Genomic DNA, 288,358 nt, shown 5'->3' on the forward strand with positions numbered 1-288,358 from the left:
GGGATTCTCCGATATCGGCGCGATGTCCGCCGACTGGCGCCAAAAACGTCACAAATCAGTCCGGCATTGCGCCGCCCCAAAGGTGAGGAAGTCTCCGCATCTTGAGGGGCCGAGCCCTCACCTTGAGGGGCTAGGCTCGCGCCGGACTGAATTCCGCCCTGCCAGCTGGCGGGAAAGGCCTTTGGTGCCCCGCCAGCTGGCGCGGAAATTACTTTGCCGGGTGGCGCAAGCACGGGAGCGTCAGCGGCCGCTCATGGCATCCCCGCGCATGCGCAGTGGAGGGGGTCTCTTCCGCCTCCGCCATGGTGGAGACCATGGCGAAGGCGGAAGGAAAAGAGTGGCCCCATGGCACAGGCCCGCCCGCGGATCGGTGGGCCCCGATCGCGGGCCAGGCCACCGTGGGGGCACCCCCCGGGGCCAGATCGCCCCGCGCCCCCCCCAGGACCCTGGAGCCTGCCCGCGCCGCCTTGTACCCCCGGTAAGAGAGGTGGTTTGATTCTCGCCGGCGGGACAGGCATTCCAGCAGTGGGACTTCGGCCCATCGCGCCCCCCCCAGGACCCCGGAGCGCGCCCGCACCGTCGTGTCCCGCCGTCCCAAAGGTGGTTCAATCCACGGCGGCCGGCGTGGGTTGACAGCGGCGGGACTTCGGCCCATCGCGAACCGGAGAATCGCCGGGGGATTCGCGCCGACCGGTGCGGTGCGATTCCCGCCCCCGCTGAATCCCCGGTGGCGGAGAATTCTCCGGTGGGGGGTCGGAGAATCACGCCCAGGTTCTTCCATTTCTTTATTTGTTCACAGGATGCGTGCATTGTTGGCCAGGTCAACATCTATTGCCCATTCCTAATTGCCATTTAAACAGTGATAATGAGCCGTCATCTTGAACTTCTGCAGTCCATGCGGTGTAGGTTCACCACAGTGCTGTTCGGAAAAGAGTTCCAGGATTTTGAGCCAGTGACAGTGAAGGAACAACGATATATTTCTAAGTCAGGATGGTGCGTGGCTTGGAGAGGAACTTGCAGGTGGTGGTGTTCTCATGCATCTGTTGTCCTTGTCCACCTACCTCGTAGAGGTCGTGGGTTTGGAAGGTGCTGTTGATGGAACCTTGTTGAGTTGTAGATGGTTTGCACTGAGTGCTGAATTTGGTGCTTTTTGAGTGCGATAGTGAGAGTTTGGTGACCGAGGGAGTGCTGAATTTGGTGCTTTTTGAGTACGATAGTGAGAGTTTGGTGACCGAGGGAGTGCTGTATTTTGTGCTTTTTGAGTGCGATAGTGAGAGTTTGGTGACCGAGGGAGTTAGGTGAGGAGGGAGTAAGGTGCTCCTTTCATTTTGTTTCTGACATTTCCGCAAAGAGTGCGAAGAGAGCCAGGAGTTTACAGGAAGTGTAGCTGACTGAGTCGGAGGGCGGAGATCTAGTTAGTCCACACAGCAGCTATATTCTGTAAGGTAAGAGGGGCTGGAGGCTAGGCCAGTTACATGCTCCTCCTGTAGGATGTGGGTGGTGAGGGATACCACCGGTGTCCCCACTGACTATACCTGCGGGAAGTGCACCCAACTTCAGCTCCTCAAAGACCGTGTTAGGGAACTGGAGCTGAAGCTGGATGAACTTCGGATCATCCGGGAGGCAGAGGGGGTGATTGAGAAGAGTTACAGGGAGGTAACCACACCCAAGGTACAGGACAAGAATAGCTGGGTTACAGTCAGGGGGAAAAAAACAAACAGGCAGACAGTGCAGGGATCCCTCGTGGCCGTTCCCCTTCAAAACAAGTATACCGTTTTGGATGCTGTTGGGGGGGATGACCTACCGGGGGAAGGCCCTAGCGGTCAGGTCTCTGGCACGGAGTCTGGCTCTGGGGCTCAGAAGGGAAGGGGGGAGAATAGAAAAGCAATAGTTGTAGGAGTTTCAATGGTTAGGGGAATAGATAGGAGATTCTGTGGTCGCGAGCGAGACTCCCGGAAGGTATGTTGCCTCCCGGGTGCCAGGGCCAGGGATGTCTCGGATCGTGTCTTCAGGATCCTTAAGGGGGAGGGTGAGCAGCTAGAAGTCGTGGTGCACATTGGTACCAACGACATAGGTAGGAAAAGGGGTGTGGAGGTAATAAACAAGTTTAGGGAGTTAGGCTGGAAGTTGAAAGCTAGGACAGACAGAGTTGTCATCTCTGGTTTGTTGCCGGTGCCACGTGATAGCGAGGCTAGGAATAGGGAGAGAGTGCAGTTGAACACGTGGCTGCAGGAATGGTGTAGGAGGGAGGGCTTCAGGTATTTGGATAATTGGAGCGCATTCTGGGGAAGGTGGGACCTGTACAAGCAGGACGGGTTGCATCTGAACCAGAGGGGCACCAATATCCTGGGACGGAGGTTTGCTAGTACTCTTCGGGAGGGTTTAAACTAATTTGGCAGGGGAATGGGAACCGGATTTGTAGTCCAGCAACTAAGGTAGCCGATATTCAGGACGCCAAAGCGTGTAATGAGGCAGTGGGGAAGGGAACACTGACAAAGGAGAGTATGTGCAGGCACGGAGATGGGTTGAAGTGTGTATACTTCAAAGCAAGAAGCATCAGGAATAAGGTGGGTGAATTTAAGGCATGGATCGGTACTTGGGACTACGATGTGGTGGCCATCACGGAAACTTGGATAGAAGAGGGGCAGAAATGGTTGTTGGAGGTCCCTGTTTAGATCAAATAGTTTGGATGGGGTGGTGTTTGTGCAGTGTGTCCAGGAAGCTTTTCTAACACAGTATGTAGATTGTCACGACCAGAGGAGGGGCAATATTGGATTTAGTACTTGGTAATGAACCAGGGCAAGTGATAGATTTGTTAGTGGGGGAGCATTTTGGAGATAGTGACCACAATTCTGTGACTTTCACTTTAGTAATGGAGAGGGATAGGTACGTGCAACAGGGCAAGGTTTACAATTGGGGGAAGGGTAAATACGATGTTGTCAGACAAGAATTGAAGTGCATAAGTTGGGAACATAGGCTGGCAGGGAAGGACACAAATGAAATGTGGAACTTGTTCAAGGAACAGGTGCTACGTGTCCTTGATATGTATGTCCCTGTCAGGCAGGGAAGAGATGGTCGAGTGAGGGAACCATGGTTGACAAGAGAGGTTGAATGTCTTGTTAAGAGGAAAAAGGTGACTTATGTAAGGCTGAGGAAACAAGGTTCAGACAGGGCATTGGAGGGATACAAGATAGCCAGGAGGGAACTGAAGAAAGGGATTAGGAGAGCTAAGAGAGGGCATGAACAATCTTTGGCGGGTAGGATCAAGGAAAACCCCAAGGCCTTTTATACATATGTGAGAAATATGAGAATGACTAGAGCGAGGGTAGGTCCAATCAAGGACAGTAGCGGGAGATTGTGTATTGAGTCTGAAGAGATAGGAGAGGTCTTGAATGAGTACTTTTCTTCTGTATTTACAAATGAGAGGGGCGATATTGTTGGAGAGGACAGTGTGAAACAGATTGGTAAGCTCGAGGAAATACTTGTTAGGAAGGAAGATGTGTTGGGCATTTTGAAAAACTTGAGGATAGACAAGTCCCCCGGGCCTGACGGGATATATCCAAGGATTCTATAGGAAGCAAGAGATGAAATTGCAGAGCCGTTGGCAATTATCTTTTCATCCTCACTGTCAACAGGGGTGGTACCAGGGGATTGGAGAGTGGCGAATGTCGTGCCCCTGTTCAAAAAAGGAACTAGGGATAACCCTGGGAATTACAGGCCAGTTAGTCTTACTTCGGTGGTAGGCAAAGTAATGGAAAGGGTACTGAAGGATAGGATTTCTGAGCATCTGGAAAGACACTGCTTGATTAGGGATAGTCAGCACGGATTTGTGAGGGGTAGGTCTTGCCTAACAAATCTTATTGAATTCTTTGAGGAGGTGACCAAGCATGTGGATGAAGGTAAAGCAGTGGATGTAGTGTACATGGATTTTAGTAAGGCATTTGATAAAGTTCCCCATGGTAGGCTTATGCAGAAAGTAAGGAGGCATGGGATAGTGGGAAATTTGGCCAGTTGGATAACAAACTGGCTAACCGATAGAAGTCAGAGAGTGGTGGTGGATGGCAAATATTCAGCCTGGATCCCAGTTACCAGTGGCGTACCGCAGGGATCAGTTCTGGGTCCTCTGCTGTTTGTGATTTTCATTAATGACTTGGATGAGGGAGTTGAAGGGTGGGTCAGTAAATTTGCAGACGATACGAAGATTGGTGGAGTTGTGGATAGTAAGGAGGGCTGTTGTCGGCTGCAAAGAGACATAGATAGGATGCAGAACTGGGCTGAGAAGTGGCAGATGGAGTTTAACCCTGAAAAGTGTGAGGTTGTCCATTTTGGAAGGACAAATATGAATGCGGAATACAGGGTTAACGGTAGAGTTCTTGGCAATGTGGAGGAGCAGAGAGATCTTGGGGTCTATGTTCATACATCTTTGAAAGTTGCCACTCAAGTGGATAGAGCTGTGAAGAAGGCCTATGGTGTGCTCGCGTTCATTAACAGAGGGATTGAATTTAAGAGCCGTGAGGTGATGATGCAGCTGTACAAAACTTTGGTAAGGCCACATTTGGAGTACTGTGTACAGTTCTGGTCGCCTCATTTTAGGAAGGATGTGGAAGCTCTGGAAAAGGTGCAAAGAAGATTTACCAGGATATTGTCTGGAATGGAGAGTAGGTCTTACGAGGAAAGGTTGAGGGTGCTAGGCCTTTTCTCATTAGAGCGGAGAAGGATGAGGGGCGACTTGATAGAGGTTTATAAGATGATCAGGGGAATAGATAGAGTAGACAGTCAGAGACTTTTTCCCCGGGAGGAACACACCAGGGGACATAAATTTAAGGTGAAAGGTGGAAGATATAGGAGGGATATCAGAGGTAGGTTCTTTACCCAGAGAGTAGTGGGGGCATGGAATGCACTGCCTGTGGAAGTAGTTGAGTCGGAAACATTAGGGACCTTCAAGCAGCTATTGGATAGGTACATGGATTACGGTAAAATGATATAGTGTAGATTTATTTGTTCTTAAGGCAGCACGGTAGCATTGTGGATAGCACAATTGCTTCACAGCTCCATGGTCCCAGGTTCGATTCCGGCTTGGGTCATTGTCTGTGCGGAGTCTGCACGTCCTCCCCGTGTCTGCGTGGGTTTCCTCCGGGTGCTCCGGTTTCCTCCCACAGTCCAAAGGTGTGCGGGTTAGGTGAATTGGCCAATGATAAATTGCCCTTAATGTCCAAATTGCCCTTGGTGTTGGGTAGAGGTGTTGAGTTTGGGTAGGGTGCTCTTTCCAAGAGCTGGTGCAGACTCAAAGGGCCGAATGGCCTCCTTCTGCACTGTAAATTCAATGATAATCTATGATTAATCTAGGACAAAGGTTCGGCACAACATCGTGGGCCGAAGGGCCTGTTCTGTGCTGTATTTTCTATGTTCTATGTTCTATGGTACACACTGCTGATACTGTGCATTATTGGTGGAGGGAGTGAATGTTTAAGTTGGTGGCTGAGGAGGCAATCAAGGGGACTGCTTTGTTCTGGATGGTTTTGAGCTTCTTGAGTGTTGTTACAGTTTTACTCACCCAGATAAGTATAGATTATTCCATCATACTCCTGACTTGTGCCTTGTAGATTGTGGATAGGAGGTGAGTTATTCTCCACAGGATTCCCAGCCTCTGGCCAGCTCTTGTAGCCACAATATTCATACGGCTATATGGCTGGGCCAGTTCAGTTTCCAGTCAGCCCCCCAGGAATGTTGATAATGGAGGATTCAGTACGGGTAATGTCAAGGGACAATGGTTAGATTGTCTCTTGTTGGAGATGGTCATTGTCTGGCACTTGTGTGGTACGAATGTTACTTGCCACTTGTCAGCCAGCCTGAATCCAGGTCTTGCAGCTTCAGTATCTTCTGAGTCATTAGTCTAGACTCCTGATTATCAATCAATAGCACAACAACTGCAATATGAAATGAAAATGAAATGAAAATTGCTTTTTGTCACAAGTAGGCTTCAAATGAAGTTACTGTGAAAAGCCCCTAGTCGCCACATTCCGGCGCCTGTACGGGAATCGAACCATGTTGCTGGCCTGCACGGTGGGTCTGCTTTCAAAGCCAGCGATTTAGCCCTGTGCTAAACAGCGCAATATGACACTCACATTTTATACAGGACCAATTCCTTTTCTGCCAAGGCTGTGGACTGTGGAATATTAACAGATCTACAGAATGACACAGCATCGAAGCAGTCCATCTGCCGCCAATCCCTTCCAACCCAGATGCAAAAATGATTTCATATTTTGAAATGTTACAGCCGCAAACCACATTTTAAATGTGTTTATTAAATCATAACACCATAATAAAATGGAGCCTAATCACCAAAATAACACAATTCCTATAAATCTCCCAGTAGGTAATTTGCAGTTTAATATGAATAAATAATCATTTGAGCTGCTGTTGGATCTTTTAAATTAATAAATCAGGATCTTATTCCCTCACAAAGGGCTCACTGCCATTGTTTAACAATCTATATCAGAGGCAATAAAAATAGTGTGATTGAGGAATTTCCAGTTGTTATTGATTGTAAACTAGACAGAGTTATGATAATTTAGCAAGGAAGGTAGCAGAGTGATGGAAAAAAGGTACTGAGGATTAATTCTTGATGTAAATATCTGTATATATTACTTTAAACCTGCAATAAAGATGCAAGATTACAATGGCAGCAAATTCAGGTTTGTTATTCCTGATTATAATATTTTTGGAATAGTACAGTTGGGGTGTTGGAGCTGATAAAGGATTCAATTATCATGGTGAAAGTTAAGAATCTCCCAGCAGTGCTTTGAGACAAAATCTATCTGAATAGAATCATGGAATCCCTACAGAAGGAGGTGATTTGGCTCATTGAATCTGCAGCGGCCCTCTGAAACAGCACCGTACCTAGGCCTGCTCCCCCGCACTAACCCATAACCCCACCTGACCTACACATCCCTGGACACGAGGGGGCAATTTAGCTTGACCAATCCACCCAACCTGCATATCATTGGACTGTGGGAGGAAACCGGAGCACCTGGAGGAAACTCCACAGTCACCCAAGGCCGCAATTGAACCTGGGTTCCTGGTGCTGTGAGCAGCAGTGCTAACCAGTGTTCCATTGTGCCACCCTGTTAAGAGTTAAGACATAGGAAGGGAAATGGTGTAGTTCTCAAGCTGTATCACAGGGTCAGCAAACATCAGGCACAAGGTAGAGGGAGAGATTTGGCAAATTCAGAGGGATGTGGGAGGACAACAGGAGCATGATAGTGGGTGACTTTAACTATCCCAAGGTAGTTTAAGCAAAGTGTGAGGTTAAACTGGGAGTCAGGGAGGGAATGGAAAAGGATTTGAAGGTTGAGGCATTGCTGGACGAGGAGACAACAGATCAGTGAACGCAAGGCTGACGGATGGATAGGACTTGGTGCAGTTAGGATATTAATAGCATTATTTCACACTTAATGGGATTATATTGCAACTGTCATGTGTCTTCCTATTTCGCAGCACTGTTTATAACCTCCCAAAGTCTGCTACTATCCTACTCACTATTCACTGCATGGCCAATTTCGGTATCATCTGCAAACATCAAGATTTTATTCCCTATATTTAATTGTAACAAAAAAAATAATCCTAATGACAACCCCACTGCAGACCTTTCTGCGGTAGGAAAAACAACCAGTCAGCATTACTATTGTTTTGCCAATTACATACACATATTACACCATCCTTTGATATGTTTTTAAAAAAAATAAGTCTGTTGCGCAATACCTTATCAAATATAAGGCTCTGTTCTCCCCCGGCGCTGAATCACTTCTGGTTTGTGCTGGCACTAGGGGCGATTCCGTTCTGAGCGGGTGGCTCGATGGCGGATGGCAACCCTCCCCCCCCCTCCACAGTGTAAATTCTGCCTCTCCCCTCTCTGACAAGTAGTTGTATACTCTCAGCCCCCCACCACAGGAATATCTGGGTCACACCTCGCACGTATGAGGTTGACCCGATGCCCCCCAATCAGACACCTCCACATCAGAGAGCCCCCAGTTAGAGACTTCCCCATCAGAGACTGCTCCATATCCAAGACTCCCATCAGAGAGCCCACATGAATTACCCCCATCAGAAACCCCCCATCAAAGACCACACCATGTCAGAACCTCAGATCCGAACAATGGCCATTGTTCCTCTGACTGATTGGGAGCCCGAAGCTAAGTATAGGCTTTAGCAGTAGTTATAGTTTAGCCTGTAGTATTTTGTGCATGAGTAGATATTGCTGTGTGTGTAAATAAATAGTATTGACTTTGAACTAACTAACTGGTGTACCGGCTTTGATCAGTATTCGGGTTTGAACCTTATGGTGGTAGCGAAAGATACCTGGCGATTCTAAAGCAAATGTAATTAGAATTAAGGAAGGCAACCATATTGACCGCCATATTTAGAACCAAATAAAGTGAGCAACAGCTCTAAACCTTGCCCCTCACACCTTAAACTTATGCCTCCTCATAATTGACCCCTCTACCCTGGGGAAAAGCCTCTGACTATCCACTCTGTCTATGCCCCTTATTATTTTGTAGACCTCTATCAGGTCACCCCTCAACCTCCTTCATTCCAGTAAGAACAAACCAAGTTTATTCAACCTCTCCTCACAGCTAATGCCCTCCATACCAGGCAACATTCTGGTGAATCTCTTCTGCACCCTCTCTAAAGCCTCCACATCCTTCTGATAGTGTGGCGACCAGAATTGAACACTATACTCCAAGTGTGGCCTAACTAAGGTTATATAGAGCTGCAACATGACTTGCCAATTTCTAGAGTCAATGACCGGGCCAATGAAGGCAAGCATGCCGTATGCTTTCTTGACTACCTTCTCCACCTGTGTTGCCCCTTTCAGTGACCTGTGGACCTGTACACCAAGATCTCTCTGACTGTCAATACTCTTGAGGGTTCTACCATTCACTGTATATTCCCTACCTGTATTAGACCTTCCAAAATACATAACCTCACATTTGTCCGGATTAAACTCCACCTGCCATCTCTCCGCCCAAGTCTCCAAACAATCTAAATCCTGCTGTATCCTCTGACAGTCCTCATCGCTATCCGCAATTCCACCAACCATTGCGTCGTCCACAAACTTACTAATCAGACCAGTTACATTTTCCTCCAAATCGTTTATATATACTACGAACAGCAAAGGTCCCAGCACTGAACCCTGCGGAACACCACGAGTCACAGCCCTCCAATTAGAAAAGCACCCTTCCATTGCTACTCTCTGCCTTCTATGACCTAACCAGTTCTGTATCCATCTTGCCAGCTTACCTCTGATCCCGTGTGACTTCACCTTTTGTACCAGTCTGCCTTGAGGGACCTAGTCAAAGGCCTTACTGAAGTCCACATAAACAACATCCACTACCCTACATGCTTCAATCATCTTTGTGACCTCCTCGAAAAACTCTATCAAGTTAGTGAGACACGGCCTCCTCTTCACAAAACAGTGCTGCCTGTCGCTAATACGACCCCTTGCTTCCAAATGGGAGTAGATCCTGTCTCGAACAATTCTCTCCAGTAATTTCCCTACCACTGACGTAAGGCTCACTGGCCTGTGGTTCCCTGGATTATCCTTGCTACACCTTTTAAACAAAGGAACAACATTGGCTATTCTCCAGTCCTCTGGGACATCACCTGAAGACAGTGAGGATCCAACGATTCCTGTCAAAGCCTCAGCAATTTCCTCTCTAGCCTCCTTCAGTATTCTGGGGTAGATCCCATCAGGCCCTGGAGACTTATCCACCTTAATATTATTCAAGACGCCCAACACCTTGTCTTTTTGGATCTCAATGTGACCCAGGCTATCTACACACCCTTCTCCAGACTCAACATCCACCAATTCCTTCTCTTTGGCGAATACTGATGCAAAGTATTAATTTAGTACCCTACCCATTTCCTCTGGCTCCACACATAAATTCCCTCCCCTGTCCTTCAGTGGGCCAACCCTTTCCCTGGCTACCCTCTTGCTTTTTATGCACGTGTAAAAAGCCTTTGGATTTTCCTTAACCCTATTTGCCAATGACTTTTCGTGACCCCTTTTAGCCCTCCTGACTTCTTGCTTACGTTCCTTCCTACTTTCCTTATATTCCACACGGGCTTCGGCTGTTCCCAGACTTCTAGCCTTGACAAATGCCTCCATTTTCTTTTTGATATTGAGGCCTACAATATCTCTCGTTATCCAAGGATCGCAAAATTTGTCATATTTAGCCTTCTTCCTCACAGGAACATGCTGGTCTTGAATTCCATTCAACTGACATTTGAAAGCCTCCCACATGTTAGATGTTGATTTACCCTCAAGCATCCGCCCCTAATCTATGTTCTTCAGTTCCTACCTAATATTGTTATAATTAGCCTTCCCCCAATTTAGCACATTTACCACTCTTATCCTTGTCCAGCAGCACTTTAAAACTTACTGAATTGTGGTCACTGTTCCCGAAATGTTCCCCTGAAACTTCTACCAACTGGCCGGGCTCATTCCCCAACACCAGGTCCAGTACAGCCCCTTCCCTAGTTGGACTATCTACATATTGTTTTAAGAAACCCTCCTGGATGCTCCTTCCAAACTCTACCCCGTCCAAGCCCCTGGCACTAAGTGAGTCTCAGTCAATATTGGGGAAGTTAAAGTCTCCCATCACAACAACCATGTTGCTTTTACTACTTTCCAACATCTGTCTACCTATCTGCTCCTCTATCTCCCGCTGGTTGTTGGGAGGCCTGTAGTAACCCCCAACATTGTGACTGCACCCTTCTTATTCCTGATTCCTACCCATATAGCCTCACTGCCCTCTGAGGTGTCCTCCACAGTACAGCTGTGATATTCTCCCTAACCAGTAGCGCAACTCCTCCACCCCTTTTACATCCCCCTCTATCCCGCCTGAAACATCTAAATCCTGGAATGTTTAGCTGCCAATCCTGTCCTTCCCTCAACCAGGTCTCTGTAATGGCAACAACTTCATAGGTCCAAGTACTAATCCAAGCTCTCAATTCATCTACCTTACCTGTTATACTCCTTGCATTAAAACATATGCACTTCAGGCCACTAGTCCTGCCGTTTTCAGCAACATCTCCCTGTCTGCTCTTCCTCAGAGCCATACTGGCCCTATTCCCTAGTTCTCCCTCAATGTTTTCACCTTCTGACCTATTGCTCCAGTACCCAACCCCCTGCCATACTAGTTTAAACCCTCCCGTGTGACACTCGCAAACCTCGCAGCCAGGATATTTATACCTCTCCAGTTTAGATGCAACCCGTCCTTCTTATACATGTCACACCTGCCCTGGAAGAGCTCCCAGTGGTCCAGATAACTGAAACCCTCCCTCCTACACCAGCTGTTTAGCCACGTGTTTAGCTGCTCTATCTTCCTATTTCTAGCCTCACTGGCACGTGGCACAGGGAGATTACAATCCTTGAGGTCCTGTCTTTTAACTTTCTGCCTAGCTCCCTAAACTCCTGCTGCAGGACCCCATCCCCCTTCCTGCCTATGTCATTAGGACCAATATGTACCACGACCTCTGCCTGTCTGAACATAGAACATCGAACATTACAGCGCAGCATGGGCCCTTCGGCCCTCGATGTTGCGCCGACCGGTGAAACCAATCTAAAGCCCATCTACACTATTCCCTTATCATCCATATGTTTATCCAATGACCATTTAAATGCCCTTAATGTTGGCGAGTCCACAACTGTTGCAGGCAGGGCATTCCACGCCCTTACTACTCTCTGAGTAAAGAACCTACCTCTGACATCTGTCCTATATCTATCTCCCCTCAATTTAAAGCTATGTTTCCTCGTGCTAGCCATCACCATCCGAGGAAAAAGGCTCTCACTGTCCACTCTATCCAATCCTCTGATCATCTTGTATGCCTCAATTAAGTCACCTCTTAACCTTCTCTCTAACGAAAAGCCTTAAGCCCCTCAGCCTTTCCTCATTAGATCTTCCCTCCATACCAGGCAACATTCTGGTAAATCTCCTCTGCACCCTTTCCAATGCTTCCACATCCTTCCTATAATACAGCGACCAGAACTGCATGTAATACTCCAAGTGCGGCCGCACCAGTGTTTTGTACAGCTGCAACATGACCTCATGGCTCCGAAACTCAATCCCTATACCAATAAAAGCTAACACACCGTACGCCTTCTTAACAACCCTATCAACCTGGGTGGCAACTTTCAGGGATCTATGTACATGGACACTGAGATCTCTCTGCTCATCCACACTACCAAGAATCCAGTACTCTGTATTCCTGTTACTCCTTCCAAAATGAATCACCTCATACTTTTCTGCATTAAACTCCATTTGCCACCTCCCAGCCCAGCTCTGCAGCTTATCTATGTCCCTCTGTAACCTACAACATCCTTCCGCACTGTCCACAACTCCAATGACATCTGCAAATTTACTCACCCATCCTTCTACGCCCTCCTCCAGGTCAATTATAAAAATGACAAACAGCAGCGGCCCAAAAACAGTTCCTTGTGGTACACCACTAGTAACTGAACTCCAGGCTGAACATTTCCCATCAACCACCACCCTCTGTCTTCTTACAGCTAGCCAATTTCTGATCCAAACTGCTAAATCACCCTGAATTCCATGCCTCCGTATTTTCTGCCTACCATGGGGAACTTTATCAAATACTTTACTGAAATCCATATACACCACATCAACTGCTTTACCCTCGTCCATCTGTTTGGTCACCCTTTCAAAGAACTCAATAAGATTTGTGAGGCACGACCTACCCTTCGCAAAACCGTGTTGACTATCCCTAATCAAATTATTCCTTTCAAAATGATTATAAATCCTATCTCTTATAAACCTTTCCAAGACTTTGCCCACAACAGAAGTAAGGCTCACTGGTCTACTCCCCTTCTTGAACAAGGGGACAACATTTGCTATCCTCCAGTCTTCTGGCACTATTCCTGTAGACAATGACGACATAAAGATCAAAGCCAAAGGCTCAGCAATCTCCTCCCTAGCTTCCCAGAGAATCCTATGGTAAATTCCATCTGGCCCAGGGGACTTACCTATTTTCACATTTTCCAGAATTGCTAACACCTTATGAACCTCAAGCCCTTCTAGTCTAGTAGCCTGTATCTCTGTGTTCTCCTCAACAACATTGTCTTTTTCCTGTGTGAACACTGACGAAAAATATTCATTTAGCACCTCTCCTATCTCCTCGGACTCCAAGCACAACTTCTGACTACTGTCCTTGACTGGCCCTACTCTTACCCTTGTCATTCTTGTATTCCTGACATATCTATAGAAAGCTTTAGGGTTTTCCTTGATCCTACCTGCCAAAGACATCTCCTGTCCCCTCCTGGCTCTTCTTAGCTCACTCTTTAGGTCCTTCCTAGCTAACTTGTAACTCTCGAGCGCCCTAACTGAACCTTCACGTCTTATCTTTACATAAGCCTCCTTCTTCCTCTTGACAAGTGATTCAACTACTTTAGTAAACCATGGTTCCTTACCTGACCATTTCCTCACTGCCTGACAGGTACATACTTATCAAGGACACACAGTAGCTGTTCCTTGAACAAGCTCCACACTTCAATTGTGCCCATCCCCTGCAGTTTCCTTCCCCATCCTATGCATCTTAAGTCTTGCCTCATCGCATCATAATTGCCTTTCCCCCAGCTGTAACTTTTGCCCTGTGGTATATACCTATCCCTTTCCATCGCTAAAGTAAACGTAACCGAATTGTGGTCACTATCACCAAAGTGCTCACCTATCCTGTCCATAAGACCATAAGACATAGGAGCGGAAGTAAGGCCATTCGGCCCATCGAGTCCACTCCACCATTCAATCATGGCTGATTTCAACTCCATTTACCCGCTCTCTCTCCATAGCCCTTAATTCCTCGAGAAATCAAGAATTTATCAACTTCTGTCTTAAAGACACTCAACGTCCCGGCCTCCACCGCCCTCTGTGGCAATGCATTCCACAGACCCACCACCCTCTAGCTGAAGAAATTTCTCCTCACCTCTGTTCTAAAGTGACTCCCTTTTATTCTAAGGCTGTGCCCCCGGGTCCTAGTCTCCCCTGCTAATGGAAACAACTTCCCTACATCCACCCTATCTAAGCCATTCATTATCTTGTAAGTTTCTATTAGATCTCCCCTCAACCTCCTAAACTCCAATGAATATAATCCCAGGATCCTCAGACGTTCATCGTATGAAAAGCCTACCATTCCTGGGATCATCCGTGTGAATCTCCGCTGGACCCGCTCCAGTGCCAGTATGTCCTTCCTGAGGTGTGGGGCCCAAAATTGCTCACAGTATTCTTAATGGGGCCTAACTAATGCTTTATAAAGCTTCAGAAGTACATCCCTGCTTTTATATGCCAAGCCTCTTGAGATAAATTACAACATTGCATTTGCTTTCTTAATTACGGACTCAACCTGCAAGTTTACCTTTAGAGAATCCTGGACTAGGACGCCCAAGTCCCTTTGCACTTCAGCATTATGAATTTTGTCACCGTTTCGAAAATAGTCCATGCCTCTATTCTTTTTTCCAAAGTGCAAGACCTTGCACTTGCCCATGTTGAATTTCATCAGCCATTTCTTGGACCACTCTCCTAAACTGTCTAAATCTTTCTGCAGCCTCCCCACCTCCTCCATACTACCTGCCCCTCCACCTATCTTTGTATCATCGGCAAACTTAGCCAGAATGCCCCCAGTCCGGTCATCTAGATCGTTAATATATAAAGAGAACAGCTGTGGCCCCAACACTGAACCCTGCGGGACACCACTCGTCACCGGTTGCCATTCTGAAAAAGAAGCTTTTATCCCAACTCTCTGCCTTCTGGCTGACAACCAATCGTCAATCCATGTTAGTACCTTGCCTCGAATACCATGGGCCCTTATTTTACTCAGCAGTCTCCCGTGAGGCACCTTATCAAAGGCCTTTTGGAAGTCAAGATAGATAAGAGGCGAGGCCACGTTGGATTTGGTTTTGGGTAATGAACCAGGCCAGGTGTTGGATTTGGAGGTAGGAGAGCACTTTGGGGACAGTGACCACAATTCGGTGACGTTTACGTTAATGATGGAAAGGGATAAGTATACACCGCAGGGCAAGAGCTGGGGGAAGGGCAATTATGATGCCATTAGACGTGACTTGGGGGGATAAGGTGGAGAAGTAGGCTGCAAGTGTTGGGCACACTGGATAAGTGGGGCTTGTTCAAGGATCAGCTACTGCGTGTTCTTGATAAGTATGTACCGGTCAGACAGGGAGGAAGGCGTCGAGCGAGGGAACCGTGGTTTACCAAGGAAGTGGAATCTCTTGTTAAGAGGAAGAAGGAGGCCTATGTGAAGATGAGGTGTGAAGTTTCGGTTGGGGCGATGGAGAGTTACAAGGTAGCGAGGAAGGATCTAAAGAGAGAGCTAAGACGAGCAAGGAGGGGACATGAGAAGTATTTGGCAGGAAGGATTAAGGAAAACCCAAAAGCTTTCTATAGGTATGTCAGGAATAAGCGAATGACTAGGGAAAGAGTAGGACCAGTCAAGGACAGGGATGGGAAATTGTGTGTGGAGTCTGAAGAGATAGGCGAGATACTAAATGAATATTTTTCATCAGTATTCACTCAGGAAAAAGATAATGTTGTGGAGGAGAATGCTGAGCCCAGGCTAATAGAATAGATGGCATTGAGGTACGTAGGGAAGAGGTGTTGGCAATTCTGGACAGGCTGAAAATAGATAAGTCCCCGGGACCTGATGGGATTTATCCTAGGATTCTCTGGGAGGCCAGGGAAGAGATTGCTGGACCTTTGGCTTTGATTTTTATGTCATCATTGGCTACAGGAATAGTGCCAGAGGACTGGAGGATAGCAAATGTGGTCCCTTTGTTCAAAAAGGTGAGCAGAGACAACCCCGGCAACTATAGACCGGTGAGCCTCACGTCTGTAGTGGGTAAAGTCTTGGAGGGGATTATAAGAGACAAGATTTATAATTATCTAGATAGGAATAATATGATCAGGGATAGTCAGCATAGCTTTGTGAAGGGTAGGTCATGCCTCACAAACCTTATTGAGTTCTTTGAGATGGTGACTGAACAGGTAGACGAGGGTAGAGCAGTTGATGTGGTGTATATGGATTTCAGCAAAGCGTTTGATAAGGTTCCCCACGGTAGGCTATTGCAAAAAATACGGAGGCTGGGGATTGAGGGTGATTTAGAGATGTGGATCAGAAATTGGCTAGCTGAAAGAAGACAGAGGGTGGTGGTTGATGGGAAATGTTCAGAATGGAGTACAGTCACAAGTGGAGTACCACAAGGATCTGTTCTGGGGCCGTTGCTGTTTGTCATTTTTATCAATGACCTAGAGGAAGGCGCAGAAGGGTGGGTGAGTAAATTTGCAGACGATACTAAAGTCGATGGTGTTGTCGATAGTGTGGAAGGATGTAGCAGGTTACAGAGGGATATAGATAAGCTGCAGAGCTGGGCTGAGAGGTGGCAAATGGAGTTTAATGTAGAGAAGTGTGAGGTGATTCACTTTGGAAGGAATAACAGGAATGCGGAATATTTGGCTAATGGTAAAGTTCTTGAAAGTGTGGATGAGCAGAGGGATCTAGGTGTCCATGTACATAGATCCCTGAAAGTTGCCACCCAGGTTGATAGGGTTGTGAAGAAGGCCTATGGAGTGTTGGCCTTTATTGGTAGAGGGATTGAGTTCCGGAATCGGGAGGTCATGTTGCAGCTGTACAGAACTCTGGTACGGCCGCATTTCGAGTATTGCGTACAGTTCTGGTCACCGCATTATAGGAAGGACGTGGAGGCTTTGGAGCGGGTGCAGAGGAGATTTACCAGGATGTTGCCTGGTATGGAGGGAAAATCTTATGAGGAAAGGCTGATGGACTTGAGGTTGTTTTCGTTGGAGAGAAGAAGGTTAAGAGGAGACTTAATAGAGGCATACAAAATGATCAGGGGGTTGGATAGGGTGGACAGTGAGAGCCTTCTCCCGCGGATGGATATGGCTGGCACGAGGGGACATATCTTTAAACTGAGGGGTAATAGATATAGGACAGAGGTAGGTTCTTTACGCAAAGAGTAGTGAGGCCGTGGAATGCCCTACCTGCTACAGTAGTGAACTCGCCAACATTGAGGGCATTTAAAAGTTTATTGGATAAACATATGGATGATAATGGCATAGTGTAGGTTAGATGGCTTTTGTTTCGGTGCAACATCGTGGGCCGAAGGGCCTGTACTGCGCTGTATTGTTCTATGTTCTATGTTCTATAACATCCATTGGCTCTCCTTGGTCTAACCTATTTGTTATCTCTTCAAAGAACTCTAACAGGTTTGTCAGGCACGACCTCCCCTTACTAAATCCATGCTGACTTGTCCTAATCCGACCCTGCACTTCCAAGAATTTAGAAATCTCATCCTTAACAATGGATTCTAGAATCTTGCCAACAACCGAGGTTAGGCTAATTGGCCTATAATTTTCCATCTTTTTCCTTGTTCCCTTCTTGAACAGGGGGGTTACAACAGCGATTTTCCAATCCTCTGGGACTCTCCCTGACTCCAGTGACTTTTGAAAGATCATAACTAACGCCTCCACTATTTCTTCTATTCCTTTAGAATTCTAGTATGTAGCCCATCTGGGCCCGGAGATTTATCAATTTTTAGACCTCTTAGTTTCTCTAGCACTTTCTCCTTTGTGATGGCTACCATATTCAACTCTGCCCCCTGACCCTCCTGAATTGTTGGGATATTACTCATGTCTTCTACTGTGAAGACTGACGCAAAGTACTTATTTAGTTCCTCAGCTATTTCCTTGTCTCCCATCACTAAATTACCAGCGTCATTTTGGAGTGGCCCAATGTCAACTTTTGCCTCCCGTTTGTTTTTAATGTATTTAAAGAAACTTTTACTATCATTCCTAATGTTACTGGCTAGCCGACCTTCATAATTGATCCTCTATTTCCTTATTTCTCTCTTTGTTATCCTCTGTTTGTTTTTGTAGCCTTCCCAATCTTCTGACTTCCCACTACTCTTTGCTACATTGTAGGCTTTCTCTTTTGCTTTGATGCATTCCCTAACTTCCTTTGTCAGCCATGGCTGCCTCATCCCCCCTCTGATAACCTTTCTTTTCTTTGGTATGAACCTCTGTACTATGCCCTCAATTACTCCCAGAAACTCCTGCCATTACTGTTCTACTGTCTTTCCACTAGGCTCTGCTCCCAGTCGATTTTCGTCAGTTCCTCCCTCATGCCCCTGTAGTTACCTTTATTTAACTGTAACACCTTTACATCTGATTCTACCTTCTTTCTTTCAAATTGGAGATTGAATTCTACCATATTATGATCACTGCCTCCTAAGTGCTCCCTTACTTTAAGATCTTTAATCAAGTCTGGCTTATTACATAACACTAAGAGTCCAGAATGGCCTGTCCCCTCGTGGGCTCCATCACAAGCTGTTCCAAAAAGCCCTCCTGTAAACATTCAATGAATTCCCTTTCCTTGGGTCCACTGGCAGCATTATTTACCCAGTCCACCTGCATGTTGAAGTCCCCCATGATCACTGTGACCTTGCCTTTCTGACATGCACTTTCTATTTTGTGGTGCATTTTGTGCCCCTGGTCCTGACCACTGTTAGGAGGCCTGTACATAACTCCCATTATGGTTTGTTTGCCTTTGTGGTTCCTCAACTCTACCCACACAGACTCCACATCATCTGACCCTATGTCATTTAGTGCTATTGATTTAATTTCATTCCTAATTAACAAGGCAACCCTGCCCCCTCTGCCCAGCTCTCTGTCTTTTTGATAGGTTGTGAATCCCTGGCTGTTTAAATGCCAGTCCTGAACCCCCTGCAACCATGTCTCTGTGATGCCTACCACATCATACCTGCCAGTCACAATCTGGGCCACAAGCTCATCTACCTTGTTCCGTACACTGTGGGATGGGGACAATCGTAACCACTCTTGAGTTTTGTCTGTTCGTGTTTTTTTGTATTCCTAAGCAGCTACGCTCCCCGCTGATTACTTCACCTCTTGGTTCCCTGACTTTCCCTTCCCCCCCATCTTTACTTTAAAGTCCTATTGACCACCCTATTTACTCTTTTCGCCAGAACACTGGTCCCAGCTCGGTTCAGGTGGAGACCATCCCAACGGTATAGGTCCCCCCTGTCTCAAAACTGATGCCAGTGTCCCATGAAAAGGAACCCTTCATTCCCACACCACTCTTTCAGCCACGTGTTAACTTCCCTTATTCTTGCATCCCTATGCCAATTTGCACATGGCTCGGGCAGTAATCCGGAGATTATGACCCTTGAGGACCTGTTTTTTAATTTGAATCCTAGCTCTTTATAATCTCTAAACAGGTCCTCTTTCCTAGACTTGCCTATGTTGTTGGTACCGACATGGACCACAACAACTGGATCCTCCCCCTCCCTCTCCAGTATCCTTTCAAGCAGGTCAGAGAAGTCCCGCACCCTAGCACCGGGCAGGCAACATACCATGCTGGACTCTTTATCCTGCTCACAAAGGATACTATCTATCCCCCTGATAATAGAATCCCCTACAACTACAACTTGCCTATTTACTCCCTCCCCTTGAATAGCCTGCTGAACCATGGTGCCTTGGTCAGCTGACTCATCCTTCCTGCAGCCCTGTTCGCCATCCACACAGGGAGCAAGTGCCTCATACCTGTTGGACAGGGTCAAGGGCTGAGGCTCCTGAGTTCCTGACCGCTGGTTCCCTTTACCTGCCTGACTTGCAGTCACACCCTGCTGTCCCTGGCCACTGGCAGGACTTAAACTACTTACCCTGACAGTTGTGACTGCCTCCTGAAACACAGTGTCCAGGTAAGTGTCCCCTTCCCGGATGTGCCTCAGTGTTTGAAGCTCAGACTCCAGCTCATCAACTCTGAGCCGGAGCTCTTCGAGCAGCCAACACTTACTGCAGATGTGGTCGCTGCAGCTCGCAATGGGATCTGCCAGCTCCCACATCAAGCAGCTCAAGCACATCACCTGACCAGCCATCATTAATTAATTAATTAGTTTAATTTAAGTTTACGAGTTTAGCTGTGTTTTTTTTAAGATTTGGGGCAGATTTGCTATCAACCAATCAGATCACAGCTTCCCTCTGACATCACTTTTGGGGAAAAAAACTGGAAAACAGGAAGTTACGGTTAGGTTTTTATACTCACAGAGACTGCTCCCCCTCCTCTGAACGGCTCCCAAAATTAGGCCCGAAGAAAGAGAGAGAAGAAAACAGTCGGGCAAAAGCACTTTCTCCCACTCTTCACCGAATTACCTCACTGCACCAAATTACCAAATTCTCACTCTGTCTGTGTCTCACTCACTCAGACTGTGTCTCCTTGACCAGCGCAATGCTTACTAAGTGTGCTTTCTGTCTGTCTTTTATACAGACTTGAGGATGACTCACACTAATACTTCAAGGAGAAGAAAACAATGTGTACCTTTGTGCCCCTTAACAGGCCTCAGGTGACTGCCAGATAACTGCCTCTCAGCAATTAGGGTGGGGGCAGCTTCAGCCAATCAGACACTAATCTACACTGCACTTTTAACTGAAAAACAGCACAATTAGATTAACCACTTACCTTTCCTGGTTACCTCACTGCACCAAATTACCAAATTCTCACTCTGTCAGTGTCTCACTCACTCAGCCTGTGTCTCCTTGACCAGCGCAATGTCCTGGTTCACCCAGTACCAAATCCAATATTGTCTCGCCTCTTGTTGGCCTATCTACATACTGTGTCAGGAAACCGTCCTGCACACATTGGACAAAAACAGACCCATCTAAAGTACTCGAACTATAGCGTTTGCCCTCCCCCTTCAGGATGCCGTCTACCCGTTCAGAGATATCCTGGACCCTGGCACCAGGGAGGCAACATACCATCCTGGACTCTCTTTCACATCCACAGAAGCACCTATCTGTGCCCCTGTCTATAGAGTCCCCTATGACTATTGCTCTTCTGCGCTTTGACCCTCCCTGCTGAACACCAGCCATGGTGCCACTGCTCTGGCTGCTGCTGTTTTCCCCTGATAGGCTATTCCCCCCGACAGTATCCAAAGGGGTATCCCTGTTCGAGGGGAGGACAACCACAGGAGATTCCTGCACTGACTGCCTGCCGCTTCTGGTGGTCACCCATCTCTCTGCCTGCACCTCGGGTGTGACCGCATTTATATAACTGCTATCTATGACGCTTTCCGCCACCTGCATGCTCCTAAGTGCATCCAACTGCTGCTCCAACCGAACCATGCGGTCTGTGTGGAGCCCCAGTTGGGTGCACTTTCTGCAGATGAAGCCATCCGGGACGCTGGAAGCCTCCCGAACCTGCGAGCAGTCAGAGCACTGCACCCCTTGAATTGACATTGCGTTAATTAATTCGTAAATTAATTTGTAAATTAAATTAATTGTGCAGGCTAGGTGGATTGACCATGCTAAATTGCCCCTTACTGACCAAAGATGTGCCTTTTCAGTGGATTGGTCATGCCAAATTGCCCCATGGTGGCCAAAGGTTAGGTTAGGTTGGAAACGGCTTCGGAAATCGGAAGCACAAAGGGATTTAGGAGTACTAGTTCAGGATTCTCTTAAGGTTAACTGCAGGTTCAGTTGGCAGTTAGGAAGGCAAGTGCAATGCTGGCATTCATGTCGAGAGGGATAGAATACAATAGGGATGTACTGTTTTGGCTGTATAAAGCTCTGGTCAGACGTCATTTGGAATATTGTGAGCACTTTTGGGCCCCAGTACCTAAGGAAGGATGTTCTGGCCTTGGAGATGGTTAAGAGAAGGTTCACAAGAATGATCCCTGGAATGAAGAACTTGTCATATGAGGAGTGGCTGGGGGATCTGTGTCTGTATTATTTGGAGTTTAGAAGGAGGAGAGGGGGTCTTACTGAACTTACAGAATACTGAAAGGCCTAGGTAGAATAGATGTGGAGCAGATGCTCCCACTCGTAGGAGAAACTATCACCGAGGACACAGCCTCAGACTGAAGGGACGATCCTTTAAAACAGAGATGAGGAGGAATTTCTTCAACTAGAGGCCCGTGAGTCTGTGGAACTCATTGACGCAGAAGGCTGTGGACGCCATGTCACTGAGATAGATAAGTTCTTGATTAATTAAGGCATCAGAGGTTATGGGGAGAAGGCAGGAGAATGGGAATGAGAAACATATCAGCCACGATTGCATGACAGAGCAGACTTGATGGGCCGAAATGCCCAATTGTGCTCCTATATCTTATGGTCATGTGTACATACAGATTGCAGGGCTAGCTTGGGGGAGTGGGCCTAGGTAGTGTGCTCTTTTGGAGGGTTGGTGCAGACTCGATGGGCCGAATGACCTCCTTCTGCATTGTATGCATTCTGTAACTTCCAGGCAGGGGTGACTGTTGTGGGGGGTTTCTGATAAGAGGAGCTGGTGTGGGGTTATGATGGGGTCTCTGGTGGGGGGTGTCTGATATGAGGTCACTGGTGCGGGTGTCTGATTGGGGGCAGGGGTTGGGGTGGGCTGGATTTGCATTTTGGGGGGGGGTGAGAGGGCTCTGCAATGGACCTTAGGCATCTACATTGAATACCTACCCGGTTTAGCTCAATTGGCTGAAGAGCAAGGCCAGCAGTGTGTGTTCAATTCTTGTACCAGCTTAGGTTATTTATGAATGTGCTGCCTTCTCAACCTCGTCCCTTGCCTGAGGTGTGGTGATCCTCAGGTTAAGTCACCACCACTCAGCTCTCCCCCTCAAATAGGAACTCAACCTATTGTCAGCTGGGACCCTGATGACTTTACTTACCGACTTGGCCACCGTGAGATCCACCGTGTCAGGGCCATGCTTGTAAATACTTGCACCAATCCATGCCCAGCGGCCTGGGCATCATGGAGGCATGGAGAATCTGATGTCCAGCCCGTTAATAGGATTCAATTGGGTCATTTGAACCGCTAGAGCGGGGCGCAAATCACAATGTTGCCACCCGTGGGGGACCGGAACCAGGGCTGAATCCGTTTTTTTGCCCGACAAGAGATTCTCCGTCGCAGTGGGAACTCAGCTACCGGTGGTGGCGAATTCCCCCATAGTGTGAAAGTCCATTTATACAACATCAGTTGCATTATCTTCATCAACCCTTGCCTATTATTACATCTAAAACTCGACCAGGTTAGTCAGACACAATTTGCCTTTAAGAAATTTGTCCAGACCGTCCCTTTAATATCTCATACTTCTTGAAGTGAGGATTATTTTTGGCTTGACAATGGTCTCGAGTTGTTTTCCCACCATTGACATTAGACTGATAGGCCTCTGGTCGCTGCACTTTCCGACGCTCTTTTCTTGATCTCCTGAAGATTCAAATCTTCCACTTTACAGACTTTGATTCCATTGGCATCATGGCTCATTTCGCTCTTTCCAAAACCAGCACATTCTTTCCCAGACTCCCAACTGCACATATCTGAAACTCAATCGATTGTCAAGTGCATATTCGCAGGAGAAATTCCTCCAGCTTTTCCATTCCTTCACACACACACATGTGCTGCAGTTAGTCAGCTCATGGACTTTGTACTTGTTACATGTTTCTGTTTCTTGAGCCTATATTGGTTTTATTGAGACCCTTCAAGATGAATTCAAAAATTACATTAAAATATTAAATTAATATAAATCAGGGATTCTATGATTCCATGAATCTACTTGGAATCTACTTTGGAAATGCCATTACCTCCAAGACCAAGAGTTGGAGACTGGGAATAGGTTGGGATTGGCATGGATACAATGGACTGAATGACCTTTCTCCGTGCTGTAAATTCCTATGATTAAAATTAGAGTGAGGAGAGGAACAGGATTGAATGGGGGGATGGAGATAGTGCTTGCCAATCTAAAGTAGTTAAATAGCTTATTTCAATTTTCAATGTACGTTTAATGTGTATTTTAATAGTTCGGAGTTACTATCTAATAAGATATAAGACTCAATCATTGTTTGAATAGATTGGTATTTGCAATATTATTGTTAGCATTCAGTAATAAATCTATCCGCAATGTTTACATAGATTTATTACTGTAATATTACTGCTTGTTTAGATTTAATGTCTCGTATTAAATCGATCCCTGGGGTTTGCATAGATTTATGACAGCAATATTCTTGCCTGTTTAGACTTAATATCCAGCAGTAAATCTCTTCCTGTTTGAGATTTATTTCTGTAATATTAGTGTTTTATAGCAGTGCCACCTTATTTTAATAAAATTGACTGACACAAATTACCCAGGATGGCACTCAATCTGCAAGCGCAGGGTTAAATTTCCTTTTCGCTTCTGTACAAACACAAGCCACTTATTTCTTACAAGTAAAAGCATTCCTCTTTCAGTTTTGTAAACATTTGGACTTTCAGGACAGCTTATACTTTAAATCAAATAAAATTCTCTTATGTTTTTCCATAATACATTCATAGGAAGAAGTTAAACAAGGTGGGATAGGGAGGGTGCGATGGAAATTAGTCCTCACATCCTATGAGTGGTGGAGGAATCTCTACTCAGAAAGGAAGAGAGAAATAACTTGGATGTTTATAGCATCTTTCACAACTTAAGTCCCAAAGTAGTTTATGGCCAGGGGAGTATTTTCAACGCAGGCTCACACAAACGGCTATATCATCAATGACCAGACAATGACCAGGCAGCATGGTTTTGTGAAGGGGAGGTTGTGTCTCACTAACTTGATAGAGTTTTTCGAGGAGGTCACAAAGATGATTGATGCAGGTAGGGCAGTGGATGTTGTCTATATGGACTTCAGTAAGGCCTTTGACAAGGTCTCTCATGGTAGACTAGTACAAAAGGTAAAGTCACACGGGATCAGGGGTGAGCTGGCAAGGTGGATACAGAACTGGCTAGGTCATAGAAGGCAGAGAGTAGCAATGGAAGGATGCTTTTCTAATTGGAGAGCTGTGACCAGTGGTGTTCCACAGGGATCAGTGCTGGGACCTTTGCTGTTTGTAGTATATATAAATGATTTGGAGGAAAATGTAACTGGTCTGATTAGTAAATTTGCAGACGACACAAAGGTTGGTGGAATTGCGGATAGCGATGAGGACTGTCAGAGGATACAGCAGGATTTAGATTGTTTGGAGACTTGGGCGGAGAGATGGCAGATGGAGTTTAATCCGGACAAATGTGAGGTAATGCATTTTGGAAGGTCTAATGCAGGTAGGGAATATACAGTGAATGGTAGAACCCTCAAGAGTATTGAAAGTCAGAGAGATCTAGGAGTACAGGTCCACAGGTCACTGAAAGGGGCAACACAGGTGGAGAAGGTAGTCAAGAAGGCATACGGCATGCTTGCCTTCATTGGCCGGGGCATTGAGTATAAGAATTGGCAAGTCATGTTGCAACTGTATAGAACCTTAGTTAGGCTACACTTGGAGTATAGTGTTCAATTCTGGTCGCCACACTACCAGAAGGATGTGGAGGCTTTAGAGAGGGTGCAGAAGAGCGTTACCAGAATGTTGCCTGGTATGGAGGGCATTAGCTATGAGGAGCGGTTGAATAAACTCGGTTTGTTCTCACTGGAACGAAGGAGGTTGAGGGGCGACCTGATAGAGGTCTACAAAACTCTGAGGGGCATAGACAGAGTGGATAGTCAACGGCTTTTCCCCGGGGTAGAGGGGTCAATTACTAGGCGGCATAGGTTTAAGGTGAGAGGGGCAAGGTTTAGAGTAGATGTACGAGGCAAGTTTTTTACACAGAGGGTAGTGGGTGCCTGGAACTCGCTACCGGAGGAGGTGGTGGAAGCAGGGACGATAGTGACATTTAAGGGGCATCTTGACAAATACATGAATAGGATGGGAATAGAGGGATACGGACCCAGGAAGTGTAGAAGATTGTAATTTAGTCAGGCAGCATGGTCGGCACGGGCTTGGAGGGCCGAAGGGCCTGTTCCTGTGCTGTACATTTCTTTGTTCTTTGTTCTTTGTAATTGGTGTCAGCAATGTGAGTAAATAGATGCATGTTGACCAGTGGGGTGGCAGCGTAGCACAGTGGTTAGTACTGTTGCGTCACAGCGCCAGGGACCTGGGTTCGATTCCCAGCTGTGCGGAGTCTGCACATTCTCCCTGTGTCTGCGTGGGTTTCCTCCCACAGGTCCCGAAAGACGTGCTGTTAGGTAATTTGGACATTCTGAATTCTCCCTCAGTGTACCCGAACAGGTGCCGGAATGTGGCAACTGAGGGCTGGTTTAGCACAGTGGGCTAAAAAGCTGGCTTGTAATGCAGAACAATGCCAGCAGCGCGGGTTCAATTCCCATACCGGCCTCCCCGAACAGGCGCCAGAATGTGGCGACTAGGGGCTTTTCACAGTAACTTCATTGAAGCCTACTTGTGACAGTAAGCGATTATTATTATCATTATTATTATTATTATTTTCACAGTAACTTAATTGCAGTGTTAATGTAAGCCTACTTCTGACAATAATAAAGATTATTATTATTATTAGCCTATCAGGGAGGACTCACCTGCTATTCAATTAGATTAAACAAGGACAATGTGCTTTTTACAAATCTGTGTTGGCTTTCCTGAATTAACTCATCTCTCCAAGTGTCTGTTGATTTTTTCTCTCTGTTTAGTGTTTCTAACCCACCAGTGATGTTAAACTGACAAGCCTGAATTGATTAGGAATGTCCATACACACTTGCTTGAATATTTGTCAATCATTTGTCAAACTCCAATTCTTGAGCACCTCTCTTATATCCAGTGAAAATTAGAAGATTGTGTTATCTCAATTCCCACTTCCTTGAATAACCTGGAGTACAAGCAATTTGGACCAGGCGACATGTCCACTCTAAGCAGAGAAAGCTTTTCCATTACATCATTCAGTTTTCACCCCATCGAATATCCCTCCTGTCTCCAATTCCACTGACATTTTGTCAGTATCCTCTTCATTAATAAACAACAATAAAAAGTACTCATGAAGTATTCTAGCCACACCTCATGCCTCTAAAAATACTTCACCCTCTTTGTCCCTCATCCTGTCACTTACTACCGTAAGAAATTACTATGTGAGGTGCTCTTTCGGTGGAGGGGGGGAATCAGTGCAGACTAGATGGTCTCCTTCTGTACTGTAGAGATTCTATGGAACTAGACCTACCCTCTGTCACGGATCGTGTGTCTGCTGATGTGCAACGTCATACCCACGTTTAAAGATGTCCCATACCAAGCACCTATAAAGAGGAAATCAACATCCACCCCACACAGACAAGCCCTGCAATAATCAACAAGAAGTGACGGCAACAGGACTGTGATATCTGGAAGTCCCTAGCTTCTGACCGGCATGCAGGTGGTGGAGTTTGATTCAGTCGTCTCGCTCTTGGAATAGGAAACGGAGAGCGTATCGGAGGTTTCTTCATGACTGAGCATCCCTCTTCACTATCCACTCTGCTCACCCAGCATGGGGAAAGGGCTCAAAAAGGTGCCCTAAAAGTAAACTGTTCCATCCCCGATCTGACTGGAAAACCACATCCAGCAGCTCATCTACCTGCGTGTCAGAAAATCAAAGTTAAACTCAATTTCAGAACCTGGAACGTACGAACCCTCATGGACAATGAGGAAAACAGTTGACTGGAATAGAGAACTGTCCTTGTTACCCTTGAATTCAGGCACTTTTTTTTAGAGTACCCAATCATTTTTTCCAATTAGGGGGCAATTTAGCGTGGCCAATCCACCTAACCTGCACATCTTTGGGTTGTGGGGGCGAAACCCACGCAAACATGGAGAGAATGTGTAAATTCCACACGGAGAGTGAAACCTGGTACCATGGCAGCAGTGCTAACCACTGCACCACCGTGCTGCCCCAGGCATTTCAACACAGATGTCGCTGCCCTGCGAGTGTCCCGATGAGCAGGCGAAAGTCAGCTGAGGAAAGATGGCAGTTGTTGCGCCTTCATCTGGAGATGGAAACCTGAGGAACAGCCCAAAATGCATGGAATTGGATTTGCCATCAAGAATAATCTCGTTAATTGACTCGTGGAGTTCCCTGTCAACATCTACGAGTGCCTCTGGCAATGGTCATGAATGCCTATGCCCCAACCCGTGATATCAAAGATGAGCCCAAAGAAAGCTTCTACTCCACGCTGGACACCATACTCTGCAACATCAAATCCAGGGTTGGAAAGACTCACAAATCTGGAAAAGAACTATTGGAAAAGAATAAGTTAGAAATTGCCATTCCAATGTGGTTCTCCTGCTCACCAATTGTGCAGAATACCATTTTGTCATCCCTAACACACGGTTCTGCCAAAAAAGACATGTTCAAGACTTTCTGGTGACATACACGACAAAGCGCTGCACATGATCAAATTTGTCATTGTGTTACCCCCACCTTGGGCTAGTGCAGGGTCAATCCCAGCCTCACAGGTCCTGGAGGCACAACACAAGTGAATTAACCAATAATTCTTATAAACTTTCCTGAAGTCTTTGCCACTTGGCTGCCCAATAATTACAGTCACCAGGTTTGTAAGTTGAAACACAATTACTGTTTACTTATACCAAGAACTATCATGAAATATTCAGTAAATATAACTGGATAAGAAGAAGCTAATACCTACGACTCCCTTAACTGCCCACCCTCTCCCCAGAAACACAAGACAGACAAACTCAGAGGGGTGGAAATGGGTACAAATAATAATAATGAAGGTCAAAGGAAAAGAGTTTTTACTTCAAATGGTGTTCTTCAGCACCCTTTCCTCACAGCACGCTGGTTGATCAAAACTGGTTTACAGCTGGTAATGGTCTTCCTCGCAGAGTCATTCATTCAGGGTCCCCGCAGGTTGGAAATTGCAATATTTACCAGCAGCAGGCTTTCTGGAGAGACACTTTATTTTCTTTATCAGACTGGGCCTTCAGCTCGATGTTCACATTCAGGCTTCTATCTTTCTGGAGAGACACTTTATTTCACATCAAACATTGCTTTCAGCTTGTGGTTTGACTTCAGGTCTCTGCAGTTTCAAAATAATTACACCCAGGCTTGCTGGAAAGAGAGTCAGCCCTCACAGTGGCCCTCTGAACTGGATTAGTTATATCTTTTTGGAGAGAATGACTTAGATCCCCCCATCCAGGCTGTAGAATCAAAAGCACAACCAGACTGGATCCTCGTGACTCTGAAACATTCCAGTGGGATCAATCACTACCTGCAACCTGGCAGAGCACAGCCTTTTGGCCAATTCATTGGCCATCAGTCAAATAAATCAAACCGAGTCATCATGGACACTGGCCATTCTGCAAAAACCAGTCTAAAACAACACAGCCCCCTGAAATTTTCTGTTTGAAATAAAGGCACAGGCCGCTGCTTCCTTCTGCTTGAATTAAAGATGCAGGCTGCCTTAAAGTCCATAAATCATCCATGGATCAAAAATATAACAGCAAAAATAAAAGGGGAAATAAAAGGATTAAAAAAAAAGAAAAAAAAAGAAAAAAAACACTTACCTTCACAGGAGCAGGCCGTTGGATTTCGGCGGGAGCGGTGCGCAAGGCATTTCTGGGAGCATTGCGCAGGTCAAGGAGACACAGCCGGAGTGAGAGAGATACAGACAGTGAGAATTTGGTAGTTTGGTGCAGTGAGGTAACCAGGAAAGGTAAGTGGTTAATTTAATAGTGCTGTTTTTCAGTTAAAAGTGCAGGGTAGCGTCTGATTGGCTGAAGCTGCCCCCACCACAAACTTAAATTAAACTAATTAATTAGTGATGGCTGGTCAGGTGATGTGCTTGAGCTGCTTGATGTGGGAGCTGGCAGATCCCATTGCGAGCTGCAGCGACCACATCTGCAGTAAGCGTTGGCTGCTCGATGAGCTCCGGCTCAGAGTTGATGAGCTGGAGTCTGAGCTTCAAACACTGAGGCACATCCGGGAGGGGGAGACTTACCTGGACACTGTGTTTCAGGAGGCAGTCACACCTGTCAGAGTAAGTAGTTTAAATCCTGCCAGTGGCCAGGGACAGAGGGTGTGACTGCATGTCAGGCAGGTAAAGGGAACCAGCAGTCAGGAACTCAGGAGCCTCAGCCCTTGACTCTGTCCAACAGGTATGAGGCACTTGCTCCCTGTGTGGATGGCGAACAGGGTTGCAGGAAGGATGAGTCAGGGAGTAAATAGGCAAGTTGTAGTTGTAGGGGATTCTATTATCAGGGGGATAGATAGTATCCTTTGTGAGCAGGATAAAGAGATCCGCATGGTATGTTGCCTGCCCGGTGCTAGGGTGCGGGACATCTCTGACCGGCTTGAAAGGATACTGGAGAGGGAGGGGGAGGATCCAGTTGTTGTGGTCCATGTCGGTACCAACAACATAGGCAAGTCTAGGAAAGAGGACCTGTTTAGAGATTATAAAGAGCTAGGATTCAAATTAAAAAACAGGCCCTCAAGGGTCATAATCTCCGGATTACTGCCCGAGCCACATGCAAATTGGCATAGGGATGCAAGAATAAGGGAAGTTAACACATGGCTAAAAGAGTGGTGTGGGAATGAAGGGTTCCTTTTCATGGGACACTGGCATCAGTTTTGGGACAGGGGGGACCTATACCGTTGGGATAGTCTCCAACTGAACCGAGCTGGGACCAGTGTTCTGGCGAAAAGAGTAAATAGGGTGGTCAATAGGACTTTAAAGTAAAGATTGGGGGGGGGAAGGGAAAGTCAGGGAACCAAGAGGTGAAGTAATCAGCGGGGAGCATAGCTGCTGAGGAATACAAAAAAACACGAACAGACAAAACTCAAGAGTGGTTACGATTGTCTCCATCCCACAGTGTACGGAACAAGGTAGATGAGCTTGTGGCCCAGATTGTGACTGGCAGGTATGATGTGGTAGGCATCACAGAGACATGGTTGCAGGGGGTTCAGGACTGGCATTTAAACATCCAGGGATTCACAACCTATCAAAAAGACAGAGAGCTGGGCAGAGGGGGCGGGGTTGCCTTGTTAATTAGGAATTAAATTAAATCAATAGCACTAAATGACATAGGGTCAGATGATGTGGAGTCTGTGTGGGTAGAGTTGAGGAACCACAAAGGCAAAAAAACCATAATGGGAGTTATGTACAGGCCTCCTAACAGTGGTCAGGACCAGGGGCACAAAATGCACCACGAAATAGAAAGTGCATGTCAGAAAGGCAAGGTCACAGTGATCATGGGGGACTTCAATATGCAGGTGGACTGGGTAAATAATGCTGCCAGTGGACCCAAGGAAAGGGAATTCATTGAATGTTTACAGGAGGGCTTTTTGGAACAGCTTGTGATGGAGCCCACGAGGGAACAGGCCATTCTGGACTTAGTGTTATGTAATGAGCCAGACTTGATTAAAGATCTTAAAGTAAGGGAGCATTTAGGAGGCAGTGATCACAATATGGTAGAATTCAATCTCCAATTTGAAAGAAAGAAGGTAGAATCAGATGTAAAGGTGTTACAGTTAAATAAAGGTAACTACAGGGGCATGAGGGAGGAACTGACGAAAATCGACTGGGAGCAGAGCCTAGTGGGAAAGACAGTAGAACAGCAATGGCAGGAGTTTCTGGGAGTAATTGAGGACACAGTACAGAGGTTCATCCCAAAGAAAAGAAAGGTTATCAGAGGGGGGATTAGGCAGCCATGGCTGACAAAGGAAGTTAGGGAATGCATCAAAGCAAAAGAGAAAGCCTATAATGTGGCAAAGAGTAGTGGGAAGTCAGAAGATTGGGTAGGCTACAAAAACAAACAGAGGATAACAAAGAGAGAGATAAGGAAAGAGAGGATCAAATTTGAAGGTAGGCTAGCCAGTAACATTAGGAATGATAGTAAAAGTTTCTTTAAATACATTAAAAACAAACGGGAGGCAAAAGTTGACATTGGGCCACTCCAAAATGACGCTGGTAATTTAGTGATGGGAGACAAGGAAATAGCTGAGGAACTGAATAAGTACTTTGCGTCAGTCTTCACAGTAGAAGACATGAGTATTATCCCAACAATTCCGGAGAGTCAGGGGGCAGAGTTGAATATGGTAGCCATCACAAAGGAGAAAGTGCTAGAGAAACTAAGAGGTCTAAAAATTGATAAATCTCCGGGCCCAGATGGACTACATCCTAGAGTTCTAAAGCAGATAGCTGAAGAAATAGTGGAGGCGTTAGTTATGATCTTTCAAAAGTCACTGGAGTCAGGGAAAGTCCCAGAGGACTGCAAAATCGCTGTTGTAACCCCCCTGTTCAAGAAGGGAACAAGGAAAAAGATGGAAAATTATAGGCCAATTAGCCTAACCTCGGTTGTTGGCAAGATTCTAGAATCCATTGTTAAGGATGAGATTTCTAAATTCTTGGAAGTGCAGGGGCGGATTAGGACAAGTCAGCATGGATTTAGTAAGGGGAGGTCGTGCCTGACAAACCTGTTAGAGTTCTTTGAAGAGATAACAAATAGGTTAGACCAAGGAGAGCCAATGGATGTTATCTATCTTGACTTCCAAAAGGCCTTTGATAAGGTGCCTCACGGGAGACTGCTGAGTAAAATAAGGGCCCATGGTATTCGAGGCAAGGTACTAACATGGCTTGACGATTGGCTGTCAGCCAGAAGGCAGAGAGTTGGGATAAAAGGTTCTTTGTCGGAATGGCAACCGGTGACGAGTGGTGTCCCGCAGGGTTCAGTGTTGGGGCCACAGCTGTTCTCTTTGTATATTAACGATCTAGATGACGGGACTGAGGGCATTCTGGCTAAGTTTGCCGATGATACAAAGATAGGTGGAGGGGCAGGTAGCATGGAGGAGGTGGGGAGGCTGCAGAAAGTTTTAGACAGTTTAGGAGAGTGGTCCAAGAAATGGCTGATGAAATTCAACGTGGGCAAGTGCGAGGTCTTGCACTTTGGAAAAAAGAATAGAGGCGTGGACTATTTTCTAAACGGTGACAAAATTCATAATGCTGAAGTGCAAAGGGACTTGGGAGTCCTAGTCCAGGATTCTCTAAAGGTAAACTTGCAGGTTGAGTCCGTAATTAAGAAAGCAAATGCAATGTTGTCATTCATCTCAAGAGGCTTGGAATATAAAAGCAGGGATGTACTTCTGAAGCTTTATAAAGCATTAGTTAGGCCCCATTTAGAATACTGTGAGCAATTTTGGGCCCCACACCTCAGGAAGGACATACTGGCACTGGAGCGGGTCCAGCGGAGATTCACATGGATGATCCCAGGAATGGTAGGCCTAACATACGATGAACGTCTGAGAATCCTGGGATTACATTCATTGGAGTTGAGGAGGTTGAGTGGAGATCTAATAGAAACTTACAAGATAATGAATGGCTTAGATAGGGTGGATGTAGGGAAGTTGTTTCCATTAGCAGGGGAGACTAGGACCCGGGGACATAGCCTTAGAATAAAAGGGAGTCACTTTAGAACAGAGATGAGGAGAAATGTCTTCAGCCAGAGAGTGGTGGGTCTGTGGAATTCATTGCCACAGAGGGCGGTGGAGGCCGGGACGTTGAGTGTCTTTAAGACAGAAGTTGATAAATTCTTGATTTCTCGAGGAATTAAGGGCTATGGAGAGAGAGCGGGTAAATGGAGTTGAAATCAGCCATGATTGAATGGTGGAGTGGACTCGATGGGCCGAATGGCCTTACTTCCGCTCCTATGTCTTATGGTCTTCTGGATAAGCAGGGAATAAACAAGAACAAGAAGGAAGGAGCCTTCAAATTCTCTAATCCCAAGACAAAAGTTATGTCCAGTGCAGATAATTGTTGAACAGACCACCTGCTCATTTTCTGTCCACCCAACTCCACCAGGAGAAGCTGAAGATGAAGAAAAAATCTCAATGTTGAATGACCACAACTTCCAAGGCCTCATTGTCAAGAAGAGGAAAGCTCTCTGCACCTGGCAAAATGGCATAACCAGCAAGGCGAAGAGGTGAGCTCATACATTAACTAAGGTGGTGGTACAAAGAAGAATTCGGGAAATCAACAATCAATGTTGGACTGAGGAAGCTAAGGAATTGCACCTCCTCGCTGGCAAGGACAAAACCTGGGGTTTCTTCAGTGCCACCAAGGCAATATATGGGCCTAGTACCCCAGGTCACAACCCATTGCAGAGTAGGGACAGAGTCCACTTGAGGAGGCAGAGAAAACATCAGACTTAGATGGAGAGAACTCTTCAAAGACGTCCTAATCTGTGATACAATCATAGCTGGGGACGTGTTTGAGGAACTCCCCCAACTCCCCGTCAAATAATATCTTGGACTCCCACTAAGTGTGGATGAAGTTGAAGCCGCTGTTAAGTGAAAATGGAAAAGCCACAGGAGTGGACAGGATACTATCGGAGATTTTCAAATTTGAAGAGATCAGCCGTCATCTCCATCAGCTGTTCCAAACATTTGGGACAGAGAAGAAATTCCTGCCGACCTCAGTGATGCTGTCATCGCCACCATCTTCAAGAAAGGAGACAAAGTGGACTGCGGGATCCACCGACGAACCTCCCTGCTGTCCATCGCTGGGAAGATCATCTTTCAAGTCCTCGTTATCCGTCTTCTCCCAGACTCTGAAGGAATCCTTCCAGAAAGCTAGTGTGGTTTCCAACTAAATCATGGAACATCAGTCATGATTTTCACTGCTTGGCAACTTCAAGAGAAATGCCAGGAATACCTATGGTGTGAAGTCCAAGGGCCGATCCCACCTCCCAGAAATAACTGCCAAGAGTTCAGTCGAAGATGTGGCTCTAGGATAAGGGTCATCAGCCAGGCACGCATCCATAGAACACATTATCAGTAACACCGAATTTCTAAGGTGGACAATCGTACCCATTAGCGAGCGATCGCCAAAGTCCAATCCTCACCATTTTTTAAACCATGTTTCAATTCTTGCCATTACGTAATAGTCACACACAGCTGTTTCTGCCTGTAGCTTAGCAACCCTATTCATCACACTTTGTTAATTTACATATATGCATTTTGGAACTAACCGAGGAACTGGCTATTTCAGATCTGGTAATATCCAATAAAACATGATTAATTAATCACCCCATAGTAAAGGATCATCTACATAAGTGTGATCATAACATGATAGGATTTCACATTCACTTTGAGGCTGAAAACTTTTTTCTGAAACTAGTGAATTAAATAAATGCAATTACAAGTTTATGATGATTGTGGCACGTTAGCACAGTGGTTCGAACGGTTGCTTCACAGCAACAGGGACCCGGGTTTGATTCCCGGCTTGGGTCACTGGCTGCACGTTCTCCCTGTGTCAAAGTGGGTTTCCTCCGGGTGCTATGGTTTCCTCCCACAAGTCCCGAAAGATGTACTTGTTCGGTAAATTCTCCCTCAGTGTATCCGAATAGGCGCTGGAGTGTGGCGACTAGGGGATTTTCACAGTGTTAATTTAAGCCTACTTATGACACTAATAAAGATTATTATTATTATAGCGTTGGCTAAAGTGGAATGTGAAAATAGATTAAAAGGTAAGACAGTGGAGAAGCATTGCAGATATTTAAGGAGATATTTTATAACTCTCAACAAAGATATCCATTGAGAAGGAGTGACTATGAGAAGGATGCACCATCCAAGGCTAACTAAGGAAGTTAAGTATGGCACTCTGACGAGTGTGAGTTTCTTTATATATATCTGTTGCATTAATGTCACTAATAATTTAGGTTAAGATATCCAGACTCTGCGGTTGCAATTAAGATGTCATAAAAGTGAGATCATCATTCATTCCAACCATGTATATATTTCCCTATGTCAGGCCTAATGGAATTTTGTCACAATATCTGGGGAAGTGGATACTTTGAGACATTGTGTTTAGACTAAGGTAAGCAGGTCAGGGGACCTGAGTGGGATAAAGATGATGGAATTGATGGGACAAGCCAGATCTGTAGCAGGCAGTTTAGTTTTAGGCACCCAAAGACAGCAAGACTTGCAGCTGTTGTCTGAAATGTTTCTCTCTACCCCACATACTCTTTTCTAAGAAATCTCTATCCAGAGGAGAGCAAGTATCCCTGCAGTTGCTAACTTTATTTATAAGTGGCCTTTGATCTGTGATGGACTTTGCTTAATTGGAAAAAGAGAAGATATCAGTTTGAAGTTTTTCCTTTTATTGTTAAGAATTGTTTAAGAGTAACTTGTAAGCTACTTATGTGATGTTAATGTAGTTTAATCCTGTGTTAATAATAAAGTTTGTCTTAATATACATATCCCTATTTGAGCATGGAATCACTCCTGGAGAGAAGTATCCTTTCCTCACAGGTTTACAAATTTTGAAAAAATGTTTGGAGTTCTTGTCCAGTATCCCAACAAATGTTCAGATCTTAACAGTATCAATTTGTTTAGAAAATATGCACATTGCAAAGATTAATGTTCGGTCAAAAGGTTTGGAAAAAAATTCAAAACCAGCAAAGGATGACTAAAAATATAATAAACCGGCAGAAACTGGGAAATGAGAACATGAAATATAAAAACAACCAGTAAAAGCTTCTGCAAGTATATAGTCCCATTGGTGCCTTAGTAGTTGGGATGTGGAATTAATAATGGGAAACAAGGAACTAGCAGAGACTTGGAACAAATATTTTGTTTCTGTCTTCACAGCAGAAAGCCCAAGAAACATTCCAAGAAATAGTAGGAAATCAAGAGGGAATAGGGAGGGAAGAACTTAGAATAATCACAATAATGGGAGAAAAATTCCTGGCAAACCATATCATAATCATAACACAATCAGGCACAGTTAACATGGTTTTGTGAAAGGGAAATTTTATTTGACAAATTTATTAGAATTATTTGGCAATATCACAAGCAGGGTAGATGAATGGGAACCAGTGTTTGTAGTGTGTTTGGATTTCTAAAAGACATTTGATACAGTGCCACGTAAAAGTGTGTGAGTGCGTTGAAGACCCCTATCCTGCCAACACCATTCGGCATCCCGGTGGAGGAGCTGACAAAGAGCTTAAATGACCTTACTGTAACAAGGAATGAACTTGCCTGAAGAAATATAATTTGTTATACCAAGGCAGCACTGTAAAGCTTGCATGTCCATGGAATGGCCATGTGTTGAATGGCCATTGTCTTGTCTGGATCTGACTTTGCACCATCAGCTGAAAGTGACTCACTTAGGTTGACCCTGAATCTGCATTTAGTAGGGTTGAGCTTTAGCTGTGTGGTCCTGATTCTGTTGAGGTCGAGCCAAAGACATGCACCACGTTATGCTGGAAATATAATGCTGGAAATACTCAACAGGTCTGTCACCAACAATGATTTGCAGCATTGGCCTGCAAAGAGTTGCTCCATTCACCACTGGAAGACCTCACTGACAGTGGAGAGTCCATCAGGCATTAAGAGGAAATGGAATCTGTCTACTGGAGGCATAAATGTAGTGAGTTTCAATGATTCTTCATTGAGCGGGTTTTGCCAGAACCTGCATTTCACATCCAGCTGAAAACCTTGGTGTTGATCATGTCTGCCATTTTCTGTTCCACTGTCTTCATATGGTGATGAGGTCTGAGCAGTGCCTTGTTTAAGTGAAATGGGTCAATGCAAATCTTGGCCTTGCCATCTTTCTTGACTGCATCATGTCACCACCGGTCTACAATGAGAAAATATGAGGTTGTCCATTTTGACAGGAAATTTAGAAAAGCAGCGTGTCTTCGGATATATTTAAGTAATAGTAGATGTCATATAAAAGTCGACCACTGATTTTCCAAGGAACCATGGCTCTGACTGAGTTCCCTGCTCCACTTTGCCTGAAGCAGAGCATAACAGAGACCAGGATTTGAGGCAGGAATTTCTGATTTTTCTGCATCGATGCTGGATCCCAGAGTGTCATCTGCCCACGGAGATAATGGGGAACTTCAGTAAACGTTCAAATTCTCATGGAAATGGCAGATGTAAGATTAGAACAAGCTGAAGGGTGTGTGTGCGCCAAACCCAGGAGATATGAGACACCAGCTGGCTGTGTGAGCTGTGAGCATCACTTGCAGAAATTAACCCCCTTGTAAACCTGTGTAAAAGATGACCAGTTAATATTTTACCTGAAGAATGGGTCTCAATAATGTGACTTTTACATGAGTATATATGGGGTTTAAATGGATGGAGACTGCAGAATGCTGTGGCGCAGAGGGATCTGGGCATCCTTGTACATGAATCACAGAAGGTTAGCATGCATATACAGCAAGACTTCCGCTGCCGGCAGGGATGCGCCGTGCCATAAAACGGGGCTGGCGGGACGGAGAATCCCGCCCTGTTCTCACTGGAAAGACGGAGGCTGAGGGGAGACCTGATAGAGGTCTACAAAATGATGAGAGGCTTTGACAGGATGGACAATCACAGGCTTTTTCCAAAGCTGGAACAACGGGGCACAGGTTCAAGGTGAAGGGGGAAAGTTAAAGGGAGATGTGCGGGGTAAGTTTTACACACAGAGAGTGGTGGGTGTCTGGAACGCGCTGACAGAGAATGTGGTGGAAGCGGGCACATTAGCAACATTTAAGAGGCATCTGGATGGATACATGAATAGGGAGGAAATAGAGGGATACACACCGAGTAAGGGCAGAAGGTTTTTATATAGTTAGGGCATCATGGTCGGCACAGGCATGGAGGGCCGAAGGGCCTGTTCCTGTGCTGTACTTTTCTTTGTATGTTTTTAAGAAACAGCTAGATATAGCACTTGGGGGGTCATGGGGAATCATAGAATTACATAGAACTTACAGTGCAGAAGGAGGTCATTCAGCCCATCGAGTCTGAACCGGCCCTTGGAAAGAGCATACTACCCAAGCCCACGCAGACACGGGGATGACATGCAGACTCCACACAGACAGTGACCCAAGCCGGGAATCGAACCTGGGACCCTGGAGCTGTGAAACAACGGTGCTAACCATTATGCTACCGTGCTGCCCCATATCAAAGGAAATGGAGGAAAGCGGGGTTAGGTTATTGAGTTGGACAATCGGCCATGATCGTATTGAATGGCGGAGCAGGCTTGACGGGCCAAATGGCCTCCTCCTGCTCCTATTTTCTGTTTCTATGATCTGAGGGCCCTGTTTAAGATATTTACGGCTTGTAATTGATCAAAGAGTTATGTAAGGAGGTTTACTGCAAGGTAGACGACAGCGTAAATCAGGAGGGATTGCAGACACACCTGGTAGTGTGGCTGACAGATAATAGAGGCTGAAACAGAAGCTTCAGTAGTTCTAATTACCAAGGCATTAAACCATTGGCCAGCATGGGAGAAATCTAATAAGCAGCGAGTGTCTGCAGAAATACAATTTAAAGAACATCAGATGGTATAAATATTGCAATCCATCAGAGAATGGCTCTTCCTGACCCCATTCATTAAGAGTTTTGCACATTCCATTCCCATGTTTGACATTTCCCCAACATTATATCCATGTCAATTAGACCCATCGCTCAATGAGCTGATTGGAGATTGCAAGGAAGTTTGTTTGCTTGCTTTCTGTTAGCCATTGGGTTAATCTACTCACTGGCTCTTTTAATCAGGGTGGAGGAAGATTGATAATCTCATAATTACAAATGTTTTAATTTGGCTTTTTTTTTAAAGATGGGACGTGCTCCCTGAGGACACTGTGCAACAGTTGGAATATTAACTTTGTCAAATAATCAACATTGATTACAATGTAATTGGAGAGCAGCTGCTGAAGTTCAGTGAATACAGATGATTCTCATTGTCCTTAGTAACCTGACCCTGGGGGGAGGATTATTTCCAGCATTTTCTATTTTTGCTCTTTTGTTCCACCTATTCATACAATGCAACAGTGAGTTCCTTTCTTTGGTGCTGTTTATGGGATCTTGCTGTTAACTGCCACATTTTCTGCATTATGACAGTAAACAGGACTACAAACAAGACAGCCAGAGGCTGTGAAAGGTGCTATATAAATGCAGGTCTTTTTTGTGAATTTAGACACGATTAAGTAATGTTTATCGAAAAGTGGTTGTGCCGCGTGTCAGGCCTGGAGAGACGTAATCGTCTGAGGGGCAGTAGAAGAGGCAGACACGTCCCATCTTACCAAGCATACCAGCCTCCCAGAGTGCAGTGGTCACATCACAGAGGACGATCTCACGATCTCTCACTTTCTTTCTTTTTCTCTCTCTCCATTCACTCTCTCTCTTATGTACTCTCTTCTCTCACATACAGAACTTTCTCTCTTGCAGTCACAGGGTAGAATTGTCAGTTTCCTCCAGCTAGCAGGATCTTCAAGTCCCACTGAAGTTAATGGACTTTTGGACAGCTCGCCGCGTTTTCTGGCCCCACATCCATCGTCATGAAATTCTGGCCTCTGTTGGCATCACAGTAGCACAATGGTTAGCACAGTTGCTTCACAGCTCCAGGGTCCCAGGTTCGATTCCCGGCTGTGTCACTGTCTGTGCGGAGTTTGCACGTTCTACCCGTGTCTGCGTGGGTTTCCTCCGAGTGCTCTGGTTTCCTTCCACAGTCCAAAGATGTGCGTGTCAGGTGGATTGGCCATGATAAATTGCCCTTAATGTCCAACACATATTAAGTGGGGGTTACTGGGTTACGGGGATAGAGTAGATACGTGGGCTTCAGTGGGGTGCTCTTTGTAGGGGCTGGTGCAAACTCAATGGGCCGAGTGGCCTCCTTCTGTACTGTAAATTCTACGACAGAAAATCCTATGATTCTCTCGCTCTCTCTCTCTCTCATACATACACACAGACTGCTCTTTTTCCGTGTCACACATACACTCTCACTGCCTTTCTGTCTCTTTTTCTCACTCTCTCTCTCATCCTCTCTGCATGTCTGTCTCTTTTTCTCCTCTCTCACTCTCTCTGTCTCCTCTTCCCTCTCTATGAATTAGTAAAAGGCATGGCTCAAAAATATTGGTGCAGTGACATCACAGAATTTAATCATAATTTAAGTATAAATTAGTATTAAAAATTAAAAGTAAGCCAAATTGATAGAATACATAAACATTAATCAATCATATTTAATACATTGTAATTATATGATACATTATACAATATACAATCAATGTAAAATGAATTAGTCAAATTCATGTGGGGGGTGGAGGGAGAGGGAGGTGGGGGTGGAGGGAGAGGGGGGGTGGGGGGTGGAGGGAGAGGGGCGGTGGGGGGGTTGAGGGAGAGGGGGTGGAGGGAGAGGGGAGGTGGGGGTGGAGGGAGAGGGGGGTGGTGGAGGGAGAGGGGGTGGGGTGGAGGGAGAGGGGGGGTGGAGGGAGAGGGGGGGTTGGAGGGAGAGGGGGGTGGAGGGAGAGGGGGGTGGAGAGGGGGTGGAGGGAGAGGGGGTTGGGGGAGAGGGAGAGGGAGTGGGGGGAGGGTGGAGGGAGAGGGGGTAGGGTGGAGGGAGAGGGGGTGGAGGAAGAGGGGGTGGAGGGAGAGGGGGGGTGGAGGGAGAGGGGGGGTGGAGGGAGAGGGGGGGTGGAGGGGGGGTGGAGGGAGAGTGGGGTGTAGGGAGAGGAGGGGTGGAGGGAGAGGGGGGGTGGAGGGAGAGGGGCGGTGGAGGGAGAGGGGGGTGGAGGGAGAGGGGGGGTGGAGGGAGAGGGGGGTGGAGAGGGGGTGGAGGGAGAGGGGGTTGGGGGAGAGGGAGAGGGAGTGGGGGGAGGGTGGAGGGAGAGGGGGTAGGGTGGAGGGAGAGGGGGTGGAGGAAGAGGGGGTGGAGGGAGAGGGGGGGTGGAGGGAGAGGGGGGGTGGAGGGAGAGGGGGGGTGGAGGGGGGGGTGGAGGGGGGGTGGAGGGAGAGTGGGGTGTAGGGAGAGGAGGGGTGGAGGGAGAGGGGGGGTGGAGGGAGAGGGGCGGTGGAGGGAGAGGGGGGTGGAGGGAGAGGGGGGGTGGAGGGAGAGGGGCGGTGGAGGGAGAGGGGGGTGGAGGGAGAGGGGGGTGGAGGGAGAGGGGGGTGGAGGGAGGGGGGGGTGGAGGGAGGGGGTGGAGGGGGAGGGGGTGGAGGGAGAGGGGGGGTGGTGGGAGAGGGGGGGTGGAGGGAGCGGGGGGTAGAGGTAGAGGGAGAGGGGGTTGGAGGGAGAGGGGGTTGGAGGGAGAGGGGGGTGGAGGGAGAGGGGGGGTGGAGGGAGAGGGGGGTGGAGGGAGAGGGGGGTGGAGGGAGAGGGGGGTGGAGGGAGAGGGGGGGTGGAGGGAGAGGGGGGGTGGAGGGAGAGGGGGGTGTAGGGAGAGGGGGTGGGGGGGGAGGGAAGGAGGGGGGAGTGGGGAGGGAGAGGGAGTGGAGGGAGGGAGTGGGGTGAGTGTGGGGGGGGTGAGGAGGGGGAGCAGAGGGAGGGGGGTGAGGAGGGGGAGCACGGGGAGGAAGAGGGTGGAGGGGGGTGAGGAGGGAGGGAGGAGGGGGAGGGCGGAATGCAGACGGGTGTGAGGAAGAATGCGGGGGGAGTAATGCAGACGGGTTTGAGGAAGAATGGGGGGGGGAGGAATGCAGACGGGTTTGAGGAAGAATGGGAAAGTAATAGTGATAGGTGTTTCAATAGTTAGGAGCACAGTACGAAGTCTTACAACACCAGGTTAAAGTCCAACAGGTTTGTTTCGATGTCACTAGCTTTCGGAGCGCTGCTCCTTCCTCAGGTGAATGAAGAGGTCTGTTCCAGAAACACATATATAGACAAATTCAAAGATGCCAAACAATGCTTGGAATGCGAGCATTAGCAGGTGATTAAATCTTTACAGATCCAGAGATGGGGTAACCCCAGGTTAAAGAGGTGTGAATTGTACCAAGCCAGGACAGTTGGTAGGATTTTGCAGGCCAGATGGTGGGGGATGAATGTAATGCGACATGAATCCCAGGTCCCGGTTGAGGCTGCACTCGTGTGCGGAACTCTGCTCGGCGATTCTGCGTTGTCGCGGGTCCTGAAGGCTGCCTTGGAGAACGCTTACCCGGAGATTAGAGGCTGAATGCCCTTGACTGCTGAAGTGTTCCCCGACTGGAAGGGAACATTCCTGCCTGGTGATTGTTGCGCGATGTCCGTTCATTCGTTGTCGCAGCGTCTGCATGGTCTCGCCAATGTACCACGCTTCGGGACATCCTTTCCTGCAGCGTATGAGGTAGACAACGTTGGCCGATTCGCACGAGTATGTACCGCGTACCTGGTGGGTGGTGTTCTCACGTGTAATAGTGGTATCCATGTCGATGATCTGGCACGTCTTGCAGAGATTGCCATGTCAGGGTTGTGTGGTGTCGTGGTCACTGTTCTGAAGACTGGGTAGTTTGCTGCAAACAATGGTTCGTTTGAGGTTGCGCGGTTGTTTGAAGGCAAGTAGTGGGGGTGTGGGGATGACCTTGGCAAGATGTTCATCGTCATCAATGACGTGTTGAAGGCTGTGAAGAAGATGACGTAGTTTCTCCGCTCCGGGGAAGTACTGGACGACGAAGGGTATTCTGTCGGTTGTGTCCCATGTTTGTCTTCTGAGGAGGTCGGTCCGGTTTTTCGCTGTGGCGCGTTGGAACTATCGATCGATGAGTCGAGTGCCATATCCCGTTTGTACGAGGGCATCTTTCAACGTCTGTAGATGTCTGTTACGCTCCTCCTCGTCTGAGCAGATCCTGTGTATACGGAGCGCTTGTCCATAGGGGATGGCTTCTTTAATGTGTTTAGGGTGGAAGCTGGAGAAGTGGAGCATCATGAGGTTATCCGTGGGTTTGCGGTAAAGCGAAGTGCTGAGGTGACCGTCCTTGATGGAGACGAGTGTGTCCAAGAATGCAACTGATTTTGGAGAGTAGTCCATGGTGAGTCTGATGGTTGGATGGAACTTATTAATGTCATCGTGCAGTCGTTTCAGTGATTCTTCGCCGTGGGTCCAAAGGAAAAAAAATGTAATCGATGTATCTGGTGTATAACATCGGTTGAAGGTCCTGTGCGGTGAGTAGGTCCTGTTCAAACTTGTGCATGAAGATGTTGGCGTATTGGGGTGCGAATTTCGTCCCCATGGCTGTTCCGTGCATCTGGATGAAGAACTTGTTGTCGAAGGTGAAGACGTTGTGATCCAGAATGAAGCGGATGAGTTGCAGAATTGCGTCTGGAGATTGGCAGTTGTCGGTGTTGAGTGCTGAGGCTGTTGCAGCAATGCCGTCGTCATGGGGGATGCTGGTGTAGAGTGCCGAGACGTCCATTGTGACGAGGAATGTTCCTGGTTCAACTGGTCCATGGGTGCTGAGTTTCTGTAGGAAGTCCGTTGTGTCGCGACAGAAGCTGGTGTACCTTGTACGATGGGTTTCAAGATGCCCTCGATGTAGCCAGAGAGGTTCTCACACAGGGTCCCATTGCCTGAAACGATAGGGCGGCCTGGTGTGTTGGCCTTATGTATTTTCGGGAGGCAGTAGAGATCTCCAATGCGGGAAGTACGTGGGATGAGAGCACGTAGGGTGCTCTGAAGATCTGGATCCAAGGTCTTGCTCAGTCTGTTAAGTTGGCGGATGTGTTCCTTGGTCGGATCGGCGGGTAACTGTCTGTAGTGTTCTTGGTGTAAGGTTTTCGGGCAATCCAGCCCTTTTTGGACTGCCCAAGAATAAAACCCAGAGACTGTAAACTGGACACTTTTCAGCCAAAGGAACGTAACCAAATTTCCCAGCAGGCTTGGTCCGCTGAGCTGAGTAGGGATATAGGTATTTACAAACCCCCCCCCCAGGAGCTACAAGGAAGAAGGAGCCAGACAACTAGATAAGATTAAACACAGAGACAAAGGGGCATGGTAATGCTGGAAGGGGCCTGCCTGCAAGCAGGACAATGGGATGGTCATAGCCCCATGCAGATGTAAATGACTTTGCCTCCACCAGAGCAGAATCCAATCAACACCCCATCAACATAGCAGCGATCTCCAGAGCAGATGGAAGACTTTGAAAATCTTCACAAGGGAGCTCAACCTCGTTATCTAAAAAAGCAGACTGGAGGCGGACCTAGGGGAGGTACTCCTATCTTGACAGGTCTGACCGGCTCAAAGGGGGCAGGACCAGCGGGAACTTTAAACCTTATGGATTCAATGCAAAAGGGGCTGGCCGAACACAGGAAAAAGCCAGGTAAAACGGATATAAAAGGGGCTGTGTTTCGATTGAGGGTCTCTTGGCTTGACCTCTCCACCTTTGACTTGACCTCCTGCAGCCTGTGACCGTAAGTACCCTGCAGCAGCTTGCGAAACTCCCTTGACTTTGATAGTGGTTGAGGCTTTGGGGAAGGGGACTTGATTTGTGTTTTGTGTCATTGCTAAACTTGTGTAACAATAAGGTTTTACGTTGTGTCCGTTATAGTACTTCTTGAATAGACTTAGTTTGTGTTAGAGTTTAAGATTTTATTATAATTTCTTCTGTTTGATGATTTTGACCTGGGTTTTGCAATAAACCTCGATTTGCTGATAATTGGAGTCGTTTCAATTCTTCAATCTCTCACCAGCAATCTCTGACCAAGTCATTGTTAAGATATTCCTCACCTTAATTCCGGGGTCGAGAATCTAGGGTCATCTTGAACGATTCGAACCCGTTCATTCAGGACAGGCTGCTGGTTAGGTAATAAACAGCAGTGTCCTATTCTCTCTCTTGGGAAAGCTACTCCAGCGAAGTAGGAACCGGGTGGGTGTTGCACCACCGGCAAGAGAGAGAATCACCTGGGCATTGGTGGGGGTCTGGATATCTGTGTGATATAAGCCTCAGGCTTCCGGTTAGGGATAAACTGCAGGCTTGATTCAGTGCTCTCTCCCGTGGAGGTGTCCCAGTGAGGCATCCCCTGGCCTCTGAAGTTTCAGTGCCAGCTGGAGGGAGACACACACAGATACTCAAACCCCAGATATCGGCCCAGTAGTGGAGTAGCAGAGATGGAACCCTCTACACTTGGTTGTTCAGTTGTCGGTATACTTCTTTGCAGTAGTCTGTTCTGTTCAGTACGACAGTGGCCCCCCCTTTGTCTGCTGGTTTGATGACGATGCTGTGGTTGGTCTTGAGAGCGCGGATGGCATTGCGTTGTGCTTGGGTGACGTACGGGGCTGTCTTGTGAATGCGACTGATGAATCTGGCATTGACGCGACTCCTGACGGCTTGAGCATACATGTCGGTCTAAGGCAGCGGCCTTCCGGAGGGGTCCAATTCGACTCTTTCCTCTTCGGTTGCCGCACCGCAGATCTCTCGGTCTGCTGTTCCGGTTCATTGGTAGTCTGCTTGGGTTCGCTGTTGGCCTCTTGGGGTCTGTGGAAGAATTCCCGGAGCCTCATTCGCCTGATGGATTCCTCCGTGTCTGCCGCGAGACTGATTCCTCCGTGTCTGCCGCGAGACTTCTGGAACAGACCTCTTCATTCACCTGAGGAAGGAGCAGCGCTCCGAAAGCTAGTGACATCGAAACAAACCTGTTGGACTTTAACCTGGTGTTGTAAGACTTCGTACTGTGCTCACCCCAGTCCAACGCCGGCATCTCCACATAATAGTTAGGAGATGAGACAAGCATTTCTGCAGCCATTGACATAATTCCAGGATGGTTTATTTTCTCTGCATCAATGTTGTCTTCGACAGATTGCAGCCCACTCCTGGATACAAGGGGTTCAGCTAAAGATAGGAATGATAGAAAGGAGGAAGAGTGGCAATCTGAATTAAGGAGGATAATACAGTCCTGGAGAGAGGGAATATCCTGGAAGGGTAACGGACAAAATCTAGTTGGTTAGAATTCAGAAACAATGGAGAAAAGGTGTTTAGGAGAGTAAGATGTTGATTCATTGAAATATTCAAGATTATGAAGGGGCTTGACAATGTAATACTGAAAGGTTGTTTTCTCTTGTTGGGGAATTTAAAACACAGGGGCCCCTGCCTGAGGATAAGGGGGCAATCATTTCAGGCTGCGATGAGGAGAAATTACTTCACTCAAAGAGTTGCGAATCTTTGGAATTCTCTACCCCTAAAGGGTTGTGGATGCTCCATTGTTGAATAAAGTTAAGGCTGAGATTGACAGATTTGGGGTCTCTCAGGGAATCAAGGGATACAGAAAGTGTCTGTATGGTCTTGTCCTGCTTCTATTTCTTAAATTCTTTTGTGCCATTACACTACTGGATACACTTTGTTGGTTATTAACTATTAGGAAAGATATGGAGCAGGAATTTCTAGAGCAGACACAGGGAGAGGAAGGTCACGGAGCGATTGGTAACGGCATTGCCAATCGCGGGAGAAGCGGCCAATGGCCGCGACTGGCTTTTCAGAATGCCACCCGCAACTGTCTTTTAAATGTGAAAAATGGGGTCTTCCTGGCAGAAGCGGCGGCAGAGAGCAGGACACAAGCCCGGCACATACCTTGACGTCATGGGCCCTGAAGGTCTGTGCTTTGGGTGCGAAATTAAGGAGGAGACATTCCTCCATTTTATAGCTGCAAACAAGCAAGCAACAGGACGGTGCAAAGGACTGAAGATGGATCATTTTGTAATACGAAGAGAGGGCCAGGATCTCACAACTGAATCTTGTGGAGAGAGCTGCTTAGGTGAGTCCACAGCAGGTCAAAACAATGCTGGTGTGGGTTGCATCCAGAGCTGCAGGGCCTCTGGTAAACAAACAATAAAGAAGAAACTGAAATCAGGAATAAAGCAGTATGCAAATGATTTATTGAGGTATGGTATTGTTAATTTTGCCAATGGAAATTAGGATGCAAAGCACATGTGTGTTATATGCAGGGAAGTACTAATAAATGAAAGTTTAAAACCCTCAAAACTTCAAAGGCATTTGGTGTCTAAGCATGGCGAGTTTGAGGACAAACCTCTTGATTTTTTTCAAAGGAATTAATGAGAACATAAATCGGCAGCTGTGTCCTTAGCTGAAATGTAACACTGAATGACAAAGCAAGCCCACTTGTCCGCATTAAAGGTAAGCAATATTGGTATGTCGCAAAGGTTGGCTGTGGTGAATTACGAAGATCAGCCAGCAAAGGTTGGCTGGCATGGGTCATGAAGGTCGGCCAGCAAGTATCCCTTAGGACAGCCAGCATGGGTCCCGAAGGTTGGCCGGTTGGTGAAATTGAGTCCCAGGAAGAAAAGTTTGAAAGAACACTGAAATAGAGGAGCAACCTTCAAGACAAATTACAGAGAAATGTAAAGAATATAGAACAGTGATAATGAAGGACTCTAATTATCCTGCTACAGACTAGGATATTAATTGTGTAAAGGACAGAGAGGGAGAAGAGCTTCTGAAGTGTTTTCAGGAGAGCATTGGGAAATGGTAATCTCGAAACAATTAACAGCCGCTTGGAAAAACGTGGATTAATTAACAAAATCTAACATGGATTCAGCTATTTGATGAGGTAACAGAAAGGGTTGATGAGGGTAATAAAGTTGATATGGTATACATAGACTTCCATAAGGTGTTTGATAAAGTGCCACATAACAGGCTTATCAGCATGGATGTGAAGTTGACTGACTGATAGGAAAAAGAGAGTCCTGGTGAATGGTTGTTTCCAGTCTGAACAAAGGCATTCAATGATGTTCACTAGGAATCAGGTTAATGATCCCTTGATCTATATTAATGTTTTAAATTTGCAGATGATACTAAACCTGCAAATATAATGAAATAGCAAAACATTAAAACTTTATGAGTACATAGGCAGGCTGGTGGAATGGGTGGAGATGTTGCAGATGCAATTTACTACAGCAAAGTGCATATTGACACTTTTTGTTGGAAGAACAAAGAGAGACAATATAAATTTAAAAAATACAGTTCTACAGGGCTGCAGAAAGAGAGGGACACTGGGGTGAATAAGTACAAATCATTGAAAGTGGCTGGACAGAAACAGGTGAAAAATGGATAAGGGATCCTGAATTTGATAAATAAAGGAATCAACTATAAAATGAAAGAAGTTATGTTGAAGCTTCAACCTCCATTGTGTATTGTGTCCGATTCTGGGAATTGTAGGAAGTATGAGAAGGAATTAGAGAGGGTACAGTAAAAATGTATGGGAATGATTCTGGGGATGAGGGACTTCAATTATGTGGATCAATTGAAGAAACTGGGACTGTTATTCTTGAGCCTTGTGTCACTGGTTCTGTCCTATGGATGTGTAGAATCCAGACCTTGATAAGGTTATGTCTGTCCTAAGAACCAGGCATTAATCCCTTTGGCCTGCTCTGCTATTCAATTATAGCATGGCTAATCTATCCACCAATCCAAATCCTTCAATAACCTAAACCAACAAATATCTATCAATTCAGGTTTAGAAAGCTCCAATATAAGGGCTAGGACCAGCAGATGCTTGTTGGTTGGGACTTTATAGACATTGGGTCAGGAGGAGGAGGAAATGGAGATGGAGAGAAATGATGCTGAAGAGAAAAGCACCCCAAGTTGCACAAGTAACCGGCCAGCTTGGGGTGTGAAGGACTGATGATGATGCCATGAATGTCCGGGATCACCTGATCCAAGGACATTTTAACTAAGTCCTTCAAGCTGAGGGACATGGCATAGAAGAGAATCTGAGATACCGTGCTGACATATGCATGGAAGACGCAGGAACACCTAATCACTAACCACTGATGATGGAGGCACATCTGTCCAAAGGTTTACCTCACTGTGAATGATCTCGGGCGGGATTCTCAGTCCCCGGGACACCCAGAATGCCTTCCCCAATGGGATGGAGAATCGGACGTCGCGCAATATCGGGATCGACGCCAGGCGCCGACCCGAATGCCATGCTCCAACCCCTCGCTGGCAGCGTGAACGAGTTCCACACTGCATGCCAGCTGCCATGCTTCGCGAGCTGTCAATCACAGATAACTACTCGAAAATTATGAATGGCCTGTGGACAGTGATTCTGTGGGAACCAGATGCAGGCACAGCTGCTGCCCTTCGAGGAATGGACACCTGGAGCGGCATGGTAAATATTAGGGCTATAATGCTTCTCAGTCGCCCATCTGGACTGCTCTCTACCTTCCAGACAGGGCTCCCTTTTCCGGAGGGGGGGAAAAGGTGTGTGTGTGAGAGGATGGTCTATGTGGTGGGGGGGGGAAGCCTCTGCATATGGGGATACCTTTAGTCAGGTGGTCCCTATGGGGGCCACCAATTACAGGGGTTGTTGTGGTGGGTCCCCCTATTACAGGGGTCTCTGTGGGGGTGGGGCAGCTGGGTCATCCCCATACTTGGGGTGGGGATGTGCCATGCGGTGGGGGCGGGGATGGGGTCAAGGTTGATTTGCTTGCAGTGGGGGGGGGGGCGGTCAGGGCGGTTTGCGGTTATGGGGGGGGGCGGAGTCGGATCAGTTTGCAGTGCGGGGCGGGTGCAGGGGTGCAGGCCACGGGACCTCGTTTTCGGACTGCCTGCTGAAGATGGCGGCCCAACCTCGAGATTCCCCCGGGAATCCCTCGTATTCCACGCCATGCAAAGGAAATATTTGGATAGGGAGGGAGTCATGCAAAACATGTGGAGATACAATGGATGGTGGGTGGTTCGAGGGGGAGGGGGCACTGTGAGATGGAAAACTCCAATCCATTTTCCTTAATTTCCGTCGCTACTTCATCGAACAGCAAACAACCATGCCCATTATTGTTATGAAACTGTACAGCACACACTTGAGGGCCTCCTCCTGTGCTGTTGGAACCATTTTATGATCCATCTTCTTCCCATTTCTTCCTGGGAGATTGGCTGAACATACTTTTCGTATACACCCGTATAAATATATATGTATATAAACCTCAGACTTCAGGGGTCAGTTAGCTCAGATGGTTGCATAGCTGATTTGTGATGCCAACAGTGTGGGTTCAATTCCTGTACAAGCCCAGGTTGTTCATGAAGGCCCTGTCCTCTCAACCTTGCCCCATCCGTGGTGTGGTGACCCTCAGGATAAATCACCACCAGTCAGTTCCCTGTCAAAGGGGATAGCAGCCTCTGGGAATATGGTGTCTTTTATAACACTGTAGGGATTGTTTTTGCAGCTAGGAGGAAAAACAGTTCAAATTTTTCAAATCCCAGTAATTTTCCAGTTTTACTGGTTTTTCCTTTGGAGTCATAGAGGTCAACAGCACAGAAAAACCCATTTGGCCCATCTCGTCTGCGCCAGTCAAAAACAACCTAATCTAATCCCGTTTTCCAGCACTTGGCCCATCGTCTTTTATGCCTTGGCATCGCAAGTGCACATCTAAATACTTCTTAAATGTCATGAGGGTCTCTGCCTCCACCATCCTTTCAGTGCTGGATCTGCTCCCACTCACTTGATCCATGTCAGGTTTCACAGGGACTCGGGTGTAATCTATGCAAACATAACCTGGGCGTTAAAAATAGTCCCTGGCCTTGAAGTCCTCAAGCCCACTTACAGGCGGGCTTTGGGGGTATAGGGTCACATGCCTCTTTTTGTCACAGGTGCGATGCTGAGCCTGTCTCAAGCTGCTCATGTCACCTCCTTGGTCCTGAGTAGCATACATCTTCATGGACCAAACTGATGAGAAAAAGAAATAACAAATACACTATCAAAATAAATGAGCTACTCTAAACCAAATCTCCACCTGCAGGACATTGTGGAAGTGATCCATTGTGACCGGATCATTTTAATCAGAGGCACAAAGACATTTACGGCAGAGGTATGTTTCATCTGAAAATTTATTGTACAAGAAATTTTGGCACAGAAAAATTGGAAAGATATTCATGTACCGAACAGCTTGAAGTCAGTGTTGAGTATTGGTGCTGGGAGGGGAAACAGGTTTGGTTTCTGTGTGAGACTCGGCAGTGTGGTAAACAGTATAAATATCAACAATAGAATTCGGCTGGGTGGCTAAGGAGCAGGTCTCTGGTGATGCTAGGATTTAGCTTTTAGTCCATGGATATGGATGGTGAAGTGTTCTCTGCTTTGATGATAGTTCACCCACAAGTATGCATACACACATCTGTGCAAATGTACGTACACACACATACCAATGCACTAACGTGGATTCATATACACACATGTAAACACTCGCATGTACAAATGTACATGTGCATAGAATCATAGGATTCCTACAGTGTAGAAGGAGGCCCATCAGGCCTGCACCGACCCACTGAAAGAGCACCCTACCTAGCCCCACTCTCCCACCCTATCCGTAAGCCTATAACCCCACCTAACCTGCAGATCTTTGCATACTAAGGGGCAATTTAACATGGCCAATCCACCTAAACTGCACATCTTTGGACTGTGGGAGGAAACCGGAGCACCCAGAGGAAACCCATGTAGACACGGGGAGAACGTGCAAACTCCACACACGCATCTGGCGCTGTGAGGCAGCAGTGCTACCCACTGAGCCACCCTGCCATATAAGCATATGCTTACAGATGAATGCATACACACATGCACGTGCACACAGCTGCATGCATATGTACCCATGTGCACGTGCATCCAAATGCACACACAAAGACACAGATACGTGCAGTGCCCTCTCCCCAAAATCCGATTTCATGATGAATTTCTCAGTCACCTGGTGTACCTCTAGTGAGAGATTTACTTTGCATCTAACCCATATGCTCACTGGAAATTCTGTTTCCTGTTTTATAACTACAGCAATATTCCTAATTAGTTTTGTATGTGGTTGGGAGGAATAAGAAGACATGATGCTCGATTTGAGATAAAGTTGTCAATTCTAAACATTGTGTTCTTGATTTATGATTCCAGACTCTCTCAAAAAGAAGCGACATTGTAATCTCTCCTAGTCACCCTTTAGTGCCTCTTAGTACCCTCGCATCTATTTATTTCTGAACAAAGGTTTTCTTTGTGAAAAGGTGCCAAAAAGACATTTTCAAATTAAAACTAAATATTATTAGATGGTACAGTGCATTTTCACATGTAGCTTTAACGCATGTAAATGTTCCAAACTGTGATTAACAAAGGGGTTAATTCCAGGCACCAAGTACTGATAGAAGAACTGGAAGAGAGCTTTGAAGATATGACAAAGGGATGGTTTTCAGGAGGTTGATTAAGTGGATAGAGAGATAGTAAGGTGCAGTAGTATAGGTAAAAAGGTTTAAACATAGAACCCAGCAGATTACATCCTGTGACTACAGCATTGAATACCATGACAGGAACCAGGACATGTCGAACTGTTCAAGTCTTCAGCTGTATTCATTGCATATTTCACAATCTCAAAAGTAGATCCAGCTAGGGCATCACGGTGGGGCAGTAGGTAGCACTGCTGCCTCACGGTGCCATGAACCCGGGTTCGATCCTGGCCCCGGGTCACTGGCCGTGTGGAGTTTGCATATTCTCCCAGTGTCTGCATGGGTCTCATGCCCACAACCCAAAGATGTGGAGGGTAGGTGAATTGGCCACGCTAAATTGCCCCTTAATTGGAAAAAAAACCAATTAGTACTCTAAATTTGGGGCAGGACGTTAGCACATTGGCTAGCATGGTGGCTTCACAGCACCTGGGTCCCAGGTTCGATTCTCCGCTGGGTCACTGTCTGTGCGGGGTCTGCGAGTTCTCCCGTTGTCTGCGTGGGTTTCCTCCGGGTGCTCTGGCTTCCTCCCACAGTCCAAAGATGTGCAGTTTAGGTGGATTGGCCATGCTAAATTGCCCTTAGTGCTCAAAAGATTAGGAGGGGTTATTAGGTTACGGGGTATGGTAGAAGTGAGGGCTTAAAGTGGGTCAGTGCAGACTCGATGGGCCGAATGGCCTCCTTCTGCACTGTATTGTCGATGCCTTGTTCTAAATTTAAAATATTTTAAATTAGAGCCAGCTCATTGAGAAAGCAGATCAGAAAAAGTTTCTCCACAAGAAGCAGATATCTCGAACTCTGACCCCCAAACTGTGAATACTGGGGGTCAATTGGGGCATTCAAGATTGAGATTGATAGATTTTTATTGGGTATTGGAATCAAAGAAAATGGTTCTAAAGAAGGTCCATGGAGTTGAGGTCCAGATCAGCCACGATGCGACATAAGCAGGACCAGGTCCTAAGGGTTGGATGGTCTCTTCCTGTTGCTCAAATTAGTGCAACCATTTCTGCTACTGGTAGTTCATGCAGGTTGCATTTCATTAAACTAGCAGATGCAGGGTTAAAGGACACACTTTCACTTTAAATGGAAAGAGATCTATTCCATCTCTTGCTATCCACATCTTCATATTCAATTTCCTTACTCCAGAACCTTACTCCAGGGCACACATAGCAGCTACTTTGACAATTTCTGTCTACATTGAGAATGGAAATCTTCTGTGTGAACATGCCCCAATGTAATTACACCTACCTGCAGTGGAGACACTGACTGGGAGGGTATTTTTGTCCCTGATGTCCTTTAGAGAAGGAAATCTGCCATCCTTATCTGGTCTGGCCCACTGTGACTCCATATCCACAGCAATGTGTTTGATTCTTAAATGCCCTCTGAAATGGCCTAGCAAGACACTCATTTGTAGTCAACCTCTATGAAAGCACAAAAAAGGAATAGAACCGGACGGACCACAAGGCATCGACCCAGGCACTGTAAATGACAACAGCAAACCCAGCCCTGTCGACCCTGCAAAGTCCTCCAGGCTAACATCTGGTGTGGTGATGTGCATCACTGTAAATACATGTAAGCTAGACAGACACTAGAGGGAGCACCAGAAACATCACACACACACACTCAATCAATAGATAAGTTAGATAGGAGGCGACCAATGGACATTCACGATACACAAGGAGGTGACACGACCACAGGGGGGCATTACACCAATCCATACATAAAGGACACCACACACATGATCAGCCCCTTTGGCCAGTGGAGACAGTCAGTGAGGAGAGGCACAGGTTTGATTCAATATTACACTCACCACGTGGAAGACAGCAGATGGTTCGTCAGTTAGGTAGCTATAATAGGATTAGCAGTAGTGTCGAACTCAAGTTATAAAAGTGTACATAGTGTAAATAAATGAGTTGAAGTTATTTACACGTCTCGACCTTCCTTGACCAATGCAACACAAGGAAGCCGCTTATGTTACAAAGGAAACATAACAAAACAAAATGACAACAGCAAACCCAGCCCTGTCGACCCTGCAAAGTCCTCCATACTAACATCTGGGAGCTTGTGCCAAAGTTGGGAGAGCTGTCTCATAGACTAGTGAAGAAACAGCCTGACATACACATACTCACAGAATCAAACCTTTCAGACAACGTCCCAGACACCACTCTCACCATTCCTGGGTATGTCCTGTCCCATCAGCAGGACAGACCCAGAAGAGATGGCGACTCAGTGGTATGCAGTCGGGAGGGAGTTGGCACCATCTAGAACAAAGCAGCCCGCTTGATTGCTCCCCCTTCCACAAACATTCAAACCCTCCTCCACCGCGAACAGTGGCAGCCATGTGTACCATCTTCAAGATGCACTGCAGTAACACACCACGGTTCCTTAGATAGTACCTTCCAAACCCACTGCTTTGTCCTGGATGGTGTCTTGCGTGTTGTTGGAGCTGCACTCATCCAGGCAAGTGGAGAGTATTCCATCACACTCCTGACTTGTGCCTTGTAGATACGAGACAGGCTTTAAGAAGTCAAGAGGTGAGTTACTTGCTGTAGGGTTCCTAATCTCTGAACTTCTCTTCTAGCCATAGTATATGGCTGGTCCAGTTCAGTTTCTAATTTATTGTACTTATTTGAGGTGCTCACAAGGAACCTGGATATAGCGCAACCTGCAGGTTTGGTGTGCTTGGATTTTCAAAAGACATTTGACAATGAAACTTACAAGATACTGCGAGGCCTGGATAGAGTGGATGTGGAGAGGATGTTTCCACTTGTGGGGAAAACTAGAACCAGAGGACATCATCTCAGACTAAAGGGATGATCCTTTAAAACAGATGAGGAGGAATTTCTTCAGCCAGAGGGTGATGAATCTGTGGAACTCTTTGCCGCAGAAGGCTGTGGAGGCCAAATCACTGAGTGTCTTTAAGGCAGAGATAGATAGGTTCTTGATTAATAAGGGGACCAGGGATTATGGGGAGAAGGCAGGAGAAAGGGGATGGGAAAATATCAGCCATGATTGAATAGCGGAGCAGACTCGATGGGCCGGGTGGCCTAATTCTGCTCCCATGTCTTATGGTCTTTTAAGGTGCCACATGAAAGGTACACAAGATCAGAGCTCAACATATTTCGGGGTGGGGGGTTGGGTGGTAACATGTCAGCATGGATAAAGGATTGGTTAACTGATAAACAGAGAATTGGGTTAAATGTGTGATTTTGTGGATGGCTGTAACTAATGGAGTGTCACAGGGCAATCTGTGTTAATGACTTTGGTTTCACCCCCACCAGCTGGAAGCGATTTGGTCGCTGGTCCAGGAAGGGGAAAGCCGCCTCTTCCTGGCTGGAGAGGCCGAGGCCCGAGTGAGGCCTCGCGGGAGCACAGACTGCCCACTCACTCCGCCGGGCCAAGTGGCCTGACCCCAACCCTGGACATTCGATAGGCGGCTGTGACTGGGTAGTGAGGGGGTAGGTCTGTGGGGTGGGTCTGAGTGTTGGGGTCTGGGCAGTGTGGGAATGGGGTTGGGATGGGTCTGTCTGGGGGTTGGGGTCCCTGCAGTGTGGGAATGGGGTCCCTGCGGTTTGGGAATGGGGTTGGGGTCCTTGCGGTGTGAGAATGGGGTACCTGCGGTGTGGGAATGGGGTTGGGGTCCTTGCGGAGTGGGAATGGGGTTGGGGTCCTTGCGGTGTGGGAATGGGGTTGAGGTCCCTGCAGTGTGAGAATGGGGTACCTGTGGTGTGGGAATGGGGTTGGGGTCCTTGCGGTGTGGGAATGGGGTTGGGATGGACAGAATGGATCGCCAGATGCTCTTTCCTAGGGTAGGAGAGTCACGTACTAGGGGACATAGGTTTAATGTGCATGGGGAAAAGTTTAGAACAGATGTGCAAGGTAGGTTTTTTACACAGAGGGTGGTAAATATATGGAACGCGCTGCCTGGGGAGGTGGTGGGAGCAGATACGATAGCGGCATCTAAGGGGCATCTAGACAAATATATGAATAGGGTGGGAATGGAAGGTTACGGACTCCGTAAGTGCAAAGTGCATACAGTTTTAGTTTAGGCAGGTACAATGGTCGGTGCAGGCTTGGAGGGCCGAAGGGCCTGTTCCTGAGCTGTATTGTTCTTTGTTCTTTGACTTGGATCAGGGACCAAATGTACCGTTGTTAATTTTGCTAATGACACAAAGATAAGTTGTGAGGATGGAAGGAGTTTGCAAAGGGATAGAAATAGCTTAAGTGAGTGGGCAAAGATTTGGCAGAATGATTATAATGTAGGAAAATGTGAACCTGCCACTTTTCTCTCAGAAAGTTGTTAGTCTGTTGAATTCTCTTTCCCAGGGAGCACTGGAGTCAGATTCATTGAATATTTTAAGGCTGATTGATTCTTCATTGACAATTGGGGGTGGTGGGGGGGGGGGGGGGGGGGCGGAATACAGTATAGGCAGGAGGTAGAGTTAAGGTTGCAATTTGATCAACCATGATCTTATCAAATGGCTGAGAAGGCACACGAGGTCAAGCGGCCGATTCCTGTCCCTGCTTTAACTCGTACGTTTCCAGTTAATGGTAACATTCTGGATGTTGATAGTGGGGCATTCCGCAATGGCAATGCCATTGAATGTGAAGGGAAAGTGGTTAGATTCTTTTTATTGGAGATGGTTATTGCCTGGCACTTGTGTGACCCGAATGCTACTTGTCACTCATCAGCTCAAGCCTGAATATTGTCCAGCTCTTGGACACGGTCTGGTTCAGCATCTGAACACAGTAAATATCCCCCTTCCTGACCATATGGTAGAGGGAAGGTCATGGATAAAACAGCTGAAGATGGTTGAGCCAAGGACACTACCCTGAGGAAATCCTGCAGCAATGTCCTGGGGCTGAGATGGTTGACCTCCACCAATCACAACCATATTCCTTTGTTCTAGGTATGACTCCAACTAATGGAGAGTTTTCCCCCAATTCCCAATGCCTTCAATTTTGTTAGAGCTCCTTATCACACTTGGCCAAATGCTGCCTTGATGTGAGGAGCAGTCATACTCACCTCACCATTTATCATTACATTGCAACAAGTTTACAAAGAAATTCTTATTATAAATTTGGACATGGGAAATATAAAAGGAGTGAAGCATAACTGAATGATTAGACTGAATTCCATTTCTGGCCCTCATACAATGAACTCACAACATTCAAGGCTACGGGCCAAGTGCTGGCAAATGGGTGCTGACTCGATGGGCCAAATGGCCTCTTCGGCACTGTATTATTCTGTGATTCTGTGAACTCCAACCCAACATTACTTCACCTGAAGATTAATTTGGTCTTGATTTCCTGTGTAAACAGCCAGTATCTGTAAATATTTAGTGAACCGTCAGTTCCAAATCGGTTGTCACATTTCAAGAGGTATTTGTGAAAAGAAACTCAATCATTCGCTGCTGCTTTCTGGGAACATCCACATTGATAGAGATTAAAGACTGGGTGGGATTTTCCAGCCCTGACACAAGTGTGCATCATCATGGCAGGGCTGAAAAATTTGGAGAGCCTTTGAACTTTTAACCACTCTCCAAATGTTCCCATCTCACAGGGTGTCAGATTTACCTGTGCGCCCCTGGTTGTATCACTTCACCTGCTTCCCATTTTAAAAAACAAAGTTGTAAACCTTGCCGAATCTCGTCACATCAACGATGTGGGGAGTGAGGGCGGGGGTAATATGGGAAGAAGTTACGGTAAGGTTGATGGGATATTAATGTATTATAATATGACCTTCCTGGATGAGAACCTCATTATGTCACTGATGGGGAGGATGGGCAATGGGCAATGAGAAAACAGGATCTCACTGGCAAGTTCTTGTTTTCCATCTTTCGTGGGATTTTGTGCCCATGTCGCCATTTGTGCTTGCAGCGAACATGGATGCAAAATCCCACCCTCCTTCCCATAGCCAGTTTTTCTTAGAACAGGTCACCAGCAGCTGTAGCTCGAGGGGTAGCACACCACATCAAGCATGACTAACCAGGAGGCTCTCCCACTCTTACCATCAGCCCTAGGCTTGTTGGAAGGATTTCCAGATTGATAATCAACCTGTTTGGCCATGTTACGAACACACCTTCCGTCAAGTTCTGGAGTGGGACCTGAACCTGGGCATTCTGGCTCATAGGTAGGCGCACTATCCATTGCGCCACATGACCTCCAAATGATTCAAGAAGCATTGTTGCATCTGGTTATGGGGAATGAGGTCAAGTTGATCAACTGTGAGCTGCGGATATTCAGGGAACAGTGTTTATAGTATAGTAAGGATTAGATTAGACATGGAAAAGGACAAGAAGTATTTTGGAGTAGATACTTAACAGAGTGAGGAGCAATTTCAGAATATTGAGAGCGGACTTGTCCCAAGTAAGCTGGAATTAAAGGTTCGTGGGCAAGTGTGTAACAGAGCAATGGGTTTCTGTTAAGAGGGGATAGTTTGCATATAGTGAATACACAATCCAATGAGGGGGAACCAACACCAGAGCCCCTGGATGATGAAAGGGATTGAGAATAAGATCGAGGAGAAAAGAAAGTGCACATGGCAGGTTACCCTTGATAAGACAAGTGAAAATGCACCTGAATAAAGCATGTTCAGAGGGCAAGTGGAAAAGTGAATAACAAAGGTAAAGAAACTGGCAGCGAACTTAAAGATTCCAAACATTTGCAAGTTAGATGGATTGGCCATGATCAATGCACAAGGTTACGGGGTTAGGGCAGGGGAGTAAGCCTTGGTAGAACACCCTTTTGGAGGGTTGGTGCAGGCTCAATGGGTCGAATGGTCTCAAAGAACAAAGGACAAAGAAAAGTACAGCACAGGAACAGGCCCTTCGGCCCTCCAAGCCCGTGCCAACCATGCTGCCCGTCTAAATTACAATCTTCTACACTTCCTGGGTCCGTGTCCCTCTATTCCCATCCTATTCATGTATTTGTCAAGATGCCCCTTAAATGTCACTATCGTCCCTGCTTCCACCACCTCCTCCGGCAGCGGGTTCCAGGCAACCACTACCCTTGGTGTAAAAAAAACTTGCCTTGTACATCTCCTCTAGACCTTGCCCCTCGCACCTTAAACCTATGCCCCCGAGTAATTGACCCCTCTACCCTGGGAAAAAGCCTCTAACTATCCACTCTGTCTATACCCCACATAATTTTGTAGACCTCTATCAGGTCGCCCCTCAACCTCCGTCGTTCCAGTGAGAACAAACCGAGTTTATTCAACCGCTCCTCATAGCTAATGCCCTCCATACCAGGCAACATCCTGATAAATCTTTTCCGCACTCTCTCTAAAGCCTCCACATCCTTCTGGTAGGGTGGCGACCAGAATTGAACACTGTACTCCAAGTGGGGCCTAAGTAAGGTTCTATACAGCTGCAACATGACTTGCCAATTCTTATACTCAATGCCCCGGCAAATGAAGGCAAGCATGCCATATGCCTTCTTGACTACCTTCTCCACCTGTGTTGCCCCTTTCAGTGACCTGTGGACCTGTACACCTAGATCTCTCTGACTCTTGAGGGTTCTACCATTCACTATATATTCTCTACCTGCATTTGACCTTCCAAAATGCATTACCTCACATTTGTCCTGATTAAACTCCATCTGCCATCTCTCCGCCCAAGTCTCCAAATGATCTCAATCCTGCTGTATCCTCTGACAGTCCTCATTGCTATCCGCAATTCCACCAACATTTGTGTCGTCTGCAAACTTACTAATCAGACCAGTTACATTTTCCTCCAAATCATTTATATATACTATGAACAGCAAAGGTCCCAGCACTGATCCCTGCAGAACACCACTAGTCACAGCCCTCCAATTAGAAAAGCACCCTTCCATTGCTACTCTCTGCCTTTTATGACCTAGCCAGTTCTGTATCCACCTTGTCAGCTCACCCCTGATCCCGTGTGACTTCACCTTTTGTACTAGTCTACCATGAGGGACCTTGTCAAAGGCCTTACTGAAGTCCATACAGACAACATCCACTGCCCTCCCTGCAGCAATCATCTTTGTGACCTCCTCGAAAAACTCATTGAAATTAGTGAGACCCGACCTCCCCTTCACAAAACTGTGCTGCCTCTCCCTGATAGATCCATTTGCTTCCAAATGGGAGTAGATCCTGTCTCGAACAATTCTCTCCAGTAATTTCCCTACCACTGACATAAGGCTCAGTGGCCTGTAGTTCCCTTGATTATCCTTCTGGATTTACTCTTCTTAAACAAAGGAACAAAATTGGCTATTCTCCAGTCCTCTGGGACATCACCTGAAGACAGTGAGTATCCAAAGATAGCCTCCTTCAGTATTCTGGGGTAGATCCCATCAGGCTTGGGGACCTATCTACCTTAATATTTTTCAAGACGCCCAACACCTCGTCTTTTTGGATCTCAATGTGGCCCAGGTTATCTACACACCCTTCTCCAGACTCAACATCCACCAATTCCTTCTCTTTGGTGAATATTGATGCAAAATATTCATTTAGTACCTCGCCCATTTCCTCTGGCTCCACACATAGATTCCCTTGCCTATCCTTCAGTGGACCAACCCTTTCCCTGCCTACTCTCTTGCTTTTTATGTACGTGTAAAAAGCTTTGGGATTTTCCTTAACCTATTTGCCAATGACTTTTCGTGACTCCTTTTAGCCCACCTGACTCCTTGTTTAAGTTCCTTCCTACTTTCCTTATATTTCACACAGGCTTCGTCTGTTCCCAGCCTTCTAGCCTTGAGAAATGCCTCCTTTTTCTTTTTGACGAGGCCTACCAAGGTTCTCGTTATCCAAGGTTCACAAAATTTGCCGTATTTATCCTTCTTCCGCACAGGAACATGCCTGGCCTGAATTCCTTTCAACTGACATTTGAAAGCCGCCCACACGTCAGATGTTGATTTACCCTAAAACATCCGCCCCAATCTAGGTTCTTCAGTTCCCGCTTAATTTTGTTATAATTAGCCTTCCCCCAATTTAGCACATTCATCCTAGGACCACTATTATCCTTGTCCAGCAGCACGTTAAAACTTACTGAATTGTGGTCACTGTTCCCGAAATGCTCCCCTACTGAAACTTCTACCATCAGGCCGGGCTCATTCCCCAATACCAGGTCCAGTACATCCCCTTCCCTAGTTGGACTGTCTACATATTGTTTTAAGAAGCCCTCCTGGATGCTCCTTACAAGCTCTGCCCCGTCCAAGCCCCTAGCACTAAGTGAGTCCCAGTCAATATTGGGGAAGTTGAAGTCTCCCATCACAACAACCCTGTTGCTTTTACTCCTTTCCAAAATCTGTCTATCTATCTGCTCCTCTATCTCCCGCTGGCTGTTGGGAGGCCTGTAGTAAAACCGCAACATTGTGACTGCATCCTTCTTATTCCTGATCTCTACCCATATAGCCTCGCTGCCCTCTGAGGTGTCCTCCCATAGTACAGCTGTGATATTATCCCTAACCAGTAGTGCAACACCGCCACCCCTTTTACATCCTCCTCTATCCCGCCTGAAACATCTAAATCCTGGAATGTTTAACTGCCAATCCTGTCCTTCCCTCAACCAGGTCTCTATAATGGCAACAATATCATAGTTGCAAGTACTAATCCAAGCTCTAAGTTCATTTGCCTTATCTGTAATACTTCTTGCATTAAAACATATGCACTTCAGGCCACCAGACCCACTGTTTTCAGCAACATCTCCCTGTCTGTTCTTCCCCAGAGCCATACTGGGCCAATTCCCTAGTTCTCCCTCAATGTTTTCACCTTCTGACCTATTGCTCCGGTACCCACCCCGCGCCATACTAGTTTAAACCCTCCCGTGTGACACTAGCAAACCTCGCGGCCAGGCTATTTATGTCTCTCCAATTTAGATGCAACCCGTCCTTCTTAAACAGGTCACACCTGCCCCGGAGGAGCTCCCAGTGGTCCAGATAACGTAAACCCTCTCTCCTACACCAGCTTTTTAGCCACGTGTTTAGTTACTCTATCTTCCTATTGCTAGCCTCATTGGCACGTGGTACAGGGAGTAATCCCGAGATTACAACCCTAGAGGTCCTGTCTTTTAATTTTCTGCCAACTCCCTGAACTCCTGCTGCAGGACCTCATGCCCTTTTCTGCCTATGTTATTAGTACCAACATGGACAATGACCTCTGCCTGTTTGCCCTCCCCCTTCAGGATGCCCGCTACCCGTTCTGAGACATCCTGGACCCTGGCACCAGGGAGGCAACATGCCATCCTGGAGTCTCTTTCACGTCCACAAAAGCGCCTATCTGTGCCCCTGACTATAGAGTCCTCTATGACTATTGCTCTTCTGCGCTTTGACCTTCCCTGCTGAACATTAAAGTCAGCTGTGGTGCCACTGCTCTGGCTGCTGCTGTTTTCTCCTGATAGGCTATTCCCCCCAACAGTATCCAAAGGGGTATACCTGTTCGAGAGGGGGACAACCACAGGGGATTCCTGCACTGACTGCCTGCCTCTTCTGGTGGTCATCCATCCCTCAGCGTGCACCTTGGGTGTGACCACGTCTCTGTAACTCCTATCTATGACGCTTTCCACCACCTGCATGCTCCTAAGTGCATCCAATTGCTGCTCCAACCGAACCACTCTGCTCCAACCACTCCTCTGTGAGGAGCTGCCATTGGTTACATTTGCTGCAGATATAGTCGACTGGAACGCTGGAAGCGTCACAGATGTGCCACATCTCACAGTTGGAGCACTGTACTCCGCTGAGTGAGCCTCTTTCTCCACTGTAGGATTCGATGGATTTTATGGAATCTAAAGTCGTCTATCGGCATATGAATAGTAACGGAACACCGATTGGTGGTGTGGGCCAATTTGAGACCATAAAGGGGGTCCGAGCCTGAAGCTGAGGGCATGGTTGAGTTATCTGCCTTTACCAAGGAAGAAGATGCTGAAAAAGTCATTGTGAAGGAGGAGGTAATTTAGACACTGGATGGGTTAAAACATGATAAAGAGGTAATAGAAAGTTGCTAAATCATCAGGACCTAGAGGAAATGTTGAGGGAAGTAAAGGTGGAAATTGTGGAGATCTAATTTTCCAATCCCCCTAAGAAACTCCAGAGGACCGGAGAGTTGCAAATTTTACACCTTGACCAAAAAAGTTGCAAGGACAAACCCAGCAACTACAGACCAGACAGTTTGACCTCAGTGTTGGAGAAGCTTTCAGAAACAATAACCCAGGATTAAATTAACAGTCACTTGGACACGGGTGGATTAATTAAGGAGAGCTAGCTGAGACTTGTTCAGGGCAAATCATGTTGAACTAAAATAAAACAGAAAATGCTAGAAAAACTCAGTCGGTCAGGAAACATTTCGGGAAAGAGAAACAGAGTTGGCATTTTGAGAGTTAACTCTTCTTTGGAACCTTCAGAACGGAATTGGCTGAGTGAGAGGAAACAAACAGGAGTGTGGATTTTTGGATTCAGGGAAGTATACAATCGGGCTCCCTAGGGATCACTGCTTTTTAATTCTGCCATGGAAAGTGGGTGGAGTAATGGTTTTGTCCATTTGTTAATCTGTTTGTCTGTAAACAAAGGGCCATAGCCTCCAAATTCCAGGACATGGTGCTTGGAGTGGGACGGCATCCCAAGAATACAATGGCGAACAACCTGCCCTCAGAAGTACCCGGTAAGGTTAGCATGGTAATTACCCGGAAGTGCATACTTACTCTGGGCAATTTCCTGCACTGGGAACCATCCAAAAATGGGATTGAAATCAAAATCTTCTGAAGATTCCAACTGGGTTACATCAGCATTTAATCGGGTAAAGTAAGAAGAATTTAAACAACTTCTAGCTTCCAGGAGACTATTGCACAAACCCACACTGACCGCCCCAGGGGACCCCCTTCACACTTACTAACCCTCAGAAGACTCTCCACAGTCCCATGGCCAACCAGCCCACTCACGGTTGCCCTTCGCACCTCCGATCCACCAGGAAACTCCTCACAGTCCACCCGACTAACCCCCAACCCTCATGGGACTCCTCCACTCAATGGGCACCCAAGGGGTCTCCTCACACTCGCTGCCACTCTGACTATCCCACCACCCTGAGACAACCACTATATATCCATAAATGGAACTCCCTAATACAGAGGATTTCTCCCAACCCCCACGAGGACATTGCCCCCTCTCCCATGTCAGCGCAACTCACCGACAACTACCCCACTAAGCCCAACGAAATCCAACCTGACCAGCCCGAGGCCCAACCTGACTCTCAGTGACATCCATCCTCTTCCGGCCCCCACCTCACCCTATCCCCCAAGACCCAACTGGATCCAACACTCCCCCATCCCACCTCACCCCACCTGAGAGCTGATCCACTACCCACATGTGCAACTTGACCCGATGAACCCAACCCCCAAGAAACTGGATTCGACATACCTCTCTGACAGCCAATCTGTCCCCCCTTCCCCACTCCACCACTGAGGCCCAAGTTGACCCATCCACTCTGGAATTTGACCCGACCCCCCCCCATCCCATCAAGGCCTGCATTCCCCTCCCCAACCCAGGAGCAATCCAACCTCTCCAACCCTAAAATCACTCCCCCTTCCCCCCTCCTCCACCAAATCTAGGCACTTACCTTCCCTAGCTTGTATAGGACTGTTAAACTTACCAGGTTTACAGCAGCAGGCATGGCCCCCTCGCAACCAACTGAGCTGCACTCAACGCTAGGTTCCGATGTGCTGCACTTCGTAGAACTTGCCCGACTTGAGTTGGAAGGTCGAGCAAGATGAGATTTTTAAAAAGTCAGGTAAAACACTAGGAGTGACGTGGCAATCCAACTCTGATTGTCACTCCGAGGACGTTCAGACTCAATATACCTCAATAACTAATGGATGGATTGCAACAAAACCTGGTACACAGCTAGGGTATGGCCTAAGGAACAACTGTTTAGTTTTGGTGAACATGCAGATCCAGATCCAGATCCAAATATTTTTTTAAAGGACATATTAACATCAATTAACATTTGGAGATTGGGCAAATTAACCTTTTTTAACAATGTTGTTGATTGTTTTAGAATGTCATTGATTGTCCCAGCTGCTTTAGTGGAATTTGTCACAGCTATCAAAATTTGAACAGTGGTTTCAGGGCAGGTTGTTGGATCTGGATTCATCTGACACCTTCTCAATAAAATGGAAGCTATTCATAAAAGGATTTTATTTTTAGACCAACCAGGGAGGGAAAAGCCTGAAGAAACAGCTGTGTAACTGTAATAACATTGAGCTAATGCATATTAGCAGAGGTCTGCACCATATTGAGTGCCCACTTCAGCTGTCTTGAATGCGTTAATGACCTGGGATTGGATGTACAGGGCAGAATTTCAGAAGTTGTAGGTGTGGCAAAACACGGAAGCACTGTATTGTGAAGTGTGAGGAGGATAGAGTTAGATTTCAAGAGACCTGGTGACATGGTTGGATGAATGATAAATGAAATTTAACGTTAGAAATGTGAAGTGATACATTTTGGTAGGAAGATGAAGAACAAAATATTAAAAAGGGATATAATTCTAAAGGGTGGGGTGCAGCAACAGAAGGATAATTCTTTGAAGGTGGAAAGGTGAGTTGAGAGAGTGGCTAAAAAACCTTATGGGATGCTAGTCTTTGCAAATAGAGGCAGAGAGTACAAAAGTGAGGAAGTTATATAACTTTGCAAAACACTGGTTCAGCCTCAACCCAAAGCAATTGTGTCCATTTTTAGTACACTCTAAGAAAGGTGTGGAGACTTTAGAGAGGATGCAGAGACGATTAACAAGAATGGCTCGAGGGATGAGGAGAATCAGTTAGATGATGAATTGGAGAGGCTTGGGTTATTCCCCTGAGAGATGAAAGGATTTGGAGGACATTTGATAGAGGTATTGAGGTGTCTGAACAGAATTGATTGGGAGAACAGAGGACCGTGATTGGAGATGATTGTCAAGTGAACCAAAGGTAAAATGAGGAAGAGCTGTTTTAACCAGTGGGCGATTAGATGCTGTGTAAGAGTGTGGGGAAGGCAGATTAGTTCATGTCTTTCAAAAGGGAATTGGATAAGTCCCTGAAGAGAAAACAATTGCAGCACTAGGTGAAAGGGCGGGGAGTAGGACTAGCTAAAGATTTCTCTTGCTGAGAGTCAGAAGAGGCTTGATGGTCTGAAAGACCTCTCTCTGTGCTGTAATCATTCCATGATTCTACGAACAGGGATGTACTGATACAGATGACAGACTGTAATAATAGTTATGGGGTACACACAGTAGGTCAGAACCCACATCTTGCCCAATATATTTGACTTCCCTTTTAACTACAGCTCAGTAAGACTGAATGGATTCAGCATAATGGGCCAATGGGGCACATCACTGGATTCAATACCTTGCTTGATTGGAGTCTGTGTATGTGTGTTTGCGTATCGCTGAGCTTGTGTGCCTATAAATTGTGGGTGTCTGTACTTATGTGTCTCTATACCTGTGTGCACAATATTATTTTAATAATAGCTGTAATGGTGCTGATTTAAACCTCATGAATATCCCGATGGCGGATGATTTTATATGTGAGCCAGTAAAAAATATTAAACATAAGAAATGTGAGGGGAAAGACAGCACGGGATATCCTGTCAATCTGTTTCGCTCTGTCCAAAAATCTCTGCCGGATGGACTCTGTGTCTCTAGGTGGGCTGTGTGGAGTGTTAAACGGGCTCGGTCCCTCCAGCTCGGCGCTGTCCTTCACTTGAACACAATGCCCCAGGCCATAGCCATGGAAATAGAAGCGACTGTCCCTGTGGTGCTCCTCTTCTTGCTGTTTGCAAACAGAGGAAGAATATTCCATTAGGAGAGTGACTCCTGTTCGCTCATCGTCATTCTGTACCAAGCATGGATCATATCCTCTCTCACTGGAGTGTACTAGACTTAACCTCACTCTTCAGGATGGTCACTCTGTCCTGGCCTTTCTCTCACTCAGTTGGGCATTCACTATCAGTCATATCTACTCTCTCTCAAGTGGACACTCAGGCTCAGCTTTGTCCTCGATCAAAGGTGGACATTCAATCCTGGCCTTTCACTGGGGCGAATGCTTCGTACGGAACTTATCCTCTCTCTCAGTGTACTAGAGTTAACCTCGCTCTCCATGCTGGACACTCATTTTTGGTCCTGTCCTCCCTCTTTCTCTTGAATGGTCACTCAGTTTGGACCTTACGATCTCTCTTGAGGATGGTCACTACACACTGACCTTGTCATCTCTCTGTAGGATGGTCACTTCACCATGATCTTGTCCGCTCTCTCTAGGATGATCCCTCTGTTTTCACCTTGTCCTGTATCTCTAGGATGGTCACTCTCATCCTCATCCTCTCTCTCTAGGATTGTCATTCCGCCCTGGCCTTGGCATCCCTCCCCACGCTGTTCACTCAACCCTCGGTTTGTCCCGTTTCACTATGATGGTTACTTCACCCTGGCCTTTTCCTCTCTCTCCAGGATGATCCCTCGTTTTGGGCTTGTCCTCTCTCTCTGGATGGTCACTATACTCTGACCTTGTCGTCTCTCTCTAGGATGGTCACTACACCCTGACCTTGTCGTCTCTCTCTAGGATGGTCACTAAACCCTGACCTTGTCCTCTCTCTCTAGGATGGTCACTCCACCCTGACCTTGTCCTCTCTCTCTAGGATGGTCACTCCACCCTGACCTTGTCCTCTCTCTCTAGGATGGTCACTACACTCTGACCTTGTCCTCTCTCTCTAGGGTGGTCACTACACCCTGACCTTGTCGTCCCTCTCTAGGATGGTCACTACACCCTGATCTTTGTCATGATATGCAGACATGCACATAATGAGATACAAACAGGCAGCTCATGAATACAGAGAACAGGACAGAACCAATCAGCAGGCAGAACACTTGGGGGTGGTGTCCCACTATTAAAGGCATGAGGCACTCACACTCTGCCTCTTTCCACTGGTGACATCTACAGTGTGAGTCAGGGTGTACATATCATATAACTCCTACAGCACGTGGCTAAGAGCTAGTCTGGTTCAGTCAGACAGATTAATCACACTAGGTTAGCAGAGAGTCGAACTCACAGAGGATTGAGCTATCTGTGTGACAGGTTCAATAAATCATATTGAACTAACTTCAAGGTGTGGAGTGTCTCTCAGGTAAAGCTGCATCCAGTTGCAGCCCGTGTTATCTTACTGTGCTTAACACGACAACCTTGTCCTCTCTCTCTTGGATGGCCACTACACCCTGAAATTGTCGTCTCTCTCTAAGATGGCCACTAAACCCTGAGCTTGTCGTCTCCCTCTGGGATGCCCACTGCACCCTGACCTTGTCGTCTCTCTCTAGGATGGCCACTACACCCTGAACTTGTCGTCTCTGTCTAGGATGGTCACTACACCCTGACCTTGTCGTCTCTCTCTGGGATGGCCACTACACCCTGACCTTGTCGTCTCTATCTAGGATGGTCACTACACCCTGACCTTGTCGTCTCTCTCTGGGATGGTCACTACACCCTGACCTTGTCGTCTCTATCTAGGATGGCCACTACACCCTGAACTTGTCGTCTCCCTCTGGGACGGCCACTACACCCTGACCTTGTCGTCTCTATCTAGGATGGCCACTACACCCTGAACTTGTCGTCTCCCTCTGGGACGGCCACTACACCCTGACCTTGTCGTCTCTATCTAGGATGGTCACTACACCCTGAACTTGTCGTCTCCTTCTGGGACGGCCACTACACCCTGACCTTGTCGTCTCTATCTAGGATGGTCACTACACCCTGAACTTGTCGTCTCCTTCTGGGACGGCCACTACACCCTGAACTTGTAGTCTCTCTCTAGGATGGTCACTACACCCTGACCTTGTAGTCTCTCTCTAGGATGGTCACTACACCCTGACCTTGTCGTCTCTATCTAGGATGGTCACTACACCCTGACCTTGTAGTCTCTCTCTAGGATGGCCACTACACCCTGAACTTGTCGTCTCCCTCTGGGACGGCCACTACACCCTGACCTTGTCGTCTCTCTCTAGGGTGGTCACTACACCCTGACCTTGTCGTCTCTCTCTAGGGTGGTCACTACATCCTGACCTTGTCGTCTCTCTCTGGATGGTCACTACACCCTGACCTTGTCGTCTCTCTCTGGATTGTCACTGCACCCTCACCTTGTCGTCTCTCTGTGGGATGGTCACTACACCCTGACCTTGTCCTCTCTCTGGATGGTCACTACACCGTGACCTTGTTCTCTCTCTCTGGACTGTCACTACACCCTGACCTTGTCCTGTCTCTCTAAGATGGTCAACACTCCCTGACCTTGTCATCTCTCTCTAGGATGGTCACTACACCCTGACCTTGTCATATCTCTCCAGGATGGTCACTACACCCTGACCTTGTCGTCGCTCTCTAGGATGGTCACTACACCCTGACCTTGTCGTCGCTCTCTAGGATGACCACTACACCCTGACCTTGTCGTATCTCTCTGGGACGGCCACTACACCCAGACCTTGTCCATCTTCTCTAGGATGGTCACTACACCCTGACCCTGTCGTCTCTCTCTGGATGGTCACTACATCCTGACCTTGTCCTCTCTCTCTAGGATGGTCACTACACCCTGACCCTGACGTCTCTCTCTAGGATGGCCACTACACCCTGACCTTGTCGTCTCCCTCAAGGATGGTCACTACACCCTGACCTTGTCCTCTCTCTAGGATGGTCACTACACCCTGACCTTGTTGTCTCCCTCTGGGATGGTCACTACAGCCTGGCCTGGTCCTCTCTCTCCAGATGGTCACTATACCCTGACCTTGTCCTCTCACTCTGGATGGTCACTGCACCCTGACCTTGTCGTCTCTCTGTAGGATGATCACTATACCCCGAACTTGTCCTCTCTCTCTAGGATGGTCACTAAACCCTGGCCTGGTCTTCTCTCTCCGGATGGTCACTATACCCTGGCCTGGTCTTCTCTCTCCGGATGGTCACTACACACTGACCTTGTCGTCTCTCTCTGGATGGTCACTGCACCCTGACCTTGTCGTCTCTCTCTGGGATGGTCACTACACCCTGACCTTGTCCTCTCTCTCTGGGATGGTCACTACACCCTGGCCTGGTCCTCTCTCTCCAGATGGTCACTACACACTGACCTTGTCCTCTCTCTCTGGATGGTCACTGCACACTGACCTTGTCCTCTCTCTGGGATGGTCACTACACCCTGGCCTGGTCCTCTCTCTAGGATGGTCACTACACACTGACCTTGTCCTCTCTCTGGGATGGTCACTACACCCTGGCCTTGTCGTCTCTCTCTGGGATGGTCACTACACCCTGACCTTGTCGTCTCTCTCTGGGATGGTCACTACACCCTGACCTTGCCCTGTCCCACTAGGAAGGTCACTACACCCTGACCTTGTCCTCTCTCTCTAGGATGGTCACTATACCCTGACCTTGCCCTGTCCCTCTAGGATGTTCACTACACCCTGACCTTGTGCTCTCTCTCTCTGGGATGGTCACTACACCCTGACCTTGCCCTGTCCCTCTAGGATGGTCACTACAACCTGACCTTGCCCTCTCTCTCTGGATGGTCACTGCACCCTGACCTTGTCGTCTCTCTCTGGGATGGTCACTACACCCTGGCATCGGCCTCTATCTCCAGATGGTCACTATACCCTGACTTTGTCATCTCTCTCTGGATTGTTACTACACACTGACCTTGTCGTCTCTCTGTAGGATGGTTACTACACCCTGGCCTGGTCTTCTCTCTCTGGATGGTCACTATACCCTGACCTTGTTGTCTCTCTCTGGGATGGTCACTACACACTGACCTTGCCCTGTTCCTCTAGGGAGGTCACTACACACTGACCTTGCCCTATCTCTATAGGATGGTCAAGACACCCTGACCTTGACGTCTCTCTCTGGGATGGTCATTACACACTGACCTTGCCCTGTCCCTCTAGGAAGGTCACTACACACTGACCTTGCCCTATCTCTATAGGATGGTTATGTCACCCTGACCTTGTCCTCTCTCTCTGGGATGGTCACTACAGCCTGACCTTGTCATCTCTCTCTGGGATGGTCACTATACACTGACCTTGTCGTCTCTCTCTAGGATGGTCAGTACACCCTAACCTTGTCCTCTCTCTCTGGGATGGTCACTACACCCTGACCTTGTCCTCTCTCTGGATGGTCACTATACACTGACCTTGTCGTCTCTCTGTAGGACGGTCAGTACACCGTGACCTTGTTTTCTCTCTCTCAGGATTGTCATTACACCCTGACCTTGTCCTGTCTCTCTAGGATGGTCACTACACCGTGACCTTGTTTTCTCTCTCTGGACTGTCACTACACCCTGACCATGTCCTGTCTCTCTAAGATGGTCAACACTCCCTGACCTTGTCATCTCTCTGTAGAATTGTAAACACTCCCTGACCTTGCCGTCTCTCTCTAGGACGGTCACTACACCCTGACCTTGTCGTCTCTCTCTAGGATGGTCACTACACCCTGACCTTGTCATCTCTCTCTAGGACGGTCACTACACCCTGACCTTGTCCTATCCCTCTAGGATGGTCACTACATCCTGACCTTGCCCTGTCTCTCTGGATGGTCACTACACCCTAACCTTGCCCTGTCCCTCTAGGATGGTCACTACAACCTGACCTTGTGCTCTCTCTCTGGGATGGTCACTACACCCTGACCTTGTCTGCACTCTCTGGGATGGTCACTACACACTGACCTTGTCCTCTCTCTCTGTATGGTCACTGCACCCTGACCTTGTCGTCTCTCTCTGGGATGGTCACTACACCCTGGCCTGGTCCTCTCTCTCCAGATGGTCACTATACCCTGACCTTGTCCTCTCTCTCTGGATGGTCACTGCACCCTGACCTTTTCGTCTCTCTGTAGGATGGTCACTACACCCTGGCCTGGTCCTCTCTCTCCAGATGACACTATACCCTGACTTTGTCATCTCTCTCTGGATGGTCACTACACACTGACCTTGTCGTCTCTCTGTAGGATGGTTACTCCACCCTGGCCTGGTCTTCTCTCTCCGGATGGTAACTATACCCTGACCTTGTCCTCTCTCGCTAGGACGGTCACTACACACTGACCTTGTCGTCTCTGTCTAGGATGGTCACTACACCCTGAACTTGTCCTGTCTCTCTGGGATGGCCACTACATCCTGACCTTGTCGTCTCTCTGTAGGATGGTCACTACACCCTGACCTTGTCGTCTCTCTCTGGGATGGTCACTACACACTGACCTTGCCCTGTCCCTCTAGGAAGGTCACTACACACTGACCTTGCCCTGTCTCTATAGCATGGTCACGACACCCTGACCTTATCCTCTCTCTCTGGGATGGTCACTACACCCTGACCTTGTCCTCTCTCTGGATGGTCACTATACACTGACCTTGTCCTCTCTCTCTGGGACGGTCACTACACCCTGACCTTGTCCTCTCTCTGGATTGTCACTTCACCCTGACCTTGTTCTCTCTCTCTGGATTGTCACTACACCCTGACCTTGTCCTCTCTCTCTGGATGATCACTATACCCTGCCCTTGTTGTCTCTCTCTAGGATGGTCACTACACCCTGACTTTGTCCTCTCTCTGTAGGATGGTCACTATACCCTGACCTTGTTGTCTCTCTCTAGGATGGTCACTACACCCTGACCTTGTCCTGTCTCTCTAGGATGGTCACTAGACCCTGACCTTGTCGTCTCTCTCTAGGACGGTCACTACACCCTGACCTTGTCCCCTCTCTCTGGATTGTCACTACACCCTGACCTTGTCCTCTTTCTGTAGAATGGTCACTCCACCATGACCTTGTCCTCTGTCTCTAGGATGATCACTACACCCCGAACATGTCCTCTCTCTCTAGATGGTCACTACATCCTGACCCTGTCGTCTCTCTCTATAGGATGGTCACTACACCCCGACCTTGTCCTCTCTCTATGGATGGTCACTACACCCTGACCTTGTCCTCTCTCTATGGATGGTCACTACACACTGACCTTGTCGTCTCTCTCTAGGATGGTCACTATACGCTGACGTTGTCGTCTCTCTCTAGGATGGTCACTACACCCTGAACTTGTCCTCTCTCTATGGATGGTCACTATACGCTGACCTTGTCGTCTCTCTCTAGGATGGTCACAATACCCTGAACGTGTCCTCTCTCCTAGGATGGTCACTTAGTCTTGGCTTTGTATTCTCCACAGAACTTTCCCACATTCTTCACACTGGATGAATTAGTTTGAAGGTAATTAACTGCTGCCCATTATCTATTTCAGTGTTACAGACATAATTAGTTGACAAAACTTATAAAAGCCCCTTTTTAAATCCTTCCCAAACCTGACAAATCTATTGATTAGGTTAATGTAAGAAGTGTGGCATTGTCCCAGGGTGTTGACAATCTCATAACATGCGCAGCATGCCAAGATGCTCCCGGAGGTTTTCCCGACTGTCACGATACAGCCACCTTCCTTTTCACATGGAATGGAGAATATTGATTTCACAGTGACAGGCACATATCACAGACACAACATCACAAGTTTACCCTGAAGCCTAGGTTGCAGAACTGAGTTAGAGTCCCAAATGCTGGATCCCTGCTCCTCAAGCCATACTCAGGCCCCAGCGAATCACCACTTTCGGTTCGGCTGACCAGTCCCTGTCATAGACATGGCCCAGTGGAAACAAAATTAGAGAAAGTGGGAATTAAAGGAACCAAATAGAACAACCCAAATTAGAACAACAGTAATCTCACACCTCTTCCCAAACCACAATTACTGTCGAAGGAAGCACATATCCGACCAAACTGCCTCTTAATCCTAGGCATATAAAGAGAGATTTTAGCACTGATGCATCTCATTTGAACCTTTCGTTTGTTTAACCTGCTGCTTTATGGCAATATGGGAGGGGACAGTTTGTGTAGAACATTTCTCGGCAAAATATTACTGGGGCTGAGTTCTTTGACCATCAGGCAGACCCCACTTGAGGGGGAGTTTGTGGTCTGACATTGTGGAAAATCATATAAACAATGGGCCAGGTTTTCCTAAATAAAATAATGGTATTTGAACGACTCAACCATTAATAATGAACAAATTATGCAACAACGTGTAGCAAGGTTGAGAATTGCCAGAGGGTTTCAGCTGCTTGGCTCTGTCCTGCAATTAACTTCATGAAAATTGCACCTTCTACTTCACCTCCCTGTGATTTTCATAAAGTCGCTGCACTTGTACATTAACTGCCCCATACATCCTCCACAGAAAGGTCAATCTGGTGGTTGATAGTCTTAACTGTGTGAAAATTGTTAATGGCAGACAATCAGCCTATCTGGCTCAGAAAGTGAACAATTGCCACTGTGGAGTGGCAATTCTCCAATTTTAAGTGGCTTTAGGAAACTGAAAATGTCAGAAACAGAGAAAATAGGAGCAGGAATAGGTAATTTGGCCTATCAAGCCTGTTCTGTCATTCAATTCGATCATGGCTGTTTCTCCGTCTGAACACCATACTCCTGCTCGCCTCACACCCCTTGACACCTTTAGAGTCTAGAAATCTATCTATCTCCTTCTTAAATATATTCAGTGATTTTTACTTCCACAGTTTTCTGTGGTGGAGAATGCCACAGGTTCACCATCCTCTGAGCGAAGAAATTTCCTCTTGCCTGAGGCCAAAATGGCCCACCCCGTATCGTAGACGGTGATCCCCCAGACAGAGGAAACATCAGCCCTGCATACAATCTGCCCAGCCCCGTCAGAATTTGAATCAGATTTCCTCTCATTCTTTGAAGCTCCATGAACATAGGCCTAGTCAACCCCATCTCTCCTCATATGACCATCCTGCTGTGCAGGAATCAGTCTGGTGAACATAAACTGCACTCCCTCTATGGCAAATGTAAGGAGACCGAAAGTCCACACAATACTCCTGATGCGGTCTCACCAATTTTATCTCAGCAGAACATGGCCTCGGTATTCTTCCCAACAAAGGCACCACATCACCTACTTGCCAAAGACGCACTCATTCCGCAAGTTTATTAATATCTTAAACAAATAGACACTACGGAGGATTAAATGAGGCTGCAAGGGTCAAATAGTTAAGATCGAGAACCAACAAGACAAACTCAATCAATGTCTGGGATCGCACGATTCCAACTTACAATCCGTTGGCGTTTCTGTTTCTTTCGAAGCCGTATGAATTCCTTGTGTTGCCGGGACACAAAGTTGACTGCTGCATATTCAAGTAGTGCAGCAAAGACATAGAGAAGGCAGACAGCCATCCAAATATCGATAGCTTTAACGTAGGAGACCTGTCAGGACAAAGACTACCATTACACCCAGCTCACAATGGTTTGCACATTGTTATGCCAAATACAGGCATGTAGATATTACAGAATGTTGAAGCTATTTTTTAAAGCCACATCTTTAAAGCTTGCAAAAGATGGAGGGATCACCAGACTTCTCTTATGGATTGAATCATAGAATCAGAAGGAGGCCATTCGGCCCATCGACTCTGCACTGTCCCTCCGAAAGAACACCCCATTTAGGCCCACTCCCGCCCTATCCCTGTAACCTCGTAACCCCATCTAACCTGCACATCTTTGGACACTTAGGGGCAAATTAGCATGGCCAATCCACCTAACCTGCACATCTTTGGCTGTGGGAAGAAACCTGAGCACCCGGAGGAAATCCAACCAGACACGGGGAGAATATGCAAACTCCACACAGACAGTCATCCGAGGATGGAATCAAACACGGGACCCTGGCGCTATGAGGCAGCAGTGCTAACCACCGTACCACCCTACTCCTCGTCTCCAGAAAAAGCAGAAGAAACCATTATTGATTGATAAGACCCATTGTAGCTCAGACAAAAAGGTAAATGATACCCATCGACATCCCATTGTAATATGATGGTCTGTCCTTCACACAGAAAGATTGTCTGAAATCATAGGTGTGAAAAGCAGTCCAGAATGCTTATCGAATTGACACACCACCTTTCATTTGGACTATGCCTCGGCACTTGACACAAAGTTACATTGTTAAGGTGGTCATCTTTACTGCCTGCTTTTAAAACATTACAGCAGATTTCCATCAGATAGTCCACAAACCAAATATTATCGGGCCAATGTCATCAATTAAGAAGCCATGGTATCGAATAGCAATACCTTGAAAGAGAAAGAAGGATTCTCCTATATCCTGTTCGAACTTGATGTTCACCTGACAAACCAAGCTCCTGGCAGATCAACTACAGGAATGTTTGGAGCTGCTGAGAAATCTGACCTATGCTCTAGCCAAACCATCAACTCAACTAAGAAACATCAAGCCTGCAACAAAAGAGAGACTAAGGTAAATGTCATTTTTCTAACAACTGTTTTTATGTTCATCAATATATAATTCTGTGTCTGTGTGATAGTGTGGACAAATTGAGTGAATGAGACATTGCATTTTCGTTAATCTTCAAGGAAAGCTTGTATGAAATAAAATAACATATCTCATTCTAAATATACAAATGCTTGCTGCTGGGTTACTAAAAATTGAATAAACCATGCCCAGGGTAAGAAAATACAAATATCTACATATAAACATATTGATCATGGGTGATAAAAAGGAAGTATGTAAGTCTGTTCTTAACAAGGGAAAGCACTGAAGAGAAAGGAAACAGGAGAGATTGAGCACAGTTGGATTGTTCAAAATTTATGACTTCAGTATTTCATCACAATATGGATCAAACTCATTTGTTTTTGTCTTATAATACTAATCTGTATTAGTGTTACAGGTAGGCTTTCATTAACACTGCAATGAAGTTACTGTGAAAGTCCCCTAGCCGCCATACTCCGGCGCCTGTTCGGGTACACTGAGGGAGAAATCCGAATGTCCAAATCACCTAACAAGTATGTCTTTCAGGATTTGTGGGAGGAAAGTGGAGCACCCGGAGGAAACCATGCAGACACCGGGAGAACATGCAGACTCCGAACAGACAGTGTCCCAAGCCGGGAATCGAACCCAATCCCTGGCACTGTGAAGCAACAGTGCAAACTACTGTGCTATCGTCCCGCCCATTGAAATTTTGCTAGAATGTATAAAATGCTTCCCAGCTTGCCATCCCATTATCGAACACCCCATGTCCCCTCGACCAGAATGACCATTTTGTATACATAAGCTAAGACAGTGAGGCTCATCATTGACCACAGCGTGCATCGCACCAGAGCCCACCCAATCTTCACAAACCTCATAGTGCCAGAGACCCAGGTTCAATTCCAGCTTTGGGTGACTGTCTGTGTGGACTGTTCTCTCCATGTCTGGATGGGTTTCCTCCGGGTGCTCCAGTTTCCTCCCATAGTCCATAGGTGTGCAGGTTAGGTGGACTGGACATGCTGAAACTGCCCCTTAATGTCCAGAGATGTACAGGTTAGGTGGGGTTACAGGGATAGGGTGGGGGAGTGGGCTTAGGTCGGATGCTCTTTCAGAGGGTCGGTGCAGACTCGATGGCCGAATGGCCTCCTTATGCACTGTATGGCTTCTCTGATTCTATGAAAGGAGGAGGAAGGATGAATATCTGTATGATTGGTCTCTGAGCATGCCTGCTGTATTCCAGAGTTTGAGGATGATTCAAAGATGGGAGGGCGATTCTCCGAGCCCCGTGCTGGGCCGGAGAATCGGAGCAACCGAGCCACGACACCCCGACGCCGGCGCGCGATTTTCCGAGGTGCGGAGAATTGGCGCCATTTGAACCGGCGCGTTTCGCACGCCGCTGGCCGCGGGCCGCTGGAATTGGAGGGGCCACTGATTCTCCAGTCCGGATGGGCCGAGCGGCTGCTCCGACACGACAGAGTCCCGCCGGCGCCATTCACCTCTGGTTGCTGCTGGCGGGAATGCTCGTGGTGGGGGGGGGGTTGCCTGTGAGGGGCAGAGGGGGCTCCTTCACCGGGGAGGGCCTCCAATGGGGTCTGCCCCACGATTGGGGCCCACCGATCAGCGGGCCGGCCTCTCCCCCCCCCCACCCCGACCTACTTCCTGGCACGGCCGGCCCCTGAACACCGACCCCATGTTGGGTCGGGGCCGGCGCGCGGAAGAAGTCCCCCGCGCATGCGCAGTTTGGTGCGGCCCAAGGAGGCTGGAGTGTGCTGGCCCCCTGTGGGGGCCATAATAGGCCGTGCCCAGGCCCTGTTCGCGCCGTCGTGAAACGCGATGGCGTTCACGACGGCGCAAACCCTTGGCCTCCATATCGGAGAATTGCCCCCGGTGAGTTTATAACTCAAGGACCATAAAAAGGCTCAGCAATGGGAAGCAGCATGCAATAGGCAGAGCTGAGGGACCCTATAACCAATGGATCGAACAAAGATCTGCAGTTTTGCTATATCCAGTTGTGAATGATTAATTTAGGAAGAGGCTCCATGAATATTCCCATCCGCAGTGGTGGTGACTCAGGACATCAGTGCAAAAGACAAAGATTGTTTGCAGCAATTTGTAGCCATAAATGCTGAGCAGATGATTAATCTCAATCTCCTCAATGATGTGTTGGGTATGCTGGGTCTGTGAGGACTGCGTTTACCAGAGCAGAGAGAGAGAGACAGGCTACCAACACTTGTAGAAGTACAACTCTATTTTATTTAGCTATGAGCTGTTAAACATACTTGCACTGTGGGTTGACACTATGTTAGGTTGACTGGAGACCTGAGGCTAACCTGACCAGACTATACTGCTAGCACATGGTAGATGTTCGTGTTACTGAGGCTGCATCCCGAATGAGCGGGAAAACTAGTGCCCTCTGGCTATATAGTGCCCTTGTCCTGTCTGGTGATTGGCTGCTGTGTGCTGTGTGTTGATTGGTCTTTCAGTGTGTCAGTCAGTGTCTGTCTCTGCACCATCATATACTTGTGTGTACATTATGACACTCAACATCACTTTGGACACTTAAATTCATTCCGCATGATATCAAGAAATGGCTGAAGGCACCGGACAGAACAACAACATTCCAACAGCAGGGCTGAAGACTTATGCTTGCCCTACTCCTGGCCAAGCTTTTCTAGTACAGCTATAACACTGGCATCTACTCGACAATGTGGAAAGTTGCCCAGCTATGTCCTGTTCACAAAAGCAAGACAAACCTGTCAGTTTATGCCGCTCAGTTGTTATGAGGTTGTGCCTTATGAAGGTATGCAGAAAGTTAGGTGTTTGAAAACCTGGGAGAGGAGTGTTGCGAAAGTCCCACTCTACCACACACACACACACACACACAACACACACACACATGCATACAAATTTGAGTTTAGCTGGCTGAAGACTGGAGCTGTAAAATTTGCTTTACAGTTGGCATTGATATCGTATGATAAAGTAGGTACACAAATACTGGGGCCGTTCCGCAGGCAATGGTAGGACATCTCCCTGCAGAGACAGACTTGAGAAGCAGGCTGTTGCTCTGCCTGAAGGGCTGCTTATTGGTGGTTCACCAGATGGATTTTAAACAGCAGACAGCTGTAATGTCAAAACCGTCCAAAAAAGCCAGAGGCATGGGTCATGTGACATGTCACATTAATGGTTAATTGCAGCTTAACAATCAGTTTCTGTGCTTCTGGCCAGAATTCCATTTGTCTCCCTGAGGAGCGAGAGATGAGGTGCATATTAGTATCTTTTCTGGCACAATGAGTTTCGATCTTGCTCTCTTTTCTGATAGTTCAGCGACTGGATTCTCTGCACTTTAATGCCGAAATCGGGCCCGCCGCCGGTTCGGCTATTCTCCGGGGCCCGAAAATCGGCGTGATCGCAGAGTACGCCGCGCGGCTGGGGGCCCATTGACAGAGGCCTGCCCAGCGATCCTCCGCTCCCGACCGGCCAAGTTCCCGGCGGCGTGGAACTAACCAGTCGGGATGATGGCGTGGCGGCTGGTGGGGGGTATCGGACATTGAGGACATCGCCTTATAGGCGGCCAGGGGTTAGATCCGCGCAGTTAGATGGTCGGGCGAGTGGCCGATCGGGGGGGTAATTTTTGCGGCTGGCTCCGCGGTCCGAATCTGCCACAGTCAAATGGTGGCACAGTGGTTAGCACTGCTGTCTCACAGCACCAGGGACCCGGGTTCAATTCTGGCCTTGGGTAATTGTCTGTGTGGAGTTTGCACTTTCACCCTGTGACTGCGTGGGTTTCGTCCGGGTTCTCCGGTTTCCTCCCACAGTCCAAAGGTGTGCAGCCTAGGTGGGGTTATGGGGAATGGGGATAGGTAGGGGGATGGGGGTGGGGGGGGGGGGGGAGGAGGAGAGGGCCCGGGTAGAGTGTTCTTTCGGAGAGCCTGTGCATGCTCAATGGGCCAAGTGGCTTCCTTCTGCACTGTAGGGATTCTATCGTTTTATGGAATAGCTATGCTACTATTTGGGAAAATTGATCCATTCGATTCAGAGATTGACAGTTGGGGCAAACATGTGAAAAGGCTCCAATACATTTACGCTGCCAATGAAATAATGGCAGAAGACAATCAAAAAGTCATATAACTCACAGCTTGCGGCCCAAAAACATATAACCTCATGAGAAGACTAACATCTCGGAGGTCCCGGACACTAAGTCCTTTGAACAACTCGTACAATTATGAGAAACCACTACAATCCCTGGCCCTCATTATAATGCAGTATTATAAATTGCATTCAGCCATTAGGGGTTATGGAGAAACCGTATCACTTATTTAGCCAGACTTCAACAGATGGCTGAACTTTGCAAATTCAGTCTGTCTCTGAGTGATATGTTATGTGACCGTTTGGTCTGTGGTATCAATAACTTGAATATTCAGAAGAAGTTGTTGGCAGAAACTAGAATATCCCTTTGAACAATGTTTGAGTTGGCTGCAGCAATTGAAAGCGCTCAACTGCAGGGCATGCAAAGCCAGGTAAATCAGTGATGGCGGCCGCCCAAAGTACTCATAGTAATGGTGAGGCGGAGCTTGAAAAAAAGGAAGAGTAACCGTCAGTCACAAGGTCTAGAGGCTTGTTATCGTTGTGGGGGAGACCATCCCCAAGACTCGCACAAATGTAAAGAGTTCATTTGGTTCAGATGTAATAGAAAAGGCTATTTAAAAACCAGGTGCAAAGGGCTGTATCCTCCGGTCCCTCAGCTGCATGATTCTCAGCGGTGCGCCATTCGCTGGTGGCGGGATCCTATACGCCGCTTGTCAATGGGATTTCCCATTGAAACCACCCCACGTCACCAGGTTACCCATTTGTGGGGTATGCTGCCAGCAGGAAAAGAGAATCGCAACGACCGAGAATTCCGACCATAATCAGACAAACTAGTCCCCCCAAAAACCCGTCAGCGACGCCAGTGGAAGACCCGGAAGAGAAGTCTGAAATTTATAAGCCTAACATGGTAGGGTTAAGCACGAGACCCACCATTGAAATTGTCCTTAATGTGAACGTGAATATTAAATATGGAGTTCGATGCAGATGCTGCTGCCATGGTGGGAGGAGAACAGTCATATAAGTATCTCCAGGGTGGGTTGCAATCCATGAGCCTCAGCAGTACAACGGTGACTTTAGTCACCTATACTGGGGAGGCCCTGAAGATAATAGGCACGGCTTCAATATCAACAAGTCTGCCCAGCTGCCTTTAATCGTAAATGGACAGAGTCCAAGCCTCATACGGCAAGATTGGTTGAAGAAAATCAGGCTACATTGGCTGTAGATTATCAGCATCTTGGATGAGATTTTCCAGAAACTTCTATGCAAGTACCAGGAAGTTTTCCAGACAGAGCTGGGGTCCATAAAAGGGGTGAAGCCAAAATCTACATAAGAGCCTGATGCAACACCAAAATTTCTTAGAGCCTGACCAGTGCCCAATGTCCTGCATCAAAAAGCTGACGTGCAGCTGAAATGTCTGGAAGACCTGGGGGTAATCATTCCAGGACAGTTCTCTGAGTGTGCAGCACCAATCGTCTCAGTGTTAAAGCCTGACCGTATAGTAAGGATTTGCGGCAGGTACAAGATGACTGTGAACAGGACTGCTAAAGTAGGTAGGTATCTTATTCCGAGGATTGAGGACCTCTACGTGAAATTGGCAGGAGGCCTCAGCTACACTAACTTGGATCTAAGCCATGCATACCAGCAGCTTGAGTTGGAGGAAGAATCAAGGAAATTCACCACCATAAACACAGACAAAGACTTATTCCAAGGCTTAGTCCAAAGATGTGCAGGTTAGGTGGATTGGTCATGATAAATTGCCCCTTAGTGTCCATAGGTTAGGTGGGGTCACTGGATTACAGGAATAGGATGGGGCCCAACCCTATATGGGGTGCTCTTTCAGAGGGTTGGTGTAGACTCTATGGGTTGAATGCCTCCTTCTCCACTGTAGGGATTCTATGATTCCAACATACGAGGTTTCGTAGAAACAGAAAAAAATAGGTGCAGGAGGAAGCCATTCAACCTTTCAAGCTCGCTCTGCCATTCATTATGATCATGGCTGATCATCCAAAAGCCTAATTCCACTTTCCCCAAATCCCCTTCACTCTAAGTGCTATATCTAATTGCTTCTTGAAACCATACAATGATTTGGACTCAACCATTTCCTGCAGTAACAAATTCTACAGGCTCATCACTCTCTGGCTGAAGAACTTTCTCCTTATCTCTGTCCTAAATGGTCTATCCCGTATCCACAGACTCTGAGCCCTGATTCTTGACACACCCACCATCGGGAACATCCTTCCTGCATCTACCCTATCCAGTCCTGTTAGAATTTTATAGGTTTCGATGAGATTCCCCCTTCATTCTTCTGAACTCCAGTGAATACAATCCTAACCGATTCAATCTCTCCTTGTACGCAAGTCCTGCCATCCCAGGAATCGGTCTGGTAAACCTTCGCTGCACTCCCTCTATAGCTAGAACATCCTTCCTCAGATAAGTAGACCAAAGCTGCACCCAATATTCCAAATGTGGCCTCACCAAGGCCCTGTATAATTGCTGTAAGACATCCCTGCTCCTGTATTCGAATCCTCTCGCAGTGAAGTCCAGCACACCATTTGCCTTCTTTCCTGCCTGTTACACCTGCATGCTTACCTTCAGTGACTGGTCTATAACACCCAGGTCTCGTTGCATGTTCCGTCTCCTAATTTTGGGCCATTCAGATAATAGTGCACCTTCCCATTTTTGCTCCCAAAGTGGAGAGCCTTGTATTTATCCAAGTTATACTGCATCTGCCATTCCATTGCCCACTCACCTAACCTATCCAAATCACACTGAAGGATCTCTGCATCTTCTTCACAGCTTTCCCTTCAGTATTTCATGCGCCTGTGCTATATTTCAGTGCAGGACGGAGAGCCTTTTACAGGGGATCCCAAAAGGTTATCGTGATGTCCTATGAATGGGAGCAACACCCGAAGTGCACAGTGTCAACCTGGAATAAGTCCTCAGGAGGTCTCAAACAAGCTGGGATATGTCTAAAATGCGAGAAGTGCACGTTTCAGACCGAAGAGGTCACATACTTAGATTTTAAAGTTGATGTAAAAAGCTCACATCAACTCTAGGACATGGCAAATATAATTAAAAGTGTGTTAGCACCATGAAACGTGAATGAGTTGACGTCCTTGTTCAGGATGGTCAACTATTACGGTTGTTTTCCTACCCAACTTGTCAACAATTCTGGCGCCCCTGCACCAAATTTTGAAAAAGCAGCAATGATAAAAATGAGAAGATTCCCAGAGAAAATCTTTTGACCAAGTGAAACAAAACCTAGAATTATTGACCATACTTGTCCACTTTAACCCAGACAAACCCATAATAGCGATGCGTGATGCCATCACCTTATGGCATAGTGGCGGTATTTTCACATAAGATGGCATGAAATGACCTGTCACCATTGTGTGCAGAACCTTGTCGGATACCGAAAGGAAGAATTCACAGATAGATGACGAAGGTTTGGCAGTCATGTATTGTTACCACACCCTGAGCCGAGTGCATGGTCAATTTACAGCTCTACAGACCCTCGAGTCCCAACACAAGTGAATTAACCAATAATTTGTGTATTTTCCAGAGATCTTTAACCCTTGGCTGCCCCAATGAGTTACAGGCACCGGGGGCGAAATTCTCCGTAATCGGCGTGATGTCCGCCGACCGGCGCGAATCAGTCCAGCATTGCGCCGCCCCAAATGTGCGGAATCCTCTGCCCCTTGAGCGGCCGAGCCCTAACCATGAGGGGCTAGGCCTGCGCCGGACTGATTTTCGCCCCGCCAGCTGGCGCGGAAATGACATTGCCGGGCGGTGCATGTGCGGGAGCGTCAGCGGCCGCTCACGGCATCCCCGCGCATGCGCAGTGGAGGGAGTCTCTTCCGCCTCCGCCATGGTGGAGACCGTGGCGAAGGCGGAAGGAAAAGAGTGCCCCCACGGCACAGGCCCGCCCGCGGATCGATGGGCCCCGATCGAGGGCCAGGCCACCATGGGGGCACCCCCCGGGGCCAGATCGCCCTGTGCCCCCCCCAGGACCCCGGAGCCCGCCCGCGCCGCCTTGTCCCACCAGTAAGAGAGGTGGTTTAATCCACGCCGGCGGGACAGGCATTCTAGCAGCGGGACTTCGGCCCATCCGGGCCGGAGAATCGCTGGGGGGGGGGCCCGCCAACCAGCGCGGCGCGATTCCCGCCCCCCCGAATATCCGGTGCCGGAGAATTCGGCAACCGGCGGGGGCGGGATTCACGCCAGGCCCCGGCGATTCTCCGACCCGGCGGGGGGTTGGAGAATCTCGCCCCAGATCTATAAGTAAAACATTAAAAAACTGTTTATTTCTAACAAGGAAAAATATGAATATATAATAGCAAGAAAGGTACAATGGTTTGCTAACCTAACTATTGCTTAAACCCCGTCCCAACCTCCACCCAGATATATATAAGACAAACATACAGTAAGGGTAGGGAAAGGATTGAAAAGAACAGGGATTAAACGGCGTGAGATGGTTCTTTGCTGCCGAGGTAGCAGTCTTTGTCATCAGTGATCTTCTAATGGTGGTCTTCAACCAGAACCTGCAGGCTGTAGAATGCTCTCTGGAAAGTCACTTTCACTTTTACCAATCTGGGTCTGCACATGGAGAATTCCCCCTCTGAGGTATGTGCAATTCTAGCCTGTGTCTACCAGATCGACTATCAGTCTCACTGAGTTCAACTACAGTTCTCAGAATGAGGGTTTTAAGTAGGCTTTTAAACAGCCCCTCTCCTTGATCTAAACCCTCAGGAAGAATCCAACAGGGGATAGAGGATTTGTAGCACTGGCTTCACAGCTCTTAATCAGGATGTCTACTTGCCCACAGCTCCTCTCCTCTCATAGGTCACTTTCACAGGATAGCTGAAGGCATTTAAATCGGCCGGCCTTTCAAACAAAGCTTTCACACTTTAACGGACCTGGCTGGAGACATTTGAGGCAGAGGTTACTTCCCCATGCTGGCTGGAAGCATTAAACTGCCCAGCCGGGAGCTGATAAAGAGAGACTAGACTGGCTGTATGTTGCTTCCTGGGATTTCACAGAACTGAAAGCAAAATAGAGCTGGCCTGGATTTTCCTTAATCTTCTAGCACCTCTCTGACAAGCTCGTTCAATCCCAAACAAGAACAGAAGATATCCCACAGTTTCAGAGGCACCAATTGGCTGCTTTCCAAGTCCATCAAAATGACATCACAGGCTGTGCCACAGAACAAGGGAACATCTGGGCCAGTACATTAGACCAGGGGTGTTTTCAGTTTGACCAAAGTCTGCAGGTTAAAAGTGAAAACTGCAATGTTGCAGGGACAGGGATTAAAAAGAGAAACACGAAACAGACACAGATTTAACAAGATCATTACAGTATGCTGTCAAGAAATTCCACCAGTATATTTATGGCCGCCACTTCACCATCATCTCGGACCATAAGCTGTTACTTGGGCTTTTCACGAGGATAAACACATTCCTTTGATGGCCTTGGCCAGGGTACAAAGATGGGTATTACTGTTGGCTGTGTATTGTTACACTTTTCAACCCAGGCCAGGTACACAGATTTCAAATGCTGATGTTTTAAGCCGGCTTCCACTTCTACAATATGGTATCTGTGCCTCCCATTCCACAGGAAATCTCCTGGCTCTAAATTTTCTCAACATTCTACCCATTTCGTTGATCCATATCAAGACGTGGACTGACACGGATCCGGTTTTATCGAAGGCAATAAAAGATGGTTCTAACTATCTGCCATTTTCTTAAGCCAGAGCAAGTCAGACCATACAGGGGCAGCACGGTAGCATAGTGGTTAGCACAACTGCTTCGCAGCTCCAGGGTCCCAGGTTCGATTCCCGGCTTGGATCACTGTCTGTGCGGAGTCTGCACGTGTGTGCGTGGGTTTCCTCCGGGTGCTCCGGTTTCCTCCCACAGTCCAAAGATATGCAGGTTAGGTGGATTGGCCATGCTAAATTGCCCTTAGTGTCCAAATTGCCCTTAGTGTTAGGTGGGGTCACTGGGTTATGGGGATAGGGTGGAGGTGTCGGCTTGGGTAGGGTGCTCTTTCCAAGAGCCGGTGCAGATTTGATGGGCCGAATGGCCCCCTTCTGCACTGTAAATTCTATGAAATTCTATTCTATGAAATCTACTTACAGCATAGGGATGAAATTAGCTGTGAAGATGGGTTCTTTTGTATGGGATGGGGGCAAAGTGACAGTGTCACCCACTTCTCCAGCAGTTGCAGCCTGGCCAAACCAAGATGAAGATGTTGATAGGGAGCTATATTTGGTGGCCAGGGGTAGACAAAGAAATACAGAGTGTAGTCAGCCTTTGTGCACATTGAGAGATGCAACAGACCATAGCTAAGGTATATCCTTGGGAGTGGCAAGCTCCAACAGCAACAACGTGCTGAATAATAAAACAAGTCGGTTGTTTTCACCTTGGAATATCATTGGTTGATCTTGTACTGACCTTTGGGAGTGAGGCCCTGGAGCCTGAGCTCTGTGTCGTCATGGTGAGGACAGTGGTGATCCCAAGGCCAACCCGTGCTGGTGCAGCATCCATGTTGATCCAGAAGGAGACCCAGGACAGAATGACGATTAGGAGACTGGGGATGTACATCTGGATAAGGTAATAGCCCATCTGCCTCTCCAAGTGGAATTTGACCTGAATGCAGGTGAATGTGCCTGTGGAGCACAAAGAAACACCATTCAGCAATAGTACAATATAGCTCAACAACACCTCATCGTCAACCAGGTCACACACTGAACCATCTATTCCTCAGTCCATACACTCACTATTTAACCAATGTGGACCCCTTTTTCGGTCTTCCCTTTTGACTGCGGGTAGTGGGGACTGGAGGTTACGTGACGGAAGTTGTAGGACTGTGCGAAGTCAGACCATTCCTGACTGTAAAAGCAAGGACCATTGTCGCTCATTACCGTGAGCGGTATCCCATGCCTGGCGGACGTTTCTTTGCAGGCTTTGATTACCGCCTTCGACGTGAGGTCGGACAGTTTCACCACTTCTGGGTAACTGGAGAAGTATTCTACCAGGAGTACGTAGTCACGCCCCTTGGCATGGAAAAGGTCTACACCGACTTTGGACCACGGAGAGGTCCCGATCTCGTGCTGTTGCAGCGTTTCCTTGGGTTGAGCTGGCTGAAACTTCTGACAGGTAGGGCAGTTGAGGACTGTGTCGGCAATGTCCTGGCTGATGCCCGGCCAATAGACCGCCTCCCGAGCTCTGCGTCGGCATTTCTCGACCCCAAGGTGATCCTCATGGAGTTGGCCCAGAACCATAGCACGCATACTCTGAGGAATTACGATCCTGTCTAGTTTCAGAATGATTCCCTCCACCACCGTCAGGTCGTCTTTTACGTTATAGAACTGGGGACATTGTCCCTTCTGCCAGCACTTGCTGAGGTGCTGCATCACACGCTGCAGCAGGGGATTCTTGGCTGTCTCCTCACGAATTTGGACCACCCGTTCGTCGGAGGCCGGAAGGTTCGAGGCACACAACTGCCCTTGCACTTCTATGTGGCAGATGAAGTCACTTTGTTCACACGGTGTGGTAATGGACCTGGACAGGGCATCTGCAACGATCAGCTCTTCACCTGGCGTGTAGACCAGTTCGAAGTCACAGCGGCGTAGCTTTAGAAGAATAGCTGCAACCGAGGTGTCATGTCGTTTAAATCCTTCTGGATTATGTGGACAAGAGGCCTGTGGTCCGTCTCTACCGTGAATTTCGGCAGGCCATAAACAGAGTCGTGGAACTTGACTATCCCTGTTAGGAGGCCCAGACAGTCCTTCTCAATCTGCGTGTACCGTTGCTCAGTGGGCGTCATGGCCCTGGAGGCATACGCCACTGGAGCCCAGGACGCGGAGTCATCCTGCTGAAGGAGCACCGCCCCAATGCCGTCCTGGCTTGCATCAGTTGATGTCTTGATTTTCTTGGTTGGGTCGAAGAACGCTAGGATCGGGGCTGTCGTGAGTTTTGCTTTCAGCTCGCGCCATTTCTCTTCATGCGTGGGCAGCCACTGGAATTCCATCGACTTTTTGACGAGATGGCGGAGGGCCGTGGTGTGGGATGCCATATTGGGAATGAATTTCCTGTGGAAGTTGACCATTCCGAGAAAGCGGAGGACCGCCTTTTTGTCCTCATGGGGTCTTCATGGCGTTGATCGCCGAGACTTTCTCGGCGTCTGGCCGCACGCCCTGCTGCGAGATGTGGGCACCTAGGAATTTGATCTCCGATTGACCAAATGAGCACTTGGCCCTGGTGAGCTAAAGACTATGTTCATGGATTCTTTGGAATACCTTCTTGAGGCAAGCGATGTGTTCCTGGGGCGTTGTGGACCAGATAATGACATCGTCAACGTATACTCACACCCCTTCGATGCCCTCCATCATCTGCTCCATGATGCGATGAAATACTTTGGCGGCAGATATGATGCCAAAAGGCATCCGGTTGCAGCAGTAGCGACTGAACGGGGTGTTGAACGTGCACAGCTTGTGACTGGACGCGTCCAGCTGTATTTGCCAAAAACCCTTGGCGGCGTCGAGCTTAGTAAAGAATTTGGCATGAGCCATCTCACTGGTCAACTCTTCTCGTTTTGGTATCGGGTAATGCTCCCTCATGATGTTTCGGTTTAGATCCTTAGGGTCAATGCAAATGCGAAGCTCCCCTGACAGCTGCTTGACGCAGCCCATGGAGCTGACCCAATCTGTGGGCTCTGTAACCTTTGACATGGTGCCCTGGTCTTGGAGGCCCTGTAATTGCTGTTCAGACGATCCTTGAGGGGTGCCGGCACCCGGCGAGGTGCATGAATTACAGGGGTGGCGTTCGGCTTGAGCAAGATTTTGTATCGGTGTGGGAGCGTGCCCATTCCGTCGAACACGCTGTGGTACTGCGTGATGATGTCATCTATGTCGGCTTGCAAGTTTCCATTGGGCGAGGCCGTCGGTGGTGATGATGATATGGTGTGGACACGTTGAGCAAGGTTCAGGAGCTTGCAGGCACAAGCACCGAGCAGAGATGCTCTGTCAGGCCCGACGATTTCAAACCGCAACGTCGCCTTGATCGCCTTATTGGATAACCCCAGTTGACAATGGCGTTGCCATTGTAGTCAAGGAGCTGGCAGGCCAGTGGAAGAATGCTTGGCCTGGTGCGGATGGTGTCAAGGTCGGATTTTGAGATGAGGTTCGCCTATGCGCCGGTGTCCAGTTTGAACCGGATGCGAGTCTTGTTCACTGTGAGGACAGCACACCACTCGTCGTTGGGATCCACACTGAGGATCGAGAGGCGTTTCGCCGTTGTGGTGGAAGGCAGCGCATGTGTAGTATTGATGCCCACCCGGTATGGGGACTTGAAGCACTCAGCATCAGGGTCCGTTGGGCTGTCGGGATTGTACTCTGGCATGCCTTGTTTTTTCAAAATATTTTTATTCTCCTCCTTTTTCACATTTTCTCACGCATTTACACCCATCAACAATAAACAACAATCAGCAAGATGTGTCAATCCCCATAATAACAACGATCCCATCCGCCCACCAACCCCCAAACATCAGCCCGCATGTTTACATAAACAAATGACAAAAAGGAATCAGGGATTACCCATAGTCACCCTTAATCTACACAACCCCTCTCCCCCCTCAACCCTCCCACCCACCCCTCCCCCAACTAATGTTCGATGTTATCCAGTTCTTGAAAGTGCATAATAAATAGTGCCCATGATTTGTAGAACCCTTCCGAGCTTCCCCTCAGTTCGAACTTCACCTTCTCAAGGGTCAAGTATTCCAACAGGTCCCCCCCGCCACGCCAGGGCACTGGGAGGAGAGGCTGCTCTCCATCCCAGCAGGATCCGCCTTCGGGCGATCAACGAGGCGAAGGCTATGATATCTGCCTCCGCACCTGATTCCAACCCTGGCTGGTCCGACACCCCGAATATGGCCTCCCGGGGACCCGGGTCCAGTTTCACACGCACCACTTTGGAAATTACCCGAAACACCTCCTTCCAGTACTCCTCTAGCTTTGGACAGGACCAAAACATATGAACGTGATTCGCGCCCCCCCCCCCCCACCCCCCCCCGCAACACTCACACACATCCTCTACTCTTTCAAAAGATTGGCTCATCCTCGCCCTCGTGAGGTGCGCTCTATATACCACCTTTAGCTGTATCAGCCCCAACCTCGCACAAGAGGTGGAGGCATTCACTCTCCGGAGCACCTCACACCAGACTGCCTCCTCTATAACCTCTCCCAGCTCTTCCTCCCACTTTGCTTTGATCCCTTCCAGTGGTGCCTTATTCTCCTCCAAAATAGCTCCGTACACCGCTGCCACTGCCTCCTTCTCCAGTCCCCTTGTCGTCAACACCTCCTCCAGCAATGTGGAGGCCGGTTCCTCCGGGAAGCTCTGTATCTCCTTCCTGGCAAAATCCCAAACCTGCATGTACCTAAACACTTCTCCCTGCTGTAGCCCATACTTCGCTTCCAGCTCCCTCAATCCTGCAAACCGACCCCGAAGAAACAAATCTTTTAGCGTCTTATTCCCCCTCTCTTCCCATTTCCGAAAACTTCCATCCCACCTCCCTGGCTCAAATCTGTGGTTCCCCCGAATCAGCATTTCCCTTGACCCTACCCCCAACTCGAAGTGTTGGCGAAACTGCCTCCAGATTTTCAATGAAGCTATTATTACCGGACTCCCTGAATATCTCCCCAGAGCTATCGGGAGCGGCGCGGTAGCTGGTGCCTTCAACCCCGACCCCCTGCACAAACTCTCCTCCATTCTGACCCACTGAGAATCAACCCCTCTGACCCAGCTCCACACTTTCTCCACATTCGCCGCCCAGTAGTAGTACAACAGGTTCGGGAGACCCAAACCCCCTGCCTACCTTCCCCTCTGGAGCAGCACTTTTCTCACTCTGGCCACCTTCCCGTCCCATATGAATGAGGTAATCTTTCCCTCAATCTCCCTGAAAAAAGACTTTGGCAGGAAAATCGGTAGGCATTGAAATATAAACAGGAATCGCGGCAACACATTCATTTTAACCGCCTGTACCCGACCCGCCAGTGACAGAGGGAGGCCACCCCACCTTGCCAGATCAGCTTTCACTCTCCCCACCAAACTAGTGATGTTGTACCTGCGAAGCCTCCCCCACTCCCGGGCAACCTGCACCTCCAGATACCTAAAATGAGTCCCTGCCCTATGGAATGGCAGCCCCCCCACCCCTGCCCCCACCCCCGGCCGAGACACCACAAAAGGGCAGCACGGTAGTATTGTGGATAGCACAATTGCTTCACAGCTCCAGGGTCCCAGGTTCGATTTCCGGCTTGGGTCACTGTCTGTGCGGAGTCTGCACATCCTCCCCGTGTGTGCGTGGGTTTCCTCCGGGTGTTCTGGTTTCCTCCCACAGTCCAAAGATGTGCAGGTTGGGTGGATTGGCCATGATAAATTGCCCTTAGTGTCCAAAAGTGCCCTTAGTGTTGGGTGGGGTTACTGGGTTATGGGGGTAGGGTTCAGGTGTTGACCTTGGGTAGGGTGCTCTTTCCAAGAGCCGGTGCAGACTCGATGGGCCGAATGGCCTCCTTCTGCATTGTAAATTCTATGATAAACTATGAAAATACTCACTCTTGTCCAGGTTGAGCTTGTACCCCGAGAAAGGCCCAAATACCCGCAATAGCTCCAATATTCCTTCTATCGACGCACTCGGTTCCGGCACATACAGCAGCAAGTCGTCAGCATATAAGGACACCCTATGCTCTATCCCCCCCGCACTATTCCTTTCCATGCTCCCGAACTTCTCAATGCGATGGCCAGCGGTTCAATCGCGAGTGCAAACAGCAGGGGGGACATAGGACATCCTTGTCTAGTCCCACGGTGGAGAGAGAAATATCTCGAACTGATATTATTTGTGCGGACACTCGCCTTCGGCTCCTTATATAATAGCTTTACCCAGTTCACAAACCTTGGCCCTATCCCAAACCGCTCTAACACTGCCATCAGGTACCCCCATTCTACCCGATCAAACACCTTCTCGGCGTCCAATGCCACAACTACCTCTGTTTCCTTCCCTTCCGCCGGTGCCATAACGACGTTCAAAACCCTCTTCATGTTCGAAAACAGCTGCCTCCCTTTCACGAACCTCGTCTAATCGTCCCCTATCGCCTTCGGGAGGCACTCCTCCAGCCTACCCGCCAGTACCTTCGCCAACACTTTTGCGTCCACATTCAGAAGTGATATGGGCCGATACGACCCACACTCCGTTGGATCCTTATCTTTTTTTAGCAACAGTGAAATCAATGCCTGCCCCAAGGTTTGCGGCAACACCCTATCGCCTCCTCAAACATCCCTACCATCAGGAGTGCCAACCTGTCCTTGAATTTTTCATAATATTCCACCGGAAACCCATCCGGCCCTGCCACCTTCCCCGACTGCTTCCTCCCAATCACATCCTTTATCTCCTGCTCCACTATTGCTCCTTCTAATGTAGCCCTGTCCCCCTCCCCTAGCCTCGGGTACTCCAACCCATCTAGAAATTCCTGCATCTCATGGTCTCCCCCGGGTGGCTCTGACTTGTACAACCTCTCATAAAACTCCTCAAAAACCTTGTTAATCAGCACTGGAGCCACCACCAACTTCCCTGCCCTATCCCTCACCTGAAGAATTTCCCTTGCCGCTGCCTCCCTCTGGAGCTGACCTGCTAACATACGCCTCTTGATTTGCACCCCTTGCTCATCTCAGTTGGTGCACCACCTTCCTGGTGGACAGTCGGTCGAAGCTCGCCTGTAGTTCCTTCCTCTTTTCCAGCTTCGCCGGGTCCCCATCCTCTGCATACCTCCTATCTACCTCCAGCATCTCATCTATTACCCTCTGCCGCTCTAACCTCTCCTCTTTGTCCACCCTGGCCTTAAACAAAATTACCTCACCCCTCACCAGCCTCCCAGACGACTGCCTTCGACACCTCACCCGTACAATTGAAACCTACATATTCCTTAATTACCTTTTCAATTTTCTCACAGAACACTTGGTTCCCCAAAAGCCCCACATCCAGTTTCCACCCCAGTCTATGCACTACCCCCTTCTCCAGCACCATATCCACCCAATGTGGAGCGTGATCTGACACTGCAATTGCAGAGTATTCCGACCCCTTGACTCCAGCCAGCAAAGCCTACCCCACCACAAAAAAGTCGATCCGCGAGTATACCTTATGGACCTCTGAGAAAAACGAGTACTCCCGTTCCCTTGGGTGTAGGAACCGCCAAGGGTCCACCCCTCCCATTTCCACCATTAGCCCAGCCAGCGCCTTCGCCCCCCCTGATGGGACCAGCGAGCGCGGCCGTGATCTGTCCAACCTTGGCTCCTGCACCAAGTTCCAGTCCCCCCCCCACAATCAGCTCATGCGTGTCTAAGTCTGGAATAGCCCCAAGCACCTTCCTCGCGAATCCCACATCGTCCCAATTGGGACCGTATACACTTAACAGCGCCACTAATCTCCCCTCCAGCGCCCCTGCCACAATCACATATCTACCCCCTGATCTGCCACCACCTTCTCCATCTGGAAGCGTACACTTTTGCTGACCAACACCGCTACCCCTCGAGCCCTTCCATCAAATCCGGAGTGAAACACTTGGCTAACCCAGCCCTTTTTAAGTCTTACCTGGTCCTTCACCCTCAAGTGAGTCTCCTGCAGCATTGCTACATCGGCTTTCAAACTTTTAAGATGTGCAAGCACCCTTGACCTCTTGACCGGACCTCCTAGCCCTCTCACGTTCCACGTGACTATCCTTACTGGGGGTCTCTCACCCTCCCCCCGCCTTTGTTATCCACCATCACCATACCACCGGGCCCTGCCCCATAAGCCTGACCCGCCCCTGTCCATTGTTAACATCGAACCCCTTCCCCCCCCTCCCAAGAACCCCCCCTACAAAAACATCTCCCAACATCCATCCCTCCACCCCCTCTCGCTCGCCTCGTAGCCCCATTGAAGCCTGCTATCCAGGTTCCAACGTCCGCAGCCCTCCTCTCACCTCACCCCCTTTCACTAACTGAATATAGTTAGCTAGCGCGGGTGTCTCCCCCCGCCAAAACCTCTCACCCCTTCCACCCAGTCCCAGAGAAAGAAACACCAAAACAAACCCAACAGCACGGTAGCATTGTGGATAGCACAATTGCTTCACAGCTCCAGGGTCCCAGGTTCGATTCTGGCTTGGGTCACTGTCTGTGCGGAGTCTGCACATCCTCCCCGTGTGTACGTGGGTTTCCTCCGGGTGCTCCGGTTTCCACCCACAGTCCAAAGGTTAGGTGGATTGGCCATGATAAATTGCCCTTAGTGTCCAAAATTGCCCTTAGTGTTGGGTGGGGTTACTGGGTTATGGGGATAGGGTGGAGGTGTTGACCTTGGGTAGGGTGCTCTTTCCAAGAGCCGGTGCAGACTCGATGGGCCGAATGGCCTCCTTCTGCACTTTAAGTTCTATGATAAACTATGATAATCCAACCCCAACAATTCACTAACATAACACTTAACCGTCGCAACACAGAATACCATTAACTTGAACTCTGTAACAATGCAAAGAGAAGTAAATTTCAATACAAATCAGTAAAAAGAAAATTGTAGCATTTATACATTTTCCAGCCGCTCAAACAGTCTCTCTTCCAGTTCTGCTCTTCACGTCTGTCCCAAGCCTTCTGCCCTCACGAACGCCTCAGCCGCCTCCGCTGTCTCAAAATAAAAGTCTTTGGCATTATATGTTACTCTCAACTTCGCCGGGTACACCACACCAAATCGCACCCCCTTCTTGTACAAAGCCGCCTTCACTCGCCCAAACGCCGCTCGTCTTTTTGCCAACTCCACCGTCAAGTCCTGGGAGATCCGAACCGCAGTACCATCCCACTGCACCTCACGCTTCTGCTTCGCCCAGCTTAATACTTTCTCCTTCATGCAAAACTTATGGAAGCAGATAATTACTGCCATTGGCGGCTTGTTCACTTTGGGCTTCGGCCTTAATGACCGATAAACTCGGTCTAGCTCGTACAGGGTGTGGCTCCCATCCTCCCCCATCAGCTCCGCCAACTTCTTAGCGAAGTATTGCGTTGGCCTTGGGCCCTCTGTCCCTTCGGGCAAGCCCACAATTCTCAAATTGTGCCGCCTTGAGCGGTTTTCCAAGTCTTCCAGCTTTGCTCGGAGTCCTCTGTTAACCTCCACCACCCTCTGTAGCTCGTCTCCCATAGAGGTGAGCTGGTCGCTGTGTCGTGTCACGGCCTCCTCCACCTCCTTCATCTTCTCGCCCTGCTCTCTCACCTCGGCCGATGCCTTTGCCACCTCCACCCTCATCGGGCCGATGCCTTTGCCACCTCCACCCTCATCGGGCCGATTGCCTCCACCAATGACCTCAACACGACCGCAGTCTCTTTCCTCAAGGCCTCCATGTGCCTCACAAACTGTTTTTCCAGCTCCACCGCCATCACCTCGGTCATCCTTTCCACCGTAAGTAGTGTGGCCCCGCCTTGCAGTTCGGCTTCCGCCATCCTGTCAACACTTTTGCTCGTCTTCTCCTTCGGCGGCGAACCCGCGTTTCCTCCTTTCTTCGACGCTGCTCTTCGCATCCTTTAGCGGCTTATTCTTTTTTATCTTCTTTCTTTTCTCCTCTCTCCCCCTTCACCCTCCTGTCCTTCATCAATCTGACTTATTCTTTTTTGGAAAAAAAAAGGGGAGAGAAAAGAAAAACTTTCACCAAACTTCCTTAAACCTTCTTTCTTTCTCCTCTGCATTCTCCCAGAGCTCCCCTGGGACCAGGCTTCAGCCTTCTTTCTTCCTCCTAAGAGGGAGTCATCTGACGTGGAGCACCCTCCCTACATGGTGCCCTGGCCTCGATCCTGCCGCCTCGGCCGCCTCGGCCTCCTCGTAGCACCGCCCCCGCTGCTCTGACCTCGACGCCGTGCCGGGCCCAGTGCCTCAGCCCCCGCCGCCCGACACCCACGCGGGGTTCTTCGCCGGTTTTTAAACTGGCCCCACTGGCTGCTCGTGACGGCCCCGAGGGCCGTCGATAGTCGGGGGCTACGTGAAGACTCGGAGATTTCCCCGAAATCGCCGCGGATCGCGGCCACCGGCGGGAGCTCTTGTTGCTGCAGCCGCCCCAGTATTGAGCGGACACGTCTGTGCCGCAGCTGGGATCGCTGGCCGCTGAGCGGTGGAGCAGCTCTGCAAAGGGCTGCGTAGTGACCAAGCTTGCCACACTGTAGACACCGGCGTCCTTTTGCCGGACATTGCCGCTTTAAGTGGGCGGAGCCACAATTCGGACATGTCATGACGCCGACGTCAGCGCGTTCCGTGCGCCATCACGCATCTGCAGTTCGGTCGGTCGACGTACGCACCTGTGCAGTCGGATTATCGGGCTCGTCGTCCACTTGGTCGTGGCGCGCGTGCGCAGGGGCCCAGGAAAAGTGCGCAAAATGGCCACTTTCCTCGATGCTCAGGCCCTGCGTTTGTGCAATGGCCTGCACCCGTTCCGCCTCGTGGGAGGCCAGCTTCGCAGTTTCTGCCGCCCTGATGCGGGAGTAACGATTCTTAGCATGCTCATGGACAACGCACGTCTCGATAGCGACTGAGAGGGTCAACTGTTTGACTTTCAGGATCTGCTGCCGAAGGGAGTCGGAGTGGACCCCGAAAACGATCTGATCCCGGATCATGGAATCAGCCGTCAAGTCATAGTTACATGACTGCGCTAGGATGTGGAGATGGGTGACGAAGGACTGAAAAGGTTCATCCTTACCCTGAAGCCTCTGCTGGAAAATGTACCGTTCAAAGCTCTCATTCACCTCAATGTCGCAGTGGCTGTCAAACTTCAGCAGGACTGTTTTGAATTTCATTTTGTCTTCACCGTCAGCGAACGTGAGGGAGTTGTAGATGTGGACGGCGTGATCCCCCGCGGTGGAGAGAAATAGCGCGATCTTCCTGGCATCCGATGCTGCTTCGAGGTCGGAGGCCTCGATGTACCAGAGGAACTGTTGCTTGAAGAGCTTCCAATTTGCACCGAGGTTGCCGGAGATGCGGAGCTGCGGAGGAGGCTGGAGGTTTTCCATGTCACCGGATGGCTGCTTGCTGGTCAATGCTGATTCACTCGAGTTAGGTCCGTCAATTTTCAGTATCACTCTGGTACCATGATGTGTTAGGCAGGTCGGTTCGGTGTGGACTGCACTTGATGCAGCGATGCGAGAAACAGACGTCTAACACTGGAGAAGATCCAACATAGTTTTATTGACCGATAGAACTAACATACATATTTAACTGTGGGTCGACACTACACTGAACTGACTGGAGACCTTGTACTAGCCTGACCAGACTTACTAGCTACCGCATGGTATTTGCACTGTGCTAGCTCGTGGACTCTGACTGTCTCAGTGGCTGGGTCCCGAGAGAGCGGGAAACCTAGTGCCCTCTGGCTTTATAGTGGTAGTGCCCTGTCTGGTGATTGGCTGCACTGTGCTGTGTGCTTACTGGTCATCCTTTGTGTCAATCACTGCCTGTCTGCATCTCATTATATACATGAATGGATATTATGACAGGGGCTTTTCACAGTAACTTCATTGAAGCCTACTTGTGACAATAAGCGATTTTCATTTCACTTCATTTCATTTCAATTCAATTATTTTCTTCCTTATTTATAGCCTACATTGTGCCCATTGAGGGAGAGAGTGGGGGTGACAGATTTGGCCGGAAATTGAAGGGAAAGTTTAACAAGGTGGAACGCCAGGAGTGGAGCCTCGCTGGATAGGAATGTGACTCTAAGTGTGGAATCAAGAAAGCAGCTCATCCAGCAGAGAGCAGCAGCTGGGAATTCAGGCCCAGATCTCATGAGGTGGGATTCTTCGGAAACCGGCGGGGCGGGCAACTCCGGCGGGAAGGAGTGGCGTGAACCACTCCGACGTCGGGCCACCCTGAAGGTGCGGAATCCTCCGCACCTTCAGGGGCTAGGCCGGCGCCGTAGTGGTTTGCGCTGCGCCAGCCGGCGCAGAAGGGGCTTGGCGCCACGCCAACTGTTGCCAAAGGGCCTCCACCAGCCGGCGCGAGTTGGCGCATGCGCGGGACCGCCAGCGTGTGCTGGTGTCATCCCAGCGCATGCACAGGGGGGGTTTCATCTCCGCGCCAGCCATCGCGGACCAGCATACCAGCCGGCGCGGAGGAATAGAGTGCCCCCACGGCACAGGCCCTCCCGCAATCGGTGGGCCCTGATCGTGGGCCAGGCTACCCTAGGTGCGCGACCCGGGGCCTGATCCCCCCGAAAACCCTGGACGCCGCCCGCAGAGCCAGGTCCCGCCGGTAAGTACCAGCTCTAATTTATGCCGGCGGGAGAGGCCTAAAACGGGCGGCCGCTCGGCCCATCACGGGCCGTGGAATTCGGGTGGCCCTGGGGCCCATAGTGTCGTGCCGGTCCTCGCCATTCTCCGAGGCGGGCGGCGCGATTCAGGTCAGCGGGATTTTTGGGGGGCCGGAGAATTCGGCAGCCGGCGGGGGTGGGATTCATGCCGACCCCTGGTGATTCTCCGACCCGGTGGGGGGTCGGCGAATCCCGCCCCATCTTGATTTTCCTTCCACTACAATGAACGGACAGTAACTGGCATGAGAACCTTTCCATTTTCCAACCTGCTCTCCCTGTGTGTAACACTCCAGCCCAGGAACTCCGCATTGTTGGATCTGCTCATATAACATTATGGGTCCAACCCTTTCTCTTCGACTCCCATCCAATCGACTCCACTCCAGGTGTGTAGCCTGAATAAACTGTCCATTCATTTGTGCCATTCCCAGCTTCAATATTTAGGCTCGCTTCCTCTGAATTGACACTGCAGGATCATTTCTCAGTATCCACCAATGCCTTGATAAGAATATTCCATTGCTGAAGTACAATGAATGGAATTGAGGTGTAGAGGGAGTTATTTAACTTGTTAAATCTTATCCAAGGCAGCAGTGGTAAAAAGGTACCCCAAGGTTGACATTTTCTGTTGGATATTGGGTTTGTGGAGAAAAGAGTTAAAGGCATTTGGTAAACATGATTCTGAGGAAGCGGAATGAACCCTGACACAAACAGGGCCGGGCCGAATGGACTGCTTCCATCTTGTGACTGCTCTCTTTTCATTTTGACTTATGAGGAGATGGTGGTGAAGTGGCAATGTCACTAACTAGCCATCCAGAGGCCCAGGGGAAAGGTCTACAAACAAATCTCACCACGGCAGCTGGTGGAACGCGAATTTGATTAATAAATCTGGATTGTAAAGTCATTCTCTGTCTTCCTTTGTAAAGTTATTCAAATTAAGGAGCAATTTAGCACGGCCAATCTACCTACCCTGCCCATCTTTGGGTTGTGGGGGTGAGACCCATGCAGACACGCGTCTCGGTAATATTGACCATAAAACTATCAACGATTGTTGTTAAGAGCCCATCTTGTCCACTAATGTTCTTTTCGGGAAGAAAATCTGCCTATGACTGAGATGAGGGGAGCGAAGGCACGGTAGCTAAATTTGCTGACAACACAAAGAAAAGTAGGAAAATATATTGTGAAGAAGGCATAAAGATATAGATAGGTTGAGTGAGTCGGCAAAAATTTGGCAGATGGAATATAATGTGGGGAAAATATGAAGTTGTTCACTTTGGCAGGAAGAATAATAAAGCAGAATATTAATGAAATGGGGAACGGCTGCTGAATGTCGAGTGCAGAGGGATCTAGGTGTTCTAGCGCATGAGTCACAAAAAGCTAGTATGCTGGTACAGCAAGTAATCAAAAAGGCTAATGGAATGCTATGCTTCATTACGAGAGGAATTGAACCTAAAAATAAGGGTGTTGTGTTCCAGTCACACACGGCATTGGTGAGACTGTGTGCAATTTTTATCTCCTTATTTCAGGAAGGATGTAAATACATTGGAGGTGGTTCAGAGGACGTTTACTAGATTGATACCTGGAATTAGTGGGTTGTCTTATGAGGATAGGTTGGAAAGGCTGGGCTTTTTTCCACTGGAGTTTAGAAGAGTGAGGGGTGAATTGATTGAAGTTCATAAGATCCTGAACGGTATCCACAAGGTGTGCGTGGAAAGGATGTTTCAAAGAACAACAAAGAACAAAGAAAAGTACAGCACAGGAACAGGCCCTTCGGCCCTCCAGGCCTGCACCGACCATGCTGCCCGTCTAAACTAAAATCTTCTACACTTCCGGGGTCCGTATCCCTCTATTCCCATCCTATTCATGTATTTGTCAAGATGCCCCTTAAACTTCACTATCGTCCCTGCTTCTACCACCTCCTCCGGCAGCGAGTTCCAGGCACCCACTACCCTCTGTGTAAAACACTTACCTCGGACATCTTGTCCAAACCTTGCCCCTCACACCTTAAACCTATGCCCCCTAGTAATTGACCCTTCTACCCTGGGAAATAGTCTCTGACTATCCACTCTGTTTATGCCCCTCATAATTTTGTAGACCTCTATCAGGTCGCCCCTCAACCTCCTTCATTCCAGTGAGAACAAACCAAGTTTATTCAACCTCTCCTCATAGCTAATGCCCTCCATACCGGGCAACATTCTGGTAAATCTCTTCTGCACCCTCTCTAAAGCCTCCACATCCTTCTGGTAGTGTGGCGACCAGAATTGAACACTGTACTCCAAATGTGGCCCAACTAAGATTCTATACAGCTGCAACATGACTTGCCAATTTTTATACTCAATGCCCCAGCCAATGAAGGCAAGCATGTCGTATGCCTTCTTGACTACCTTCTCCATCTGTGTTTCCCCTTTCAGTGACCTGTGGACCTGTACACCAAGATCGCTCTGACTGTCCATACTCTTGAGGGTTCTACCATTCACTGTATATTTCTTAATCTAGGACAAACGTTCGGCACAACATCGTGGGCCGAAGGTCCTGTTCTGTGCTATATTTTTCCATGTTTTCTCTTCCCTACCTGTATTAGACCTTCCAAAATGCATTACCTCACATTTGTCCGGATTAAACTCCATCTGCCATCTCACCGCCCAAGCCTCCAAACGATCTAAATCCTGCTGTATCCTTTGACAATCCTCATCGCTATCCGCAATTCCACCAACCTTTGTGTCGTCCACAAACTTACTAATCAGACCAGTTACATTTTCCTCCAGATCATTTTTATATACTATGAACAGCAAAGGTCCCAGCACTGATCCCTGCGGAACAGTCCCGAACAAGGGGGCACTGTTTTAAAACTAGGGTTGCCCTTAGAGGACAGTAAGTTGGCAGGTAGTACAAAAATTGGTGGGGTGGTAAATAGTGAGGAGGATAGCCTTAGATTACAGGAGGATATAGATGGGCTGGTCAGATGGGCTGATCAGTGGCAAATGGAATTCAATCCAGATAACTGTGAGGTGAGGCAGGACAAACAAGGCAAGAGAGTACATGGTAAACGACAGGACCCTGGGAAGCACCGAGGATCAGAGGGATGTTGGTGTGCATATACACCAGTCCCTTAAGGTAGCAGAGCAGGAGGATACCGTAATTAAGAAGACAAATGGTTTATATGCCTTTATTAGCTAAGACATAGAGTTTAAGAGCAGAGAGGCTATGCTAGAACTGTATAAAATGCTGATTAGGCTAAAGTATTGTGTGCAGTTCTGGAATCCACATTATAGGAAGAATGTGACAGCACTGGAAAGGGTGCAGAGGAGATTTACCAGGATGTTGCCTGGGTTCAAGAGTGTTAGTTATGAAGAGAGATTGGATAGACTGGCGCTGTTTTCCTTGTAGCAGAGGAGACTGAGGGCGACATGATTGAGGTGTATAAAATTATAAGGGGCATAGATAGAGTAGACAGGAAGAAACCTTTCCCCTTGGTGGAGGGGTCAATGTCCAGGGGACATAGATTTAAGGCATAGGGCAGAAGGTTTAGAGGGGATTTAATGAAAAACCTTTTCACCCAGAGGGTGGTGGGAGTCTGGAACTCACGGTCTGAAAGGGTGGTGGAGGCAGAGATCCTCATAACATTTAAGAAGTATTTAGATATGCCCTGGCAATGTCACAGCATAAAAGGCTATGGGCCAAGTGCTGGGAAATTAGATTCGAAAAGTTAGGTGGTTGTTTTTGTAGTGCAGACACAATGAGCAGGGGTTGTTTAGCACAGGGCTAAATCGCTGGCTTTCAAAGCAGGCCAGCAGCACGGTTCAATTCCCGTAACAGCCTCCCCGAACAGGCGCTGGAATGTGGCGACTAGGGGCTTTTCACAGTAACTTCATTTGAAGCCTACTTGTGACAATAAGCGATGTTCATTTTCATTTTCATGAGCTGTAGGCCTCTGTGGCAGAGATGAGGGCAATTTTCTGTCAAAAGGTAGAGCAACTTTGGAAATCTCTGCCTCACAAGGCAGTGGAAGCAGGACAACTGAATATTTTTAAGGCGGAGGTAGAGAGTTCCTTGTTGGGCAAGGGAATCAAAGGTTATCAGGGGTAGCTAGCAATTTGGAACTCAATGCAAACAGACCATCCATGATCTTAGCGAATGGCAGAGAAAGCTCAAAGGCCGAATGGCCTACTTCCGCTCCTATTTCACATGTTCGTTTATTTGTATCCTTACCTGGTCTGGCCTATATATGACTCAAAACTCTCGACAATGTGGTTGACTCTTAACTGCCCTCTGAACTAACACACTGGTTAGCACTGTTAGCACCGTGTATAGCACTGCTTCCCAGCTCCAGGGTCCCAGGTTCGATTCCCGGCTGAGGTCACTGTCTGTTCGGAATCTGCACGTTCTCCCCGTGTCTGCGTGGGTTTCATGCTAAATTGCCCTTAATGTTGAGAAATGTTGGGTGGGGTTACGGGGATAGGGTGGAGGTGTGGGCTTAAGTAGGATGCTCTTTCTAAGGGCCGGTGCAGACTCGATGGGCCAAATGACCTCCTTCTGCCTGTAAACTCTATGTAAGTCTATGTAAATGGCCGAACAAGCCAGTCAGTTCAAGGGCAATAAGGGTGGGCAACAAATGCTGACCTTGTCAGTGATGCCTGCTAACCATGACAGAACAAAGAAAACAATTAACTTAAAACAAGACAGAGATCAGGGGCGTCATTCTCCGACCCCCCCAGCGGGTCGGAGAATGGCCGTTGGCCGCCGTGAATCCCGCCCCCGCCGGTTGCCGAAGTCTCCGGCACCGGATATTCGGCGGGGGCGGGAATCGCGCCGCGCCGGTTGGCGGGCCCCCCCGCTCGATTCTCCGGCCCGGATGGGCCGAAGTCCCGCCGATAAATTGCCTGTCCCGCCGGCGTAAATTAGAGTACCTATTTACCGGCGGGACAAGGCGGCGTGGGCGGGCTCCGGGGTCCTGGTGGGAGCGCGGGGCAATCTGACCCCGGGGGGTGCCCCCACGGTGGCCTGGCCCGCGATCGGGGCCCACCGATCCGCGGGCGGGCCTGTGCCGTGGGGGCACTCTTTCCCTTCCGCCTCCGCAAAGGTCTCCACCATGGCGGAGGTGGAAGAGACTCTCCCCACTGCGCATGCGCGGGAAACTGTCAGCGGCCGCTGACGCTCCCGCGCATGCGCCGCCCCGACATGTCATTTCCGCGCCAGCTGGCGGGGCAACAAAGGCCGTTTCCGCCAGCTGGCGGGGCGGAAATCCCTCCGGCGCCGGCCTAGCCCCTCAATGTTGGGGCTCGGGCGGAGCATTCCGCACCTTTGGAGCGGCGCGATGCCCGTCTGATTGGCGCCGTTTTGGGCGCCAGTCGGCGGACATCGCGCCGTTTGGGGAGAATTTCGCCCCAGGTCTGAAGCTCCATGTACTCCATGTAAGGGCAGCACAGTAGCACAGTGGTTAGTACAGTTACTTCACAGCTCCAGAGTCCCAGGTTTGATTCCCGGCTTGGGTCACTGTCTGTGCGGAGTCTGCATGTTCTCCCCGTGTCTGTATGGGTTTCCTCCGGTTTCCTCCCACAGTCCAAAGACGTGCAGGTTAGGTGGATTGGCGATAATAAATTGCCCTTAGTGTCCAAAAAAAAGGTTAGCTGGGGTTACTGGGTCTTGGGGATAAGGGGGAGGTGTGGGCTTATGTTGGGTGCTCTTTCTAAGAGGTGGTGCAGACTCGATGGGCTGAATGGGCTCCTTTTGCACTGAAAATTCTATGAAATACCCACTAAAGGTTGGAGGGCTAATATCACACCACCAAGCTGCTCCTGATGTACTCAGTGTTACGTATTGCTATTAAATAGTGGGCTGGATGTTGGAGAGGGATGTCCCAGATCTGGCCATGAGTTTTAATCTCGTTTCTCATTTCTGTCAAAAGATCACATTCATAGAATCATAGAATCCATACAGTTCAGAAGGAGGCCATTTGACCCATCAAATCATCACCGACCCTCTGAAAGAGCACTCTACCTTGGATCCTTCCCCCGCCCTATCCCGTAACCGAACTTACACATCTGTGGACAAAAAGGGACAATTTAGCAAGGCCAATCCACCTAACCTGCCCATCTTTGGACTGTGGTAGGAAACCCGAGCACCCAGAGGAAAACCACGCAGACACAGGAAGAACATGCAGACTCCACACAGACAGTCACCCAAGGCTGGAATTGAACACAAGGTCTCTGGCGCTGTGAGGCAGCAGTGCTAACCACTGTGCCATCGTGCCGCCCATTGTCTCGGTGGGGTGGAACATATTTTTATTGCGCTTCACAAGACATTGCCGTTGTGATGAATAGGCTGAATGGAACAGAGGGTCCTGGTCTCTGTCCATCATTGTCCGTATGTAAGATGGGGAACATTTTTTCACAGTGTGCTCAGGCCTCTGCCTAGCTCTGGAAATGGGAATTCCATGCAGCGAGTGGCAGGTTAAGTGTCATGATCCTCTTACCTGTGTTGTAGTATTTGGTGCAGTATCCCAGGTCTTTCTCATCATTCAGGATGAATTGTGGAAGTGTTAAACCCTCCGCTACTTGGACGGACTCTTTCTCCAGCCACTCGAATACCAAATCATTCATCGTGTATCCAACTAGAGAGAGAGGTCATTAAAATATTACACGCAATTATCCTGTAGAAAATGACCCAGTGAGTGGCAGAAATGCTTAATGGGAGATGTTGTATATTTTATATCTCGGAGCTATGCAGAGATGACACCAGATTATAAATGTGCCAGAACTTTATATGCACAGCGTTATATAATGCTTTAAAATGTCATCAGCATCCTTCCAGCTCAGCTTCTGGTAGATTCTGTGATGTCCGTTTACATTGCTTAGGCTGGCATACAGGCTTGACCAATCAAGTACAGTGAGCATAGATCAGTTCTCGGACTCACATATTAAAACACAGAACAAATGAACCATTGAACACTACAGGAGGGCTTGGATGGTCAGCACAATGAGGACTGAGATTCATGCAAAGGTATATCTAAGGTTTACTGGAACCCCGAGTACTCACAGCTTTCTAGTTGCATTGCACATGTTTGAACATCCATGGGGAAATTCTTCAGGTCCATGGGACATGAAAGGATTAACGTTAGCCTGTGGGCAATAGAAAAGATGGTACAGCATGATATGGTTTGGATTGTTTATAATTTAACATCACTGGTGATACCTCAATCAGACAGTTGTTGAGAATTCAACAAACAAGAGACTGAGCCACACTAGTGTCACAGGTCAAGGGTCAGGTGGCAAAATGTCAAGTTTCATTGGGTTTCTGTAAAGAATCTTGTAAAGATGCAGGAACATGTTTAAAAATAAATATCTTGTGTTCATTGCAAAAGAAAGCAGACCATTGCTCTTATGGAAAGAGTGCAACAAGGACTTATAAGCCAACTGAGAGTCAGATGGGACCTCGGTTTAAAGTCCCATCCAAAAGAAGCAGCTCCGACAGTGCAGCACTCCCTCAGTACTGACCCTCTGACAGTGCAGTTCTCCCCCAGTACTGATTCTGTGACAATGCAGCTCTCCCTCAGTACTTACCGTCTGACAGCGCAGGGCTCCCCAGTACTGACCCTCTGACAGTGCAGCGCTCCCCAAGTACTGACCCTCTGACAGCGCAGGGCTCCCTCAGTACTGACCCTCTGACAATGCAGCGCTCCCCCAGTACTGACCCTCTGACAGTGCAGCGCTCCCAAGTACTGACCCTCTGACAGTGCAGCACTCCCTCAGTACTGACCCTCTGACAGTGCAGCACTCCCTCAGTGCTGACCGTCTGACAGCACAGGGCTCCCTCAGTACTGACCCTCTGACAGAGCAGGGCTCCCTCAGTACTGAATCTCTAACAGTGCAGCACTCCCTCAGTACTGACCCTGTGACAGTGCAGCACTCCCTCAGTACACACCTTCTGACAGTGCAGCACTCCCTCAGTGCTGACCGTCTGACAGCACAGGGCTCCCTCAGTACTGACCCTCTGACAGTGCAGCACTCCCTCAGTACTGAATCTCTAACAGTGCAGCACTCCCTCAGTACTGACCCTCTGACAGTGCAGCACTCCCTCAGTACTGACCCTCTGACAATGCAGCGCTCCCTCAGTACTGACCCTGTGACAGTGCAGCACTCCCTCAGTACTGACCCTCTGACAGTGCAGCACTCCCTCAGTACTGACCCTCTGACAGTGCAGCACTCCCGCAGTACTGACCCTCTGACAGTGCTGCACTCCCTCAGTACTGACCCTGTGACAGTGCAGCACTCCCTCAGTACTGACCGTCTGACAGCACAGGGCTCCCTCAGTACTGACCCTCTGACAGTGCAGCACTCCTGCAGTACTGACCCTCTGACAGTGCTGCACTCCCTCAGTACTGACACGCTGATAGTTTGGCACTCTGCCAGTACCAATGTTGGAGAATCAGTGAGATTAATTGGTTTATTATCTGTAGTAGGACTGGATCCTGCATGACCTGCTGACTCAAATGAGAGTGTCCCAGAGTGAGGCACAGGGGACACAAAGCTGTTTTATGTCCACTTCTCAAACAGTTGATCCCACATTAAGTACAAACTGTCTCCTGATGAGCGGCTTACATCTGAAGATGTTAATTGGCATTTGTGAAAGGGAGAGGAGCAGATTGTGCACAGTGACACTTAACAGGCAATTAAAAGAAACCACCTTGCATCGATAAACCACTGCCAAAAATCAATAAATGGTATTGTGGTGGTATGTATTAGGGGTAATACGGTACCTGTGATGCCGAGAGGCTATTGGTAGACAGACACTGGGTCCTGATTGGATCTGCCGCCTGCTGGCTCCACCCAGTAAGGCGGAGTATAAGAACCTGGGTTCTCCCAGCAGCCGCATTCTGTAACTGAGCTGCTGGGGAATAAGTCTGCTTAATAAAGGCTTTGATTGACTTCATCTCTTCTCGTCTCGTGAGTAATTGATTGTGCTACAATTTATTAAGCAGACTTAAAAAGACTATGGAGCTCCGGATCGCCCCGGAGTGTCTGCGAATCAGCCCCCATGCAGCAAACTCAGCGGCCGTATTTAAACACTGGCTAGCGTGTTTTGAGGGATACCTCCGAACTGCCCCCGGCCGGATCACAGAAGACCAGAAAATGCAGGTCCTGCATTCCAGGCTGAGCCCGGAGATCTACACGCTCATCGAAGACGCGGAGGATTTCCCGACGGCGCTCACCATGCTGAAAGGAGTCTACATTCGGCCCTTAAAACAAGTCTACGCACGCCACCAACTCGCGATGAGACGGCAAATCCCCGGAGAATCGCTGGATGAGTTCTACAGCGTGCTGCTAATATTGGGAAGGAACTGCAACTGCCCATCTGTGAGCGCAAACGAACATACGGAGTTCCTAATCAGGGATGCTTTTGTGGCAGGTATGACCTCATCCCAAATCCGCCAGCGACTGCTGGAGAGAGACTCACTAGGGCTCACAGAGGCACGGGCCCTTGCGGCCTCCCTCAAGGTGGCCTCACAAAATGCCCGCACGGCCCCGACCGCGCGGAAGCCCCTTGGGCTCCGTGGACCCCCGCTGTGACCGACCCCGGCACCCCCCAAGGGTGGCCTGCGCGGCCAGAACACTAGACCACCCGGGGGGGGCCCCGCTGCTATTTTTGTGAGCAGTCGAAACACCCCTGGCAGCGCTGCCCAGCCCGCTCGGCCATCTGTAAAGGTTGCGGCAAGAAGGGGCACTATTTGGCGGTGTGCCAGTCCTGGGGGGTCGCCGCAATCTCTGGGGGAGAACGCTTACAGCAGACTCAACCCCCCCCAACGATCCATGTGAGGCCAACGGGCGCCGCCATTTTGGGTTCCGGACTCCACGCGGGGAGGATCTTGTGACCATCTTGTGACCCTCTCGACACGTGCGATCCATGGGCGCGGCCATTTTGTCCGCCCCCGACCATGTGCGATCCATGGACGCCGCCATCTTGGCTGATAGCCAAGGACCCCAGCATGGACGGCTCCACGGGGTCTGAAGAAAACGCCCCGATGCAGCAACCACGACTGGCTTCGGTGACCCTGGATCAGTCGCGGCCCCGGATGCTCCAAACGGCAACAACGACGGTGCTGGTTAACGGGTACGAAACGCCATGCCTGATCGATTCTGGGAGCACAGAAAGTTTTATCCATCCGGATACGGTAAGACGCTGTTTTCTTTCAATCTATCCGAGTACCCAAAAGATTTTCCTGGCAGCGGGATCCCATTCCGCAGAAATCAAAGGGTTCTGCATCGCGAACCTAACAGTGCAAGGGAGAGAGTTTAAGAATTATTGGCTTTATGTCCTCCCCCACCTCTGCGCTCCCACTGTCCTAGGGTTAGATTTCCAATATAACCTCCAGAGCCTAACGTTCCAATTCGGCGGCCCTATACCCCCACTCACTATCTGCAGCCTCGCGACCCTCAAGGTTGAACCGCCTTCCTTGTTTGCGAACCTCACCCGGGATTGCAAACCCGTTGCCGCTAGGTGCAGACGGTACAGCACCCAGGACCGAACATTTATCCGGTCTGAAGTCCAGCGGCTGCTGAAGGAAGGCATAATCCAGGCCAGCAATAGTCCCTGGAGAGCTCAGGTGGTAGTTGTAAAGACCGGGGAGAAGCAGAGGATGGTCGTAGACTACAGTCAAACCATCAATAGGTACACGCAGCTAGATGCATACCCCCTCCCCCGCATATCCGACATGGTCAATCGGATTGCACAATACAAGGTCTTTTCCACCGTGGACCTTAAGTCCGGATACCATCAGCTCCCCATCCGCCCGAGTTACCGCAAGTACACGGCCTTTGAGGCAGACGGGCGGCTCTACCACTTTTTAAGGGTCCCATTTGGCGTCACTAACGGAGTCTCGGTATTCCAACGGGAGATGAACCGAATGGTTGACCAGCACAGTTTGCGGGCCACGTTCCCATACCTCGACAATGTAACCATCTGCGGCCATGACCAGCAGGACCACGACGCCAACCTCTGCAAATTCCTCCAGACCGCTAACGCACTGAACCTCACCTATAACGAAGAAAAATGCGTGTTTAGCACGGACCGTCTAGCCATCCTTGGCTACGTGGTGCGTAATGGAGTGATAGGCCCCGACCCTGAACGCATGCGCCCCCTTATGGAATTCCCCCTCCCCCACTGCTCCAAAGCCCTGAAACGCTGCCTGGGCTTCTTCTCTTATTACGCCCAGTGGGTCCCCCACTACGCGGACAAGGCCCGCCCGTTAATTCAGTCCACTACCTTCCCCCGTCGACAGAGGCCCGCCAGGCCTTCAGCCGCATCAAAGCGGATATCGCAAAGGCCACGATGCACGCAATCGACGAGTCCCTCCCCTTCCAAGTCGAGAGCGACTCATCCGACGTAGCTCTGGCGGCCACTCTCAACCAAGCGGGCAGACCCGTGGCCTTTTTCTCACGCACCCTCCACGCTTCAGAAATCTGCCACTCCTCAGTGGAAAAGGAAGCCCAAGCCATAGTGGAAGCTGTGCGACATTGGAGGCATTACCTGGCCAGCAGGAAATTCACTCTCCTCACTGACCAATGGTCGGTAGCCTTTATGTTCGATAATGCACAGCGGGGCAAAATCAAGAACGACAAGATCTTGAGGTGGAGGATCGAGCTCTCCACCTATAACTATAACTATGAGATCTTGTACCGTCCCGGAAAGCTGAACGAGCCGTCCGATGCCCTATCCCGCGGCACATGTGCCAACGCACAAGTAGACTGCCTCCAAGCCCTCCACGAGGACCTCTGCCACCCGGGGGGGGTCACTCGGTTCTACCACTTTGTGAAGACCCGCAACCTCCCCAACTCTGTTGAGGAGGCCCGAACAGCCATCAGGAACTGCCAAATCTGCAGAGTGCAAGCCGCACTTTTTCAGGCCAGATAGAGCGCACCTGATAAAGGCTTCCCGACCCTTTGAGCGCCTCAGTCTGGAATTCAAAGGCCCCCTCCCCTCCACCGATCGCAACACGTACTTCCTAAACATGGTGGACGAATACTCCCGTTTCCCTTTGCCATCCCCTGTCCCGACATGACCGCGGCCATGGTCATTAAAGCCCTCTGCACCATCTTTACACTGTTCGGTTTCCCCGCATACATCCATAGCGATAGGCGGTCCTCCTTCATGAGCGCCGAACTGCGTCAATTCCTGCTCAGCAAAGGCATTGCCTCGAGCAGGACGACCAGTTACAACCCCCGGGGGAACGGTCAGGTAGAGGGGGAGAACGGTACGGTCTGGAAGACCGTCCTACTGGCCCTACGGTCCAGAAGTCTCCCAGTTTCCCGTGGGCAGGAAGTCCTCCCGGATGCCCTCCACTCCATCCGGTCGCTGCTGTGTACCACAACTAATCAAACGCCTCACGAGCGCCGCCTTGTCTTCCCTAGGAAGTCCTCCTCCGGAACGTCATTTCTGACCTGGCTGGCAGCCCCAGGACCCATCTTGCTCCGAAAGCATGTGCGGGCGCACAAATCGGACCCGTTGGTCGAGAGGGTTCATCTTCTCCATGCAAACCCCCAATACGCCTACGTGGCATACCCCGATGGCCGACAGGACACGGTCTCCCTGCGGGGCCTGGCGCCCGCCGGAACCACCCCCCCCACCCAACACCGATCACCCCCTCCCTCCCGCAGGCGCACCCCAAGGCCGCTCCCGTGCCCGCCCAGGAGTAGTGAAACAGGAACAAACAGCGCAACGCTCCCAGAGACGACAGTGCCCGAGCCAGCACCTGCACCACCACCGGGGCTGAGACGATCCAACAAGGATGACCAGGGCACCCACTCAACTCGTGGAATCCGCGTGACAAAGCAAAACCTGTAAATAATTCAATAGCCCAGTAAAGCGGCAGTGTAAATAGTTCACCGTTGAGATCGATGCACAACACTGTGTTGAGATAATTCCAGTACCAGCTTTGTAAACCCCTACCACCATGTGACCCACCACCCCGCCGGGTTCTTTTTTAACAAGGGGTGAATGTGGTGGTATGTATTAGGGGTAGTACGGTACCTGTGATGCCGAGAGGCTATTGGTAGACAGACACTGGGTCCTGATTGGATCTGCTGCCTGCTGGCTCCACCCAGTAAGGCGGAGTATAAGAACCCGGGTTCTCCCAGCAGCGCATTCTGTAACTGAGCTGCTGGGGAACAAGTCTGCTGAATAAAGCCTTTGATTGACTTCATCTCTTCTCGTCTTGTGACTAATTGATTGTGCTACAGGTATATTTTGCTGATTGATGTCAGAGAGGCAGCACTCAGTGTTATTGATGGATGGAAGCTTCTAGTTACCTGAAGTTTAAGCTAAACATTAATATCTCTGAGCTGTGCACACTGTTAGATATTAATCTTCCACTGCAAGGAAAACATTAAATAATGTAGCTGTAATAATTAAAAAGATAATGTATGTCCTAATCCATAGTCTTATGGAACCAATGTTCTAACAACTCCATTTGCAGGAAGATTAGTTTTGAAAAACTGGGACTTGCATTTATATTTTCATGTTTCCCAAGAATATTGTAATATGTTTCTTACATTATGATATTTCACACTCCAGAGAATGAAAATTACATCAGGAATTACAAACACCCCAAAATCATGAATGGCCAGTGCCCTAACAGATGGTTCGCAACTAAGGCACCTGGAAGACTCCATTGCCTTAGAGTGCAATTAACAAGAAGGGATTTCTATTCACTATTTTGGAGCTAGGGAATTAGTTTAATATCTGGAGGACAGGATCTTTGGTAATGCAGCAGACATGTAATCACACATTCCCAGGATAGTTACAGCACAAGGCAAGATACAGAGCAAAGCTCTCTCTACATTGTCCCCATCAAACACTCGCAGGGTCAGGTACAGCACGGAGTTAGATACAGAGTAAAGCTCCCTCTAAACTGTCCCCATCAAACACCCCCAGGACAGGTACAGCACGGAGTTAGATACAGAGTAAAGCTCCCTCTATACTGTCCCCATCAAACACTCCCAGGACAGGTACAGCATCCCGGAGTTAGGTACAGAGTAAAGCTCCCTCTACACTGTCCCCATCAAACACTCCCAGGACAGGTACAGCACAGAGTTAGATACAGAGCAAAGCTCCCTCTACACTGTCCCCATCAAACACTCGCAGGGACAGATACAGCATGGAGTTAGATACAGAGTAAAGCTCCCTCTACACTGTCCCCATCAAACACTCCCAGGCCAATCACAGCATTGTCTTGGATACAGAGTAATGCTCTCTCTACACTGTCCCCGTCAAACACTCCCAGGACAGGTACAGCATGGGGTTAGATACAGATTCATATTCCCTCTGTATTGTTCCCATCAAACACATCCAGGACAGTTCCAGCACAGGATTAGAAACAATGTAAATCTCTGTCTATATTGTCCCCATCAAACACTGCAGGAAATATACAGCATGGGGTTCGATACTGAGTAAAGCTCTCTCTACACTGCCCTCATCAAACACTCCCAGGACAGGTATAGCACAGCGTTAGATACAGAATAAACCTCCCTTTACACTGTCCCATCAGACACTCCCAGATCAGGGAAAGCACAGCGTTAGATACAGAATCATGTTCCCTCTCACTGTTACAATTTCTCTGTATTTTTTCTGCTTCTTGAGTAGTTTCTGGAACCCACCTCGTCATTCACCTGAGGAAGGAGCAGTGCTCCGAAAGCTAGTGATTCGAAACAAACCTGTTGGATTTAACCTGGTGTTGTGAACTTCTTACAGTGCTCACCCCAGTCCAACGCCAGCATCTCCACATCAAGTCTGCTTGAATGCAGGACTGACAACAATGCCCCATTCCACCACGCCGAGGACAAGGAGGCAGGTCACACTAGTCAGAACAGAGATCAAACTTGATGATCCATAATAGCTGACCGGCCAACTGAGCCAACCAGTCCCCAAGAGTATGATTTACCATGGCAACATCCACTTTTACAGCATGTTGTAGTCAGAAGCTGTGGATAGTGATGGCAGAGTCTCCAATATTTTTCCATCATTAGCTGACATTGTGTGTGTTGCAAAGATATGGGGCGGAATTCTCCACCCCCCCCCCCCCCCCCAACGCCGGGTGGGAGAATCGCCCGACGCCGCACGAGTCCCGCCATGCCGTCCCGACGCCCGCATGCGATTCTACCCCCCCCCCGCCACAAACCGGCGCGGCGCGAATCACGGCTGGCCGCTGGGAGAATCGCCGCTTGCCGTTGTTAATGGGCGAGCGGCGATTCTCTGGCCCGGATGGGCTGAGCGGCCTGCCCAACACGACAGGTTCCCGCCGGCGGGAACAGTGCAGGAACGCTGGGGGGCGCGGCCTTTGGGGGGGGCGAAGGGGGTTCCTGTACTGGCGGGGGGGCTCAAAAGGGGTCTGGCCCGCGATCGGTGCCCACCGATCGACGGGCCGGCCTCTCTGAAGGAGGACCTCATTTACGCGCCGCCGGTCGCGTCATTTACGCAGCGCCGCTTTTACGCGGCGCCAAGGCCCGGCGCGCGTAAATGACGCGGCGCCGCTCCAAGCCCCCCGGGGGCGGGAGAATAGTGGGCTGGGAATGACCTCTGATGCCGGAGTGAAACATTCCGATTTTCACTCCGGCGTCGGGACTTAGTCTCCCGATGGGAGAATTGCGCCCATGCATGTTGCTTCTTGACCTATGCGTTATGCACCTTCCATCAAGTCCTCTAGTGGGATGTGAACCTGGAACTACTGGCTCAGAGACAGGAAGACTGCCCACTGCACCACCCAATCTCCTCCTCCTTTAGAGCAGCATGTGGCACAGTGGCTAGCACTGCTGCCTCACAGCTCCAGGGATCTGAGTTCAATTCCGGCCTCGGGTCACTGTCTGTGTGGAGTTTGCACTTTCTTCCCATATCTGCAGGGGGTTTCCTCCGAGTTCTCTGCCTCCCACGGTCCAAAGATGTGCAGGTTAGGTGGATTGGCCATAATAAACTACCCCTTCATCTCCAAACGATTAGGTAGGGTTACTGGGATACGGGGATAGGGTGGAGGCATGGACTGAAGTAGGGTGCTCTTTCCAATGGCCGATGCGGACTTGATGGGCTGAATGGCCTCCTTCTGCACTGTAAATTCTATGATTCACTGTACTTAATCTGTAAAATCTTTTATGGTTTTGAGAAACTCCATTAAATTGAACGCCGGACTTCTCTACGGTAAGAATATTCCCAATTCTCCAAAGTCTCCCCTCTAATTGTCTAGATGTGACATGGTGGCACAGTGGTTAGTACTGCTGCCTCACAGGGCCACAACCTGGGTTGGATTCTAACCTTGGGTGACTGTCTGTGTGGAGTTTGCAAGTTCTCCCCGTGTCTGCATGGATTTCCTTTGGGTGCTCCGGTTTTCTCCCACAGTCCAAAGATGTGCAGGTTAGGTGGATTGGCCTTGATAAGTTGTCCCTTAATGTCCAATGGCTAGGTGGGGTTATGGGTTTACAGGAATAGGGGCGGGATTCTCCGACCCCCCGTCGGGTCGGAGAATCGCTGGGGGCTGGCGTGAATCCCAGCGAGCCCATCCCGCGATGGGCCGAAGTCCCGCTGCTGGAATGCCTGTCCCGCTGGCGAGGATCAAATCACCTCACTTCCCGACGGGACTAGGCATCCTGGGGGAGCCGCGGGGTGATCTGGCCCCCGGGGGGTGCACCCACGGTGGCCTGGCCCGCGAACGGGGCCCACCGATCGGCGGGCGGGCCTGTGCCGTGGGTGCACTCTTTTCCCTCCGCCTCGGCCACAGTCTTCACCATGGCCGACGTGGAAGAGACCCCCCCCCTGCGCATGCGCGGAGATGACATCAGCAGCCACTGGCGCTCCCACGCATGCGCGGACTTCCGCTGCCCAGCGAAGTCCTTTCGGCCCCGGTTGGCCTTTCCCGCCGGCTGGCGGCGCGGGGCTAGCCCCTCAAGGTGAGGGCTTGGCCCCTAGGCACCTTTGGGGCGGCCCGACGCCGGAGTGGTTCACGCCACTCCATCCCACCGGGACCCCCCGCCCCGTGGTAGGGGAGAATCCCGCCCTAGGTGAGTGAATGGGTCTCAGCCGGGTGCTTTTTCGGAGGGTCGGTGTAGACTCAAGGGGCCGAATGGCTACTTCTGCACTCAAGGGATTATGTAATTCTAAAATTCTGTAATTCTACTTACTGATTATTATTGATAACAACAGCTCATTATTCAGTGACGGTTAACACTGCTCCGAATAGGTCCTGCTGGTAATTCCCGGTGTCACCCCTCACCTGATGCTGTACAATACATTCCCGTTTTTAAAGATCCGCAGGAGTTTGTTGTCAGTCGTCACCTCGTGGAAGTTGGCTCCTTTCTCATTGGCGAAAAACAGGTCGGGTTTCCAGATGGAATCCAACATGGAGGGGTCGAGGTCGAGGGAGTCGTCTGGGTATTCACTGTAGGCCAGTCGAGGGTCATTCCACTGTTGCCGTAAGAAGACATTGAGTCTGTAATCCTTTGGAAAAATAACAGGCCGTCATATCAGCTGATTAAAGTGGATAGATGGTGTGAGGCGCTAACAAGTCTCTATTACATAATTGTCACATTTTTAACAAAACATGCCATTTTGCCCAACACCATGTGCTAGTTTTGTCCACATGATTCTCCTCCCAGCTTAACTCAACTCACTCTGTCAGCACAGCCTTCCATTGCTTCCTCCCTCATTTGTTTTTCCAGCTTCCCCTTCAATGAAATAAAAACCGAAAATGCTGGAAAACTCATCAGGTCTGGCTCACCCTGTGGATAACACTTCAAACCCAGTACAACTCTCCTTCAAAACTGAACGTGGCCCCTTAACTCACACCACATGGAAAAGAAACAGGAATGAATACAGTTATCTTCCTCCCCTCATCTGGGTCAGCTCCACTCTCCAATAACCCGCCTGAGAGTGAGTCTTAAAGTTCCCACTCTGAGTGAGAAAGTTCCGGGTTTAGATAGCGCTCTGGGGAGTGGAGACCAGAGTTCGGGCTTGACATCCAGTGGAGATTTTCTCATTTGGGGGCTGTGGGTGACCTCCTTCATGGTACGGGATGGACGAGGCTGTGTAGGGTTAGCTTTCCCATCGCCGGCCGTAGAGATCACTAATGAGGGGGTTTTCGTGTCGTGACGTATGGATCCTCCAGTCCATCACATTGGCCCATAACTTTCAACCAACGATGGCCCACTGGAATTACAAGATTCTAACGGGCATTTTCCTGCTTTTGAAAACTCCAATGGCCGGAGCTGATAGCGGGGAGGAGGGGGGGGGGCGGGGTTGTGGGTAGAGCGTTGGATGTCGGGGGTTTGGACGGGGGTGGGGGGAAGAAGATGGGTGGGGCTCTTTGGATTTTGGGAGGGTTAGGGGGATATCGGAGTTCATGGTTGGTGTGTGGCTGGATTGGAGGTTGGGGTCGGAGGTCAGGGGAAATGGGGGGCAGTCGGATGTCTGAGGGGTAAGATTCGACATCTGGCTGTGGGGATTCAGGGAAGGGTCTGGCTAGTCCAGCTGCATCGAGTTGGGGGAGTCAGGTCATGGGGCAGGGGGGTGGCCGGGCCAGTCAGGTTGGGTCGGTGGGGTCCAGCCATGGGAGGCAGGGGACAGGTTAGGGGTCGGGAATACGGTGGGGGTGTGTGATTATTTTGGGGGGGTGGGTTGCTCCTGGGTAGTGGGGGTTGGGTTTGTGGGGGAATCCCTTGCAGATCAGTCTGGGTATTTAATATAGTTACGCAAAAGTGGTGTTATTTCTTCCAAATCTTTCAGAATAACTATTGGATAAAACTGGAAGAACCATTTGAAGTTAATGATTTAAATCCATTTATTAAAAGTTCATTCATGTGTGTGGGCTGAAGGGGGGGTTCTGAGATGAGACCCCTTAAAACCGGATAGCTAGGATAATACTAGAATAGCTCTACAAACTAGTTTATTGAGGATTAAAAATAATTTTATAAAGTATATCCAGTAATCATTATTAACCACTAAACATGAATTGCTAGAACATAGCAGTAAAAGGCACTTAAACTCTTGCTAATAGTAGTGGCTGCAATGTATGATAGGAATTAAGCTAGCTAACTTGACCACATTCCTAAGACAGATAGAATCGGACTGAAATAATGTGGTCAGCAATAATACAACCAACTCAATAAGCAGTTCTTATCAGTAGCTCCAGCATCCTGCGTTCAGACAGACAATGGTATGGGCAGGAACCACACTGAGATAAGGGAAATGGGAGTAGGGGGGAGCAAGAGACATTGAATGCGAGGGTCTTGAAAAACAACAGATGGCCAGGGAACAGGATGCGGCTAAATCATGAGCTAATCACGCAGTCACCATGCTTCCTCAAGTAAAATTCATTGGTCAAGGCAAAATCTACAGCTGCAAGATTTGGATCGAGTCCAACTGGGTTGGGCTACTGATTTTTGGAAATTGTATAACTGTTGAATCTGAAGTAATGTAAAGCAGAGTGTTATTGGCATTTATCCAAATCTCTCTCCCTTGTACATTGGCCAAGCTTGGAAAATAAAGCCATTTTAACCAGAGTTGCTGTCTCTGTGGATCTTTGTGTTTAGCTGAGCCATAACTAAGCGGGAAGGTCACCATCTAAAAGCCAGCTCAATATTCAGTCACTGAAAATGCTCCTAGATGGGCATTGCTGGCTGGGCTTGTATTTATTGTCCATCCCTGAGGGCATTTAAGAGTCAGTCACATTGCGGTGGTTGTGGAGCCTCATGTAGGCCGGACCAAGTAAGGACAGCAGACTTCCTTCCCTAAAGGACATTAGTGAACTAGCTGGGTTTTTATGACATTCGTTTCATGGTATTTTAATTCTATTAGACTTATAGTTCAAGATTCTATTTTATGTTTTGTTATTCACATTGAACCATCTGCGGTGGTGGGTTTTGAACTCAGGTTCCCAGAGCATTACCCTGGGTCTTTGGATTACTAGTCCAGTGACAATACCATTACGCCAGCGCCTCGCTTCTGTCAGATGGTTCCCACCGCAACGCAATTATCCAGGGAAGTTAGTGCTTCTAGGCAATTGCCGGGTAAACCCTTACCTGGGACCGTCTGAAAGGGATTCCCCAGCGCATCTTCATGGTATCCCCCAAATCCGTCACTGGGGAGACAGGAGGTTACAGAGCACTCTTTTACAAAGGAAGGCTGAGAAGCAATGAATCTGTGTGAGTTCTTCAGTGAGTTTTCAGTATTCCTCCCCTTCTCACTGTGTGCCTCGCAACAATATGGTGATGACCATGAAACCATTGTCAATTGTCATAAATACCCATCTGGCTCACTAATGTCCTTTAGGGAAGGAAATCTTCAGTCCTTACCTCGTCTGGCCACATGTGACTCCAGACCCACGCGGCAATGCGGTTGACTCTTAACTGCCCCGCTGAAATGGCCTGGCATGCCATTCAGTGCTGCCTAAGGAGCCGTGGTGAGTTCCTGCAGTGCCCCTTGTAGATAGTACAGATGGCTGCTACCATGCGCGAGTAGTGGAGTCAGTGGATGTTGAAGATGGTGAGGATGAGGTGCCAAACGAGTGGGTTGTTTTTATTGGATGGTGTCGAGTTTCTTGAGTGTTGTTGGAGCGGCACTCATCCAGGCAAGTGGGTGCATTCCATCACACTTCTTTGTCTGTGGTGGGCAGGCTTTGGGGAGTCAGGAGGTGAGTTATTGTACGCAGGATTCCGAGCCTCTGACCTGTTCTTCTAACCACAGTATTTAGATGGCTAGTGCAATTCAGTTTCTGGTAACCACCAAGATATTAATAGTGGGGGAATTCAGTTAATAGTATTACCATTGAATATCAAGGGGAGATGGTTGGATTCTCTCTTGATGAAGATGGCCATTACCTGGCATTTGGGTGGCAGGAATGTTACTTGTCACTTATCCACCCAAGCATGAATATTGACCAGGTCTTTTTGCTTTTGGACATGAACATGGGTGCTCTTTCCAAGACCGACGCAGACTCGATGGGCTGAATGGCCTCTTTCTGCACTGTAAATTGTATGATTCTATGACTACTTCAGTATTTGAAGAGTTGTGAATGGTGCTGAACATTGTGCAGTCATTAACGAACATTCCTACTTCTGACCTTATGATGGAAGGAAGGTCATTGATGAAGCAGCTGAAGGTGATTTGGCCTAGGACACTTCCCTGAGGAACTCTTGCAGTGATGTCCTGGAGCTGAGATGATTGACCTCCAACCACCACAAACTTCTGTGCCAGGTATGACATCAATTCCGCACCCCCCACCTTCCCCCACCGCACCCACACCCCAATTCCCATTGACTCCAGTTTTACTCGGGCCTCTTGATGCCATACTCTGTCAAATGCTGCCTTGATGTCAAGGACAGTCACTGTCACCTCATCTCTGGATTCAGATTTTTTGTTCATGTTTGAACAAAAAAGCTGATAAGAGGTTAGGAGCTGAGTGACCCTGGCAGAACCTAAACTGAGCGTCCGCGAGCAGGTTATTGCTGAGTACGTGCCGCTTGATTGCACCGTTGATGACCCCTTCTATAACTTTACTGAAGATTGAGAGTAAACCGATAGGGTGGTAATTGGTCCGGTTGGATTTGTCCTGTATTTTGTGGACACGACAGACCTGGGCAATTTTCCACATTGCCAGGTAGATGCCAGTGTTGCCATTGTACTGGAACAGCTTGGCTAGGGGTGTGACAAGTTCTGGAGCAAAGTCTTCAATATTATTGCCTGAATATTGTCAGGGCCCATAGCATTTGCAATATCCAGTGCTGTCAGCCGTTTCTTGATATCATGTGGAGTAAATTGAATTGGCTGAAGGCTGACATCTGTCAGTCGGCTGGGGACCTCTGGTGAAGACCGAGATAGATCATCCACCTGGCACTTCTAGCTGAAGAGTTTTAGCGAATGGTTCAGCCTTATCATTTGCACTGATGTGCTGTGCTCCTTCATCAATGAGAATGGGGATATTTGTGGAGCCTCATCCTCCAGTGAGTTGTTTAACTGTCCACTGCCATTCTCAACTGAATGTGGCAGGACTGCAGAGCTCAGATCTGACTATTACTTGCTGCTTCTGTGTTTGGCAAGTAGCCTTGTGTTATAACTTCATCAGTTTGACACCTCATTTTTCGGTATGCCTGGTGTTGCTCCTGACCTGCCCTCCTGCACTCTTCATTGAACCAGGGGTGATCCCTGATAGAGAGGCAGATATCATAGAATTTACAGTGCAGGAGGCCATTCGGCCCATCGAGTCTGCACCAGCCCTTGGAAAGAGCACCCTATTCAAGCCCACACCTCCACCCTATCCCCATAACTCAGTAGCCCCACCTAACCTTTTTTTGGACACTAAGGGCAATTTAGCATGGCCAATCCACCTAACCTGCACATCTTTGGACTGTGGGAGAAATCTGGAGCACCCGGCGGAAACCCACGCAGGCGCAGGGATTACGTGCAGACTCCGTACAGACAGTGACCCAAGCCGGGCTGTGAAGCACCAGTGTCGAGTAAACATTTTGGGCTCTTGTCATTTTGGTACTGAAGTAAATGTAGGGTGGTCCATTCAATTTTATTACTCGTGACTTTTCTGTAGCCATTTTCAGGCATTTCATAGAATTTCGGAGGAGAGTTATGAGTGAAGCATATTGGTGTGGGTATGTAGTCACATATAGGCAGCCCGAGGTTCAGCTCACTTAGTTTCAAAATTGAGTGGGTCATTCAAACACATTGCGGGGGGGGTGATTTTCCAGTCCCGTTACACCGCAGCGCAAATCCCTTTATGCCTGGAAACTCCTGCGAGAGGGCTATAACAGGATTTGCGCCCAGGACATCTTGGCCATTTCTTGGGAAAATTCTGCCCAAAGGCAATACCCATCCTGAACTCTCAAAACGACAGCGCAGGTCATCTGAAGCAGCAGACCCCTTTGTTCGGAAAAAAGAATTCTGAACTTGTGGAAGTTACATGAAGAGAAATTATTTTGGTTGCGTGATTTCAAAGCCCAGCAGCAGCAGCAGGCAGGCAGTCAAAAGACATTGAACGACGTGCAAGTCTCCATGTAGCCAAAGCAATAAACAGCAATAGCATGAAAGTGGGAGAAGAACACTCCCCAACCTGTTCACTTGGGAACCAACCCCATTGAAATTCACCTGCAAGAAAACTTAGAATCCTCTGCTTTCCCAGATTTCAACTTTAAAGCCCCCTCTGTCTAAAAGAAAAACGACAGGCTTGCCACAAAAGAGACTGAGATAGTTCAAAGTTGCAAGCTTTACCGTCAGCTGTATCTAACCTTTGTGTGAGCGAGAGTGTACATGAGATGAGTGAGTGGGATATTGCGTTCAAAGATCCAGCCAAATAATAATAAATAACTTTTAATTTAAAACTCACAAAAATCTTGCTGCTATAATTGTTTTATTCGCGCACACTCATTCAGCGGGTAGTTAAACACAGATCACTTACATATTAACATACTGAAAAGAGGCAGAGTAAAAGAACACAAGTTCAGTCCGTCACAGCCACACTCTGTAAGGTAAGAAGTCTTACAATACCAGGTTAAAGTCCTCACAGTGCTCCGAAAGCTAGTGTTTGAAACAAACCTGTTGGACTTTAACCTGGTGTTGTAAGACTTCTTACTGTGCTCACCCCAGTCCAACACCGGCATCTCTACATCACACTCTGGAAGGGCGGTGCATTTCTTTGCTAAAAGGGCATTGGTGAACTGGATGGGTTTTTAATGACAATCTGTCGTCTCATAATCAGCTTTTCTGAAACTAGCTGGTTTTTAAATCCAGATTAATTAATTAATTGGAGTTAAATTCCCCCAGTTGTCTCCTGAATGTCAAGTCAGCTCAGTAACATTGTCAGTATGCTGCTTTTTCTCAGAGTTTTCTCGGAGGAAGAAATATTGGCTAGCACTGGGCTGAGCTCACCTGCTTTTCTTCAACATAGCGGGGTACTCTATATCCACCCGAGAGGGCAGGCAGTTTAATGTCTGATCTGAGAGATAGTGGGCAAGATTCAATGGCCTCGTCCCTCCCAACTTGTTGACATGATAAGGCCATTAAATGTGGGAGAGGCTTCTCGCGAGATTCACGATGCTCGAAACATCTTGCGAGATTTAACTGCGCGCGATCCAGATTAACTTATTTAAGTGAGCCATTAGGCTCATTTAAATATACTGTGCCATATTCTCCCGGGCCCTGGGACCTAACAGCCGTACCAGGGTGACCTCACCAGGGTGCCACTTGACTCTAGTTTCCACAAATGTGGACTGACCGTAACCGCACATGGAGGAGTCTCTCAAGTCATTAGAGACCCATGGGTGGTCGGGCTCTGGGCACAGAGGTACCCTCACACACCCGCCGCCATCCTGGCACTTTTACAGTACCATCCTGGTACTTCCAGGATGCTCGGGTGGCACTGGCAGGGTGCCAAACTGGCAGTGCCAAGCTGCCCATGTACTAGGTTGGCCATGCCCAGCAATGGCCTGCGTTTAAGAGGTGGGGGAAGGAGGGGTTTGAGGACCCCGTAAGAGGTAAGTTGTGTGCAGCAGGAGGGGCGGGGGGGGGGGGGGGTTCGGAGGCCGTGATGGGGTGGCTGAGGGAAAGTTAAAAGATCAGGGAAGCATTTAAAATGGCGCCCTGATCCGCAAAAACACTTCCTGTACTGGCAAACTGAACTCACCAGTGCAGGAAATTATGTAATGCGGCCTTAACTGGGTATTCCTCACCAAGGCCCCCAAAAAAGTCAAAGTGCTATTCAATAGCGGTGTCGTTCTTGGCACTACACCCCGAAACTGGATTCTGTTTCTGTACCGTGAATTCGCGCCCAGCACCTCGAACAGTGCAGCTGCCAACAACCCACAAACTACAATGTCAGCTTCAACCAAAACCCCTCACTGCAGGAAAGGTGATCGAAAAAAAAGCAGAGAGTGAGGGTTGATGAAGTGATCAGTGTCACTATCTGCCAATCTCACCCAGTGTAGCACCATCGATCACACACAAGGCGAGACGTAGAGAACTTCAATCGAGGCTTTATTGAGCAGACTTGTTCAGACTTGTTCCCCAGCAGCTCAGTCACAGAATGCAGCTGCGGGGAGTAAACCGGGTTCTTATACCCCGCCTATCTGGGTGGAGCCCAGTAGGCGGCAGATCCAATCGGGACCCAGCATCTGTCCTCCAATAGCTCCTCGGCATTCATGGTGTACCGTATTACCCCTAATACATACCACCACATTCTCCCCTTGTTAAAAAAGAACCCGGCGGGGTGGTGGGTGGTATGGTGGGAGGGGTTTACAGGGTCGGTGCCTTAACCATTGAACTATATACAACCATGCCGCTTTTACTGGGCCACCGAATTATTCACATTTTACCCGATTAGCGGCGTTAACTATTTACAACAATGCCGCTTTACTGGGCCACTGAATTATATACAACTTAAGTTGACTCGATGAGTCGAGATGGTGCTCTGGTCGCCCTCTCCGATCGTCGCAACCCAGGTGGTGGTGGTGGTGGTGCTGGCTCGGGTCCGGTCGACTCTGGGAGCATCGTGCTGTCCCTCTCTGTTTCCCTACTCCTGGGCGGGCCTGGGAGGAGAACCGATCCCCTCAGGAAGGGGGTGGCTGTGGGGTGCACCGACGGGAGTGAGGGGGTGGTGATTGGTGTTAGGGGGGTGTGGGGAGCTCCGGCGCATGCCAGGTCCCGCAGAGAGACCGTGTCCTGTCGGCCGTCTGGGAACGCCACGTAGGCATACTGCGGGTTGGCGTGGAGTAGATGTACCTTTTCCACCAGTGGGTCTGATTTGTGCGCCCCCACATGTTTCCGGAGCAGGATGGGTCCCGAGGCTGCCAGCCAGGTCGGTAGTGACTTTCCAGAAGCGGACTTCCTAGGGAAGACAAGGAGGCGCTCGTGCGGCGTTTGGTTCGTGGTGGTGCACAGCAGGGACCGGGTAGAATGAAGGGCATCCGGGAGGACTTCCTGCCAGCGGGAAGTTGGGAGATTCCTAGACCGTAGGGCCAGTAGGACGGTCTTCCAGACCGTTCTGTTCTCACTCTCTACCTGCCCGTTCCCCCGGGGGTTGTAGCTGGTCGTCCTGCTCGAGGCTATGCCCTTGCTGAGCAGGAATTGACGCAGCTCGTCACTCATGAAGGAGGACCCCCTATCGCTATGGATGTAGGCGGGGAAACCGAACAGGGTAAAGATGGTGCAGAGGGCTTTAATGACCGTGGCCGCGGTCATGTCGGGGCAGGGGATGGCGAAGGGGAAACGGGAGTATTCGTCAACAACGTTAAGAAAGTACGTGTTGCGATCGGTGGAGGAGAGGGGGCCTTTGAAATCCAGACTGAGGCGTTCAAAGGGACGGGAAGCCTTTATCAGGTGAGTTCTATCTGGCCTTAAAAAATGCGGTTTGCATTCTGCACAGATTTGGCAGTTCCTGGTGACTGTTCGGACCTCCTCGACGGAGTACGGGAGGTTGTGGGCCTTTATAAAGTGGTAGAAGCGAGTGACCCCCGGGTGGCAGAGGTCCTCGTGGAGGGCTTGGAGGCAGTCTACTTGTGCGTTGGCACATGTGCCGCGAGATAGGGCATCGGACGGCTCGTTCAGCTTTCCGGGACGGTACAAGATCTCATAGTTGAAGGTGGAGAGCTCGATCCTCCACCTTAAGATCTTGTCATTTTTAATTTTGCCCCGCTGTGCATTATCGAACATGAAGGCTACCGAGCGTTGGTCAGTGAGGAGAGTGAATCTCCTACCGGCCAGGTAATGCCTCCAATGTCGCACAGCTTCCACTATGGCTTGCGCCTCCTTTTCTTCTGAGGAGTGGTGAATTTCTGAAGCGTGGAGGGTCCGGGAGAAAAAGGCCACGGGTCTGCCCGCTTGGTTGAGAGTGGCCGCCAGAGCTATGTCGGATGCGTCGCTCTTGACTTGGAAAGGGAGGGACTCGTCGATGGCGCGCATCATGGCCTTTGCGATATCCGCATTGATGCGGCTGAAGGCCTGGCGGGCCTCTGTCGACAGGGGAAAAGTAGTGGACTGTATTAGAGGGCGGGCCTTGTCTGCATAGTGGGGGACCCACTGGACGTAATAAGAAAAGAAGCCCAGGCAGCGTTTCAGGGCTTTGGCACAGTGGGGAAGAGGGAACTCCATGAGGGGGCGCATGCATTCAGGGTCGGGGCCTACCACTCCATTACGCACTACGTAGCCCAAGATGGCTAGACGGTGGGTGCTAAACATGCATTTCTCCCTCGTTGTAGGTGAGGTTGAGGGCGTTAGTGGTCTGGAGGAATTTGCGGATGTTGGCGTCGTGGTCCTGCTGGTCGTGGCCGCAGATGGTGACGTTGTCGAGGTACGGGAACGTGGCCCGTAAACCGTGCTGGTCAACCATTCGGTCCATCTCCCGTTGGAAGACTGAGACTCCGTTCGTGACGCCGAATGGAACCCTTAAGAAGTGGTATAACCGCCCGTCTGCTTCGAAGGCAGTGTACTTGCGGTTACCGGGGCGAATGGGGAGCTGGTGGTAGGCGGACCAAAGGTCCACGGTGGAGAAGACCTTGTACTGTGCAATCCGATTGACCATGTCGGATATGCGGGGAAGAGGGTACGCATCTAGCTGCGTGTACCTGTTGATGGCCTGACTGTAGTCTACGACCTTCCTCTGCTTCTCCCCTGTCTTCACTACTACCACCTGAGCTCTCCAGGGACTATTGCTGGCCTGGATTATGCCTTCCTTCAGCAGCCGCTGGACTTCGGACCTGATAAACGTACGGTCCTGGGTGCTGTACCGTCTGCTCCTAGTGGCGACGGGTTTGCAATCCGGGGTGAGGTTCGCAAACAAGGAAGGCGGTTCGACCTTGACTGTCGCGAGGCCGCAGATAGTCAGTGGGGGTATAGGGCCACCAAATTTAAATGTTAAGCTCTGGAGGTTACATTGGAAGTCCAACCCCAGGAGAGTGGGAGCGCAGAGATGGGGGAAGACATACTGCCGGTAATTTTTGAACTCTCTCCCCTGCACCGTTAGGTTTGCGATGCAGAACCCTTTGATTTCAACGGAGTGGGACCCTGCCGCCAGGAAAATTTTTTGGGTGCTTGGCAGAATTACCAGGGAACAGCGTCTTACCATGTCCGGATGAATAAAACTCTCCGTGCTCCCCGAGTTGATCAAACACGGCATCTCGTGCGCGTTCACCAGCACCTTTGTCATTGTCGTCTGGAGCGTCCGGGGCCGCGACTGGTCGAGGGTCACCGATGCCAAACGTGGTTGGTGCATCAGATTGTTGTCTTCAGGCAGTGTGGAGCCGTCCACGCTGGGGTCCTTGCATGTCAGCCAAGATGGCGGCGGACGTGGATCGCACGCTGCCGGGGGTGGACAAGATGGCCGCTCCCATGGGTCGCACGCGGCCGGGAGTGGACAAGATGGCCGCTCCGATGGATCGCACGCGGCCCGTGGGTAGGAAGATGGCAGCGCCCGTCCCCCCCTAGTAGTGTCCGGGATCCAAAATGGCAGCACCCGTTGGCCGCCCGTGGGTCGCTGGGGGGGTTGAGCCTGTTGTCCCGTTTGTTCCCCGGAGTTAGCGGCGACCTCACGGGACTGGCACACCGCTGCGTAGTGCCCCTTTTTGCCGCAGCTTTTACAGGTGGCCGAGCGGGCCGGCCAGCGCTGGCGGGGGTGTTTTGGCTGCCCGCAAAAGTAGCAGCGGGCCCCCCCCCCGGGTGGTCTGGGATTCTGGCTGCGCACGCTTGCGGAGGGGTGGGGGGTGCCGGGGGGTCGGTCACGGCAGGGGTCCACGGAGCCTAAGGGGTTGTAGTGCGGTCGGGGGCATAGGCGACCAGAGGCCACGTCGAGTGAGTCCGAGTGAGTCTTTCTCTAAACGTCTCTGGCGAATTTGCGACGATGCCAAACCTGTTACGTAAGCGTCTCTGATCAGGAGGTCCGGATGTTCATTCGCCGTTACCGCTGGGCAGTCGCAGTTTCTTCCCAGGCTCGTCAGCGCATTGAAGAATTCGGCCAGCGATTCCCCGGGGATATGTTGTCTCGTCGCGAGCTGGTAGCGTGCGTAGACCTGGTTGACGGGCCTAATGTAGGTCTGTTTCAGCAAGTTAATCGCCGCTGGGAATTGTTCCGCGTCCTCGATGAGTGCGTAGATTTCGGGACTCACTCAGGAATGCAGGACCTGCAACTTCTGGTCTTCCGTTGGTCTGCCGGGGGCCGTTCGGAGGTACCCCTCAAAGCACGCCAGCCAGTGTTTAAACGCCGATGTTGCGTTAGCTGCTTGGGGGCCGATTCGCAGGCACTCTGGGGCGATCCGGAGCTCCATATTCCTTTTTAAGTCTGCTCAATAAATTGTAGCACCATCGATCACACACGAGGCGAGACGTAGAGAACTTCAATCGAGGCTTTATTGAGCAGACTTGTTCAGACTTGTTCCCCAGCAGCTCAGTCACAGAATGCAGCTGCGGGGAGTAAACCGGGTTCTTATACCCCGCCTATCTGGGTGGAGCCCAGTAGGCGGCAGATCCAATCGGGACCCAGCATCTGTCCTCCAATAGCTCCTCGGCATTCATGGTGTACCGTATTACCCCTAATACATACCACCACAATCACCCAATCCCAATGCTCACCATGGTGGTTTCAGTCACTGAGCCAAAACTGTTGATGAAAATATTGCAAGTAACATTCACTGGAGGACCTGGAAAACAAACAGAATAAAAATTAGAGGAGGGAGTGAGAGAGAAAAGCTAGGATGAGAAAAGGGGAAGAGTGAGAGAGCTAGTGCGAGAGCAAGAGAGAAATAGGTTGAAAGGGAGAAAGCGAGGGGAAACAAGAGAGCAAAGCTGAAAAGAGAGCATGCGTGGGAGGCTGAGAAAGAGTGAGACTGAGTGAAGGGCGAGCATGAGGGTAAGAGCATGAGAGCGAAAAGGCAAGCATGAGGGTAAGAGTGAGGGAGCAAGGGAGAGAGAGCGTGAACCAGAGAGAGTGGAAGTGGAAGATAAAAGGAGGAGAGAGGGAAAGAAAGGGTTAGACAGAAAGAGAAAGAGTAAAGAGTCAGAGAAGGCAGTGGGATTTAGGGATGAAAAGAGGTTAAAAAAACAATGGAATTGAGAAAGGGAGAGAGAAGTAAAAAGACCGGCAGAGAATCAGATGCAAATGTCAAAGGGCAAGAAAAGGAAAGAGACAGGACAGACAGAAAGAGTCAGAGAGACAGACAGAAAGAGGCAGAGATAGACAGGCAGAGAGGGAGAGAGAGAGGCAGGGCGAGAGGGAGAGAGGCAGAGGGCTGGATTTTCTGGTCGCCGACTAAATCGCGTTCGGCAATCGATCAGAGAATCACAATTCCTGACTAAAACGGGGGGGGGGCTTTCTCGATGCCCTGCCCCCTCCAAAGCCACGTATCCATGGCCTCGGGATATTGCCTGAGGCCCACCCCCCGATGCTCCACCCCCGACAGGACCATTTTTCTGGCATAAAATGCCACTGTTCCCTCGCTGGCATGGGGACATAGCTACAGAATCGGAGAATCCAGCCCAGAGTGACAGAAAGAGAGTCAGAGACAGGCAGACAGACAGAAAAATCGAGAAAGAGAGACAGAGAGAGAGAGAGAGCGAGAGAGACACACAGACAGAGAGACAGACAGACAGAGACAGAGATAGAGAGGAGCAGAGCAAAGTGGGGGCAGAGAGAGAGGCAGAGAGAGAGAGGGAGAGACACACGGAGTGAGAAAAAGAGAGTGGCCGGGATTCTCCCTTCTGGGGACTAAGTCCCCACGTCGGCGGGAAAACCGGCGCCAACGACTCCGGCGTCAACGGCCCCCAGGTGAGGAATCCTCACCTTTCTAGGGGGCTAGGTGGATGGCGGAGTCATTGGCGCCACTCCAGCCGGCGGCGAATGGACGGCGCAAGTTCGCGCATGCGCGGAACGGCCAGTATGATCTCGTGCATGCGCGGAACGGCCAGCGTGATTCCACGCATGCGCACGTTTTCTTCTCCGTGCCGTCCCCCGGACAATATGGCGGATTCCTACAGGGGCCCGGCGTGGAAATGCCCCCACGGAACAAACCCGCCTGCAGATCGGTGGGCCCAATCGTGGGCCAGGCCACCGTGGGCCCCCCCCCGGGGTCGGATCCCCTGAGGTTCACCCATGCATACTCACCTGCCAGGTCCTGCCGGTACGTGAGTTGAGTAATTCACGCTGGCGGGATTGGCCAAAAATGGACCATCGGGGCCCGTAGAATCGCCGGGGGGAGGGGGGGGGGCGGCAGGGTGGGATTCGCGGCTCCCCCCGGGGATTCTCCAACCCGGTGGGGGGGTGGGAGAATCCCACCCAGTGAGTTAGAGAGTGAAACAGAGAGACATAGAGAGTGAGAGAGACATAGACAGAAAGACACATAGGCAGAGAGACACATAGACAGGGAGACACATAGACAGAGAGACAGATATAGAGAGAGAGAGGTAAAGAGGGAGGCAGAGAGACAAGCAGAGAGGGGGACAAAAAGAGAGGAAGAGAGAGAGAGGGAGAGGCAGAAAGAAAGTCAGAGAGAGACGGAGAGACAGGGAGACAGGCAGACAGAGGGACAGACAGAGAGACAGAGAGACAAACAGAGAGATAGAAAGAGGCACACAGACAGAGAGAGACAGACAAAGATCACAGCAGATGTGCGAGGGAAGTTTTTAACACAGAGGGTAGTCGGTGCCTGGAACTCTTTGCCAGAGGAGGTGTTGGAAGCAGGTGCATTTAAGGGGCGTCTTGATTAATACATAAATAGAATGGGAATGGGGGGATACGGATCCCGGAAGCGCAGAAGGTTTTAGGTTAGCAGAGGCTTGGAGGGCCGAAGGGCCTGTTCTTGTGTTGTACTTTTCTTTGTTCTTTAACAGAGAGGTACAGACAGAGAGAGAGAGAGACTCCTCCCTCTATCTGTGTGGTGAAGACAGTGTGGATTGCCAGCTCACAGTGGGGAAGTTGGTCATTTATGTCAGATGGAGACTCTTGTGGTAAATGTGGCTCATTGTAGATTAGACCCCCTTTGGTCTATCCAGACATTGGAAATGCTACGTCAACACTCGAGTTGTAAGTTCCACCACAGTTTGAGTGAGAACATCAGCCTCATTGTATTTTCACTCCACTTGAATATGGATTCCCAAGTGATATTAATAGTCAGGGCAGAGGTACAGCTCTGATACAGCTCTTGACTTCACCTATCCAGGAGGTCATGAGCAAGAGAGGGGATCAAGGAGCAGGAGGTTGGCAACTTGCTGCTGAGAGATGGCATATCATTGACCGTGACGGTCAATGAAAACATCCAAGAATCTACACTAAATTAAAAAAATTAAGCATTGGTAACTAATTAAACATAATTACTAAATTATAATTTAGAGGGGTATCTAAGCCAGAGATCGGAGAGTACTATATTTAGCTTTGGCATTTATAATAGAAATCTAGTGCTAGGAAACAGATAGTTAACAGTAACTTGAAAAAAAATATATATAATTTTTTTTTTTTAAACATTTAATTTTAATTAATTGACGCAATGTCAGTTAGAGGGGTGCAGTACTTTGACTGTGAGATGTGGCAGGTCCGGGAGGCTTCCAGCATCCCGGATGGCTTCATCTGCAGAAAATGCACCCAACTGGAGCTCCTCACAGACCGCATGGTTCGGTTGGAGCAGCAATTGGATGCACTTAGGAGCATGCAGGTGCCGGAAAGCGTCATAGATTGCAGTTATATAAATGTGGTCACACCCAAGGTGCAGGCAGAGAAATGGGTGACCACCAGAAAGGGCAGGCAGTCAGTGCAGGAATCCCCTGTGGTTGTCCCCCTCTCGAACAGGTATACCCCTTTGGATACTGTCGGGGGGGGTTGCCTATCAGGGGAAAACAGCAGCAGCCAGAGCAGTGGCGCCACGGCTGGCTCTGATGTTCAGAAGGGAGGGTCAAAGCGCAGAAGAGCAATAGTAATAGGGGACTCTATAGCCAGGGGCACAGATAGGTGCTTCTGTGGACGTGAAAGAGACTCCAGGATGGTATGTTGCCTTCCTGGTGCCAGGGTCCAGGATGTCTCCGAACGGGTAGAGGGCATCCTGAAGGGGGAGGGCAAACAGGCAGAGGTCGTTGTACATATTGGTACTAACGACATAGGCAGGAAGGGGCATGAAGTCCTGCAGCAGGAGTTCAGGGAGCTAGGCAGAAAATTAAAAGACAGGACCTCGAGGGTTGTAATCTCGGGATTACTCCCTGTGCCACGTGCCAGTGAGGCTAGAAATAGGAAGATAGAGCACCTAAACACGTGGCTAAACAGCTGATGTAGGAGGGAGGGTTTCCGTTATCTGGACCACTGGGAGCTCTTCCGGGGCAGGTGTGACCTATATAAGAAGGACGGGTTGCATCTAAACTGGAGAGGCATAAATATCCTGGCTGCGAGGTTTGCTAGTGTCACACGTGAGGGTTTAAACTAGTATGGCAGGGGGGTGGGCACGGGAGCAATAGGTCAGAAGGTGAGAGCATTGAGGGAGAACTAGGGAATAGGGACAGTGGGGCTCTGAGGCAGAGCAGACAGGGACAAGTTGCTGAATACAGCGGTTCTGGTGGCCTGAAGTGCATACGTTTTAATGCAAGAAGTATTACGGGTAGGACAGATGAACTTAGAGCTTGGATTAGTACTTGGAACTATGATGTTGTTGCCATTACAGAGACATGGTTGAGGGAAGGGCAGGATTGGCAGCTAAACGTTCCAGGATTTAGATGTTTCAGGCGGGATAGAGGGGGATGTAAAAGGGGTGGCGGAGTTGCGCTACTGGTTAGGGAGAATATCACAGCTGTACTGCGGGAGGACACCTCAGAGGGCAGTGAGGCTATATGGGTAGAGATCAGGAATAAGAAGGGTGCAGTCACAATGTTGGGGGTTTACTACAGGCCTCCCAACAGCCAGCAGGAGATAGAGGAGCAGATAGGTGGGCAGATTTTGGAAAAGAGTAAAAACAGTGTTGTGGTGATGGGAGACTTCAACTTCCCCAATATTGACTGGGACTCACTTAGTGCCAGGGGCTTAGACGGGGCAGAGCTTGTAAGGAGCATCCAGGAGGGCTTCTTAAAACAATATGTGGACAGTCCAACTAGGGAAGGGGCGGTACTGGACCTGGTATTAGGGAATGAGCCCGGCCAGATGGTAGATGTTTCAGTAGGGGAGCATTTCGGGAACAGTGACCAGAATTCAGTAAGTTTTAAAGTGCTGGTGGACAAGGATAAGAGTGGTCCTAGGATGAATGTGCTAAATTGGGGGATGGCTAATTATAACAATATTAGGCGGGAACTGAAGAACATAGATTGGGGGCGGATGTTTGAGGGCAAATCAACATCTGACATGTGGGAGGCTTTCAAGTGTCAGTTAAAAGGAATTCAGGACCAGCATGTTCCTCTCAGGAAGAAGGATAAGTACGGCAATTTTCGGGAACCTTGGATAACGAGAGATATTGTAGGCCTCGTCAAAAAGAAAAAGGAGGCATTTGTCAGGGCTAAAAGGCTGGGAACAGACGAAGCCTGTGTGGAATATAAGGAAAGTAGGAAGGAACTTAAGCAAGGAGTCAGGAGGGCTAGAAGGTGTCACGAAAGGTCATTGGCAAATAGGGTTAAGGAAAATCCCAAGGCTTTTTACACGTACATAAAAAGCAAGAGGGTAGCCAGGGAAAGGGTTGGCCCACCGAAGGATAGGCAAGGGAATCTATGTGTGGAGCCAGAGGAAATGGGCGAGGTACTAAATGAATACTTTGCATCAGTATTCACCAAAGAGAAGAAATTGGTAGATGTTGAGTCTGGAGAAGGGTGTGTAGATAGCCTGGGTCACATTGAGATCCAAAAAGACGAGGTGTTAGGTGTCTTAAAAAATATTAAGGTAGATAAGTCCCCAGGGCCTGATGGGATCTACCCCAGAATACTGAAGGAGGCTGGAGAGGAAATTGCTGAGGCCTTGACAGAAATCTTTGGATCCTCACTATCTTCAGGTGATGTCCCAGAGGACTGGAGAATAGCCAATGTTGTTCCCCTGTTTACGAAGGGTAGCAAGGATAATCCAGGGAACTACAGGCCGGTGAGCCTTACTTCAGTTGTCGGGAAATTACTGGAGAGAATTCTTCGAGACAGGATCTACTCCCATTTGGAAGCAAATGGCAGCATGGTTTTGTGAAGGGGAGGTCGTGTCTCACTAACTTGATAGAGTTTTTCGAGGAGGTCACTAAGATGATTGATGCAGGTAGGGCAGTGGATGTTGTCTATAAGGACTTCAGTAAGGCCTTTGACAAGGTCCCTCGTGGTAGACTAGTACAAAAGGTGAAGTCACACGGGATCAGGGGTGAGCTGGCAAGGTGGATACAGAACTGGCTAGGTCATAGAAGGCAGAGAGTAGCAATGGAAGGATGCGTTTCTAATTGGAGGGCTGTGACCAGTGGTGTTCCACAGGGATCAGTGCTGGGACCTTTGCTGTTTGTCGTAAAAAAATGATTTGTAGGAAAATGTAACTGGTCTGATTAGTAAGTTTGCAGACGACACAAAGGTTAGTGGAATTGCGGATAGCGATGAGGACTGTCAGAGGATACAGCAGGATTTAGATTGTTTGGAGACTTGGGCGGAGAGATGGCAGATGGAGTTTAATCCGGAAAAATGTGAGGTAATGCATTTTGGAAGGTCTAATGCAGGTAGGGAATATACAGTGAATGGTACAACCCTCAAGAGTTTTGAAAGTCAAAGAGATCTAGGAGTACACGTCCACAGGTCACTGAAAGGGGCAACACAGGTGGAGAAGGTAGTCAAGAAGGCATACGGCATGCTTGCCTTCATTGGCAATCGAGTATAAGAATTGGCAAGTCATGTTGCAGCTGTATAGAATCTTTGTTATGCTACACTTGGAGTATAGTGTTCAATTCTGGTCGCCATACTACCAGAAGGATGTGGAGACTTTAGAGATGGTGCAGAAGAGATTTACCAGAATGTTGCCTGGTATGGAGGGTATTAGCTATGAGGAGCGGTTGAATAAACTCGGTTTGTTCTCACTGGAACGAAGGAGGTTGAGGGGTGACCTGATAGAGGTCTACAAAATTACGAGGGGCATAGACAGAGTGGATAGTCAGAGGCTTTTCCCCAGGGTAGAGGGGTCAATTACTAGGGGGCATAGGTTTAAGGTGAGAGGGGCAAGGTTTAGAGTGGATGTACGAGGCAAGTGTTTTACGCAGAGGGTAGTGGGCGCCTGGAACTCGCTACCGGAGGAGGTGGTGGAAGCAGGGACGATAGTGACATTTAAGGGGCATCTTGACAAATACATGAATAGGATGGGAATAGAGGGATACGGACCCAGGAAGTGTAGAAGATTGTAGTTTAGTCGGGCAGCATGGTCGGTACGGGCTTGGAGGGCCGAAGGGCCTGTTCCTGTGCTGTACATTTCTTTGTTCTTTGTTCACTGTGGGTCCGTGTGTAATGTGGAGCGGAGGCTGTGACTGTGGCCCTGGAAATGGAGAATCATAAAATCTTACAGTACAGAGGGGCTGAACTGCATATTTCTGCTCCTGATTCATAGGTTTGCTCGTTTACATTCTCCCGTGGATGGGACGTGGGTGAAAATTTCTCAGGTAAGTTTCTCACTGGATTCTTGCCTGCCCCGGCCTCGCTCTGCAATTTCACACTCAGGCAGCCGCAGCTTTGGCTAGCAAGCCCAGCCCAGCCCCGCCCATTTCATCCCATCCCAGGCAAGCCCATCCCATCCCATCCTATCCCATCCCAGCCCAGCCCTGCCCAGCCCATCTCAGCCAAGTCCAAGCCATTCTAGCCCATCCCAGCAAAGCCCATCCCATCCCATCCCAGCCAAGCCCATCCCATCCCAGCCCAGCCCAGCCCATCCCAGCCAAGTCCAAGCCATTCCAGCCCATCCCAGCAAAGCCCATCCCATCCCATCCCATCCCAGCCAAGCACATCCCATCCCAGCCCAGACCAGCCCATCCCAGCCCAGGCCAACCAAGCCCATCCCAGCCAAACCCATCCCAGCCAAGCCCATCCCAGCCCAGCAACAATCAACAGGCCTGTTTTAACATCAGGCACCACCAATGCCCACTCCCCCCTTCCCCCGACAACCACGTAAGGCGCGGTGACTGCAGGACCTCCCTCCACCCCTCCCTCTCTGCCGACACCCCAATATCCCACTGTCTCCCCAGGCCTCCACTAACCCTGTGACCCCCAAAAGTTACCTGTTCCTGAATCTCAAGACTTGGTCTCTGGGGCCTGCTTGTAGTCCCTGTCCTGTCTGATACAGTGACGAGAGTTGCCAATTAATCAAGATTGACGTCCACTCTCTAAGGCAGGATTTCCTTCCAAGGAAATAGCTGTGGGACAGGCAGTGTCAGTGGGGATGTGTTCCCCACCAAGTTTCCTGGAAGGAAAACTCCCCCATCCGAAAAACTATGGTCCATATGTGTGGTTCTATGTCCAAGAAAGAGGCCATTCAGCCCATATTGTGTATGACAGCTCTTTGAAAGGCGTCCAATTGTTCCTATTCTCCATTGTCCTCAATATCTTTCTTTTCTAAGGTTTAGGCCATTTTCATTTGAAAGTTATTTTTGAATCTGCTTCCACCGCCCTTTCAGGCAGTACATTACACTCACTGTGTAAAAAACAAATTCTCATCTTGGCTCCGATTTCTTTTGTCAATTAAATTTGTGTCCTCTGGTCAGAAGTGTATAATAGCATGAGAAATAGGAGCCACTTGAACATGCTCTTCTATTCAATATGTTCATGGCTGATCTTCTGCCTCAAGTCCACTTTCAAACTCACCCCCCCATATACTGAATTCCCCGAGAGACCAATGATCTGTCCATCTTCGCCTTAAACATATTCAACAATGGAGAATCCATAACCCTCTCAGGCAGAGAATTCCAAAGAGCCACAACGATTTGTATGAAGACATTTCTCCTCATCTCAAAAGCGTGGCGACTCTCTCTGCGAGCTCTCGCCCACAGATTCTCTTCCTACATCTCTTATAACCATACTAACCTTTTAAAACATAATTCTAACACAAACACTGGGCGGGATTCTACGATCCTGGGGCTAAGTGTTGACGCCGTCATAAATGGTGGAGCGTTTTACGATGGCTTCATCTGGCCCCTAGGGTCAGCGATCCTGCTCCGCACAGGGGGCCAGCACGGCACTGGAGAGTCTTACACTGCTCCAGCTGCTGATACTGGCGTCTGGATGGGCGGCACGGGTCCCCGCATGCGCGCCACAGCCAGCGCGGGTTCGCGCGTGCGCGTGGGTTGCCTTCTCCGCACCGGACCCGCCGCAACAAGGGCCCAGCGCGGAGGAACATATGTCCCCACCGGGAGAAGCTCGCCCGCTGATCGATAGGCCCCGATCGTGTGCCAAGCCACCGTGGAGGACCACCGGAGTCGGATCCCCCCCTCCCCCCCCCACCAGGCCGCTCCCTGCAGCATGAATGCTGAGGTCCCACCGAGTAGGACCATACGAGAACGATGCCGGCGGGACTCGGCCTAACTCGGCGCACTGACCGCGCCAGCACCAAATTCGCTGGTCTCCAGAGAATCGGCGGACCGGCGTCGGAGCGGCGTTGCGTGATTCGTGCCCTCACCCGGCGATTCTCCGACCCGGCACGGGGTCGGAGAATCCCGCCCATGATCTCTAACCTTACGCTTTTATGTTTACTAACTATTGTATGTCCTGTTTTTTCATGTATGGAACAATCTGTCTGGACTGCATGCAGAACAATCCTTTTCTCTGTACCTCGGTACATGTGACAATAAACCCAAATTCAAATCCAAAATGTTCACCCACCATCCTGAGACTGTGACCCCATGTTCTATATTCCCCGATCAGTGGAAACAATCTCTCATCAGTCTCTACCATTTCAAACCCCTTCAGAATTTAATGTGTTTCAATGAATTTATCTCTCATTCTTCAAAACTCCAGAGAGTACAGGTCCAATTTTCTCAGCTCTAATCATAAGACAACCTTCTCATCCTCGGGGCCAATCTAGTGGCCTATCACTGTGCTGCCTCCAATCTCAATATTTCCTTCCTTATATTCCTTATATCAAAATTGGACAGTGTTCCAGGTGTGATCTTAGCCTGTACAATTGTGGAAACAATTACTGTACTCCTTCCAATAAAGGCCAACATGCCACTTACTTTCCAAATTATTTGGTGTACCTGCATGCTGACTAGATCACACTCAAACCCCTCTGAACATAAATAATTGCAATTTTCAAACATTAAAATAAAATCTGCTTTTCTATTCCTCACATTTTCCCACATTATACTCCAAATGCCACTTTGCTGCCCATTCAGTTTGCTTGCCCATCTTGTTGTAACTGCTTATGTCCTCCTCACAGCTTACATTTTTATTGCTCATTGGCAAACTTAGACACATGATTGAATTCCTACAGGGGAGAAGAAGACCATTCAGCTCATCAAGTCTGCGCTGACCCTCCAAAAGAGCACCCTACCTAGGCCCACCCCCCTACCCTATCCCAGTAACCCCAACTAACGTTTTGGACACTAAGGGGCAATTTAGCATGGCCAGTCCACCTAACTTGCGTCTTTGGACTCTTGGGGCTGGATTCTCCACCATCAGGATGGTCCGTTTTGTCGACAGCCCGGGGGTTTCCCGACGGCGTGGGGCTGCCCACAATGGGAACCCCATTGATCAACCGGCGAACAGAGCCTCCCGCCGGTGTGCTGAAGCAGAAATCTGGTGCGGCAGGACGGCGAACCCAGCCCTTGGTGTCTTTGTCTAACTCATTAATATAGATTGGAAATAGCTGAGACCAGCACTGATTCATGTAACACTCCAATAGTCACAGCCTGCCAACTTGGAAATGGACCATTTATCCCCACTCTTTCCTTCCTGTCCATGAACAAATCCTCTATCTATGCTAACATATTGTCCCAAATACAAAGTGCAGGAGAGCAATAGTTATAGGGACTCTATAGTAAGGGGCACAGATAGGTGCTTCGGTGGACAGGAAAGAGACTCCAGGATGGTATGTTGCCTACCTGGTGCCAGGGTGAAGGATGTCTCTGAATGAACACAGGGCATCCCGAAATGAGGAGGGTGACTAGCCAGGGATCGTAGTACACATAGGTACTAACGACATAGGCTGGAAGAATGATGAGGTCCTGCAGAAGGAGTTCAGGGAGTTAGGCAATTAGCTAAAAAGCAGGACCTCGATGGTTGTAATCTCAGGATTATTCCCTGTGCCACGTGCCAGTGAGGTTAGAAATAGGAGGATAGTGCAGCTAAACACGTGACTAAACTGGTGGTGTAGGATGGAGGGTTTCAGATTTCTGACCACTGGGATCTCTTCCCGGGCAGGTGTGACCTGTACAAGAAGGATGGGTTGCATCTAAACTGGAGGGGCATCAATATCCTGACTGGGAGGTTTGCTGGATAACTGGAGGGGCACCAATATCCTGACTGGGAGGCTTGCTGGATTCACTCGGATTTAAACTAGTATGACAGTGCGGTGGGAACCAGAGTGCTAACTTAGAAGGTGTAATAGCTGAAGGGGAAGTAGTGAGCAAAAAAAGCGAACAACATCACCCTGTCTGCTCAAACGCAATGGTTTGAAGTGCATTTGTTTCAACGCCAGAAGTACAGCAGGTAAGGCAGATGAACTTAGAGCATTTATTAGTTCTTGGAATTACCATGTTGTGGCTATCGCAAAAACATGGTTAAAGGAAAGGCAGGGTTGGCAGCTGAAGTTTGGAGGATATAGATGCTTCAGGAGAGAGAGAGGGGGATATAAAAGCGGTGGGGGAGTAGCATTACTGGTAATGGAGAATATTATAGCCGTACTGTGGGAGGACACCTTGGAGGGTTCATACAATGAGGCAATCTGGGTAGAGCTCAGGAACAGGAAGGGGGCAATCACAATGTTGGGGGTTTATTACAGGCCCCTCAACTGCCAGCGAGAGATAAAGGAGCAAATAGGTAGAGAGATTTTGGATAGGTGCAAAAGTAACAGGGTTGTTGTGGGAGGGGATTTTAATTTCCCCGATATTGACTGGGACTCACTTAGTGCTCGGCCTTGGATGGGGCAGAGTTTGTGAGGTGTATCCAGGAAGCCTTCTTGATGCAATATTTAGATAGTCCAACTAGGGAAGGGGCAGTACTGGATCTGATATTGGGGAGTGAGCCTGGACAGGTGGTTGAGATTTCAGTAGGGGAACATTTTGGGAATAGTGACCAAAATTCCATAAGTTTTAGGGTACTTTTGGACAGGGATAAGGGTAACCCCCGCGTTAAGGTAAGAAACTGGGGTAAGGCAAATTCCGATAACATTAGACAGGAATTGAAGAATTTGGATTGGGGGCGGCTGTTGGATAGTAAATCAACATCGGACATGTGGGAGTCTTTCAAGCGACAGTTGATTAGGATTCAGAAACGTCAGGTCCCTGAGAGAACGAAGGATAAGTATTGGAAGTTCAGGGAGCCTTGGATAACGAGGGATATTGTGAATCTCGTCAAAAAGAAAAAGGAGACTTTTGTACGGTCTAGAAGGGTTGGGACAGTCGAAACCCTTGAAGAGTATAAAGAAAGCAGGAAGGTATTGAAGCAGGAAATTAGGAGGGCTAGGAGGGGTCATGAAAAGTCTTTGGCAAGTAGGGTTGAGGTGAATCCCAAAGTTTTTTACTCATAAGTAAAAAGCAAGAGGGTGGTCAGGGAAAGTATTGAACCACTTAAGGACAGTCGGGGGAATCTATGAATTGAGCCAGAGGAAATGGGCGAGGTACTAAATGAATACTTTGCATCAGTGTTCACCAAAGAAAGGGACTTTTTGGAAGATGATTCTTGGGTAGGGTGCGTGGATAACTGGATCATGGCAGGGGGTGGGTACCAGAGCAATAGGTCAGAAGGTGAAAAAATTGAGGGAGAACTAAGGAATAGGGCCATTATGGCTCTGAGGAAGAGCAGACAGGGAGATGTGGCTGAAAACTGGTGGCCTGAAGTACACTGTTTTACTGCAAGAAGTATAACAGGTAAGGGAGATGATCTTAGAGCTTGGATTAGTACTTGGAACTATGATGTTGTTGCCATCACAGAGACCTGGTTGAGGGAAGGACAAGATTGGCAGCTGAACGTTTCAGGATTCTGATGTTTCAGGCGGAATAGAGGGAATGTAAAAGGGGTGGAGGAGTTGCGCTACTGGTTAGAGCTGTACTGTGGGAGAACACCTCAGGGGGCAGCGAGCTATATGGGTAGAGATCAGGAATAAGAAGGGTGCAGTCACAATGTTGAGGGTTTACTACAGGCCTCCCAACAGCCAGCGAGAGATAGAGGAACAGATAGGTAGACAGATTATGGAAAGGAGTAAAAACAACAGGGTTGTTGGGATGGGAGACTTTAACTTTCCCAATATTGACTGGGACTCACATTTTAGTGCTAGGGGCTTGGATGGGGCAGAGTTGGAGCATCCAGGAGGGCTTCGTAAAACAAAATATAGATAGTCCAACTAGGGAAGGGGCTGTACTGGACCTTGAATTGGGGAATGAGCATGGCCAGGTGGTAGATGTTTCAGTAGGGGAGCATTTCAGGAACAGTGACCACAATTCAGTAAGTTTTAACGTGCTGGTGGAAAAGGATAATAGTGGCCCGAGGGTGAATGTGCTAAACTGGGGGAAGGCTAATTCCAACAATATTAGGCGGGAACTGAAAAACCTAGATTGGGGGCGGATGTTTGAGGGTAAATCAACATCTGGCATGTGGGATGCTTTCAAAAGTCACTTGAAAGGAATTCAGGACCGGCATGTTCCCGTGAGAAAGAAACATGAATATGGCAAATTTCGTGAACCTTGGGATAAAGAGAGATATTTATTGTAGGCCTCGTCAAAAAGAAAAAGGAGGCATTTGTCAGGGCTAGAAGGCTGGGAACAGACGAAGCCTGTGTGGAATATAAGGAAAGTAGGAAGGAACTTCAGCAAGGAGTCAGGAGGGCTAAAAGGGGTCACGAAAAGTTATTGGCAAATAGGGTTAAGGAAAATCCCAAGGCTTTTTACACGTACATAAAACGCAAGAGGGTAGCTAGGGAAAGGGTTGGCCCACTGAAGGACAGGGGAGGGAATCTATGTGTGGAGCCAGAGGAAATGGGCGAGGTCCTAAATGAATACTTTGCATCAGTATTCACCAAAGAGAAAGAATTGGTGGATGTTGAGTCTGGAGAAGGGTGTGTCGATAGCCTGGGTCACATTGAGATCCAAAAAGAAGAGTGTTGGGCGTCTTGAAAAATATTCAGGTGGATAAGTCCCCAGGGCCTGATGGGATCTACCCAAGTCTATTGAAGGAGGCTGGAGAGGAAATTGCTGAGGCCTTGACAGAAATCTTTGGATCCTCACTGTCTTCTGGTGATGTTCCGGAGGACTGGAGAATAGCCAATGTTGTTCCTTTGTTTAAGAAGGGTAAAAAGGATAATCTAGGGAACTACAGGCCGGTGAGCCTTACGTCAGTGGTAGGGAAATTACTGGAGAGAATTCTTCGAGACAGGATCTACTCCCATTTGGAAGCAAATGGACATATTAGCGAGAGGCAGCACGGTTTTGTGAAGGGCAGGTCGTGTCTCACTAACTTGAAAGAGTTTTTCGAGGATGTTACAAAGATGATTGATGCAGGTAGGGCAGTGGATGTTGTTTCTCTGGACTTCAGTAAGGTCTTTGGCAAGGTCCCTCATGGCAGACTGGTACAAAAGGTTTAGTCACAGGGGATCAGAGGTGAGCTGGCAAGATGGATACAGAACTGGCTAGGTCATAGAAGGCAGAGCGTAGCAATGGCAGGGTGCTTTTCTGATTGGAGGGCTGTGAATAGTGGGCTGAGAGATGGCAGATGGAGTTTAATCTGGGCTGGTTTAGCACACTGGGCTAAATCGCTGGATTTGAAAGCAAACCAAGGCAGGCCAGCAGCACAGTTCAATTCCCGTACCAGCCTCCCCGAACAGGCGCCGGAATGTGGCAACTAGGGGCTTTTCACAGTAACTTCATTTGAAGCCTACTTGTGACAATAAGCGATTCTCATTCATTTCATTTTCATCTGGACAAATGTGAGGTAATGCATTTTGGAAGGTCTAATACAGGTAGGGAATATACAGTGAATGGTAGAACCCTCAAGAGTATTGACAGTCAGAGAGATCTAGGTGTACAGGTCCACAGGCCACTGAATAGGGCAACACAGGTGGAGAAGGTAGTCAAGAAAGCATACCACATGCTTGCCTTCATTGGCCAGGGCATTGAGTCTAAAAATTGGCAAGTCAGGTTGCAGCTGTATAGAACGTTAGTTAGGCCCCACTTGGAGTATAGTGTCCAATTCTGGTCACCACACTACCAGAAGGATGTTGCCATATATCGAGGGCATTAGCTATGAGGAGAGGTTGAACAATCTCGCTTTGTTCTCCCTGGAACGACGGAGGTTGAGGGGCGACCTGATAGAGGTCAACAAAATTATGAGGGGCATAGACAGAGTGGATAGTCGGAGACTTTTTCTCAGGGTAGATGGGTCAATTACTAGGGGGCATAGGTATAATGTGCGAGGGCCAAGGTTTAGGGGAGATGCACGAGGCACATTTTTTTTACACAGAGGGTAGTGGGTGCCTGGAACTCGCTGCCGGAGGAGGTGGTGGAAGCAGGGACGTTTAAGGGGCATCTTGACAAATACATGAATAGGATGGGAATAGAGGGATCCATCCCTGGAAGTGTAGAAGATTTTAGATTAGACGGGCAGCATGGTCGGCGCAGGCTTGGATGGCCGAAGGGCCTGTTCCTGTGCTGTACTTTTCTTTTTCTTTGCTCTTTGTTCTTAACATCAAAAAGGAGGAGGTGTTGGATCTTTTAAAAGATATTAAAGTAGATAAGTCTCCTTGGCTGGATGGGATTTATCCCAGAATACTGAGGGAAGCAAGGGAGGAAATTGCTGGGGTCTTGACTGACATCTTTGTATCCTCATTGGCTACAGGTAAGATCCCAGAGGACTGGAGAATAGCTAATGTGGTACCGCTGTTTATGGAAGGTGGCAGGGATAATCCTGGAAACTATAGGCCAGTCCGCCTCAAGTCGGTAGTAGATAAATTATTGGAGAGAATTCTAAGGGACAGGATTTATACCCATTTGGAAACAAATGGACTCATTGGCGATAGCATGGTTTTGTGAAGGGGAGGATCGAGTTTTTTGAGGAGGTGACGAAGATGATTGATGAGGGAAGGGCAGTGTATGTTGTTTACATGGACTACAGTAAAGCCTTTGATAAGGTGTCTCATGGCACAAAAGGTGAAGTCATCATGGATAGAGTGGATGGACAGGCACTCTTTCCCAGAATGGAGGGGTCAGTCACCAGGAGGCATAGGTTTAGGTCCGTGGGGCAAAGTCTAGAGGAGATGAGCGAGGCAGGTTTTTTAGAGGGTGGTGAGTGCCTGGAACGCGTTGCCAGGGGAGGTTATGGTAGCAGATACATTAACGGCGTTCAAAAGGCATCTTGACAAACACCTGGATAGGATGAGTGTAGAGGAATATGGCATAAGGAAGTGCTGAGGGTTTTGGCAAAGGTTGCTATCATACAGGCTTGGAGGGACAAAGGGCCAATTCCTGTGCTGTATTGTTCTTTGTTCTAGTCCATTTTGGGTGCGAATTGTGGGGTCATTCCCGGCACTACAAGTGGTGGGAACGACACCACTATATATTTTTTTGGTGGCCCAGCGGGGAAGGCCCCCGAGGCTGCACTCAGTCACATTTTCTGCACTGGAAATGGCGCCCCAATCCTTCGACCCCCCCTCGATTGTTGTTCTGGTCGCCCGAACCTTGAAAATACTTCATCAATCCCATGGACATGGCCAGGTTGGCATTGTCAGGGAGCCTGGGTACGAGAGGGTATTGACCTGCCCTGTCCCTGACCACCAGGGTGCTCCAATAGCCTCAAGATCTTGGGAGTGGCCATCATGTCTGGTCTCTGCTTGTAGGGACCAGTACTAATCGGTGCCCGGCTAAGGCCTCACCGATGTGGCCAGTGACTGCCGGGAGCTGGAGAATTCGGTCTCAAGTAGGCAGGGCATATTTAACTGAGCCTAATGGATCATTTAAATATGATTATGTACTGGGCGGTGCAGGTTGGGTGACTTGCGCACAGTTTGGCATCCGGCACGAAGCCCAATTTGGGCCTTTTCCCCATTGCGCCTGGTGCACCGAGATCGGCGCCGGGTGCAACACGGTGGGAAATTCGCACCCAAAATCTCAAACCGTGTGCGTGGTTTCCTTTTGAACATTAGTTTAGCGAGTGAGCTTTGTGTTGTGAATGCACAGTGCTTCTGTATGTCATTAGAAAGTTATTGACGTGTTTAGGTAATGAGCCTTTATCCCTCTAAACCTTCGCTGTATAGCTTCAGCGATTGTACGAAACATTCATCAAAGCTGTTGGTAGTTGAATGATTGGGGGAAGATTTGATATGGTGAATGGCACACCCCTTCAGATAGTCCTCAAATTCAGCTGATGTGAACTGAATACCATTATCGCCCACAAGTTGTTCTGGTCGCCCGAATCTTGCAAATACTTCATCAATCCTTTCCATGGTCTGTTCCGGAGCTGTCGATTTCATGATGGCAAACCTCAGATCACTTAGAATGTGCGTCAACCATATAACCATTGAATTCCTCCAATGCAGAAGGCCATTCAGCCCATTGAGTCTGCACTAACCCTCTGAAAGAGCACCCTACCCGACTCTCCCGCCCTATCCGCAAAACACCGTAACGCCACCTAACCTGCACATCTTTGGACTGTGGGAGGAAACCGGAGCACCTGGAGGAAACCCACGCAGACACGGGAGAAAGTGTAAACTACACACAGACAGTGACCCAAGGCCAGAATTGAACCTGGGTCCCTGTCAATGTAAGACAGCAATGCTGGCCACTGTGCCACCAACCATGACATGAATTCTTTGCCATGGCCTTGAAGGCCTATCCCATGGATGCAAAGTTTGTAGTGGAGATGCATTTCTTAACAAAGAACAAAGAAAGAACAAAGAAAAATTACAGCACAGCCCTTCGGCCCTCCTAACCTGCGCCGATCCAGATCCTCTATCTAAAACTGTTGCCTATTTCCTAAGGATCTGTATCCCTCTGCTCCCTGCCCATTCATGTGTCTGTCTAGATACATCTTAAATGATGCTATCGTGCCTGCCTCTAGCACCTTCGCCGGCAATGCGTTCCAGGCACCCACCACCCTCTGCGTAAAGAACTTTCCACGCATATCTCCCTGAAACTTTTCCTCTCTCACCTTGAACTCGTGACCCCTAGTAATTGAGTCCCCCACTCTGGGAAAAATCTTCTTGCTATCCACTCTGTCTATACCTCTCATGATTTTGTAGACCTCAATGAGGTCCCCCCTCAACCTCCGTCTTTCTAATGAAAATAATCCTAATCTACTCAACCTCTCTTCATAGCTCGCGCCCTCCATTCCAGGCAACATCCTGGTGAACCTCCTCTGCACCTTCTCCAAAGCATCCACATCCTTTTGGTAATGTGGTGACCAGAACGGTAGCATTGTGGATAGCACAATTGCTTCACAGCTCCAGGGTCCCAGGTTCGAATCCGGCTTGGGTCACTGTCTGTGCGGAGTCTGCACATCCTCCCCGTGTGTGCGTGGGTTTCCTCCGGGTGCTCCGGTTTCCTCCCACAGTCCAAAGATGTGCAGGTTAGGAGGATTGGCCATGATAAATTGCCCTTCGTGTCCAAAATTGCCCTTAGTGTTGGGTGGGGTTACTGGGTTATGGGGATAGGGTGGAGGTGTTGACCTTGGGTAGGGTGCCCTTTCCAAGAGCCGGTGCAGACTCGATGGGCCAAATGGCCTCCTTCTGCACTGTAAATTCTATGATAATCTATGAGAACTGTATGCAGTATTCCAAATGTGGCCGAACCAAAATCTTATACAACTGTAACGTGACCTGCCAACTCTTGTACTCAATACCCCGTCCGATGAAGGCAAGCATGCCGTATGCCTTCTTGACCACTCTATCGACCTGCGCAGCCACCTTCAGGGTACAATGGACCTGAACACCCAGATCTCTCTGTACTTCAATTTTCCCCAAGGCTTTTCCATTTACCGTATAGTTCGCTCTTGAATTGGATCTTCCAAAATGCATTACCTCGCATTTGCCCGGATTGAACTCCATCTGCCATTTCTCCACCCAACTCTCCAATCTATCTATATTCTGCTGTATTCTCTGACAGTCCCCTTCATTATCTGCTACTCCACTAATCTTAGGGTCATCTGAAAACTTGCTAATCAGAACACCTATACCTTCCTCCAGATCATTTATGTGTATCACAAACAACAGTGGTCCCAGCACGGATCCCTGTGGAACACCACAGTTCTCCAATTTGAGAAACTCCCTTCCACTACGACTCTCTGTCTCCTGTTGCCCAGCCAGTTCTTTATCCATCTAGCTAGTACACCCTGGACCCAATGAGACTTCACTTCCTCCATCAGCCTACCATTGGAAACCTTATCAAATGCCTTATAAGTCCATGTATATGACATCTACAGCCCTTCCCTCATCAATCAACTTTGTTACTTTCTCAAAGAATTCAATTAAGTTGGTAAGACATGACCTTCCCTGTACGAAACCATGTTGCCTATCACTGATAAGCCCATGTTCTTCCAAATGGGAATAGATCCTATCCCTCAGTATCTTCTCCAGCAGCTTCCCGACCACTGATGTCAGACTCACCGGTCTATAATTATCTGAATTATCCCTGCTACCCTTCTTAAACAAGGGGACACCGTTAGCAATTCTCCAGTCCTCCGCTACCTCGCCCGTTTTCAAGGATGCTGCAAAGATATCTGTTAAGGCCCCAGTTACTTTCTCTCTCACTTCCCTCAGTAACCTAGGATAGATCCCATCCGGACCTGGGACTTGTCCACCTTAATGCCTTTTAGAATATCCAACACATCCTCCTTTCTTATGCCGACTTGACCTAGAGTAATCAAACATCTATCCCGAACCTCAACATCCGTCATGTCCCTCTCTTCGGTGAATACCGATGCAAAGTACTCATTTTCTCTGACTCCACACATAACTTTCCTCCTTTGTCCTTGAGTGGACCAACCCTTTCTCTAGTTACCCTCTTGCTCCTTATATATGAATAAAAGGCTTTGGGATTTACCTGAACCCTGTTTGCTAAAGATATTTCATGACCCCTTTTAGCCCTCTTGATTCCTCATTTCAAATTGGTCCTACATTCCCGATATTCTTCCAAAGCTTCGTCTGTCTTCAGTCGCCTAGACCTTATGTATGCTTCCTTTTTCCTCTTAGCTAGTCTCACAATTTCACCTGTCATCCATGGTTCCCTAATCTTGCCATTTCTGTCCCGCATTTTCACAGGGACATGTCCTGCACTCTAATCAACCTCTCTTTAAAAGCCTCACACATATCAAATGTGGATTTACCTTCAAACAGCTACTCCCAATCCACATTTCCCAGCTCCTGCCGAATTTTGATATAGTTGGCCTTTCCCCGATTTAGCACTCTTCCTTTAGGACCACTCTCGTCTTTGTCCATGAGTATTCTAAAACTTACGGAATTGTGATCACTATTCCCAAAGTAATCCCCGACTGAAACTTCAATCACCTGGCCGGGCTCATTCCCCAACACCAGGTCCCGTATGGCCCCTTCCTGAGTTGGACTATTTACATACTGCTCTAGAAAACCCTCCTCGATGCTCCTTACAAATTCTGCTCCATCTAGACCTCTGACACTAAGTGTATCCTATCAGTGTATCCTGCAGCGCAGGATTGAGATAACCCCATCTTCTCCTCTAATTGGGCATCCAACCGGGCCACGAGAAGTAGTTTCTCATCAACTCCTTCATTTTAACTACACGGGGATGATCCTCATGCAACTTTTCCAAGATTCCACAACAGTTCTCCATTTTGTTCTGTCAACTCAAGATGCCTGGTAAGATTTGGTTTAAGATCTAGATTCTTTCCATGCTCTTGTGTTAGAGTGCGTTTTTGAATCATGTTCAACAAGTTCTCCACTAGCCGATCTGTTTGGGTAAATTTCCGCACCCAGGAAGATGTTACCGGAACATTTTCCATGTGAGGCAGAGAGAATATATCATTGAAATGTTCATCAGATTCATGTTCATCTTTTTGATCTTTCAGCGGCAGTCTAAACAAAGAGTCTGTGCTTACCTGCTGTTCAGACCAAGGATATTCGATAACAATCATGTGCCGACAAGATTAATGGCCAACGTCGTAATCGACTTGCAGTGAGCGAAGGGAGCCCCTTATGCGGCCCAAAAATTGTTGTTAAAGGATGATGGTTTTGTCAATAGACTAAATTGACGGCCAAAAATAATGGTGAAATATTCGAATACCAAAGATAATGATGAGAGCTTCTTTTTCAAGTTGAGCATTGACGGACTCAGCTGTAGTCAACGTCCTGGAAGCAAATACTAGTGGTTGCTCTTCACCAGAAGGCATTATATGCAAGACAACTGCTCCAAACCCATTGCGTGATGCATCACAAACAAGCATCAGACTCAATTTCGGATTATAATTGACCAATAACTCCGATTCCTGTAATTTGTTTTGACATTTTAATAAGCATCCTCACATCTTTCATCCAGAGCCAAGCTTGTTTGTTACAAAGCAATGTGTGTAAGGGCTTCAGCCTTGTTGCCCAAGTGTTGTATGAACTTTCCAAATTAATTCAATAATCCTAGAAACGACCTGAACTGAGTTACACTCTATGGTCGTGGAGCATCCAGGATCTCTGGCATCTTCTTAGATTCTTTGTGAAAATCATCTTGGTCGATGACACGTCCAAGATAGTGAATAGAATTATTGACCCTGAGATTATGTAGTTGCAGCTTTGCAAAAGTAGCTTCTAGATTCTTTACATGCTCTATATCATTCGAACATGGAATCAGAATGTCGTCCAGGTAACGTTGCACACCCGATACCGCACTCAAGATCTGATCCATAGATCATTGTGAGAGAGCCGGTGCTGAGGTAATCCTGAAAGGAAGCTTCCAATACCGTTACAGACCCCTGTGTGTTACTATAGGCAGCAATGGTTGAGATTCAATAGCTATGTTAATTTGCAGGTTGACGTGACCAACAAGCCTTTGCAATGTGGCCAACAATGTTTGCATGTGTTCTCCTTGCTCCAACAATCTCCAGCCATATGCCCACTTGGTTTCCATGATGACATGATAGATTCTTGGTGGGCCTGCTAATGGACTTCGGCTCGTACTCCAATCAGTGAAGCTTCTCTCGCAGCAAGTCCCATAGACATTGCGATTTCCACAGCAGATTTTAGGGTTAATGCTCCTGCACTCAACAATTTCCTTTCGATGGCTTCCTTCCTGAGGCTGCAAATTAATCGGTCGTGAAGTGTATCACTTAAACTCTGGCTGTTTTTTTTGTTTAAGGCCCAGGTCTCGTCAGCAGTTTCTCTTTTGTTATGTTCTTTGTTGGAGCCGCAAAGAGAAAGAATCAAAGATGGCCACATCGAGTTTTGTAGCACCGTCAATATGACGCGAGGCAGGTTGAGGTAACGTCAATTGAAGGCTTTATTAAGCAGAACTTTATCCCGAGCAGCGTGGTTACAGAATGCAACTGCTGAGGGAAATGGAGGGAAAAACTGGGTTCTTATACCGGCATTTCTTGGTGGAGTCCAGTAGGTGGCAGATCCTATCAGGACCTGGCATCCCTCCACCAATAGCCTGTCGACACGTGGTGTACCGTATTACCCCTAATACATACCACCACATTCACCCCTTGTTGAAAAAAAACACGACGGGATGGTGGTTCGCATGGTGGTAGGGGTTTACAGAGTTGGTACTGTGCCGTAACTTTGGACAAAACACAAAATTATCGCTTCAACTGGGCCAATGGGCCAAACAGGGTCGGCATGATGCCATAACTATAACAAGACACAATAACTGAAAACTGGGCCAATGGGCCAAACAGGGTTGGCATGATGCCATAACTATAACAAGACACAATAACTGAAAACGTTGAGAGTTAAAGTGATTCGATGAGCCGGATGGGCGCCCTGGTCGTGGTGGTGATGGCGCTGGCTCGAGTCCCGTCGACTCTGGGAGCGTAGCGCTGTCCCCTGTGTCCTTACTCCTGGACGGGTCTGGGAGGAGAACCGAACCCCCCGGGAAGGGGGTGGCTGCGATATGAACCGGCGGGAGTGAGGAGGTGGTGATTGGCGTTGGGGGGGTGTGGGTAGCTCCGGCGGGCGCCAGATCTCGCAGGGAGACCGTGTCCTGTCGCCCATCGGGGTACTCCACATAGGCATATTGCGGGTTGGCGTGAAGGAGTTGCACCCGTTCCACCAAAGGATCTGACTTGTGCGCCCGCACATGTTTCCGGAGCAGAATGGGTCCCGGAGCTGCTAGCCAGGTCAGAAGTGGCGTTCCAGAGGAGGACTGCCTAGGAAAGAGGAGGAGGTGCTCGTGAGGTGTTTGATTTGTTGTGGTGCACAGCAGGGACCGGATAGAGTGAAGGGCATCTGGGAGGACTTCCTGCCAGCGGGAAATTGGGAGGCTCCTAGACCGGAGGGCCAGCAGGACGGCCTTCCAGACCGTTCCATTCTCCCTTTCTACCTGCCCGTTCCCCCGGGGGTTGTAACTGGTCATCCTGCTCGAGGCTATGCCCCTGCTGAGCAGGAATTGACGCAGTTCGTCACTCATAAAGGAGGACCCCCTGTCGCTATGGATATAGTCGGGGAAACCGAACAGTGTAAAAATGGTACCGAGGGCTTTAATGACCGTGGACGCTGTCATGTTGGGGCAGGGGATGGCGAAAGGGAAACGGGAGTATTCGTCAACGAAGTTCAGGAAGTACGTGTTGCGATCGGTGGAGGGGAGGGGGCCTTTGAAATCCAAACTGAGGCATTCAAATGGTCGAGAGGCCTTAACCAGGTGCACTCTATCTGGCCTGAAAAAGTGCGGTTTGCACTCAGCGCAGATCTGGCAGTTTCTGGTGACTGTTTGGACGTCCTCGACGGAGTAAGGGAGGTTGTGAGCCTTAAGGAAGTGGTAGAAATGAGTGACCCCCGGATGGCAGAGGTCCTCGTGGAGGGCTTGTAGACGGTCCACTTGTACATTGGCACATGTGTCGCGAGATAGGGCTTCGGATGGCTCGTTCAGCTTTCCGGGACGATACAAGATCTCATAATTGAAGGTGGAGAGTTCAATCCTCCACCGCAAGATCTTGTCGTTCTTGATCTTGCCCCGCTGTGCATTATCGAACATGAAGGCAACCGACCGTTGGTCAGTGAGGAGAGTGAATCTCCTACCGGCCAGGTAATGCCTCCAGTGTCGCACAGCTTCCACTATTGCTTGTGCCTCCTTTTCCACTGAGGAGTGGCGGATTTCTGAAGCGTGGAGGGTTCGGGAGAAGAAGGCCACAGGTCTGCCTGCTTGATTGAGGGTGGCCGCCAGAGCTACATCCGATGCGTCGCTCTCGACCTGGAAGGGGAGGAACTCGTCGATGGCGCGCATCGTGGCCTTTGCGATATCCGTTTTGATGCGGCTAAAGGCCTGGCATGCCTCTGTCGTCAGGGGAAATGTAGTGGACTGGATTAGTGCACGGGCCTTGTCGGCGTACTGGGGGACCCACTGGGCGTAATACGAAAAGAAGCCCAGGCAACGTTTCAGGGCTTTGGCACAGTGGGGGAGAGGGAACTCCATGACGGGGCACAGTCCGATGTGAGGTTCGCAAACAAGGAAGGCGGTTCAACCTTGAGGGTCGCGAGGCCGCAGACAGTCAGTGGGGGTATAGGGCCGCCAGATTTAAATGTTAAACTCTGGAGGTTGCATTGGAAGTCCAACCCTAGGAGTTTGGGCGCACAGAGATGGGGGAGGACATACAGCCGGTAATTTTGGAACTTCCTCCCCTGCACCGTTAGGTTAGCGATGCAGAACCCCGTGATCTGAACGCAGTGGGATCCCGCCGCCAGGAAAATTTTCTGGGTGCTTGGCCGAATTACGAGGGAACAGCGCCTTACCGTGTCCGTGTGAATGAAGCTCTCCGTGCTCCCAGAGTCGATAAGACACGGCATCTCGTAGCCATTCACTAGGACTGTAGTGGTTGCAATCTGGAGCGTCCGGGGTCGCGACTGGTCGAGGGTCGTCAAAGCCAGACTTGGTTGTTGAAGTTGAGCATCGTAATCAGGCAGTATGTGGCCGTCTGTGTCGGGGTCCTTCAGCCAAGATGGCGGCGTCCACGGATCGAGCGCGGTCGGGGGTGGACAAAATGGCGGCTCCCATCTCTCCCTCGTGGCGTCCGGGGTCCAAAATGGCGGAGTCCGTTGGTCACACGTGGATCGCTGGGGGGGCTGGGTCTGTGGTCCCGTTTCTTCCCCGGAGATAGCGGCGACCCTGCGGGACTTGCACACCGTCGCGTAGTGGCCTTTCTTCCCGCAGCTTTTGCAGGTAGCCGCGCGGGCCGGGCATCGCTGCCGAGAGTGAGGAGGATGCAGAGTGACAGGGATCTCTGCATAGTCCATGGCAGGGTCAGCAGGAGGGCGAGGCGACAGTGGAAGATCACATAGCGAGCGTGGAACGAGACGAAGGGTGCGTCAATTGCGGCGCAGAATAGAGCCATCCTGTAAACTAACCAGGAACGAGCGGGGGGCCACCTGCCGAAGGACAACAGCGGTTGCAGACAAGCCACCATCCGGAAGATGGATGCGGACGTTGTCATCTGGAGCCAGAGCAGGGAGATCAGCTGCACGGGAGTCATGAGCCGCCTTGTGCTGTGCACGAGACAGCTGCATCCGGCGAAGGACCGGAAACGTGGTCGAGGTCTGGGACATGAATGAACGGCACCGTCGTCCTCAGGGTACGACCCATGAGCAATTGGGCTGGCGACAGGCCAGTGGACAGTGGGGAGGAGCGATAGGCCAGCAAGGCGAGGTAGAAATCGGACCCAGCATCGGCAGCCTTCCAGAGGAGCTGTTTGACTATATGGACTCCCTTCTCCTCTTTGCCGTTGGATTCGCGGTACAGGGGACTGGCTGTCACATGGGCAAAATTGTACCACCTGGCAAAGTTGGACCATTCCTGGCTTGCGAAGCAGGGGCCATTGTCCGACATAACCGTGAGTGGGATGCTGTGTCGAGCAAAGGTTTCCTTACAGGCACGGATGACTGCAGACAATGTGATATCGTGCAACCGTATCACCTCCGGGTAATTTAAAAAGTAGTCCACGATCAGGACATAGTCTCTACCCAGCGCGTGGAACAGGTCGATGCCCACATTGGTCCAAGGTGACGTGACCAACTTCTGGGGCTGCAGGGTCTCACGTGGTTGGGCCGGCTGGAAGCGCTGACAAGTGGGGCAGTTGAGCACTGTGTTGGCTATGTGCTCATTAATGCCAGTACACTGCCTCTCGGGCCCGTCGGCGGCACTTTTCCACACCAAGGTGGCCCTCGTGTAGCTGTTCCAGGACGAGCTGGCGCATGCTATGCGGGATGAAAATACGGTCCAGTTTCAGAAGAACCCCGTCTACTACCGCCAGATCATCTCTGACATTATAGAACTCAGGGCATTGGCCCTTGAGCCACCCGTCTGTTAGGTGGCGCATGACACGCATAGCAAAGGGTCAGCCGCCGTCTCTCGGTGAATTTGGACGAGCCGTTCATCCGTGGCAGGTAGATTGGAGGCCTCGAAGGCCACATGGGCGTCAACCTGGCAGACGAATCCCGCTGGGTCACACGGAGTGTTGACTGCTCTGGAGAGAGTGTCAGCAATGATGAGGTCTTTGCCTGGGGTGTATACCAGCTGGAAGTCGTATCGTCGGAGCTTGAGAAGAATATGCTGGAGGCGAGGCGTCATGTCGTTCAAGTCTTTCTGTATTATATTGACCAGCGCGCGATGGTCGGTTTCGACGGTGAATTGAGGAAGTCCGTACACATAATCGTGAAACTTAACCACACCGGTCAGAAGGCGCAGGCACTCCTTTTCTATCTGCGCATAGTGCTGCTCCGTGGGGGTCATGGCGCGTGACGCATATGCAACGGGGGCCCATGATGAGGCCTCATCACGTTGCAAGAGCTCTGCCCCAATGCCGGATTGGTATCTTTTGCTGGATCAAAGAAAGCTAAGACCGGGGCTGTGATGAGATTGGTTTTGAGTTCTCTCCATTCGCGCTCGTGGGCAGGGAGCCATTGGAAGTCTGTCGTCTTCCTGACCAGGTTCTTGAGAGCCGTGGTATGAGAGGCGAGGTTAGGGATGAACTTCCCTAAAAAGTTGACCATGCCCAGAAATCGGAGGACTGCCTTCGTGTCCTCTGGCGTTTTCATGGCTGTGATAGCAGCCACTTTGTCCGCATCCGGCCGCACACCCAACTGGGAGATGTGGTCCCCGAGGAACTTGAGTTCCGTCTGACCAAAAGAGCATTTGGCCCTGTTGAGGCGGAGGCCCTGCTCACGTATACGTTTGAATACGCGCTGGAGGCGACTGACATGCTCCTGCGGGGTGGTGGACCAAATGATTATGTCGTCGACATAGACGCGAACACCTTCAATGCCTTCCATCATTTGTTCCATAATCCTATGGAACACTTCTGAAGCAGATGTGATCCCAAACGGCATCCTGTTGTAACAATATCTGCCAAAGGGGGTATTAAATGTACACAGTTTCCTGCTTGATTTGTCGAGCTGGATTTGCCAGAATCCTTTTGAGGCGTCGAGTTTGGTGAAGAGCTTGGCGCAAGCCATCTCGCATGTGATCTCTTCGCGCTTGGGAATTGGATAATGCTCCCTCATGATATTGCGATTTAGATCCTTGGGATCAATGCAAATTCTTAATTCGCCGGAAGGCTTTTGTACACATACCATGGAACTGACCCAGTCGGTTGGTTCCGTGACTTTGGAAATCCCTCCATGGTCCTAGAGGCCTGCAGCTGCCGCTTGAGGCGGTCCTTAAGGGGTGCTGGGACCCTGTGAGGTGCATGCACCACAGGCGTGGCATTCTGTTTCAATAAGATCTTGCAGGTGTATGGGAGCATGCTCATGCCTTCGTCGTGGTGCTGGTTGATGATGGCGTTGAGTTGCGCCCTGAAGTCGGTGTCCTGAAAGGCAGACGTGTCATCAGGACAGAGAGGGAGTGAACTCTCTGTACTAGGTTCAACAGCTTGCATTCCTGCGCGCCAAGCAGGGAGGCTTTCGAGGAGCCCACGATTTCAAAAGGAAGGATGGCTTTGCATGACCTGTGCGTCACTTCAAGTTGGCACGTGCCGCTGGCATCAATGGCATTGCCATTGTAATCCAATAGCTGGCAGTCTGATGGAAGGATGGCTGGTCTGACACGAAGGGTTTGGAAGTCAGACCGCGCAATGAGATTGGCAGAGGCACCAGTGTCCAGGCGGAATCGTATTTGGGACCGGTTGACCGTCAGGGTGGCACACCACTCATCGTCTGGATCGATGCTGTATACCGACAGCGGCTGGTGTCTTTGCTTCGGGGACACCCTGTTTTTTGTCACAATAACGACTCAAAAAGGTGCCTTCGGGTCCTCGGTGTCACTGCTATGTGGGAGGTCCGCATCGGACTCGGTGACCGTGGGTTGAATTGCCCGGACATTCCTGCGAGGCTGGCTGGAGCGATATGAATTGGCAGGCTGAGCTGCTCGGCATAAGGCAGCATAGTGGCCAAGTTTGCCACATCTCAGGCATTGTCGGGATTTGGCAGGGCATTGCCGTTTTAAATGGGCGGAATCACAGTTGCCGCACGTCGTAGCGTCAGCACGTTCACTGCACCACCACGCATGCGCGGTGCAGTCGTGCGTGGTGCGCGCCTGCACATTACGTTCTTCGTCCCCTCGTTTGGTGCGCACAAGCGCGGGAGTCCGCGAAAAGGGCGCAAAATGCCCGCCCTCATCCTGGCTGAGGCCCTGGGGTTGCTCAATTGCTTGGACCCATTCCGCCTCGTGGGGACCTTGCCGCGCCATTTCAGCCGCTTGGATGTGAGAATACTGACTCGTGGCGTTTTCGTGTCGGACACAGCTTTACTTTGAGGAGCTGCTGTCGTAGGGGGTCCGACTGAACACCGAAAACGATCTGGTCACCTATCATGAAGACTACGCAAGGATGCGGAGGTGAGCTAGAAAGGATTGGAAAGGTTCATCCTTACCCTGCAAACGCTGTTGGAACACGTAGCGCTCAAAACTTTCATTCACCTCTACTCTGCAGTGAGTGTCAAACTTGAGGAGGACCGTCTTGAACTTTGTTTTACCTTCATCATCCGCAAAGGTGAGAGAATTGAAAATGTGGATGGCATGGTCCCCAGCCGTGGATAAGAAGCTGCAGCTCGAATGAGCGGGAACTCTGATGCCCCCTGTCTTTATAGTGCGTGTGCTCTAACTGGTGATTGGCTGCAGTGTTGTGTATGTTGATTGGTCCCACTGTGTGTCCATCAGTATGTGTGTCTGCACCATGATATACTGGTGTATATTATGACACCTCACACGTAAACATTTCTCTCACACACACGCATGTACACATCTCTCTCTCTCACACACACACACTCACACACCTACACATCTCTCTCACACACACACATCCACACATCTCTCTCACACGCACAAACACATACACGTCTCACACCCACGCACAGCTCATCCACACACACACGTCTCTCTCACATGCACACACACACATCTCTCTCACACACACATCTCTCTCTCACACACACTCACACACCCACACCTACACGCATGTACACATCTCCCACCAGGACCGCCACCACGGCCGCGGGTCCCAGCTCCCGCCGGGTGGTACCACATGTAAACGACGCCGGCGGGAGTTCGGCCGGTCGACCGCGGAGATTTGCTGCGGGGGCCTGTTCATACACGTACACACACACGCATGTACACATCTCTCTCTCTCTCACATATCTACACATCTCTCACACACACATCTCTCTTTCACACACAAACACACACACACAGTCTCACACACACGCACGTCTCACACTCTCACACCTCTCTCACACACACACACATCGCTCTCTCACAAACACTCATATACATACACACAAACAGGTACACATATCTCTCTCACACACACCTAAACACACATGTACACATCTCTCTCTCTCAAACACACACATACCCTTCTCCCGCACAGACAAACACACACACAGACACATCTCACACACACGTCTCTCTCTCTCACACACACGTCTCTCTCTCTCTCACACACGCACACATCTCTCTCACACACACATCTCTCTCACACACACATATCTCTTAAACACACATATCTCTCTCACACACACATCTCTCAGACAGACACACACGTGTCTCTCACACACATACACATGTCTCACATACACACACATCTCTCTCACCCACATCTTTCTCATACACATATACCCATCTCTCTCTCTCTCACACACATACATGTCTCTCCCTCACCCACATACACATCTCTCCCTCACACGTCTCTCCCTCACCCACATCTCTTCCTCCCCCAGTTACACACATCTCTCCCTCACGCACATACACACGTCTCTCCCTCACCCACATACACATGTCTCTCTCTCACACACATGTCTATCACACACAAGTACACACAAGTACATACACACGTCTCTCACACACTCATTGCGGTACCGGCCTAGAAGCCAATTCATATTTGGAAAGTGGACCAATCCCCAACAACTTTTCAATTTTTAAACAGTGAGGAAAGGATATTTCACTCCAGGAGTGATTCCACTGACAACCATGGAGTTTCTATATAAAAACAAACATTATTAACACAGGATTAAACACATCAACATCACGGAAAACAGCTTTTCAATTAACAATTAAGCAAGTCTTAAAATAAAATGAATCCCTTTTTACTACTAACGCATACCTTCCCTATCTCCAAATTAGGCAAAACCCATTACAGGTCAAAAGCCACATGTGAATAAAGTTAGCAAACACAGGGATACTTGCTGTACTCTGTATAGAGCTTTCTTGGAAAAAGATTGATTGGACAAGCAGCTCAGCAGCATCTTTCAAATTTTTCAAACGTGTCTGTCTTGTCAAGGACCCCCTGCAGGCTTCCATGGACCCCTTGTATTCTGTGGACCCCAGTTTGGGAGCCCCCGGTTTATATCACTGCTCGTCATTCCTTTTTATTAAACCAAAATATAATTTTCTAATTGGAATAAAGTAGGTTTTGATGGCTGTTACAGCCATGATGGGCATAATTGCCTCTTTGTGTGTACTAAAACGCTTGACTCCATAATTCCCTTTATTACATTTTACCCTCCATCTGTATACTCATTTCACCAGACATCTCTATCCTATTGAAGTCTGTTAACTTTCTTCTCATCGTTTATAAGTCCAACTTTTGTGACAATGCAATCTTTGAAGTTATGCCCAAGTTCTCATCAATAAAAATATCAAAAGGCCCAGTGTTCCCAACGTCAACCTCTGGGGAACGTCACTGTTTATCCCACTCCATCCTCCCCACCTCCCCCCGAAAAGAACAATTCTGCTTCTGTTCCTTAATAAATTTTATATCCACGTTGCCCTGCCTCTTTGATCTCTCGCCTTCAATTTTGATAACAAGCCCATTGTAAATCTTCTCAAATCCTTTTTGAAAGTACAATTGACAAGATCAACCATAGAATTCTCATCAATCTGCCATTGTGCTGTTTAGCAGTAAATGTAAATGTCGCCACAGACTCAGTGGACCATAGGCTGCTCTTCCTTTTGAGAGAGAGCTGACTGGTGGTGATTTAATCGGAGGGTCACCACACCTCAGGCGAGGGGCAAGGTTGAGTAAAACCTCAGCTGGTGCAGGAATTGAACCAGCAGCATTAGCGTCGCTCTGCATCACGAACCAGCGAATCAACCCCCTGTTTTGCAGTACCATTGTGCTAAATGGGACAGATCAGAACAGATCTAGCAGCTCCAAACCGGGCACCGATGAGGCACTGTGTAGCATCAACACAATTATATTTCACCATAGAATCATAGAATTTACAATGCAGAAGGAGGCCATTTGGCCCATCAAGTCCACACTGGCCCTAGGAAAGAGCACCCTACTTAACCACCACCCTATCCCTATCCCCGTAACCCAGTAACCCCACCTAACCTTTTTGGACACAAAGGGTAATTTAACATGGCCAATCTACCAACAGCATGTCTTTCAGGACTTATGAGAGGAAACCGGAGCACACGGAGGAAACCCACGCAGACAAAGGGAGAACGTGCAGACCCCACACAGACAGTGACCCATCCGGGAATCGAACCTGAGACCCTGGTGAAGCAACAGTGCTAACAACTGTGCTACCGTGCCACCCAATACCTGTAACCTCATGGCCTCGCATATCCCTCACTCCCATTAGCATCAAGCCAGGGGATCAAGCCTGGTTCAATGAGTTATATAGAAGGGCATGAAGAGAACAAGATTATGCATACATGAAAATGTAGCTACCACAGGACTACCCTCATGCTAAACCCAGAAACCGGTCTGGTTAAGTTTCACGATTATGTCTATGGACTTCCTCAATTCACCGTCAAGACCGACCATCGCCCGCTGGTCAATATAATACAGATAGACTTGAACGATATGACGCCTCGCCTCCAGCATATTCTTCTCAAGCTCCGGCGATACGACTTCCAGCTGGTATACACCCCAGGCAAAGACCTCATCATTGCTGATGCTCTCTCCAGGGCAGTCAACACTCCATGTGACCCAGCGGGATTTGTCTGCCAGGTTGACGCCCATGTGGCATTCGTGGCCTCCAATCTACCTGCCTCGGATGAACGCCTCGTCCAAATTCGTCGCGAGATGGTGGCTGACCCCTTGCTACAGCGTGTCATGCGCCACCTAACGGATGGGTGTCTCAAGGGCCAATGCCCTCAGTTCTATAATGTCAGAGATGATCTGGCGGTAGTAGACGGGGTTCTTCTAAAACTGGACCGCATTGTCATCCCGCATAGCATACGCCAGCTTGTCCTGGAACAGCTACACGAGGGCCACATTAGCGTGGAAAAGTGCCGCCGACGGGCCCGAGAGGCAGTGTACTGGCCCGGCATTAATGAGCACATAGCCAACACAGTGCTCAACTGCCCCACTTGTCAGCGCTTCCAGCCGGCCCAACCACGTGAGACCCTGCAGCCCCATGAATTGGTCACATCACCATGGACCAAGGTGGGCATCGACCTGTTCCACGTGCTGGGTAGAGACTATGTCCTGATCGTGGACTACTTGTGGAATTACCCGGAGGTGATATGGTTGCACAACATCACCTTGCCTGCCGTCATTCGTGCATGTAAAGAAACCTTTGCTCGACACGGCACCCCGTCACGGTTATGTCGAAAAATGGCCCCTGCTTCGCCAGCCAGGAATGGTCCAACTTTGCCAGGTGGTACAATTTTGCCCATGTGACATCCAGTCCCCTGTACCGCCAATCCAACGACAAAGCGGTGAAGGGAGTACATATCGTCAAACGGCTCCTATGCAAGGCTGCCGATGCTGGGTCCGATTTCTACCTTGCCTTGCTGGCCTACCGCCCCACCCCACTGTCCACTGGCCTGTCGCCAGCCCAGTTACTCATGGGTCGTACCCTGAGGACGACGGTGCCGTCCATCCATGTCCCTGACCTCGACTACGTTCCGGTCCTTCGACGGATGCAGCTGTCTCGTGCACAGCACAAGGCGGCTCATGACTCCCGTGCAGCTGATCTCCCTGCTCTGGCTCCAGATGACAACGTCCGCGTCCATCTTCCGGATGGGGGCTGGTCTGCAACCGTTGTGGTCCTTCGGCAGGTGGCTCCCCGCTCGGTCCTGGTTAGTTTACCGGATGGCTCTATTCTGCGCCGCAATCGACGCGCCCTTCGTCTCGTTCCACGCTCGCCACGTGATCCTCCACTGTCGTCTCGCCCTCCTGCTGACCCTGCCATGGACTATGCAGAGCTCCCTGTCATTCTGCATCCTCCTCACTCTGACGCAGTCCAGCCCGCTCCTGAACCGGCAGCTCTCAACCCACCCTTGAGGCGGTCAACCAGAATTCGTCGCCCACCTCAGAGACTAAATTTATGAACTTTGCAGACTTATAGACTCTCTGAATTGTTTTGTTGCTTTGTTTGATCGTTTCTGTGGTTTGTATATAGTGTTGATCTCGTTATTCTTGTTGCATACTGCTTCTCTGCACTAGGCACCTTCCCATGTATATAGCTTAGTTTTCATGTACGTTGTCCTGTAAATATGTCTTTGCACCCCACACGTAGTTAGGAACATTCTCACCACGCATTATTTATTGCCACACACATACATTCTTTTATAAAAGGGGAATGTCATAATATACACCAGTATATCATGGTGCAGACACACACACTGATGAACACACAGCGGGACCAATCAACACACACAACACTGCAGCCAATCACCAGTTAGAGCACACGCACTATAAAGACAGGAGGCATCAGAGTTCCCGCTGATTCGGGATGCAGCATCCTACAAGGACAGAGCTTACAGCTTACAGCACAGATCCTCACCATGTGCTGAGTGCATAGACTGGTTCGGACATGCATAGGTCTTTAGTTTAATCTAACATCGTGTTAACCCACAGTGAAAGTATGTTCAACAGTTTTTAACTTAATAAAATAGTGTTGCACTATTTTAAGTGGTGGTGGCCTGTATGTGTTCCACGGATCCAGAGCACCCAACGCATCACCAGCATCGCAGGTGGTGGTTTTCAGCTAATTTGATGAGTTGTGTGGGATATCAAGAAATGCCTCAATGCACAAAGCAGTTGAGGCTGTCGACATGGGCAGCACGATAGTACCGTGGGGGCAGCACGATAGCACAGTGGTTAGCACTGTGGCTTCAGTGCACCAGGGTCCCAGGTTCGATTCCCCACTGGGCCACTGTTGTGCGGAGTCTGCAAGTTCTCCCCGTGTCTGCGTGGGTTTCCTCCGGGCACTCCGATTTGCTCCTACAGTCCAAAGACATGCTGGTTAGGTGGAGTGGCCATGCTAAATTGTCCTTGGTGTCCAAAAAGGTTAGGAGGGGTTATTGGGTTACGGGGATAGGGTGGAAGCGAGGGCTTAAAGTGGGTCAGTGCAGACTCGATGGGGTCGAATGACCTCCTTCTGCACTGTATGTATGTTCAATGACAACACCCTGGATCTCGTGCTGAAAACGTGCTCTAGAAGAGCTTGGCACCTCTTCAACCATTGAAACATTCACTTGGAACACTGGTGCACAGCAGCAGCTGTGTGTACCATCTACATGAATCACTCACTGAGATTTACAGCACCTCCTAAACTTGGGACCTCTACCACCAAGAGGGAGAAAGGCAGAAAGCACATGGGAACTCCACCAGCTGAAAGTTACCCTTTCTCGGGTGGCATGGTGACATAGTGGTTAGCACTGCTGCCTCACAACTCCAGGGACCCGGGTTCAATTCCAACGTCAGGTGACTGCCTGTGTGGAGTTTGCACTTTCTCCCCGTGTGTGCATGGGTTTCCTCCCACAGTCCAAAGATGTGCAGGTTAGGTGGATTGGTCATGCTAAATTGCCCTTTAGTGTCCAAAAAGGTTTGGTGGGCTTACTGGTGTAGCCATGTAAAATGGCTGACTCCCGATTAGAATGGTCAAACCCCGATTTAAAATGGCGAACGGAAGAGGCTGATGGGAAAATCAGCCAACAGGACTCAAACGGACAGCTGCAGGTAAAACAGTGTATTCGCCTCTGGGGAAGTCAGTCCAGACCGATACCTGCAGCCATCAACATCACAACAACCCAGTCATCTGTGTTTTAAGCAGCCATCCCTGGGAACAATTGCTACAAATTAGCAACATAAAGCTGACCCAAACCTTTCGGCGCCAGCAGGGGCTAACACAAAGAAAGGTAAACGACCACCCCCCGATCAAGGAATCGCTCCAGTATTGGAGCATATCGAACCAAGTGATTGGGACCAAGTCCAATCACTTGGAACCAGGTACGAGGTCTGCCCCAAGAGGCGGGAAACCTCTGGGGACTATAAGAATAGGGGCCAAGTTCAACTCGACCCTTCTTTTCCTGCTCGCAACCTTCGAGACCCTTCTACAGGAAACCGTAGGTTTTACTCCAGCGATCGCTACCAGATAGGCACTCCTGACTATCGACTTGTACCAGCTTTTGAATCCCACAGGCCCAGAACCAATTCGAAAGGCCATTCGTTTCCCTGACCTGGTGGGCCATTTCCAAAGTTAAGTATTGGCCTTTTAGTGGTAGGTAGTAGTTTAGAAGTAGAATTATTGTATAAGTATTAATTGCTGTATATAATAAATGAGCGTCGATTTAACTCTTACTAAGCGGTGTGTTGCATTATTAATCATTACTTGGACTTGAACCACGTGGCGTTATCAGAAAGATACCTGGCGACTCATGAGCAAAGGTGACAGAATAAGAATAAGTAAACTAAGGCTAAAACGAGCAACACTGGGTTATGGGGATGGGTGGAGATGTGGGCTTGAGTAGGGTGCCCTTTCCAAGGGCCGGTGCACAATCGATGGGCTGAATGGCCTCCTTCTGCTCTGTAAGTTCAATGATTCTATGAAGTCACATACAAATATTGACTTGGAAAAATATTGCTGTTCTTTCCCTGGGTCAAAATCCTGGAAATCGACTCTAGGAGCACTGTGGTGTACCCAATGCAGATGTTTCCATATAATCCCGACAGTGCAGAAGGAGGCCATTCAGCCTATCAAGTCTGCACCGACCCTTCGAAACAGCACTCTACCTCGGCCATCTCCCCCGTCCTATCCTCACAACCCCCGCATTGAGCATGGCCAATCTACCTAATCTACACATCTTTGGACTGGTTCTATGGTTCAGAAGGTCACTTCACCATCACCTTCTCTGAAGCGCAATCAGGGATGGGAAGTAAATGTTGGGCTTGGCAGTTACACCCACATCCCATGGATGGATAACAAAAGACTCTTCCAAAGAGTTCAACCAAGTTCATAACCCAAGAATTGTATTTAATAAAACAAAATGGGCAGTAACAATGCTGCCTCCATGATGTTTAAGTCCATAGTCACTGTGGACAGAGTACTGTGCAGTCAGCTACATTATTCTATTGTTACTGAGTGATCTCCTGATCCTGGATTCAATGAGATTGTTCACAATAAAGGAACATCCTTCATGGCGTTTGTTGCCCTGTCACCTGATAGAATCATTGTGCTCTCTTTAGGTGCTATCCTCCATTCTACAGGTGTTGTCCCTAGCAACCAAGGCCACACAGTGGTTTGTGTGATGCAAGTGGTGTGCAGAAAGATTTAGACCGGGATTTTCCTACCCAGTCGCAGCGAGACCGGCCGCGGGAGATTCGGCTGTCCAGCCAAACGTCCATTGACTTTTGGCGGGACCGGATAATCTTGGCAGACGGTGGGGCTGGAAAATCCCACCTTGACTGACGCAGAAAATGCCGACTCTAACCCAATTGGATCGGTTTTTCGATTCATCACTTCTGGTCTTGTAACTGGGTCACATTCCCACTCCCACTCCCACCCATCGTCCATTCTGCCTTACTCCCTCTGACTCCGATATCCGCCCCCCCACGACATTTTCCTTCTCACTTGTCTGTTTCAGTCACAATATTTTGTGTGTTTGCATGAATAACCTCAAAGCCCCCCCACCTTGCTTTCATAGATACATACATAGATATATAGAAGATAGGAGCAGGAGGAAGCCTTTTGGCCCTTTGAGCCTGCTCCGCCATTCATCACGATCATGGCTGATCATCCAACTCAATAGCCTAGTCCTGCTTTCTCCCCATAGCCTTGGATCCCATTCTCCCCAAGTGCTATATCCAGCCGCCTCTTGAATATATTCAAAGTTTTAGCATCAACTACTTCCTGTGGTAATGAATTCCACATGCTCACCACTCTTTGTGTGAAGAAATGTCTCCTTACCTCTGTCCGAAATGGTTTACCCTGAATCCTCAGACTGTGACCCCTGGTCCTGGATACATCATCATTGGTAACATCTTCCCTGCATCTACTCTGTCTAGTCCTGTTGGTATTTTATAAGTCTCTATGAGATCCCCCCTGATTCTTCTGAACTCCAGCGAGAACAATCCCAACCTAGTCAATCTCTCCTCATATGACAGTCCCGCCATCCCTGGAATCAGTCTGGTAAACCTTCGCTGCACTCCCTCGAGAGCAAGAACATCCTTCCTCAGAGAAGGAGACCAAAACTGCACACAATACTCCAAGTGTGGTCTCACCAAGGCCCTGTACAATTGCAGCAACACATTCCTGCTTCTATACTCGAAACCTCTTGCAATGAAGGCCAAAATACCATTAGCCTTCTTTACTGCGTGCTGCACCTGCATGCTTACCTTCATTGACTGGTGCACAAGGACACCCAGGTCCTGCTGCACATTCCCCTCTCCCAATTTACAACCATTCAGCTAGTAATCTGCTTTCCTGTTTTTGCTTCCAAAATGAATAACCTCACACTTATCCAACTTATACTGCATCTGCCATTGATTTGCCCACTCGCGTAGCCTGTCCAGATCATGCTGTAGGATCTCTGCATCCTCGTCACAATTCACCCTCCCACCTAATTTGGTATCATCTGCAAATTTTGAGATGTTACATTTTGTTCCCTCATCCAAATCATTAATATATATTGTGAATAGCAGGGGTCCCAGCACCGATCCCTGTGGTACCCCACTAGTTACTGCCTGCCAATTTGAAAAGGACCCATTAATCCCTACTCGTTGTTTCCTCTCTGCCAACCTGTTTTCTATCCACCTCAATACATTGCCCCCAATCCTCATACTAAATTTCCTTATTCTCGCTTTTGCTTCTCCTTCATCAATTGCCCCTTTTTCTTACCCCTCTACCTCACCCTCCTGCCTGTCTCTGCCACGTTAGCTTAACCACTCCCTCTCCTAACGCAGCGTTCTTCTGTAACTCAGTCGGACTACTCTAGATTGCACAGAAAGTTGTCCTGTTTACATCTTGCTTGGTATGTCGGGTTACTCCGATGCAAGTCGAAGTGTGCTCTCTTTTCAAAAGAACAAACACACAGCCTGTTTTCCATACAGTTCCCTGTGGACAGCTCACGTTCCCTATTGGTGGGTGAACAATCCACGCTTGGTGAAATCTGCTTCACAATGATAGGAAGAGCTGATCCATCGAAGGATCAACAAGCGGCGTCGCAATGAAGGCTGCTTCTGTGAGAGGAACCCGCAAGAGTTAATTGGGCACAATGGTTCATCTTTAACTTAATTCGGGGAAGTTTGCGGCTAAATCTTGTCTCATTGACACAGGGCAAAATGGGAACAAAATTCTCATTAGTGGGGCTATTGGTTGCTGCTTGGTTTATTTCTGCAATGGAAGAGCAGAACAAATTACCTGTGAAAGCTTGAGACTTTACAGGGCTAATTATTAAATTAAAAGCAATCATTTTATGAAAAAAACACTTTTTTTTATTTCTTTACCTTGCTTTCCTGAGGGTAATGGCTAATATTTATCCTTTAAATAACATCACGAAACTGATTATCTGGTCACTGCCTGGTTGTTTGTGGAATCTCTGTGGGAACGTTATGTGCATTTCGTATATTACTTCAAGCGTACTTCATTGACTGTAAAACCCAAAGACATCCTAAGGTGGTGGAATATGCTATACAAATGAAAGTAATGGAACGTAGGAGCAGGAGTGGTCATTCAGCCCATTGAGCTTGCTCCGCCATTCATTATGATCATGGCTGATCATCCATTTCAAACTTTCTCCACTACACTATCCCCAGATGGAGGGGCTGAATGGTCTACTTGTGCTCCATGTTTGTATATCCCTTTTAAGTCATTGGCAATTAGAACAATCAGAATCTCGGTTTTAAACATACCCAGCGACTGAGCTTCCATGTGACACTGTCACGTGGGTCAGTTTTTATTATGAATTTATTTACAGGTTTATGTGAATAATTAATGTAATGGCAGAATTGCTGTATTTAGTGGCCAGCTATAGCAATAGTCATCTCCTCCTCTCTTACTCTCGGGAATGTTGAGGGACACAGCACTAAACATCTGGGATTGATGTGGAACCTTGTCAGAACGGTAACATTGTGGATAGCACAATTGCTTCACAGCTCCAGGGTCCCAGGTTCGATTCCGGCTTGGGTCACTGTCTGTGCGGAGTGTGCACATCCTCCCCGTGTGTGCGTGCGTTTCCTCCGGGTGCTCCGGTTTCCTCCCACAGTCTAAAGATGTGCAGGTTAGGTGGATTGGCCATGATAAATTGCCCTTAGTGTTCACAATTACCCTTAGTGTTGGGTGGGGTTGCTGGGTTATGGGGATCGGGTGGAGGTGTTGACCTTGGGTAGGGTGCTCTTTCCAAGAGCCGGTGCAGTCTCGATGGGCCGAATGGCCTCCTTCTGCACTGTAAATTCTATGTTAATTCAAATTCAACCATTAAATTGATGTTATCCAGTTATTAGGGACAGGAGGAGACCATTCAGCTCCTCTAGTCTGTTACCTAGGAACAGAAGGAGGCTATTCTGCCCTTTGAATCTACTCTATCAATCAATTCGAATGTGATTGATCTTTACCTGAGCTCCACTAACCAACCTTTGCTCCATATACCTTGATATCCTTACCCATCTAATATACATTTGTATCAGTCTTGAAAGATCCAAATGACTGCCAGTAGCCACAGCATGACAGTGCCATGTGTCAAAATGTGCTTCTAGATTTCATTCCTGAATAGCCTAACTCCAACACATTGGTGGGAAGAATGAGGGGAGGAAATCTGAAATAAAAAACATAATTCAATCTTTTCCACTTGGTGGAGGGATCAATGACCAGGTGGCATAGATTTAAGGTAAGTACAAGAAGTTTAAAGAGAAAGTGAGGACAAACTTTTTCACCCAGAAGGTGGTGGGAGTCTGGAACTCACTGCCTGAAAGGGTGGTGGAGGCAGAGACCCTCATAACATTTGAGAAGTATGCTTTGACATCGTAAGTACACAAGGCCATGGGTCAATTGTTGCAAAATGGGATTAGAATAGTTAGGTGGTTGTTTTTGACCGGCACAGATGCAATGGGCCGAAGGGTATTTTCTGTGCTGTAGACCTCTATGACTCTAAGGAGGTGCAGGAGCAGAGGGATCTGGGGGTTTATGTGCACAAATCATTGAAGGTGGTGAGACAGGAGAAAGTGATATCCTGGACTTTATAAATCACGACATTGAGTACAAAACCAAGGGAGACATGATGGACCTTTTCTTCAAAACTGGAGTGTAGTATCCAGCTCTGGGGGAACCAAACTTTAGGAAAGATGCGAAGGCATTAAGAGAGGGTGCAGAAAAGATATCCAAGAATGGTTCCAGGGATGAGGGACTTCAGTTACATCAATAGATTGAAGAAACACAATTAGGCCATTCAGTTACATCAATAGATTGAAGAAACTGAAGCCATTCGCCTTAGAAATTTGAAGATAATAAGGAGGGTCATGGAGGGTCTGAGCAGAGGAGGTAGTGAGAAACTGTTCCCACAGTGATGCTAAAATGAACATAGAACATACAGTACAGAAAAAGGCCATTCGGCCCATCGAGTCTGCACCGACCCATTTAAGCCCTCACTTCCACCCTACCCCCATAACCCAATAACCCCTCCTAACCGTTTTTTGGACACTAAGGGCAATTTAACATGGCCAATCCACCTGAATTGAAGTGTCCGGTCAGCCATGGTCATGTTAAATGACAGAGCTATCTTGATAGGCTGAATGGCCTAATTGTGTTCATGTGTTTCTATGGTGGAAGGGTCAAGAAACGAGGGCACGTGGCAGCACGGTGGTGCAGAGGGTTAGCCCAGCTGCCTCACGGTGCCGAGGTCCCAGGTTCAATCCCGGCTCTGGGTCACTGTCCGTGTGGAGTTTGCACATTCTCCCCGTGTTAGCGTGGGTTTCGCCCCCACAACCCAAAAATGTGCAGGGTAGGTGGATTGGCCACTCTAAATTGACCATTAATTGGAAAAAATTAATTGGGTACTCCAAATTTATTTTAAAAAAGGAATCGGAGGGCACAGGTTTATGGAGATTGGCAATTGAACCAACGATGACATCAGGAAAAATACTCACACAGCGAGTAGTTAGGATCTGGAGTGCACTGTCTATGAGTGTGGTGGAGCCAGATTCATACAGCGAGTGGTTAGGATCAGGAATGTCCTGTCTGAGAGTGTGCTGGAGACAAGGTTGCACAGTGAGTGGTTAGGATCTGGAATGTACTGTCTGAGAGTGTGGTGGAGGCAGATTTAATCATGTCTTTCAAAAGGGAATTGGATAACTATTCAAAGAGAAAAAGAAATACAGGCCATGGGGTAAAGGGCAGGGCGAAGGACAAGTTTCAGAGAGCTAGCAAAGACAAGGTTGGCTAAATGGCCTCCTTTTGCACTGTAACCATTCTATAATTCTACAGTTCGACACAGGGAGAGGTTTGGCGTGCCTTTAAGCAATCAACCTGTTTGCAGTAAGATGCTTCAGCCTGAGCTCTCCCAACACTTAGAAAAATCATAAACTGGAGATGAGCAGATGGACGCGGGGAGCTGTACCTTTAAAATTTGGCCGGATCCGTGCGTCATAGCCTGAGGTTTTTCCCATTAGTTTGTCGAGGAAATCAGACGGTGATGATGGCAATGACCTTCTCCCGGTGGACTTTGTCTCTTCCTCCTTGGATGACACTGGCCTGTGGGGTAGAACAATACAAACTTACTGAGGACTTGATACTAAATCTTTATCCTTTGGAGGCTGATTGCTCTCCACTCCTTCAAAACTGGAGGAAATGTTATGTTTACAATGTTATCTTTACAACAATCTTCAATGCAGTGTGAGGAAAAGGAGCTGGACCAGCCTCCTGGGGGATACATCGAAACCAAGAGACAACCCACCGTCTCTCGCAGTTCACCAACCTGGAGTAAGAGGATTCCCAGAGAGGAGACAACGCTGGAGTGAGACACAGACAGTCCTGAATTTGGTTCAGGTGGGAATTCTGTGCAGCGGGGGAATGAGATGCTGCTTTTCCTACTTTTTTTTTGCGCCTCCCGGAGTTGTTAAGCTTTCTTCCTTGCATCTAAGCTATGTGAGTACAACTTGCTATCAATTTATCGGAGTAAATAATTAAATCATTGACAAATTAAATTTTTTTAAAGTTTGGACAGAACTGGCGGGGCTGGTGGTGAGCCATGACTGTAGCATGTGGGGATCTGTGGAATGCACTGCAATCCCAGACAATCATACTTGCAGAAAATGCAGTGTAGGCAAGTTTGGCTCCGATCGGCGCAGAATTCCTCCGTCGGGACAAAAACGGGATAGACGTCGGCTGACAGACCCACTCCACTCCCATCAGCTGTTGCTGGCTTCATGTCCCGCGCCAGCGGGAAGATGCGAACAGCTGATTTCCATTGATTTGAATGCAATTAATGGTCTGGAAGCTCAAATCTCCACCACCATCCACGGTTATGCTCCGATTCCCACAGCGGGATCTCCATCGGGCAGGTTTTGGTGTAAGTATTGCCAAGCGGGATACTGGCACTTTGGACCCTGAGGAGGCTCAAGGAGGTTAGCCCATTGCTCAGTGCTCCTCTGCGGCCTGTGGTTAAGTGATTTCACTTCCTCTTTGATGCACGATCAATGACCACTAAAGCGAGGCTGTAGTCCAACTGAAGGATTTAATAAGCAAGATGTTTCCCCCAGCAGCTCAGGTACAGAAAGAAGGCTGCTGGGGAGGCACGGGCTCTTATACCCCACTTTGCAGGGCGGAGCTACCATACAGCTTGACCAATAGGAAACATACAATTTCTACCAATGGTGTTCCAGCATTACCAGGTACCGTAATACCTCTACACAGACTACCACACTCACCCCCTGTTAAAATAAGAGGGCCTTGATGACGGTGGTTGCGGTCATGTCAGGGCAGGGGATGGCGAATGGGAACCGGGAGTACTCGTCAATCACGTTCAGGAAGTATGTGTTGCGGTCGGTGAAGTCCATGCTGAGGCGTTCAAAGGGATGGGTGGTGGCTTGATATTACAACATGGTAACATGGTAGAAATTATAGTTATGGAGGTACCGTAATACCTCCGTACAGAATTTTGTAACTATTTACAGATTCACAATTAACTATATCTACTTTAAAATGAAGCAATCAGTCGATCGGGGGCCCTGGTCGTCCTCTGTGATCGTCAAAGCTTCGGTGGTGACGCCGGTGGAGGTTCGGGCGTCTGTGACTCCGGGAGCGTGGCCTCGATCTCTGTGGCAGCTTCAACACTCCTAGATGGCGCTGGTGGGGAAAAAGGTTGACCTGGGGCAGCACGGTAGCCTTGTGGATAGCACAATTGCTTCACAGCTCCAGGGTCCCAGGTTCGATTCTGGCTTGGGTCACTGTCTGTGCGGAGTCTGCACATCCTCCCCGTGTGTGCGTGGGTTTCCTCCGGGTGCTCCAGTTTCCTCCCACAGTCCAAAGATGTGCAGGTTAGGTGGATTGGCCATGATAAATTGCCCTTAGTGTCCAAAATTTCCCTTAGTGTTGGGTGGGGTTACTGGGTTATGGGGATAGGGTGGCGGTGTTGACCTTGGGTAGGGTGCTCTTTCCAAGAGCCGGTGCAGACTCGATGGGCCAAATGGCCTCCTTCTGCACTGCAAATTCTATGATGATGATGATGATAATGGGAAGGGAGCGTCTGCAGGGTGCGTCGGTGGGTGGGGGGGCCTAGACAGGGCCGGCGGAAGGACCGATCCTCCTGTAAGGTGCACCGGTGAGAGGGAGGGTGGAACTGGTGGCTGGGGTGTGCGTGGGAATCCGGCGGGCGCCAGGCCTCGTAGGGACACCGTATCTCGTCGGGGTCCGCCACGTAGGCGTACTTGGGGTTAGCGTGGAGAAGATCGACCCTCTCGACCAACGGGTCCGACTTGTGCGCCCGCACGTGTTTTCGGAGCAGGATGGGTCCGGGAGCTGCCAGCCAGGTCGAGAGCGAGGTCCCAGAGGAGGACTTCCTGGGGAAGACAAGGAGACGTTCGTGAGGTGTTTGGTTGGTCGTGATACAAAGCAGTGACCGGATGGAGTGGAGGGCATCCGGGAGGACTTCCTGCCAGCGGGAGACTGGGAGATTCTTGGACCGTAGGGCCAGTAGGACGGTCTTCCAGACCATTCCGTTCTCCCTCTCTACCTGTCCGTTACCCTGGGAGTTGTAACTGGTCGTCCTGCTCGAGGCGATGCCCTAGCTGAGCAGGAATTGACGCAGTTCGTTGCTCATAAAGGAGGACCCCCTATCACTATGTATGTAAGCGGGGAACCCGAACAGTGCAAAGATGCTTTGGAGGGCCTTGATGACGGTGGTTGCGGTCATGTCGGGGCAGGGGATGGTGAATGGGAACCGGGAGTACTCGTCAATCACGTTCAGGAAGTATGTGTTGCGGTCGGTGAAGTCCATGCTGAGGCGTTCAAAGGGACGGGAAGCCTTTATCAGGTGCGCTTTCTCTGGCCAGTAGAAGTGCGGTTTGCACTCCGCGCAGATTTGGCAGTCCCTGGTGGCTGTCCTGACCTCCTCGATGGAGTAGGGCAGGTTGCGGGTCTTGATAAAGTGGAAAAAGCGAGTGACCCCCGGGTGGCAGAGGTCCTCGTGGAGGGCTCAGAGGCGGTTCCCTTGTGCATTGGCACATGTGCCGCGGGACAGGGCATCAGGAGGCTCGTTTAGTTTCCCGGGACGATACAAGATCTCGTAGTTGTAGGTGGAGAGTTCGATCCTCCACCGCAAGATCTTATCGTTTTTTATCTTGCCCCGCTGTGCATTATCGAACATGAAAGTAACCGACCGTTGGTCAGTGAGGAGAGTGAATCTCCTGCCGGCCAGGTAATGCCTCCAATGTCGCACAGCTTCTACTATGGCCTGGGACTCCTTTTTGACTGAGGAGTGGCGGATTCCGGAAGCATGGAGGGTACGTGAGAAGAAGGCCACGGGTCTGCCCGCTTGATTGCGGGTGGCCGCCAGAGCAACGTTAGACGCGTCGCTCTCGACCTGGAAGGGGAGGGACTCATCGATGGCGTGCATCGTGGTCTTTGCAATGTCTGTTTTGATGCGGCTGAAGGCCTGGCGGGCCTCTATCGACAGGGGAAAAACTGTGGATTGGATCAGGGGACGGGCCTTGTCCGCATAGTTGGGGACCCACTGGGTATAGTAAGAGAAAAACCCTAGGCAGCGCTTCAGGGCCTTGGAGCAGTGAGGCAGGGGGAACTCCATAAGGGGGCGCATGCATTCAGGGTCGGGGTCTATAACTCCATTTTGCACTACATAGCCGAGGATGGCTAGGCAGTTGGTGCTAAACACGCATTTATCCTTGTTATACGTAAGGTTAAGGATCGTTGCGGTCTGGAGGAATTTTTGGAGGTTAGTGTCGTGGTCCTGCTGGTCGTGGCCGCAGATGGTGGCATTATCGAGATACGGGAATGTTGCCCGTAAACCGTACCGGTCAACCATTCGGTCCATCTCGTGCTGGAAGACCGAGACCCCGTTAGTGACACCGAAGGGAACCTTTAAGAAGTGGTAGAGCCGCCCATCTGCCTCGAAGGCAGTGTATTTGCGGTCACTAGTGCGGATGGGGAGCTGGTGGTAGGCGGACTTAAGATCCACCGTGGAGAAGACCGTGCAATGCGCGATCCTGTTGACCAGGTCGGATATGCGGGGGAGAGGGTACGCGCCCTGCTGCGTAAACCTGTTGATGGTCTGACTGTAGTCGATGGCCATGCTATGCTTCTCCCCGGTCTTTACCACCACTACTTGAGCTCTCCAGGGACTGATGCTAGCTTCAACGGCTCCTTCCCTCAGTCGCCTTTGTACCTCTGACCTAATAAAGATCTGATCCTCGGCACTGTACTGTCTGCTCCTGGTGGCAGCGGGTTTGCAATCCAGGGTGAGGTTCGCAAACAGAGAAGGCGGATCGACCTTGAGGGTCGCGAGGCCGCAGACAGTGAGAGGGGGTATAGGGCCGCCAAATTTGAAAGTTAGACTTTGGAGATTGCACTGGAAGTCTAAACCTAGGAGTGTGGCCGCGCAGAGGTGGGGAAGGACGTAGAGCCGGTAATTTTTAAACTGCCTTCCCTGGACCGTGAGGTTTGCTACACAAAACCCTTTTATCTCTACTGAGTGGGAACCGGAGGCCAGGGAGATTTTTTGATTAACGGGGTGGGTGAGGAGAGAACAGCGCCTTACCGTGTCGGGGTGTATGAAGCTCTCCATGCTCCCAGAGTCGATTAAGCAGGACGTCTCGTGCCCGTTGATTAGTACTGTTGTTGTAGCAGTTGAGAGTGTTCGAGGCCGGGACTGGTCCAGGGTCACCGAGGCTAATCGCAGCAGTTGAGTGTTCTCTTTGGGCGGTGTGCGGTCAGCCCAGCTGGGGTCCTGGGAATCCATCCAAGATGGTGGCTCCCATTGGTCGCACATGCCTGGGGGTGCACAAAATGGTGGCGCCAATCCATCGAATGTGGCGTCCGTGGGCAAGATGGCGGCGCCCGGGGGCCGCACGTGGCCCTGGAGGAGGAAGATGGCAGCGCCCACTGGCTGCATGGGGACCGTGGAGAAGTTTGTGGTGGCGGTCCGCATTCGCCACCGGAGACCGCGGCGACCACATGGGCCTGGCATACCACCACAAAGTGGCCCTTTTTACCGCATCCCTTGCAGGTGGATGCGCGGGCCGGGCAGCGCTGCCGGGGGTGCTTGGCCTGCCTGCAAATGTAGCAGCGGGGCCCCCCAGGGTTGCCAAGCCGCCTTGCAGCACAAGCTTGTGGGGGGATGGGAGATGTCTTGGGGTTGGCTGCGGAGGGGTACCACGCTGCCCAGGCGGCTGCCTCGCGGTCGGGAACGTAAGTTTGGGCGTTTCGGGAGGCCACATCCAGGGAGCCTGCAAGGGCCCATGCCTCCTTGAGGCCTAAGGTGTCTTTTTCCAGCAATTGCTGGCGGATTTGGGAGGACAGCATACCTGCTACGAAAGCGTCCCGGATCAAGAGTTCTGTGTGGTCGTTCGCCGAAACTTGAGGGCAGCTGCAGTTTCTCCCCAGCACCAGGAGCGCACGGTAGAATTCTTCCAGCGATTCCCCAGGGATTTATCGCCTCGTTGCTCGCAGATGTCGGGCGTAGACCTGGTTTACGTGGCGAATATAATGTCCTTTTAGCAGTTCCATTGCTGCATCGAAGTCATCTGCGTCCTCGATGAAGGTGTAAATCTCCGGGCTCACCCTCGAGTGTAGAACTTGCAATTTCTGTTCTCCCGTGGGTGTGTTTTCGGCCGTTCCGAGATATCCTTTAAAACATGCCAGCCAGTGCTTGAAGGTTGCCGCTGAGTTTGCCACATGGGGGCTGAGTTTCAGACATTCCAGCTTGATTCGAGATCCATCCTTTTAAATCTAGCTTATTAAATTGATGCACGATCAATGACCACTAAAGCGAGGTTGTAGTCCAACTGAAGGATTTAATAAGCTAGATGTTTTCACCAGCAGCTCAGGTACAGAAAGAAGGCTGCTGGGGCGGCATGGGCTCTTATACCCCGCCTTGCAGGGCGGAGCTACCATACAGCTTGACCAATAGGAAACATACAATATCTACCAATGGTGTTTCAGCATTACCAGGTACCGTAATACCTCTACACAGACTACCACACTTTTTTCTAACTGCAGAAAGCACTTTGCATTTTTGAAGTGGTCAGCAGCTCCTAACACCAGCGGGATGCAGTCCCAATTCTCCGCTGGCGGGAGCACATTTTCTCTGGAAGAGAATCGCAGCCTTTGTTCCAGGAGGCAATCATGTCCCTTTAGTTGGGGAGAAGTAGATTAATGGTCCTGTCAGCATCAACTAGACCGAGGTGGAGGTGGTTGACAGATTCAAATTCCTAGGTGTGCACATTACCAATGGTTTTGATCCATCCACGCAACGCTACGACCAAGAAAGCACAACAGCGCCTATACTTTCTCAGGAAACTAAGGAAATTTGGCATGTCCGCATTGACTCTTACCAACTTTGACAGATGCACCATAGAAAGCATTCTATCTGGCTACATCACAGCTTGGTGTGGCAATCGCTCAACCCAACACCAGAAGAAACTACAGCGGGTCGTGAACACAGCCCAGTCCATCACATGAACCCGCCTCCCATCCACTGACTCTGTCTACACCTTCCGCTGCCTTGGGAAAGCGGACAGCATAATCGAAGACCCCGCCCACCCGGGTTATTCCCTCTTCCAACTTCTTCCATCGGGCAGGAGATACAAAAGTCTGAGAACACACACTAACAGGTTCAAAAACAGCTTCTTCCCCACTGTCACCAGACTCCTAAACAACCTTCTTATGGACTGACTTGCTCTCTTCACACATATTCTCTGAGTAGTAAGACACTCATGTCTGCTTCACCCAATGCCTGTGTTATGTATTTACATTGTATATTTAAGAATGTCTTTTTCTCATGTATGGAATGATCAGTCTGAACTGCACGCAGAACCATACTTTTCACTGTACCTCGATACACGTGACATTACGAGCAAATCCAATCTAATCCAAGACAGGAAGATATGACTACAGGTCAGGCTGGCATGGGGAAACATGTAGTGAGGGAGGAACATCAGCCCCTGACCTTGATAAACAGGTACAAAAGGTGCTTGCTGGCTGTATGAATGATGAGAAGAACTGCAAGGTGGATGAGAAGGCTGCCTATGGTAAAGGATGCAATTCAAGTTGGGGATTAAATCTTCTTTGGTTGTTACCTGAGCCATGCGCCAGCTGGCATAGGGTAAAACAAATTAGAGATCAAAGAATGTGCTTCAAAGAATGGCGTGGGAAGAAGAGGTTCCCTAAAGAGAGAGACAGAATGCCAAAGGAGGTGGGGTATCCCTGATAGTAAAGGATGACAGAAGGACTTTTGTGGGAAAGGATCAAGCATCAGATGATCATGAAGTAGAATCATATGGATCAAAATTAGGCATAGTAAGAGGCAGAAAACACTGGTGGGAGTAGTTTATAAGCACCTAACAGCCATTATACCATTGACCAGAGCATTTAAAACAATAAATTACTGCCGCTGTAACAAAGGCAATATAATTATTATGGAGGCTGCAATTTTCATGTCGACTGGGGCAATCAAATTGGCAAGATTAGTCTAGAAGAGAAGTTTGTAGAATGTTTTCATGACAGTTTCTTGGACCAATATATTTTGGGACTGACTAGATTTAATATTGTGTAATGAAGCAAGTATAATTAGTAATGTCATCATAAAAGATCCACTGGGAAATAGTGATCATAATATGTGGAATTCCATATTAAGTTTGAAAGTGACATACTCCAATCACAAACATGAATCTTAAACATGAACAAACCCATTACATAAATATGACATGAGCGTTGGCTAAGGTTAATTGGACAAATAGATTAAAAGATATGGAGGTAAATAAAAAGTGGGAAACATTGATAGAAACAATTCAAAAATGTTCAACCAAAATCCTATTTATCAAAAACAAAAACTCAGCACAGCCAGAAAGATCCATCTGTGGCTCACTCAGGAAGTTAATGATGGCATTAGATTAAAAGAGGCTCACAATGTTACAACAACAAAACACAGTAGCCAGTTTGAGGATTGGGAGTAAGGGCCATTAAAAGGCTGATAAAAGAATGCAAGAGTAAATGATCCAGGAGTAGAAAGAAAAACAGATCGGAAGAGCAAGAAGGAAGGGAGGAGCTAATGTTGTGTTCCATCAACATGGAACAGAAACCCAATGCTTTATATGTTTGAAAGCTTTAGCATTATTGCCATTTCTTATTTTTAAACTGGATTTTTCTGCTGAACAAGTTGAGATAGTTGACCCCCTTTCTCCAGAACAAAACAAATTTCCACTCTCACACCTTATTATGCCTCAGGAGCTACTAACAGACAACCTGTGACCGGCCAGACAAATTTCAAGGCGAACTATAGGAATGCCATTTGCAATTTCTCAGCCAGTCTTGCTGGCAGTCTGTGGGTATACTGAGACAACAGAACCCTCAACATAAACACACCCCTTTCAACCCACAAAGGTTAACACATTATCAGTCCTCAATAAAAGCAAGCCCATTCCAGATGTTGGATGAACATCCTTTTTCAAAGTCATTGTGAAGAAGGAAGGTTACATGACTCAAGACTCTGGCCTTTTCAATCTTTTCACGTTACTGTTCTGAGCTGAACAGGCAGTTTGCTGTTTTACCATCTAGCTGGCAAGTCGCAAAGAAGCCGATTCTGTCCAGACAGGACACTCGGCCTATCTAACTGGACTCTGCTGGGAGATTTTGTACCATTGCCTCCAGAATGGATTCAATCTCAGCGTGCCTACTTCACCTTGCGACATCAACACCAGCTGTAAAGTGAATCTTACAACCTCAGTCTCAACCAGCTGAAGTAGAAATGGCTATGTGAAATAATTGGACTCTGACTTTGGGACTCAAACTCACGTGAACCAATATTTGGTTTTTCTGTGGTCCAGGTGTTGTAAACCTCCTGTCCTCTCTCCCCCATTTGGCTGTGCGAATATGGACTGGGGCAATGGAAACAGTCCTTTCACAAGTTCAGAATAAACTGATTTTTGAGTTAATCCTAATTCAAGTTCGCTGTGGATTATTTGTAAAATTTGATCACGCAAAAATAGAGGAGTTGTAAAAATACACTACCACTTAGTCTCAAAAGAAGGTAATTCAAAATACCTTCTGCTTCCGGACAACTGAATAAAGGAAAACAGTCCTGTTCGAACAGACTCCCTCTTGGCTGTAAAACCAAAGTAAACATTACCCCTCAGAAGCAGAGACAAGAGAAATTATCACGGGGAATGAGGGAATGGCAGAGATTTTGAACCAATATTTTGTGTCTGTTTCAACAGCAGAAGATACAAGTTTCATACCAGAAATAAATGATAACCTTGGGGCTAGACAAAGTGAGGAAATTAATATCAGCAGAGAGAAACAGCACAATGACACAGTGGTTAGCACTGCTGTGTCACAATGCCAGGGACCCGGGTTTGGTTCCAACTTTGGGTGGCTATCTATTTGGAGTTCGCACTTTCTCCCATGTCAGCGTCGGTTTCCTCCAGGTGATTCGGTCTCCTCCCACAGTCCAAAGATGTCCAGGTTAGGTGGATTGGCCATGATCAATGCGCAGGGTTACGGCAATGGCGTGGGAGAGTGGACCTGAGTAGAATGCTCTTTTGGAGACTCCATGGGCCAAACGGTTGCCTTCTGTACTAAAGGGATTCTATGAATCTATTAAAAAATTGGAGAAAATTAGGGGACTAAAATCGAACAAATCACCAGGATCTGATGGCCCCACTCAGGCTTTATAAGAGAGACCCACAGAGATAATGGGTGTGCCAGCTATGGTTTTCCAAAATTCTTCAGATTCTGGAAAGGCCCATTAGATTGAAAGTTGGTAAACTTTACACCACATTTCAAAAAATGAGAGAGAAAGAAAGTAGTGAACTACAGGCCAGTTAGCCTAATATCAGGTGTTAGGAAAATGCTCAAATCTATTATAAAAGATGTCTTAACAATACGCTTAGAAAAGCATAGTATGATTAGAACACATCAACATGGTTATACAAAAGGGAGATCTTGTTTGAGAAATTCCTCAGAGTTTTGAGGATGTGAATTGTAGGGTTGATAAATAGTATTTGCATTTCCAAAAGTAATTCCATTAGGTGTCAGGCAAATGACTAACAGGTAAGATAAGGGCTAATGAAGATTGGAGTAATAATTTAGCATGGTGTTACAGCACCCTGGGTTAGTGAGTGCTCACTTCCAGCCCCACAGACCCCGGAATCCCAACATAAGTGAATTAATTTGTGTATTTTCCTGAGAACCCTTGAATGCTCCAGTGAGCTACAGGCATCAGGTTTATAAGTAAAACATTAACATGCTGTTTATTTATAACAAGAGTAAAAGATGAACATATAATGGAAATAATGGGACAATGGTCTCCTCGTTTAACTATTCCCAAAATCCCATCCCACCCTCCACCCAGACACACACAAGTCAAACACACAGTAAGGGGCAGGTAAAGGATTTAAAATAACAGGGAATGAAAGGGTATGGGAGATTTGAGGTCCTTTGCTGCTGAGGTTAAGGTCCTTGTAGGTGGTGATCTCTTCAGAATGCGAGGTGTTGCAAACAATTGGCGAGTTTGAACCTTTTTAGGACTACCATCTATTTGAACTCCCAGACTGTCGGTCTTCTGGGGAAATCAGCTTCACCCAGGTGATTCAGGTCTGTGCAATTCTATCATGCAACCACGCTCAGTCTCCCGGAGATATTTCTGGAGTTTTCTCCCTGAACGTTTACTGCAGATTTTACATCCACTCTGCTGTTCAACTGCTTGCCTGGCCTCTGTGCAGAGGTTCTGGCTGTATCATAAATGGAGTCCACAGACAAAGCTTTTCCCAGCCATTCAGACAGAGGATTAAACTGTTACAAACCTGTTGGGAGAAGCTGCTTGCAGCCTTTCAAACCAGTGGTCCCCTTCACAGGTCTGGCTACTGCCTGCAGTCTCTTAGATAGCCTGCCACAGGTCTGACTGGGAGCCTCTTAAATCATCTGGGAGAGAGAAACCTGAGAGAGAGTGCCTTAAAGGTGCTCCCTGCCTGTAATAACCTGCACAGGACTCATCCAGCTGGGGATGATTGCTCCCTGTGTTCAATTGGACTGTATTAACACAGCACTAGCATAAAAGGCTGGGAGCTGTAGAGCTAGCTAAGCTAAAAAGGAATGAGGACCTGGTGAAAGGTAACTGGGCCCTGTGCATGCATGATGATGTTGCTGAAATAAAAGACTTTTAAGAAGCTTGTTGGACTCTCCTGGCTTTATCACATTGACAACGATGATGAATTGGAGCTGTCCGCATGCTGCTTGTTCGGCTGAGCTACCTCCCCGGAATTTAAAAAAAAAATAGAGTGGACTATGTTAGAGTTCGTTTCTGTGGTGTTTTTTTTTCGGAGCCTGTAATGTATGGAAGGCGAGCACCTGGTCGAGTTTTTTGCTGCCGGCTTGTGAAGTGTGTCTGCTGGGAGTGATCTGGAGACTGACGTGTCCGGCAGTCTGGATGTGGTACCTTCTGAGTGACTTCCAGTGTGGGTTGTGTAGTGTTTCATCCATCTCTGTCTGCTGTTGTTTCCTGATGCTGGCAGAGTGGTCCACCGGTGAGTCTGTTCTCGAGTTGCCGCCGCCATTTTGGAACATCATTCTGGTCGTGAGTACGGAGTTGTGTTTGGAAGACTGTTCTGCGGCTGCTCGGACTGTGGGATTTGCAACTGCTCGGACTGTGGGATTTGCAACAGTGATATTTTGCCTGCGGGCTGACAGTTATTGTACGACTGCAGGTTTTGCGCCTAGAGACTCTGGTGTGGAGTTTTCTGGACATTCCATATGTGACTTCTGGTCCTGTGGCAGCTTGCATGCAACCCTGCTGTTTTTTAAAAATTTGTGCTGTGTGTTTATTTGCCTGTGTAGAGGTGCGGTCAGAATGTCGGTGTGACAGCTCCCTGGCATTTTGGTAGGTGCTATATTTTTAGATAGAATTTAGAGTGCCTGATTTTTTTTTAAAATTATGAGACTTTGTCCAAAGTTCCCCGCAACTGTTTCCTCTGTGGCTGGAAGGCATGCCATGCCGATTGGGCCTTGGGTTGATGGGTCTGATGCCATGGTGCGTGCTGTCCCCGGGTTTGGCTGTTGGCGGCTTTGCCCCCTGTGTGACTGGTGAGGGTGTTGGGTCGGATGTAATGCTTAGTGGAGTACACGCCTGCCCATTCTGCTTCCCCGTTCGGTGACGATTTATCTGAACCAATTATTTATTTATTTTTCGTTTTTTTGTCTGGCCACTGTGGTGTTTGCACCCGTTTGTTCCTCCTCCTCTATGATTGTTCTCGCGAGGGGTTTTCGGACTTTGGTGGGGGGAGGGTATAATAACCTGCATAGGACTCATCCAGCTGGGGATGAGCGAATCAGAGGCCAGCTGCCATGACCGCTGTGTGATTCCCGTGTAAAAGAACATTTTGTTAAAGAGACTGAATATCCAGTGGGTTTTCCCACCATCAGCTCCAGCCAGATTCTCCCATTTTTTTCACTGGAACCTACACTTTGCAAAATTATGGGAAGATTCTGCCCTAAACATCTTTTTGGCTGCACAAAGTATTACCTTAAATCCCTGAGTGTTCAAGCTGTCTGATGAGCTGGACACCTCAGAGCTGTCATTAGGGCTCACTTCAAATTGTCCAGCACCTCAACAGCCTGAGAAACATAGACCTTGAAAGTTTTTGTTCAAATCCTCTACCTTATAGTCTATTAAGTTGAATTACATCATCCTTAGCAGATATTACCTCTTTGTGTAAACCCCTTCCCTTTTTAATAAGGCTCGATCATATCTCTTTAATTATAATTATTATCGTATTGCGGATTGACGTATTTTGTGAGTATCTAGCTGGTCAATTGCTTTTTGCAATACTTTCCAATATCAATGCCTCTAATGACTTTAACTTGTTTGATTGTTTCAAATTTATGTTTTAATAAAAAAGGATTTAAACTTTAACTATATGGTCAGCTTCAACTACTACTCTGTTTATAATGGGGAACATCAAACGGTCAAAGCCTTATTTTTTATTTTCTTAATATCAGCAAAAGTTGAATCTTGTAAGAGTGATGTTCGCAATATTACAATGAGGTTGATTAGTTATTTTAAACCAATTAGTAATGACCTTTGAACCATCGAATCCCTACAGTGCAGAAGGAGGCCATTCGGCCCATCAAATCTGCACTGTTCCTCCGAAAGAGCATCCTACCTAGATCTAACCCCGTAACCAACACATCTTTGAACACTAAGGGGCAATTTAGCATGGCCAATCCACCTAACCTGTACATATTTGGACTGTGGGAGGAAACTCACACAGACACGGGGAGAAGGTGCAAACTCTACACAGACAGTCACCCAAGGCTGGAATTGAGCCGGGGTCCCTGGCGCTGTGAGGCAGCAGTGCTAACTACTGTGCCATCATGCCACCCATGATAGAAATTTGTTCTGTACTATCTAGAGCCAATGTGTGATGAACCCTTCCCTTAAAATAAAAACCAATGCCCTTTTGCAGACTCGGGTGACCCCGCCATGTTATGATACCTTTCCAATCTTTCATTTCGAAAAGAAGAAGTCATTTAGAATGTAGAACAAGTCAGGTTATTAATTTTTTTTGTGGATTACTCCTTTTCTGGGATATCTCTGTCCTTTCTGACCCTTTGTAGCAGTCCGTACCAGTGTGGTTGTCAGAGGGTTTTGAAAAGTTTCATCTGGTGTAAAGCTTCAAAGGTTACCGCTATGTGTGTGCAAAGGTTTCTGGGTAAGGTAACCTTTATTCAATTCTAAGGTATAATGTCCTATAATAATAATCTTTATTAGTGTCACAAGTAGGCTTATAATAACACTGCAATGAAGTTTCTGTGAAAAGCCACTGGTCGCCACACTAAAGCACCTGTTCGGGTACACTGAGGGAGAATTCAGAATGTCTAATTCACCTAACAAACACGTCTTTCGGGACTTGTGGAGGAAACCAGAGCACCCGGAGGAAATCCACGCAGCCATGAGGAGAACGCACAGACAGTGCCCCAAGCCAGGAGTCAAATCTGGGTCCCTGGCACTGTGAAGCCACAGTGCCAATCATTGTGCTACCACAATTATATATGAAGGCTACTTATTATCTATATTTCACCGAACTAATCTCTGGTCTGTATTTTTGGGATGGCTGGGGCTTGACTCCTGCAATCCGGAGATGGCGGAGAACGCATCCATACCATCTCCAATAGCCCGCTGCCATTTTAAGCACAAGTAAGCGTTGATCGGCAGCAGATGGCATTTATGCCCGCACCTGAAAAGAGGTCCTGACTTGTTCAGCAGCCATCCAGACACAATGCTGCAGAGGTACTGAAATGCTGTGTCTGGGACTAAGTGCAGAGAGCCAGTGTGAAGTGAAGTGACAGGGGTCTCAGAGAGCAAAAGGTAGGGGATGCTCTGGAAGGTAGCGAGGAGGCGACTCGGTAATCAGGGGATAGGCCGGGAAGGGGAATGAGGTCTGGAGGTATCCAGTCTATGAGGGGAGAACGCTTGTGGTGAATGTGGTAATTTCAGTTATATTGTGTGTATACAGTGTAGTAAGGTTTAAAAGCCTGGGTTAGTGTGTGTTTGACTGCTGCAGTAATTTGTTTATAATCCTGATGTACAAGACAAGCAGACACATTAGCCACAAAGGATAATTAGATCATAGAATTTACAGTGCCGAAGGAGGCCATTCGGCCCATCGAGTCTGCACCAGCTCTTGGAAAGAGCACCCTACTTAAGCCCACACCTCCACCCCATCCCCATAACCCAGTAACCCCACCCATCATTAAGGGCAATTTTGGACACTAAGTGCAATTTAGTATGGCCAATCCACCTAACCTGCACGTCTTTGGACTGTGGGAGGAAACCCACGCACAAACGGGGAGAACGTGCAGACTCCGACAGTGACCCAAGCCGTGAATCGAACCTGGGACCCTGGAGCTGTGAAGCAATTGTGCTAACCACTGTGTTACCGTGCTGCCCGTAGCAATGTAAAAGTTGGGCTAATGGAATTTTGTTTATATAAAGAAGGTACTCTGGGGAGTAGATAATTAAGAGACATTGCGCGGGATTCTCTGACCCACTGCCGGGTTGGAGAATCGCCGGTGGGGGGGGCGGCGTGAATCCCACTCTGCCGCTCCGACGCCGGCTGCCAAATTCTCCAGCGCTTGTTTTCGGGCGGGGGCGGGGATCATGCCGCGCCAGTCAGGGGCCGTTGGCACTGGCCCTCCCTGGCAATTATCCGGGCCCCAATGGGCCGAGCAGCCGCCCGTTTTCGGCCAGTCCCGCCGGCGTGAAATGGACATGGTCCATCCCGGCGGGACCTGGCTTGTCGGCTGTCTAGTGGGGTCCTCGGGGGGGGGGGAGGGAGGTGCGGGGGGATCTGGCCCCGGGGTGAGGCCCCCATGGTGGCCTGGCCCGCAATCAGGGCCCACCAATCTGCGGACGGGCCTGTGCCATGGGGGCACTCTTTTCCTCCACGCCGTCCTGTGTAAAGCTCCGCCATGGCCGGTGCGGTGAAGAATCCCCTGCGCATGCGCAGGAAACACACCGGCGGTTCTGCGCATGCACCACCTCAGGGAGGCCCTTCGGCACCGGCTGGCACGGCGCCAACACCTCCGCTGCCGGCCTAGCCCCCGGAAGTGCGGAGGATTGCGCATCTTCCGGTGGCCCTACGCTGGAGTGGTTCGCGCTGCTCTTGGAGCCGGTGTCGGGCCATCGCGCCAAGTGCGGGAGAATCCCGCCCATTGTGTTTAGCCTTCGTAAGATGATGTAATTAATTGGAGGAGCTAGGGGCTGCAGCAGTTTGGAGTTCAGTTTTGATCTGTCCCTGAGCAGACTAGTAGTTTCTCTCAAAGATATCTCATTACAGCAATTATTCCTTGGTTGGCTAACTGTATTTTAAGAGTAGATTTTGACCTGTGGTTTTGCTTGAGTGGAGATAAAAGATAGCAGTTAGGATTGAGTGTTTCATTATCATTGTTAAGCTCTCTTTAACTGATAATTGTAAGTTATGTTCTTTATGATGTTTTTTATGATGTTAAAGTTCGTAATAATTGTCATGATATTCAAACACATACATCATGATAGACACACCAACAGACAAATCAGAACACACAACACCACAACCAATGACAGAAAGATATAAAAGCACAGACACGACCCCCGGTGGTCAGTATTAGCTGCAGAGGAGGACCAGGACAGATCTGCCACCAAACACACTCAGGGAGACAGCACGTGCAGAGTATCCAGAACGAACTGTATTATAAGAGTTAAAATAAAATAGAGTTGTACCACATACAACTGTGTTGGCTCATCTGTGCACCAGAGCACCCAACACCACATGGTACAGGAGTGGATCGATACCTGCCGGCATACCTCAGTGTACACAGACAACCAGCAGTGCCCAGGCAAAATGATAGAGCTCCCGGTTCCGCAGCCGCTCCAGTGCTACGGCGATCTCCGCGAAAACTGGCGGCGATTCCGGCAAGTGTTCGAATTGTTCCTGGTGGCAGCTGAACTCCAAGACCTGGATGATAGCGAAAAAATTGAATTTCTCCTCACCATCGCCGGTGCAAGGGCAAGAGAAATATTCACAAGGTTCAGGTTCTTCAGGAGGCAGCAAAGGTACGATTACCAGGCATTCCTGGACAAATTCTCCAAGTACTGTGAAGAAAACGCAATCCAATCGGCAAGTAAAGGTAAGAAAAGCTGCAGTACTCACCTCGTGGCTGGGATCACGGAGCCCGAATTCCCAGAGGCCAAAATCCCGGGCCTGAGAGAGGGCTGGGTCGAGGTCGGCGGCCATCTTGCTAAAGGTATCACGCTAGCACAGTTGCGCGAGCAGTGCGCAGAACCGGAAGTTTCGTTTGCGCATGCGCGAGATGCTGCGCATGCGCAGTCAAGAAAACGACCATCGGTACAGGAACAGCGATCTGAGCATGCGCAGTCGCTTCCTACGTGCTATATACCGAGCGTCAGGATGTCAGAGGCCCCAGACTGCACCAATTTAAAGGGGAAACGTCCCAAATCCAATTTAAAAGGGAAACGTCCCAAATCAAAAAAACAAAAATCTGTTAAAGCTGTAAAACAACCTTCCCTCACCTGGAATGACAGCACATTGCCGCAAATTGACCCAGGAGATGAATTTGACCTCCGAAGAACCCTCCGACAAGCAGTTACCTACGCACAAGCCGATGATTCCGACCTCGAATACTTCGATGACGATCTTTACAGTGTTTCCGGACCTCGCGAGCCCAATGATAGCTCCGTGGTCCTATACGACTATGACTCGGACGAACCTTTCGTGTTGCACATTGGCGGCCCCCACATTGAATCCGACGCAGATGCGGATTCATTTTTCGGATTTGAGGATCTTCAATCCAGCAGATATGACGTCCCAACTTATCAGTACCGGATGATGCTGCAGCCTGACATTAACAGACAGGGAGCGGTGCAAGCACACGGAGAGCGCCCTGCTGCCACACAGAGCGTGGTCCACGTCCCGCTCAACGTTCCCGACTCTATGAAAGAAGCAACGCAAGACTCCAGAGCGCAGTCCTCGCATGAACCAGAAGTGACTCCAGTGTCACAAGCCTCCACAGCAAGCTCGTGGACAGACTCCACAATTGCAGAAATGCAAGACTCCAGACCGCAGTCCTTGCACGGACAAGAAGTGACTCCAGCGTCACAAGCCTCCACAGAGAGCTCGTGGACAGCCTCCACGATAGAAGCAACGCAAGACTCCAATGTGCAGTCCTTGCAGGAACAAGACCATGAGGGTCTAGCAACCTCTTCTGACCAACCAGCGGCAGACGATGCAAGTCTGCCATGCTCACGTGAACAGCAAGAAGGCTATAACAGCCTACCATGCTCCACTACACAGCAGCATGACCATGACGGTCTCTCATGCTACAATGAAGGGCACAGCGCTGAAGACTGTTCAAGCCCAACTGAAGACAAGCCAAAGGAATCGCCTCGTCCAAGCCCGAAGAAAAAAGGTTTATGCGCTGACCTTCAGGATCATTATAGCCGAACAGAGATTAATAATGCTGCACGGCCACAGAAGGATGCTGAGGATTTGCTAAAGAAATTAATTGAATGTTTAACTTGCAAGGAGCAGACTGAGAATTGCCAGTGTTTTAGTACGGATCGAAAAAATGGACAAGACATTGATCCTCAGGTAATGGAAATAACACAACCTGAATCATATCTACAGCAGGGACAAATGTCTCCCTTCAACACAACGCCACAAAGTCCCAACTTCGGAGACCAGCAGTTAGTCAGTAATGACTCTTCAAACCTTGAGGGGAACATTAATTGCATTGAACCTATACACACTCCACTGATAAATGAGCAGAACATTGGAGCAAGAATCCTGAGGACACCGACATCAAGTAGCCAGATAACGAATTTAAAACCCACAGCAGTTTCAAGTGAACCAAGTGTGCTTTCCACTAATGGTGAAGATGCAGATAAGGTCGACCCAATTATCCATTGTACCACACTAACCCCAGTGATTAAGCAGTTATGTATGGGGAGTATAATGTGGGCAATTGAGAACAGTAAAAGAGAGACTGTGACCATGCCAGTCCCAGCAAAATCAGACCCAGAGACCATGAAGGCATGTACATTAGACAAAGATACATATGAGGTACCTGAGAAGAAAAGTGAAACGGAATGTTCTTTGGAAAATAGTACAATGTCGATAGAAACATTGGATCCTATATTCGAGACCATACATATGGGAGAATTTGGGGGTAATAAACAAGGTTCTGCAATGTCTGGGGGAAGATTTAAAATTCCAAAGAAGAAAAGCCCAAATGAAGGACAACGGCAAGACAATGACAGTCCACCGACATGGTGTGCACCACCAGATGAAAACTCTGACAATTTACCCAACCCTAGTGAACAGCAAGCTGCTAATGAGGATCTATCCACGGGATGTGAGACGAGTGACGACAGCATCCCACTTCCCATGCAAAAGGTGCAAGGTGACAGACCTCGCCTAGTGCGTACCGAGGCACTCGACGATCACGGTGGGACCACTGACGACTGCGGTGGCGGCGCACCGCTTCCACCCTCGATGGCTCGAGCCTCTCCACTGGTTGGTGCATTCCTGCATGTTCCGACTCCAGAAGTGCAGCTTCAGGGAATCTCGGCTGCCTCCAGTGAACCTGTTGGGACTCCGGACGGGAGGCATCGATGGAAGGCAGACCGGACTCCAGATGGGGAGCAGCCAAGCGCCGACTCTGATTTGCGCACGCCAGACCTTGCTCCGTACGGGCGGTGTCGCGGCCTCGGTGATGGCACGCTCAGGGTGACGGCGGATGCCACGGCAACAGGGAATGGATCGCGTGGCAGTCCCACTGGGTCGGCAGTGGCAACCAGCACCGGCGGTCCAAGATGGACACACCAATTCGCGCCATCGCCAGACGTTGATGCGAGCAACAATTCTCTCTCCAAGGCGACATGCTTCGACGTTTCTCTGCGGAGTCGCCCTTCCGGCACAGCAGGTGGCCGGAACCAGCGTGCACGGTCTCGGCCAACTTCCACATCTGGCACAGTCATCGCCTTGCATGATATTAGTGATGGTGCTACTTCGATGGCAATGACCCATCGGCTACAAGATGCCGTCCACCACAAACATAAAAAGAAAAAAGACTCCACCTTGTTCCTGGCATGCAGGGCGGATGGATTGGTGCGTAGGCGCAATCAGCGAGCTTTGCGCCGCCTTCCACGCTCGCAACTGAACCGTACGCACACGCCGGATCCTCCACTGGTTCCCAAGGATGGCTTCGTGGAGATGCCACGGATCATGCCCCTTCCATCGCCACCAGAACCAAACCACAGCCAAAGCACCACTAACAAAGATGTTGAATGTTATATTTGCGCGAATGAAAAAACCAAGCACTGCACGAAGTACAACAAATGGTAAAGTAGAGACTTCGGCAACAGCATCACCTCCAACAGTCCAAGGTGAACCAGTGTGACCCCAAATCTCCACAGCCGTTTTGTTTTGATATACCATATCCCAATTTGTGCGTGAAATCACTCCTGGAGCGAACTATCCTTTCCTCACAGTCTTACAAGTTAGATAAAATATTGGGGTTTCTGACTGTTATTCTAGCAACTGTTGGGGTCTGGTCTGGGATTGTAATAAAATTAGTGGCTCTTTACCAGGGCTTAAAAGCATAATTCTTTGTTTGGCTTGTGATTATTGAATTTAAAGACATTGAGTGTCTGGAACTGGTGCCAGGCATTACAGTTTAAATAGGGAGTGACTGGTACAATGGCTCTCTGTTGCAAAGAATTTCCCAGGTGTAGGTCACTTGGGTTGGTTTACAAAGTGTGATTAAAAACAAAGATTTTGAGTTTGGCGGTCTTCAGGCAAAGGTGACTTTATGTGAAGGGGTGAGAAAGATGGGGAAAAGTTCAGCATTTAAATTTGCTGGAAACACAGCCTGAATCATTGGAATTAGCTGAAATCAAATTACAAGTGAAACAACTAGAAATACAGGCAGAAGATAAACGGAAAGAAATGGAACTGAAGAATTTGGAAATGGAAGAAAAAGAGAGGGTGGCTATGGCAGAGGAGGAATAAAAGAGATTGGAAATGGCAGAAGCAAAGGAAAAAGAGAGAATGTTTCAAAAGGAATGAAAAGGAGGAAACTTGATGTAGAAATGGAAAGATTAGCAAGTGCAGAAAGGGATAAGGAAAGGGAGAGAGAAGCAATGGGAAAAGATAGAATTTGACCTTCGGAGGTGTTATAACCTGCCTGCTTACCACTGGCTGGGGACTAATGGCAGTCCCACAATCCTTAGGGAGTATGAGCTTCCCCAATGAGGGGAGTGGAGAAATCATTAGCAGAGTCCCTGCATAAATAGAGCTGGCCAGAATGGACCAGCTAGAGAGGAGTGAGCAGCAAGAGAGTACTGCTGCTGTTGTGTATATATGAATTGTAAATAAATGTTATTCCTTTCTATTCTACAAACTCATGCTGGATTCTTCGTGGCCCTCACAAAACTGGTGACGAGGGTTAAAGTGGATAGCTGTCTACGCTGCTGAAGCCACCTCCCTGGATTTTTGTTGGATACAGGTTGGAATTTTTTTTTTCTGTTACACCATGCGTCTTTATGGACGTTTGGATGTCTTTGATGCTGCGCTGGAAAGTTGGAACCAGTACGCACAACGGGTGCGTTACTATTTCTGGGCAAACCACATCACTGAAAATGAGTGCAAGGTGGTCATATTGCTCACTGCCTGCAGCCCGCATACTTTTAGGGTGATTAGGAACCTTATGTACCTAGCTGCGCCGGACACCAAAACGTTTGTTGAACTTGTGAACTTAGTGGGGCAACATTTTAACCCAACCCCGTCCACGATAGTCCAGCGTTACCGGTTTAATACCGCTGATAGGACCCCAGGAGAATCCCTTGCAGAGTTTCTATCCAGGCTATGCAGGATTGCGGAGTACTGTGACTATGGTGAGACCTTGTCAGAAATGTTACGCGACCGTTTGGTTTGCAGTATTAACAATGCGGCCACCCAGAGAAAGTTGTTAGCTGAGCCAACATTGACTTTTCAACAGGCCATTCAAATAGTATTGTCCCGAGAGAGCGCAGAACGGGGAGTGCAGGAGCTACAGGGAATGGAGGTGCACGCCTTAGGGTACAACCCCTTCCATCCATAAGCGTCTCCCCACACCCCTGCGGTACCTTGGGCGGGGTGGCGTCCGGATTGACGCCAGTGGCCACCAGACGTTCCTCCCCAAAGGGAGCCTTCTCCAGAACTGATGGATGAGGAGCCATCTCAGTGTCAGACTTGTAGGCGCCGACCACGTCGCGGACGCCTGTCCTGGTGGTGTCAGAGGCGTAGTCGTTCCGACAGAAACTGGGACCAGCCCAGGAGCTGTACCTTCCATTTGGACGAAGCTGCGACGACTACCCCCGAGGACTTGGAGACGAGGACGACTACCTGCAGCTGCATTATGTGGCAGCTCCCCGTATGGCTCCCATTATGGTCACAGTATGGGTCAATGGTCACCTGCTTGAGATGGAGTTGGACACTGGCACAGCAGTCTCCGTGATCACCCAGAGGACATTCGACCGCATCAAGCAGGTTATACAGACCCTTACATTAACTGATACACAGGCCAGGTTGGCCACCTACACAGGGGAATCATTGCACATTGCAGGAACTACGATGACCCCTGTTGTTTATGGATGCCAGGAGGGGCATTTCCCACCTATTGTGGTGCACGGCCATGGGCCTAGCCTGTTGGGTCAGGACTGGTTGCGCCTTTTGCGACTGCAGTGGCAGCACATCCTCCAAATAGGTTCTGGAGGGTTAACGGAGGTACCAGGACGGTACCCAGGTGTATTCCAGCCAGGTTTGGGGAAAATAAAAGGGGCCGTAGCCCGTATCCAAGTTTAAGCAGGAGCCATGCCGCGCTTCTTCCGTGTGTGCCCGGTGCCTTTACACCTTGCTCGAGAAAGTAGAAGGGGAGCTCAATCGCTTGGAGTCCTTGGGTATTATCAGGCACATACGTTTTGCTGACTGGGCAGCGCCAATTGTACCTGTAATGAAGCCAGATGCCACAGTTCGTTTGTGCGGCGACTATAAACTTACAGTGAATATGGTTTCTCGGCTCGACCGATATCCAATGCCCTGCATAGAAGATCTCTACACAAAGCTTGCAGATGGTCTTTCTCTCTCGAAATTACCTACAGTCACGCCTACCTACAGTTGGAGCTGGACCCTGCCTCCCGGCCATATGTAACTGTGAATACACACCGGGGCCTGTATGAATATACACGGTTGCCCTTTGGGGTATCCTCTGCCTGCACATTTGGGGTATCTCTGCCTGCGCTATCTCTCAACGCATCATGGAGGGCATCTTGAGAGGTGTGTTGCTGTAGACAACATTTTAATTACAGGGACGTCAGAGCAGGAACATTTTGAAAATTTGGAGGCTGTCCTTAGATGCTTTTCAGAGGCTGGAGTCCATTTACGTCATACAAAGTATGTCCTTCAGGCAAAGGAAGTAGTCTACCTGGGTTATTGGGTGGGCCATGAAGGTTTGCACCCCGACGCAGAGAAGGTGCCCACAACTCAACAGGCCCCCGCCCCGACTGACACTTCGCATCTTCGTTCTTTTCTCTGCCTCCTAAACTATTATAGGAAGTTCCTCCCCAATCTGGCAACTACGCTGGCTCCATTGCACCTTCTGCTAAAGAAGAATCACACCTGGGTTTGGGGACAGCCGCAAGAAAACGCTTTCCGGTGGGTAAAACAGCTATTGTCGTTGTCTGGGTTACTAACTGTGGTAGTACCAGGTATTGCGGTACCTGAGAGGCTGATGACTATTGGTTAGACCCAGGAGTCTACCATTGGCTGTATTATGTAGCTCCGCCCTGAAGGCGGAGTATAAGAGATGGTGCCGTCCCAGCAGCCTTCACTTTCTGTATCGAAGCTGCTGGGGAACAGTTCTAGTCGATTAAAGCCTTCGGTTATGAAATCACTTCGTCTTGAGTGAAATTGATTGCGCATTACTAACCCACTATGATTCTGGAAAGTTTTTGCTCATCACGTGTGATGCATCCCCGTATGGTATTGAGGCTGTCCTGTCCCACAAGCTGGAGAACGGGGCCGAGCGGCCGACACCTTTCGCCTCCCGCACATTGACTGCAGCGGAAATGAAATACGCGCAGATCGAGAAGGAGAGTCTGGCGGAGGTCTTTGCGGTGAAACGCTTCCACCAGCATGTGTATGGCCACCATTTCACTATCGTGACTGATCATAAGCCTCTGCTGGGAATTTTCCGAGAGGATAAGCCAATACCGCCCATTGCTTCCGCACAGATCCAGCGCTGGGCTTTGTTACTCGCTGCCTATGAATATTCTCTAGAGCATAAACCAGGGACCCAGATAGCGAATGCCGATGCACTGAGCCGATTGCCTTTATCGACCGGCCCCATGTCGACCCCCACGACCGGTGAGGTGGTTGCAACTCTAAATTTTATGGACTCCTTGCCTGTCATGGCATCACCGTTCCGTGAGTGGACCCAGACGGAGCCAGTCCTGTCAAAGGTTCGGCACATAGTCCTGTACGGTGGGCAGTATAGACAGCTCCCAGGCGAGTTGCGGGCATTTTCCTCCAAGCTGTCAGAATTTAGCGTGGAAGACGGTATCCTCTTGTGGGGGACGCGTGTGATTGTCCCAGAAAAAGGACAGGAGCTGATAGTAAAGGACTTGCACAATGGGCATCCAGGTGTGACCAAAATGGAAAATGTTGGCCCGGAGCTCTGTCTGGTGGCCAGGCCTCGACACCGACATTGAGAAGGTGGCCCAAAACCGCTCCATTTGCCAGGAGCATCAGAAGCTTCCGCCAGCCACGCCCCTACATCACTGGGAATGGCCAGGGCGGCCTTGGGCGCGCTTGCATGCAGATTTCGTCGGTCCTTTTCAAGGATCCATGTTCTTTCTATTAATCAGTTTAAATGGCTAGAAGTGCATAAGATGGTAGGCATAACTTCCTGCGCAATAATCGAGAAGATGCGTTTGTCTTTCAGTACGCATGGCCTCCCCGAGGTGCTGGTCACGGACAACGGCACTCCGTTCACAAGTGAGGAGTTTGTGAGGCTCATGAAGATGAACAGCATACGCCATATCCACACCGTTCCATACCACCCAGCTTCCAATAGGTTGGCGGAGTGCGCAGTGCAGACATTCAAGCGGGGCCTCAAGAAGCAGTCTCGGGTCTATGGACACGAGACTGGCTCGTTTTTGGTTTTCATACAGGACCACTCCACAAGACTGTTAAAACAAGATAAGGCAGTGGGGTTTATTAAAGTGGAAAAAAATGTTGGTTTCAGCGGAAGAGGTGTAAAAGAATGTACAGCCAATCCCGAGATAGGTGGCTAAGCAGGTGTCAGATCTTTTTACAGAATTTCTTTCTGGGGGTAAAGTTTACTTGTGGGTATAAGGTGGAGTACATAAGGAGATTGAGATCTTAAGGGATACAGGAACAAGTTAATCTTTAATGGTTAAAGATAAGGAGATGTAGTTCTGAACGAGCATTGTCAGAAGAGTTAGCAATGTGAAGAATTAGTGGTGAGTGGAGTAGCATGCCACTTTGTTAGGTAAGGTTAGAGAGTCCGGTGAAAAGTGGTGAAGTAGTGGTCGGAGTAATTGAGAAATTAACTTCTTGAGGAGTACAATTTATCCTGGGTGACAATATAGCTGTTGGGAGTAGTTGAAAAGCCATTGGAAAGTCAAACAATTATGGTATTGCAAGAAGCATATCCTGGGGTGTTTCCTGATTGTGTGGTGACAAGATCAGAACGACACAGGTTGAGACTGGAGGGGGAGAACTCGAGGAGTATAAGACAGGGAGGCTGAGGTTCAGTTATCAGAAAGAATCATTGACCAGATGGTTGATAAAGTACGGATGAAGCAGATATCTTTAGTTCAATAAAGTTGGTAGAATTACAGTCGAAAGATTCAGAGATAAAGCATTTGTATCAGAAAGCATATACAGGAATAGATTCAGAGTGTGAATTGGAGTGATATAACATTAGAAAGAATATATTAATGAGAAAATGGAGACCTTTACATATTCAAGCAGATGAGAAGTGGGCAGAAGTTCATCAAGTTGTATTATCATAATACACATCCAAGTAGGGATAGGCTTGAGGCCAAGCATCCCATCACCTCCCCCCACCCCCCCCAACCACCACCCCCCAACTTACCTTCCTACCTGAGACCGGGGATGGTGGGCCCATGGATCTGGGAGCCCCTCTGGACCCAGGAGCCCCTCTCGGCCCATGGACCCGGAGGTCCCTCTCGACTCACTGACCCGGAGTCTCTCCCGATTGCCGGACCCGGAGTCTCTCCCGATTGCCGGACCCGGAGTCTCTCCCGATTGCCGGACCCGGAGTCTCTCTCGATTGCCAGACCCGGAGTCTCTCTCGATTGCCCTTGCCGGACCCGGAGTCTCTCTCGATTGCCGGACCCGGAGTCTCTCCCGATTGCCGGACCCGGAGTCTCTCTTGATTGCCGGACCCGGAGTCTCTCCCGATTGCCGGACCCGGAGTCTCTCTCGATTGCCGGACCCGGAGTCTCTCCCGATTGCCAGACCCGGAGTCTCTCTTGATTGCCGGACCCGGAGTCTCTCTCGATTGCCAGACCCGGAGTCTCTCTCGATTGCCCTTGCCGGACCCGGAGTCTCTCTCGATTGCCGGACCCGGAGTCTCTCCCGATTGCCGGACCCGGAGTCTCTCTTGATTGCCGGACCCGGAGTCTCTCCCGATTGCCGGACCCGGAGTCTCTCTCGATTGCCGGACCCGGCGTCTCTCCTGATTGCCGGACCCGGAGTCTCTCCCGATTGCCGGACCCGGAGTCTCTCTCGATTGCCGGACCCGGAGTCTCTCTCGATTGCAGGACCCAGATTAATTTAGCCATTATTACTACTACTTACCAATTCCCACTTTGTGCTACAGCTCACCAATTTGTTTCAGATTTGAATAATACTTACATAATGATTTATTTTATTATGCTGATTTTGCAATTGATGTGAAAATTCTCCGTTTACCTGTCCATGCTAATTTTCCTGTTTACTGGCCCAAGGATGCTCTTACTGGATATAAAATATCCCCGAGCTTGTACATCCATTGTATTTTGTTTTTATTTTTCCTATTTACCCATCCTTCACAGCTGAATAGGTATTTCAATTTCACTCCTTTAGATCTTGCTCTGTATGGTCCATGTTCTGGTTCAAGTTGTTTCTGCAATTTTGCCATAGGTGCTCTGACTGATTGACCGATGATTAACTCGGCAGAAGTGTGTTACAACTACTGAACTTACACATCAGTGTCTTATTAGATCTCAGCTTAGTGCCTCATATTTCGTAGGAAGCTTTTACCTCGCATTTATAGACTCAAAACTTCACTGTTACAGTGCTCTCCTAGCCAGCATCCTATCTTCCATTCTCCATCATATTTAGCTCCTCTAAAACTCCGTTAACCATGTTCTACTTCAAACCGCATCACATGAAACATGGAAAATCCTGAGGGATATTGACAGGCTGGATGCGGAGAGGATGTTTCCTCTTGTGGGAGAACCTAGAACCAGGGGTCACTGTTTTAAAAATAAATAAGGGGTCGCTCATTTAAGATGGAGATGAGGAAACATTTTCCTCTCTGAGGGTTGAATCTTTCAAACCTTCTTCCTCAAAAGTCAGTGGAAGCAGAGCATTCTTGATAAGCAAGGGAGGTGAAAGGTTAGCGGGGATAGGCAGGAATGTAGGTTAAAATCAGACCAGTCATGATTTTATTGAATGGGGGAAGCAGGCTCGAGGCCTTGTCCTGCTCCTAGCTCATATGTTACACCCATTCATTGTCCCCTTCATGGCCCGCTTTAATTGCTGATCAATCAATGACTTAATTTTAAAACTCTCAGCCATTTTCAAATATTTCCATGGTTTGACCAATACTCCACAATGTAACTGTCCTCTTCTCCCCTCCTCTTTCACCCCAAATCTTCCTCCCGCTCCCTGCGATGCGGAGTAAATATTGTCTGTAAGGTTTGGCTTCATGGGTTATGATGCACGATCAATGACCACTAAAGCGAGGTTGTAGTCCAACTGAAGGCTTTAATAAGCTAGATTTTTCCCCAGCAGCTCAGGTACAGCGAGAAGGCTGCTGGGGCGGCACGGGCCCTTATATCCCGCCTTGCAGGGCGGAGCTACCATACAGCTTGACCAACAGGAAACATACAATATCTACCAATGGTGTTCCAGCATTACCAGGTACCGTAATACCTCTACACAGACTACCACAGGTTACTGTCATTTTATTCTTCAGGTGACCCCTTTGTCTTCTCTCTCCAGTGAAGGAGCAGAGTTATGAAACTGTTTCAACTCCTGCAGGATCAGTGCTGTTTTATGCTTAAGAAAACATTGAAACCCAGTGGTTTAGTGGTACTGTCACCGGGCTAGTAATCCAGAGCCCCAGGGTAATGCTCTGAGGACCCAGGTTTAAATCCCACCATGGCAGGTGGTGAAATTTGAGTTCAATAAAAATCTAGAATTAAAAGTCTAATGATGACCATGAAAACATTGTCGATTGTCGTAAAAACCCACCTAGTTGATCAATGTGCTTTAGGGAAGGAAATCCGTCGTCCTTACCCAACCTAGCTTACATGTGACTCCAGACCCACAGCAATGTGATTGACTCTTAAATGCCCTCAGGGATGGGCAATAAATACTGGCCTAGCTAGTGATGCCCACATCCCATGAATGTATATTTTTAAAAATCAGACCTACAATTGAGGTATCTACAGAATGTGGCAGCTGCCCCGCTGATTGTTCAAACCACTCTCACTATTTTGGTGGATGTTTCAGCAGCCTGCGTAGTTTTGAAAATCATATGCAAAGGAAATCAAGTACAGGAGTTCCCGAGTCGGGTGGTGTGTCCCACCCACCAGCCCCAGCTCTCAAAATCCACAAAAAGCTGCAGAAAAATGGGAGCCTGGAGAAACCTTTCTCTGGTGAAAATGCTTGACCAGACTAGGTGATGCGCAATCAATTGCACAAAGACGCAGATTGGGTACAACTGTGGCTTTATTGCAGTCAGATGCATGGCCTCCTGCTGCAGCTGGCAAAATGGCAGGGCAATGGAGGTCACGCATATTTATACAGATCTTAGTGGGCGGAGCCAGCCGGCAGGGGCTACCGGCGAACCTGTAGTGCAGGTCCGACCTTACATCCCATAATACAGTGGTTCACCACATTCACCCCATGTTAAAAATGAGTCTGGCGGGGTGATGTGAAACTATATACACATAGTAGAGTTATGTACAGTGTTAAGAATGGGGAAAACAAGGAAGAAAAAAAAGAAAAGTCCAGGTTGACGGTCCGGAGTCGGTCAAAGGTTCAGCCGGTCCGGTGCTTTGGTGCTGCGTTGGGAGCGGCGTAACGGTGGCGCCTAAGTCGGTGCTAGTGGTGGTGGAGGTGGCACTGGTGGCAGTGCTGATGTTGTCCAGTCATCGGGGAACTCCGGGAGCGGCCAAAATCCTCTTTGGCCTCTTGTGCGGGAAGGGGGTAGAGGGGTTGGTCTGGTGGGGTCAATGTTGGCGGCGTGGTGGGAGGTGGGGGAGGGGGCGCATTGGTGGGGGGGGGGGGGGGTGTTGGGGTGAAACCTGACGGTGCCAGGTCCCTGAGTGAGACAGTATCTTGGCGGCCGTCAGGGAACACCACGTAGGCTTATTGAGGGTTGGCGTGGAGCAGATGAACTCTGTTCACCAAGGGATCCGCCTTGTGGAGTCGGACGTGCCTACGGAGAAGACCGGTAGTGGAGCTGCGAGTCAAGTCGGGAGCGACACCCCAGCTGTGGACTTCCTGGGGAATGTAAAAACGTTATTAGTGGCGGTGCACAATAGTGACCGGATGTAGTGTAAAGCGTCAGGGAGGACCTCCTGCCAGCGAGAGGCTGGGAGGTTCCTGGACCGTAGGGCCAGCTGGACGGCCCTCCAAACCGTCCCATTCTCCCGTTCTACTTGCCCTTTTCCCTGGGGGTTGTAGCTGGTCGTCCTGCTGGAGGCGATACCCCTGCTGAGCAGGAACTGACGCAGCTCATCGCTCATGAATGAGGATACCCTGTCACTGTGGATGTAGGCGGGGAAACCGAACAGAGCGAAGATTGTGTTGAGGGTCTTGATGAAAGTTGCAGACATCATATCGGGGCATGGGATGGCGAAGGGGAATCTGGAGCACTCATCGACCACACTGAGAATATACATGTTACGGTCGGTGGAGGGGAGGGGCCCTTTGGAATCCACGCTGAGGAGTTCAAAGGGGCAGGAAGCCTTCACCAGGCGAGCACGGTCCGGCCGGTAGAAGTGTGGCTTGCACTCCACACAGACCTGGCAGTCTCTGGTGACTGTCCTTACTTCCTCGACGACGTAGGGCAGATTGCGAGCTTTGACCAGATGGTACAATCGAGTGACCCCCGGGTGACAAAGGCTGTCGTGTAGGGCCCAGAGTTGGGCTACTTGTGCGCTGGCACATGTACCTTGGGAGAGGGGGTCTGGGGGCTCGTTGAGTTTACCGGGGCGATACAAAATCTCATAATTATAAGTGGAGTGCTCGATTCTCCACCGCAAGATTTTATCATTTTTGATCTTGCCCCGCTGTGTGTTATTGAACATGAAGGCTACCGACCGTTGGTCAGTGAGGAGAATGAATCTCTTACCAGCCAGGTAATGCCTCCAATGCCACACAGCTTCAACGATAGCTTGGGCCTCCTTTTCGACGGATGAGTGTCGAATTTCAGAGGCATGAAGGATGCGGGAAAAGAATGCTACGGGTCTGCCTGCCTGGTTTAGAGTGGCGGCAAAGGCGACGTCTGAAGCGTCGCTTTCTACTTGAAAAGGCAGTGACTCGTCCACTACATGCATCCCGGCCTTGGCGATGTCTACTCTGATGCAGGCAAAAGCGTGTTGTGTCTTGGCCGCGAGAGGGAATTGGGTGGACTGAATGAGTGGGCGGGCCTTGTCCGCATAGTTTGGGACCCACTGGGCATAGTAGGAAGGCAGATTTTGAGGGCCTTGGGGCAGTGGGAGCTCCATGAGGGGGCGCATGCAGTAGGGATCGTGCCCGAGAAGTCCGTTTTGGACTACATAGCCGAGAATGGCTAACTGGGTCGTGCTGAACACACACTTCTCTTTGTTATAGGTCAGGTTGAGAAGAGTGGCAGTGTGGAGGAATTTATCGAGGTTGGCATCGTGGTCCTGCTGGTCATGGCCGCAGATGGTGACATTATCTAAGTACGGAAAGGTGGCCCGCAAACCGTACTGGTCGATCATTCGGTCCATTTCCCTTTGGAAGACCGAGACCCCATTTGTGACGCCAAAAGGGACCCTAAGGAAGTGGTAGAGGCGACCATCCACCTCGAAGGCCGTGTATGGATGGTCCGACTTCTGGCTGGGGAGCTGCTGGTAGGCGGATTTCAGGTCAATTGTTGAGAAGACCCGGTACTGCGCAATCTGATTGACCATATCAGATGTGCGTGGGGGGGGGCTGTGTGTATCGATTGATGGTCTGGCTGTAGTCCACAACCATCCTGTGTTTCTCCCCAGTTTTAACCACTACCACTTGGGATCTCCAGGGGCTGTTGCTGGCTTCGATAATACCCTCCTTAAGCAGCCACTGGACTTCAGACCTGGGTGCTGTGCTCCTGGTGGCGACGGGCTTGCAATACGCAGTTAGATTGGCAAAGAGGGAGGGGAGGGTCGACCTTGAGGGTCGCAAGGCCGCAAACGGTAATGGGGGGGTAGGGACTCGCCGAATTTGAGGGTGAGGCTCTGGAGATTGCACTGGAAGTCCAGGCCCAACAAGAGTGCAGCGCAGAGATTAGGAAGGACATAGATGCCGAAGTTACTAAATTCTGCACCCTGGACAGTGAGGGTGACTGTACAGAAGCCTTGGATCGGTGCGGAGTGGGATCCGGAGGCTAGGGAGATCCTTTGATTGGCAGGATGGACCGCGAGGGAGCAGCGCCTTACCGTATCTGGCTGTACAAAGCTTTCGGTGCTCCCGAAAAGCAGCAGGCACGAGGTCACGTGGCCGTTGATTTTCACCATCGTCGACGCGGTGGCCAGGTTGTGCGGGCGAGATTGGTCCAGCGTCATCGAAGCAAGCTGCGGGTAGTCGTCGGATGCTTTGGATGGCGAACGTGTGCGGTTCCAATCTCGGGACGTCTGGAGACCCTGTGGGGAACAAAATGGCGGCGCCCATGGTGCGCACATTGCGGGGTCGGGACACGATGGCGACACCCATGGGGCGCATGTGACTGAAGGGGGACAAGATGGCGGCGCCCATTGGTCGCACATGGACCCGGGAGGAGAAGATGGCAGCTCCCATTGTGCGTCTGACGTGGGGGAGGGGGCAATAGCGGGCGCGATCACAGCGACTGCGCGGGCCTGGCACACAGCTGTGAAGTGGCCCTTCTTACTGCAGGCTTTACAAACGGCAGTGTGAGCCGGGCAGTGTTGGCTGGGGTGCTCCTGCTGACCGCAGAAGTAGCAACGGGGACTCCTGGGGTGCGCGGATCGGCGTGCGGCGCAGGCGTATTGGGAAGGCAGGGCCCCAGCTGAGGAGGTCGTTGGCGGGGTACAGCAGGGGTAGGAAGGGGTAGAAGGGTGGGCAGTGCGGCGGGAGAGGTACAATTGTACGTTACGGTATGCGACCGTCATGCAGAGCGCCAAGGTTTTCGTCTCCGCTAGTTTGAGCGTGGTCCCTTCCAGTAATCATCCTTGGATGCGGTCCGTCGCAATCCCCATCACGAAAGCATCACGCATGAGGAGATTAGCGTGTTTAATGGCCTGACAGTCACAGTCCCGGACGAGTGGAATTAGGGCGCGCCAGAAGTCTTTGATGGACTCACCAGGTAGTTGCGAGCGGGTGGCGAGTACATGCCTGGCAAAGAGCGTGATCGTCTTCTGAGCATAGTGTTCTTTTCGGAGTGCCATTGCTTTTGCGTAATTTGAGGCGTCCTGGATCAACGGGAACACGCTGGAGCTCAGTCTGGAGTACAGGACATTTATCTTCTGAGCCACCATTGGCGTGGGGTCCACAGCGTTGATGTAGGCCTCAAAACAGGCTAGCCAGTGAGTAAAGTCTTTTCTGGCATCGGGCGAGTGCAGATCCAGCTGCAGGCGATCTGGTTTGATTCTGATATCCATTCTGTGGAAAAATCTGACTGCAATAAATTGATGCGCAATCAATTGCACAAAGAAGCAGATTGGGTACAACTGTGGCTTTATTACAGTCAGATGCATGGCCTCCTGCTGCAGCTGGCGAAGCGGCAGGGCACTGGAGGTCACGCATATTAATACAGATCTTAGTGGGCGGAACCAGCCGGCAGGGACTACCGGCGAACCTGTAGTGCAGGTCCTACCTTACATCCCATAATACAGTGGTTCACCACACTAGGTCTACTCAACATGGCCCGAAGATGGAGGCAGTGATGGGGAGGGCGGGATTCTCTGCTCCTGTGGTGAAGTGCCGGCTTGAATGGAGAATCCGCGGGAGGTTTACGTGAAAACAATCAACGCGAACTCCTCACCAATTCCGGTACCGGTGAGCAGCTAGCACTGGCGCCGACGAAAATCCCCGCCTCCCGCGCCAAAAACGGCCGGAGAATGCCAGGTCCTGGGCCGCACATGCGCATGGCTGATGACCTGCAGCAGTCGTGCCGGACAACATGGCGTCGGACGTGCGCAGACCCAACCCGCCATTCGTGACTCCATATCGCACCCCCTACCCAACCCCCACCAGTCCCCCCAGCCCTTGCAGAAACCCCCACCCCCCACTCCGGCACGGATCACGGCCGAATGTGACAGCGCTGAACACAGTCCGCAGGCGCCATGCCGGGTTCACGATTTGTGTGAGCACACGCATCGCGTGCCGTCAGGAACCATGCCCATCAGGGGCGGAGTATCGTGAATGGGCCGGCTTTTGAGGCTCCAAATGCATTGCGACTGCATGCGGCGCGGGTCACGATGATGCCGCTTTGGAGGGCTCGGAGAATGGCAAACCGGCACCGGCCCCGATTCCGGTGTCGGAATGAATTCTCCGCCCGATCGCCGATAACGATTTTGGCATTGGGAAACAGAGAATCCCGCCCAAGGTATGTCTGACGAGCCAATGCTGACAAACTTTTCACAGTAACGAAAAGATACATGTTCAACAGGGGAATACAGGAAAATGGGAAACCAGTATCACAGAACATTGGGAAAACTCAGCTCAGAAATGTGACACTGAAAGAGATACTTCTAAGAGACGTGTCCGAAATTGCAGATATGACAATGCATCAAGAAAGCGACAGAGGGGGAGAGAGATTTTAAAAATCATTTGACGGGATGTGAATGCCTTTGGCTGGGCTAAAACTTTGAATTCATAATTGCCTTTTGAGAAGGTAGTGGTGAACTGCCTTCTTGAACTGCAGTGATCCACATGGTGTAGGTATACCCATAGTGCTGTCTGAGAGGGAGTTCCAGGATTTTGACTCAGCGACAGTAAAGGAACGGTGATATATTTCCAGGTGTTGGTGTTCCAATATGCCTTCTGCGTTGTCCTCGTTGGTAGAGGTCATGGGCTGGATTCTCCGCCCCGCCACGCCACTTTTCAGCCTCGATCCGCCGGCTGGATTTTCCGTTACGCCGGTCGGTCAATGGGGTTTCCCATTCTGGGGCAGCCCCATACCATAGGGAAACACGTGGGCGCCGGCAAAACGAAGAATTCCGCCGATGCAGAAACCCACCCCAGGTATTTGGAAGGTGCTGTCGAAGGATGCTTGGTAAGTTGCTAATCTAACCATACTGATTGGAACATGTTGGCTCTGTACTCTCCCTATTTCCTTCTTGAATGTGTCCCCATGTTCAGTCACAGATTTACATACAATTGTCTGCTCACAGTCCAGTCTGGGCAAATCATATCTGGTCTTATTAAAATCGGCCTTCCCCCAGTTTAGAATTTTAATTTTAGGCCGTTCTTGTCTTTTCTGTAACAATCTTGGTTCTAACGGAGTTATGATCACTGTCCATAAAATGCTCCCCCACTGATGCTTGAACCACTTGCCCAGCTTTGTTACCTAAAATGAAGTCCAGGACCTTTTACGTACTGTCTTACAAAGTTCTCCTGGATGTATTTTAAGAATTCCGCTCCATCTAAACCTTTTACACTATGGCTACCCCAGTTAATGTTGGGGAAGTTGAATCCCTCCACTGTCACTACCCGATTACTTCTACACTTCTCTGAAATTTGCCTACATACCTGCTCTCCAATTTTCTCGGACTGTTAATACACTCAGCAATGTGATTTCTCCTTTGTGGTTTTTAGGTTCTACCCATATGATTTCAGTTAAAGAGCTTTCTAAGAGGCCAAACTCTTTACTGCTGTAATTGATTCCCTGATCAAAATTGTAACATCCCCTCCATTTTTACCTCCTCTCTATCTCGCCTGAAGATCAGGTAACCTGGAATATGAAGCTACCAATTTTGCCTCTCTCTCAACCACATCTCATTGACACATTGACAGCAGTGACATCAGTTCTAAGTAGTTTACCCCAGAGCATAGAATCATAGAATTTACAGTGCAGAAGGAGGCCATTTGGCCCATTGAGTCTACACTGACCTTTGAAAGAGTACCTTTAAAAGCCCATGCTTTCACTTTATCTCTGTAACCCAGTAACCTCACCTAACCTTTTTGGACATGAAGGGGCAATTTAGCGTGGCCAATGCACCTAACCTTCACATATTTTGACTGTGGGAGCACCCGGAGGAAACCCACGCAGACATGGGGAGAAAGTGCAAACTCCACCACAGGCAGTCATCCGAGGCCGGAATTGAACCCGGGTCCCTGGAGCTGTGAGGCAGCAGTGTTAACCAGGCTGGAAGTACAATCCTTAGGTTGGATGTACAATGGATGTGCCGCATGAGAGAATGGCTGATGTAACCCCCAAATCATCAGGGAATTGTGTCACGAGGATATATGAGTGCGTTACTTAACATATGAACAGGAGTAGGCCATTCAGCCTCTAGAGCCTGTCCCACCATTTAAGGAGATCATAGCTGACCTGTAGCCCAACTCCATATCCCTGCCTTTGGCCCATAACCTATCCTTTAATATCTTTGCTTAACAAAAATCTATCTATCTCAGATTTAAAATAAACAATAGGAACAATAGAAACCAGACAAACCGCACAGCCTGACCGGAGTAAACTTTGCGTCCCAGTTAAAGATCTGCAAATGCTGGAACTCTGGGAAGAAATGAATTCCACACAAGAGAGCTGTGGTTGTCCATTGGTTCGATGTGCATCAAGGATGGATAAAGCAGTTATTTATCAGCAAAATGCTGTGGAAGAGAATCGCCTGACAGGTAGCTAAAGCAACAGATGAAGCACCAAGGACAACAGAAGCCTTTGTCATCAAGGAGGTTAATGTTATTGGTTTGATGAGTATAGCGCACAAAGACTCCATGAGACGAATAGAGTGAAGTCGATGAGGCTTTATTAAGCGCGTCTGTTCCCCCGCAGCTCGATAGTAAACTGGCCTGCGGGGGAAGACTCCGGCTTCTTATACTCCGCCTTCAGGGTGGAGCATGAGGTCAACGGCCAACCAGGACCCGGGATCTGTCAGCCAATGACATTAGGGCTTCCAGTCCCACATGACCCCCAATACATACTACCACATTCACCCCTTGTCAAAAATGAACCCGGCGGGGTGATGCTTCGTATGGTGGTAAGGGTTTACAGGGCTGGTCCTGGGAGGACAAAATATTCACATGGCAATACAGTATTGGACACTTTTGTCCTCTTGCAACTATTTACAGAGGGTATAGGAAGAAAAGCAAAATGTTCTTGTGAACAGTCCATATTTGTTTTACATTGACGCCACGAGTCGGTCGGGCGGTCTGGTCGTCCGTGTCGATCGCCTCGGCCCCGGCGGTGGTGGTGGTGCTTGTACCAGTGTTGTCGCCTCCAGGAGCCGTACGGTTTCAGCTTGGGCTTGATTCTTGGTCGGAGCTGAGGGGAGGGGGACCGATCCTCCTGGGAAGGGGGCGGTCGCGGGGTGCGGCGGTGGCAGGAAGGGGGGGGGGTTGGGTTGATGGTGTCGGGGGGTGTGCGTGTTGCCGGCGGGCGCCAGATCCCGCAGGGAGACCGTGTCCTGTCGGCCGTCGGGGTACTCCACGTAGGCGTACTGGGGGTTCGCGTGGAGGAGGTGAACCCTTTCGACCAACGGGTCCGCCTTATGTGCCCGCACATGCTTTCGGAGCAGGATGGGTCCTGGGGCCGCCAGCCAGGTCGGCAGCGACGTTCCAGAGGAGGACCTCCTAGGGAAGACAAGGAGACGCTCATGTGGCGTTTGATTAGTGCTCGTACATAATAACGACCGGATGGAATGGAGAGCGTCCGGGAGGACCTCCTGCCACCGTGAAACTGGGAGGTCCCTGGACCGTAGGGCCAGTAGGACGGCCTTCCAGACCGTGCCGTTCTCCCTTTCTACTTGCCCGTTCCCCCGGGGGTTGTAGCTGGTCGTCCTGCTTGAGGCTATGCCCTTGCTGAGCAGGAACTGGCGCAGCTCGTCACTCATGAAAGAGGACCCACTGTCGCTGTGGACGTATGTGGGGTAACCGAACAGTGTGAAGATGCTGTTCAGGGCTCTAATGACTGTGGCCACGGTCATGTCAGAACAGGGAATGGCAAAAGGGAAGCGGGAGTATTCGTCCACTACATTAAGAAAATATGCGTTGCGGTCGGTGGAGGGGAGGGGCCCTTTGAAATCGAGACTGAGGCGTTCAAAGGGGCGGGAAGCCTTAATCAGGTGCGCTCCATCTGGCCTGAAAAAATGCGGCTTGCATTCCGCGCAGATGTGGCAGTCCCTTGTGACAGTACGGACCTCCTCTAAAGAGTCTGGGAGATTGCGGGACTTGATGAAGTGGTAAAACCGAGTGACCCTCGGGTGGCAGAGGTCCTCGTGGAGGGTTTGGAGGCGGTTAATTTGTGCGTTGGCACATGTGCCGCGGGATAGGGCATCGGACGGCTCGTTCAGCTTTCCGGGACGATACAAAATCTCATAGTTGAAGGTGGAGAGCTCGATCCTCCACCTTAAGATCTTGTCGTTTTTGATTTTGCCCTGCTGTGCATTATCGAACATGAAGGCTGGTCCGTGAGGAGAGTGAATCTCCTGCCGGCCAGGTAATGCCTCCAATATCGCCCAGCTTCCACTAGGGCTTGGGCTTCCTTTTCTACTGAAGAGTGGCGGATTTCTGAGGTGTGGAGGGTCCGGGAGAAAAAGGCCACGGGTCTGCCCGCTTGGTTAAGGGTGGCCGCTAGAGCTACGTCGGAGGCGTCGCTCTCGACCTGGAAGGGGAGGGACTCGTCGATGGCGCGCATCGTGGCCTTTGCGATATCCGCTTTGATGCGGCTGAGGGCCTGGCAAGCCTCTGTCGACAGAGGGAAGGTCGTGGTCTGTATTAGGGGGCGGGCCTTGTCTGCGTACTGGGGGACCCACTGGGCGTAGTACGAAAAGAACCCCAAGCAGCGTTTCAGGGCTTTTGGGCAGTGCTGGAGGGGAAATTCCATGAGTGCGCGCATACGTTCGGGGTCGGGGCCTATTATCCCATTGCGCACTACGTAGCCCAGAATGGCTAGCCGGTCGGTGCTAAAAACGCACTTGTCCTCGTTGTACGTGAGGTTCAAGGCTTTGGCGGTCTGGAGGAATTTTTGGAGGTTGGCGTCGTGGTCCTGCTGATCGTGGCCGCAGATGGTTACATTGTCGAGATACGGGAACGTGGCCCGCAACCCATGTTGATCAACCATTCGGTCCATCTCCCGTTGGAAGACCGAGACCCCGTTTGTGACGCCAAAAGGGACCCGTAGGAAATGGTATAATCGCCCGTCTGCCTCGAAGGCTGTGTACTTGCGGTCACTTGGGCGGATGGGGAGCTGATGGTAGGCGGACTTGAGGTCCACGGTGGAGAAGACTTTATACTGGGCAATCCGATTGACCATGTCGGATATGCGGGGGAGAGGGTACACGTCTAGTTGTGTGTACCTGTTGATGGTCTGGCTATAGTCAATGACCATCCTTTGTTTCTCCCCTGTCTTCACTACTACCACCTGCGCTCTCCAGGGACTATTGCTGGCCTGGATTATGCCCTCCTTTAGTAGCCGCTGGACTTCGGACCGAATGAAGGTCCGGTCCTGGGCGCTGTACCGTCTGCTCCTAGTGGCGACGGGTTTGCAATCCGGGGTGAGGTTCGCAAACAAGGACGGGGGTTGCATCTTGAGGGTAGCGAGGCCGCAGCTAGTGAGTGGGGGTATGGGGCCGCCGAATTTGAACGTAAGGCTCTGTAGATTGCATTGGAAATCTAATCCCAGCAAGGTGGGGGCACAGAGTTGGGGAAGGGCGTTTAGTTTGTAGTTTTTGAACTCCCCCCCCCTGCACCGTTAGGGTAACTATGCAGAATCCCTGGATCTGTAAGGAGTGGGATCCTGCAGCTAGGCAAATCTTTTGTGCGCTGGGATAGGTGGTTAAGGAACAGCGTCTTACCGTGTCGGGGTGTATAAAGCTTTCCGTGCTCCCGGAGTCGACTAGGCATGGCGTCTCGTGGCCGTTTATTAGCACCGTTGTCGTCGTCGTCTGGAGTGTCCGGGGCCGAGCTTGATCGAGCGTAATCGAAGCGAGCCGTGGTTGTAGTAGTGGAGTGGGGTCCGTTGTTGCCGTCCAAGATGGAGTCGGGGATGAACAAAATGGCCGCCCCCATACATCGCACATGCTGGGGGGTCACAAGATGGCGGCATGGTGGACAAAATGACCGCCCCCACGCATCGTACAGGTCTGGGGCGGTCCAAGATGGCGGCACTCCTCCTCCCCTCGTGGTGGCCGGGACCCAAAATGGCGGCGTCTGCGGGTCGCCCATCGGCGCCCCTCCTCCCCTCGTAGTGGCCGCGACCCAAAATGGCGGCATCTGCGGGTCGCACATGGTGTGCTGGGGGGGCTGGGGAGCGCTAGGACCGCGAGCGCTAGGACCGCGCGGAGCTCCCTCACCGCGAGCGCTAGGACCACGAGCGCTAGGACCGCGCGGAGCTCCCTCACCGGGGACAGCGGTGGTCGGGGCCCAGTTCGGCGGCGCCGGCGGGTCAGGCGTGGGGCCGCGAGCGCGAGGACTGTGCGGAGCTCCCTCACCGGGGACAGCGGTGGTCGGGGCCCAAGTAGGTGGCGCCGGCGGGTCAGGCGTGGGGCGCGCGGTGGGGGTTAGGGTGGCGTTAGGGACGCGGAAAACTCCCTCCTCTCCGTGGAGAGTGTTGGCCGGGACCCAAAGCGGTAGCGCCGGCGGCGGGTCATACATGGGCTGCGGGGAGGGGGGTTGGGGGGCGTAGGCGGCGTGCAGGGCTCCCAGTTCTCCCGGGACCGCGGTGGTCGGGACCCAGAGCGGCTGCGCCTGCGGGTCGCACATGGCGTGCTGGGGGGGGGTTGGGGCGCGTAAACTGCTTGCAGGGCTCCCTGTGCTCCCGGGACGGCGGCGACCTTGCGGGACCGGCACACAACCGCATAATGGCCCTTTTTCCCGCAGCTTTTGCAGATTGCTGCGCGGGCCGGGCAGCGCTGCCGGTGGTGTTTCGCCTGGCCACAGAAATAACAGCGGGCGCCCCCGGTGCGACTCGGCGTTTGGACCGCGCAAGCCTGTGGGGGGGGGTAGGGGGTTTGCCGCGATGGGTACGTACGGGGCCCAATGGGTTGCCACGCGGTCGGGGCCGTTGGCGCGGGTATTACGCGCGGCCACGTCTAGGGAGGCTGCTAGGGCCCGTGCCTCTGAGAGTCCTAGCGACTCTTTTTCTAGAAGTCTTTGGCGGATTTGGGAGGATTGCATACCTGCCACAAAAGCATCGCGCATTAACATGTCCGTGTGTTCATTTGCATTCACCGACGGGCAGCTGCAGGCTCGTCCCAAAATCAGCAGCGCGGCGTAGAATTCGTCCATCGATTCTCCGGGAGCTTGCCATCTCGTCGCGAGCTGGTAGCGAGCGTAGATTTGGTTAACTGGGCAAACGTAGAGACCTTTCAGTGCTGCGAACGCCGTCTGGAAATCGTCCGAGTCTTCGATGAGGGAGAAAATCTCCGTGCTCACCCTCGAGTGCAGGACCTGCAGTTTTTGGTCTTCTGAGACTCGGCCGGTGGTCGTTCTGAGGTAGGCCTCGAAGCAAGTCTGCCAGTGCTTGAAGGCTGCTGCCGCGTTCACTGCGTGGGGGCTGATCCTCAGGCATTCCGGAATGATCCTGAGCTCCATAGTCCTTTTTTTTTTAGGCACGCTTAATAAATTGTAGCGCACAAAGACTCCATGAGACGAATAGAGTGAAGTCGATGAGGCTTTATTAAGCGTGTCTGTTCCCCCGCAGCTCGATAGTAAACTGGCCTGCGGGGGAAGACTCCGGCTTCTTATACTCCGCCTTCAGGGCGGAGCTTGAGGTCAACGACCAACCAGGACCCGGGATCTGTCAGCCAATGACATTAGGGCTTCCAGTCCCACATGACCCCCAATACATACTACCACAATGAGTCAGTATGTTATGCTTGGAATGAGGCAGCAAAGGTTTCAAATCGATAGAGGTCTCCAATTTGCTTCATGTATGCCATAAAGCAAGAATGTAAAGGTTAAAGCAATGATTAAAGCTTAAGGTGGGTGGTACAAGTCTATATGGAGTTTAAGAACAAATCCTAATTTTACATGGTCACATTAGGTGTAAGCTCATTGATAGTATGACTGTATGATGGGCAGAAAGGCCTGATAGCATGACTACATGTCAGACAGAAAGCCCTGCCAGGGCATGCACATCACTAATAAAGAAGACAGACAGAATGAATAGAAAACCTTCTATTGCAGAATACATATTCAACAACTACCACCTCGCACTGTTTAATGAAGAAACCTTTGCACGTATTCAGTGAAGGTGTTTAATGAGATGATGGGGAGTAATGACTCAGGCTCGAAAAGATGATGGGACTACAGAATCGGGCTCTAAAAGGGAGTAGATCCAGTACAACACATCCCATACTGAGGACCAGTGGTGGCACGGTAGCACAGTGGTTAGCACTGTTGCTTCACAGCGCCAGGATCCCAGGTTCGATTCCTGCTTGGGTCACTTTTGTGAGGGCCACGAAGAATCCAGCACGAGTTTTAAGGATACAAAGTAATAACATTTATTTACAATAACATATATATATATATAAATAAAACAGCAGCAGCAAGTTCCCTTGCTGCACACTCCTTCCTGCTGGTTCCAAACTGGCCAGCTAAATTTATACTTGGAGTTTACTAACTGTTTCTCCGCCCCCCTCATTGTGGAAGCTCATAGTCCCACAGGATTGTGGGATTGTCAATAGTCCCCAGCCAATGGTAAGCAGGCAGGTTATAACATCCCTCCCCCCCAAAGTTCAAGGAATCCACCGAAGACCCTGGCGAAGGAGGGCGTCGGACTCGTTTTGCCGCAGGCCGGACGCCATTTGCACGCGGCGCTGGATCAGGCGACGTGTAACGAGACGGAGACCAGCGCTTCCGTGATGATCGGCGTAACGGTTGTACATCCACGGCCCGTGGACCCGAGGCTTCCCCCTCAGATGCGTCCTGTGTCTCCATCTCGGAGTCAGAGTCTGCTGCTTCCGTCATGTCAGCGTCTCTCTCTATCTCCATTCGGTTCTGTAACGACCTGCGCAGGCTTTGAATGAGGCACCAGTGGAAGATTGTGAGGACTACCTTCCCTTGTCTCTGGTCTCTGCGGCTGTAGAAATTAGCTCCGGGGGCGGGGAATCTTTGGAGGGGATAGTCTTCTGGACCGAACATGGTCTACATGTTTGCGCTGGAGACGGCCCTGGGCTTGCACCTGGTAAGATACAGGGCCCGTTTGGCGAAATATTACGCCAGGAACCCATTGGGCACCACCAGCAACATTCCGAACGAACACTGGGTCACCGGGCGCAAACTGCCGAATTGGCCGATGCCGAGAAAATCCCTGTCCCTGCCGTTCTTGTATGCGGCGTACTTTTGCGCCAATGTCCGGGAAAACCATACTAAGGCGGGTGCGAAGTCTCTGGCTCATGAGGAGTTCTGCGGGAGCTACCCCAGTCACCGCATGGGGGGTGGTCCTATACGTAAACAAAAAGCGAGCCAGTCTCATGTCCATTGATCCAGAAGACTGCTTCTTTTGGTCTCTGTTGAATGTCTGCACTCTGTTGAATCTCTGCCAACCCATTCGAAGCCAGGTGGTAAGGGGCAGTGCGGATATGGCGTATGCCGTTCATCTTCATGAACCTCGCAAACTCCTCACTCGTGAATGGAGTGCCGTTATCCATGACCAGCACCTCGGGGAGGCCATGCGTTCTAAAAGACAAACGCATCTTTTCAATTGTTGCGCAAGACGTTGTGCCTTGCATCTTATGCACCTCTAGCCATTTAGACTGGGCTTCAATTAATAGAAGGAACATGGATCCTTGAAAAGGGCCTGCAAAATCTGCATGCAAGCGTGCCCAAGGCCACCCTAGCCATTCCCAGTGATGTAGGGGCGCGGCCGGCGGAAGCTTCTGATGCTCCTGGCAAATGGAGCAGTTTTGGGCCACCTTCTCAATGTCGGTGTCGAGGCCTGGCCACCAGACATAACTCCGGGCCAACATTTTCATTTTGGTCACACCTGGATGCCAATTGTGCAAAATCTCTTAGTATCAGCTCCTGGCCTTTTCCCGGGACAATCACACGTGTCCCCCACAAGAGGATGCCGTCTTCCACGCTGAATTCTGACAGCTTGGAGGAAAATGCCCGCAACTCGCCTGGGAGCTGTCTATGCTGGCCACCATACAGGACTATGTGCCGAACATTTGACAGGACTGGCTCCGTCCGGGTCCACTCACGGATCTGTGATGCCGTGACAGGCAAGGTGTCCATAAAATTTAGGGTTGCAACCACCTCACCGGTCGTGGGGGTCGACATGGGGCTGGTCGATAAAGGCAATCGGCTCAGTGCGTCGGCATTTGCTATCTGCCTACCTGGTTTGGACTCCAGAGAATACTCGTATGCAGCAAGCAACAAAGCCCAGCGCTGGATCCGTGCGGAAGCAATGGGTGGTATTGGCTCATCCTCTCCGAAAAGTGCCAGCCGAGGCTTATGATCAGTCACGATAGTGAAATGGCGGCCATACACGTACTGGTGGAAGCGTTTCACCGCAAAAACCACTGCCAGGCCCTCCTTCTCGATCTGCGCGTACTTTTTCTCCGCTGCAGTCAATGTGCCGGAGATGAAAGCTATCGGTCGCTCGGCCCCGTTCTCCATCTTGTGGGACAGGACGGCCCCAATACCATACTGGGATGCATCACATGTAACGAGCAAAGGCTTTCCAGGATCATAGTGGGTTAGTAACCCAGACGACGACAATTGTTGTTGCTTTACCCGCCGGAAAGCGGTTTCTTGCGGCTGACCCCAAACCCAGGTGTGATTTTTCTTTAGCAGAAGGTGCAACGGGGCCAGCGTAGTTGCCAGATTGGGGAGGAACTTCCCGTAATAGTTTACGAGACCGAGAAAAGGACGAAGATGTGAAGTGTCAGTCAGGGCGGGGGCCTGTTGAATCGCACGCACCTTCTCTGCGACGGGGTGCAAACCTTCGCGGTCCACCCGATAACCTAGGTAGACTACTTCCTTTGCCTGAAATACGCACTTTGTGCGACGTAAACGGACTCCAGCCTCCGAAAAGCGTCTAAGGACAGCCTCCAGATTTTCCAAATGTTCCTGCTCCGACGTCCCTGTAATCAAAACGTCATCTACGTAGACAGCGACACGTGGTAAACCTCTCAAAATGCCCTCCATAACACGTTGAAAAATAGCGCAGGAAGAGGATACTCCAAAGGGCAACCGTGTATATTCGTACAGGCCCCGGTGTGTATTAATCGTTATATATGGTCGGGAGGCAGGGTCCAGCTCCAACTGTAGGTAGGCGTGACTCATATCTAATTTTGTGAACGAGAGTTCGCCTGCAAGCTTCGCGTAGAGATCCTCTATGCGAGGCATTGGATATCGGTTGAGACGGGAAGCCATATTCACTAAGTTTATAGTCACCACACAAGCGAACTGTGGCATCTGGCTTCATTACAGGCCCAGTCAGCAAAACGGACGGGCCTGATAATACCCAAACTCTCCAAACGAGTGAGCTCCCCTTCTACCTTCTCGAGCAAGGAGAAAGACACCGGGCGCGCCCGGAAATAGCGCGGCGTGGCTCCTGGTTCGACTTGGATACGGGCTACGGCCCTTTTATTTTCCCCAAACCAGGCTGGAATACATCTGGGTATCGTCCTAGCACCTCAGTCAACCCTTCAGAAACTGTTTGGATGATGTGCTGCCATTGCAACCGCAAATGGCGCAACCAGTCCCGACCCAACAGGCTGGGCCCATGGCCGCGCACCACGATAAGTGGGAAACGCCCCTCCTGGCGACCATAAACAACAGGGGTCATTGTAGTTCCTGCAATGTCCAGTGGTTCCCCCGTGTAGGTGGCCAACCTGACCTGTGAGTCGGTTAATGTAAGGGTCTGTATACCCTGCTTGATGCGGTCGAATGTCCTCTGGGCGATCACGGAGACTGCTGCACCAGTGTCCAACTCCATCTCAAGCGGGTGACCATTGACCCGTACTGTCACCTTAATGGGGGCCATACGGGGAGCTGCCACACAATGCAGCTGCAGGCAGTCGTCCTCCGTCTCCACGTCCTCAGGAGTAGTCGCCGCAGATTCATCCACATGGAAGGAACGGCCCCTGGGCTGGTCCCAGTTTCGGTCAGAACGACGGCGCCTCTGGCGCCCCCAGGACCGGCGTCCGCGACGGGGTCGGCGCCTACAAGTCTGACAGGGACATGGCTCCTCATCCATTGGTTCTGGAGAAGGCTCCCTTCGGGGAGGAATGTCCGACGGCTACTGCCGTCGGTCCGGACGTCGCCTCGCCCAAGGTACCGCAGGAGTGCGGGCGACATTTTCGGACGGAAGGGGTTGCATCCCAAGGCATGCACTTACATTCCTTGTAGCTCCTGCACTCCTCGTTCTGCGCTCTCTCGGGACAATACTATTTGAATGGCCTGTTGAAAAGTCAATGTTGGCTCAGCTAACAACTTTCTCTGGGTGGCCGCATTATTAATACCGCAAACCAAACGGTCGCGTAACATTTCTGACAAGGTCTCACCATAGTCACAGTATTCCGCAATCCCGCGTAGCCTGGATAAAAAAAATCGGCAAGGGATTCTCCAGGGGTCCTCTCAGCGGTATTAAACCGGTAACGCTGGACTATCGTGGACGGGGTTGGGTTAAAGTGTTGCCCCACTATATTCACAACTTCATCAAACGTTTTGGTGTCCGGCGCAGCTGGGTACGTAAGGCTCCTAATCACCCCAAACGTATGTGGGCCGCAGGCGATGAGCAATATGACCACCTGGCGCTTGTTTTCGGTGATATTGTTTGCCCGGAAATAGTAACGCATCCGTTGTGCGTACTGGTTCCAGCTTTCCAGCGCAGCATCAAAAACATCCAAACGTCCGTACAGAGGCATGGTATAATAGAAAACAACTTCCAACCTGTATCCAACAAAAGTCCAGGGAGGTGGCTTCAGCAATGTAGACAGCTATTCACTTTAACCCTTGTCGCCAGTTTTGTGAGGGCCACGAAGAATCCAGCACGAGTTTTAAGGATACAAAGTAATAACATTTATTTACAATAACATAGAACATAGAACATAGAACGATACAGTGCAGTACAGGCCCTTCGGCCCACGATGTTGCACCGACATGGGAAGACAAAAAACAAAAGCCATCTAACCTACACAATGCCATTATCATCCATATGCTTATCCAATAAACTTTTAAATGCCCTCAATGTTGGCGAGTTCACTACTGTTGCAGGTAGGGCATTCCACGGCCTCACCACTCTTTGTGTAAAGAACCTATCTCTGACCTCTGTCCTATATCTATTACCCCTCAGTTTAAGGCTATGTTCCCTCGTGCCAGCCATTTCCATCTGCGGGAGAAGGCTCTCACTGTCCACCCTATCTGTCCACCCTAACATATATATACATATAACAGCAGCAGCAACTTCCCTTGCTGCACACACATTCCTGCTGGTTCCAAACTGGCCAGCTTTATTTATACTTGGAGTTTACTAATGGTTTCTCTGCCCCCCTCATTGGGGAAGCTCCTACATCCACAGGATTGTGGGATTGTCATTAGTCCCCAGCCAATGGCAAGCAGGCAGGTTATAACAGTCACTGTCTGTGCAGAGTCTGAACGTTCTCCCTGTGACCGCGTGGGTTTCCTCCCACACGTCCCGGAAAACATGCTTGTTAGGTGAATCGGACATTCTAAATTTTCCCTCTGTGCACGTGAACAGGTGCCGGAGTGTGATAACTAGGGGATTTTCACAGTAACTTCACTGCAGTGTTAATGCAAGCCTACTTGTGACACTAATAAAGATTATTATTATTATTTTGGGAATCCTGGTCAGACAGGGCATCAACATTCCTGTAACAAATTGACCTCACAAATCAGTTCAATGGTCCCTAAATGGAATGCTACACTTTGAATCTGCTTAGATCCCAAATGCTTGAACGAGGACATCAGCTCAGAGTATTATCGACCTGACTTTTGAAGATTAGTTACAGACTTACATGGTGTTAAAGTCTTCATGATTCTCCATGTCAGCAGGTTTTGGTACATGACGCTTGTTGATCAATACCATTGGAAGGATATTCATTTGGGATGAGCCCATTGACTTAAGTTTTCCATAATAATAAGTTTTTACTAGTTTCACAAGTAGGCTTACATTAACACTGCAATGAAGTTACTGTGAAAAGCCCCTAGTCGCCACAGTACGGCGCCAATTCAGGTACATTAAGGGAGAATTCAGAATGTCCAATTTATCAAACAAGCATGTCTTTCGGGACTTGTGGGAGGAAACTGGAGAAAACCCACACAGACACGGGGAGAACGTGCAGACTTCGCACAGACAGTGATCCAAGACGGTAATCGAACCCGGGTCCCTGGCGCTGTGAAGCAAAGGTCCTAACCACTGTGCTACTGTACTGTCCACCAATGTGAGTTACCTGAGCTGGTAACTGGCCAAACTGCCACGAGGAACCAGTGCTATTTCCAACGGACGCCGGCGCCGGATTCGCTGCGATCGGGATTGGCACTGGAGAGCCTGACATGCTGGAGCTGCATATAAGCACAACATTCACCACACACTCGCATTCCAGCCAAGAAGACGCCAACCCGGAAAGTGGCCCCGAGATTCGCAGATGCAGAGCTGGAGACTGTAGCCACCTGGGTTGACCACTTCCCGACTTTAAAATGGAGATCCGCAAAGAATGCAGGGAAATTCAGTCAAGCCAGGAAAAACTAGCAGATGCAAAGTTTCCTGTGTATGAGACGTGCAGAAACCCAGACAGCACTGAAACTAAAAACCATCCGCATATTAATGAGCGATCCCCGGGAACAATTGGAAACATTTAAGGAAAACAAGGCCAAGCCAGACTCCTCGGCGCCAGCAGGAGCCAAGGCAAAAGAAGGCCAACGGACTCTTAGGAACCGCCCAGCGATCAGGGAACAGCTCCAGTATTGGAGAAATCGATCCAAGTGATTAGAATGTAGTCCAGTCACTTGGAACCAGGTACGGGGTCCGCCCCGAATGGCGCGAAGCCCCTGGGGACTATAAAGTAGAGTCCCCAAGTTCAATTCGTCCTTCTTGGCAGGGTCACTCAGCAGCTCGAAACAACCCTTGACAGTGACATGCCTAGCCGCTACATCAACCAAGTAAGTCTCCATTCAACGCACGCTACGAGATAGGCACTCCCAGCTACCAGTCCATACCAGCTTTGAATCCTGCAGACTCAGAATCAAACGAAAGGCCATTTGTTCCCCTGATCTGGTGGGCCAGTTCCAAAGCTAAGTATAGACCTATCGTGTTAGAGATAGTCTAGTAAATAGAGTTTTATGCATGAGTAGTGATTGACTGTGTATAATAAATGTGTTTTGATTTGAATCTTACTAACTGGTGTATTGAGTTATTGATCAGCACTTGAACTTGAACCTCGTGGTGGTATCATAAAGATATCTGGCGACTCTAGAGCAAAAGTTAGAGAAACAGTGCAAGTTAAGTAAAGACACAATGAGCAACATTTAAGAGCCAACCAAAAGTTAGCAACAAGACATTGTTGGATGCCGTGGAGGAAAGGTGGGACACCCTGTTCCCCACGGTGGGAAAGATGCTGCGATCTGCGCAGCATCTTCATCAGGTGAGTGAGATCATCAGATGAAGGAGCTGCGCTCCGAAAGCTAGTGACTCCAAACAAACCTGTTGGACTTTAACCTGGTGTTGGAAGACTTCTTACTGCGCCCACCCCAGTCCAATGCCAGCATCTCCACATCACATCGTGACCTGAAATAGCCACAGAGAGACCTGGCACAGTTAGTGAGTGATGTGGAAAGTCCCAGAGTGGTGGTCCAGTCCCTGTGCTTCATGGCCACGAGCATGGCCCTGGTCGAGGCGAGAGGAGGAAATGAAAATGAAAATCGCTTATTGTTACAAGTAGGCTTCAAATGAAGTTACTGTGAAGAGCCCATAATCGTCACATTCTGGTGCCTGTTCGGGGAGGCTGGTACGGGAATTGAACCATACTGCTGGCCTGCCTTGGTCTGCTTTAAAAGACAGCTAAAGAGGACCTGGGGGGAGGGGTGTTAGGGTTACACTCCACCCGCAAGTGGAGAACATAAAACTCACATACACACCTTTACCAATCTCCCCCTAGTGGAGAATGTCAGAATCACACACACACCTTGACCAATCTCCCTCTCGTGGAGAATGTCAGAATCACACACGCACCTTTAGCGGGGGGGGGGGGGGGAAGGAACGCAGCAGGCAGCCTCCACTCCTGCTGTACTGACTGGGGACCCACTTAGACAGAGCATTAGGCCACGTAAGGCTAGAAAATTAGACACCAGTTAAATTGGCATGGATGAAGCACATAGGATAGAGTTTGGGGCTAGGACACAATTATTGTACAAAGCACTGTCACCAATAAACACATGTTCACTGACGTTCTGAACTGCCCTTTGGCCGTAGTGTCAGCGTTGGAAGGGTGCAGGAACACAGTGGGTAGCCGGGGCCTGGTGACAGCCAGTGTTCCTGTGGGGTGGGCTGGCTGGTAGTGCCACTCGTGGGGCACCCACCCTGGTGGATGGGGTGGGAGCGGTGGAGGGGGGGGGGCGGGGAGATGATGTGCGTCAGGGGGCCACAGTGCATGGGACCACTGTTCAGGGTGCACTCGGCACCCTGCATCCCCCCTGCAGTCCCCTGCTGGAGGGCAGCATCACGGATGGGTGCACTGAGGGGTGCCAACACCTGGCTGTGCTCCGCCTTGCACGTCCCATTGATGTGGCGGCTGGGATCTGGGGGTTGGCCTGAAGGGAGTCAGTGGGAGGGGGGCACCCATACGGCTGGTGGCGCTTTGCATATTCATGGGACATGGTGGGCAGTCCATCAGGTGCGCAATCAAATGGCTGCCTTGCAGACCACGGCCATGGTGGCCCATGCCCGGGCACCCCGCAGGGACATCTCAGCTGCACAGCCCTTCTCCTGGTTGCACTCCTCCGATAATCACCTCCGGGCATGCTGATGTCTCCCCAACCAATGGCACAACTGGCAGCCCACCGTTGCACCTTTGGAAATTTCACTTACCTCCTCTCTCTCCCTCAGCAGCCACGATGCCCGGTGTCCATTTTTAAATACCACAAGTGAACCTCGCGGTCATCACTTCTGCCTGGTGGCGGCGGAGCATCACGGGAGGCCGGAGACTACCGTTAATGAGATGCTAATCGCTGTTACTGTTCAATTTGCATTCCCACGTCGGTGGGGAGCGTAGAAAGCATTCACGCCTCTATTGAGGTGGCGGAGTATATGGTCCACTGGGTGTCCAGCGCCAACCTCGATTTTTGACTGACACCGTATTCTCCACCCGATCGCAGTTCCTGATTCTGGCGGTTCACGACTCCGGAGTCGGCTGATGAAGAGCCCAGCCCAATATATCTGAAATCCCTCCATTTAGCACAGCTGCGGAGAGTACTGAGCTGACCAAGCCAGAGTTCAAGTTGAGCTTTGACAAAGGGTCATCTGAACTCAAAACATTAGCTCTTTTCTCTCCCTACAGATGCTGCCAGACCTGCTGAGATTTTCCAGCATTTTCTCTTTCGTTTCAGAGTTTAAGTTATTTTGGAGATGTCGTCACTGACAGTTGTAGCAGGGGTACAGCCAGTGCCTGGACTTTCTCAGTATCTGGAGTATATGCTTCCCACATTGTCAGACATAATGAAAACCACTGAGAGAGTTAACGCAGCAAGAGCCAGTGTAGTTTCGGGGAGAATTACAGTCAACAGTTATGTAAATGTAACACAATTACTGTTTATTTATAATAATAATTTTTATTAGCATCACAAGTAGGCTTACATTAACACTGCAATTAAGTTACTGTGAAAATCCTCTAGTCGCCACACTCTGGCGCCTGAGGAAATTTCAGAATGTCCCATTCACCTAACTGCACGTCTTTCGGTACTTGTGGGAGGAATCCGAAGCACCCGGAGGAAACCCACGCAAACACCCACGCAAACCTGTGCAGGCTCTGCACAGACCGTGACCCAAGCCGGGAATCAAACCCAGGTCCCTGGCGCTGTGAAGCACCAGAGCTAATTGTGACTGTGCTATTGTACCGCCCAATACTGAGAACTAAAATTAAATACACAGGAAATACAATAAATACCTAACTCCTACTTGCCTCTCCACTCTGTACCCACACCCACAAGATAGACAAACACAGAGGGGTGGAAAGGGGAGAAAAAAAACATAATTGAAAGAGAGAATCTTTGCTTCAGATGATGGTTCCTTGCATGCTTTCCAGACATAAGCTTGTAAATTGGAGTTTTTATTTTGTAGCCTGTTCTCACAACTTTCTCGGAGAAGCAATGTCCCTGCTTCATTAGACTTTGCTTTCAGTCTGTGGCCCGTCTTCGGGCCTCTATAGTTTCAGGACTGTAACACCCACAGTCTTATTGGAGAGAGAGTTAGATGGTTCTTTCTGGAGAGAATTAGCAACAGCTTCCTGAAGCGAGTTAACAGATCCTGGATTGTAATGGTTTTCCTTTAGATGGGTTTTCTGCCAGTTGAGAAACACAGCCTTTCTGGAGAATAATGGAGGGAAGAGAGAAGGGATCTTCTCTCCAAGTTGCCAGGAGTCAAACAGAAACCAAACTGAGAACCTCATTACTCTGCAAACATTCCAGTGGGATCAGATTCAATCACCACCTGTTACTGGGCAAACCTCAGACTTTTGAGCCAATAAATTGGCCACGATCAATCACACCGAGTCCCAGCCAACTTCTGTCATTGATGTCGGACAGTCCACAGCTCCGGTTTGAACAGTGACCACTGCTGCTGTTAAAAGCCTCTGCTTGAATTATAGGCACAAGCCACTGCTTTAAAGACACAGATCCATTAATCACCCATGAAACAAAAATGTAACGGCAAAAATAAAATAAAGGGAAAATAAGACAGGGAAGAAACAGGAAGTACCCGTAAATCATCACAAAGAAAGAAGCCATTCTACAATGCGATACAAACAGGAAGTACCTGTAAATCATCACAAAGAAAGAAGCCATTCTACAATGCGATACATCTAAACCTAAACTTGGGGAAGCAGTGATGCAGAATGGACATCCAGTCACATGTGCATTATAATAACCTACAAGACCCATAGGGACACTTTGATCGATTTCTCCATGGGATCTGTAGAATATGAACTTACCCACGAGTGAGTGGTGGCCCGCCTGGCTGGGGATGATAAACTTACCCTTTAAAAGCCGGCCCACACTGGGACTGGCACTTCTGGTAGTCCCGACTGAGACTGGTTCCCCCTGTTGTCCCGACTGGGACCGTTGAGTTTTAAGCTGAGTTGCGGCCTTTACTTTAAGCAATTAAATAAATGTTATTTAACTTACCATTTCGGGCCTCCAGTGCTTTTGTATGCATCAAGGGCATTAATTAGCGTAAGCGGAGATGAGATACACACAGATTGGGAAAGTTCCTCGTGATTGTCTCTGCCTCGGGTAAATTTAAAGCTGATGGCTTGACCATGATGAATATTAAGACAGATTATTAATAATGTTCAAATTACTGAACAGCGTGATTAAGAAAATTCAAATAATATTGCTGTGATTCCAAAAATACAGACTGAGAGTTGCATATAGAAAGGCGAACAGGTGATTCAAGCTGATACATTGAAGCCCCAGAAAAGCTAACATCTGTGATTAGACGCAAATCCACTGGAAGAAATCGGTCATCGTGAATTACTTCAGCCAATTGACTCACACCGGCTCCAATAGGCTGCAGCAGATTACCTGGTTCAGGAGAAACTGTGTGTCATCATTTAGTAAGGCTAGATTGGGATTGACTTGGAGTTATCTGAATGTCTCCAATTCGACTTTGAGTACTGAGATGAACTAATGATCCAAAGTGAATTGATATTAAAGGCACTTTTGGCCTTTATAACAAAAGAAATAGTGTAGAAAAGTAGCGAAGTGTTGCTGCAACTGTCCAAGGCATTTGTGAGATTGCACCTGGAATGCTGTGAGCAGTTTTGGCCCCCTTATTTGAGCAGGGATGTGCATTGGAGGCAGTTCAAAGGAGATTCACTAGATTGATTCCAGAGATGAGAGGTTTGTCTTTATGAAAAGATATTGGACAGTTTAGGTCTATACTCTCTCGAGTTTGGAAGAATGAGAGGAGATCTAATTGAGGTGATAAAGGGTATTGACAAATTAGACGTAGAGCGGATGCTTCCTCTTGTGCGGCAATCCAAAAAGAGAGGTCATAGTTTTAGGATAAGGGGTCGCAGATTTAAAACAGAGATGAGGAGAAATTACTTTTCGCCAAGAGTCATGAATCTGTGAAATTCACGACCCAGAGAGCGGTGGATACTGGGACATTGAGTAAATTTAAGGAAGAGATAGACAGATTCTTAATTAGTAATGGGTAGAAGGGTTATGGAGAACAGGAAGGAACGTGGAGTTGAGACTGAGAGGGTATCAGCATGATTGTGTTGAAAGAAGACAGAGGGTGGTGGTTGATGGGAAATGTTCAGAATGGAGTTGTTACAAGTGGAGTACCACAAGGATCTGTTCTGGGGCCGTTGCTGTTTGTCATTTTTATCAATGACCTAGAGGAAGGCGCAGAAGGGTGGGTGAGTAAATTTGCAGACAATACTAAAGTTGTCGATAGTGTGGAAGGATGTAGCAGGTTACAGAGGGATATAGATAAGCTGCAGAGCTGGGCTGAGAGGTGGCAAATGGAGTTTAATGTAGAGAAGTGTGAGGTGATTCACTTTAGAAGGAATAACAGGAATGCGGAATATTTGGCTAATGGAAAAGTTCTTGAAAGTGTGGATGAGCAGAGGGATCTAGGTGTCCAGGTACATAGATCCCTGAAAGTTGCCACCCAGGTTGATAGGGTTGTGAAGAAGGCCTATGGAGTGTTGGCCTTTATTGGTAGAGGGCTTGAGTTCCGGAGTCAGAAGGTCATGTTGCAGCTATACAGAACTCTGGTACGGCCGCATTTGGAGTATTGCGTACAGTTCTGGTCACCGCATTATAGGAAGGACGTGGAAGCTTTGGAGCGGGTGCAGAGGAGATTTACCAGGATGTTGCCTGGTATGGAGGGAAAATCTTATGAGGAAAGGCTGATGGACTTGAGGTTGTTTTCGTTGGAGAGAAGAAGGTTAAGAGGAGACTTGATAGAGGCATACAAAATGATCAGGGGGTTGGATAGGATGGACAGTGAGAGCCTTCTCCCGCGGATGGAAATGGCTGGCACGAGGGGACATAGCTTTAAACTGAGGGGTAATAGATATAGGACAGAGGTCAGAGGTAGGTTCTTTACACAAAGAGTAGTGAGGCCGTGGAACAGTAGACCTGCTACAGTAGTGAACTCGCCAACATTGAGGGCATTTAAAAGTTTATTGGATAAACATATGGATGATAATGGCATAGTGTAGGTTAGATGGCTTTTGTTTCGGTGCAACATTGTGGGCTGAAGGGCCTGTACTGCGCTGTATTGTTCTATGTTCTATGTTCTATAACAGAGCGTGCATGAGGGGCTGAATTGACTATACCATTTCCTAGTTCTTATCTTCTTATGTTCACAGAAACCCAGTTGCATTGTGTAAGAAATTAACTAATCTCAGTTGCACATTCAAAGTCTATTGGTATGGAAGCTTGTAAATGCATTGTTCACAACAGCCGCTATTGGCCCACGATATCTAGAGTTTAAACAATACATCACAAAGTATGATATTTGTATGGTTCATCAATTTGCCACTAAACAATAACTGATCAGTGCACATCACCCTTTAACTACCTATCATCACCAGCTCAAGGAAGAAGCAGTGGAACCCATCAAAGCCAACTGTGAGAAATACTGCGAGGGACTGGAACAAAGTGTGGTTAACAATATTCCCATAGAGCAGGCATACAACCGCTTCTGCAAAGCCTTCCACAAAGTTGCCACCAAATCCATCTCTCGAGGATATTGCCAGATGTACACCCCCCTTCCTCAAAGAGTAATGTGCTTCACTTCTTCAACACTATCAGAGAATCCCTACAGTGCAGAAGGAAGCCATTTGGTCGATTGAATCTGCACCGGCCCTCTGAAAGAGCACCTCACCCAGGTCCACTCTCCTGCTCCATTCACGTAACCCCACCCAACCTTTGGACACTTAAGGGGTAATTGATCATGACCAATCCACCTAACCTGCACATCTTTGGACTGTGGGAGGAAGCCGGAGCACCTGGAGGAAACCTATGCAGACATGGGGAGAATGTGCAGACTCCGCACAGACAGTTACTAAAGGCCGTATTGAACCTGCGTCCCTGGCGCTGTGAGGAAGTAGTGCTAACCACTGTGCCACCGTGCCACCCCTACTATTGACCCAGATATAGCTAATCATTTGAAATGTCATTTCCTTGGACTCTGCCAGCACAGCTGGATGAGAAGAGACCGCTAGACACTTGAATTTCACCCATTCCAGCCATAAATGCTGGCAGCTCATATGCCACCTTGGAGCAGGCAAGCAACAACTAACACCAAACCAACTATCTGTGAATGCCAACAAAGAGCTTTTCAAAGGCATGACAATTTCAGATCATACCCTGAACCCTTCACCACATTGAAGTTGTGACAATTGCAGAGCTGGATCATGCGAGATCCAGATCCGGAGCTGGATTATGTGAAATGCCAGATTGTGTGAGGTCCATTTTCTGGAGCCGGGGTGTGTGAGTTGCTGAATTATTTGAGATCCAGGTTATGTGAGATCTGGATTCCGGAGCTGGATAGAGTGAGATCCAGATTCCAGATCTGGATTGCGTGAGACCTAGATTCCGGAGCCGGATTATGTGAGATCCTGGTTCCAGCGCTGGATTGCTTGAAATCCGTATTCCAGAGACGGATTGCATGAGATCCGTATTCCGGTGCTGGATTATGTGAGATCCAGATTCCAGAGCCGGATTGTGTGAGAACCAGATTTCCGAGCCGGATTGTGTAAGATCCAGATTACGGAGCCGGATAGAGAGACTGAGATTCCAGATCTGGATTGCGTGAGGTCCAGATTCCGGAGCCGGATTATGTGAGATCAGTATTCCGGAGCCAGATTGCGTGAGAGGTGGATTGTGTGAGAACCTGCGGGTCGGAGAATCGCCGGGGGCTGGCGTGAATCCCGTTCCCGCCGGTTGCCGAAGTCTCCGGCACCAGAGATTCGGCGGGGGCGGGAATTGCGCCACGCCGGTTGGCGGGCCCCCCCATGCGATTCTCCGGCCCGGATGGGCCGAAGTCCCGCCGCTAAAATGCCTGTCCCGCCGGCGTAAATTAAACCACCTACCTTACCGGCGGGACAAGGCGGCGCGGTCGGGCTCCGGGGTCCTGGGGGGCGATCTGGCCCCGGGGGGTGCCCCCATGGTGGCCTGGCCCGCGATCGGGGCCCACTGATCCGCAGGCGGGCCTGTGCCGTGGGGGCACTCTTTCCCTACTCTTTCCCTTCCGCCTCCGCCACGGTCTCCACCATGGCGGAGGCAGAGGAGACTCCCTCCACTGCGCATGCGCGGGAAACTGTCAGCGGCCGCTGACGCTCCCGCGCATGCGCCGCCCGGAGATGTCATTTCCGCGCCAGCTTGCGGGGCACCAAAGGCCTTTTCCGCCAGCTGGCGGGGCGGAAATTCCTCCGGCGCCGACCTAGCCCCTCAATGTTGTGGCTCGGCCCCCAAAGATGCGGAGCATTCTGCACCTTTGGGGCGGCGCGATGCTCGTCTGATTTGCGCTGTTTTGGGCGCCAGTTGGCGGACATCGCGCCGTTTCCGGCGAATTTCGCCCCTGATTCCAGAGCCGGAATGTGTGAGACCCTGATTCCAGAGCCAGATTGTGTGCGATCCGTATTCCAGAGACGGATTGCATGAGATCCGTATTCTGGAGCCGGATTGTGTGAAATCCAGATTCCGGAGCAAGATTCTGTGAGATCCAGATCCAGAGTCTAATTGTATGACATCTGGGTTCCAAAGCCGGATTGCATGAGATCCAGATTCTGGAGCCGGATTCTGAGAGTTCCAGATTCTGGAGCCGGAATGTGTGTGGGATGCTCTGTGTGCATTCTCTAATATCCCTGGAGTGCTGTAGGTAGGACTGTTTGCATTTAGCCTGGATTCTGGGTGTATGAGGCTGGGTGTATCCCTCTGGAGTGCAAGGACCAAATTCTCCATGCGAACTGGTTTAGCTGGGAGCCGGTGAGCTTGAGAGTCGGATTCTGGAGTCCGCTTGTGTGTGTGTGTGGAGGGGGGGGGGGAGGGGGGGGAGAGCTTTCTGCGCTGGAAATTGCTCTGGGATGATTCTCTCCCGATCGTCCACAGCTCAGGGAATGGAAAAGACACCCTCGCACATAAACTATATTCACAATAAATAAACCTGTGATAATACTGGAATAGGCTAAACCCTAACTCGCTTTGTTTCCAGGATAAGCAGAGAATATTTGGGGAAATACTTCAGCATTTGCTTAAAATCACAGCCCACCTCTTTGTGACATTAAATCGCTGGCTCAACGGTTTATTACATCTAAATAAAGATTAAATTCTGAACTTTATACAATCAGATCAATTTCGCTCCTTTAAATGTATCCGTTCACTCACCTGATGCCACCGTTTGCTTCCAAAAGGCAAATGAATACTATGGTGCTGAAATGCAGCTGCATTTCCTCCCGCCTCGGCAGCCCCCTCACTTCGGCAGATTGGGTGATTTCACCCCCACCCTGGCAGCGGTCAGTCCCAGTGATCGGGGAACTGCCCTCTCTCTCAGAGCAAGCTCCCAGCCATCAGGTCGAACTGACAGGGAGAGGGGGGCGGGGGTGAACTAGCAAAGGGCGCAGGGAGAACAGCCAGCTTTTGTCCAAACCCACTTTAGTCTTCAAGCAGCTGATGGATCAAAAAGACATCATCACATGGCCGGGACAAGCCTCCCAGTGAGATTGGGGAGGGGTGGGTGGGGATCAGCACCGACACACACACACCAAAGGTGCAGGGGGGAGAGGGAGGGACAGAGAGAGAGAGAGATAAGTTGTTAACCCTATCGTTGCCAGCCACTTACACTCTCAGGCATGTCAGTTTCCCTCCCCTCAGCTGATTTCAAAATAAAAGGAACAAGCACACAACAAAAACAGACTAGCAACTCAGGAACAGGAGGAGCAGGCCATTCAGCCGCGCAAACCCGCCCCACCCTCAAAAGGATCAGGGTTGAACAGTCCTCAATTTCCATTTACCCACTTTTACCCCATATCCCTGGATACCCTCGCCCTGCGTGCGACCAAGCAGGTTAATGATCAACCTGCAAAATACTTCCCATACGTCGTTAAGAGCCGGGCGGTTTCCCTGGTCGGTCAGAATCGCGGTGGCTGCAACACAACAGCCTGCCCATGTTAAAAGATTCCATGCACAAGCTCTGGCCTCGGGCTCTGTGACAAGCGTTCACCTCGCCCTGAGGGACTGTTAGAAAGGAGAGCGAGAGTGCTGCCCTTATCTGGCAAAACGCCAATCGATCTTGGTCTTGTAAGTTCCAGTTGGCATTTTAAACACCTCAGTCAGCTAACTCCCCCAATCTCTGAAACTTAAAAGGAATGCAAGTAAAGTTTGTGCATCCTGTGCTCATAATTTGGTCATTTGAACCCCAATTCATTGATGCTCCTTAATGCACCTCTTAATAAGCAGCTTTAACAAACAAACAAACAAAGCTTTAGGAGTAGGAGAGTCGGTCATCGAATCTCTACAGTGCTGAAGGAAGCCATTCAGCCCATGGAGTCTGCACTGACCCTCCGAAAGAGCACTCTACCGTGGGCCAATCCACCCTATCCCCATAACTCCACCTAACCTCTGGGCACGAAGCAGCAATTCATTATGGCCAATCCCCTAGCTACATTCGTGTACCTCTAGAAAGGGAAAATGGGTGTCCACAGGCCCCATTGAGGCCTTCCCTGCCCGTTGAGCATCGCAGGGGTTGGATGCTTTAATTGATCCCTTTAATTGCACTCTCATTTGATGTTTTTTTAAGTTTCCGTTCATTTTTGTTACTTTCGGGCATTGTCCCTAAAAGAAGCGGCTTTTTTGCTTTGCCTCTAAGTTTGTTTCCTTCTATTTCATAGAATTTTTTTCATAGAATTTACAGTGCAGAAGGAGGCTATTCGGCCCATCGAGTCTGCACCGGCTCTTGGAAAGAGCACCCTGCCCAAGCCCACACCCCCACCCTATCCCCATAACCCAGTAACCCCGCCCAACACTAAAGGCAATTTTGGACACTAAGGGCAATTTATCATGGCCAATCCACCTAACCTGCACATCTTTGGACTGTGGGAGGAAAACGGAGCACCCGGAGGTATCCCACGCACACACGGGGAGAACGTGCAGACTCCGCACAGACAGTGACCCAAGCCGGGAATCGAACCTGGGACCCTGGAGCTGTGAAGCCACAGTGCTAATCACTATGCTACCATGCTGCCCTCCACACAGAAAGTCACCTGATTTGGAATTGAACCCAGGTCCCTGGCTCTGTGAGACAGCAGTGCTAACCACTGGGCCATCGTTCCACCCCACGGGTCTGCTCCACCCTTCAGTAAAATCGTGACTGATCTGATTGCAACTTCAACTCCACATTCCTGCCGACCCCTGGTAACCTTTGGCCCCCTTATTAATCAAAAATCTATCCAGCTCTGCCTTAAAAATACTCAAAGACTCTGCTTCCACTGCCTTTTGAGGAAGAGAGTTCCAGAGACTCATGAGCCTCTTAGAGAAAAATAAATTCTCTTCATCTGTATTTTAAATAGGCGATCCCTTATTTTTAATCCATGACCCTGAGTACTAAATTCTTCCACCAAAGAGGAAACACCCAAACTTACTGCTAAAATCCACCCACTTCCCTCCCACACTGTCAGCCCTCCTGGATTCCAAACTCTGTAATTCCCTCCGTACATCTCTCCACCTCTCACCCTCACTCTCTTCCTTGATGACGAAGGTGAGCAACGTTTCTGGAATTCCTGGAACAGTCCCGTTACTCGGCATTCTATCCCCCATCCTGGGTCTGAACTGCCCGGGCCACCAGTTGTCCCAGATTTCTCCCCTTTGCCTTTAAAAAAATCTAAGCATGCACTGACGCTGGCTCGCATGATAATGATGAAGCAACCTGAATGTCAGGAGTTGTCCAACTTTGGCAGTTGGCCGTGAAAGGTTGTGGGGGATGTCCAAAGTGTGTGTGGGGGGGAGTTTGACCAGTAGATGTCCAGCAAGGGATGGGTACCGTGTTAGCAGCAGTCAGTGACAGTGGTAACGGTCTCTGACTCGATTCGGGGTGGGTCGCGGGTGTTGTGAGTTTTAAATTTAAGCCTGACTCCTGAGAAGCATCTTGAACCATTTTATTGCATTAAAGATGGTATGTAAATCTAAGCTAGTGTTGTTTTTGCACAGACTAGTAAATGAGCCAGTTCTGAGGATTGATGAGTGGTCCCCTGTTTACTAATAACGGACCTCCTTGGAATAGAATCCATAGAATCCCTACAGTGCATAAGGAGACCATTCGGCCCATCAAGCCTGGCATCGACCCTCTGAAAGAGCACTCGACTTAGGGGTCAATACCTCGCCCTATTCCCATAACCCCATAATCCCATATAACCTGCACATCTTTGGACAGTGGGAGGAAACCCACGCAGACACGGGGAGGATGTGCAAACTCCTCAGAGTCACCCAAAGCCGGAATCGAAACGGGGTCCCTGGTGCTACGAGGCAGCAGTGTTGGGGCGGCATGGTGGCGCAGTGTTTAGCATTGCTGCCTAAGGCACTGCGGACCCAGGCTCGATCCCGGCCCCAGGTCACTGTCCGTGAGGAGTGTAGCGCACACAGACTCACGAGAGACGAATAGAGATGAAGTCGATGAGGCTTTATTAAGCGTGACTTGTTCCCCGCAGTTCAGCAACAGACTGGCCTGCGGGGGAGAACTCCTGGTTCTTATACTCCGCTTTCAGGGCGGAGCTAGGGATCAACAGCCAACACGGACCCGGCAATCTGTCAGCCAATGACATCACGGCTTCACAGTCCCACATGACCCCTAATGCATACTACCGCAAGGAGTTTGCACATTCTCCCTTTGCCTGAGTGGGTCTCACCCCCACAACCCAAAGATTGTGTGGGGTAGGTGAGTTGGCCACGCTAAATTGCCCCTCAATTGGAAAATAATTTTTGTGTACTCTAAATTTATTTCAAAAAGTGAGGCAGCAGTGCTAACCACTTAATTCCTTTTCGTTCATCAGTTGAATGTTATTTTAAAAATGCTCTTTTATTTTCCCCAGAGGGACCACAGTGCTGTTTTGATGTCACTGGGGTTTAATCGTGTTTCCAACATGCTCGGCTTCCAGTCCCACAAAGGTGTCCCCATTCTGAAATTATTCAACATCACTGCAGGAAGCAAATCAGCCGAAAAAACTAAAACAAGATCAGAATATACCAGTCACTGCTGCTCTAAAGAGACTAAGGAAACATTAATCCAGCAATCTATAGTATATTTAAACAAGGACATCAGCCCACCGGCATTGCACACCAGACACGGTTGCAAAATAATCAAAATGAGATAGCCAGTTATTTAATGCTGTGTGCTTCTAATCCGGACCCCAAACTGACAACCACTTTAGAATTTACCAAGTAGGGCAGCATAGTGGAACAGTGGTTAGCACTGCTGCCTCACAGCGCCAGGGACACGGGTCCGATTCAGACCTTGGGCGACTCTCTGTGTGGAGTTTGCAGTTTATAGAACATAGAACATAGAACAATACAGCGCAGTACAGGCCCTTCGGCCCACGATGTTGCACCGAAACAAAAGCCATCTAACCTACACTATGCCATTATCATCCATATGTTTATCCAATAAACTTTTAAATGCCCTCAATGTTGGCGAGTTCACTACTGTAGCAGGTAGGGCATTCCACGGCCTCACTACTCTTTGCGTAAAGAACCTACCTCTGACCTCTGTCCTATATCTATTACCCCTCAGTTTAAAGTTATGTCCCCTCGTGCCAGCCATATCCATCCGCGGGAGAAGGCTCTCACTGTCCACCCTATCCAACCCACTGATCATTTTGTATGCCTCTATTAAGTCTCCTCTTAACCTTCTTCTCTCCAACGAAAACAACCTCAAGTCCATCAGCCTTTCCTCATAAGATTTTCCCTCCATACCAGGCAACATCCTGGTAAATCTCCTCTGCACCCGCTCCAAAGCCTCCACGTCCTTCCTATAATGCGGTGACCAGAACTGTACGCAATACTCCATATGCGGCCGTACCAGAGTTCTGTACAGCTGCAACATGACCTCCCGACTCCGGAACTCAATCCCTCTACCAATAAAGGCCAACACTCCATAGGCCTTCTTCACAATCCTATCAACCTGGGTGGCAACTTTCAGGGATCTATGTACATGGACACCTAGATCCCTCTGCTCATCCACACTTTCAAGAACTTTAACATTAGCCAAATATTCCGCATTCCTGTTATTCCTTCCAAAGTGAATCACCTCACACTTCTCTACATTAAACTCCATTTGCCACCTCTCAGCCTAGCTCTGCAGCTTATCTATATCCCTCTGTAACCTGCTACATCCTTCCACACTATCGACAACACCACCGACTTTAGTATCGTCTGCAAATTTACTCACCCACCCTTCTGCGCCTTCCTCTAGGTCATTGATAAAAATGACAAACAGCAACGGCCCCAGAACAGATCCTTGTGGTACTCCACTTGTGACTGTACTCCATTCTGAACATTTCCCATCAACCACCACCCTCTGTCTTCTTTCAGCTAGCCAATTTCTGATCCACATCTCTAAATCACCCTCAATCCCCAGCCTCCGTATTTTTTGCAATAGCCTACCGTGGGGAACCTTATCAAACGCTTTGCTGAAATCCATATACACCACATCAACTGCTCTACCCTCGTCTACCTGTTCAGTCACCTTCTCAAAGAACTCAATAAGGTTTGTGAGGCATGACCTACCCTTCAGAAAGCCATGCTGACTATCCCTGATCATATTATTCCTATCTAGATGATTATAAATCTTGTCTCTTATAATCCCCTCCAAGACTTTACCCACTACAGACGTGAGGCTCACCGGTCTATAGTTGCCGGGGTTGTCTCTGCTCCCCTTTTTGAACAAAGGGACCACATTTGCTGTCCTCCAGTCCTCTGGCACTATTCCTGTAGCCAATGATGACATAAAAATCAAAGCCAAAGGTCCAGCAATCTCTTCCCTGGCCTCCCAGAGAATCCTAGGATAAATCCCATCAGGTCCCGGGGACTTATCTATTTTCAGCCTGTCCAGAATTGCCAACACCTCTTCCCTACGTACCTCAATGCCATCTATTCTATTAGCCTGGGGCTCAGCATTCTCCTCCACAACATTATCTTTTTCCTGAGTGAATACTGACGAAAAATACTCATTTAGTATCTCGCCTATCTCTTCAGACTCCACACACAATTTCCCATCCCTGTCCTTGACTGGTCCTACTCTTTCCCTAGTCATTCGCTTATTCCTGACATACCTATAGAAAGCTTTTGGGTTTTCCTTGATCCTTCCTGCCAAATACTTCTCATGTCCCCTCCTTGCTCGTCTTAGCTCTCTCTTTAGATCCTTCCTCGCTACCTTGTAACTATCCATCGCCCCAACCGAAACTTCACACCTCATCTTCACATAGGCCTCCTTCTTCCTCTTAACAAGAGATTCCACTTCCTTGGTAAACCACGGTTCCCTCGCTCGACGCCTTCCTCCCTGTCTGACCGGTACATACTTATCAAGAACACGCAGTAGCTGATCCTTGAACAAGCCCCACTTATCCAGTGTGCCCAACACTTGCAGCCTACTTCTCCACCTTATCCCCCCCAAGTCACGTCTAATGGCATCATAATTGCCCTTCCCCCAGCTATAACTCTTGCCCTGCGGTGTATACTTATCCCTTTCCATCATTAACGTAAACGTCACCGAATTGTGGTCACTGTCCCCAAAGTGCTCTCCTACCTCCAAATCCAACACCTGGCCTGGTTCATTACCCAAAACCAAATCCAACGTGGCCTCGCCTCTTGTTGGCCTGTCAACATATTGTTTCAGGAAACCCTCCTGCACACACTGTACAAAAACGACCCATCTATTGTACTCGAACTATATCTTTTCCAGTCAATATTTGGAAAGTTAAAGTCTCCCATAATAACTACCCTGTTACTTTCGCTCTTATCCAGAACCATCTTCGCCATCCTTTCCTCTACATCCCTAGAACTATTAGGAGGCCTATAAAAAACTCCCAACAGGGTGACCTCTCCTTTCCTGTTTCTAACTTCAGCCCATACTACCTCGGAAGAAGAGTCCCCATCTAGCATCCTCTCCGCCACCGTAATACTGCTCTTGACTAGCAGCGCCACACCTCCCCCTCTTTTGCCTCCTTCTCTGAGCTTACTAAAACACCTAAACCCCGGAACCTGCAACATCCATTCCTGTCCCTGCTCTATCCATGTCTCCGAAATGGCCACAACATCGAAGTCCCAGGTACCAACCCATGCTGCCAGTTCCCCTACCTTATTTCGTATACTCCTGGCATTGAAGTAGACACACTTCAAACCACCTACCTGAACACTGGCCCCCTCCTGCGACGTCAAATCTGTGCTCCTGACCTCTATACTCTCATTCTCCCTTACCCTAAAACTACAATCCAGGTTCCCATGCCCCTGCTGCATTAGTTTAACCCCCCCCCCCAAAGAGCACTAACAAATCTCCCCCCCAGGATATTTGTGCCCCTCAGGTTCAGATGTAGACCATCCTGTCTGTAGAGGTCTCACCTTCCCCAGAAAGAGCCCCAGTTATCCAGAAATCTGAATCCCTCCTGCCTGCACCATCCCTGTCGCCACGTGTTTAAATGCTCTCTCTCCCTATTCCTCATCTCACTATCACGTGGCACGGGCAACAACCCAGAGATAACAACTCTGTTTGTTCTAGTTCTGAGCTTCCATCCTAGCTCCCTGAAAGCCTGCCTGACATCCTTGTCCCCTTTCCTACCTATGTCGTTAGTGCCAATGTGGACCACGACTTGGGGCTGCTCCCCCTCCCCCCTAAGGACCCGGAAAACACGATCCGAGACATCACGTACCCTTGCACCTGGGAGGCAACATACCAAACGTGAGTCTCTCACGCTCCCACAAAATCTCCTATCTGTGCCCCTGACTATAGAGTCCCCAATTACTAATGCTCTGCTCCTCTCCCCCCTTCCCTTCTGAGCAACAGGGACAGACTCCGTGCCAGAGGCCCGTACCCCATGGCTTACCCCTGGTAAGTCCCCCCCCCCCACAAGTATCCAAAGCGGTATACTTGTTTCTCAGGGGAACGACCGCAGGGGATCCCTGCACTGACTGCTTTTTCCCAGTCCCTCTTACAGTTACCCACCTATCTCCAATCTTTGGTGTAACTAATTCCCTGAAGCTGCTATCTATGACCCCTTCTGCCTCCCGAATGATCCGAAGTTCTTCCAACTCCAGCTCCAGTTCCCTAACTCGGTCTTGGAGGAGCTGGAGATGGCAGCACTTCCTGCAGGTAAAATCAGCAGGGACACTAACTGCATCCCTCACCTCAAACATCCTGCAGGAGGAACATTGCACTCCCTTTCCTGCCATTCCTCTAACTTTCTACCAAGATCTGGCTAACAACTAAATTAAATTTTTTATAAAAAATAATAATAATATAATAAAATATGGTACTTACCTCAGACCAATGGGTTTTATTATTAGGTTAGAGGAGGAGGGCGGGTGGGAGACACTACACGTGTAGTGTCTCGGGTTTCCTCTCCACCAGAATTTATTGGTGAGGGTCTTCCCAGACGTCCGCGGGTCGACTTCCTGTTCCCGCCTAAAACACTAATTTTTTTTAAAAAAAATTTTCTCAGCTCCTGCTGAAATTGACTAACCAGCCAGCTCCACTCCCGCCAAAATCGACTGGCCTGCCCCTGCAAAGACAAGTGCTTTTAAAGGACAGACTTACCTCCCAGCAACCACTTCCGCACTGCTCCCGCTGAAACTGACTCACCAGCTGATTCTCCCGCCGAAATCGACAATTATCATTGTGTCTGCGTGGGATTCCTCACACAGTCCAAAGGTGTGTAGGTTAGGTGGGATTATGGGGATAGGGTGGGGGAGTGGGCCTGGGTGAGGTGCTCTTTCAGAGGGTTGGCACAGACTTGTTGGGCCGAATGGCCTCCTTCTACACTGTAGGGATTCTATGGTTCTAAGTCCTCTAAACACAAAGAAAAACGCAATTAAATGCTGTGTGACCCTGATTTGTTTCCATTCAGCAACAATCAGATTTTGTTATCCTAAAGGGACTAACCATGGCAGAATAATGCATTGGGTATAAATGTTATAAACCTCTCCTTAATAATATAGATGACATAGTTACTGTGAACATTGCTTTGGGAGCTATCTCTAGCAATGTGCTATACCACTGGACAAAAAGAAAACCAATTATTTCCTGCAGGATTCCACACCTTGATAAACTAATTTCTCCCACAGACCAAGGCACTTGAATCCTGGCAAGGGCTTGCAACACCTTTCGCGAACTCAGGAAGTCCAAAAAAATGCTTTACAGCTTTACAGAACTGCTCTCCAGGTGTAGCCTCTATTCCAACATAGGAAACACAGCAACCAATTTTCACACACACAGTTCCCAGAAGCAGCAATGTGAAAACACTCAGATAATCCATATGAGAGATGTTGATTGAAAGAAACTTAATGACCAGGACACAACAGACAATTCTTTGAATGATGCTATTAGATCTGTTGCATCAAGCTGAGAGGGTAAAATGAAGCCCCAGTTTGACATCTCTTTCAAAACTTACACCTCCAAACATTCAGACAGAGAGGTGAGAGCTATGCCAACTCAACACTATGCTTCAGCTACCTGGAATTTATAATAATACATTCTATGCTTGAATGTATAGTCTTAGAGACATGGATAGATCAGAGATAAATGATTAGAATGGCAGGAAGCTCCTGAGATTGGGTAGTGAAAACTGGTGCTAAATTTAATCAAAATCATTGAAGTAACGTGCTCCTCTTGTGTGATGTAGGAATTCAGGGACCCTTCCGGTGTCCCTGGCTCCATCACTTGCAAAAGGTGTGTCCAGATGCAGCTTGTGTTAGACCGTTTGATGGCTCTGGAGCTGCGGATGGATTCACTTTGGAGCATCCACGATGCTGAGGAACTTGTGGATAGCACGTTCAGTGAGTTGGTCACATCGCAGTTAAAAATGACTGAGGGAGATAGGAAATAGGCGACCACCAGACAGAGGAAGAATAGGAAGGCAGTGCAGGGGTCCCCTGTGGTCATCTTCCGCCAAAACAGATATACCGCTTTGGATACTGTTGGGGGAGATGGCTCATCAGGGGAAGGTGGCAGCAGCTAGAGTTCATGGCATGCATGGCTGGCTCTGCTGCGCAGGTGGGCAGGAAGAAGAATGGCAGGGCTATAGTGATAGGGGACTCAATGGTAAAGGGAATAGACGGGCATTTCTGCGGACGAAACGAGACTCGAGGATGGTATGTTGCCTTCCTGGTGCAAAGGTCAAGGATGTCTCGGAGCGGCTGCAGGGCTTCTAGAGGGGGAGGGTATCGAGGTGCATATAAGCACCAACAGATAGGTAAAAAACATGATGAGGTCTTACATGCTGAATTTAGGAATTAGGAGTTAAACTAAAAAGTAGGACCTCAAAGGTAGTAATCTCAGGATTGTTACCAGTGCCACATGCTAGTCAACATAGGAATGTCAGGATAGATAAGATGAATACATGACTTGAAAGATGGTGCAAGAGGGAGGGATTCAAATTCTTGGGACATTAGAACCAGTTCTGGGGGAGGTGGAACCTGTACAAACCAGATGGTCAGGACTGGAACCAAGCCCTAGGGGGAGTGTTTGCTAGTGCTGTTGGGGAGGGTTTAAACTAATGTGAAAGGGGGATGAGAACCAATACAGGAAGTCAGAGGGAAGCAAAGTGTGGACAGAAACAAAAGGCAGTAGGGGAAAAGTGAAAGGCAGAGGAACCAAAGTCAAAAATCAAAAAGGGCTACAGTGCAGATTACAGGCTGTGGAGAACTCCGTGAATGGGTCCAGTCAGGCTCAGAGATATAAAACACAGGGAGAGTGTACAAAACATTACCAGACAGATGGTCTGATAAAACAGGACAGAGAGCAAGGGAAGTCTAGATTAAACTGCATTTATTCCTTTGCAAGAGGCCTGACGGGCAAGGCATGGATGGGTACATGGGACTGGGATATTATAGATATTACTGAAACGTAGCCAATTGGATACAAAATTGGCTTGATGACTGAAGATAAAGGGTGGTTGTGGAGGGTTGTTTTTCAAACTGGAGGGCTGTGACCAGCAGTGTGCCTCGGGGATTAGTACTGGATCCACTGTTATTTGTTATTTATATTAATGATTTGGATGAGAATTTAGGAGGCATGGTTAGTAAGTTTGCAGCACCAAAATTTGTGGAGAGTGAAGAACGCTTTCTAGGATTGCAACGGGATCTTGATCAAATGGGCCAGTGGGCCGATGAATGGCAGATGGAATTAAATTTAGATAACTGTGAGGTGATGCATTTTGGTAGATCCAATCAGTGCAGGACCTATTCAGTTAATGGTAGGGTGTTGTGGAAAATGATAGAACAAAGAGGTCTAGGAGAACAGGCTCATAGCACCTTGAAAATGGAGTCACAGGTGGGCAGGGTTATTCAGCATGCTTGGTTTCATTGGTCAGAACATTGAATACCAGGAGTTGGGACGTCTTGTTGAAGTTGTACAAGACATTAGTAAGGCCATACTTGGAATACTGTGTACAGTTTTGGTCACCCTTGAAAGGATATTATTAAACTAGATAGAGTGCAGAAAAGATTTACTATGATGCTATCAAGACTTGATGGTTTGAGTTATAAGGAGAAGCTGGATAGACTGGGACACTTTTCTCTGGAGCATAGGGGTGATCTTATAGAGGTCTACAAAATAATGAGGGGATAAATAAGATAGATAATCAACATCTTTTCCCAAAGGTAGGTGAATGTAAAACTAGAGGGTATAGGTTAAAGGTGAGAGGGGAGAGGTACAAAAGGGTCCAGAGGGGCAGTTTTTTCACACAGAGGGTGGTGTCTGGAATGAGCTGCCAGAGGCAGTAGTAGAGGCGAGTACAATTTTGTCTTTTAAATAGCATTATATGGGTAAGATAGGTATAGAGGGTTATGGGCCAAATGTGGGCAATTGGGACTAGCTTAGTGGTAAAAACTGGCCAGCATGGACAAGTTGGATTGAAGGGCCTGTTTCCATGCTGTAAACCTCTATGACACAACATGAATGGTGGTGGACTGTTAAACAAACCACTAGAGGAGGAGGCTCCACAAATAACCCCATTCTCAATGATGGAGGAGCCCAGCATACCAGTGCAAAAGACAAGGCTGAAGTATTTGCAACAATCCTCAGCTAGAAGCGCCGAGTGGACGATCCATCTCAGCCTCTTCTGGCACCCCAGTATCGCAGTCAATTCTATTCACTCCACATGATATCAAGAAATGGAGTAGGCACTAGATACTGCAAAAGCTATGGGCCCTGACAATATTTTCGCAATAGTACTGAAGACCTGTGCTCCAGAGCTTTCCTAATTAACCTGTTCCAGTACAGCTACAACACTGGCATCCACCCGGCAATGTGGAAAGTTGCCCAGGTATGTCTTCAAGCTAGTCTCCTCGGCCCAACCCTCTTCAGCTGCTTCATAAATTATCTTCCTACATAACGTCATATGGTCAGAAGTGGAGAAGTTTGCTGATAATTGCACAAATGTTCAGCAGCATTCGCAACTCCTCAGATACTGAAGCAGTCCATATCCAAGTGCTGCAAGACTTGGACAATATTGAGACTTGGATTTATAAGTTGCAAGCAACATTCGGACCACACAAGTACCAGACAAGGCCAATCTGTAAAAGGAAATGATGTAACCATCATAAGGGCTGTTTAGCACAGGGCTAAATCGCTGGCTTTGAAAGCAGACCAAGGCAGGCCGTCAGCACGGTTCAATTCCCGTAACAGCCTCCCTGAACAGGCGCCGGAATGTGGCGACTAGGGGCTTTTCACAGCAACTTCATTTGAAGCCTACTTGTGACAATAAGCAATTTTCATTTCATCACCCCTTGACATTCAACGGCATTACCATCACTGAATCCCCCACTATCAACATCCTAGAGGTTACCATTGAACAGAAAGTGAACTGAACTTGCCATATAAATTCTGTGGCTACAATAGCAGATCAGAGGCTGGGAATCCTGCAGCGAGTAACTCACCTTCTGACTCCCCCAAAGCCTGTCCATTACCTCTAAGGTGTAGGACAGGAATGTGATGGAACACGCTCTACTTGCCTGGATCCAGCTCCAACTATACTCAAGAAGCTCGACACTACCCAGGACAAAGAAACTTGCTTGATCGGCAGCCCTTCCACAAACATTTAATCCCTCTACCTCTGGCGAACAATGGCAGCCGCGTGTACTATCTACAAGGTGCACTGCAGGAACTCACCAAGGCTCTTTATGGGGCACATTCCATATCCAAGACTATTACCATCTAGAAGGACAAGAGCAGCAGATACCTGGTGCCCCTCCAAGTCACTCTCCATCCTGACGTGGAAAATATCATCATTCCTTCACTGCTGCTTGGTCATAATCTGGGGACTCCCTCCCTAAAAACACTGTGTGTGTACCTTCAGGATTGAATTGGCTGAAGAAGTCAGCTCGTCACCACCTTCTCAATGGCAATCAGGGATGGGCAACAAATGCTCGCCTAGCCAGTGAAGCCCACATCCCATAAATGAATAAAAATAGTGAATTTGCAATGTGAGTTTGATAAAAGTGAAAAGGAGAAACCTGGAGTGTTAAACTCAGCGAATTGTAATGTGAATATATTCTGGGAAATGCATTTGTCTTTGTAAACATTCTATAGTTCTGAGGCTGTAGCATTTAACTTTGAACAAAAATGTTCAACTCCACGTCTAAAACTCACTCTTGGCACATAGGCAAAATAGATTCTTAGATTCATTGTGCAATACACACACAAGGATGATAGTGTTAATATTACTGGGCTGGTAATCAAGCCACCTGAACTAATGCAAATGAATTCAAATCCCACTATTGGTGCTAGGGATATTTAAATACGGTGAATGAATTAAATCTGGAATAGAATGCCACTCTTATGTATAATGACCATAAAATTACTGGACTGTCATTGAAATCCATTTGGTTTACAATGTGCTTCAGGGAGGAAATCTATGTGTGTGAATCTAAATCCACTGCAAAGTGGCTGCTTTTAACTGCCCTCTGAATTAGCCAAGTAAGCCACTCAGTTTGTCACAATACTGAAGATAAAACACTGAGTTAGGTCCAGAAATATTAAACTTTAAATAAGACCTGTAAGTGTTTTAAAATGAAATACAAGCCAAATATAGCTGAGGATGTAAAATCAGTCACTGGCTGAATTGCTGGTGGGTGAGACTCTGAGAGAAAATGGAACTCCACCCTGTTTCCAGACAAAGATTATTCTAAAGGATACATAAACTAATTGCCATCTCCAGTGGAGACAATTGGAGGTAATGGGAGATGAGTACCATCTCAGCAAGAGATATCTCATGTGTTGTATCCCAGACGGATTTGTGGATTTCGACTTCCAGGAATATACAAAGACTGGAATAAAAGCCAGTTAAAAGCTAAGCCATGTTTGTGTGTGTGTACCAGTGCTGGCACGTCAGAACATGTGTGATGCAGAATATCAAGCCAGACAGCCAGCAGCAACATCCCTGCAAAAGTACTTTTTTGGAATATCTCCATAAGGCTCTCTGATGGTTTCAGCAAGAGAAGCCAGTAATGATCACAGCTGAAACAGAAACAGGGAGTTTTTCCACCAAACTGCAGAACACTGGGGTCTCAAAGCCCACAATTCGCCTGCTAACGTCAATGCTACCGAAATCTCAAATCACAATGGCCGTAACACTCAATAATCCACTCCTCGTGAGTCACTGACTGTTTCATAAAACTTTTTTAAAAACTTTTTGATTTGGATTTATTTATTTAATTCTCACTTCTAATCTGAATGAATGCATAACCATAGAATCCCTACAGTGCAGAAGGAGGCCATTCAGCCCATCAAGTCCGCACCGACCCTCCAAAAGAGCATCACACTTAGACCCACTCCCCTGCCCTGTCCCGTAACCTGCACATCTTTGAAGACTCAGGGGCAATTTAGCATGGCCAATCAACCCAATCTGCCCATCTCTGGACTGCGGGACGTAACCGGAGCCTCCGGAGGAAAGCCACATGGAGACACAGAGAGAAAGTGCCATCTCCACATAGACAGTCACCCAAGGCCAAAATTGAACCTGGGTCCCTGGCACTGTGAGGCAGCAATGCCACCGTACCGTCATATGAATACGTTTTATCATTTTCCTGCCTTTAGTAGTTCGTAAATTAACTCTATCTTTATTCAAGAAAGCCTGGCTAAGTTGTCTCCTGTAAGGGCCCTCCTGTTTATTCCTGCTATCTCCTTATTTTTCCCTTTCTTTTATTTTTGCAATTACCATTTTGATTAATCGATCATCAATGGACCTGTGACTTTAAGGCAAAGTAGCCTTATACATGGCCTATGCCTTTAATTCGAGCAGAGGATTGTAGCAGCAGGAGGGATCAGCAGATGACTTACTTTGGCTAACTTATCTGGCGGCCAATAATCTGGCTCAAAGTGCTGTGCTTTGCTCGATAACCAGTGGTAATTGGTTCTGATCTGTCAGAGACAAGGCTGTGTCTCTCTGTCTGATCGGATGTATTCTCTCTAAAAATCCAGTGTAAGAGTTCTTCTCGCTCCCTATTCCTGATCAAACTTTGTCTCTCCAAGTGGAGATAGTGGAGAGGCAAGGTTTGATCAGGAATAGTCAGCATGGCTTTGTCCGAGGGAGGTCATGCGTTACAAATTTGATTACATTTTTTTCTATAAATTTAGAGTACCCAATTAATCTTTCCAATTAAGGGGCAATTTAGCGTGGCCAATCCACCTACCCTGCACATCTTTGGGTTGTGGGTGCGAAACACACACAAACACGGGGAGGTTGTGCAAAGTCCACACGGACAGTGACCCAGAGCCGGGATCGAACATGGGACCTCGTCGCTGTGAGGCAGCAGTGCTAACCACTGCACCACCGTGCGGCCCTTGATTGAAATTTTTGAGCATGTGACCAGGTGAGTAGATGAGGGTAGTGTAGTTGATGTCGTTAACATGGATTTTAGTAAAGCCTTGGGAAGGTTCCACATGGGAGACTTATAAAGAAGGCAAATGCACATGGAATTCAGGGTAACTTGATAAGGTGGATTCAAAACTGGCTTAGCTGTAGGAGACAGAGGGTGAAGATAGACGGCTGCTTTAGTTACTGGAAGCCAGTGTTCAGTGGCATACCACAGGGATCTGAGCTGTGTCCCCTGTTGTTTCACATTTATATAAATGACATAGATGACTATGCAGGGGGGTGGGATCAATACGTTTGTGGATGACACAAAGATTGGTCGGGTGGTTAACGGTGAAATTGAGAGTCTTGGGTTACAGGAAGATATAGGCAGAACGGTCTTAGTATTAAGGTGAATACTAAATGAGTGACTGTGAAAGAAGACCATCAACAATTGTAAGCCAGAGGCTTCGATCAACCAGTGGGTTGGGAGGGAAGCCTGCTGCAAAGAATTTGTCATCTGAATCAAAGACTGTTATCTTTTGCCCTTAACCCTTATTATTTTACCCCTTTCCCCCTTCTGTGTTTGCCTGTCCTGTGTGTGTGGATAGAGGGTGAGACAATTAAAGGGGTTAGTAATTTATCTTGATTTTTATCCAGCTGAAATTACTGCGTATTTCATCTTTATTTCTATTATAAATAAATGGTACTTGTGTTTTAATTGACAAACCTGGTGACTGTAATTATTGGGCAGCCAAGGGCCAAAGATTTGGGGAATTTTTTTAAAACAAATTATTGGTTCATTCTCTTGTGTTGGGCCTGTGGGGCTGGAATGACCACACACTGGCGCAGTGTGTCGTAACACTCATTTTAAAACATAAATATTGGGACTGGGAAAGGGATCCATGAAGGGAAGGATCCTTTGTAAAATTACACATGTTGTGAGCTGCAGAGGGGATTGAATAAAGAAAAGGAGCCAGTTCATCTCTTCTCAGAGGGCATTACAATTTTGGGTATCCCAGACGGACAAGAACAAATTGAGGTATCGTGCCTAGGTTAACGAATTTGGGGAACCTCACTTGGGGATCGGCCATAACAAGTTGTATTAAACTTCTATAGAATTAAAGTATAATGGGTGCACCTCCATCACACCGAATAGAGTGTTCAAGAATATAGCTATCTTTTTTGTAAAGGCGTAATTGTTATGAGAAGGTACATCTGGGGTGCCACATTTTATTGCTGCGTTGCAATTGTCATAGGAGTGTCCCTTTAAGAAATGTTTTTGTCTTATCACATGGCTTCAGTGATGTCATTGTGTGGGTGGAGCTGGGCTGTGGCTCTGGGTTTTACTTTTATTTTGGTTTGTGCTTGTTTTGGTGGCCCTGAGTTTTTTTGCTTTCATTTTCACATTTGGCTGCTGTACTCAGACAGACAAGTATCTTGGAGTGTCTCTGTATCTTCATTTTAAAAGCTGCTTTCAGACTGCTTGATAACTGGAAAATAAATAATTGCTTTCTGGAAGGAATTCAAACCTGCTGTTTTGGAAAGGAAACTCCAAACCAGGTCTTGAGTGCTTTGTGCTGGGTCACACCTTGGAAAAGGGTTTTCGAGTTTATGGGATCGTGTTATTAAATTGGAACAGCTTAAAGGGAGATTTATTAAGGGTTATACACAGAATACTGCAGCTATGTGGGGTATTAACGTAGGTAGTGGATAAAAATGCTTACTGTGTATGCTTATAAAAATGTTAACTAAATTTGCAGAATAAACTTTGTTTTTGATTTAAAGTGCATAAGGCCTCTATTGAATAATACCTGAAAGGTAGGCCCTTGTGCTCCTGTGACCAAAATGAATAAACAATTGTAGGTCAGGTGAACTCCATGATATACTTTGGACTTTTCTAAACCCTGACCCAAAACATAATGATGTGCCAATAGACAATATATCAGTACACCAGCCACATGGAGAGCTGCAAGAAATGAACTCGATGAAAATCCAACATTTTGGCATCAAAAGAGTGTTTATTTTGCACTTCTGGGAACTAGAAGACATAACACTCACCATCACTTTCTCAAGGGCTATTATGAATGGCCAATATATATGCTAGTCTTGTCAGCGGTGCTCTTGTTATAAGAAGACATCAAAGAAAACTGGAGGGGTGAGTCAGCCCAATTACACTCCCCTGCTTTTTTGCCCGGAATTCTGCAACCTTTCTGCCCTTCAGAAACGTGTCCAATTCCCGTTTGGAAGTTATGATTGAATCTGCTTCCACCGCCCTTTCAAGCAATGCATTCCAGATCACAGCAGCTTACTGGGTTTAAAAACAAACATTATGAGCTTTTGCCAATCATCTTAACTCTGCATCAACACTTCTACCATGGAGAACGCTCTTCATTTACTCCATCAAAATTCTTCGTTGCTTTGGACACCTCTATTAATTTTCCTCTTGAACTCCTCCACTCTGAGGTGATCAACACCAAGTCTTCCAGTTTCTCCACATTACTCCCTCATCCCCAATATCAGTCTAATCAATCTCTTCTGCACTCTCTCTAAGACATATTCATCCTGCCTAAAGTGTAATGCCCAGATTGAACACAGTGCTTGGCTGAGGTCTAACTATTGTTTTAGCATAATTTCCTTGCTTTGTCAATGTTTATTCCTCTATTAATGGAGCTAAGGAACCCATATGTTGCTTCTTTCTGTCTTTACAAAATGTGTGTGTGTACCAAGCCTCTCTGTTTCTGTACCTTCCTTTAAAATTGGAATATTTAATTAATCGGTCTGACTTCATTATTCCTACCAAAACATATCACTTCATAAAGTTCTTGTATTAAATTAAATTTACCATGGGGCTGGATTCGCCAGTCCCCCAGCCACGTTGTTCTCGACGGCGTGCCTTTCGCTGGTGGCAGGATTCTCTACTCCCGTTGCTTGTCAATGGGATTTCCCATTGAAGCCACCTCACACCACCCGGAAACCCATGGGCGGGGTTGCACTGCCGGCAGAAAAAGCAAATCCCAACGGATGCAGAATTCCAGCCCATGTGTCTGCCCATTTTCACTCGTCAATCCATGTCTGTCGGAAGTTAGTTCATATCTTCTTCACTGTTTACTCATCATCTGCAAACCTTGAAATGTTGTCCCCTATTCCCAAGTCCAGATAATTAACACATATCAAAAGGAACAGTGATCCTAATATTGAATACCTGGAGAATACCGCTTTATATTTTCGTGGAGCCTGAAAAACATTCTGCTCTCTGTCCCTGAGCTAATTACTTATTCATGCTGCTATTGTCCCTTCAGTCTTTTAGGCTTTCATTCTGTTAATAAGTCTATTATGTGATAATTTGTAAAATACTTTTATGAAGTCCATTTCCAACATTAACTGCTCTGCCCTTATACACCCTCTTTGATATTTTATCGAAGTACTCGATCAGATTAGTCAATCAAAATTTGCCTTTAACAATTTCAGTGACTTTTATTTATAAATCTAGAACATTATTAATGTGAATTTATTTTGTCCTAGATTATTGTCTCTAAACGTTTTACCGAGCATTGCTGTTAGCATGACTGGCCAGTTGCAATGAGCTTCTCTCTCCTCATTTTTGAAACAGGGGTATAACAGGGACTGGTTTAGCACACTGGGCTAAATCGCTGGCTTTGTCAGCAGACCAAGGCAGGCCAGCAGCATGGTTCAATTCCCGTACCAGCCTCCCTGAACAGGTGCCGGAATGTGGCGACTAGGGGCTTTTCACAGTAACTTCATTTGAAGCCAACTTGTGACAATAAGCGATTTTCATTTCATTTCATTTCAATATATACAATCAGTCTTCAGCCCCCATCCTTATATTCAAGGAGGATTGCAAGAATGTGACCAGAACTTCTGCACTTTCCACACTTTCTTTACTTAGTAAGCAAAGATGTAACCCATCCAGACCAGGTGACTTTGGTACTTTGAGGGCAGGCAAATTTTGAATGACCTTTTCTTTATTTTTATCTTCTCAATGGGCGCGATTCAGCAGACTGAAGTTTAGGTCTGCTGAATAGTGCTTTTCGTGGGGTGTTCATCGATGGCTGCAGTGCTGAGAAACATCCCACTATCCAACTGTACGTTGCTGTTTCTTTTGGCCTCGAGGAGTTTCTCCCCACCGTGGCTGCATTTAGAGTGATTTCCTGCTGATGAGATGCGGGGACCAGTACTAAAGAGTGTAGCCACGTAAAATGGCTGCTTCCCGATTAATTTGGCCAAAACCCGATTTAAAATGGCTAACCGGAAAGGCTGCTGGGAAAAGCAGGTAACAAGACACAAACGGACAGCTGCAGGCAGAATATCATATTCGGCTCTGGGGAAGTTGGCCCAGATCGATACTCAGGGCTATTAACAGCCCATCAACCCAGACATTTGCAGTTATACTCAGGACTCTTAACAGCCCATCCACCCAGACATCTGCAGTTTAATCGGCTATCCCCGGGAACAATTGCAACATATTAGCAATTGAATACCGGGCCAGACCTGTCGGCGCATGCAGTGGCCGAATCAAAGGCAGGTGAACGACCACCCCCCGATCGGGGAATCGCCTCGCAATTGGACGTATCGAACCCAGTGATTGGGAACAAGTCCAATCACTTGGGACTCAGGGTCAAGGGCCGCCCCGGGAGGCGGGAAGCCCCTGGGCCCTATAAAGTGAGGGGCCAAGTTCATATCTCTCTCTCTCTCTCCCTTCTTCACCTGCTCGAGACCTTCGCAAGAACAGCAACCGGCAACCGTAAGTTTGAATCCAGCGATCGCTCCTAGCCAATAAAGACTCCTAGCCATCGACCTGTATCAGCCTTTTGAATCCCGCTGGCCAGATCCGATTGGATAAGCCATTTGTTTCCCTGACCTGGTGGGCTCTTCCTAAAGTTAAGTATTGGCCAGTAGTGATAGGTTTATTATATAGATAGTAGGATTACTGTGTAAACATTACTTGTATATAATAAATGACCGTTGATTTCAATCTTACTAAGCGGTGTGCTGACTTATTAATCATAACTTGAACTTGAACCACGTGGCGGTATCAGAAAGATACCTGGCGACTCGTGAGCAAAGGTGATGTACTCAGAGCTAATAAACTAAGGCTAAAAAGAGCAACAAGAGTGCCCTGGCAAAGTCTCTGACGTGCAGTCAGTGAATTCTGGGTGGCGGGCGAATTCAGTGTCCAGGCAATGGCTCATGTAAATATTCAGATCTGGTCCAGCGAAGGCAAGATCCAGAATGTGGTGAGCGGAGCAATCAGGTGACTCGTGCAAGGTTTTGCACCCAGCGCGGAGCCCGGTTTGGGGCTCGCATGCGATTCACCTGCCCAGATTCAGCTGGGCGCAACCTGGTCACTGAATCGCGCCTAATGTTTCTACTGCCTTTCCCTCCTGGTGTTTGACAAGGTATTTACCAAAGCCCATGGTATTAGCACATTCTACTATCTTACCTTTATGCCACTATCAGCATCTTCTTTAGTCTTTAAGACTGCCATTATCACTCTCTTTGTCTTGTGACCAAATCTCTCCTGAGCTCTAATCTAGTCCAGACCCTCTATTTTGCTCCACCTGCACCAATTACTCTTACACAATATAATATCCATCACATTTCTCCCACTCTTTAACTTTGAAGAAGAGTCATACGGGCTCGAAACATTAACTCTGTTTCTCTCTTCACGGATGCTGCCCGACCTGCGAAGCTCTTTCAGAATTTCACCTCTGCCTCCTCTTTTATTCCCACAGGAGCAGCATTTACTTCTCCAGTGAAGACAAATGCTGTGCATTCATTTATACCTTACTCTCTGCCTCCAAAAGGAAATCATTTTGGTCCCTAATCAGCATCACTCTTCCTTTGGCGATGTTATACTGTGAATACATTCATTAAAAAAACGTCATGGCTCCAAGAATAGGTCGAGCACTGCTTCCTTCCCTCTTGTCTTGAAAACAATAATTGAGAAAGTTCTATTGGATTTTCCCCTTTATACTCATTGGGTATAACATACACATTTCCGGAATTATTCCCTCCCTTTTTCCCTTTACACTGTCACTATCTCAGCCTCTATTCAGATAATTGAAGTTTCCCACTATAAGGCTGAGTGGCTCTTTTGTATTTTCCCTGCATATCAACTCTTCTATTTCCTATCCACTATTTGATGATCTATAGTGTATATCCCATTTTGTATGCTAGCTCCTCCATTGTTCCTTTGTGCAAATCAATTGAGAGATTTTATTTGACCTTCAATTCCTCCCCAGTGTTATATTCAAATAACTACACACCGTTTTCCCTTTCCTACCTTTATTAATACCTTGAAAACAAGAAGATGAAGTTCCCGTCTTCTTTTTTGAGCCAGGTCTCTGATATTGCCATTATATCGCAGGCCCACATGTTGACTTGCGCCTGTAGCTCTCGCTAACCTCATTTCCCATGCTCCGAGAGTTTACACACATGCACATCCAAGCTCATTTTACTCTGCCTTTCATTTTCCCCCATTCTGATTTTAAAAAGACTACCGTTTCAAGAGTGCTTTTCACCATCGTAAGATATCACAAAGCACTTGACAGCCAATGCAGTACTCAGTGAAGTGGGGTCACTGTAGAAACTGCTCAGCAAATTCCCACAGACAGCAATGTGTTACTCAACAGGTAACCTGTCTTTTTTTATGATCACGACTGAGGGGAAACTATTGGCCAGGACACCAGGACACCTCCCCTTAGGGCGGCACGGTAACACAGTGGGTAGCAATGTTGCTTCACAGCTCTAGGGTCCCAGGTTCAATACCCAGCTTGGGTCACTGTCTGTGCAGGGTCTGCATGTTCTCCAATGTCTGCGTGGGTTTCCTCCGGGTGCTCCGGTTTCCTCCCACAATCCTGAAAAACGTGCTGTTAGGTAATTTGGACATTCTGAATTCTCCCTCTGTGTAACCGAACATGCGGCGGAATGTGGTGGCCAGGGACTTTTCACAGTAACTTCATTGCAGTGTTAATGTAAGCCTACTTGTGACAATAAATATTATTATTATTTAAAAAAATACTGCGGCTGCTGGAAATCTGAAACAGAAACAGAAACTGCTGGAAAAGCTCAGCTGGTCTGGCAGCATCTGTGGGGGAAGAGAAAGAGTTAACAGCGGTGATTTTGAGCCTGCACCAGCTGTCCATGGGATTGGTGGTTTGGTGACCATAGGTGAGTCTGAGGCCAGTGGATAAAGAGAAATTTTAGATCCCAGCAGAGTTTGAGGTGTCGGTTCCAAACCTGGCTGACTTTTATATTACAGGTTGTTGGACTGTCCATGGGGGGACGGGGGGCTTGTACTAAACGAGACTCATAGGGGCACTAATTGCTTCTGCCCCGTAGGTCTCGTGTGGGTTATAACAGGCGGCGAAAGCAGAAAATCCCATGAGAATCGGGAATCGCGATGGGAGCCCATGGAGGGGGGGGGGGTGCATTGATGTGTGGTGTGAGGAGGGGGGAGGGGGCGGAGAGCAGGCACTGAGGGTAGGGAAAGGGGAGTGCCGGCTATACTCCTGCAGTGTTGGTGGGGAGGGTGGAATGACGGGGGGTGGGCGGGGAGCGCAGGAGGAGAGCCCCCAAAAGCTCCGTGATGGGGGCTGTTAGGCTGCAGTGCTGATCAGCGCGTCCTTTAAAGATGGCAACAGTGTGACAGCATAAACCACGCCCACTCATTTTCATTTGCTCTCTGAGAGGCTCAATACTTGGAAAGATTGTCTGTGCAACTGGAGAGTAGTTTTCAGCCTGAGCCTGGCGCTTAGTCAAACTATGGTTCGGTTCCGCCCAACGTTTCCAATCCATAGGACTGTTTATATGGACGCAAAACCTCAACCCCCTTTCTCTCTCCTCTGTTGCTGCCAGACCTGCTGAGTTTAACCAGGATAATTCCCCAATTGTTCTTCAAAACAGCCATAGAATCATAGAATTTACAGTGCTTGAAGGAGGCCATTCAGCCCATCGCGTCTGCACCGGTCCTTGGAAAGAGCACGCTACCCAAGTCCACACCTCCACCCTATCACCGTAACCCAGTAACCCCACTTAACCTTTATGAACACTAAGGGCAATTTAGCATAGCCAATCCACCTAAGCCTGCACATCTTTGGACTGTGGGAGGAAACCGGAGCACCCGGAGGAAACCCACGCTGACACGGGGAGAACGTGCAAACTCCGCACAGACAGTGACCCAAGCCGGAAATCAAACCTAGGACCCTGGAGCTGTGAAGCAACTGGGCTAACCACTATGCTACCATGCTGCCCAAACAGTGCCATGGGAACTTTCACATCAGCTGGAGAGGACAGACAGGGCCTAGCTTTAATGTTTCATCTGATAGTGCAATGCTCCCTCACTGCACTGGGACCTTAGTGGTGCTGTGAGGCAGCAATGCCAACCACGATGACACCACGCCGTCAATGCCCTTCGTTCTGTCAAATTAGCTTAAACCTTTCTCGAAAGCACCAATTAATCTCCCTGGGAATGTTGGTGAGCAATTAAACAACTAACCCGAGCAGCATGCTCCACAAATACCTCCCCTGTCCCACTCTCAATGCTGGGGGAGCCCAGCACATCAGTGAAAAAGATAAGGTTGCAGAAATCTTCAGCCAGAAATGCTAAATCGATGATGTATCTTGACCTCCTCCTGAGATCCCAATGATCATAAATGCCTGTTTTTAGTCAATTCGATTCACTCCACATGATATCAAGAAATAGCTGAGGGCACTGGATACAGCAAAGGCTATGGGTCCTGATAACATTGCAGCAATAGTATTGGAGACTTGTGCTCCAGAACTAGATTTGTTGCTAGCCAAGCTATTCCAGTACTGCTACAATACTGGCATCTACCTGGAAATGTGAAAAATTGCCTCGGCATGTCCTGTCCACAAAAATAGAGCAAATCCAATCCAGCCAATTAGTGTCCCATCAGTCTACTCTCAAAGAGTACACTCAAAGAGCTTTTACAAAGAGTCATCGGACTCGAAACGTTAGTTCGTTTCTCTCCCTACAGATGCTGCCAGACCTGCTGAGATTTTCCAGCATTTTCTCTTTCGTAGTCTACTCTCAGTCATCAGTGAAGTGATAGAAGGTGTCATCAAAGGTGCTATCAAGTGGCACTTAAACTGCAATAACTTGATCACTAATACTCAGTTTGGGTTCTGTCAGGACCACTCAGCTCCTTATATTTGTCCAGACAAGGTCAAAAGAGCTGAATTTGAGAGGGGACGTGAGATTGACTTCCCTTGACATTAAGCACTGTCAGAATAACTTCACTATTAAGGAGTGCAGCGGATCAACAAGATGGGTCAGGACAGCCTTCACAAGTGCAATTCAAAATGGGCAATACAGCTACATCCTATGAATTAACAAAACAAACTCTGAGGGGTTACAGGATACATAGCAAAACAGAGCTACATATTGGAATTCCAAGTGGGGGCTCAAATTAAGGGTATTTACATGAATCCCCTGTTTAGGGTAGTGTTAATGGGGAAAGCAGCATTTTATTGCCTACCATTCTACCTGTCAGCTAAATGGATACACAGAGTGTCACAGGCATCTTTTGGTAGTACTAGCTTTCCTTGGCATGTACATTTTTGGAAGGGACTAAGTTACAGCTAAGCCATAAGACCATAAGATATAGGAGCAGAATTAGACCATTCAACTCATTAAATCTACTCCACTATTCGATCATGGCTGATGTTTCTCATCCCCATTCTCCTGGTTTCTCCCCCCAACCTCTGATCCCCTTATTGATCAAAGATACTCAGTGACTTGGCCTCCACAGCCTTCTGCGGCAAAGAATTCCACAGATTTGTCACCTTCTAGCGGAAGAAAATCCTCCTCATCTCAGTTTTAAAGGATCGTCTCTTCAGTTTGAGGCTGTGCCCTCCGGTTCACGTCTCTCCAACTAGTGGAAACATCTTCTCCACATCCACTCTATCCAGGCCTCTCACTATTCTGTAAGTTTCAATGAGATCCCTCCTCATCCTTCGAAATTCCATCAAGTACAGACCCAGAGTCCTCAACTACTCCTTATATGACAAGCCTTTATTCCCAGGGTCATTCCTGCGAACCTCCTCTGTCGTCCCCCGTCCCCCCGCCCCTCCCCCCGCCAAGCATCTGAGAAACCTTTTCCAACAGTCCCCTCACTGCCTTGGAATAACCCCTCTATCCCCCATCCCTCAAGGGAACATTTTAGTGTCAGGATCTGCATAAATGGAGCCATTGAGTGTAGGAGATAGAAATGCAAGCCTGCTCTATGGCCAGTGGAATGATTCAAGGGTTGTCCTTTGATACCTGAGTGCTGGAGACATGAAACTGGAATTGCCTTGAGTCCGAGCAGTTTGTGAGACATGGGAGTGCCAGGGGTGAAATAAACTATTTAACCCTAGATCCTGTTCCACCATCCAATCAAATCATAGCCAATCTGTGACCAAACCCCATATACCTTTATACATGTGGACAGCAAAAAATCAATAAATCTCAGATTTAAAATTTGCAATGGATCATAATTGGTTGCCATTTGTGGGAGAGAGTTCTGTACTTCTGCCATCCTTTGTGTGCAAATGTGTTGCCTAAGTTCACCCCTGAGAGAACTGGCTCTAACATTTAGGTTTGTTTAGACCCAGATCCCGGCTCTGGGTCACTGTCCGTGTGGAGTTTGCACATTCTCCCCGTGTTTGCGTGGGTTTCGCCCCCACAACCCAAAGATGTGCAGGGTAGGTGGATTGGCCACGCTAAATTAGCTAAAATCGCCCTTTAATTGGAAAAAATGAATTGGGTACTCTAAATTTAAAGAAAAAGGTTTGTTTAGACTCACCAACTAGTGAAAATAGTTTCTCCCTATCTACCCTATCTGTTCTCCTTGGAATAATGGCACAGTAGCACAGTGGCTAGCGCTGTTGCTTCACAGCGCCAGGGTCCTGGGTTTGATTCCCGGCTTGGGTCACTGTGCAGAGTGCGCACGTTCTCCCCATGTCTGCATGGGATACCTCCGGGTGCTCCGGTTTCTTCCCACAAGTCCCAAAAGATGTGCTTGTTAGGTGAATTGGACATTCTGGGCAGAATTCTCTGATAGTGGGGCGATGTCCCCACGCCCGCGAGAAACCGGGCGCGAATCACTCTGGACTTTCCTGGAGAAAGTCCAGAGTGATTCTCCATTTTGAAGGGGGCTAGCAGGGCCCCAGAGTAGTCTTCGCAGCTCCGGCTGCCGTTACGGAGCCCTGCACTTCCAGCCGCGGGTCCGCACATGCGTGCAGCAGCCGCCTGCGGCAGTGGCCCCGCGCAACAAGGCAGACCCACACAGCGGGCTGGCCCCGACAATACAGGCATACAGGCTCCCCACAGATCGCGCGCCCCTGCCGATCGGCGACCCCCGATCACGTGCCTGGTGATGGATCCCCCCGCCCCCCCCACCAGGGCGGCCGCGGACTGAGTCCGCAGCCACCACTCCAAGCTCCCGCCGGTTGGAACCATGAGTGAACCACACCGGCGGGAACTTGGCCAGTTGGCGGTGGAGAATCTCCACAGGGGCCTCTTTCAATGGCGACTCGGGGATTTTCACAGTAACTTCATTGCACTGTTAATGTAATCCTATTTGTGACACTAATAAAGATTATTATTAGCATTATTAAAAACTTTAAGCAAATCGCTGTGTGACTTTCAACATTCCACAGAACACAACCCTAGTTTGTATAACCTCCCACCATCTGAACTTTCCTGAGTTGCATTGTTCTTAGTTCTAGAGTTTTTGATGTATTGATTGATTTATTGTCAGCAAGCACTTACCCTCGCATTCCCATCACATAATAAATGCTTTATTCTCTACTCCCACACAAAGCAGTCTCAGGAGTTCTCTTTCTCCCTGTCATTACTTCCATTTCTTACTTTTCCCTCAAAGAATTGTACTGCAGGTTCCTTGTCATAGAAAATGACTAGTGCTAACAGATTTTTAACCTTCATTCATATTCTGGAACTTCAGTTCATTATCTTTTACAATAAGGAAATATTTATACACAACTATCCTTCAGGATATTAAATGAGTGGATAGCGTCTGTCTGATAGGGTTATGGAAGGACATTAAATAGATGGGTGTCCTCTGTTCTGGCAGATTGATTGCTTAAATGATCTTCTCTTTCTAACCAGTACGTGAATAGGTGACTAAAAAAGATGATTCATTAAATAGCCTGAAAATATTCTTCTTCTTGGTGCAATCAGGAAGAAAGTATCACTGTGGAAGTACAAGAGACTTGGGTGCCCCAAGGTGCTTCCTAGGACTTTATAAAACAAAATATAATACCAAACCACATGAGGAGATATTGGGACAAATGACCAAAAGCTTGATATGTTTGCAAGGAAGATTGTGAGGAAGTGAGGCTTTGGGAGAGTGTTTCAGAGCTTAGAACCTTTGCAGCTGAAGGAATTAAGAGCTGGTATCTATTGCCTAATGGCCTTCCATTTCAGAGACAACCATTGTGGATCTGGAGTCACATGTAGACCAGACCAGGTAAGGATGGCAGATTTCCTTCCCTAAAGTGGTTTCATTGTCATCATTAGATTTTTAATTCCAGATTTTCTATTGAATACGCCATGGCGGGATTAGAACCTGCGTCCCCAGATCTTGCCCTGGGTCTCTGGACTATTAATCCAGTGTCAATACTGCTACACCACTGCCTCCCCAGAAGATGGAGCAGAATACAGAAACAGGAATGGGCAAAGCCCTGGAGGAATTTGAAACAAGGATGAGAATTTTAAATCAAGGTTTCACTGAACTGGGAGTCGATGTGGTACAGTGAGTGCAGGGGGGGGGATAGGGGAGCAGGACTTGGCCCGATTTAAGAATTGAGCAGCAGAGTTTTGGATGATCTCAAGTGGGGGGTTGGCCCGGGATGTGTTGGAATCGACAAAAACACCAATGATCGTTCCAGCAGCCCCTGAGCTGAATCAGGGAAGGAGTAGGAGTCTCCGTCGTCAGGATGCTCCGTTTTGCCGGCAGCCTGGGGGTTTCCCGACAGCGTGGGGCTGCCCCACAATGGGAAACCCCATTGACCAGCCGGCATAACGCAGCATCCCGACGGCGTGCTGAACCAGAAATGTGGCGTGGCGGGACAGAGAATGCAGCCCCTAATCTCAGTGATGATATGGATAAGTAGTTAGAGTTCATGTTGGGGACGCCAATCACACCTCATATGAATGCTAACATAATTATAGAATGATTCAGAAGGAGACAATTAGGTCCATCTTGCTTGTATTGACTCTTAGATAGTGTTAACTCGTCTCATTCCTCCTGCTCTTTCCCTAAATTTCACCTTTCAAACTCTTTAGCAAACTTCATTTTTTAAAGTTAATGATTGAATCTGTTTCGACCTCCTTTTGAGGTGGCACATTCCAGATCACAACAAGCAAATCCTTCTCATCTCTCCTCTGCAATTTCTTTTCCAATTATGTCTGTGAATGGGATGTCCATCACTACCTTACGGTCAACCACCGGCATTGGTTGAGTAAATCGTAGGCGGTTTCATCAAATGACCTCCATCTTCCAATCGCTTCACCCCAATATGCCTCAGTCATTGGTTGCTTGACACAATCATAGTCTGGACACTTCCTTCAATTGGAAAGTTCACTGTCTCTTCCCTACCTTATTGGATGTTCACTAGGCTGATTCCTGAAAAGGGTTATCTTCAAGGAGAGGTTGAGCTGGTTGGACCAATACTCATTGAAGTTAAGAAGAATCCTGCAGAGGGCAGCAGAACGGCGATGCTGATTGGCTGTTGCGGGCAATGATTTGCCTGAGGTGCAGTCACTGCGACTAGAAGGAGCTCTCAGTGAGGATAGACTGCAGGGACAAGTTCAAAGCTGCTGTCGGGGAGTGAGGAAATCAGGTAAGCTTTTTTTCCCCGTAATTGTCAAGTGGATAAATGGAAGGGATGGCAGAGAGGGCAGTGCAATGTTCCTCCTGCAGGATGTTCGAGATGAGGGACGCCCTCAGTGGCCCTGCTGAGTTCACCTGCGGGAAGTGCACCCATCTCCAGCTCCTCAGAAACTGCGTTAGGGAACTAGAGCTGGAGCTGGATGAACTGAGGATCATTCGGGAGGCAGAGTCGGTTATAGATAGAAGCTGCAGGGATGTGGTTACTCCTAAGAATGAAGGTAGCTGGGTGACGTTTAAAAGGAGGGGGAAGAAGCAGTCAGTGCAGGGATCCCCTGTGGTTGTTCCCATCAATAACAGATATACCGTTTTGGATACTGTTGGGGTGGGACAGGGGGGACGGGGGGGACGGGGGGGGGGACTACCAGAGGTAAGCCACGGTGACCAGGTCTCTGGCACTGAGTCTGTCCCTGTGGCTCAGAAGGGAAGAGGGGGAGCAGGAGAGCATTAGTTATTGGAGACTCTATAGTTAGAGGTACAGATAGGTGATTCTTTGGCAACGATAGAGGCTCATGGTTGATGTGTTGCCTCCCGGGTGCCAAGGTCCGTGACGTCTCTGATCATGTTTTCAGGTTCCTTAAGGGGGAGGGTGAACAGCCACATGTCATGGTAAACATCGGTACCAACGACATAGGGAGGAAAAGGGGCGGGGATGTAAAGCAGGAATTCAGGGAGCTAGGGTGGAAGTTGAGAGCCAGGACAAACAGTATTGTCATCTCTGGTTTGCTGCCAGGGCCACGTGCTAGCGAGGTGAGGAACAGGGAGAGAGTGCAGTTTAACACGTGGCTACAGGGATGGTGTCGGAGGGAGGGTTTCAGTTACTTGGATAATTGGAGCACATTCTGGGGAAGGAGGGACCGGTACAAACAGGATGGGTTACACCTGAACCAGAGAGGCACCAATATCCTGGGAGGGAAATTTGCTACAGCTCTTCGGGGGTTTTAAACTAATTTGACAGGGGGATGGGGAACTGATTTGTAGTCCAGGAGATAGCGTTGCTGGGGTTCACGAAGTTGAGGGTAGTGCAGTACTGAGGAAGGTACCAAGGTCACAAGAGTGGACCTGTAGGCATGAAGGTGGTTTGAAGTGTGTCTACTTCAATGCAAGGAGCAGCAGGAATAAGGTTGGTGAGCTTGAAGCATGGACTGGTACTGGGGACTACGATACTGTGGCCATTACGGAGACGTGGATAGAACAGGGGCAGGAATGGTTGTTGGAGGTTCCGGGGTTTAGATGTTTCGTAAGATGAGGGAAGGTGGTAAAAGAGGTGGAGGAGTAGCTGTTAATCAAGGATAGTATAATGGCTGCAGAAAGGCAGTTTGATGAGGATCTGTCTACTGAGGTAGTGTAGGCTGAAGTTAGAAATAGGAAAGGAGCGGTCACTTTGTTAGGAGTTTTCTATAGGCCCCCAAACAGTAACAGAGATGTGGAGGAAAAGATTGCAGTGCAGATTTTGGATAGGAGCGGTAGTCACAGGGTAGTTGTCATGGGTGACTTTAACATTCCAAATATTGATTGGAACCACTATAATTCGAATAGTTTGGATGGGGCTGTTTTTATCCAATGTGTGCAGGAGGGTTTCTTCACACAATATGTGGATAGACCGACAAGAGGTGAGGCCACATTGGATTTGGTACTGGGTAATGAACCGGGCCAAGTGTTAGATTTGGTTGTGGGAGAGCACTTTGGAGATAGTGACCACAATTTGGTGACTTTCACTATAACAATGGAGAGGGATAGGAACATATCTCGCTTTTCTAATTGGAGGGCCGTGACCAGTGGTGTTCCACAGGGATCAGTGCTGGGACCTTTGCTGTTTTTAGTATACATAAATGATTTGGAGGAAAATGTAGCTGGTCTGATTAGTAAGTTTGCAGATGACACAAAGGTTGGTGGAATTGCGGATAGCGATGAGGACTGTCAGAGGATACAACAGGATTTAGATTGGTTGGAGACTTGGGCGGAGAGATGACAGATGGAGTTTAATCCGGACAAATGTGAGGTAATGCATTTTGGAAGGTCTAATGCAGGTAGGGAATATACGGTGAATAGTAGAACCTGAAGAGTATTGAAAGTCAATGAGATCTAGGAGTACAGGTCCACAGGTCACTGAAAGGGGCAACACAGGTGGAGAAGGTAGTCAAGAAGGCATACGGCATGCTTGCCTTCATTGGCCGGGGCATTGAGTATAAGAATTGGCAAGTCATGTTGCAGCTGTATAGAACCTTAGTTAGGCCACACTTGGAGTATAGTGTTCAATTCTGGTCGCCACATTACCAGAAGGATGTGGAGGCTTTAGAGAGGGTGCAGAAGAGATTTACCAGAATGTTGCCTGGTATGGAGGGCATTAGCTATGAGGAGCGGTTGAATAAACTCGGTTTGTTCTCACTGGAACAAAGGAGGTTGAGGGGCGACCTGAAAGAGGTCTACAAAATTATGAGGGGCATAGACAGAGTGGATAGTCAGAGGCTTTTCCCTGGGGTAGAGGGGTCAATTACTAGGGGGCATAGGTTTAAGGCGAGAAGGGCAAGGTTTAGAGTAGATGTACGAGGCAAGTTTTTTACGCAGAGGGTAGTGGGTGCCTGGAACTCGCTACTGGTGGAGGTGGTGGAAGCAGGGACGATAGTGACAATTAAGGGGCATCTTGACAAATACATGAATAGGATGGGAATAGAGGGATATGGACCCAGGAAGTGTAGAAGATTGTAGTTTAGTCGGGCAGCATGGTCGGCACGGGCTTGGAGGGCCGAAGGGCCTGTTCCTGTGCTGTACATTTCTTTGTTCTTTGTTCTATATGGCAGGGCAAGGTTTATAACTGGGGGAAGGGTAATTATGATGTGATTAGGCAAGAACTGGGGAGCATAAGATGGAAACAGGAACTGTCAGGGATAGGCACAATTGAGATGTGGAGCTTGTTCAAGGAGCAAATACTGCGTATCCTTGATATGTATGTCCCTGTCAGGCAGGGAGGAAATGGTCGAGTGAGGGAATCATGGTTTACCAAAGAAGTTGAATGTCTTGTCAAGAGGAAGAAATTGGTTTATGTTAGGATGAGAAAACAAGGTTCAGTTAGGGCACTTGAGGGATACAAGATAGTTAGGAAGGAGCTCAAGAAAGGGCTTAGGAGAGCTAGGACGGGGCATGAAAAGTCCTTGGCGGGTAGGATCAAGGAAAACTCCAAGGCTTTTTACACTTATGTGAGGAATAAAGTAATGACCAGGGTGAGGGTAGGGCCGGTCAAGGACAGCAGTGGGAACGTGTGCATGGAGTCTGAAGATATAGGAGAGGCCCTAAATGAACACTTTTCTTCAGTGTTCACAAAGGAGAGGGGCCATGTTGTTGAGGAGGATAGTGCGATACAGGCTGGTAGGCTGGAGGAGGTAGATATTCGGAAGGAAGATGTGTTAGAAATTTTGAGAAGCCTGAGGATAGATAAGTCCCCTGGGCCTGATGGGATATATCCTAGGATTCTTTGGGAGGCGAGGGATGAGATTGCAGAGCCTCTGGCTTTGATCTTTATGTCCTCTCAGTTTTTTTACGAATAATGCCCGAAGACTGGAGAGAGGCGAATGTTGTCCCCTTGTTCAAGAAAGGGAATAGGTATAACCCTGGGAATTGTAGGCCGATTAGTCTCACTTCGGTCATCGGTAAATTATTGGAAAGGGACCTGAGGGATAGGATTTCTGATCATTTGGAAAGATACAGCTTAATCCAGGATAGTTAGCATGGATTTGTGAGGGGTAAGTCTTGCCCCACAAGTTTGATTGTATTCTTTGAGGAGGTAACTAAGTGCATAGATGAAGGTAGAGCAGTTGATGTCGTATACATGGATTTTAGTAAGGCGTTTGATAAGGTGCCATGGTCGACTCATGCAGAAAGTAAGGAGGCATGGCATAGAGGGAAATTTCGCCGATTGGATCAGTAACTGGATATCACATAGAAGACAGATGGTGGTGGTAGATGGTAAATTTTCATCCTGGAGCCAAATCACCAGCGGTGTACCACAGGGATCAGTGCTGGGTCCTCTGCTATTTGTGATTTTTATCAATGACTTGGATGATGGAGTTGAAGGTTGGGTGAGTAAATTTGCTGATGACACCAATATTGGTGGAGTAGTCGATAATGTGGAGGGCTGTTGTAGGCTGCAAAGAGACATTGATAGGATGCAGAGCTGGGCTGAAAAGTGGCAGATGGAGTATCACCTCACCCTGATAAGTGTGAGGTGATTCATTTTGGTAGGACAAATTTGAATGCGGATTACAGGGTTAACGGCAGGGTTCTGAAGAATGTGGAGGAGCAGAGAGATCTCGGAGTTCATGTCCATAGATCTCTGAAAGTTGCCACCCAAGTGGATCGAGCCGCGAAGAAAGCCTATAGTGTGTGAGCATTTATTAACAGGGGGATTGAGTTTAAGAGCCATGAAGTTATGCTGCAACTGTACAAGACCTTGGTTAGACCACTGTAGCCATCTGGGATGGCCACAGGGACGGTCGCAAAGCATAACAGGAAAAATGGACAATGCAAGGTTCAGGCAGGAATCCAGACGGTATCGAAACCCCAAATCGATTAGCATTTTGATGGCCCATCTCCGTCAGACAAAGAACTGATACTTGAGCGACCGACACAATCCCAGACATGTCGGTGCCACTCCCTGCACTCATGAAGTGTAAACAACACGGTCAATAACTGCTTAGGACACACCCAGCCATCAAGGCACCCGCCCCTTTATTGGTTTGAATCGAACACAGTGATCAAAAATTACCCAATTAGTGGGGTCCAAACTGAAGGACCGCCCAAAAGAGCGCGAAAACCCCCAAGGATAAAAAGAGAGACCACCATGTGTTCGGCCTCTCTTGGACCTGGCTCTCCGGCAATGTCTACTTGGTGGCAGCACCACCAGAAGCAAGTTCAAGTTCAACGCCCGCTACCAGACAAATGAGCCCAGCTGAGCAGCAGTTAGCTCTCCAGACCCGATAGACCCAGACTGGAACAATGGCCCTGTTCCTCTGACCTCAGCCGGCTGTTCAGCTGAAGTTAAGTACAGGTTGTCATAGTTGATAGGTGTAATTTAACGAGTAGTGTTTATGTTGCATGATTAATTGTGTGTGTAAATAAAGTACCCTTGATCTTGGACTAACTAACTGGTGTTTGGCTCTTTGGTCGATACCCAGTTGAACCTTGTGGTGGTATCATTTGATACCTGGGGACTCTGAGCAATATAATATTGATATCTAAAGAAAGAAGGGCTACCTCACTGACTGCCGTATTTACAGTAGGTAAAAAAGGCAACACCAAATTTGGAGTATTGTGTGCCGTTCTGTTCACCTCATTCTAGGAAGGATGTGGAAGCATTGGAAAGGGTGCAAAGGAGATTTACCAGGATGCTGCCTGGATTGGTGGGTGGGTCTTATGAGGAAAGGTTGAGGGAGCTACGGCTTTTCTCATTGGAGCGAAGGAGGATGAGAGGTGACTAATTGAGGTGTATAAGATGATGAGAGGGATAGATAGAGTGGTCGTTCAGCGGCTTTTTCCTCGGGTGGATGTAGCTGTTACAAGGGGGCATAACTATATGGTTCCTGGTGGAATATATAGGCGGGATGTCAGAGGTAGGTTCTTTAATCGGAGAGTGGTTGGGGCGTGGAACGCACTCCCAGCTATGGTAGTGGAGTCGGACACTTTAGGAACTTTCAAGCGGTTATTGGATAGGCATATGGAGTGCACTAGAATGATTGGGAGTAGGTTGATTTGATCTTAGTTTCAGACTAGTTCGGCACAACATCATACTGTGCTGTACAGTTCTATGTTCTATGTTCTATAATCCGAGGTGATATAATTGAAGCATGTAAGTTTTGGAAGGGGTATGGTATTGTAAAACAAACTGTATTATTACAGTAGAGGAGGTGATGGACGTATTAAAATGTGTGAAGGTGGATGAATCTCCTGGTCCTGACCAGGTGTATCCAAGAACACTGCGTGAGGGTGAAGAACAAATTGCGGGGGCCCTGGCTGAGATATTTGCAAAATTGTTAGCCACGGGTGAGGTACCAGAAGACTGGAGGGTAGCAAATGTTGTGCACTTATTTAAGAAGGGCTGCAAAGAAAAATCTGGGAAGTTTAAGCCTAACATCTGTGGTGGGTAAGTTACTCGAGAGGATTCTGAGAGATAAGGTACAAGCATTTGGGAAGACAAGGTTTGATTAGGTGTAATCAGCATGGCTTTGTGCATGGGAGATCATGCCTTACAAATTTGTTAGAGTTCTTTTATGAAGTGACCAGGAAGGTTGATGAGGGCAGGGTGGTACACATAGTCTATATGGACTTCAGTAAGGCATTTGATAAAGTTCCACATGGTAGGCTGCTCTGGAAGGTTAGATCACATGGAATCCAGGAAGAGCTGGCAAATTGGATATACAATTGGCTTGGAGGTCGGAAGCAGAGGGTAATGGTGAAAGGATGCTTTTTGGACTGGAGGCCTGTGACTAGTGGTGTGCCTCAGGGGTCAGTGCTGGGCCCATTGCTGCTTGTTATCTATATCAATGATTTACATGGGAATGTACAAGGCATGATCAGTAAGTTTGCAGATGACACTAAAATAGGTGGTATTGTAGACAGTGAGAAAGGTGAGCAACAATTGAAGCAGGATCTTGATCAGCTGGGGTAGTGGGCCGAGAATGGCAAATGGAGTTCAAAGCAGATAAGTGTGAGATGTTGCATTTTGGAAAGTCAAATCAAGGTAGGATTCACGGTGAATGGTAGGACCTTAGGGAGTATCGTGGAACTGAGGGACCTTGGAGTTCGGGTGCACGGTTCTCCACCTTTAGGTGGAGTCACAAGTAGATAGGACAGTGAAGAAGACTTTTGGTATGCTGGCCTACATCAGTCAGGGCATTGAGTATAGAAGTTGGAAAGTTATGTTGCTATTCTGTGCATAGCCTGCACATTCTCCCCGTGTCTGCGTGGGTTTCCTCCGAGTGCCCCGGTTTCCTCCCACAGTCCAAAGATGTGCAGATTAGGTGGATTGGCCATGCCCTTAATGTTCAAAAAGGTGGGGTGGGGTTACTGGGTTATGGGGATAGGGTGGAGGTGTGGGCTTGGGTAGGATGCTCTTTCCAAGGGCCAGTACAGACTCGATTGGCCAAATGGTCTCCTTCTCCACTGCAAATTCTATGATTCTATGAATTGTACAGGACCTTGGTGAGGCCGCACCTGAAATATTGGGTTCCATTTTGATCACCTTGCTACAGGAAAGATGTTATTAAGTTGAAGAGTGTACAGAAGAGATTTACAAGGATGTTGCCAGGACTCAAGGGACTGAGTTATAGGGAGAGATTGGAGAGGCTAGGATTTTTTTCTTTGGAGCGTGGGAGTCTGAGGGGTGAATTTATAGAGGTGTATAAGATCATGAGATGCATGGACGGGGTGAATATACTCAGTCTTTTTCCCAGGGTTTAGGAATCACGAACTAGAGGGCAAACGTTTAAGTTAAGAGGGGAAAGAATTAATGGGAACCCGAGGAGTAACGTTTTTACACAGAGGGTGATACGTATGTGGAATAAGCTACCAGAGGAAGTGGTTGAGGCAGGGACATTGACAACATTTAAAAGGCATTTGGACAGATGCATGGATTGGAAAGGTTTAGAGGGATATGAGCAAAATTCAGGCAAATGGGGTTAGCTTAGATGGGCATTTTGGTTGGCATGGACCAGTTTGGGCCGAAGGTCCTGTCTCTGTGTTGTAGATTCTATGATTTCAATGAACTATGTTTCAACCTTAGTTTATAAGTCAATGAGTTCCTATTCCTTCTTGGGCAAATCCTGTTGTTGTGTTATGTACTCTGGGATAACACAGGCTGCAACTGGATGCAGCTTTCACCAAAAGATACTCCAGACCTTGAAGTTAGTTCAATCTGATTTATTGAACCAGTAGCACAGTTCTCTATGGGTTCAACTCGCTGCTAACCTAAGTGTGGTTACTCTGTCTGACTGAACCAGACTAGCTCTTAGCCATGTGCTGGAGGTGTGATACTGTACATACACGCTGATTCACTCTGTAGACGTTCATCAATGGAAAGAGGCGGAGTGTGAGTGTCTCGTGCCTTTTATAGTGAGATACCACCCCTGAGTATTCTGCCTGCTCATTGGTCATGTCCTGTTCTCTGTGTTCATTAGCTGCCTGTCTGTGCCTGTCTGTCAACACAGTTTTGTGAAGGGTAGATCGTGCCTCACAAACCTTATTGAGTTCTTTGAGTAGGTGTCCAAACAGGTGGATGGGGGTAAAGCAGTTGATGTGGTGTATAGCACCATATTTCAGTAAAGCGTTTGATAAGGTTCCCACGGTAGGCTACTGCAGAAAATACGGATGCATGGGATTCAGGGTGATTTAGCAGTTTGGATCAGAAATTGGCTAGCTGGAAGAAGACAAAGGGTGGTAGTTGATGGGAAATGTTCAGACTGGAGTCCAGTTACTAGTGGTGTACCACAAGGATCTGTTTTGTGGCCATTGCTGTTTGTCATTTTTATAAATGACCTGGAGGAGGTGAGTAAATTTGCAGATGACACTGAAGTCGGTGGAATTGTGGACAGTGCGGAAGGATGTTACAAGTTACAGAGGGACATAGGTAAGCTGCAGCGCTGGGCTGAGAGGTGGAAAATGGAGTTTAATGCAGAAAAGTGTGAGGTGATTCATTTTGGAAGGAATAACAAGAAGACAGAGTATTGGGCTAATGGTAAGATTCTTGGCAGTGTGGATGAGCAGAGAGATCTCGGTGTCCATGTACATAGATCCCTGAAAGTTGCCACTCAGGTTGAGAGGGTTGTTAAGAAGGCATACGGTGTGTTAGCTTTTTTTGGAAGAGGGATTGAGTTTCTGAACCATGAGGTCCTGTTGCAGCTGTACAAAACTCTGGTGCGGCCGCATTTGGAGTATTGCGTGCAATTCTGGTTGCCGCATTATAGGAAGGATGTGGAAGCATTGGAAAGGGTGCAGAGGAGATTTACCAGAATGTTGCCTGGTATGGAGGGAAGATCGTATGAGGAAAGGCTGAGGGACTTGAGGATGTTTTTGTTAGAGAGAAGAAGGTTAAGAGGTGACTTAATTGAGGCATACAAGACGATCAGAGGATTGGATAGGGTGGACAGTGAGAGCCTTTGTCCTCGGATGGTGATGTCTAGCACGAGGGGACATAGCTTTAAATTGAGGGGAGATAGATATAAGACAGATGTCAGAGGTAGGTTCTTTACTCCGAGAGTAGTAAGGGCGTGGAATGCCCTGCCTGCAACAGTAGTGGACTCGCCAACACTAAAGGCATTCAAATGTTCATTGGATAGACATATGGACGATAAGGGAATAGTGTAGATGGGCTTTAGAGTGGTTTCACAGGTCGGCGCAACATCGAGGGCGAAGGGCCTGTATTGCGCTGTAATGTTCCATGTTCTGTGTATACCATTATCTGCATGTCTGCATATCATGACATCTCCCCTTTTTAAAAAAATGTTTTGTTGGCACATGGGAACGTACTTACATGTGGTGGCATTTATTAACATATTTACAAGCGGTGGCATATATGAACATATTTACATGTGAAGACAGCTGTGTAATGTGAGAAAACAGAACATAGCAAACAAAACAAATGTTCATAAGTCCAGTCTCTGGGGCTTGCGTCAGATCCTTGTCGACCGCCGGAGAGGTGGTGGTGGGAACGACGGCGCCTTGACAGGCGGGATGGAAGCCTGACTGATGGTCTCGTAGTTCGAGGTATCAGGAGGTGGCAAAACAACGGACGGAAATGGAGAAGACAGCAGTTGCAGGCAGGTAACTTTGCTCAGTGCCCGTATGTTTCGACGCACAACAGAACCATCAGCCATACGTACAACATACGAGCGGGGCGCACCCTTTCGAACAACGATAGCTGGAGCAGACCAGCCACCATCCGGTATCTTGATCCTGACAGTATCTGCTGGGGATAACACGGGCAAATCGATGGCATGAGCATCATGGCCCTGCTTTTGCTGGTTTCGGAGCTGCTGCACCTTCTGCAGCACCGGGAGGTGATCCAGGTTGGTCAAGTGTATGGCTGGAAGTGTCGTCCGCAGGTCCCTGTTCATCAGAAGTTGAGCCGGTGACATGCCAGTGGACAGTGGGGTCGCCCTGTACGCAAGCAGCGCGAGGTAGATGTCAGAAGCAGAATCCGCGGCCTTGCAGATGAGCTGTTTCACAATGTGCACCTTTTTTTTCAACCTTCCCGTTGGACTGCGGGTAGTGTGGGCTGGAAGTGACATGTTTGAAATGGTATGACTTGGCAAACATAGACCAGTCGTGGCTGTTGAAGCATGGGCCATTGTCACTCATGACAGCGAGTGGGATACCATGTCTGGAGAACGTCTCCTTACAGGACTTGATGACGGTCCGAGATGTGAGGTCTGAGAGCTTCACAACTTCAGGGTAATTGGAGAAATAGTCAATAATCAACACGTAGTCACGACCATTCGCACGAAAGTGGTCGATGCCAACTTTGGACCACGGGGAGGTCTCGATTTCATGCTGCTGGAGCCTCTCCTTGCATTGCGCTGGCTGGAAGCGTTGACAGGTCGCACAGTTGAGGACCATGTTCGAGATGTCCTGGCTAATAACGGGCCAGTAGACAGCCTGCTTGGCTCTGCGTCTGCACTTCTCGATGCCCAGGTGTCCCTCATGGATTTGGCGGAGCACCAAGCTCTGGAGACTGAATGGAATAACAATCCGGTCCAGCTTGAGGAGGATACCATCAATCTCCGTCAGGTCGTCCTTTACATTGTACAATTGAAGGCCTGCCAGCCATTGGCGAGGTGGTGCATGACAAGCTGCACGAGGGGGTCTTTGGCTGTCTCCTCGCGGATACGAACCACCTTCCATCAGATGCCGGGAGGGTGCCAGCACACAGCTGCATCTGTGATTCAATCTGCCGGATGATTTCCGGTTCACTAGGCAATGTGATGGAGCGGGACAGTGCATCAGCGATGATGAGCTCCTTGCCAGGCATGTACATTAAGTCAAAGTCATACCTTTTGAGTTTCAGGAGGATGTGCTGCAACCGAGGCGTCATGTCGTTCAGGTCCTTGTGGATAATCCTGACCAGAGGCCTATGATCCGTCTCGACAGTGAATGTTGGCAGGCCGTAGACGTAGTTGTGGAACTTGAGAATGCCAGTGAGAAGGCCCAGGCATTCCTTCTCTATTTGTGTATACCTTGTTTCGGTGGGCGTCATGGCCCTCGATGCTTAGGCTACCGGTGCCCAGGATGAAGTGTCATCGCGTTGAAGCAGCACTGCACCGATACCATTCAGGCTCGCATCTATTGAGATCTTCGTCTCCCTGTCTGGATCGAAAAATGCCAAGATGGGTGCAGTGGTGAGCTTGGCTTTCAGCTCCAACCACTCTGCCAGATGTGCTGCCTTTCACACAAAGGCAGTGGACTTTTTCACCAGGTGTCGTATGGCCGTGGTGTGTGAGGCCAGGTTTGGGATGAACTTGCCCAAAAAATTGACCATGCCCAGGAAGCGCAGCACCGCCTTCTTGTCTTCAGGGACCTTCATGGCTACGATGGCCTTGACCTAGTCTGTGTCTGGGCGCACACCCTGCTGAGAGATCTGGTCACCTAGGAACTTGAGTGTCGACAAGCCAAAGCAACATTTGGACCTGTTCAGCTACAGGCCATTGCATGGACACGGCGGAATACTTGCTGGAGACGGGAACCATGCTCTTCAGGGGTAGTGGACGATATGATGATGTCGTCCACGTACACACAAACCCCTTCAATGCCCGCCATCATCTGCTCCATGATGCGATGGAATATCTCCGATGTCGAGACAATGCCAAACGGCATGCGATTATAGCAGTGTCTGCCAAACGGTGTGTTGGAGGTGCAGAGATGGACTCATCCAGCTGGATTTGCCAAAATCCATGTGACGCATCTAACTTGGTGATAAAACGTGCATGTACCATCTCATTGGTGAGTTCCTCCCGCTTTGGGATGGGGTAGTGTTCACGCATTATATTCTTATTGAGATCCTTGGGATCAATGCAGATGCGTAGGTCTCCCGGATGCTTTCTGACACATACCATCGATCTGACCCAGTCAGTCGGTTCGGTGACCTTGGAAATGATGCCCTGTTGCTGAAGATCCTTGAGCTGTGCCTTCAGGCGCTCCCTCAGCGGAGCCGGGACTCGGCGCGGTGCGTAGACCACTGGCCTGGCATCAGGTCGTAGCAGAATCTTGTATCGATATGGCAGCGTGCCCATCTCGTCGAACACATCTGGATACCGAGCGAGGATGACGTCAATGCCGGCCTGAAGATCCACATTGAAAGATGTCATTGTGTAAACCCGCTGCACGAGGTTCAGCTGCTTGCAGGCATGCGCGCCATGTAGGGATGCCCTGTTTGGCTTGACAATTTCAAAACGTAACCGTGCGTGGGTGCTCCGGTTGGAGACGAGTAGATGGCAGGATCCCAGTGCCGTGATGGCATTTCCGTCGTAGTCCAGGAGCCTGAAGCCTGCGGGCTTCTTGATGCGTTTGAAATCTGCCCGTGGAAGGAGGTTGGCAGAAGTACCTGTGTCCAGCTTAAACTGGATGGAGCAGTGGTTGACCGGCATCACCGCACACCATTCGTCCGCAGAATCCACGGCGAGGATGGATTGAATTTGTGATGAGTTGGATGTGGCATATTCACATTTGGTAATGATGCCCACACAGTAGGCGGAGTCTCGGCATTCTTCCTCTGGATCCATTGTGCTGGCGGGATCAGAATCCTGTAATCGTTGTTGCACACTCTGAACGCGCCGTCGTCGGAATTGGGAGCGCTGGCCCCTGACTGGTAGTGTAGACCTGCACAAGGCTGCATAGTGTCCAGGCTTCCCGCAGTTTAAACTTTGCCTGCCGCTTGCAGGGCAGTGTTTCTGTAAGTGGACGTTGCCGCAGTTTGAGCACGTCATGACGTCAGTGTCCTGACGCTTCGCGCGTCATCGCACATGCGCAGTGTGCGTGTCGGCCGCTTCGTTATCCCGTTTGCATCGCGTATGCGTGGGGCCCCGGGAAAAGCAGGCGAAATGGCCGCTTTCATCAATGCTGAGGTGCTGCATCCGGGAGATGGCCTGCACACTCTCTGCCTCGTGGGAAGCAAGTTTCTCATTTTCAGCCGATTTGTACTGGGCATAGCAATTTTTGGCGTGCTCATGCACTGTGCATGTTTAAATCGCGACTGCAGGGTCATATGCTTGATTTTCAGTAGCTGCTCCCTCAGAGGGTCAGAGTGAGCTCCAAAAACGATTTGGTCTCTGATCATTGAGTCAGCAATATCATCAAAGTTGCAGGACAGCGCTAGCAGGCGGAGGTTAGTTAAGGAGTTGAAAGATTCATCTTTACCTTGTAGATGCTGTTTGAATATGTAGTGCTCGAAGATTTCATTGGTGTCCATTTCACAGTGACTGTCAAACTTGTCCAGGATGGTCTGAAACTTTGTCTTGTTCTGGCTGTCGGTGAAGTGAAAAGAGTTGAAGAGTTTGATGACTTGATCACCCGCTGTTGAGAGGAGAAGCGCGATCTTCCTTGCATCAGACGCACCCACGAGGTCTGAAGCTTCGATGTGTAGCAGAAACATTTGCTTAAATGTCCGGCAGTTGGCACTGAGATTGCCGGAGGCCCTGAGCTGGTGAGGAGCCTGAATCTTCTCCATGGTGCCGGGATACATTCGCTGGTCGTAATGTAACGGACTGAGGTAAACCACTTAGATTAAGCAGTCTCCTGGTAGCATGTTGTGTTATATTCTGGGATAACACAGGCTGCAACTGGATGCAGCTTTAACCAAAAGATACTCCAGACCTTGAAGTTAGTTCAATCTGATTTATTGAACCAGTAGCACAGTTAGCACAGTTCTCTATGAGTTCGACTCTCTGCTAACCTAAGTGTGGTTACTCTGTCTGACTGAACCAGACTAGCTCTTAGCCACGTGCTGGAGGTGTGATACTGTACATACATCCTGACTCACTCTGTAGATGTTCATCAGTGGAAAGAGGCAGAGTGTGAGTGCCTCGTGCCTTTTAAAGTGAGATACCACCCCTGAGTGTCCTGCCTGCTCATTGGTCATGTCCTGTTCCCTGTGTTCATTAGCTGCCTGTCTGTGCCTGTCTGTATATCATTATCTGCATATCTGCATATCATGCTGCCTGTTTTAACTGATTAATTGTATTTTTCATGATCTTTGAATAACTTTTGGGCAGATGATACAGGATATCCCACATGAACACCATGGATCACATCTTTGATGTTTTGCACTTTGTCGAGCAGCTCTCTCACTCATCTCCAAAACTAATAGCCTCTATTACTATGCGATTTCCTTGGTTTTACTCGAGTTCCATTCTATGACCTCTGTTGTTTGGCTTCTGCTTCTGCTTGTGCTCGTTCCCCTTCCGCTGGCTGGTGAATGTTGCACTGTTTCTTACTGACCTTGATAGATTCTCCAGCCATTTCCACCTTTGGCATAGTGACTTTGATGCAGCCGGGCTCCTTCTCATTTAGACCAGGGTCACAAACCTTTAACTCATTTCCTACTTGCTGCAGTTTCGAGTAATCTTACCCAATTCTTTTCTCTTCTTCGACTGTGGCTTGACTTACTTTCTGATTAATTACTTGCTTGTAGTTCATTGCCAAAGCTTCCAAGTAACTTCTCATTCCGAAACAAAGGGATGAAATGCAGCTGACCGCCTTCAGATTTTCATTGAATCATTTAAAGTCTTCTGTTGCTCCCTTCCTGGGTTCGCTCTGTGCTCCCCCCACCTCCCGCCCCACCTCTCTGGGGTTGGGGTCTCCCACTGCTCCACCCTCCCAGGGTTTCTTTTACTGGCCACTCTGAGTCCGGTATTGCCTCTCCCTCAAGGACTTATTACCTGTGGTAGTCACCAGTGATGTATATGTTGTATATATAGGATGCTGATATAGGTGCTTTACGGTAAGGCCCCTGTACTACAGGTACGGCGGTAGATCCCTGCCTGCTGGCTCCGCCCAGTAGGCGGAGTATAAATATGTGTGCTCCCAGTACAGCAGCCATTTCGTCAGCTGCTGTAGGAGGCCACACATCTCAGTGTAATAAAGCCTCGATTACATCCTACTCTCGTCTTTGTGTAATTGATCGTGCATCATTACCCCCTCTGAATTCCAGTCCTGCCCCTACCTCAAGGCCTTCACTACCTTCTCTGAGGTTGTACGTCGCTTACTGACCAGCTATTTAAAGTTGCCCTTGATCTGGGGTCTTCTGTCAATTTCTTATCCCTGGTCCTTTATTCCTTCTGGTGGCTGTTGCATTAAATGTTGTACAACTTTACTGCTCTGAGAGTATCACCTTTTTTTTTTAACTACCCCAGCTGCTGTTCCTCTCTCTGTGTTTTTCCCGTTGCGTTTGGGGTTTTGGTGGGAAAACAGCGCCTCCTTTTTGGACCCTTTTTAGACTGTTAACTTCCCTGTTTTTTTGTCAGAAGACTTCGGAACGATTTCTGCAGTTTCCCCATTATTTCTGGTTCCTGGAAAACGCATTTTTCTCTCCTTGTTTTCATATTGATCTTTTTGTAATTTCACTGGGGGATCCAGCATGTTCCGTTTGGGGTCTTTTTTTAAATTGCTTTGTTTTGTTTAAAACAGGTTGGGGACTTTTCTTCTCCCCAGAACTCCAAAAATGCTCTGCTGGAAGACCCTCAGTGCAGGGATCTCTCTCCCCAGGCCCCCTGCAGGTTCTGTTCAGATCGGCAGACCTGCAATAGCTCCCTGAGGCTTTTATCCCCATTTTTTTCTCTTTTTATTTCTAGTCTCTGAATTTATTTAGCTGCAGCAAATCTCTGTCTTCTGTTCTTCTTTTAAAATCTGGGCCACTGTTTTTATTTAGTTTCTCTTTAGCATAAATTTTACTTCTTTTGCTTCTGACGGTTACCCTCTTCTCATTTTAGTTTTCTGCACCATTCCTAACCTCTTGACTCGCCGACCACACCATGTTTGTTACTTCGACAGCCTCTCAGGGTCTGGCAGGATCTCGGCAGCTCTCTATTCGCCTATAAACAGGTACTAGGGTGAATTATCCCTCTTTTCCAAACTTCAGTTAAATCGGGTCCTCATAGGTAAGCTGTGCCAATCAATTGATCCACCTCGTTGCCAATGTGTTAGTTAGTGTGGCACACTTCTTGTGTTGTCAAGAGACTTTAGACTTTGTTCGGAACAAGAAGATGTTTTTTAATAAAGCCTAACTTGGTACAGGAGGTTTTGCAGCATGGAGCTGCTGCTCCACCCTTTATCTGTTTAGTAAATGGCTGCTCGATGTATTCTGCCCAAGAGATCACCCCTCTGGGGCGATCACTCACTCTAAGTTCCTATTGGTCCGTCAAGTCAGGTGACCCTTTTCGACTGTCCTGTCTCAATCAGACAGACACTTGAGCTGACAAGTGGCAAGTAACATTCGCGCCACACAAGTGCAGTAACCATCTCCAATAAGGGAGAATCAGATCATTACCCCTTGACATTCAATGGCATTTCCATCACTAAATACCCCACTATCAACATCCTGGGAGTTACCATTAGACAGAAACTGAACTGGACGAGCCACAGATATACTGTGGCTAAAAGTGCAGGTCAGAGACTGGGGACGGGATTTTCCGAAATGGAGGCAGAGTGTCCGTGCTGTCGTGAACACCGTTGCATTTCACGATGGCGCGAAACGGGGGCGAAGCCTTCCGATTCTGGCCCCCACAGACCCTGCGCACAGAGTTCCCGCCGGCTGCAAGCAGGCGTGGATGGCGCCTGCGGGACTCTTCCGTTTCCGCGCGGCCGCTCGGCCCATCAAGGCCGGAGAATCGGTGGCCCGGCCGCGGCCAGCGGCCTGCGACCTGCGCCGCGCCAAACTAGCCAGCGCAAATAGTGCCGATCCTCCGCTCCTCGGAGAATCGCGTGCCGGGTCGGAATCGGCGTGGCGCGGTTGCGGTGATTCTCCGGCCCGGCGCGGGGCTCGGAAAATCCCACCCTAGGAATCCTACGGCGAGTACCTCACCTTCAGAATCTCCAAAGCCTGTCCACCACCTACAGTGTACTATTCAGGAGTGTGATGGAATACGCCCCACATGCTTGGATGAATGCAGCTTCTCTCCGTCAAGGCTACACTTAGAGAAATATTCTGCAGGCAAGCCCAGCAGGAAAGGTACCATGTAGATTGGGGCGCCATTTTGTCTGGTTGCCCCGATCTTTCTCCCTCGCCCATCTTTTCAGCCCGTCCACACCAGTTTTTAACTCACCTCACCCCAACCCCTGGGAACACCCCTTCACCCCCGCTCCACCTGGTAAGGCCCCCCTGGGTCAGACCCTGGCAGTGCCAACCTGGCACCTGGACACAATGGCACTGCCACCCTGGCAGTTCCCCTGCCAGCCAAGCAATGCCACCTGGACACCCTGCCAGTCTGGCAATGCCAAAATTCCCGGGTTCCAGAGGAAGTGCTAGGGTGCCACCCTGCCCTGTCCCTGACCATCCGTGTGTCTCTATTAGCCAGGAAGACCCCCCCTCAGCCCCCAACTGCCATTACAACTGGTCCACGTTTGTGGAAAGCAGTACTAAATGAGGCTCAGGCAAGGTCTCCCAGGCACAGCCATTAGGTTCTAGGTGCCAGGAGAATCCTGTAACCACATATATAAATGAGCCTAATGGATCATCTAAACATGCAGACCTGGATCAGGCCCATGAGACTCTGTTAGATCTTGCAAGGCATTTTGTGCGCCGCAAATCTCAAGAGATGCCTCTTGTGAGATTCATCGGCTTCATCCTGACACCAGGTCAGGCACAACGAGGCCATTCAATCACACATCAGATTTTTCAGAAAAACACTATGGGCACTTGGAGAGATTTGAGTTAATTAAGGAGATCCAGTAGGGATTTTCAAAACAAAACACATTTGACCGATCAAAGTTAACTCTTTTGATGGAGGCCTTTGAGAAGGATGATGAAAGGAATACAGCTGTCTCGATGGATTTTAAGAAAATTTGACAAAATGCCACATAAAAAAATGTTCAACAGAATTGAGGCTTGGAAAAAAATTAACATAAGGATTTGAAAGCAGTGAGTGATAGTAACTGCATTGCTTTTCAGACTGGAGACTTGTATTATGGGCCAGGGTTTAGAGAACCCCAAAGTGTATCATGGAGTTCACCTGAGCCACAACTTTTAATAGATTGTGGTATGGGGACCACATGGCCCACTCTACAGGTGTGGTGCAGCAGAAATGGAAAAGTATTTTTTAAAGCAAAGCACTGTTTATTATATGAATTCAAGTTAACCTTTTTAAAACCTACAGTGAACATCTTAGCAACCATTAATTCAAATACACCCCCCAAAGAATACAACACTAAGTAATGCTCACCCTGTCCTTTTAACATCCAGAAGACTTACAAAAGAAACACCTTTTTAAACCCGCTCCATGGTGGTGGGTTTTTCTGAAGCAGATGCGGCAATCCATTGAAATCCCCGTTGGCTTTTGCAGGACCAAAAAATCCCATCAGTGGGAGAGGCAGAAAATCCCTTCCTTTGACAGGTTTAAATAAGCTAATCTGAGAATAACTGATGGCACAAATACCAGGTGACACAGATAGAAGTTTTGGGGAATGTGACGCAGGAGGAATGTGTTGTAATATGCCTTTAAGAGATTGCATGAAACATAACTTGAAAAGAAGTGTGTCACGCGATCAGTTGTAGTTTCACTTTTACTTTCAGCAGAGCACATGCACACATCTCTGCAACTGTGATGTCACCAAACTTTCCGACCATGTACATCTCTTCACATGTGCTCAGAAGTAATAAATACATCCACAAAGTTTTTTTGCAATGCCTTATGAGTGATCGCCTTTGTATATCATTATAACACACCTAACACAATGTAAGGAAGAACCTTTTGATACACTGAGTGATGATGACGTGGAACTCACTGCCTGCCATGGTGGGGTAAATGAAGAGGATCAATGATTTCAAATGGAATTTGGATGGGAGCTTGAGGGAAATAAACTTACCAGGTGCACGGATAGAGCGGGGTAGTGGGACAAGCTAGATTGCTCTACAAAGAGTTGGCATGGACTGGACAGGCCAAATAATCTCCTCCTGTCCATATTCTATGACACTCATTTCTTTATTATAACTCTCCATCTCGATTTCTTGATCTCCTGTTACTGCTGCAATTTATAAGCTGGGAGTTCAGGATTAAATGGAAATTGGTTGTTATGGTAATAATATAAGGTTGGTTGGTTGCTAGGCACAACATAGCTGTAAGGTGTGAGTCGCAATCCAGCTCTCTCTCTCTCCCTACCCCCTCCCCTCTCCCAAAACAGTCTCCACCCCCACAGCTATTTGAAGGAATCCCCACTGATGTGTTGCTGCCTCAAAGCCTGCAGCAGTTCTCATTCTCCTTTACATAACACGCTAAGCAACAGGGATTGAGCACTGACACGTGCTGTGTACTCTGGGTCTGGATATTAAAATGAGGTGTGTACAATTGCAAAGGGGATGGCTTTAATGTGAGGTGGGTTACAGCTCCTTTTACATTGTTCTTGAAAGGGAGGTGCAGATTAAAGTCTGGGAAAAGAGGAACAGCATAGAATCAGTGCAGAAGGAGGCCATTCGGCCCATCGAGTCTGCACCGGCTCTTGGATAGAGCACCCCACTCAAGCCCACACCTCCATCCTATCCCCGTAACCCAGCAACCCCATCTAACCTAAGGGCAATTTAGCATGGCCAATCCACCTAACCTGCACATCTTTGTACTGTGGGAGGAAACCGGAGCACCCGGAGGAAACCCACGCAGACACAAGAAGAACGGGAAGACTCCACACAGACAGTGAGCCAAGTGGGAATCGAACCTGGGACCCTGGCACTGTGAAGCCATGGTGCTAACCACTATGCTACCGTGCTGTCCCATGTCAGCTTCCAGATTTCCAATCTTGCATACTGAAATGTGTGACTTCTTCTTCTCCCTAATAATAAAATATAAATTACCTCACCACAAGCACTCCCAGGGCAGGTACAGCACGGGGTTAGATACAGAGTAAAACACCCTCTACACTGTCTCCATCAAACATTCACAGGACAGGTACAGAACATGGTTAGATACAGAGTAAAGCTCTCTCGACACTGCCCCATGAAACTCCCAGGACAGGTACAGAACATGGTTAGACACAGAGTAAAGGTCTCTCCACTGTCCCATCAAACACCCCCAGGACAAGTACAGCACAGGGTTAGACAAAACTCCTTCTACACTGTCCCCATCAAACACTCCCAGAGTAGGCACACCATGCAGTTAGATACAAATTAAAACTCCCTCACTCTTTTTCTATATCTGGTACAGAGATATTCAGCATCACAGATAAGCTTCGTCACAAATCTTTGAGTAACTCTCCCAAATTGACATCTTTCAATTCCTTCACTCAGGAAAATTATGAACTTCAATACACATTTTGTTGTTGATATATCTGATGGAGATTTCTAAGATAAGTGGCCAGCACGGTGTCACAGTGGTTAGCACTGCTGCCTCACAACACCAGGGTCCCGGGTTCAATTCCGACCTTGGATGACTGTCCGGTTTCCTCCCGCAGACCAAAGATGTGCAAATTAGGTGGGTTGGCTAAGCAAAATTGATCCTTAGAGTCCAAAGATGTGTTGGTTAGGCGGTGTTATGGGGATAGGGCGGGAGAGTGGACCTAGGTGGGATACCCTTTCAGAGGGTTGGGGCAGAATCGATGGACTGAATGGCCTCCTTCTTCACTGTAGGAATTCTATGATTCTAACGTCCTAGGGAGGATCTTGAGGCTTGGATTGAGGGATATTGAGGTACCCAGTCTGAAATCTTAGCCCAAGTCCTGTCATAATATACACCAGTATATCATGGTGCAGACACACACTGATGGACACAAAGTGGGACCAATCAACACACACAACACCATAGCCAATCACCAGTTAGAGCACACGCACTATAAAGACAGGGGGCATCAGAGTTCCCGCTCATTCGAGCTACAGCTTCCTAGTAGGACAGAACTCACAGTCTGCAGCACAGACATTCACCATGTGCTGAGTACATCGACTGGTTAGGACAAGGCACAGGTCATTAGTTAAAGCTAGTATCATGTTAACCCACAGTGAGAGTATGTTAAACTGTTAATGACTCAATAAAATAGTGGTGCACTATTTCAAGTGTTGGTGACCTGTATGTGTTCCACGGATCCAGAGCGCCCAACATAACAAGTCCAATGCACAGTAATGACTGCACCAAGCTTGTCGAGTGAGTGGATGGTTATATATTGACAATGGAGCCACATTTTCAGTGAGTGGGAAGAGGTTATATTACTGTTCATGTAATCCAGAGGCTTCAGCTAACAGTCCAGCATTACACGTGGTCAATTCTCGCCATGACTGTCTGGGAATGTTGAAATGTTTTTTTTAAAAAATGTGGCATTAGTAAAAGTGTCCGTGACACTGTTGGATTGTTGTAAAAGTGCAACTGATTCACTAATGTCCTTTAGGGAAGAAAACGTGCCGACCTTATCCGGATCACTTGAGATGAAACTCCAGCTCCACGCCAAAGAGTTCACTTGTTACATCCTGGGAACTGGTCTGACAACACACTCAGTTGCATCAAATCGCTCTATGTATCAGTTGATGGAGAGAAATAACTACCGCCTCTTCATGGGTAACAAGGGAGGGGCAATAAATGTTGGTCTTTCCACAAACGCCTACTATCGAGAATGAATCAAAAGATGTTGGAAGCTGTTGACGTTGAATTTAATAAATAGTTTCTTCTCCAGAAAACATCAGCTACATTCCTCAGCACTTTACTACATGAATTTAATAAATCGCAGCTGGAAGTCTGTCTCTGTAGTACTTTGTGATTGGTATTTTTAATTTATTTTGCTTTGCAGCCTCCGCCGCTCTCTCACTCTAAACACTGGCCTCAGAGGCAACAGTGTCTCCAAGCTCCACATGTTGTCATGTTGGAAATGCAAATTGCAACCCACATTTAAAATTACAAAAGACCATTTAGTGTTAAATATGTTGGGATTCAAGCCTGCCAATACACCCTCACCCCTCCCTCCAAACACAAACACAGATTGCTTCACATTCTTTCACTGTTTTCCAATTTACATTTTAAAAAGAAATCTGGGCTCAATTTTATACCAAACTGCACATTCTCTAAACTGTCAGACTCTAACGGAATCTAACCTGGAACAAGTGATCATGATTAAATCAAATATATCTTTACGTCTCCAGCATTTCAGCTCTATCATTAACAGGTCAGTCAGACAATCTTGAAAAGAAAGTAAATGTAAGAAACCGCCAGTTAGCGACCTTGAACTTTCACCTCTGACACTCTAATTCTCTCAGTTCAACATCCACATCATCCAATTCAACATCCACTTTACCCAATTCAACATCCACATTATACAGTCCAACATCCACCTCACCGAATTCAACATCCACATTATACAGTCCAACATCCACCTCACCAAGTTCAACATCCAGCTCACCCAGTTCAACATCCACTTCACCCAGTCCAACATCCACTTTACCCAGTCCAACATCCACCTCACCAAGTCCAACATCCAGCACACCCAGTCCAACATCCACTTTACCCAGTCCAACATCCACCTCACCGAATTCAACATCCACATTATACAGTCCAACATCCACCTCACCAAATTCAACATCCACATTATACAGTCCAACATCCACCTCACCAAGTTCAACATCCAGCTCACCCAGTTCAACATCCACTTCACCCAGTCCAACATCCACTTTACCCAGTCCAACATCCACCTCACCAAGTCCAACATCCAGCACACCCAGTCAAACATCCACTTCACCCAGTCCAACATCCACCTCACCAAGTCCAACATCCACCTCACCCAGTCCAACATCCACCTCACCCAATTCACCATCCACCTCACCCAGTCCAACACCCACCTCACCCAGTCCAACATCTACCTCACCCAGTCCAACACCCACCTCACCGAATTCACCATCCACCTCACCCAGTCCAACATCCACCTCACCCAGTCCAACACCCACCTCACCGAATTCACCATCCACCTCACCCAGTCCAATATCCAGCTCACCCAGTTCAACATCCAGCTCACCCAGTTCAACATCCAGCTCACCCAGTTCAACATCCAGCTCACCAAGTCCAACATCCACCTCACCCAGTCCAACATCCACTTTACCCAGTCCAACAGCCACCTCACCCAGTCCAACATTGAGGGTGATTTAGAGATGTGGATCAGAAATTGGCTAGCTGAAAGAAGACAGAGGGTGGTGGTTGATGGGAAATGTTCAGAATGGAGTTCTGTCACAAGTGGAGTACCACAAGGATCTGTTCTGGGGCCGTTGCTGTTTGTCATTTTTATCAATGACCTAGAGGAAGGCGCAGAAGGGTGGGTGAGTAAATTTGCAGACGATACTAAAGTCGGTGGTGTTGTCGATAGTGAGGAAGGAAGTAGCAGGTTACAGAGGGATATAGATAAGCTGCAGTGCTGGGCTGAGAGGTGGCAAATGGAGTTTAATGTAGAGAAGTGTGAGGTGATTCACTTTGGAAGGAAAAACAGGAATGTGGAATATGTGGCTAATGGAAAAGTTCTTGAAAGTGTGGATGAGCAGAGGGATCTAGGTGTCCATGTACATAGATCCCTGAAAGTTGCCACCCAGGTTGATAGGGTGGTGAAGAAGGCCTATGGAGTGTTGGCCTTTATTGGTAGAGGGATTGAGTTCCGGAGTCAGGAGGTCATGTTGCAGCTGTACAGAACTCTGGTACGGCCGCATTTGGAGTATTGCGTACAGTTCTGGTCACCGCATTATAGGAAGGACGTGGAGGCTTTGGAACGGGTGCAGAGGAGATTTACCAGGATGTTGCCTGGTATGGAGGGAAAATCTTATGAGGAAAGGCTGATGGACTTGAGGTTGTTTTCGTTAGAGAGAAGAAGGTTAAGAGGAGACTTAATAGAGGCATACAAAATGATCAGAGGGTTAGATAGGGTGGACAGTGAGAGCCTTCTCCCGCGGATGGAAATGGCTAGCACGAGGGGACATAGCCTTAAACTGAGGGGTAATAGATATAGGACAGAGGTCAGGGGTAGGTTCTTTACGCAAAGAGTAGTGAGGCCGTGGAATGCCCTACCTGCTACAGTAGTGAACTCGCCAACATTAAGGGCATTTAAAAGTTTATTGGATAAACATATGGATGATAATGGTATAGTGTAGGTTAGATGGCTTTTGTTTCGGTGCAACATCGTGGGCCGAAGGGCCTGTACTGCGCTGTATTGTTCTATGTTCTATGTTCTATGTTCTAACATCCACCTCACCCAGTCCAACATCCAGCTCACCAAGTCCAACATCCACCTCAACCAGTCCAACATCCACTTTACCCAGTCCAACAGCCACCTCACCCAGTTCAACATCCAGCTCACCAAGTCCAACATCCACCTCACCCAGTCCAACATCCACTTTACCCAGTCCAACAGCCATCTCACCCAGTCCAACATCCAGCTCACCCAGTCCAACAGCCACCTCACCCAGTCCAACATCCAGCTCACCCAGTCCAACAGCCACATCACCCAGTCCAACATCCAGCTCACCCAGTCCAACAGCCACCTCACCCAGTCCAACAACCACCTCACCCAGTCCAACATCCACCTCACCCAGTTCAACATCCAGCTCACCAAGTCCAACATCCACCTCACCCAGTCCAACATCCACCTCACCCAGTCCAACATCCACCTCACCCAATTCACCATCCACCTCACCCAGTCCAACACCCACCTCACCCAGTCCAACATCTACCTCACCCAGTCCAACACCCACCTCACCGAATTCACCATCCACCTCACCCAGTCCAACATCCACCTCACCCAGTCCAACACCCACCTCACCGAATTCACCATCCACCTCACCCAGTCCAATATCCAGCTCACCCAGTTCAACATCCAGCTCACCCAGTTCAACATCCAGCTCACCCAGTTCAACATCCAGCTCACCAAGTCCAACATCCACCTCACCCAGTCCAACATCCACTTTACCCAGTCCAACAGCCACCTCACCCAGTCCAACATTGAGGGTGATTTAGAGATGTGGATCAGAAATTGGCTAGCTGAAAGAAGACAGAGGGTGGTGGTTGATGGGAAATGTTCAGAATGGAGTTCTGTCACAAGTGGAGTACCACAAGGATCTGTTCTGGGGCCGTTGCTGTTTGTCATTTTTATCAATGACCTAGAGGAAGGCGCAGAAGGGTGGGTGAGTAAATTTGCAGACGATACTAAAGTCGGTGGTGTTGTCGATAGTGAGGAAGGAAGTAGCAGGTTACAGAGGGATATAGATAAGCTGCAGTGCTGGGCTGAGAGGTGGCAAATGGAGTTTAATGTAGAGAAGTGTGAGGTGATTCACTTTGGAAGGAAAAACAGGAATGTGGAATATGTGGCTAATGGAAAAGTTCTTGAAAGTGTGGATGAGCAGAGGGATCTAGGTGTCCATGTACATAGATCCCTGAAAGTTGCCACCCAGGTTGATAGGGTGGTGAAGAAGGCCTATGGAGTGTTGGCCTTTATTGGTAGAGGGATTGAGTTCCGGAGTCAGGAGGTCATGTTGCAGCTGTACAGAACTCTGGTACGGCCGCATTTGGAGTATTGCGTACAGTTCTGGTCACCGCATTATAGGAAGGACGTGGAGGCTTTGGAACGGGTGCAGAGGAGATTTACCAGGATGTTGCCTGGTATGGAGGGAAAATCTTATGAGGAAAGGCTGATGGACTTGAGGTTGTTTTCGTTAGAGAGAAGAAGGTTAAGAGGAGACTTAATAGAGGCATACAAAATGATCAGAGGGTTAGATAGGGTGGACAGTGAGAGCCTTCTCCCGCGGATGGAAATGGCTAGCACGAGGGGACATAGCCTTAAACTGAGGGGTAATAGATATAGGACAGAGGTCAGGGGTAGGTTCTTTACGCAAAGAGTAGTGAGGCCGTGGAATGCCCTACCTGCTACAGTAGTGAACTCGCCAACATTAAGGGCATTTAAAAGTTTATTGGATAAACATATGGATGATAATGGTATAGTGTAGGTTAGATGGCTTTTGTTTCGGTGCAACATCGTGGGCCGAAGGGCCTGTACTGCGCTGTATTGTTCTATGTTCTATGTTCTATGTTCTAACATCCACCTCACCCAGTCCAACATCCAGCTCACCAAGTCCAACATCCACCTCAACCAGTCCAACATCCACTTTACCCAGTCCAACAGCCACCTCACCCAGTTCAACATCCAGCTCACCAAGTCCAACATCCACCTCACCCAGTCCAACATCCACTTTACCCAGTCCAACAGCCACCTCACCCAGTCCAACATCCAGCTCACCCAGTCCAACAGCCACCTCACCCAGTCCAACATCCAGCTCACCCAGTCCAACAGCCACATCACCCAGTCCAACATCCAGCTCACCCAGTCCAACAGCCACCTCACCCAGTCCAACAACCACCTCACCCAGTCCAACATCCACCTCACCCAGTTCAACATCCAGCTCACCAAGTCCAACATCCACCTCACCCAGTCCAACATCCACTTCACCCAGTCCAACATCCACCTCACCAAGTCCAACATCCAGCACACCCAGTCCAACATCCACCTCACCCAATTCACCATCCACTTCACCCAGTCCACCATCCACTTCACCCAGTCCAACATCCACCTCACCAAGTCCAACATCCACCTCACCAAGTCCAACATCCAGCTCACCCAGTCCAACATCCACCTCACCCAGTCCAACAACCACTTCACCCAGTCCAACATCCACCTCACCAAGTCCAACATCCAGCACACCCAGTCCAATATCTAGCTCACCCAGTCCAACATCCACCTCACCCAGTCCAATAGCCAGCTCACCCAGTCCAACATCCACCTCACCCAGTCCAACATCCAGCTCACCCAGTCCAACATCCAGCTCACCCAGTTCAACATCCACCTCACCCAATTCACCATCCACCTCACCCAGTCCTACATCCACCTCACCCAATTCACCATCCACTTCACCCAGTCCAACATCCACTTCACCCAGTCCAACATCCACCTCACCCAGTCCAACATCCACCTCACCCAATTCACCATCCACCTCACCCAGTCCTACATCCACCTCACCCAATTCACCATCCACTTCACCCAGTCCAACATCCACTTCACCCAGTCCAATATCCACCTCACCAAGTCCAACATCCAGCACACCCAGTCCAACATCCAGCTCACCCAGTCCAACATCCACCTCACCCAGTCCAACATCCACCTCACCCAATTCACCATCCACCTCACCCAGTCCTACATCCACCTCACCCAATTCACCATCCACTTCACCCAGTCCAACATCCACTTCACCCAGTCCAACATCCACCTCACCAAGTCCAACATCCAGCACACCCAGTCCAACATCCAGCTCACCCAGTCCAACATCCAACTCACCAAGTCCATTATCCACTTTACCCAGTCCAAAATCCAGCTCACCCAGTCCAACATCCAGCACACCCAGTCCAACATCCAGCTCACCCAGTTCAATGTCCATCTCACCCAATTCACCATCCACCTCACCCAGTCCAACATCCAGCTCACCCAGTTCAACATCTACCTCACCCAGTCCAACATCCACCTCACCCAATTCACCATCCAGCTCACCCAGTCCAACATCCAGCTCACCCAGTTCAACATCCAGCTCACCCAATTCACCATCCACCTCACCCAGTCCAACATCCACTTTACCCAATTCACCATCCACCTCACCCAGTCCAACATCCACCTCACCCAGTCCAACATCCACCTCACCCAATTCACCATCCACCTCACCCAGTCCAACATCCACTTTACCCAATTCACCATCCAGCTTACCCAGTTCAACATCCACTTCACCCAGTCCAATATCCACCTGACCCAAATCAACATCCAACTCACCCAATGAAATACCTCACTCAGTCCACCCTCTGAATCAGCCACAATCCACCACAATCAGCCCAACATCCACTTCACCTAATTCTACATTGACATCACCCAATTCAATATCCACCACACTCAGTCTAATATCCACTCCATCCAGTTCAATATTCACTCACCCTGCCCATGGTCCACCGCAACCAGTCCAATATCCACCTCACCCATTTCAACAACCACTTGATCCAGTCCAACATTCAACACACCCAGTCCACCAGCCACCACAATCAGCCCAATATCCAAGGTGGCCAGACCCCTTAAGGGGGTTGAGCTTGGTCAGGTGGCTGAAGTGTTCTTGGCTGGGGTCATCCCTGGGCGGGTGGGGGTGGGGGTGGTGGGGGGAGGGGGGTTGAGCAGCTTTGCATCTGTGAGGCCTCCAATCCATCTTTAAATATTGTGGAGACCTGTAACAGGGGCAACCACAGCTTGCAGCATATCTGTCCTATCAAACACCCCCAGGACAGAGCCATGCCGAAGCTTCTCTCCTGAAATTTAATTTCACTCCCTTTGACTGTGAGCAGCCTTTAACTTCACAGTTGCAGGCTATTTAAAATGAGAAATTAGCCTTGTTAGTTGTGAGAATACTTCACGCTCCTCAACTCCCAAAGGAACACATGCCATGTCACAGAGGATGATGAGTGCATTACATGTCCAGCAAACCTTGATGCCTAGACAGTGTGCCTGAACTCTAGGAGTGTCAGCACGAAAGAGGCAGCTGCCAACAATCAAACACTAAAGAGCAGGACTTCATCACTGAGGGTCCTCTCGTGACCAAAGGGCAAGTCTGTGGATGAGTGGAGCATGGCTGAACACGGCCTCCCTAATGTTCCTGGGAGAGGTCCAGGGCCTGGGGCCTAGGGTGTCTTGATGTGGCCGGAGGAGTGTGTTCGGGGCGAGGCTTTGCAGCACAATTGACTTGGTGGTTGGCACTCTGAGAGAAGGCGGGGCAGCTAAGGGCAGCGGAGGCTTGTGGATGTGAGGGTCCCGGGTTGGAAGCCTTAATTGATTCTTGGTCTCCCTCCTTCTCCAGTTCCTTCCAGATAAAGCTATGTTTGCTTGAGTCAATCCCATGGAGTATGCTGTAGCCATCTGGGATGGCCACTTCCCGATTACAAAATGGACACTATGCAAAGATTGCAGGGAAAATGGAAAATACTGAGAAAGCAAGCAGGTGCAGGGTTTGTCTGTTGATTGGAGTCGCAGCTCCCCGACAAGACCGAAACTGCAAAACCCATTACCATACTAATGAGCCATCCCCGGGGACAAAAGAGTAACATTTAAGTAAACGATACCAAGGCAGACACCCCGGCGCCAGAGGAGAGCAGAACAAAGCAGGCCAACGGCCACCTAGGACACGCCAAGCCATTAGGGCACCCACCCCTTTATTGGAGGAAATCGATAGGAACGATTGGGAAATGGCCCAATTAATTGGGGCCAAGTTCAAGGCCCGCCCAAATGCGCGCGAAGCTCCTTTTGGATATAAGAAGGATCCCCCAAGAGAGAATTGATCTCTTGGCTCCGGCTCTCACCAAGCAGAGACGTGCCCAACAGCTGCATCAGAACAAGTAAGTCCAAGGTCAACTCACGCCACCAGACAGACACTCTTAGCTGTTATTCCATATCAGTTCAACCCCAGCAGCCTCAGAACCGAACAACGGCCATTGTTCCTCTGACTGAGTGGGCGCCTGAAGCTAAGTATAGGCTTTAGCAGTAGTGATAATTTAGTCTGTAGAGTTTTGTGCAT

General features: G+C 48.8%; 2 protein-coding genes across 2 annotated transcripts; one reads left to right on the forward strand and one right to left on the reverse strand.

Annotated features, from left to right (window-relative positions):
• Nucleotides 1–65,354: 65,354 nt before the first annotated feature.
• On the reverse strand, nucleotides 65,355–229,464 carry LOC140420874 (glycine receptor subunit alpha-4-like). Its single transcript, XM_072504973.1, has 10 exons — nucleotides 228,975–229,464; nucleotides 171,053–171,186; nucleotides 129,087–129,154; nucleotides 116,743–116,966; nucleotides 106,530–106,612; nucleotides 105,967–106,104; nucleotides 87,598–87,812; nucleotides 75,868–76,017; nucleotides 74,269–74,379; nucleotides 65,355–67,545 (listed from the first exon to the last, which is right to left on the reverse strand). The coding sequence occupies exons 1-10, from the start codon at nucleotides 229,034–229,036 to the stop codon at nucleotides 67,261–67,263; spliced, it is 1,470 nt and encodes a 489-aa protein (XP_072361074.1). The 5' UTR covers nucleotides 229,037–229,464; the 3' UTR covers nucleotides 65,355–67,260.
• A 38,899-nt stretch (nucleotides 229,465–268,363) lies between these two features.
• LOC140418095 (uncharacterized) lies at nucleotides 268,364–283,727 on the forward strand. Its single transcript, XM_072501516.1, has 2 exons — nucleotides 268,364–268,389; nucleotides 282,971–283,727. The coding sequence occupies exons 1-2, from the start codon at nucleotides 268,364–268,366 to the stop codon at nucleotides 283,725–283,727; spliced, it is 783 nt and encodes a 260-aa protein (XP_072357617.1).
• Nucleotides 283,728–288,358: the final 4,631 nt, after the last annotated feature.

Source organism: Scyliorhinus torazame, chromosome 5 (assembly GCF_047496885.1).
Source record: "Scyliorhinus torazame isolate Kashiwa2021f chromosome 5, sScyTor2.1, whole genome shotgun sequence".
NCBI lineage: Eukaryota > Metazoa > Chordata > Chondrichthyes > Carcharhiniformes > Scyliorhinidae > Scyliorhinus > Scyliorhinus torazame.

Excerpts from the sequence above, each read along its gene's own strand:
- LOC140420874 (XM_072504973.1), bottom strand. The coding sequence starts at position 229,036 with ATGCAGCTGCATTTCAGCACCATAGTATTCATTTGCCTTTTGGAAGCA. Across the intron at positions 116,967-129,086 it reads CAGTGACTGAAACCACCATG|GATTACAGACTCAATGTCTT; the intron begins GTGAGCATTGGG and ends ATTTTTCCAAAG. Across the intron at positions 106,613-116,742 it reads AATGTATTGTACAGCATCAG|GCTAACGTTAATCCTTTCAT; the intron begins GTGAGGGGTGAC and ends TATTGCCCACAG.
- LOC140418095 (XM_072501516.1), top strand. The coding sequence starts at position 268,364 with ATGGAGAAGACAGCAGTTGCAGGCAG. Across the intron at positions 268,390-282,970 it reads AAGACAGCAGTTGCAGGCAG|TCCAACATCCAGCTCACCAA; the intron begins GTAACTTTGCTC and ends CACCTCACCCAG.